Raw genomic sequence first — 288358 nt, forward strand, 5'->3', positions numbered from 1 at the left:
GCAAGTCTCTCACTTCTTCCCACGTTCTCACACCTTCAAGCAACATAAGTTGGCAGCTGTGTCCACCCATTTCAATTTTCTTGTTTATAGACATTTTAAATTTCTCGCAATGTTGGGCTAACTGGTCAGCATATCGTTACCATCTGTCACTTTGTCATTTCCAGATTGGAGAGCAGCACACTTGCCCACAGCCACCTCTTTTGGCAATTGTATTGCTTCCAACAAATATTTTACATAATGACCATTTTTAATAGGAGTATCTGAAGAAGTCAGAAACTCCCTTTGCATCCAGAGCTTTTCAAAATCGTGCACAACCCCGTAACCATATTGGCTATCCGTGTATATGGTTACTTTCCAATTTTTTCTACATTTGCAGGCCTTTGTTAATGCAACCAATTCACCTACTTGTGCAGACTTGACTCCAGGTAAATAGGATGCTTCAACTGGACCCTCAAACGTACACACTGCATCGGCAGCACTCAAATCTCCTTCCTCATGTCTCAAGCATGAGCCATCTACAATTAGCTCATATTCAGAATGTATTAATGGCTCTTCTCTAATTTCTGGATGTGGCTTTGTACTGTATTCAGTTAGGTCGATACAATCATGTTCGACTTCTCCCTTCACTTCTGCAAAGTGTGAATCAGGTAGCAGTGTTGCTGGGTTTAGAATATTACATCTGGCAATGGTGACTTTTCCTGCAGCTACAATGATTCGCTCGTACTTAGTAAGCAGACTAGGAGTTAGGTACTGAGTCTTAGTCCTTGTTAACAAAATCACAACTGCATGAGGAATGTACACTGTCACTGGATGTCCCATAATAATGGACTCACTTTGCTCAAGGCTCATGCAGGTTACAGCTACTGCTTTCAGACATCCTGGCAATGCAGATGCTACTGGGTCTAGTGTGGAAGAAAAATATGCCACAGGACGTCTCATCAGACTGTGAGTTTGGGTCAGAACTGAAAGTACACAATTATCTCGTGTATCACAGAATAGTGCAAAATCTTTTGAATAATCAGGCATACCTAATGCTGGAGCTGTACACAGACATTCTCGTAGTTTCAAGAAAGCAGTCATGCTTTCATCATCCCATTCCACCGGGTCTTTTGCTCTTTTCTTTGTCATTTGTATCAATGGTTTTGCTAAGACTGCAAATCCCACAATCCATTGTCTGCAGTACCCTACAACTCCAAGAAACATTCTGACCTCTTTCTGAGTTTGAGGTAGATTCATGTTTTTGATTATTCTGATTCTTTCTGAGGTAACCCTTCTGACACCTCTTTCTATCTGGTGCCCCAGATATTTCACTGACGTGGTACAAAATTGTAATTTCTCAGGTGACACTTTATGCCCTCCTTCAACCAAATGATTCAGCAAGGCAATGGTATCAACAACACAGTCATTTCGAGTTTTAGACGCCACCAATAGGTCATCTATATACTGGACCAGGACTGACTGTCCGGGCAGCACCAAAGACTCAAGGCACTTTTTCAAAATCTGATAAAAAATCGATGGACTCTCTGTATACCCCTGAGGAACGCGGTTCCAGACGTACACATGACTGTCGAATTCAAAAGAAAAAATAAATTTGCTATCTGGGTGCAATGGAATCGAGAAAAATGTGTGACACAAATCTATTATGGTAAACCATCTAGCCTCCCACGGTATCTGATACAGAATCACTGCAGGATGTGGCACAACTGGACAGCATGAGACAACAATCTTATTAATTTTTAGGAGGTCTTGTACGACCCTATACTTCCCACTTGGTTTCTTTATGCCAATTATGGGTGAATTACATGGACCGCTCATTATGTCTTGTAAAATGCCTGTTTCAACCAAACGCTTTATTTCTGCTTCAATACCTGCTTTTATTTCTGGGCTAATTTTGTACTGTTGAATATTTGGGTAAACTGCACCTTCTTTTATTGTCACTTTTATCGGATCGACATTTGCCATTAATCCTACATCTTTTCCTGTGAAATCCCATACATTGGGATTTACCGTATGCTGTAATTCTTCTGGTAGGTCTTCTACAGTTAACTTTTTATTCTCTGTTTCCTGTTTTGCTACCATTAGTTTATATATTTCGTCTTCATCTGGGGTTTGAATTTCAACACCATTTGGGGTGCAAAAGATGGCGCAATTCATTTTACACAACAAGTCTCTGCCTAACAGGTTTACTGGACTTGAATCACACACAACAAATCTGTGCATTTCTTTAAAATTGACTTTTCTGACTTCCATTGGTTCTGTGACTGGGGTACTAATTTGTTTATTAGAAACGCCCACTACTTGGATCGCTTCTCCCGAGAGGGGAAGGTTTGGAACGTCTGCTGTTCTCACAGTAGAGGGGGTAGCACCAGTGTCCAATAAAAAAGTGACATCATTTCCTTCAACCTTTCTTTCAATGTATGGACCTGAGTGATCTACCGGCAAGGAGGCGCCAAGTACGCACTCCTCGTCCTCCCCTCTCAGGAAACGTCAGTATGTGTCCTCACTGAAAAACGTATCACTCAAAAGAAATTGTGATGTTGCTGTGTCTCTCCTTTCACTTCCCTCCCAATTTGTGGTATACGCACTCTGGTGTGCTTTGCTCCTACAATTTGGCATAGGTGCAAGGGGTAACTGGTTTTGCATTACCTGCTGCTGTTGCTTCCATGGCACCTCATTCTGCATCTGTGGATTCAAATCATTAGTTTGCACATTACTGTTTTGCACAACCTTACACTCGTTCTTCCAGTGCTCCAACTTGCCGCACCCGCGACAAGGAAACTTCTTTTTGGCTTCCTCTCTATTGAATTTTCCCCTCTGCTTACCCCCATTACCAACACCTTGAGTCTGGGTATTGTTTATTTGGCTCAATTGAAGTTCCTGTTGCTCTGCTAATTTTACTTGTGCCCACATTACTTTTTCCTTTAATTCTTTTCGTTTATTGTCGAGTTTGTCTTCACAATACTTTGCATATTTAAGAATTTCATCAATCGGTTTGGCCTGCCAGCAACTTTTATGATCTTTAATCCATTGTGAAATTTCTGGTCTTATACCTGACACAAACCGATAGATGAAATGCGTCATGTCTTTCATGTCGATATTTTCCAAACCACTATACTGTTTGAATACTTGTAACAAGCGTTCATAATATGCATGTACAGATTCATCTTTATTCTGACTGGTTCTATCCATTCTAGTCCAATCGGTTTCTTTTGCAGGTACCTTCCCTTTGAGGTAGAGTATTACCTGGTTGTATTTTTTCATGACTTCATCAGAAGGTGCTCCTATTTTTGGGTCTCTAGGGTACTCATCACGAGGCCAATCAATAGCAACTTTACATTCTGTCCACAAATATACAGGAACAACAATGTCAAATAATCCATCTAAATCTTTCAGAAGACATTTCGAAACCTTCACAAACCTCCCCACTTGTCTGTACCACTCTACAGGTTTCTCTCAAAGTTTTGGGAAGTCATTTGTAAATGACAAAATATCCTGTCAAGACCATGGGACATGTACATGACCTCCCCCTGGTACCTCTCTCATGGGACATAACCTTTCCACCTTGTCTGCTTCTTTTAACACATATTCGGATGCAGTTTGTTTTGATCGGGCCTCTTCTTTTTTCTTTGCCCACCTAGTTCTCCATTTTTCTATGTCACCCCATTTCTGCAATAATGTCATAAGCTCCCTAATTTGTACCTTTCTACCTGACACATTCATATTTTCCAAATCATTGTCAGAAAATCCATCTGGACATGGTTTAAGTAACACTTTAGGGGCCAGATGTAGGTAGGCTTTTACCGGTCGGTAACAGGCGAAAATACCGATTTTCGGCCGTTACCGACCGGTATTGAGCGATCGGTATGTAGGTGATTGAAAATAGGCCGAATCGGTAAATTTACCGAATCGGTAAAATTAGCGATCGGTAAAATACCGAATTGGAGACATTACCGATCGGTAAACTTACCGATCGGTAAAGTTACCGATCGGTAAACTTACCGATCGGTAAACCTACCGATCGGTAAACTTACCAATTGGTAAAATACCGATTCGGTAATTAAGAATAGTTCAAATTGAAGTTTGAGATGTAGGGAGGCTCTGAAATACCGAATTTGCCCCAAAATCGGTATTTAAGAGTTGGTATTTACCATGGATTCAAATCAGGTGGTAACCAGGTGCAGCCTATAAAAATGGACCCAAAATGCAATTCTGTTTGCAAAATGGCGGCATTTTATGTCATTGCAAGACGGCACGGCTACAGGAGGAAGGAGAGAGGGAATGGCTGAGACAGGAGCAGATTTACAGGCAGAGGGTGACCCTGTTCATGCTCACAGAGGAAGAGATACTGCAAAGGTACAGGTTGGCTCCAGACACCATCATGGAGCTCATCAGGGACCTAAAACCACTGTTGGAGCACCCCACCCCAAGGGCACATGCAATTCCACCACATGTACAGGTGCTGTGCAGCATCCACCTCCTGGCGTCAGGGAGCTACCAGAGTGTGGTTGCTGCGGTGGGAGGGGTGAGCCAGAGCAGCCTCTCAAGGTTTTTTCACAATTTCCTTGACGCCATGTTGCATAGGATGGACCATTACATTTCTTTTCCATCCACCCATGCTGAACTGGTTCAAACCAAATCGGACTTCTACCAGATGGCAAGATTTCCCCATATCATCGGATGCATTGATGGCACGCACATCCCCATTTGTCCCCCTGCTGCCACAGAATACATTTACCGCAATAGGAAGTCAAGCCACACCATCAACGTGCAGCTGATTTGCAATGCAAAGAACTTCATCACAGACCTTGTTGCAAAATTCCCGGGAAGTACCCACGACTCATATATATTTCAGAACAGTGGCATCTATGCACGCCTGACTGCAGGGGAATTTGGTGAAGGCTACCTCCTAGGTAAGAGACAATGTGTAACACCTATTACACCTATTGCAATAAGCAGTACATGTATGCATGTGAGTAAATTATTCCCTTTTCATTTTAGGAGACAGTGCATATGCCCTCCGCTCATTCATACTCACCCCCTACCTCAACCCCTCAACACCCAGCCAAAGGAGATACAACCGGGCACACAAGCGCACACGCAATGTTGTTGAGAGAACATTTGGTATCTGGAAAAGCAGGTTTAGATGCTTGCACAAGAGCGGAGGTGCAAGGCAGTATACCCCCATCACCTGCTGTAAGATAATTGCTGCCTGTGCTATGTTGCACAATCTGGCTGTTAAGAAGGGGACTGAGGTGGAGTTAACTGACTATGAGGATCATGACGACGACATTGCTGTGCCTTAAAGACAACCTGCTGGAGTGTCAACACCAAGTGATGGCAGATACAGACGTGATGACATAACACGCAACTATTTCTGAGTAAGTGAAGACACTGAGCTATAGTGAAAGCACAAGCTTCTGTTTAATTAGATTTTTTAAAGATATGTTAAAGAACAAAAGTGCAACAGTAAGCATTTGACAGCAATGCTCACAGTGAGCAAACACACTCAGACAGGTCTTGAATCCACCCACCGTAGTTGTACATTGTCACTAGGCAGGTTTAAATGGCACAAATGTGCAAATAAAACGTTATCAACTATGAATCAAATGTCCAATGGCAGTAGGCCATAGTTACAACTGTTCATTTTCGGCCACGCTTTGCACTGGCAGGTGTCTGTGGCTCAGCCTGTTCACTGGGCGTTTGGCTGTAGCCTCACCCTGTCGCCTGCTGCTCCTCCTTGGCTCTACGCCATGGGGGCTAGCTGTGCTGCTCCTACTGGTGCTAGCTTCACTCTCCGGCACGTCAAGAGCAGAACTTTGTGCACTTTGTGCATTGAGTAGGGCCTCCAGCGCACCAGTCATTCCAGCTATGCCCCTTGTCAACATGTTGCTATTATTAGTCAGGACTTCCTGACTATTGATGCTACGCCTGCATAGCAGGGATGTGGCTGTTGCCAGGCGGTGTATGGATTTCTCTGCTCTCTCTGTGCGCTGCTTGTCCCTGTGCCTTGCAGTAATTTCAGAGTCAAGTTTAGTGCACAGTTGCTGTATGCCTGTTGCCATGCACTTGTTGACTTCCACCAGCTCTTTTATGCCCTTGCCAATTTCCTGCATGTTAATGTTCAGGTTTCTCATTTGTCTATGACAGGCCATGATGCCCTTGCCCTGCATCCTCTGAATCCTGACCATGGATCCCTCCAGGCCTTGGAAGACACTGGACCCCTCCCCACGTGCACCTACACCCCTTCCTTGTACTGTGCGCCTTCTAGTGGTACGTGGTACAGGCTCTGTGCTGGGCTGCAGTGTGGCAGTGATGTCAGCTTGAGACAAGTTCTGTGAGTCTTCACCCACCATTTCCTCAGCACCTATCTCCATTTCCAGCAGTGGGGAAACGACATGCCTCCTGCTAGGGTGTGCAGCAGGTGTTACTACTACAAGGGATGCAGGCATTTCTGGTGATGAGACCAATAGTGGTGACTGTGAAGGAATTGGGGAGCCCTGCATTTCTTCACTGATGTCTGTTTCTTGAGAGGGTGGCTGCCCACTCGGAACACCTGTGTCCTGGGATGCACTGGGCCCTGGCTCCTGACTGTCATCCCTCTGGGGTGCCGTGCCTTCTGCCTCCTCGGACTGCCTTCTGGATGTATGACCTGTGGACATATGAGCACATATCAGCTAGGTGCAAATGTGTCACAGCCACTACAATTAAACATATAACATTGCACTTTGTACATGCTGCCTGCCCTTCATTTTGTCTGCAATCATTTAAATTACTTGTTGGTTACAGTGCTGTGTGACATGGTCTTTCAATAACTGACTACGTGTACCATGATGCATTGCTACAGTTTTGCACAGACACCATGGGACTGGGGTAACTTAGCTTTAAGGGGTGAGGGATGGATGGGGGTGGGAGGGGGATTGCTGTGACTGCATCTTACCTTTTTGTTTTGCAGATTTTGCCGAGCTGTCCACTTCTCCCAGTCCATGGACACTTTCAGCCTCCAGGGTTGTGGCTACCAGCTCCTCCAGGTCGGTGAGGGGGGTGCAGTGTTCTTTCCTCCACCTGTTTTCTGTGACTGTTTGTGGCGGTCAGCCAATTTTTTCTTTGTGAGGCTCCTTAGGTCATAGAACCTCTTCTTTAAATCTTCAGTGACTCTGGTGGTCACTCCCACTGCATTAACTTTATCTAAGATGTCCAGCCATATTTTCCTTTTTGTTGATTCTGGCACAGTGAGGGACTGCTTTCCAAAAAGTCTGTGGTGTACCTTTACCACCTCCTCAACAAGGACCTGTAGCTCAGTACTACTGAATTTAAGCTTTCTTTTCCTTTCTGCCTGCTCAGTGTCCCTGCTGCTTTCCATGTTAAAGTTTTCAAAATTCACAAGCTCTGTCTGCTGCTGCTGCTGCTCCCAGTCTCTCTGCTCCAACTGCCTTTCCAGAACCTTCTAATTAGTTGCAGCTGCCTGTGTAGCCACTTCCTGGCAGGAAGGGGGAGGGTGGTTGCACCTGATTGGCTGTTGTGTTAAGTTTCACTTTTGTTTGCTGGCCGAATTGGAAAATACCGATCGGTATTTACCTATCGGTATTTACCGATCGGTATTTCCAATGCATTCCTATGGGACATTTGGCCCATAGGAATGCATTGGACATACCGATCGGTAAATACCGATCGGTAAATACCGAATCGGTATTTTCCGAAATTCAAATACCGATTTTTACCGATTCGGTGAAAAATAACGATTTTTCATCTACATCTCAATTACCGATTTTTAAATACCGAATCGGTAAAATTCGGTATTTAAGAATCGGTAAAATCTGATTACCTACATCTAGCCCTAGATTTGCTAAAGTCAATTCCCATATTAGATGCTATATCCATTAATTTTTCATGAAACACTCTTGTATTTCTAGTAATGCTTTTGCATATAAACAATAATTAATCTTCACTGAATGTATTTAATCTGTCCAATCCCACATTTCCAGCCATCATTTCTACTAATTCGACTCTTAAATTGAATATGTCCAATACTTTTGGCTGTGACTTTGGTTTCTCTATTTCTCTTGTCCATCTCTCTATTTCTTCTGGGGTTACTACTGTGGCACTTCTTGTACCTGAGGATGTCTCCATTTGTACCTCTCTAGAATTTATAGGAGTGGTTTTCCTGACCGAGTCACTCACTGGTACTCTTATTGGCAAATCCATCAGGGAAATCACTGACTCACATTCACTCGCTTGATCATCAACTATTAAGGGTTCTTTCCTAGGCTGTACTACAGGTGTAGTTAGTACGGTATTTTTAGGACTGGGTTGTTTATCTCCAATGAGAGGAACAAATGGGCCAATGATTACCGGAATTGTCAAGGCTTCAGGACTCATATTCAATTGAGAATTTTCTGAATCAACTCACTTCTTTGTTTATTTAATGCTTCTCTTTCCCTGTCTTGTAGTACTTTTTCTTACAAAGTCTCATGTACCACTTGCGGAATCAGAGGTGGTTTCAGGAACGGAGCATTTTGATTAAATGTGCTTGGCTCCTCATTATAAGGTGGTGGATTTTTCATTAATAAATCCTCCAAATAATCATCATCCGATTCACCACTAGTCATTAAATGTTTCGTTTTCTCAGTCCTTTTACTTCCAGTGGGTTCTTCTAAAGTTAATACAGAATTTAATCCTTCCACTAACATGGACTGTCTCCATTATTTAATTTGTTTGTCTCTTGTCTCTTTTGGAATTCTAGAATAAAACTTAATCCAATTCCTGTTACTTCTGGGTCTATCTCGCTCAAAAGCCTCAGTTTCCCATTCCTTCAATGCCTCATACTGCGTTAATCTAGGTCTGGGATCTAATTCATTCATGCGAGTTCTCAAATTGTACAAAACTCTGCATTAAACGTACCATTTTCTGGAAATGCTTAAACACCATCATCTTTTGTGTACACCATCCAATTTTCTAACCGCACACAAGTGTGTTAGCCCCTTTCGACCATCATGTATGATGCAAGCGTATTTGGTGGTGGAATAATAATCCCTTCTCTTGTTTTAAATACTTTATCTTTCTTGAAAAAATTCTTAATTCTTTTAATGAATGACATTTTTCTTTTCTCTCTGTACATGATATAAGGTCTTCCTCTTATATACTGTTCTTGCGCAAACACTAGATATTTCCTATCGGGTCTACCTCCTACAATTGGACCTATATGCCACATATAATTTAAACGCAAATCTTTAGGATAACTCTCAATTTGTTTACAAAATTACTTCCAATACCAGCGCGTCTTTTATTTTTTAGTGACAGTCAAATTTTTTAATTCAAAATAAATCCAACCAATAGTTGTGCAACTTTTCTCATGCGACTAGTTCTCACACTCCTGTACTCACCTCTCCTTTACAAATATTACCTCAGCTACACACCTGCTGTCTCAACCAATACCAGTGCAGCACTGAGTGACGTTAGGGCAGCTCTGTGACTGACTCCCTCCTTTGCAAGGTAGTACGAAAACTTAATTTCTTTCACTTTTAATGCAGATTTGATTATTCAACAACGTAAAAACATTCGCCACTGTACCTGAGTGACTAATTCAAAGGAAAGATACATTTTCATTCAGTACAAATAAATTCCTTCCGCTTACTCTTCATATACTACGAGTAGATCCCTTCCGTCCACCCTTCACGCATGCATTAAAGAACCTGCTACTCCTTCAGACTTATCCCTTCTGGGATATAATAAGGCCAAAAGTTCACCAGCGAACCCCTTTGCTATCAATCAAGCTCAGAAGAACCTGCTACTCCTTCCGTGTGACCCTTTCGTAGGTGATATCACACCAAAAGTTTTGCTAGCGAACTCTTTGCTGTCTTTTATTCACACATTCATAAAAAAAAAAACGAAATAGTGCTTCCGGTTTTACCTAACCATGCACTTATTTCCTACAGGTAAGTGACCTCACTGCAGTGTGGCTTTCATTTACCACCCGCTATTCTGCCCCCGGGCATTCCAGACAAAACATTTCAATAGGTACAAACAAATTATTTTCGCTAATACATAAGTTCAATACAGCATTATTATAATCAATGTAAAATCAGATTTGATCGAACAATAATCAGTACATAACTAACTAACTATCTATCTTAACTAAACCCTAACCATACTGCTGCTACCAAAAGAAATACTGATAGAGCGCTCAGGTCACCCGACTCAGTTTACCATACTCACCTGGGCCCATAAAACAACACAACTTATCGTAAGTTTAATCAGGTAACCTATGCACTTACTCTATTCAGTGATTTATACATTTCAATTAGGACCTATACCATTGACTTACCAATCCTCGTCATCGGTACCTAAAGTCTTAAGGGATCAAAGGAGTTGGAATAATAGGCAGAATAATAACATTTGCACTCGTATAATAACCACAAACTCGGGAAAGGTTTAAACACTTTATCTAAATTTCTTAAATGTCTTAATCCAAATATTAAACATCAGAAATCTTTTAATCAGGAAAATAAGGATCAGAATTAAAATATGCAGTGATTTTATAAAGCAGTCTTTACGCATTTGACATTAGGGTGGGAAGAGAGAAGGAAACAGTACAATGACATACCCACATTGAATATTTACCTAGATTGGTATGAAGACCAACCCTGGCCACGGGTCAGTTAAAGAACAGAATCCTGAAAGTGCCAGCACCATAAAGGCAAACAGGTGCAGAACAGAATCAGGACAGGTAACGCCAAATTGGATCAGGACAGGACCACCAAGGGCTAAGACCAGCACCGGCAGTTAAAGTTGCAACACCTGCATTACTCCCTCTCTGCAGCTGACAGCCAGAACCCGGTAAGAGTTATCGATCTCTCCGACAAAGTGCTTCGCAAGCACTTCAGCTCTCATACCCCAAATCTGGGGTTCGAACCTTCTGACAGAGGGCTCCGCCAGCACCTCTGCTCGCGATCACCTATTGAGTGCGTTGGGTCAGTGACAGATCAGCTATTCGGACAAGTCGGACAAATATACTAGCTAAGCCTACTCTAGTTATACTATTTTCCAGGTCAGTGTACCACCCCCCAATGTTGCAAGTGTAAGGATCCCCAATTTTGATTGGACAAAAGAATGAGGAGAGGTCATCACACCATACCAAAATGAAACTTTTTAGAATGAATATTAATGTTTGCGTTCCCGCCCATCAATTTATTTTGCCATGCACTTTTATTCCACCCAGCAATGAATGTAACAATATTAAACAATGTATTTATGCTTGTACAGTCCAGTTCTTCTTGTGGGGTTGAGAGTTCACGCTGTCATGAACATCATCTGGTAGGACAGTAGCTGGCATGAGTTCAATGCCACAGCTTGAGTTTTCTTGCAAACTTTGCACACGCGCGGTGTGGGTTTCAAAATGGAGTCACAGATACATTTCAGGCTCAAACACGAGCTGATAGTAAAGCAGAAAAGAAACAGTTTTAGAACAAAGAATAAATGAATGCACTGTATACCACTTATCTCTACTCTATTCCCATTACTTTATTTCTAACTATGGCATTATAAATTAGGCAAAAGGAACAGCTTGGCAAAAGAAGCAGTGCAAGCTTCTTGCATGTGAGGACATAGAGCAGCCATCTTACTTCTAGTGCGCAGAAGCAAAAGATTCCCTCCAAAGCAGAAAGTATGTCATGTCAAGTGAGTGTGACAGACGCATGCGCAATAAGAAAACCCGCGTAGCAGCGGCCATTTTAGTGCAAGCAGATTATAGTTAGTAAAGGCACATATGCAAGCTTCACCTAGATGTCATGTAATACAATATCAATATTAATAGGGCAAAACATGTTGATTAGTACATTAACGTTATGTCGAGAGGACTGAATACAAGCAAGTCGCATTGCGTGCGAATCCTTGCTCCATCAACACTATTAAATTAAGTTGGGAGAGACCTGGCAAAGTAATTTAACTGAATATACTGACTCAGAAACTCCAAGGTGAATGAAAACAAAATATTTAAAACTATTTTTAGATCTTTTTATAAAAGTTCCAATACAAATCAAGGATATGGTACCCTGAGAGAAAAAATGTCAATGAAAATTTCTAAACGTACTTTTTGGTGGTTACAAGGTCAATGTATTCAAATATCCCTCTAGGCTGCTTCTCTGCTTGCCTGGATGTTTTGATGCACTTGAAAGCACTCCTATAGCAATACATTGCATTAAATTGTCAATATCTGAAAAGGAATTAACCGCCCACATACAACAGAATCAGCAAGTTTCCCAATACATTTATCAACACAGCACTTGTAATTGCAGCTGTTCTTACTTAGTAAACACAAACTTTAACGTGTTTGCCGCTCTAGTTAAAATGGTATTTATTATTCAAATTACTTTAATTATTTTGTTTACGACTAACATTAGTCGTATTACTAACCCGTGTCAGCCTGTGGTATAGCTTTTAATATTTTATGAGTCACGAGGTTTTCTCATTTATTTGACAGAAATCGTGACAACTAAAAGTCGCCAGAAAAGACAGCTGATGTTTACAGTGAAAGCATATTATGCATGCAACTATATAGAACACAGTACACTATGTTTCTTGAAAAGAGATTAAATTATATTTTATGAATCCATCGTGAATATGAATTGTTTTTCCTAGTATGCTGAGCTGAGTGGTTATTATTTACATTTGATTATTATGAAAGTAAAATCTGGGATTACAAAACGAGGTCTTTCCAAACACTAGGCCATATGCATCCTTTCAAAATATTTGTTTTCATTCATTTTTATAACAATTACTTTTCACGCCCGCACACATATTCTCCCTAAAAGTTCCTAATGTGCTGAATGGACAACCTCTGCTCCTGAAATAACAACACAAAGAAAAACTTGGCTTACACCTGCGAGGATGTGATATTCTTATTACAGGAAGCATACTGCAGGTGAAAATGGTGGCACATCATAGTACAATGATAGAAAAATGAATAAGGTTTATGTTTGGCAAATAATTACATTAGGTCTCGTAGATGCCAAGCAGGTTTTGCAACCTTTGTAAAGATCTATGGAAAGGTCTTTAATGCAAAAAATGGCCTGAAGAAGGTCTACTTTTCTGAAAAATAATGGCCCAGTGTGACACATAGGCTACGAAAGGCTGATCTTTCTTAGTTATTTTGACATTTCAGCATTCGTGTGCCATTAATATTCCCTTGTGTCCTACACCCACAAGATTGTAGTTATCCTCTAGTGACACACAAGCACTGGATTATGTTGGAACCAGAACTAATCCACAAGATAGAATGTACTTTAGTAAAGGGGCGACCGGCAGAGCTTATGAGTGGGAGAGGGTGCGGGGGTGGTGGGGTGGCTATGGGGGCTGCTTTTCGAAAAAAAGAAAAAATTACCCTGCAGCCACCGCCTGTTCCTGCGTCTTCTCTCCTGATCACCTGTCTCTGAGGCCAGGTCGGAACAGGAAGCAGGCAGCCAGTCTCCTACCACTAAGCCAATCACAACGCTCATTGGGGCCGTGACAGGGTGCTCTGCCAGTGGCTGGAGGGGTGGGCATTTTCTCCACGCAGGCTATAATGCAGCCTGCATGGAGAACAGGGAAGTGCGCATAACTGTTTTGGGCGAACCGAGAGGGCTGATCAAACAGTCACTTTGCATCAACAGGAGTGTTTTACCACTCCTCCCCTGCAGCTCCACCTCGCCCCTCATGCACTGCCACAGCAGGAGGAAAACTTAAATAATAACATTAATTTATTATATTTTATGTTTTCCTTTCTTTGCTGCTCCTAGCAGTGGGGCAACCACTACTTTTGTGAGTGGAAACACTGGCACAGAAGGGGTATCTAACATTGCTGAACTGTCCATTCTGGGCCAGATGTATGACCAGTTTTTGAGTGTGCAAACGGGTTTGCGACCAGTTTGCGCATGCAAAAACCTACATGGCCATGTACAAACACTGTATTGCAAGTCGCAAAAAGTGTTTGCGACTTGTTATAAGCGACTTGCTAATAGCAACTCTCCAGCCATGTATGAATGTTTTGCTACCGCAATTGCGGTTGCAAAACACCCGCTATTTACTGCCCACTTTAAGAGGGTGGCAACAGAGTCGCAAATGGGAATGGGTCCCTCTTAAAATATTTTTTAAGGACAGGCAGCGGTCCCATGGCCTGTGGGGCACCACAGAGCAGCAATGATCGGGCCATGGGGGTTGACGGCCAATGTTGGTGTGCCAGAGGGACTGTGGATGACAGCTGAAGGCTATGACTGCCTTCATGCTCTTTCTTCCCCAGCGGCAGTGAGTGGAGAGATTGGGGATGCTGCTGGGGTGTGAAGAGGGGGTCGGAGAGAAAGTGGATCTATGGCACCGGAGGCGCATGAAAAATGGCTGGTGCCATTGGCCGGGAGGCACACAAGGAACGGCCGGCATTGTGGGCCAGTTCACTCGTCCCTGGGTCTTGAAGGCCCTTGGGCTGGTGTGGGGGAGCTGTTCCCTCTTCTAGAGTGACAGGGGTTAAGGAGCATGGGCCACACGAGGGTCCCTGTCTGACACGTCAGTGACCCAGACAGTGACTAGGCCGGGCGATTGGGAGCCTTGACTTACCACCTGCTTTGCAGACCAACAGGGTCACCCCACCTAGTAGTGACTGAGCCTTAGGGCTGGACTCCAGCAGGGACTACACCTTGGTGAGAGTGTGGCTGCATGTGTCTTCCTAGTGCCTCAGGGGTTGATGTCTGCCACTGGTATTGAAAGAAAGGCCTCCTTAGAGGGCGACAGTCCTGGAGATGTGGAGTTTGGCTGCTCAAGGTTCCCTGGAGTGAGGTGCCAGGGGACGATGGGTCTGTATTGTGTCCAAGTCCCCTGCTGAGTAATGGATATCATCACCTTCTGAGGCTAGATCATGAGTGGTCACTATAAACAGATGACAAGGGTGCAGCAATAGTCAGGGAAGCCACACCAGTGTGAATCTGTTGCAGGCGACCCAGTCATGGGAACCTCCCCACATCCCGCTGCCACAGACGGTCAGTCCCCAATGGGGGACTGAACCTATGACCCTGAAATTGTAAACCATATTTAGGGGCCGATTACGATCGCGGACGGACTTGAGCCCGTCCGCAACCCCTGAGGAGGAGGGAACGTCCGCAGGGGCTGCGGCGTTCCCTCCGAGCAGATTAGGATGTGACCGCCAGGGTGACGGTCACATCCTCTATCTTTAACATTGCAGCGGATGCAGCTTCAAGCTACACCCGCCGCAAGGTTAAAAATGCATGCATCGCATTTGCATGCACAAAGCAGTAGGCACTGCGCAGTGCCTGCCACTTTGTGCATGCAAATGCAGGGGGGTACCATAGGTACCTCCCATGTGCACCCCCCACACCCCTTTCACCCAGGGCGCCCGCAACGGGCCCCCGAAGTGAAAGTCTGTATGCTTTTCCATGGCGGAAAAGCCGCCGCGGAAAAGCATGTACTCACCACCATCCTAATATGGCTGGCGGTGTCTGATAGACACCGCCAGCCATGTTAGAGCTTTTCCGCCGCGGTCGGAAGGCGACCGCGGTGGAAAAGCTGCGGACGGAATTCCAGACCCACCAGCCATCCTAATTTGGCGGTGGGTCTTTGGAGGCTCCGCAGTGGTTTTTCCGCATCCTCCGGGCCGGCGGAAGCCACTGCAATCGTAATCGGCCCCTTAGTGTTATCACAGCAACCCAGTTGTACCGGGGGATAGGGTCAATGCATTGGCATTGGAGTAGGGAATATTGAGAGAGGTCTAGAGAAGCTTATTGGATGGGGTGAAAAGTACAGTATCCTCCATCTCTGAAATACATTTGCAGACTCAGTCACTCACCAAACAGGTCAGTGACCTTAACAACAGGATCAAACAGTTGGAAGGTAAATTAGATGACCTGGAAAGCCAGTCCGGGTGAAACAATGTATTTGAACATTAGTTGCCCATTGTCTTTGTGCCAGGGGGTCTATCCCCCCACTATATGGTTGAGCAAGTGCACCATATCCCTGCCATGAGGCCCCTGTCTTGCATTCCCCCAAGACCTGTGGAGGCCAGAGTACTGAACAATAGTTACCAAGACCCAGTACAGAAAGATGCCCGGAGCTAAGACCATGTCATGTTTTGCAACACCCAGATTTTCCTTTTTCCTGATTATAATATGGCAGTGCAGCATTAGAGAGCCTCCTTTAGGAGTGTGAATCGCAAATAGAGAGAAGAAGGGTTTGTGTTCTCCCTCTTGTTTCCTGCCAAACTAAAAGTGTTGTCTAATGGAACCTCGTACTTCCTCAGGAAGCCGGGGGACATCTGGGAATGGGTCGAGCAGCAAAGACATGCTTTGTCGAGCATTAGTGATGTTGTGCCACAGACACCCCTCTGAGGGCTGCTCCGGCTGTAGCAGAGACACTGCAAAGGCAGGTGACGTGGACCTGTTGCCGGTGGCTCTGGTGCTCCATGTCAGCACAGTGAAACGATTTCGGCACTCGCTGTGGTGGATCATCTCTGTGACCCTGGCACAGCTGGCGCCAAGGTAAAATCAGAGGATGAATTCTCTGATGGTAACTCTGCAACAAGTTGACTAAGTGCATCCTCCACAATGATACCACCAGCACACTGCAGATGGCTGGTGACCTGATTTAATTGTGGGTCACTTTAGTGCTTACTTGCTGTAAGCTGCTGAGGAGAGTGCCCTGGGCCACATATCTCCTGGAACATGGGGACCTGGACCATTGCAACCAACACTGAGCCCTCTGTCACCACCTGCATCGTAAATGGTGGACACTGCACAATACTCAGGCCACCCTCTTGGTTACCCTGTGACCATTGAAAGGATGTTCTGTAGGGCCCACAAACTTGCAGCATTTCATTACCTCCTTGGGCAGCCAGATGTTGCTCTTCTGTCCTGAGATTGGGATTTGGGGATTCTATGTTGGTGTTTTCATTGAGACTCTCATCATACTCTCATTGCATTTTGCTTGGGTGATCCCGTTTGGGGAGGCGTGGTCCAGTTTCCCTATCTGTTTGCTTGCTGTATGGTCAAATTACAGTTTCTTGCTTGGAATTTCAGGAGACTGGTAACGGTTCCCAGACTACACATGGTCCAGCAATATCTCAAAATGCTTGGGACGCATGTAGCCTTCTTACAGCAAACTCATCTGGCAAAGGGAGAAGACCTTCCACTTTAAAAACGCTGGAGGAAAAAATGGTCCTGCATGGCCTATTCGGGCTATGCTAGGGGAGCGTTGATAAGGATACAACTAGGGGTGCCCTTTCAAGACAAAGTGGTGGAGATGGACCCGGAGGGGTGATATGCGTTTGTGTTGGGCATTTTTGGGGCGGTGGAGTTTTTCTTGGGAAGCCTCTATTTACTGAATGTTGCTCAGGCCAGTTTTCTGGTGTGCATATCCTTACTACTGACCAACTGGCCCTTTTTGTGCTGGATGCTAGGGGGCAATTTGAGTTCTGGACCCCATACTGCATAGGTCCTTTACTCCCCCTCCCCAGCCCTCTAATGCACGCGCTGTGGCATAACTGTTGCAGTGGCTTACACACTGGTCCCCAGTCGATGGATGGTGAACCTTGAATTCCAGCTGCTAGGGAATATATCTTTTACTCTTCACCTTATGAACTCCATGTCCGGCTTGACTGTTTCCTCTACCACATAAGTTAATGTCACATCAGCGAAAATCCTGGGGAAGACAATATATGGCCACAATTCACTGCTATGGCAGATTGCTGGTAGGGAACCCATCCTGCTGTGGCCCACATGGTGTTTTCAGCCCACGATGCTACAGTACACTGTGTTCCAGGACTCCGTCTGTGACACACTAGGCAATTATATATTAAAGAATAGGGACACAGCCTCCACACAGTTGGTAGAGTGGAATGCATTAAAAACTGGGAGTATGGGGCTCGCTCAGCTGAAACTTCATCCAGCTGGAAACCTTCTTGAGGGGTCTTGAGTGGCTGGGATTAAGGATAAGTCCTCTAGGGTCATACTAAGAGGCGTTAAGAACCACCATACCCAACTACTAGAGTCCTTGAGGTACCTGAATTATAAGGCGTATCATGACAGGGACTATGCGGAAGGGGATAAGCTGGAAAAACTGCGGGCATGGTTGCTATGCAGTGTATCGGACACCATACCTGTGATCACCATCCATATTTTCCCAGACACAATCACCACCACCCAATAAGCGATACATATTGCATTCTGTCAGCAATACCAGGCCCTTTACAACCCTGTAGCCAATTTTCAACGGCTCAGGTTCCCAGACTGCTTACCTTATGTAATGCTGCCAGCAGTACCTGCAGGGCAGAGACATGAATGGCCCTGTTACATAGTGGAAAATTAGGGTGCTATACTCAACTCCCCCACCTGTAAAACCCCCGGTCTCAACGGCTTGCCAATTAAGTTTTTATAAAACCTACGAAGCCTTATTCACCCCCAAATTGGCAGAAATGTACATTGCCAGCCTCACAGCAGGGCATTTACCCCCATCCATGAAGAAGGCCCTTCTGGTGTCCCTCCTTAAGCCAGGACGGGAACTCTTGAAGTTCTCCTCCTATAAGTCACTCTTGTTGTTGGGTACTGACTTCTTATTAAGGTGCTGGTGACATGGATTTGGGAACATATGTGAACACTGGTTCCAACGGATCAGAATGGATTCATCCTGGGTAGAACCATGTCAGAAACCCTAAAACTTCAGCATATGTGGCCAATGCAGTGAAAGGCTATTTGGGCCCCAGCTGGAAAAGAAGGAGATGGAAATTTGCAAAAGATCGCACTTGGAGTGCTTTACTGCAGGAGTGGAATTTCAAGATGGCCGCCGCGGAACAAACACGGTAGCGGTCTAGTGGTTATTCCGACACCTGTGTGCAGCCCTGTGTGAAGTGCGCGCTCTCTAACGAGAGCGCACTTCACTGAAGTGTTCCTCGAGTCAATACTAGAAATCCTTCGCTTTGTTAAGTTTATTGAAATTCATGACCTAGCGACTTTTGGGTGACATACGAAGTATCCTCTCAATTAGGCACATAGAGGGAAAACAAAGGACCCAGGTTACCCTCCACTCACAGTATTCTCAACAACAAACAGGAAAGGGAGCCCGGTAGAGCAGCAGCCCATTGAAGGTGCCAGTCGATGTACAGCGACCGCTAGCAAAATATATGTGAACAACCATTGAAGTACGGCACACTGGTGGCCACAGGTATGCCATAGAGTGGCTACTCACAGGTTTGAGTGCTGAAAATCACAGCAGTGTGTGTGGTAAAACCCCCAGCCCTGAAGAAGTTGCCGAACAAGTAAGACAGACAACGAAACATGTTGGCTTCCCATAAGTTAAAACGAAGCTCAACAGGAGTGTGTTGGTTTTAACCGGAGTAGATACCCAGCAACGAATAAAGAATATAATTTAGCTAGTGGTATCTAACCCATTTTTAGCTGGTTAGAGCATCGAATAGCGGTTCTCCAAACCTCAGGGGGTGGGTGAATATAGTTGTAAGCAATTAGGATCACATTTGAGTTCTTATGACTCACTTATACTTTTTCACAACATTTCAGTTACAGGTTGGAAGGAACCAATGATGGTAAGTGGAACAAACTAACGAGTACCAGTCAGCAGTTTCCCCTGTGGTTGCTCCCGTGAGGTTCCCTCCTTCCTCACACACATTTTTCTACAACACTTAGTACAATGTTTGGTAGATAATTACACACGCAGACACAGGCACACAGGATTTTTTGAGCAGAAGCGAGGCACACTCTGTCTATCAATGTAATTTGTGTTGTAGATTAAATATATCTCCTCATAGTAATAGACAGGTGATGTTAAAAGCAAGCTCCTCTGATAATCATGACATAGGAAGTAACCTTGTTAAAGAGTAGCGTAGTTTTTCCCCTCAGTGCCAGATATCCTTTTTTCGTGTCTGGAGGCTTCAGGGCTTCTTCCGAGACACTCCTTATGTCGAAGCTTCGCCCGCCTCAGCATATCCAGTCAAGTGTTAACCCCTGAAGGAGAGGAAAACTCGGAATCATTCTACAGCAAGCTAAGTGATATTGGTTATTGGTTAAGAAACGTGTAAAGAATTATAGGAACCAGATTTGTAAATACTTACCTGAACATAGAGATGCAGTGATTATTCAAAAGCTGAAAAATAGAAGAACAAGGTTGTTAGCAAATAATCTCAATACAACAAATCAGAATATTACCACCAACTACCTTAAAAGAAGGCTGGTAGGTGACAATATGAGAATAGAATAATAAACATTTAAATAGGTAAGATTTAACTAAATGTCTAATTAAAGAAAAATCATGTGTACCACTCATAGGTTAACCTGCACAAAGAAAGGTCGAAACAGAACCAGACAGCAGATACCAGCTACTACGAAGAGGGGCTAGTTCAAAAGAGCTTAGGTGTATGTTAAGTCAAAACTCATATAAAGAAGTTTAGATATAGAGGAAAGTAAAGAGTAGACCAAGTCATTTAGTAATTGCATTCTGTTAGTTTCCTCCGGTATCTTCGAGAGATAGTCAAAAGAATAGACTGCCAAGGAAAAGGTGCTGAGAAGGAAATCTGGAAGTCTCAAACCAGTCTCTTCTGTTGTTTGTTATTTTATCCACTCCCCCTTCCCCCGCTGGGGTTGTTTGGAGACTTGGTTTACATCGGTCTCTGAGGAATCCTGGAGAGGGAGTTGGAAACTAACATCTTCTGTTCCTGTGCAAGTGTCCTGTAAGGGTCGTCAGTATTTAAAGTCTGACAATCCACGACCCTCAAACTTCATCTGTGGCATAGAATATTGGAAGGAACTACAACACACTGGCCCTCCTCTGCTTGCCCGGTACTAGACCTCAAGAAAGCTTTTGACGTCCCTGATTGGAACTACCTGTTCATGGTCTTAAAAAAATGGGCATCAGGGGTAGGCTTTGATCAAGCTTTACACTGAACCATTGACGAAGGTTAGGATAGGATGCAGGTTTTCTAGCCCGTTTCGCATTGGTAGGGGCATGTGTCAGGGTTTACCCTTCTCCCCTTTGCCTTTTTGTCCTAGTGATGGCGCCCCTGGCACTCCATCTTTGGCAACAAAGTCAACATCATCTCCGAATATGCTAATGATGTTGAGTATATAAAAGAGGGTTTGGATGGTATAGCGGAGATCTCCTGCATCATTGATGATTTTAGAGCTGCTTCAAGCTTGGGAGTCAACTTGGCTAAGTCATGTCTTTTCCTGCTTCATCAGGATTGCCCACAACGTGGCATTCATTGTGGTTGGCATGCATGTATTCAGGTAGGAACTGTACACCTTTTGTTACTTGGGTGTTAATATTTATCACACGCCTCACAAATTAATTTGAGGCAGTCATGCAAGAGCGATATCTTCCCTGCAGACTCAGATTGTCTTTTGGTGTTCTCTCCTGCTCACGGTGCAGGGCCAGGTAGCTCTATCTAAAATTAATGTTGCTGCACCTCATATATTTCATAACAAATTCACTACTTGGCATACCTCGTAGTATGTTTCAGATGTTAAATGCGATGCTAGGAGACCTCAAAGAGAACATGGAATATGTTTGCTCAGGGTGCCCTATGTAAATTCCAGCTCCCGACAGAGAGTGGTGGACTAGGTACTCCTGTGTTCAACACTATTATCTGGCTGCACAGATCCAGTGTCCCACTTGTTGGTTGGCTAGGCACAACTTTGAGGATGTAGGCATGGACTTGTGACCTGGAGCACTTGTTTTAGTGCTGAAATTATTTCTTCCGGGCTGGGAGTTACTGGTATCCTCTAGTAGCCTACTACGAGTGGTGTATGTATGCCATTGTGGGTGCTGCTGATTGCAATGAATGCTTCATTATAGGCTGCTGAGATTTATTTCTGTCCCTATTTTGGCTTTACAGGATGCGACTGATCAGGAGAGGTGGACACTGGGGGACTCCATAGGCGTGACCACTCTGGGTGATTTATTTCAGGATAGAACAGTACCCATAACAGTTAGTAGGAAATCATTTGCTATTGCAAAATGTTCATAAAAACCTTGATAATACAAAAATAAGGCATGCAATATATAGTTGGTGCTTGTACAGTTACACAATGAAAAACAATTACAGACACAATTCACGGTGTAAATGAAAAACAATGGCAGAGGGAAAAAGAATAAAAAAATAGATCCATCTGATGACAGGAGCAAAATACAGTAAATGCTTCCTCTTAAATTTTGCCAAAGGAGGGCAATGATGGTGTTTCAACCTTATTGATTCATTAGGTCATCATCAGGACACAGGGCAATTGTTGAGAGCAATCAGCAGACTTACAGCCTGATTCATCAAGGGGCCGTTTTGCGAGCCCCTAATAGCGAATCATAGCGAATCGCTATTAAGGACTCGCAAAACGGTATTCATGTAGGAATTGCTAAATAAATAGCGATTCCTACACATTCCTTATTTGCGAGTAGCAAATTGCTAATCGCAAATAAGGAAAAACTCCCCATTCATTCCTATGGGCCAAAAGGCCCATAGGAATGAATGGGGAGTATTCCTTATTTGCGATTAGCAATTTGCTACTCGCAAATAAGATAGCGATTTGAAGGGTGCCAGGGGTGTCCAAAGGACACCCTGTAGCACCCCTTAAATGCACATTTGAACAGGTGTTGCGCACACACATGTCCAAAGGACATGTGTGTGTGTAACATGCAAAAGAAAAAAATGCACTTAAGTGCTTTTTACACTATTTTCGCAATTTACCACCAAGTCAGACTTGGTGGTAAATTGCGACCAAATATTGCAATTTCGCAATTTTTAATTGGTTGATGAATTGCATTTAAGGAATCTCTATTAGAGATTCCTTAAATCCAATTCCTCGCAAATATGCGATTTCGGTAATAGCGATTTTTGCATTTGGGATGATGAATCCCAAATGCAAAAATCGCACTCGCAAAGGGCCAGATTCTCAGAATCTGGCCCTTTGCGAGCGCAAATCAGCTTGATGAATCAGGCTGCAAATCTGCAATTACAAAAAAACAACTGAAATTGAGGAGGTACCAAAAAAAAACCTGACTGTTTGATGTCATTGTTACAGTACAGCTGATTTCTATGTGGTAACATATCACGGATAAATCAGAATGACTGATAGTGGTAACCCTGTTTATTCAGAGGAATATATTTCCAGAACTAACAATGGTATAACCCTATTGGGCACATTACAGAACATGAACACAGAGGGAACAAAAGGGGCACAGGTTGCCCCCTACTCACATTCCTATTTTCAACATAACCTGCCCCTTGTCTGAAAAGGTCTTTCAGACAGCATCTACTTCCTTAACTAGTGAGGATGTTCCTAGTACGCGACATGTCTGCAGTACTAACAAGGTGTGCCTATCTCCTTTCTTAAAATCCTAAAATCCTGACTATGTCTGTGTCCCCACAACTTCAAAATGCCCTCCAACTTATAAGGGTGTTCTAAAAAAGTGTGTGCAAGGTGGGAAGGAACCTCACGGAAACAACCACCAGGCAACTGCTCACAGGTACTCATCAGTGTGCTCCACTTATCATCATCGGTGCCTTCCCACCTAAAAATAAATAACGTGTAAATAATGTGTGTAACTCAATAGTGGAACTAACTACACACAAATCGCTGCAACCCAACCCCCTTGGATAAAACACCTGAATTTGAATATCTTAAAATATCTTAAAAAGTACAAAATCCCTGTAAGCCTACAAGTATAACATTGGCATGTGATCTTCACTAATGACCCAAGATTTCGCAAGGGCTTTAGTTGCTTTGGGGGCCCTTGTTACCACCACCGGTTAGTGTAGGGAATTGATACAGCCTTAAAGCATCGCAGAAAAGAACTTAAAATTCTTGCTGAATTAAAAAAAGAAAATTGAAGAGGGAACTTTACAGGCACATGCATCAAAACCCAAAATAGCGATTTCTTATTTGTGAAAAATAAGGAATCGCAAATAAAAAATCGTTATCCGGAATGCATGAAGCGAATCGCGAATAAATTGCAATTTGCAAATAATCGAAAAATAGATAGCGAGGTACGAATTGCGAGGTGCCGAAGGTGGGAAATTCAAATAGCGAACTCGCTATTTGCGTGATGGCAATTAGCGAAAATCGCAAAAAGCGTGTCGTATTGGAGGCAGGCTGATGACATTTCAACCAGGAAGTCAGCCAGCCCATGCTTCATTCAGTGCACTGAGGAGTTCAGAGGAGGAGGCAGAGTACTGAAGCAGAGCTGAACAACTTCCAAATCTTTATCCAGCTATCTTGCCAGACACAGGATGGTCAAAACAACATCAGGGGATAGTGCCACGCCCAGGAAGATGAAATTCTCTAAGAGGGAATTGGAACATCTAATTGAGGAGGTGAGCAGAAGCCATGATAAACTATTTGGAAAATTGTCCCTGAAAGTGCCTGAGGCAGAGAAGCGAAAGTTATGACTGCACATCAAGGCAAAAGTGAATGCTGTGGGAGCCACACAGTACAGCATTGACGACTTGAAGAAAAGGTGGTATCACCTGAGGATACATGCCAAAGAGCACATAGCCAAAAGGCTCAAGGAAGCAGATGCCATAGGAGGGGGACCATCTACTGCGCCCACAAACACAGCCCTGGAGGACCTTGTTGAGGCTACAATATAGCTTGAGGCAGTTGTTGGAGTCACTCAGCTGGGCACATCCGGTGCGGCAAGTACCCGACATAGTAAGAAGCAAGCTAGCGTTAATCCTTTACATAATGTATAATCGTGCACATATCCCCAGGCAAATCACAGTGTACGGTTCAAACTCCAGGCCACGTTTCCTCTCCTACACCAAATGCATCATGGGAGTTGTAGTCATGTCAGCCAAGTGGGCATTCAAAAGCAACTATGGCAAACAAAAAACACCAATACTGCATGGTAGCCAGTGTTTGTAGTCAGTGATTTTATCAGAACAAAGTTTTGCCAAATGTAAAACAATTGTAGGGTTAAACAAAAATAACATTGCACTGTTTCACACCACAGATGCAGCGGATGATGACTCCGAAGATAGTGACCGCCTTCACATCTCAGAGACACCTACTGAGACCGATGTAGAGACTCCTGTGGCCCCTGCATGCACACCACTCCACCACCAAAACGCAGGACACATATCCCCTTACTGCAGCCAATGGAGGCCGAGCTGACTCCTACACCCACGACTGGCTCCAGCCAGCCACGTGTGGCAACATCACCTCCACCACAAGCACAGATTCAAAAGGTCTGATGACGCAGGTCCAGGACACATATTGCTGCCCATGAGGAGCAGGCTCTAAATGTATATGGAGATATGGAGTCACAGATGTTACGCGTGCAGCGCCTGCAGGGAAGACACATGGGCAGTATTAATCTACAGATGGCAAAGCTGGCAAAGAATATCAGCACAATAGCAGATAGTGTGCGTGAGCTTACAACAGTGGTTGCCGAAGGTAAAAGGAAGATGAAATTGAGCCTACAGGAGCACACCCGGGCAGTGCTTGTAGGACAAAGCACCAAGCAGAGAAGGCATCGCTAGGGCATGATCCGCATGTCAGCCAATGCAAGGGCCATCAACAAGCTCAGCAACACCACTGCACTGCTGGCACTGCGCTCCGTGGCAATGCAAGTAGACCATGGGCATTCCTGTGGGGATGTTGCCAGGGCCCTAGGACAAGGGAACACTGCTGTGGAACGTATACAGGCCGGAACTGTGGGTGGCCTCAACTTGACAGGTGAGGAGGGGAGTGAGGAGGCATCGAGCCTCAGTAGCCTATCGGTGCCAGTGACCACTGCCAGGAGGCGCAGTTCACGCAGCAAAACATCTTCTGTCACACATCAGGGTGATGTAGCAGAGGCAGGTGAAAGGAGGCTAGGGGTGCCTGGCAGGAAGCCTAGCCAGGCATGTCCTCCTTTTGTTACCGTGGTGGAGAAACCATGGTCAATTACGAACTAGTGATTGCCATGCAGTGCGTGGAACTGTTAATTTGACTTTGGACCTTAATGCAATCACAGTCATATTTTGCACTTATTTGATTTTGGCTAGACAGGGGTTCATGTCAATAAATACCTTTGCATTCACCAGTTAGTTGTTATGGGTCATCATTACGTACCTCAGAAATAATGTTGGGTGATGTGTGCACGTCTCCTCTGTCCTTCTGCTGAGTTCGCCATTTGCGCCTGACGGTGTTGTGCGGGTGGTTGGTCGTCCCCATCAGACTCAGTGTCGGACATCTCGAGGTGTTTGCCTCTTCTGGTGGCAATGCTGTGCAACATGGCACTTGCAGCCACGATCCTACAGCAGATCTCTGGGCTGTTCTGAAGTGCACCACCCGTCTTGTGAAGAATGCGAAAATGACTCTTCAGTATCCCGAAGGTGCATTTTATCCCACTCTGTGTGCTTATGTGTGCCGCATTGTACCCTCGCTCATGATGTGTGGCTGGGTTGAGGTATGGTGTCAGGATGCAGTCCTGCATGGCGTATGCGCTGTCACCTAAAGGGTGGAAAGCAAAGGGTTAGCCACAGTTATGCAATTACATTTGATTGATTGATATAGCAAATAGGTATATGTGTGTGCCAAGAAGATGTCCTTTGCCAAATTCACCACTGAGCAGACGCCTGTGGATGCCACTGTGCCGGAACATACAGGAGTCATGGGTGGGTGCTTCCTGGAAATAGTGCCACAATGTCCGTTATAATATGCTTAGCATTGCACACAACTTGCAAATAATGGAGTGGTAAGACTTCCTGTTCCTGAAGATGTATTCATTGGCTGCTGGGGGACAGATGGGGACAAGCGTACAGTCTATGCATCCAATCACATGAGGGAATAGGGCCACCTGGTTTTGCCTGATTCAACTCAGTTCTGGGACACCCCCGCGCCGCACGGCCACCAGCTGCTGCGTGTGCCTCCCCGCCTTCTGCCTCGCTGCCCCGGCTCCTCCGCGTGACCACGCCCCCTGACATCGAGCGGCGTGGTCTGTGCCAGCTTCCTGTCTGTTGTTGCCATATTGATCTGCTAATTTGTATTGTATTTCATTGGGATGCTTGCTGTTGTTATTCTTTCCACACTTGTGCCTGTTATCGCCTTCGTTTTTTCTTCACGCACCCGTCCCCCCGTTGTTGCCATAGTGATCTGCTAATTTGTATTGTGCTGTTTGCTGTTGATTTGTTTTCTTTCCCCACTTGTGCCTGACTTCACCTTCGTTTTTACGTCCCCGTCTCATCCCTCCCCGCTCCCCGCTTCCCGCCATCACCGCTAGCCCCGCCCCTTTTCTTTGTGTACCCTCCCCGCTCCCGCCTCCCAGCTGCTCCGCCCCCCGCGCACTTCACCATATATGGCGACCGTGCGAACGTGCAACGGTCACGCGCAGCGGGCGCGCCGATTGTGCGCCAAAGGCAAGCCCGTCTGTGCCCGTCCGCGCCTGGCCCGCGCCCAGTGCCAGGACCCCTGGCCCCCACCGACGGAAGCCGACCCGACGAACCTACAACACCGCCGAACTCATCGCACTCAACACCGGCGGCATCCCGGGATGTCACCGAGCCACCCCGAAGCACACCCACGGACCCTTCAGCTGCCACGCCTGCAAGTTCCCCTGCATCCGGACCTTCCCTGCACCCGCCAAGCCGAACACCAGCAGCAACCACCTCAAGTGCATCCTGCTCAACACCCGCTCCGTCCACAGACACGCCATCGAACTCTGGAACCTCCTGGACACCACAGCCCCTGACATCGCCTTCCTCACGGAGACCTGGATGAACGCCTCCTCAGCGCCCGACATCGCCATCGCCATCCCAGAGGGCTACAAGATCACCCGGAGGGACCGCACCGCCAACCAGATGGGAGGAGGCATCGCCATCATCCACAGAGACACCATCCGCATCACGACCAACACCGACGACACCCTAACCACCGCCGAACACCTGCACTTCCAGATCCACACCGACCCGAAGACCACCCTCAGAGGCACCCTGATCTACCGACCCCCGGGACCACGCACACGATTCAGCGAGGACATCGCCGACTTCATCAGCCCGCATGCCCTCCCCTCCACCGACTACATCCTACTGGGGGACCTCAACTTCCACCTGGAGAACAACAGCGACCGCAACACCATCACCCTGCTCGACAACCTCGCCAACCTCGGACTCAAGCAGCTGGTGTCCACCCCCACCCACCTTGCCGGACACACACTCGACGCCGTCTTCTCATCCAGCAAAGACATCGCCTTCAGCCACGCAACAGGACTCCACTGGACGGACCACAGCTGCGTCCACTTCACCTTCAAAAGAACGACGATCCACCACCATCAGCAACAGGCTGCCCGAAGAAGCTGGAACAAGATCACAGCCGACCAGCTCACCGCCTCCCTGAGCCAGCACCCTCCTGCCGGTTCAGCGAACCCCAGCCAGGCCGCCGACAACCTCACGAAGTGGATCAGCAACTGCGCGGACGAACTCGCCCCTCTGAGGACCCCGCCCAGCAGACCCGGCAGCAGAAAAACCCCATGGTTCACCGACGAACTCAAGAGCTCCAAGAAGAACTGCCGAGCCCTCGAGAAAGTATGGAGAAGGGAACCAACTATGGACAACATGACCACCCTCAAGCTCGCCACCCGGAAACACCACCAACTGATCCGCGCCACCAAGAAAAATACTTACAAGGACCGGCTGGACAACAACGCACACAACTGCAAGGAACTCTTCAACATCGTGAAAGAGCTCTCCAACCCCAACGCCGGAAACAACGACATCACCCCGTCGCAAGACCTCTGCAACTCCCTCGCGTCCTACTTCCACAACAAGATCGCGGACATACACAACAGCTTCAGCATCCAACCAACGCACGCCACAACCGCAGCTACGCCACCCACCACCACCCTCCGCGCCTGGACTCCGATCAGCACCGAAGACACCATCCGCACAATGAACTCCGTCCACTCCGGTTCTCCGAGCGACCCCTGCCCCCACCACATCTTTAACAAGGCCGACACTGTCATCGCACCCCACCTGCGGGACATTATCAACGCCTCCTTCGACACCGCCACCTTCCCGGAGAGCTGGAAGCACGCAGAACTCAGTGCTCTACTCAAGAAACCTACAGCGGACCCCACCGAACTCAAGAATTACCGTCCCATCTCGCTCCTCCCGTTCCCGGCCAAAGTCATCGAAAAGACCGTCAACAAACAGCTGGCCGCCTTCCTCGAGACGAATGGATCCCTCGACCCCTCACAGTCTGGCTTCTGAGCCAACCACAGCACCGAGACCGCCCTCATCGCTGCCACCGATGACATCCGAACCCTGATGGACAACGGAGAAACAGCGGCCCTCATCCTCCTGGACCTCTCCGCGGCATTCGACACTGTCTGCCACCGCACCCTAGTGCAGCGCCTCGGCAACATCGGAATCCAGGAGAAGGCACTGGAATGGATCACCTCCTTCCTAGACGGAAGAACACAGAGAGTCCGCCTACCACCGTACAAATCAGAGGCCACCGAAGTCATCTGCGGCGTCCCTCAAGGATCCTCGTTGAGTCCCACCCTCTTCAACGTCTACATGAGCCCCCTCGCGGCCATCGCACGCCAACACAACCTCAACATAATCTCCTACGCCGACGACACCCAGCTGATCCTCTCCCTGACCAACGACCCCGCCACCGCCAGAGCCAACCTGCACGAAGGGATGAGAGATGTAGCCGAGTGGATGACGACCAACCGCCTGAAACTGAACTCAGACAAGACGGAGGTCCTCATCCTGGGCTCCTCGCCCTCCGCCTGGGACGACTCCTGGTGGCCCCCCGCCCTGGGCACCGCACCCAAACCGACGGACCACGCACGCAACCTGGGCTTCATCCTGGACTCCTCCCTCTCCATGACCAGACAAGTCAACGCCGTCTCCTCGTCATGCTTCAACATCCTACGCATGCTACGGAAGATCTTCTGGTGGATCCCCACCGAGACCAGGAAGACTGTCACCCAGGCCCTCGTCACCAGCCGACTGGACTACGGCAACGCCCTCTACGCCGGAACCACCGCCAAGCTCCAGAAGAGACTCCAGCGGATCCAGAACGCCTCAGCCAGACTCATCCTCGACATCCCACGGAACAGCCACATCTCCGGACATCTGAGAGACCTGCACTGGCTCCCCGTCAACAAAAGAATCACCTTCCGTCTCCTCACCCACGCACACAAAGCCCTACACGACCAAGGCCCGAGCTACCTCAACAACCGAGTCAACTTCTACGCTCCCAAGCGCCACCTCAGATCAACCAGCCACGCCCTCGCCGCCGTCCCCCGCATCCGAAGAGCGACAACAGGAGGAAGGTCCTTCTCCTACCTGGCCGCCAAGACCTGGAACTCCCTCCCAACCGACCTGCGCCTGACCCAAGACCACCTCTCCTTCAGGAAGAAGCTCAAGACCTGGCTGTTCGAGCAGTGACGGCACCCCCCCCCCTCCTAGCGCCTTGAGACCCTACGGGTGAGTAGTGCGCTCTATAAATGTCTTGATTGATTGATTGAACTCCTGTGGGGTTGTGGGGAAGGTGATGTGTGTGTGTGGATCTTTGTCATCATGGTGTCAAGGAAGTTTCTGTAGAAACGTGAGAGTGAGCTTTGTGAAACCCCTCCGGCTACGGCTACAACCCCCTGGAAACTGGCTGACACTAGTAGGTTCAGGCAACAAAGCACCTGTACATGTGCGGGGATTGCATGTGTCCTACGTGTCTGGTGCTGCAATAGGGGTTCCAATTCAGCAATTAGGTGCATGATCATTGCACAGTAAACCTGTACTTATCGTAGATTTCATCCTCAGTCTGGCCCAGCAGTGTAATGTGCATTCTCTCCTGCATCCTCCTTCTGCGCTGAGCTGCTGCATTGATCCTAATGCTCCTTGCCAGCACGTAGAGGGCTGCCATTGTGAAAGGCTTCTGGGGTTTCCTGAGTCATTTTTAAAGGGTTTCAGATTAGTGGCACCTGTGAGATATAATTTTTTTTAACTTTACCACCTGATTGTGATTCACCTTATTCTGCACTTGCAAAATTTGTGAATTTTCATGCATAGCATTGTGAGTCTTTGATTGCTAATCGCTATTTGCGGTTGCTGATGTATGTTTTGGTGTTAAGAATTTGCAATTTTGCTTCTCGCTAATTTTGCGGGAGTTTTTTTGCGAATTTATTGCATATTCGGTATTTTGATTGCTGCATTGGGAAGTGCTGATTTGCCGGTGCTAATGGTCTATTTTACTAATTCGCAATTTTTGCGCAGATATTTTTGCTTGATTCCTGTGCCAGATAATCTCTGATGCAAAGGCTGCTATCGAGAAAGTGAATAGGACAGTCACTGAGTTCAAGACATTTTAACGCAACAAGAAGATTAACAAGCTCCAAGGGACATTACCAATTTTAGCCAAGAAAAGCACACCCTTACTTAGCTGATGAATGTTACACACAACCCAAAGCACAGTATTTTGAGATTAACAGCCTTAGGACTTTTACAATAGAAAAATTTGCAGTCACCTTCCCTGAGCCCTCTGCTAGCTTGGCTGAGGGCATAGACGCAGGAGAAGGACCAAGGACTGTCCCTCAAACATTAGGTAACCCACATTTTTTAGGACAGTGATGAAGGGTTAAAATCACGCTCTACCATCTGATCACCAAAAAAGAGCACTTCTTAGCTGCCTTGATGGCGAAAATGTCACATATGGGCCTAGCAGAGAACCTGAAAATATGCTTCAAACCCTCAATTTTTGCTATGCATGATCAGCAAATTAGATCCCACAAAATCCCTGAATCCCGGGATTATAGACCCAAGGCAAAGGCCAAAAAGACATGCCTTAGGCTAATAGTGTGCACTAGGCCACAATAATGTTAAAAATGCATTTCTGCTACACTGAAAAATAATGTGGTAAATTGGCCTGACGTGAAGTACAGTAATTTTCCACCACATCAAGATCAACGCCCACATACACGTACACAAGATCCAGCTGGTGCAGGTTGACACATCTCGGGGACTTTTCCACTGAAGTCTTGTTTTGAAACTTAGCTTGCCGAAATAAGCCGCAATTTCTTGCAAAACTAGCACCTAGCGTGAGTTCCGGTCACACATACAGTTTTAGAAATGTACAGAACAAGATGTTCTCTGTTTATGTTCTGCGGTCAAGCATGGCCAACCGACCGTTAGGACACCCGACCGCCCCCACTGTCCTAGGACAATGCGGTTAAGCCACCTGCGTCAGAAAGTACGTCAGGATAGTGTCAGTTCTGTGATTTCATGTATAAAAGATTCACCATCACATTTAGAAGGCAGAACTTTCCAAGCTGACTTTTTGGGTGGTTCTCCGGTCGACCGACTATCTGATTTGGGACACGCAGACCTACTCTACCAGGTGATGCCTTCCTGAATGAGATAGCAGCTTAAATTCTCTTAATTATCTCAATTTGCTAAGTGCTTGTCATCCATACCCAATTCCTTGCATTAGCTAAGATATCTTTTCTAGCATTAGGCTTTCTAGGGTTCTTTCCCCTGGGCAGGTGCTTTAAGGCACTAGGCCGGATAGAAATATACTCTATATAATCAAGCTGAAATTCAGTTATGCCTTTTAATGAATCTTAACCTCTGGTATTTTATCCTTGCTTAAAATATTTAAACCTGCAATGATGGTTCTCATAAGGGAAATTGTGTAAAGGCAACGTATTTTCTTGAACAGCTTTTTAATGCCTTCTTAATGTTTCCTCTTTACACTAAAAGTCATCTTTTAATAGATAGCCACTTCTGTTTGCATCACAATACTTTTAGAGACAATTGATTTCGTGCATACTTTCTGGCAGAGTGAAGCCAGAGCTTTTTAAGAGTATTCTTTAACAAAATGCCTTGTTGATATAATACATGTGTTTGTGGAAATAAACGTGCCACTCCAACTTGAAAAGTCGTCATTTCACGTTACTACTATTTCTTCTACCAGTGCCTGATTGAGACGATTATCCAGATCACAGTGAACGTGACCACACCCTCAAAGGGGCTCGAAAGGGCCTCTTCTCACCCTTTGTCAGCTGGCGATCACGAATCATCCTGCAAGGATGTTGTCGATGTTGGGTCTGGAATACCACCAAAGATTGTGCTACAGGGTCCGGTCTCCTCTGCTGACCAGGGGGTAAGTCAGGGATATTTTTATTTTTTTCCTTGAGTTGCCCTTGGGGTCTGATTGGAGGCGGGCTCTCTGGGGCCTCTCTGCTGGCTCCTGACCTGCTGTCGGCACCCTGTCTGGCCAGGATTAGTACCCTCTATCTCTCTCTCTCTCTTTGTGTGGTCACACTTTGTCACTTTCTTGACATCTGCCGCTTTCGGCTTTTCGTGTTAGGTGGAGTTTCCAGAGTTTGTTTCTAGTGTGACCTTCCTGTAACTTCACATATAGTCATTTTGTGGTTTTCTTCTGTTTTACCCATGCGCCGGTTGTGAGCCCGGTGGGGATTTAAGTAAAAATATATTTCAGCTTCCTCAGCATTACTGATCACTGCATGGCGTCGGCCTTTCCGTTTCCGACAGAATCTAGGGTTTCCTTTTTTGGGTCTCAGCATGCATGACGTCGAGGTTTAATTCCACGACAAGTTCTAGATTCATCCTCCCTCGGCAGTTCAGTTTTTGCATGGAGTGCAGGTTCAAGTCCGGGACAGATCCTACGATTAGCCTCTCTTCTGTTTATTTTGATGTCTCTTTTCTCATATTGCAAATACTCCACTGTTGTGTCTCTTATTTCGGCCACTACTGACTGCATTGCTCTATCTTGCATTCTGCTTTCACTACTTTTTCTATTATTGTACAATGTTATTTCCTGTTTTCATTAGGCTCTGGTACATACGGACCTCATTTACTGTTTTTCTCATGCTTTAACATTTGGCCGTGGCCTTCCACATTCATTTATGAGGACGCCCTTTCCGCACTTCACTTCTCCCCTTCCTTCTTCTCCTGATTTGTTTCTTCAAGGATTGGGTATTCTTGTTCATGGAGTGGGTATTGTTGCATCTCTTATGCTTCACCTTGTCAGACGGCAGTACCTTGTCAGAAGGCAGTACCGATTGCCTTTGTCACCTTCCACTCAGAGTACACAAAAAGAGGAACTGCTCTGTGCCATTTGTAGAACTTACCCTGCTACCGTCGCTCACTTCATCGCATGGCACTTCACACCAGACGCTCTTGAGCGCCTGCCTCACGCAGCCCCCACCTCCTGACCCCCAACCTCTATCCACTCTCCTTCGCTACTTCTTCATCCCTCTCTACATCTCTCTCTCTCTCTCTCTCTCTCTCTCCCTCTCTCTCTCTCTTCCCCCAGCCTCCTCTCCTCTCCACTCTGCATCGGCACACTTGCCTCACGACTTACTTCCCTTTTCAGGCTCCTACGCTGCCTGCCTCATTCGTGCCTTCACTAACGCGTCTCCTTCCTTCCCTTTCATACACTAGCACATTCAAAGATTTTCAATACCATCTTTTAAATACCATCTTTCAGACTGCATCCTTTTTTTCCTTCTCTGCATTTATTGCTCCATCTTTTTCATTGATTTTGTCTTCTGTCCCCTGTTTATGTGTCGTGCTTCATGTCATCAGTCTCATTGCTTGTGCCCGTGATAACATTGCTGTTCATGTGTCGTGCTTCATGTCATCAGTCTCATTGCTTCTGCTCATGATAACATTGCTTGTGCCTCTTGTGTAATTGGCCCCAGTGCCCCCTGGTCCGACAACTCCACCAGCCCTCCCCGGTGTCTGGGGTGCATACTAACTGACATTGCCTTTATCTGCACTCGTGCTAGGTAGCACCGCATTCTCATTTACCACATAGCTGCCTTGGACCCTCGCTCTTTCACTCGTCCATTACATTCTTTTGCCTATCATTTGCGCATGCAATTGATTGTCAAAAGAGGAGGGGTAACCTTTATTTTGCCTTGGCCCTTGCCTCCCTTTTTTCTGCCCCCCACACCGGTCATGCTCTGCCTCCCCTTATATCCGTGATGTCCAACGCCCAACCACGCATCATCCATTGTAATATCCAGTTTGTTAACGTCTCCCTGAAGCCGATCATAACACCACCACTGACCACATCGCTCTCCTTAATGACGAGGGACATGACATACTGACTGCCACCCGGGCACTCTTAGGCATCAACTTCACTCAAAACACCCAAAGTTCGCATTTCTGAGATCTCTTTAAACGACATATATAACGCCCTCCCTGGTATATCTCTCACCCCGCCATCTCCAGACACTACCCGCCCTGACCTGCTAAACGCTGAAGAAGCCTCTAATTCCTCCACCCTATCTGCCCCCGTCCTACCCCGTGAATACCTAGGATACCCTCACCATCCCACCAACTCACCAATATTTACCACTGACGAGACTCCTCAGTAGATTCCATACAGTCAGCCGCCCCATCTGAAGCAGCATCCATCCCACCCCTGGAGGGCGAAATACCCGACTCCCCTCCACCCTCACTCTCAGACGCCAATTCATTCCTCTCACACTCTGAGGACGATACAACACCTTTGTTAAGAGCATTGTTTTCCGATTATTTACAAGATCCCGCAGGCTGTGCATCCCTACCTAACCTCGATAACTTACCCCACTGTTCCCCCTTTATGTAGGGGAATGAACGATAATACTAGTGATAATATCACAATATTTCTAATAAACGATAACGTCGTGGGTATTTTGGACGGACGCCCGTCTTGTTTTATCCACGTGACACCACTCACTAGCACGGTTCTTCTCACAATTCTTCAAGCACTCAATATTGACTATAGCCACACCAGACGAATTACTCTCTCTATTGCACCAGCATTCTCGTGCCCCCTTGAGGCGGCTTCAAACGCCTTCAAACACAGACGCAAATAGCACACCCTCACACAGGACACAACTCATTCCTTTGAAAGCTTAATGCAAGCACTTCTTGCACTATGTGACAAAAGAATAATACGCGTATCATCACTCAAAACTCCCCAGTGGATTCACATACATGTCCGCCTAGTATCTCCAGGCTTAGAAATACCTACCACTTACACTTCTTCCTGGCGCCGAAACCTTTATGTAGGGGAATGAACGATAATACTCGTGATAATATCACAATATTTCTAATAAACGATAACGTCGTGGGTATTTCGGAGGGACGCCCGTCTTGTTTTATCCACGTGACACCACTCACTAGCACGGTTCTTCTCACAATTCTTCAAGCACTCAATATTGACTATAGCCACACCAGACAAATTACTCTCTCTATTGCACCAGCATTCTCGTGCCCCCTTGAGGCGGCATCAAACGCCTTCAAACACAGACGCAAATAGCACACCCTCACACAGGACACAACTCATTCCTTTGAAAGCTTAATGCAAGCACTTCTTGCACTATGTGACAAAAGAATAATACGCGTATCATCACTCAAAACTCCCCAGTGGATTCACATACATGTCCGCCTAGTATCTCCAGGCTTAGAAATACCTACCACTTACACTTCTTCCTGGCGCCGAAACCCTTTACAGAGTAAAATAATTTTGTCCCTTGCCCGCTATAATCTCGAATTCCCTGACTTCTCAGGGACAGGTGTATATCGGGGACCCGACGAATTGGACTTCAGGCTAATACTTATGCACATTGTTTTCTGTGAAGTAGGAGACAAACTCATAAAGGATCAATCCCCCACCTTTCCCATCGTCTAGGGCAGGAATACATAGGGGCATAAAACACCACATCACCAATACGTTAGTACCCCCATGAATAGGAGACTGAGTTCCATTATATACCAAACACCTGCTGTCAGTACCCCCATGAACAGGATACTGAGTTCCACTATATACCAAACGCCTGCTGGCTTTTATATATATTTTATCCTAGACCTTGAAGGGTGGGGAGAACCGACAGTCCTATCAAGCGTTTTTCCCAGACACCCACACCATTCTAAAATAGCTGACGCTTGCTTTGGGGGCCAGCTTCTTTTCCCTGGGTGCACTCCCTCCCAGAATACCGAATTGCAAAACACCATATATGACCGCATCCTTGAAGCAGTAGCAGGTGAACTCATACCTGATCTCTAGTACCGCACAGACCGCACCACCCCACATTGCAGAGTCCGGTGTCCTTCCACACAAATATCCCATCATGGCGACGCCGCTCCAACATGTCCTGAAAATGTTTAGTGGACAGGAACAACGCATACTCAAGCATTGTAGAGAACTCCACAAGTTAACAAGAAATATGAATTATCCATGGCCCTCAGAAGGAAGTTTTGACGTAAACATCCTTGAGCACGCCACCACCTTCCTAAACACCAAATACTCTGGCACCAAATTACAAAAAAGGAAGGCCACCTTAGATCTCTGGCGTATCTTTAAAGAGGACAATACGCAAGAACACACTGCCACCCGGCCCACTGCCCCTTCGGCGCCCCCACTGTACCAGGCCAATGGCATGTATACCGCCATAGCATCCGCCGAAAATAAAGAACTGGATCTACAGTGTACAACTAATAATATGGCAACATGTGGGGTACAGTCAACTCCCAAGTGATCTCTTTGCCACACCTGAACACCCTCAACCTGTCACTGAAGGTAGTGCTGCCACATCGACACCACCGGGCACCAGCAGTGGCCCAACAATACCCGTTACAGTGCCAGCCACCATACCCACGTCAGTGCCAGCCCTAGTCAACCCCCCACCTGTTACACCTGTCACCGGTAGCAGTCCAACACTGCACGCCACGGTGCCAGGGTTACCAGGGCAAATAAATGCACAGTTTACACTACAATTAAACCCCACTTCTGTCGCAGTCCTGCCTGTTGAGGAGGAAGAGGAAGTGTCTGACAATGTGTCCATCGCATCATCAAACCACTCACGCACGTCATCTCACCACTCACCAGACTCAATTCGCCCTGCACTCCCCCATTACCCCGATCTGAACAGCCTCCGAGACACCAATGCTCCACAACTCCAGGAGCAGGAGGCCACCTCACGAGACCACATGCCATTCTGCGGCCCAAACACAGGCGAACAACTGCTCACATTCTTCTCTGTCCAACAACAGAATAAAGATAGAAAGTTACAGGGCCCGCCAGCACCATATCTAGTCCATTATGACAATTGGAGAACGGCCACAGAATTCAATAAAAGCTTAGAGTGCAGCCCCAATGGGAACGCCCGACCTGACATGTTCATCAGAGAAAGGCCACATAGCCCTGAACATGACGACATATCCCAGGTAGTCCGACGTGCCTCATTAAAGCTAGAACAAATAAGTGACAGATTATCCGAGACCCTCAAGTTTGCCCACTTTACCTCACCAAATACTCAAGCAACAATGAACACTTCGCGACAACTTACCGGACAGGCAGACATCTTTGAAAGCACAGGAGGGACTGGGGAACTAGGCCATAGTAAACAGCAAACAGCCCATTTCCCATCCACACCTTTGCCGAGTGCGGGTCCCTCTCGGGACATAAGGGAATATGAAGGACGGCCAGAAGTGCAGTACCATAGGTCCCCCTCCCCTTGCTGCCAGACAGCTGCGCCAGACCACACACATACGACTGCCGAGACAACTCAGGTCCAGCCTACACCCCCAGACATCCCACCGCGACACCCAGCACCTGTAGCGGACCCGTTTGCCCCACCACCCGCCACAACCATGATAGATTCCTCCAGCCAGCCACGCGTCACAAATTTGACAAAACAATCAACGAACATATTCTACGATAATAAAGAATTCCAAAATACAGAGGACACAGGGAGGAAAAGGAGGAAAAGAACAACAGAGGTAGAAAGGCTTACTGTTTTGGGAACACACGGACGACCAGAGGACATCGTCTACGATGTCCCTGGCACCGACGCCCACATCAACTACAAGGTCACTGGCACCGCCTCCATGCGAAACACTCAAGCTAGAACAGGCAATGGTATGTTCCTCAGCAGGCCATGTGCCCTGCGGGACAATGACATAACTCCTAACCAAATAGTGACAATAGGCGAGAATTCAGATTATGCTGTCAACCCCTTCTCAGACGATCTGGCTGGATGGACAGAATCCTTGGCCCCGCAGATGATCCCCTGGCCAAGAGAAGGGTCTTTCGAACCTCAGCATATGGCCACCGCAGTAGAATGCATCCTGCAGGGTGTAGGGGATGAGGATTGGGATTATGATTATATGCGAGCCAGTCTCGAACTTTGGCAGAAATATGTTATACGATATGACACATATATATAATGCAAAAAGGGGAACCTTCAGCTGACAATTTTTAGTGGGGTCCAGTGTACAAGTCCAATGAACTGTAAGCAACACAGGGTACAAAGTTCCCCAAAGGGAGTGAGAGGACAAAGAGGTATGTATTGAGGAGTCGAGAGTATCTGCACAGGGAACTAAGGGGTTCCCTTATTGGAACTAGAAAGCCTCACACACCCAGCAAGCTAGATGTCATGCTTCATCACTGGCCTTCTGCTCCTCGTCAGACTGGCGCTGCAATGTCTGACGGGCACCTTATAGGTGCTCTTTGTCGGAGTTCTTCTGCTCCGGCCAGTTGGTGAGTGCGTGTGAGGGGTTCAGAAAAACTCGTGTAGTCGTGTGGGAGTGGTGAATTAAAACAAGGTGAAACAGTCCACAATGACCTTTATTGATGTGGCTGGTTCCCCTAGTTAAAAAGTGGGAGGGGAGATAGAGAGACAGGCAAGGTAGTGGCTAGCTATCTCGACCCTCTGGTGAGGTCGACATGTTTCTTGCCTAACGGGCAATTCTTCAGGACCTATAGTGACAGTACTACACAGTGAACAAATTGTGAGAAAGAAAAAGAAAAACTACAACCTCACTAGGTCAGTAATTGGCAGGCTTAATGTCCTACTCTGGTATGGTGACCCTAAAGGAATAAAAAAGGAACATATTCAGTGTCATGTTGGCAGGAGGCCAGGGTCAACAGACTCCAAATAAAACACATACATACTAATGTTTGTATAATAACAATAGTTGAACCCGCCACAGGGATCGCGTGAGCGATCAACAGAGGTTGCACCCCCAGTTATTGGGCCCCAATGGTAGACCACAGGTTGATTGCAATACAGAATTGCACCAGTACGGAAAAAGGGGAGTGCAGCTAAATAAAATGACAAAGACAACAACAGCCAAGATAAATTCAATAGGTGGGTTCTTACCCTAGAGATACCCTGCTGGGCCTCGCAGACTGTTCCTGTGGGACCTGCACGGTCTGGTTAGGTACCTGTAAGGTAGAGCAAGATCTAGAGGGTACCATGTGTAGGAAGGAGCAAGTGCCAAAGAGGTTTTGCGTTGAGTACAGACAGACTGGGTGGTCAAAGGCAAGTGTCAATGTCCCAACCACTCGGGAATGTCGCCAGAGAAAAATAAACTGGACCTTGTGTGCAGATTCACTTAGACCAGCGCAGACATACAGAGAACTGGTCCGGATGAACAAAACCCAGGCAGCGCTAGTGCAGCAGGCGAAGCCGTCCCCCACACTGCAAAACACCATACGGGATGTGTGATTAGGAGCGAAGGCTGGGGGCCTGTGCCGCGCTGTTGGGCCGCCCATGCAAAGCAACCAACTATGAATATCACTCCGCTGCTCAAATGAAGATGACCGGGTACAGATATATCCGCCGAGCAATCTTAGAAGGGATTTAGAGAGGTCAACACGAGACAGGACTAGCCCGCGTCTGACTCGCGGGCAAACCGAGCGAGCCTGAGTATCCACAGTCACTCAACACTCAGCACTTACTTTGACGGCGTGCGGTCATCGCCTCTCACTCCTACCCCCACAACACACGCGACACTCGGTGTGGAACAGCTGGTGCCGGGTGTGCGGAAACCCCAGTGTTAAATAGGCAGCGCGTTCCATCCACCGAGGGGCCATCGTCGGTGGGCGGGGTTGGTGACGTCAGCCAGAGCGCATGCGTCTCGGCAGTGCGGAAGTATGCAACTGCAAACAAACATCGGTGGAATTTTTGCGTTTAGCGGCTGCCATATTGGAGGTGGCACTTCTGTAGTAAGCCGCACGGAATGACATCACGTGGATCGATAACGTGAGGGCAAGGGTAAAATGGCTCATGTTTAGATGAATACGGAGTGTTGAGCCCAATGTAGGCCCAGGAGTTACCAATAACTGTCCCGTGGTGTCAAGGGCAACCAAGGTACTCATGGATTAAAATAATAGTTTAGAAACCCATAGTGTCAAGATATAGTTTAGAAAGCTGTCAGGGTGCCTATGGGACTATAGAGTGGGTATCGTCGGTGGGCGTGGATTGTGGCGTCAGCCTCGATAATAAGGGAGTGTATAATGCGAACACTCATCGGGGAAGGAGGGAAGTGTTGTACTTCGTGGCGGCCATATTGGAAAAGGAGCCTCTGTAACTGGCTACAAGGTATGAGGTCACGTGGATCAGTAGCGACATGGAAATGGTGACATGGCTCATCTAGGTGTGTACACAGAGTAGTGAGACCAATGTGATCCCGGCAGCAACCCATCTTTGTCATATGGCAACAGAGGCAATACTGGTGCCCATAGTACAGAGAGAGCAAGAATGGTTTGTAGAGGTACAGAAGTGCCAAAGGGATTATAATGTATGAAGGGATTAATGCCACAAATGGGAAATTCGTGTGCATTCTCCTCAGGTGGGCTGAGGAAGTGGCTAGCAGATATACCCAAACCAAAACTATCTGGATAGGGAGGACCAAGGGACTGCATCATTAAGACCCACACTGTCCAAGCGTAGGCGGTGCACCCAACGTTGTTCAATCCTAAAGAAGGCTCGTTGAGTAATGGCCGGATGGGATTCCAGTACTAGCCATTTAATGCTGGCTGGTTGGTGGGCAGGTGTGGTATAATGCTCATACAGTCTCGTGTGAGTTTTGGAACAACGGATGTTACTTTTGTGTTCCATTATCCTGAGTTTCACCTGTCTCATCGTCATCCCCACATAGTATGTGCCACAGGGGCAGATAAGTAGGTAGATGCACTTATTACTATTACAGTTGGAGTGTTTGCGGAGGTGCCATGTGAAGGTGTCAGTCAACCTCACCTCTTTACACTGTATAGTCTGGGGACACATGGCGCAGCCGCCGCATTGGTAATGACCAACCACTGATGAAAGCCTCCACAGTGTGCTTTGTATGCTAGTATTTTGTTTCTTCGGCCGTGTGTGTATCAGTGTATCTTTGAGGTTAGATGTCCTCCTGAAAGCAAAACGGTGTTTTGGGATGTTAAGGTCACCCGTGTCAGTATGTTCCAGTGTTTGTTAATGGGTTTTTTGATGAAAGTTGAGTTTTTAGTAAAGCAGGTGACACAGGTAATAATGTCCTCAGGTTCTTTATTGTGTTTTTCTAGTAGGGCTTCTCTTGGGTTATTCAAGGCCCTTTTGTTGGAGTTTTTGATTAGCCTGGCCGGATAGCCTCTGTCCAGTAGTTTATTTTGGAGTTGGCTAGCCTCTTGTTTGTAATCTGATGCAGTAGTACAGTTTCTGCGTACCCTGAGGAACTGCCCGAAAGGTAGGTTATCCCTCAGGGCTTTAGGATGGTGACTACCGTAAAGGAGGAGGCTATTCCTGTCGGTGTTCTTTCTATACAAGATGGTACTCAAGCCTGAGGGACCCAGATGTATGGATAAATCCAGTAACAGAATTGTTGTCGCAGATATTGTGCCTGTGAACTTTAGAAAGGAATTCTGGAGATTAATCCACGTACAGAAGGCCTCCCAACTGTCACGGTCACCCTTCCATAAGACGAGGATGTCATCTATGTAGCGCCGCCAAAGGGTCACATGGTGGCTGAAGGGGTTTTGTGTCGAATAAATGCATTTTTCCTCGAAGGTGGCCATATAAATACAAGCTAGGCTAGGGGTAAAAGTTGAACCCATCGAGGTCCCCCTGATCTGGTGATAAAGTTGGGAACCGTACTGGAAAAAGTTCTCCGTAAGTGCTATTGTGGCACAGGCCATGATGAAAGAAAAGGGATCGGTGAGACCCACTCCTCCTTCCGGAGAGCGGATTCCACTGCTTCTAGTGTTGCAGTCTGGGGGATATTAGTGTATAACGCCTCTACATCCAGTGTGAGGAGAAGATCAACACTTTCTCTCCCCTCGATGTTATCGATGAGGCAGAGAACATCCCTGGTGTCCTGTAGGAAGGATGGTATTTGCTTCACTAATGGTTGAAGAATGGCGTCGCAGAATTTGGACAACGGCTCCAAAAATGATGCGATCCCTGAGACTATGAGTCTGCCAGGGACCGGGTTCTGACCCTTGTGGATTTTGGGGAGCGTGTAGAAATAGGGAGTGATTGGATCAGTGGTGATTAAAAAGTCTGCTTCGTTTTTTGTGATCCATTCGTTGGTCTCACCCTCCAAGACTAAGCTGGTTATGGCTGTTGTTAGCCTAGCAGTTGGGTCCACCCTAAGAGGTCTATAGTGGGTGGTGTTGGCAAGTTCTCGTTTGCACTCAGTGTCATAATCCCCACTATTTTGAATAACAGTGTGCCCCCTTTGTCTGCTTGTTTAATCATAATGGTCGGGTCATTGCCAAGCGCCTGTGCAGCTTCCCTCTCAGCACTGCTGAGGTTGTTAAAACTCGGGATGTTAGGTCTATTCTCAAGGCTCCTGAGAACAGTTTATTCGAAGACTAGGACTTCCGGGGGGACCATGCCATCATTCGGGGTAAACGTAGAGGGTTTGCGTAGACCTGTGTCAGTTCTTTCGGTGTCTGGTCTTTCGTTAAAGAAGGCACGGAGACGTACTTTTCTGAAAATTTGTTTCACTTCACAGAGTTCATTGAAGCTGTCGGGAGTTGGAGTAGGGACAAAGCCTAGCCCTTTTTCCAAGATGTTGATTTCAGTAGGGGAGAGTGTCCGACTAGAGAGGTTAATGATCAGACTCTCCTTCCCCTGGTTACGCTCCTGGTCTCTACTGTTGTCGGTGCTGTTGTTACTGTTGTCTGGTCTTGCCATAGCCAACTCCAAAATAAACTACTGGACAGAGGCTATCCGGCCAGGCTAATCAAAAACTCCCAAAAAAGAGCCTTGAATAACCCAAGAGAAGCCCTATTAGAAAGGGTTGAAATGAGGCCATACTAATGGTTACCTTGGGCCTCTATACCCCTCTTTTCACTTTTTAACAAAGTGGCTAGCCACACCAATAAAGTTTTCTTAGTGGACTACCTAACTTTTTTTAACTCACATTCCGCTCACTACTTTACCTGTTTGTTGTACCTCACAAACCAGAACATCACGGCAAGGAACAAAAGAACTCCGACAGAGAGTAACACACAGTGTTACCCGTCAAGCATTGCAGCGCCGGCTTGACGCAGGAGCAGGAAGCCGATGATGCAAACAACATCACAAAGGGCTGAATGAAACATGTCATCCAGCCCTGCAGTTGTATGAGGTTTCTTAGTTCCGACATTATTACCTGTGTCATCTGCTTTACTAAAAACTCAGCTTTCATAAAAAAAAACATTAACAAACACTGGAACATACTGAACACGGGTGACCTTAACATCCCAAAACCCTTTTTTGCTTTCAGGAGAACATCTAACCTCAAAGATACACTGATACACACACGGCCGAAGAAACAAAATACTAGCATCCAAAGCACACTGTGGAGGCTTCCACCAGTGGTTGGTCATTACCAATGCGGCGGCTGCGCCGTGTGTCCCCATACTATACAGTGCAAAGAGGTGAGGTTGACTGACACCTTCACATGGCACCTCCGCAAACACACCAACTGTAATACTAATAAGTGCATCTACCTACTTATCTGCCCCTGTGGCACATACTATGTGGGGATGACGATGAGACAGGTGAAACTCAGGATAATGGAACACAAAAGTAACATCCGTTGTTCCAAAACTCACATGAGACTGTATGAGCATTATACCACACATGCCCACCAACCAGACAGCATTAAATGGCTAGTACTGGAATCCCACCCGGCCATTACTCAACAAGCCCTCTTTAGGATTGAACAACGTTGGGTGCACCGCCTACGCTTGGACAGTGTGGGTCTTAATGATGCAGTCCCTTGGTCCTCCCTATCCAGATAGTTTTGGTTTGGGTATATCTGCTAGCCACTTCCTCAGCCCACCTGAGGAGAATGCACACGAATTTCCCATTTGTGGCATTATAATCCCTTTGGCACTTCTGTACCTCTACAAACCATTCTTGCTATCTCTGTACTATGGGCACCAGTATTGCTTCTGTTGCCATATGACAAAGATGGGTTGCTGCCGGGATCACATTGGTCTCACTACTCTGTGTACACACCTAGATGAGCCATGTCAAAATTTCCATGTCGCTACTGATCCACGTGACCTCATACCTTGTAGCCAGTTACAGTAGCTCCTTTTCCAATATGGCCGCCACGAAGTACAACACTTCCCTCCTTCCCCGATGAGTGTTCGCATTATACACTCCCCTATTATCGAGGCTGACGCCACAATCCACGCCCACCGACGATACCCACTCTATAGTCCCATAGGCACCCTGACAGCTTTCTAAACTATATCTTGACACTATGGGTTTCTAAACTATTATTTTAATCCATGAGTACCTTGGTTGCCCTTGATACCACGGGACAGTTATTGGTAACTCCTGGGTCTAGATTGGGCTCAACACTCCGTATTCATCTAAACATGAGCCATTTTACCCTTGCCCTCACGTTATCGATCCAAGTGATTTCATTCCATGCGGCTTACTACAGAAGTGCCACCTCCAATATGGCCGCCGCTAAACGCAATAATTCCGCCGATGTTTGTTTGCAGTTGCATACTTCCGCACTGCCGAGACGCGTGCGCTCTGGCTGACGTCACCAACCCGGCCCACCGACGATGGCCCCTCGGTGGATGGAACGCGCTGCCTATTTAACACTGGGGTTTCCGTACACCCGGCACCAGCTGTTCCACACCGAGTGTCGCGTGTGTTGTGGGGGTAGGTGTGAGAGGCGATGACCGCACGCCGCCAAGGTAAGTGCTGAGTGTTGTGTGACTGTGGATACTCAGGCTCGCTCGGTTTGCCCGCGAGTCAGACGCGGGCTAGTCCTGTCTCGTGTTGACCTCTCTAAACCCCTTCTAAGATTGCTCGTCGGATATATCTGTACCCGGTCATGTTCATTTGAGCAGCGGAGTGATATTCATAGTTGGTTGCTTTGCATGGGCGGCCCAACAGCGCGGCACAGGCCCCCAGCCTTCGCTCCTAATCACACATCCCGTATGGTGTTTTGCAGTGTGGGGGACGGCTTCGCCTGCTGCAATAGTGCTGCCTGGGTTTTGTTCATCCGGGCCAGGTCTTCTATGTCTGCGCTGGTCTAAGTGAATCTGCACACAAGGTCCAGTTTCTTTTTCCCTGGCGACATTCCCGAGTGGTTGGGACATTGAACCTTGCCTTTGACCACCCAATCTGTCTGTACTCAACGCAAAACCTCTTTGGCACTTGCTCCTTCCTACACATGGTACCCTCTAGATCTTGCTCTTCCTTACAGGTACCTAACCAGACCGTGCAGGTCCCACAGGAACAGTCTGCGAGGCCCGGCAGGGTGTCCCTAGGGTAAGAACCCACCTATTGAATTTATCTTGGCTGTTGTTGTCTTCGTCATTTTATTTAGCTGCACTCCCCTTTTTCCGTACTGGTGCAATTCTGTATTGCAATCAAACTGTGGTCTACCATTGGGTCCCAATAACTGGGGGTGCAACCTCTGTTGACCGCTCACGCGATCCCTGTGGCGGGTTCAACTATTGTTATCATACAAACATTAGTATCTATGTGTTTTATTTGGAGTCTGTTGACCCTGGCCTCCTGCCAACATGACACTGAATATGTTCTTTTTTATTCCTTTAGGGTCACCATACCAGAGTAGGACATTAAGCCTGCCAATTACCGACCTAGTGAGGTTGTAGTTTTTCTTTTTCTTTCTCACAATTTGTTCACTGTGTAGTACTGTCACTATAGGTCCTGAAGAATTGCCCGTTAGGCAAGAAACATGTCGACCTCACCAGAGGGTCGAGATAGCTAGCCACTACCTTGCCTGTCTCTCTATCTCCCCTCCCACTTTTTAACTAAGGGAACCAGCCACATCAATAAAGGTCATTGTGGACTGTTTCACCTTGTTTTAATTCACTACTCCCGCACGACTACACGAGTTTTTCTGAACCCCTCACACGCACTCACCAACTGGCCGGAACAGAAGAACTCCGACAAAGAGCACCTATAAGACAGTTTGAAGTGGTGGGTTGTAGAAAAAGTGACAGCCAACCCACGTGGTGGAGATTTCCACAGTGTTCTCAATATGAGGGAGTGTAAATGGATACATTGTTTGCGAACAGTGAACGCTGGACTGAATGAGCTGGAGGAATTTATTAGACAAGTTTCATTACTAGGGACTTAACCTATGAGTAGAACATCAATCTGTAATTTTTGATCTATATATTTGTATGTATTATTTTCCAAATTGTATTGAGCTAATGATATGTATAAAAGTCCTGTTTTGTAACATATCTAATGATTCACTGAGATTGTGGATAATTTGGCATGTTTTACCTTGACATATCACAACTCTATGTGCCATGTACTTACAATTGTTTGTGATCTGAATTGAATATAGCACCGATTGACATAACTCGTATACATCGGTTAGCTGTTCCCAATCTAAAATGGCGCGTGTTCAATCGCGTCCGATTTCAGAGATCGGGTTTTGAACATAAATTACGGGTTGGTCACAGGACGATATAATGAATTGATGCAACAGTATAAATGGGAATATACATTTTAAATTGTATGTCCCGGTTTATGAAAAGCCTTTCCACTACGATATATTCTAAATTAAATGTCCCGGTTTACGTAAAGTCCTTCAACTATGTCTACCTTTGGGTAGAATAGGGATTCGACACATGAATCACGTGATACTTCCTGAAACGCGGAAGCCTTTCAGAACCTTTTGGAGGTTGGGGGATCGAGTAGCCTGCAATTGCGGCAGTACGGTAAGAGACTGCTCTCACAACATGGAGTTTTGTGCTGAGCTCTGCCAATGTGTGACATACTAGTCACTTTGGGAGTGAATTAAAAAACGCAGCAATGCTTTTTTCTCTCTCCTCTTTACAGCTTCCTGATCATTCGGGACAGGAGCGAGTTTTTTGTGACTTGAGGCACTAATTTAAAGGTAAACATTTTGGGTGTCATTAGACTGCTGACTTTATATATTATAAGTCGTATAGGACATATCCTTATGGTATTCCTTCTTTATAACAGCTTTCTGATCGTTGGATACAGGAACTTGACACAGCTGATTAGAAAATTCTTGAATATGTTGGGAAATGGATGATTAATCATCAATAAGGTAAAATATCATGCATAGACCTACGTGATTGCAATGCACGCATGGCCTAACAGTATGAGTTGCCTATATCCTGCTTAATTATGTTTTGCAGCAGTGGATTTTACTCGGTCCAGTAAGGAGGCACACCTTGTTGGCCCTGACCCCGAGGGTAAGCACTCTGCCCTTGTTGGGGTTTTAATTAACTTGTATCAATATATCACTACAATAGGGTAATTTTCCCCCACCCCCCTTTGTTATTTCTTGCAGGGTCATCTGTTACCCCTTGTTGCCCATTTAACTTCTGTCCTGATGAAGACTCGCACGGTGCAGGTTCAACTTACTGGACAACCATAAGTCGAGTCGAAACGTCGACGTTATTATCACTACCGTGGACCCATATCTGTGATAAAAAAGTGCACAAAATTGACATTGATGTCTTTTATTTGGACTATACTGACATTAGTTGTTCTGATTGTTTTGTGTGGCCAGGTAGTTTGAATACGGAAAATGTTCAAACCGTAAATTGTATAATAATGTGAACATTCTGTTTATTATTACTTTGTCTTTCTTTTTCTTTATCCACTACACCCTCTTCTGATCACTGTTCTTGTGCACGTGTCTTTGGGCGACTTTCTATTCTGAAAAATTTATGAATTATCAATTTTATGTTCTAGAGACAATAAATTAGATCTTGTACTCTGATTTGTTTTATGACTGGTGTAGTGATACCTTTTGTGCTTGAAATAACTGAGTGCATTATTGCATAGGTGCGGATTCTATGTGAACACCTATGAACAAATAATTATACCCATGCAGCCCCAGCAGATGCAAGCTCCCGTACAGCCGCAACAGCAAGTATCCACATACCAAATGGTGTCCCAACCCCAAAATACTATACCCCAAAGAGGAGTGGTGATTACTCCCAACAACCCTTTCACACAGGGCACCATCCAGCAATACCAAGCTGGAGGATACACTTGCTAGGACAGCCCACAGACAACTTTTGTGTGCCCAGTTTTATCGTGCATCATGAGCGGTGAAGATGACCCCACCGTCCTGGTCACGATAAATAACAAAACATATAGCTTCCTCATTGACACAGGCGCCACGTACTCCTGCATTACAGGCGGACATCTGCCTATTTCCGATCAAGTAGCGGACACACAGGGATTCTCTGGGGCAATAGCAAGGGTCCCCTTTACCAAGCCAATACCTCTACAAATAGGAGACCGGGTGCTGGAACAACCACTGCTTTATTCACCGCACTCTCCAGTCAACCTTTTAGGGAGAGACCTCATGGCAAAACTGGACATGACCATTCACTTCCATGAGAACGGACCAATGGTTTGTTCTATACCTGGCACACCCCTAGCACGGATGATGGCACTCACTGTTGACTCTTCTTTGAAGGTTCAAATAAGGGCTCGCCCTGTGGATGAGCAAGCGTTCTCTACCGCGGTGCACATCGTTATAGCCAACACACCTGAACTGCACCAACGCACTGTCCAGCTCCCAAAGGAATTTCTCTTTCGCCCACAGTCCCAGCACTACCAGATATCGGACAAAAGCATGATCCTAGGCATACTCGCTCTTTACATTACACCTACCTACGGAGCATTCCTAGCAGGAGACGACAATATGCGCTCCTGGGCCTGTGTAATTTTCATCGAGCCCGGACACCAAGTTAGAGACATCTCAGATGAGCAACTCTTTGGTGATCCTGATGAATATCCGATCACAGAGATAATCTATCAGTATGAGGTACCTCTCTCGGTGACAGTGGAAAAGAGAACACCCGCTGCCCCACCGAAATATGATTCTGTGCGTGAAGCAGACTTGGCACAAGTCCCGCCACATCTGTGGACCACTGGTCCCAATGATGTAGGCCTCATCCGTTCTGCCACTCCGTTTAAAATAACACTGAAACAAGGCGCAATTCTACCCAGAATTAAACAGTACCCCCTTTCTAAGGAGGCAGAGGAAGGCATTGCCCCAACCATACAAGCCCTTCTAGATCAGGGGGTTATATACCCCTGCATCTCTTGTTGTAACTCCTGTCTTTTTCCTGTTCGAAAGGCTAAGACTAATCAATGGCGTTTGGTACACGATCTTCGCTCGATCAATACCATAGTGGTACCAGAGTTTCCCATTGTTCCAGACCCTTCTGTCATCCTCACAAATGTTCCCCCGAATGCGCAATACTTTTCCGTGATTGACCTGAAAAATGCGTTTTTCAGCGTCCCCCTTCACCCAGACAGTCAGTACCTATTGGCTTTCTCGTACAAAGGTGTGCAACTGACTTACCGACGTCTCCCTCAAGGGTACTGTGAGTCTCCTAGCGTCTTCAACAGAGTTGTCAAAGAGGACGTATCAAATTTCCAATGTGACAGCACCTTGCTGCAATATGTCGACGACATTTTGCTCTGCAGCACTACAGAGCGGTAGTGCAGAACTGATACCGTCTCTCTGCTCACCACGCTAGTTCACAGAGGCTATAAAGTGGACAAAAACAAACTTCAGTACTGCCAAAGAGAGGTACAATATCTAGGCCAGATACTCTCAGCATCGGGGAGACGAGTCACGCCAGACAGAGTTGAAGCCATCAAAACAACACCTGAGCCCCTAACTGTAAAAGACATGCAGAAAGTCCTTGGACTAGTCAATTATGTCCGTCAATGGGTCTTTGATTTCTCCACCATAACAGCCCCCTTGCTGAAAGCAGTTAAAGCAGCAAAAGACAGACGAAACAAATTAGACTGGACACCTGAAATGACAGCTTCCTTCAAACAACTCAAAGATGAAATAACAAACGCACCAGTGTTAGGCACACCTGATTACACAAAGGAATTCTACCTGTTCACTCACTGCAATGGTCAGGTCATGACTGCAGTCCTTACTCAGAAATACCCCATGGGCCATAAGCCCATTGCCTACTTCAGCGGTATGCTAGACTCAGTCATGAAAGGTCATTACCCCTGCCTACAAGCTCTCGCTGCTGCATCCTTTGCTGTGGAGAAAAGTACCCCCATTGTCATGGGATCCTCGCTGACACTGTACACCGAGCACGCTGTCTTTGCTATCATTCAAAAGGCCAAGACAACATTAACAACACAAAGAGTGTCAGGGTACGAAGTCATATTATCATTGCCCTCTCTGAAAATTGTCAAATGCCACACAGTCAATCCTGCCACCTTCTTTGCCCATCCCATTGCAGCATCAGACGATGACACTCATGACTGTGCCACATACTCTCCAGATGAATAAGGAGCAGCAAAAGAGGACCCCCTGCCAGCCAGCACAGTATACTTTGTTGACGGCTCCTCCACCATTGACCAGGAGACAGGGATCAGGTACACAGGAGCAGCAGTGGTTAGAGCCCAGCAGCACGAGTCCTCCGATTCCTTTGACATTGTACAGCACATTACATTGCCTCCACATTACTCAGCCCAAGCTGCTGAATTAGTGGCACTAAATGCCGCTCTAAACCATGGGGCCGATGACCGCATCACAGTCTACTCAGACTCTGCATATGTCACAACAACAACAACACACTCAAGCATCCTGTGCTGGAAAAGGCGCGGGTTCCTCAAATCAGATAGAACACCCGTGTGCCACAAAGATATGCTGGAAGAATTGATTGAAGCACTCACACTTCCAACTGAAGTAGCTGTTGTCAAATGCGCAGCACACACTAATGGACAGAACTTTGTTTCCAGAGGTAACGCCCTGGCAGATTGGGCAGCTAAAGCTGCGGCCAGGGGCCCCTTACCTGTGATTGCACCATATCATCAAAATACCCCTATCTTACTTGTTCAGGCTATTGCTCCGTCAGAACAGACAGAACAAAGAATAATTCCAGCGGAACGAACAAAGACGCATGACGATAGTGTAGCTCCAGCTCAGCACTCAGAGACAAATAATTACAATTCTGACGCAACTGTTTTCTGCCCTATCGATGACACACAACAATACGATCACATTGCCCAACTACATCTCAGGGAAGTACAAGAAAGTGCACCACAACAAGAGAAAGAGCTATGGAAGAAGAGGGGAGTACAGCAGGACGCTGCTGATTTTATCTACAGACAGACCATATCAGGGAAACCCGTCATGCCACAAGCCTTACTGCAAGTGGCACTGGACCAACTCCAAAATCCCGCACATGTCTCCCGAGATAACATGTCCACAACACTGCAAGCAGATTGGTTAATTCCCAATGCCCACAAACTAATACAACTCTTTGTTAATAATTGCCTCATCTGCCAAAAGTATTCACCAAATCCAACGCTCAAAACAGTTGCTTCCACCATTCTCAAACCCTCTGGCCCCTTCAAAGAACTCCACCTCGACTATGTTGACATGATCGATCGGTGCCAAAATTACCGATATCTCATCGTGGTGGTATGCCCATTCTCGCGATGGATCGAAGCTGGACCATGCGTCCACTGCGATGCCAAAGCAGCAGCCACATTCCTACTGCGTGACGTCATCTCACGCTTTGGAATTCCCGCCGCCATAAGAACGGACAATGGAAGCCATTTTTCAAACGCCATCTTCTCCTCCCTGACCACAATGCTAGGCATCAGACACAAACTAACATCTGCCTACCATCCCCAAAGCAATGGTATTTGCGAGCGCCTCAACGGCTTGCTCAAAAATAAAATAAGCAAAATCAGCGCCACCATCGGTAAGAAACGGCTCTACTGCCTTCCACTTGCCCTCTACTCATTTAGAAACTCCCCAAGCACGGATCACCACCTCACGCCCCATCAACTTGTCACCGGACGATCCATAAATGTAGCTGTCCCCTCCACCAGCTCAAAACTGACAGGGAGTCATCCTCTGAGATTGTGAAAGCTGAATTGTATGATTTTGTCTGCACACTAACCCGCGCTACGCAGTTCCTTTCTGCCCAGGTGTCCAAAAGGAAGGAGAAGAGCTCCAACGATCCAGAGCTGCCACCTATTCGTCCTGGGACTCTGATCTTCGTCCGGAGGCACGTCAGGAAGTGGAAAGACCCCAAATTCGACGGTCCCTTTGCAATGACTGATTCATCCCCAACTGCCGTCCGGATAGCTGAGCGCAAGGCATGGATCCACCGCCGAGACGTCCGGCTCGATCCTGCGCCTCCGCAGCAACAGACAATGGACTGAGAGAGGAAAATGACATGCCCATGGTCCCCCTGAATGAGACAGCGGTTTCCCATCCACTGCAGAAGACGAAGAAGAAGAAGAAGGCACCCCCGTGCTGTTCCAGGAAGTCAGAAGCCGTGAGGGGAAGTTTTGTACTCTTATCACATCTATGTTCTGTATCATTGTTGGAGTGGCACTAATAACTTTCAATTGGTGTGTCTATTTTCTTGCTGTAAAAAGTTTTAATGAGATAGGTAACAAAAATGCCTTAGCACCATCCACTGTCTCAGCCACTGTACCAGCGGTTACACTCAAGCAGCAGAAAGCAACTCACAGCACACTAGGTCCTAAACTCCCAGAAAATAGCACTGCCAGCAACACGCACACTAGTGGGTATCTCAAACTCTCACACTTCACCCCAGGGGAAAGGAATGGCTCATGGAATACAGCCACAAACGTCACAGAACAAGTCTCCCGCCGTCGCCTTCCTCGCCACCATAGAACCCGCAGATTTGCCTTCGCCATCCCTCCCTACTTAACAAAGTCAAAACCCCGTATCCCTTCCCCATTCGTCCCAGGTTCCCATATAGAAAGTCGAATCAAGTCTAAAGGATACCCATCCAAAACATTCCAACATCTTGTAGAAATACAAGAAGGTCTAGGGCCCATGCTAGACCTACAACAATCCATAAGAGATCACTCAGTCCACTCCTCCCTAGGAGAGAACTAGGAGAGGGACATGACAGCAGTAGGGAAATCAAGAACAAACGATTCCTGTTATGTATGTTCATACATCCCCCATGCAGTAGGGGCTGACAGACTAATATTTCCTAAAGAGGTCCCCCCACACATCGCGATGTGCCTTCTGCACTTGTATCTTTGCCACTTAGAGGGACAGATCCCGATCAATATGGTGGAATTAGACACTGAAGTTGTAAATACCACAGTGTGGGACTATACCCCCATCATATACAAGATTGTCACCGGGACAGCCGCCCTCACTAAAGAAATAAAGCACTTGCATCGAATGAAACACAAAGACGCACACTATTATGAGTCAGTACTTAGGAAACAAGGATTTGCCGCAGTAACGGTACCCTCAGTAGATTGTGATCTGTCTATCCCACACGATGAAAGCGCTCGTCCATGCACCAATAGAACTGTGCTGAACATGCGCGCCCAGCTTTATGTTAAAGATAAATGGGTACATGTCCATACCTTACTTTGCAGAGCAGCGTCCTTAGGCCCCCCTTGGGCTGGAGAAACAGACTGGGTGGGAGACATTGACTGGGATGTTGAGGAAAGCTGCGAAGACATGTGGAATAGGGAAGGACAGAGATACACCTGGGATGGGGAAGGAATGTCCGAAAACAAAAAAGCATTTAAACTAAAAAATCCTTGTCTTTGTTTCATAGGTAATGGCTCCATCTCTGTTGGGCGTAACACAGACTGTAACAAAACGATCTTCAATTTCGATATGCAGTTTGGCACCTCCGCATTAATGGACTACTACTGGCCCTTGGAGAACACCTATATCTCCACCTACCTCCTCAGTGGCTCGGACTGTGCTCTTTGGTGACTTTGCATGAAGTTCATATGTTTGTGCCGGCATTGAATGCCTCCCACATGCTGTCACACCCCATGTCAGGCGACGTGACATTCCTCCACCGCCACCGGCGAACAGCGGAGTACTTCGCAGGTGAGGCTCTTGGTAAAGTTCCAGCCGAATTCCGCCTCTTCAACGAGGCCCAACTTTTCTTCGGAGGGGCAATGCCAATCTTCCAAATGAATGCAAATGCCCGTTGGCTGGAAGTGACCCGCTATGAGGTCATGAAAGCAATCAACAGCACCAGAGACGGACTAAATGCAATAAGGGAAGAACTGAGCCCATTGTGAGTAATGGTTCTGGAGCATCGTTACTTCCTTGACATGCTGACTGCCAAAGATGGTGGTCTGTGTCATCAAATAGGAAAATCCTGCTGTACATTCATACCAGGAAATGACGAGGATAACGGATCGATAGCAAGAGCCATTGAGGAGTTGACCAATTTAGGAAAAGAAATGATCGATTAAGGAGGTGCCCCTGCGGACATTATTCCAACAGACTGGTTCAATCTTGACTGGATGCCTTCATGGCTCACAGCAATCTTGAAATTGATGATACCGATTGTTGGGATTCTCATAATACTGTGTTGCACTTTTCAGATAGGGATCCATTGCATTAAAAGATTAAGGGGCTCATTAGGATTGCGGTTTTTCCGCATCCTCTGGGCCGGCGGAATCCACCGCCGGCCCGGAGGATGCGGAAAAACCGCAGCGGACCGACCAAAGACCCACCGCCACATTAGGATGGCTGGTGGGTCCTGGTTTCCGTCCGCAGCTTTTCCGCCGCGGTTGGCTTACAACCGCGGCGGAAAAGCTGTAATATGGTGACGGTGTCTCTCAGACACCGTCCACCATATTAGGATGCACAGAAAGAAATGCTTTTACACGGCGGATATTCCGCCGTGTAAAAGCATACGGTGCTTCACTGCGGGGGCCCGTTGCGGGCCCCCTGGGTGAAGGGGGGTGGGGGGTGCACATGGGGGGTACCTACGGTACCCCCCTGCATATTTATGCAGCAAGCGGCAGGCACCGCGCGGTGCCTGCTGCTTGCTGCATACATATGCAATGTATGCTTTTTTTAACATTGCGGCGGGTGCAGCTTGAAGCTGCACCCGCCGCAATGTTAGATATCCAGGATGTGACCGCCAGGGTGGCGGTCAGATCCTAATTTGCACGGAGGGACCGCCGCAGCCCATGCGGACGGTCCCTCCTACTCTAGGGTGGCGGACGGACGCAAGTCCGTCCGCCATCCTAATGAGCCCCTAAATACAAAGGCAGTAGAGATGAATTATGCTAGCACAGGGATCTACCGGATAGCGAAGTATGAAGACATGGATCGAGTTCCCGGGGATGGGACGGGAGTACAATTAGAAATGAGCGAGATAGCAGCACCTGGCACACACCATGACATACCAACTGCTCCCCCTCTTCCCCCAGGTAGAGACACCCTGAGCAAGAGCCCTACAGCAGCCCAGTATGAGCGTCTGCTTAATGACGGAGATGCAGAATATGTCAAAATACTCCTTAGGTCAGATGGAGAAACAGCGAAGAAGAAAGAGCAGGTCCATGGCACCTTTAAGTGTTATGTTAACGACATACCCTGGATACCCCCACTGGCTGTAGGGTCGCCAAGATACTCAGTTAAGAGTGTGTTCATAAATGAACAAGACAGGGGAGATGGTGAAGGGTTAAAATCACGCTCTACCATCTGATCACCAAAAAAGAGCACTTCTTAGCTGCCTTGATAGGGAAAATGTCACATATGGGCCTTGCAGAGAGAACCTGAAAATATGCTTCAAACCCTCAATTTTTGCTATGCATGATCAGCAAATTAGATCCCACAAAATCCCTGAATCCCGGGGTTATAGACCCAAGGCAAAGGCCAAAAAGACATGCCTTAGACTAATAGTGTGCACTAGGCCACAATAATGTTAAAAATGCATTTCTGCTACACTGAAAAATAACGTGGTAAATTGGACTGACGTGAAGTACAGTAATTTTCCACCACATCAAGATCAACGCCCACATACACGTACACAAGATCCAGCTGGTGCAGGTTGACTCATCTCGGGGACTTTTCCACTGAAGTCTTGTTTTGAAACTTAGCTTGCCGAAATAAGCCGCAACTTCTTGCAAAACTAGCACCTAGCGTGAGTTCCGGTCACACATACAGTTTTAGAAATGTACAGAACAAGATGGTCTCTGTTTATGTTCTGCGGTCAAGCATGGCCAACCGACCGTTAGGACACCCGACCGCCCCCACTGTCCTAGGACAATGCGGTTAAGCCACCTGCATCAGAAAGTACGTCAGGACAGTGTCAGTTCTGTTATTTCAGGTATAAAAGATTCACCATAACAATTAGAAGGCAGAACTTTCCACGCTGACTTTTTGGGTGGTTCTCCGGTCGACCGACTATCTGATTTGGGACACGCAGACCTACTCTACCAGGTGATGCCTTCCTGAATGAGAAAGCAGCTTAAATTCTCTTAATTATCTCAATTTGCTAAGTGCTTGTCATCCATACCCAAATCCTTGCATTAGCTAAGATATCTTTCTAGCATTAGGTTTTCTAGGGTTCTTTCCCCTGGGCAGGTGCTTTAAGGCACTTTAAGGCACTAGGCCGGATAGAAATGTACTCTATATAATCAAGCTGAAATTCAGTTATGCCTTTTTATGAATCTTAACCTCTGGTATTTTATCCTTGCTTAAAATATTTAAACCTGCAATGATTGTTCTCATAAGGGAAATTGTGTAAAGGCAATTCAGGTGCAGAATCATAACATCACAACCAGGAAGTGTGACTGCCCATGCTGCACCTGATTGCCTGCACCTGTTCCTGAGTCAGTTACTGCCTGAGAGACAGTGAGGTGGGAGTGTGGTTTTGTCTCTGCAAGTAAAAGTAGCTGCAATGGAATCCGAGGGTGCGGAGGAGCAGGCTGAGGAACAGAGCAGGAAAAGAAAGCAAAAGTTCTCAGAGAGGGAGCTTAAGATAATGACTGAGGAGGTAGTGAGGCAACATGACCTCCTGTTTGGGAAAGCCTCACTCCGTGTTCCTGAGGACAGGAAGAGAAAAATATGGACTGATATCCAAGAGAAGGTAAATGCCATAGGTGTAACCCACCGTACCACCGAGGACTTAAGGAAGAGGTGGTACGACATGAGGCAGAGATCCAAGGAGAGGGTGACCACCAGATTGGCAGAGGGAAAGGCAACTGGAGGTGGGACCTCCACTGCACCAGATCCGACGCCCCTGGAGGAGTTGGTGGAGGGCACACTCATTCTTGAGGCAGTAACGGGTGTGGCTGAACTTGATAGCTCCGACAACAGAGACACCAGAAAAGGTAAGATGCATCCCAATATCCCCAAAACATACCCATCCCACTCATACCTCAAAATACCCATGCATGAATAGGAATCCGGTCCATGTTTTGAGGGTCACCCAGTATTGCATTTTGGGAAACGTAGTCTCATGCACTGAAACTTGGTCCTGTGACACATAGAAAGGGTACATAGGGAACAGTCATACTAGCAATGTGCAAACTAGAGAAGTAGTCATGTAATTTGTAGTATCAAGTGGTTTATTGCCATGAAAAAAAAAGACGCACAACTCATGTGTGCTATTTTTTTGCAGCTGGACCTACAACACAGGACACAGTGACTGCAGTAGGGGAGACAGCAACAGATGAGGACCGGGCTGGGCAGGAGAGGCATGGTGCCACACGGGACACACCATCAGTGCAAACTAAACGGCGCACAATTGTTCCTGCACTAATACCAATGGTATCCGGGGCTACAGATATTGAAGAAGGCACACAGGCTGCAGAAACACAAAACCCAGTGCAGGCCACAACACAATCCTGTGCACCAAATACAACTGGCAGTGGTGCAAGACAGAGGGCACAGGCCAACACCAGCAATGCCTCCTCAGGTACAGACTCGGTCTTCGCAGGGCTGGAGGGTAACATGTTGCGTGTGCAGCGCCTGCAAAGTAAGGGGATAATGTCAATCCAGCACCAGCTAGCACAACACAACCGCCACATGTCTGAGCTGAGACTTGGGGAGACAGCAATTGCACAAGCTTCAGAGGCAAATCTGAGGGAAAACAGAAGGGATAGGCAGGCCCGGCGCAGGGAACAACATCGGCTACACACCCACCTGGACCTGTTCACAAAGGCTGTCAGCTGGCAATCCACAGCAATATCCATGCTAGCACGGCGAACAATAAACATGCAACATAAGTTGGCACACTGCTGCCAGGACGTTGCTCGGGGCCTGGTGCAGGTGACACATGCACTAGACCAACTGTGGGCTGTTGTCACTGGGGGAATTGGAACACCAGGGAGCCTGGACACAGATGGGCAATCAAGCAGGAGCACACCGACTCCACCAATACCGGCTGAAAGGTGTAGGAGTGGGCGTCAAGGCAGAGCTGTGGATGACAACAGCAAGGCAAGTGCACAGGCTGAAGGAGGGGCATCAGGACGTGCACGCCAGAGGTGAAGGGGCGGCATGCATCAATGGCATGTTGTGAAGCAACACATGTCATGAGGACTACCAAACTCACTTTCATGATGGCACTGTGAGGACAATAACATGTGCTACCAACAAAGTTACAGTCACAATGCGTGACTTTTCACATCCTGCAGTTAAGGGAATAAACCTATTTTCTTTTCATCAACATTGGTCATTGTGTTATTTATTCTCATCTAGAAGTAGTTCTGTGTGATGTCATCACGTCTCAGGCCCCCGGCAACTGCCCCGACTCCACCTGCACGTCTGCGTTAGGGAGCTGGATCCTCCTCATCTGATGTGTCTGATTCTGTCAGATCCACTGGGGTGCCCTTCTTCGTAGCGATGTTGTGTAGCATTGCGCAGGCCATGGTTCAAAAGAAAGGGAGGTACCCTAAAAATCGCGATACGGACTGGGTAAGTATGGCAGCAGATTCTGATATGTCCCAAAAGGATGGACACAGATATGTCATGAGAATTTGAGCACAAAAAACATACTAAGCAAAGGTTAAACCATACCAGAGTGTATATCAAAATACAATTTTTTTTAAAAAGAAGAAGGGACTAATCCTTCTTTATGTCAGCTAAGATCAAAATAATACAAATAGACCCACAACTGAGTATGTTAAGAAATATTTTGTACAATTTAATACACATATATTGTTTAAAATACAGTTTCCTCATGAAATTCATAAAAACATAAAAACATAAATATTTCATACATCAAGAAATTTTTAAGAAAACAACAGTCGACGCGGCGTTTCGGTGATATTTCAATGATGTTCACCTTCTTCAGGACAGTTTTCTAAATAATGGAGAATATTTGTATTATTATCACATCCCTGAATTGCTGACATTACTAATTCATACCCTAATACACTCTTCAATTTTACAAAAACATACCTTGCAATATCTCTCTATTTCCGTAGAATTACAGCAATGCTTGACAATCAAGGTTCTATCTTGTCTGGGGAGATATCTCACAGTATAAGTCTGAAGGTAATAGACAGCACTTAATTACAGTCATACTATCCACCTTATGACTAAATCTTTATTTCAAACATTTTTTATAAGGCACATTACGTTATACATACCGGTTAAAAAAAAGTTTAGAAATCTGAGATGCTTGGTTGGAGCCACCGTGTTGGTTTATTATCTTTACTCAACTAAGGCAGTGGATACAAAATGGGCATACAATCAATTGGTCTCCATATCAAAAATAAGGGAGAAATTTTTACATTAAAATTTGTATAAACTTGCCTAAAATGACAGGTATGTCATGGAGCCCGTTACGGTCTACATATGAGTCGCATTTAGATGCTGCCAACCCCTCGAGGTACCGTCATGGGTGATTTTCATGGAATTTGTCTTAATCTAAATTAATGTTATATATAGATTTAGAAAGAGAAATTGTTTATATCCTCAAACAAACTTACGAATAATGTCTTGCTTGCCCTAATAAGCAGAATCAATTATTTATCAATTTAACTGATCTTATGGAAAATCAGATAATTCTGTGCAGGAGAAAGCAAATCTATAGTACTTCCTTTCGAGGACCTGTGAATAAAGAGGAGCGATCTGATGTCTATTCTACCATTCTTCTTCACCCGCCAAAGAAATAAGGCTAATTTATATTTAATTTTTATAATTATCGATTTTGGATAGGAAGCCGCCTCATGTTATTATTATTTGTATCTTCTGTCTTTGTTCGATAGCTGTACATCCTAAATATTCATTACTATTTAAATCGAAGAGTACCCTGTGATTAATATACATTGAGTAGTTTAGACCTTCGCTATTCACAAATGTCCAGACCGTTTCTATATTAGTACGCTCAATCCATTACTAGTATCGTCCTTCTAACTACTCAATTATTTCATAGGATGAACTAAGATTTACGAAATCAGCAGAGGAGAAAATCCACAGTTTGCACCAGAATTCGTTATTTTAGGTCAAACTGTCTCCTTTCGCCGATACGAGAACGTCCACACTACCGAGCTTACCTTCAAGGTATGATACGGCCTCCCTGCATCCAACCAGCCTCTTGATCCGAATAGAGATCTCAGCTGTTAGTCGACACCTATTTACGTCATGGCGCATAGGTCAAGGGTCACTGCCTTACAGATTCGTGAACCTTCTTTTGTTAGTTTTTTATGGGTATAGGGCATTGCATTATACTCATCTTTTTCTTTATTGTGTAATATTGAATTTATATTCTAAAACGATGATATTTGGACCAAAAGATTTTTTTGAAAGACATGCCCATCACGTGACACGTAGCTCTGCTTCGCCGGTCTTATTTTTCTTTATAATTTCCCGCTTTTGTGCTGTGATAAAGCAATCCTTTGTAGGGTGGTTATTTTATATAAAATATTAAATAAAATAAAAGCAATATTTTGTAGTTCCCATCGAGTATTTATTAGACACGATGTGAATGTTCCATACTGATCTCGCTGCGTAATAGTAGCGGCCATCTTGAAGTGCCTCACCTACGGTTATATCCCTTCAGTATTGCAACCCCAGATGGGACTGAGGCGCCAATTAGATCTATTATTTTAATAGAAACAGAACTTTTTTGGGGATGAATTATTAACATATATTGAATTACGAGTATTTCCCGTTTTGGTGGCACATGGTCTTTAACGGGTATGTATAACGTAATGTGCCTTATAAAAAATTTTTGAAATAAAGATTTAGTCTTAAGGTGGATAGTATGACTGTAATTAAGTGCTGTTTATTACCTTTAGACTTATACTGTGAGATATCTCCTCAGACAAGATAGAACCTTGATTGTCAAGCATTGCTGTAATTCTACGGAAATAGAGAGATATTGCAAGGTATGTTTTTGTAAAATTGAAGAGTGTATTAGGGTATGAATTAGTAGTGTCAGCAATTCAGGGATGTGATAATAATACAAATATTCTCCATTATTTAGAAAACTGTCCTGAAGAAGGGGAACATCATTCCAATATCACCGAAATGCCGCGTCGACTGTTGTTTTCTTAAAAATTTCTTGATGTATGAAATATTTATGTTTTTATGTTTTTATGAAGTTCATGAGGAAACTGTATTTTAAATAATATATGTGTAATAAATTGTACAAAATATGTCCTGACATACTCAGTTGTGGGTCTATTTGTATTATTTTGATGTTAGCTGACATAAAGAATGATTAGTCCCTTCTTCTTTTTTTTTATTTTTTATTTTGATATACACTCTGGTATGGTTTAACCTTTGCATAGTATGTTTTTTGTGCTCAAATTCTCATGACATATCTGTGTCCATCCTTTTGGGACATATCAGAATCTGCATTGCCCAGGCCACCACAATCTTGCAACACGTCTCCGGGCTGTACTGTAGGGTACCTCCACTCTTATGGAGACACCGAAACCGGCTTTTGCGGATTCCAAAGGTCCTCTCAATGGTGGCTCTTGGGGCTCCCTAGGCAGTGTTGTGCCTCCGCTCAGCAGCTGTGGATGGATTGAGGTAGGGTGTGAGGATGTAGTCCCGCACGGCATAGGCACTGTCTCCTGCAGGGATAAAGTATGTGGATGTTTAGTAAGATACTGCAAGTACAGACATTTCATACTACTGTTTGTGTGTGCCAAACAATTACCTAGCAGGTATACCTCTCCAAACTCGCCATTTGTGATCTTTTGACGGTTTGGTGGGCAATAATTTTTAAACATTAAGGAGACATGTAAGGGCACTTTTTATGTCCCCAATGTTGGTAAATTGTTTGTGGGCAATTTTGAAAAGAAAAACACATATGATAGCATTGTGAATCCTTGGTTCGACAATGTGCTCCATTGGAGGTACTACATTGACAAATATAATTCATTTAGAGAGGAGAAAAATCAACCCTACCATTTATCTGGAGTGGTTTAACTCTTGTACACCTATCCTGAACTTTACCTTTGACTAAAGTAATAAAATGATTGAATATTTAGCTCTTACAAACATGCCGCTAAATTTTACACAAAGCCTACTGCCCGTAATACTATACTTCAGTACAAAAGCCATCATCCAAACGGTCTGAAGTTTGGGCTTCAATTCGAAAGTTTCTTTTTATCAGAAATAATTGCAAATTCAGAAGGGACTATTTTCATGAGGCTAATATTTTAGCCCAAACATTGGAGGACAGAGGATACCCTTTATGCCTAATTAAAAGATCTTTAAAAAAAACATTGGAGAGGCTAGTGACTACTTTTGGTATGCAAAGTAATGCTCTGACTAAAATTGTAAGGAAACATTGGGCCATATGTGTCATCAACCTGATTTGCGATTCTGAAATAGCGATATTTTAGAAATCGCTATTTCAGAATCGCAAATTGGGATGTATGTACAAATTCGCATTTTTTTTTCGAATTCTTAGTATTCCTTAATTGCGATTTGCAAATTGCGAATCGCAATTAAGGAATACTTTCACATTCATTTCTATGGGCCAGGAGGCCCATAGGAATGAATGGGAAGTTATTCTCAATTTGCGATTCGCAATTTGAGAATCGCAAATTGAGAATAATTTCAAGGGTGCAGGGGTGTCCAAAGGACACCCTGTTGCACCCCTGAAATAAGCATGGGTGCACATGTGGCGCACATACATGCCCTAAGGGCATGTATGTGCGTCACATGGCACTTTGAAAAATGCAAAAATGTGCATTTTTCAAGGAATTCGCAAACAGGGCCGGACTGGCTACCGGGCGTTTTTGTGTGCTGCATAGCTGGGGGCTAATTACTCTGCTGTGGGGGCTGATTTTGTTGATGGGGACCCACGTGCCTTTTGAAATAAAAAAAGCAAAACAAACTTTGTTCAGCACACGCAGGTCCCCATCAACGAAATCGGTCCGAGCTCGGCAGCACACCAAAATGCCCGGTAGCCAGTCCGGCCCTGTTCGCAAATTACCACCAACTTGAAGTTGGTGGTAATTTGCGATTCCTTAAGGACAATTAGCATTTTTTTTGCTTCATACATTGCATTTAAGGAATCGCAAAATTTGCGATTCGTTAAATGCAATTGTAAAATAAGGAATCGCAAATTTTGTGATTCCTTGTTTTGCACCAGATTTTCCTTTATACATACCATTTGGCAAATTCGCATTCGCAGAATGTCGGCGTTTGCAAATGCGAATTTGCTTCAAACATATGGCCCATTGTCCCTTGATGCAATCCATTGGCATCTACAATGACTTGTCTCTTTTCTCATGTAAAAAGGGCCCTAATATAAAGGACCATTTAGTGCGTGCCTCCTTGTCTAAAACCAATTCCCTGGACTTGGTGCCTTCAAGGGGCCTTACCAAAATCCTTGGTCATTTCAAATGTCGCAACGTTTTCATGTGCGACTCTGTTACTAATACTATACAGTTTCTGCATGCTAACATTGTTTACAGTTTAAGGAACCGTACTAATTGTAACTCCCTGCATGTTGTTTATTCAATCTGGTGGCCATGTAATCTCAACTATAGGGGGACGACAACTCAAAAATGTAAGTCTTGCCTTTCACAACATAGGAGTTGCATAGGTGCAGAACTCTTATTGCCACTCTGGTGTTGAATTTTCGTGATCATAACCTCACTCTGGGATTAGATTGCAGGTCATTGAACTGATATGAAAACCCCTTAGGGGTGGGAAAATTCAAATGATGTCGAATAGAGCAGCATGTCACCAGATTTTGAAATGTGATAGCATTAGCAAAAGTCTCAGCACACTAGAGGAATGCAATTATCTTGCTCTACATTGAATTGGTATTGAGTAGACTTTGATCGTATGTATATGTATGCTGCCATGTTTTAGCAAGTTTATATAGATGTTATGGGCACATAATTCTTCTAAAAGGTCATTAAATGTATTAAACTGCCACAGAGTATGATGTTCTCTACGATGCATTTAGACAGGTCTGCTCTATGTAACTTCTTCTGACCTATCATTATTGCTGAGTCTAACATAACACAAAGTTCATGACCAACTAAGCTTTGTTCTGTCTATGACAACTTAGGTGTTGAATGTGTGCCTTTCTTGAATGCATGAGTACCTTGTTAATATGACAACATGTTTACTACTTTACAATCATGCTCAAATTAGCTCTTCTCCAGTTCCATTAACAACAGGAACAGCATCGCATATTGCAGTTCTTTTTATGTTAAGAAATGACTTTTTGTATCCCCCAATTAAAGGCATCTTTGGTATATAAGATTACTGTACTTGTCACTCATTCTCAATTTTCACAGGAGCACTCATGTTGCAGCGCTTGCGCATCGTGCCACGGCTTGCGACAATCTTCGCAATTCAAGCGTTGAAGCTCCTTTTTCTGCTTTTAAATTCAAACTTCCGGGGCCCGTTGAGACCCTTGGTGCCCCCTTGTACGCATCATGTTCGAACATCTTTGATATTGGCAAATGACACTGTTGATGCCTTGCAGACACTTGATATATGAGTTACGTTTTCTTAGAAGGAATTGTTTTTGCATCCTCAGGATATTGTTGAATTAGAAGAACTTGTCCACGACATCCTTGGGATTACGATAGTATTTTCGTGGCTGCACATGAGCGCTGTGCCACGTGGTATCTATTTCAATTGTTTTTTATATTGTTGTTTCATTTTTGAAGTGGTTTATGAATTTAATTCTCTTTTATTTGTAAATTTTTCAGTTTTAAACATTTTTTCATGTATGAATGGCTTATTTTGACTGGTTGCTCAATGGCACAAGCAGTTGTTCTTCATTGCCGATGGGGAGCAGTGATACTTTAGATTCTGCCGGAGCGCAGCTCTACTGAGCTGGACAGAGAGTACTGCAAGAGACTGTTGGTTCCATCGACAGCAAAGAGATTCTGATATTGTGATGAATGTATGCTTTTTTTGTTGAAATCTCTTTTTCCTTAGCTGTAATTGTTTGTTAATATTATACATTTTTGCCTCAAAATTCCTTATTAGCTTAGACATTGTGAAGTAACTTGGGCTTGTGGGAGGTCCCATAATTTGCGACTAGGACTCTCAGGCTCAACTGTACATTTTCATGTTGCAATGACATTGACATTTTTTTGGTCAGTTTCAATTTAATTTATTTTACACTGACTGCCAGTGGTCCAGTTATCCTGTCTTGTAATTATAATACACTTGCAGTGCAGGGATCTTGGATAGTCATACTTGCCCTGTGGTTTTCTCGGCTGACCTACAGTTAATTAAGACTGAACAAGTAGGTTAATCTACAACCATTACATTTTGTGGAATTTGAGGAGCACTATTTAACACCGTTTTGTACTACATACTTTTTTTTTTTGAGAGAGAGAGATAACAATGTTTATTTAGACCATAGTCTCTAAAACCATAGACAAACTTTGGAATCCACATAACATAGCGATAACATACCTAAAACACAATTCATGTTAACACAATTTACAAAATTATAAACCCATAAAATTCTCAATATTAACAGTACTTCTAAAACGTTTTAAAATCAGCTTCCTTCTTTTAATTTCTACTTTACAAAGCCCTGTGTCGCTTTCAAGAACTTCCCCAAAGCAATTGTAATTTCTATGGATGACATATCCGCAAGAAGACTAGCCGCTTGAGCACGTGAGTGCACCTTATATTTTAAAAATATTGGACATAAAAATACTTTCTGTATTGCTAAAATCAATGTGCAATCAAGCAATATATGCAGAATGTCATTTCTTATTCCTAGGCCACATGTACAAATACCGTCTGCTTGGAACAGTGCAGCATTTATTTCCCTTTCCATCTTCTAAGGGTTAATACCCACACAGGCCCGTAGGATTTCATGTCTTAGCCATTTATTCAGTAAAAAATCCAAATATAGAAACCCGGCCTCCTTTTCCCATGCACTCCTTACCCAGTTAAATGATTTTTTCACCCTCAAATAATCAAGGTCATGTGATCTTGAGTATTGGAGCCCTTGATCCCTAAGCATTTTCTTTGTAAAGACTATGTCCAGGGATGGGTGCAAAAGGCTCAACTCTAGGTGCCCTGCTACAGTCTGGAGGGTTTTCCTGACATCCCGTGCCCAACCAAGACTACTAGTTTGGATTTCCTCTCTGCACCATGTTGAGACCTTTTGCACGCCGCCTAGCTCCTGGTGTTTCCAAAATCTTAATAAAGATATTTGGGTCAATATATTCCAGGCTGTTAGCCCTGCCTCCATCCTAATTGCTTGGATCATGATACTATTTGGTAAAAACAGCAGCATTTTTAAAATCTTTCCTTCTTCACGAAACCACCCTCTCTTAGCACTCAAATATATGTGATGTGATAGGACATTTATATAGCGCACTTTCACTCCAAGGAGCATCTTGGCGCTAAGACTCCGAGTCCGCTGCGTAGATGTACTGCAGCTGAACTATCCAACCTGAGGAGAGATGGAATTCAACCTAATGCTTTGCAAGCTTGCTCTGAGAGACCATAGATCCAAGTTTTGAGGGCTTTCCTGAAACTCTGCTCGGTTGTCATCTGACTCAACTGGTCAGGGTTTTTGTTCCATGCCCTCGCGCCGATCACTGCCAGGGATTTTCCTCCCTTCGTTGAGAGTCTAAATTTAGGAACAATCAGTAAATTGGCTGAGGCAGACCTGAGCATTCTGGAAGGATAGTATCTCGCAAACTTTTTACGTAGATACATCGGGCCCTGCATGTGAAAGGCCCTATAGGTGATGGTTAGGACCTTAAACAAAATACGTTTATGAATAGGGAGCCAGTGCAGGGCATCCAATGCTGCTGAGGCTGAGGACCTTCTGTGCCACCTAAGCACCAGTCGTGCAGCCGCGTGTTGGACCATCTGGAGCCTGTGAAGGGCCGATTTATGGGCTCCTGCATACAGGCTGTTACAGTAATCCAGTCCGGATGTAATTAGTGCCACAGCCACCGTTCGCCTGGCTGACAGTGGGAGCAGATCGAAAAATTTCCTCAGCCCCTTTATGATGTTAAAGCAGGAGCCCGCTACTGCCCCCACTTGCTGTTTAAAAGAGAGGGTATCATCAAATTTTATCCCCAAATTTCGTGCTGCACTAATTGTGCTTGGAGATGTTTCCGTATCCTCTGGCCACCATTTCTGAGGGGTGAAGGAGTTATTAAGCCCAAATGCCAAAATTTCCGTTTTAGCGGAATTACACTTCAGATGATTGCTTTTCATCCAAGTAAATGTTGCTGCCAAACAGTTTTTAAGGTTTAGTTCTGCATTCGCCATATCTTTGTCCAGAATTAAGACCAGCTGCGTATCATCAGCATACGCAATTGTGCTGATGTCAAAGGAGGCAATTAGCTTGATCAGGGGGACCATATAAAGATTGAACAGCCTAGGGCTCAAACATGAGCCCTGTGATACCCCCGTCTTCAGTGACTTTTCCTCTGAGCAGAACTGCCCCAACGTGGTTATTTGGCGCCTGTGCGTTAAAACATTTTTTAGCCACTCTAATACGGTTCCTGCTATGCCTGCCGATGCCAAGCGGTTCAAAAGAATGTCATGGGACACAGTATCAAGCACCGCAGATAAATCTAAGAGGATCAGGACAGCCTTCTTGCCCTGATCCAAGGCCGCTCGTATGGTTTCCATTATAAATAGGAGGCACTTCTGCACCATACAGAACTTGCGGGAGGATCATAGCTGCAAATGCATTTAACATGGGTCTATGTGACAAATCGCCATATTCTTTGTTAAACTTTTTCAGGCCACAATCTGACGAGAAGGCTTTTGCAGCTTGTGCCGCCAAATGGGTACCCCACTTCAATGCACTATCAAAACAAAGGCCTAGATATTTATATTCATTTACTATTTCTAATTTATCTCATCCTAGAAATCAATTAAATTTTATTTTTAAAGCTCTTCCCAAATTTTAGGACCTTTGTTTTTTCCATATTAACAATTAAAAACTTTTAATCACAGTAATTTTTAAACACATTTCCGTTTGGTCAAGGATCACCAGATCATCAGTGTATAAAAGACAAGCCACTTTTTTTCCATTCATACGCGGACTTGCACTTCTTTCTATTTCTAGCACTGCAGGAAGATCTGCTAGAAAAATTGAAAAAAGCAGAGGTGCCAAAACGCACCCCTGTCTAAGGGCATTCTTTAACGGTATTTTGTGAGTTAGTGACCCCTTTGTATCTCTAATGACTTGGGCCCAGTTGCCACTGTGTAACTCTTTTAAAATATTAAAAATGCCCTCTGGTTTTCTATATTTTTCCAGGACTTCCCAGAGGCTATTATGGTCCACAGAATCAAAAGCCGCCCGGAAATCGACAAAGCAGCAGAACAGTTTACTATTTTGCTCTCTCCATTTCCTGGCGAATGCCCACAGGGCAAAGCAATGATCTATAGTGGAGTGACCTTCTTTAAACCCTCCTTGTTCGACTCACACAATAGATCGCTGCTCTACACAGTCTTTTAATTTACTTAATATTATTTTCACAAAGATCATTTCTCCTATATCTAATAGGTTAATAAGTCTGTAATTCTTTGGGGCATGTACGCCCCCTTTCTTGTGAATCGGCCTAATTATTGCACCCTTCCAATTTATGGGAATCTTCCCTTCTTCTAAGATTACTAGAAACATCTTAGAAAAGAATTCTGCCTACCAGGTCTGGTTTGAATTTATTATTAGGGATGGTGGGTTATCTGGGCCTGCTGCTCTTGTTAAGTTCAAAGTCCTTATTGTACTAAGCACATTAACCGTAGAGAAATCTAATTTTAGATTCTCTACTAGGTCTCTGCAATCCCTTGATCTCTCCTCTCCAGTTTACCTCCTTGGGGAAAATAATTCCTGTAGTTAGTCTACCCAGGCCCCCTCTACCCAGGCCCCCTCTTCCACTACGCAGTTCATTTGGGCAATAGAAGGTTCTGTAGCTGATTTAATTAGCATCCAGAACTGACGGATATTCTTAGATTCTATTGCCTCCAATAATTTTCCCCAGCATGTTTCTTTATGAATCCTTTTAGCATTACGAAGTAGTGAGGTATATTCCCTCTTTATCTTGGTGAGATTTTCAGCCCAAGCCGGGTCAAGATTTTTACGTAGGCTACGCTCTTCTCTCCTTAGTTCTCTTTTCTTTTTTAAACAATCAATATTAAACCAATTTCCCTGTTTGGACTGCATCTTTTCTTTAACCTTGGGTGCCCTTGCATCTATTCTTAATTCTATACTTATACATTTGACTACTTGATCTAATTTACCAACATACCATGATAAATTGTGGCCGCTCACACATCCTAACTTAATATTACGTTGCAGTCTAGTTAACCTATAAATACATCTGAAAAACGGGTAGTTATCTGCTTCGGATAATCCATCTCTTGTGGAATGACTTTGTCACAGTCAGCCTGTGGAGATATTACTAACTCAAATTTTATTAAATTATGGTTACTACATTCCGATGGGCTAATCCTAAAATCTGTTACTAGTTCAAAGTTCCATGCCAGCATGAAAACATAATCGATAGTGCAATTTTGAGTCCCATATTTGAAGGTTTTCTTTGCCGGACAGTCTTGAGCTAGCCTACCGTTCAAGCAGAAAAGGCTTTTTGACGCTAGAAAATTTCCCAGCTTAGCAGCATCAGTCGGTATTATATTTTCATAAAACTCTGTTTTTTTTATGTTGTATGAATCCAAAATTTCTGTGTACCAATGGTTAAAATCTCCCACCAACAAAATCAAATCAGTCCCATACTTATCGCAAAACGAATCCAAATCATTCTTAAAATGTCCAATTTCGACCCCATATTCTTCCTCTGAACCCAATTGCATATAAACATTTAGGATCAACATATTTTCATATTTTTTATCAGCAAACGTTGTAGATATCCTACAGCCCAAAAGCCACTTACACGTCACAAGTACTTGGGATAACCTACTCACTATTTTTGTAGATAATAAAATCAATAATCCACCTGCATCGCGGCCAGATCTAGATTTTATCCCTGGACGGTAAATTTGTCGAAACCCTTCAACGACAGGGGGATCTCCACAAAGCCAGGTCTCTTGTATACAGATGATCTCATTGTTTTCAAAAATTCCTGCTTTAACGGTGTAAGGAGACCATTTATATTCCAAGAGGCCAATTTTATGCCATTTGGATGCCCCATTACCTATTCCAAATCACTCAGTGGCGCGTTAAGTTCAGTTCCCTCCATATAACGCTGAGAAGGGCCTGCAGGGCTTATGCTATAACTCCAGTTCTTCCAGGCATTTGTCAGGTCTGAGTTATTTATTACTATAATAAAGTTTTCCAACCCAGTCCCAGGATGCTTGTTTCCGGTCCATGGAAGACATGGCTTGGCAGTTCGGGCTGCACTGTTCCCATGAGGCACAGGGTCAGACTGATTTGCATATAGCCATGTCTGAAATGGGGTGGCTGAGTGGGCTAAATAATGGTGATGGATTAAACCCAGATCAGTTGACTGGGGGTGAGTGTTTGATTTGCACAGACGCTCCGTCCATCATCCCCTTTTGTATCGCTTTGTTCGCCCTAAGTGTGGCAGGGTATGCTCAGACGTGAGTCCCTTGCTCACTTGGCCACTGGATTCAAGATAGCCTGGCTGATGAGGATTATGAATCCGAAACCGGTCCCAGGATGCTTGTTTCCGGTCCATGGAAGACATGGCTTGGCAGTTCGGGCTGCACTGTTCCCATGAGGCACAGGGTCAGACTGATTTGCATATACCCATGTCTGAAATGGGGTGGCTGAGTGGGCTAAAGAATGGTGATGGATTAAACCCAGATCAGTTGACTGGAGGTGAGTGTTTGATTTGCTCAGACGCTCCGTTCATCATCCCCTTTTGTATCGCTTTGTTCCTCCTAAGTGTGGCAGGGTATGCTCAGACGTGAGTCCCTTGCTCACTTGGCCACTGGATTCAAGATAGCCTGGCTGATGAGGATTATGAATCCGAAACCGGTCCCAGGATGCTTGTTTCCGGTCCATGGAAGACATGGCTTGGCAGTTCGGGCTGCACTGTTCCCATGAGGCACAGGGTCAGACTGATTTGCATATAGCCATGTCTGAAATGGGGTGGCTGAGTGGGCTAAAGAATGGTGATGGATTAAACCCAGATCAGTTGACTGGGGGTGAGTGTTTGATTTGCTCAGACGCTCCGTCCATCATCCCCTTTTGTATCGTTTTGTTCGCCCTAAGTGTGGCTGGGTTTGCTCAGACGTGAGTCCCTTGCTCACTTGGCCACTGGATTCAAGATAGCCTGGCTGATGAGGATTATGAATCCGAAACCGGTCCCAGGATGCTTGTTTCTGGTCCATGGAAGACATGGCTTGGCAGTTCGGGCTGCACTGTTCCCATGAGGCACAGGGTCAGACTGATTTGCATATAGCCATGTCTGAAATGGGGTGGCTGAGTGGGCTAAAGAATGGTGATGGATTAAACCCAGATCAGTTGACTGGGGGTGAGTGTTTGATTTGCTCAGACGCTCTGTCCATCATCCCCTTTTATATCGCTTCATAATAAAATGTAACATAAAATATAACTATGTACAATATTGTTCACACTCTCTTCTTGCCTCCTAATAAGCATTGTGCTAATAGTCCTCCTCATAAATTAGCTGGTGTTGCTAAGGCACCTCAAAGATTTTAGGATGGGTTTAGGAGGGGGAGTGCGTGAGGCAGGGGAGAGGTGTGGCACAGTGGCTAGGGTGGCTGACTTTGGAGCATGGGGCTCACGCTTCTAACGGTTCGATCGCTGGCAGCAGCTCAGTCTAGCACCATGTGAGTCTGGGCAATAGCTTGCTTAATCTTCCCAACAGTCCCTGCACCTTGAGACCCATAGGCTAGAGGAATGATGCAGAAATGGTGGGCTAGGAGGTGGTAGGTGGGAGGCAGTGCTGTCTAAGGGGGCTATGTTGTACTCTCAGTACGACAGATACAGTAGAGTGTATGCCATCCAGGAATGCAACTAACTCAGTGAGTTGTTTGCTTATTTCCTAGATGACCCAATGCCATTCCCACTCATTTTTCCAGGATACATCACTTCTTTCCACAACCAGCCACTATTTCCATTGTCTGCGCCAAATATTGGGAGCCATTTTATCTCTCAGCGCAGCTAGAAGTTCTCAGGCAAACTTCTGAAACATTCTGCATGAGAATGGAAAGTATAGAAAATTGGTATTATCAAAATTAGAATATAGATTCGACTTTCACATTAAATATGATTTAAAATGATGAGCTACAGGACTGGAAGAAGAATTCTCTTATTCCTTCACACACTCATTTTAGAAATAATTAGTTGAAATAAGGTAAGACTGTGTTAGTTTATGGAAAGGCTAGGCCTACACTAGTGGTACAGTTCCGTTCAGTTCATAAAACTGTATTTGTTTTTTGGTAAACCATAAAAGTCACATATACACACACAAATACAAAATAGCTGAAAAAAAGACAAAACCAACCTTGAGCAGCTAACCCAGGTGCAGCACATGAATAAAGTGTAATCAATTATCAACTTTCAGCTGCATCAGGACAGTTGTCCGTTTTTAAAAAAAAATGCAACACCGGAACTCGGCAGTCAAACAATTGCTTTTCAAAGTGCCTAGTGCCTTTTTTTTGTGCAAACTTTCCTGGCTAAACAACAGTATGTAAACTAGGACTTGTAAACAATAGATTAAGTGCATAATAGCTTTCCAGTGAAGCTGACAGGTTTCAATCAAGTATAATTAATTTTCTTAATGTCAATGACTTACAGGAGAGATTTAAAATTTGGCCAACCAATAGATGCTGCCTTAGTGACAGTCATTCGTAAAGTGGAATAATGTGTAATTAACAGTACCAGACCAATTATTTTCCAACTAACCTCCTTAAGCGCATAGCAGAAGAAAAAAAATCTATATATAATTTTGCAAATGTATTCTGATTGGAGTAGTCGGAGCTAGAACAAACCTGGCCTACATTTTTTGATATTCAAAACCCTCAAAAGTGGTCAAATGTATTCCTGGCGTGGTTTATTGTATAACTCGAAGAAGGACAGAAAGTGCAGCATGTTCTGGCATGATTTACAGTCACAGGAGAATGGATCCAAAAGGGCCTTGTGATATGTTTGACTCGGATACAAGACCAATAGGTGAGCAGGGCCAAATCTGAATCTAGTAAGATAAAAGATTTTAAAATGGCTAAAAGGATACAAAAGATAGTGCTCAATTTGTTTGGTCGTGATCAAGGGTAAATACTCAACTACCTGCTTTTTGCTGCCTCCTTGTATTCTCAATGAATATTTAAAACATCTCTTTTTAGTAGGGATTTTGTATCAGAGATAGTAAGCTAAGAGTTTATGAAGAAATGCTGCCTCCCCTTGTGAGTCAGCTGGGTCTTCACATAGCTGAGCCATGGTATTTTCTATTCATGGTCACAGTTTAAACAATCTTGGATTCTTTCCCGGTTGAGGGACGGTTCTTCATTGACCCAAATTGAGTGCCATAACATCATAGGTGCGCTTTGTATGCGGTCCGCCAGAGGAGTTAATCACAATTCCTGGTGATAAATAATAGAAGGCAAGCCTGGGGGGCAATAATATTCTTCTAAAAATACATTTTCAGTTCTATGTAGGGTGGACAAATTGCAGAAACCCCACACCACAGCACCATACAGAATCACAGCAGAGCATCGGGCAGTATAGCTGTTAATAAGAGACTCGGTCAGTCTGCCGCAGAGTTTCCTAGAAAACCTAAGTAGGACCTCAAGCGTTCTATCAAAACTCCTCTTCTTGCCCTCTAAGCGGTGGGTTCAAGAATTTTTTTGATCAAATGAAATGCCTAAGTAGCAAAAAGTTACTAGTAGTATGTTTTTCCATTACAAAGACAAGTCCTACTTTTTAGTTACCATGCATTCTGCCATCTGAGCTGTTAGGGCCTACTATAAGGGTTGACCTATAAGTAGTAAAAAAACATGATTTAGGATTGGCAAGTGGTTTAACATGCCAGGTCAAAAAGGCATTTTAAACTGCATAGCAGGCTGTATATGGCAGACCTCAGCTTTATTTTAGGGATAATGTAGTGGGTGGCACAATATTTGTGACAGGTCCCTAGTCCCTATACATTTCCAGGCCATTGTTGCACAAGATATCATCTACTAGGGACTTAATAAGAGAACCACATGTGCCAATCATGATTAAAGCACATGTATTGTACCACTGATCTGCAGGGGAAAAGTGCCCAGAGTACTAATGTCAACAAAAAACAGATTATGCAATAAATTGGCACAAAACAACCAAAAATCTGGTTGGTAACCACAGAAAAAGTGCCTGGTACAACAAATATGTACAGTGTAGGACCTGTGTAAAACAAAATAGACACAATTCAGCTGTGTGAAACCTGGAGTGAAGAGTGAATCTGCTTGCATTGACTGTAGGACCCCAGCCATTTTTTCAAATGTCACCCAATAGATCTACTGTGTCAGCTTTGGTACATCAAACGTCTACCCAGGCATAGTTGTAACTAAACTCTTTTCAAGCTCACCACCATATTTTTGTTTCTGTCTCTTACCTCATGTTTGTTGCCATTCCAATTTACTTGCTAATCAGTGCAAAAGTGCTTGTGCTCTTTCCCTAAAACATGGTACCATTGACATGCCTCCAATTGGCAACTTAAATTTACTTGTCAATCACTACAAAATGGTTCTACATGTTCTCATGGCCTGTAAATTAAATACTATTAGTGTGCTGCAGCACTCATTGTGGTGACAAACAAGTAGTCTTCTTAAACATGCATATAGGATTCTCACTGGAGCGCACAGTTGTAAACTGCCATTTCCAACTCGAAAAAAATATTTAGAAATCTTAAACCTTCATTTTTTTAACTTAAACATCAACCCTACAGTGACTCCTAACAGCTGCAAGCATATGGTATGTAAAATGTTGGACACGTGGATTTACCGTTTATATAGTAAAAAAATCCTAAAGACTTTTTTCGCTGTTGTAAGGCTATTTTTGCCATTGACAAGCACTGGGTTAGCTCTTTACATTTTATATAGTGTAGCTCTAGATGGAGAGCAGGTACGGAGGTACTTATTGAACTGTTTCACATTGTACAAGCCCCTATTCGCACAGTAACGTCACTTTTAACAACATTTCTCTGACGACAGGGACTTTGCCTTATCTAAAAGGCGGCGTCAATGCCACCTTGTCAATACGGCACTCTTTCATGCAATACTTAGTGTGAAAGGGGCAATGGGTGTTGCGGTGGGCGTTTCACCACGAAACCCATTGATTTTGGCAATGCCTCCTATTTACAAGGGTGGGAAAACCTGGTCTTAACACGGCAAAACAAGAATCAATACGTTATTTCTCCTTGTTTTTGCTTTTTCTATGTGTTTTGTCTTGTATAGCACACATAGAAACATCAAAATGCCATGAATGATTGTTTATGTGCAGGAAGGTGTCTCTTCCTACGCATAAACCATTATTTTAAAAAAAATTATGATTTGCAACTTCTATGTGTGCTGCACAAAGCAGCACACACAGAAGTTTAAAATCGCCATTTGTGATTATTTTGTGCAGCAAGGGACGCATTCTTGCACAGACACAATCATTCCCTCAAAGCAAGCACCGTCGTACTATGGTGGAAGGATGCCTGCGTTTGTGCTAGGCAGCTTAATTTAGCGCCAGTGCTAGGGAAAATACAGGGATGAACTGTATATTTATAAATACGACTCATCCCATCGTTTTTAGAATGGCGGAGCGCGGCGTTAACATTTTGTGCTTAACGCCATGATCTGCCGTTTCATTGTCAATATATCCCTTCGTTTTTCTGTGCCCAAATCTGCAGTGTATTTCTGACTGTAAACCGAGTGACAAGACTGTGACTGTTTTTAGTTGATAGGTTTTTGATTAGTTGAATACATTGTGTCAAAAGAGGTTTAAAAGTGACAGGATGATCCATACTGGCAGTACGGCTTATGAAGAGTTGTACCCAGCCCTAAATTACACTTCAAAATACCTTGCCTGCACACAAACAAAAGGCCTTGACACTCAGCCTTTTGTCACCGTAGACATTTAGGAGTCAAACCGAGGAAGCACAGGGAACTGGTCAGAACTAATTTGGGAGAGGGCCAGGGTTTGCCTCACACACAAAGGCTGGCAATAGAGGAAATATGTTGCAGACATTTTATTCCATAGCATCTATATTCATGGGACGCATAGCTCACACAGCTGCATGCACACATTCTCCACACCTGCACACCACAGTATAAAACACAACTCAGGTAATACCATGATCCTTTGCCTTTCCCGTTGTGAAGCTGTAAAACATAGGGGTTTGTTTGGATTGCTGAATAGTATTTGAGTGTAATAATCTTTATTTTTTGGACAAATGTAAAAGACACATTTTCAGCAGTTTTTACTTTAAATTTCTGCACAATGGCTGAAAGCAGGAATCCTAGATTTTCAGACACAAAATTAAGAATCATGGTGGAACATATTATTAGGGTTGAGTCAAAATTATGTAAGAAATTGGGATGTTGGTTGACTGGTCAAGCAGCAACCACAATCCTTGTCAGGGCAAAGCACAAGCAGACCCCACATTAACCTCTGCTCCCCTCCTTGGTAGCTTGGCAAAGAGCAGTCAGGCTTAACTTAGAGGCAATGTGTAAAGTATTTGTGCAACACTTCAAACAGCAAAACAGTAAAAACAAACCACAATAGAAGTCGACAAAAGACTTAAAATAAAGGTCTTTTTCAATAAATAAAAAAGACCAGGACAACAAAAATCTAATTAGTAGAACAGGAGATATTGAATTTAAAAAATAGCATTTAAAAGAACAAAGTGGCAATTGGGCAAATCTGATCATCCATGAGAACCGGGACAACGTCACAAGTTCAGGCCGACAGCGATGCAGCATGACCCAGTTCAAAGGACCCAGTATGGCCTACTGAACCGAGTTTTTAAACCCTGATTGCAGGAAACAGTATGGGTACGCACAACCATTATTAGACTAACCACTCCTGAGGCGAGATAGCCGGGAGACGAAACGCTTTTTTAACTATTCCACCCGAGAACTGATTTTAAAGAATACTTTTAAAATTTCATGTTGGATAAATTGTTGCACTGTTTTAAAACTGCTTTTGATTGTAAATTGCACCTTAAATTGTAGCACGATATCCCAGAGCCCTCCCCCACCTCACCTGTTGAGAACTCCCCGCGCTGCCGATTTCAGGGCTGCGGCGGGTCGGAGTTCTTGGCGCCAAAATCGGAGCGAGCACAAGCCACGCCCACCGACACAGGCCACGCCCCCTTCGCTAGACCTTAAAAGCGAGCTCTACACTGGCCGCTATCAGAGACTAACCACTCCTGAGGCGAGATAGCCGGGAGACGAAACACTTTTTTAACTATTCCACCCGAGAACTGATTTTAAAGAATACTTTTAAAATTTCATGTTGGATAAATTGTTGCACTGTTTTAAAACGGCTTTTGATTGTAAATTGCACTTTAAATTGTAGCACGATATCCCAGAGCCCTCCCCCACCTCACCTGTTGAGAACTCCCCGTGCTGCCGATTTCAGGGCTGCGGCGGGTCGGAGTTCTTGCCGCCAAAATCGGAGCGAGCACAAGCCACGCCCACCGACGCAGGCCATGCCCCCTCCCACCTCACTAGAAATGTGCCCTCCACAAACGCGCAGCGGACGCGCGCAGCGGGCGCGACGATTGCGCGCCGAAGGTGCGCCTAAGGCAAGCCCGTCTGCGCCCGTCCGCGCACGAACGGGCGTAGGGCCAGAACCCATGCCGGGCATGGACACCGACAGGGTGAGTTACGCGCGTCGCGTCCTACTAAGTCTCAGACCCACAAAGAACCCACAGTGTAATTATGTACACGATTCAGATGGACATTTCATAAACTGTGTACTCTGTCACTCGGTCAACTTACATCTGACTCAGGGACCTATTTCACACTCTGGCCTGAAACTAGCAGAACTGAACTGTAGGTCGCTCCCCATGCACGCCCTGCTTATTAACCACCTGCTCGTGGACCATGAGCTAGACATCCTGTTTCTTACGGAAACTTAGCTCACAACACACTCGGACTCGGATGTGGTCTTGGCTCTGGCGCCGGGCTTTCTTATCCAGTCCCAATTACGTCCCTCTGGTAGAGGGGGCGGGCTGGCCATTTTGCACAGAGATCACTTCTCATGCAGAATTAGCGATGCTCACATCACGGGCTCAGAGAGCTGCCATTTTACCATCCATCTGGCCCCGACAACCTCTCTGGCAGATCTTCTGGTGTATCGCCCCCCCGGCCATGTTGGTCCCTTTGCTAGCTCCCTACTAGAATCTATTTCAACACTTGCCCACTCTACACCTAACTTCACTGTACTAGGGGACCTCAATATTCACTTTGATGATCCCCTAGACACAGGGCCTGCTGACCTGATACTAGACTTGGCTGCCTATGGCCTCCAACTGGCCAATACCGGAGCCACCCATATCAAGGGCCACATGCTAGACCCAGTCTTTACAAATGTCCATATCCTCTAGGCCAAACCTTCCTGCCCCCTCCCCTGGACAGACCATTTTTTTGTTCCTCTTTTCTGGCCAGGAGAATTCAGGAAGCCCCCCAAGTCCATCACGTACACCCTGGACAGGGCATGGTCCAGACTCTCAACTGAGGACTGGGCCAGAGCACTAGAATCGATGACCCTCGTCCCCTCGAGGGACCCTGTCGTAGCTGATAGCAATTTCAGGAAGTGGATTTCCGACTCACTCGACTCTATTATACCTATAAAAACCTGCAAAGACAAGAGCGGAAAGACTGGCTCGGCCCCCTGGTTTAGCCTGGAACTCAGAGCCCTCCGCAAGGAATGTAAAAAAGCGGAGCGACTGTGGAGGAAGGACTGGCTCCACTCTAATAAAGATTCCTACCGGAGGACTGTGAGAGAATACAAAACTGCTTTAAAACTCTCTAAGGCCTCTTACTATGATAATAGGATAAAAAAGGCCACAAACTCCGCGAGAGAATCCTATCTCATCGTCAAAGAACTCCTAAAGGTACCACAACCCCCTTCACTGACCAGGGCCCTACCGGACAGGAGTAATGAGCTTGCAAAATACTTTGACTCCAAAATCTCCCACATCTTAGCTTCACTTCCGCAGCCTAGCCAGCTACCCTGCTGGGACAAAGTGACACCTGACACTTGCCCAGTAGGCGACCCTCGCCCACAGCTTAATGCCTTTAGGGCGGTCTCATCGGACAAAGTTGAAAAGACTCTGGCCAAGATGAAAAGTGGCTCTCCCCGTGACCCTGCTCCCATGAGGTTTTTGAAAGCAGTCGCCTCTGCGATTGTTCCTCCAGTTCTGCAGCTAATCAATGCCTCACTGTCCCAAGGCTCCGTGCCTCCTAGCAAGAAGGGGGCGGTAATTAAAGCCCTCCTCAAAAAAAAACAATTGGACCCCGCTGATCTGGCCAACTACAGGCCGATCTCGCTCCTCCCGGGCATCAGCAAAATTGCTGAAAAACTGGTTAACGTCCAGCTGTCCCAGTTCCAGGAATCTAACAATCTGCTGCGACGCTCCCAAACGGGGTTTCGCCCTGGCCAAGGCACGGACACTGCCCTCCTCGCCGTCATCGAGGAGGCAAGGTGCATTTTGGATTCGGGGGGGTCAGTGGCAGTGATCCTCCTGGACCTTAGTGCAGCCTTTGACACGGTGAATCACCGTGTCCTGCTCCACCGGCTGGCCAGGGCAGGACTCGGGGGCACTGCGTTGGCCTGGATAGAGTCATTCCTGACGGGCCGTTCGTTCCAGGTCTGGGATGGCAACTCCCGGTCTGACTCTTTTCCCTTGACAAGTGGGGTCCCCCAGGGTTCCTCACTTAGTCCCACTCTTTTTAACGCCTATATGGCCCCCCTGGAGGATGTAGTTGCCCCCTTCGGCATCAAGATTGTGAGTTATGCAGACGACACGAAATTGATCGTCTCTCTCTCACATCTCGATCAATGCCCAGATAATCTCTTGCACTGCCTCCAGAAAATCCATCTCTGGATGTGCGAGTCCTCACTCAAACTCAATGGGTCCAAAACAGAAGTTATGCTGATGGGCAAGAAGTGGTCAGCAATTCAATCATCTGTTTGGCCCGATACTATGGGTGAGGTGCCCGCCCCCAAGAAAGAAATTAAGAGTCTGGGGGTCTGGCTCGAACCGGACCTGTCAATGAAAACCCAGGCTACTAAAACAGCTGGTACCTGCTTTGGACTTATGCGGTCAGTCCGCAAGATCCTTCCTCTCCTTCCCCCTCAATCTAGGAAACTCCTGGTTCAAGGACTGGTCCTTGCACGTTTGGACTACAGCAATGCTGTCTATTTAGGAGCCCCTGAAGCTACTCTGAGCAAGCTACAACGAACCCAAAATGCGGCTGCCCGGATGCTGATGGGTCTTCCCTCCAGATCCTCTGCCAGACCAGCGCTTAAGACTCTCCACTGGCTTCCAGTGCGAGAGAGGATCGAGTTTAAGGCAATGTGCATCGCTCACAAGCTCCTCAATGGACAAGGCCCTTCGATCCTAGGAGATATGGTTACCCCATACAAAGCCTCTAGATCTCTGCGCTCGGACAATGAGCGGCTGGCAAGTGTCCCCAAGTATAGGAGGGTACGTACTGGAGGCCGCCGCTTCTCCGTAAAGGCAGCCACTCGCTGGAACTCGCTTCCCCGCAGTGTGCGGTTGGAACCCTGCTACCTGCGCTTCCGCAAGCAGCTTAAAACTCTGCTTTTCCCTAAATAAATCTTGTTTCTCCCCTCTAGGCCATTTCAAGCTCTCACAGCGCGGGGATGCCTTCGGGTCACCAGGCGCTTTATAAATCCTTAAATAATAATAAAAATAATAATAATTAATTTACAGAGGCTTACTTTATTAATTCCAAGTACTCTTTTTGTGGTAGTGTGGCTGAACAGCTTAGGCATTTCAGAGGTAAGTTTTAAACATTTGTTGCACACCACAGTCAATAAATGGTACACTTTTTAAAATAACAAAGATTTCAATATCATTTTAGACACCAAGATCATCGAAATCAGATATGCACTTCCAGAGTAATAAATATTACAAGAAAACAGTAAGATGCTCAAATAGCGTTTTTTGAGGTATGAGCCTAAAACATGGTAATGGTATCCTGTAGTATGTAAAACATACTGCATACAAATACTTGCAAGTATTTGTAGAAGTTTCCCTTTAGTACTTAAGGTGCTTGGGGGCAAAAATAGAAAGAATCACCAACAGTTCGGGTTTAACTGCCCTGTGGGTCTAGGTGCAGAGGCGCTGATCATAATGGCAGCTGCAAGCGCTACACAGTTTAGTCTAACGTACTTGTAACAAAAAGGCTGCAAGTGGGGACTTGGGGGCAAGTCCAGCAGAACCCAATTGGGGGCTTGTTAAGTGAGGGTCTTTGAAGCAAAGAGATGCAGTTGGTTGTCATGAATCCAGGCTGTGGGGCTTGGGTGCAGCGATGTTTGGCTGACTGGCAACTTGCATTGGAGGCTCTCACGTTCTTGGTTTTGACCTGCAGAGGGGACGTAAACAGACAGAAGGGCCACTCTCGGTGTGAGCCTCATCGGTCCTGATGTCCCTCAGTGGGCAGGTTCGTTTTGGCAGTGGTGGTGTTCGTACTTCAGTGACTTAACAAAACTTGGTTGAATTGACATACCCACCCACTCACAGACCCACTCAGAGACTCTCACAGACCCACTCAGACACTCATTCACCCACTCACAGGCCCACTTAGAGACTCATGTTCCTATTGACAGACCCACTCAGAGACTCATGGTGAACAACCTTTACAACGAAACCCTAACAACGCGGTACCATTACAACGCAGGTTTTAGAACGAAAGTTGTTACAACGACTTTCGCTGGAGGGCGCTCTAGGATAGGGAATAGTTTAATTTACTATCCAACACCTTCCCTACTATCCACGGGGACTGGAGTTGGAATAGTAAATTAAACTATTCACTATCTAGCGCCCCCCAACGCAAGTCGTTGTAACGACTTGCGTTGAAAAACCTGCATTGTAACGGTACACCTGGTAATACCACGCGTTGTACCGTCATACATCCAGACTCATCCAGATCCACTCAGACACTCATGTTCCTATTCACAGACCCACTCAGAGACTCATGCATCCACTAACAGACACACTCAGAGACTCACACATGCACTCACAGACACACATACACATACACCTATCTATACAGCCTATCACACACTCACAGAACTACAGCTTTTAATTCGTAAAATAAATACCAACCAACCCAACCTGGAATGAATAAAAGCAACCCCTGACATGTGTTTCGCTCTCATTAGAGCTCTTCAGACAGGTATAGTTTTGTCCAGACACAAGGGAGCAACCAGTATAAGTTAAAACAATACCCTTTCAGGCAAAGAGTGATGCATACATTATGCAAAAAAGAAGCAGATAACTCTGGGTAGTTCACAAGTTTAAGTTGAAAGCAGCTCCTGTATAGAGCACCCTCAACACCGGTGACACTCACCTCAAATGTGTGCTTTTCTATCAAAATCTTTAAGCATTGGATTAGCACAGAGCCATCCATGCTGAGATAAAAATGGACAAAGTATTTTGCCATTTCAACAGCAAAGTCTTTAAGCATTGGACTAGCACAGTGCTATCCATGCTGAGCTGTAAAATGACAAAAGCCTTATATCACTTCAGGCACAGTATTACAGCTTTGAAATGGTAAAATACCAACCAAGCAAACCTGAAATGAATAAAACTAACACCGACAAGTGTTTCGCTCTCATAATAGTTCTTAAGAAAGGTACAGCTTTGTCAATATATATATATATATATATATATATTACCTACTGGTGGTCGCCAGTAGATATATATAGTTAGGATTTTTTCCCTATGGGATTTTTGAAAATTCTATGTCTAATAACTTTGGCGTTTGTGGACGGAATTGGCTGAAATTTTCAGGAAAATGGAACATTTTGTTTCTGAGCAGCCCCTGAAAATTTGGGGGGGGTTTGTCAAGGGGGGGGGCCGAGAAAAAAGGGGAGTCCCAAAACGCGTTTTTCCCATGTTAATTTCCATAGGGCGGTTGGCCTCACTTTTAGCCCGAACGGCTGAATGGATTTGCACGAAACTTGGCAAAATTGTAGGGACTGTTAGCCCGATGTGCCTTTGCTAGGTCTCAATATATGTGCTCCAGTGGATTTTGAGAAATTAACGTTTAAAAAAAGATATATATCTGTAACAGCGCACCGGGCAGCGCTCCGCTTCGCGTACTTTTCGCGTTACGGAGCTTTGCGAAGCGAAGCTGATTGGTTCTCCAGCGTCTGTAAACATTCCAAACAGTCCGTAGCGGCCGCCATCTTGTCTCTCGGTAGGATCGAGAGACAAGAGGAGGCCAAAGCGAAGGGGCAAATGACCATAAGGGGGCATAGTAGATCCTCCCTGACCCCCTAGGTTTGATGTGGAGGTTTTAAAAGGGCCCCGCGGGGCAAAAAAAAAAAAAATAAATAAATAATCGAACGGGTGAATGGATTTGCATGAAACTTGGCAAAATTGTACGGACCGGTAGCCCGATGTGCCTTTGCTGGGTCTCAATATATGTGCTGCAGTGGATTTTGAGAAAATAACGTTCAAAAAAAGATATATATCTGTGACAGTGTACCGGGTAGCGCTCCGTTTCGCGTACTTTTCGCGTTACGGAGCTTTGCGAAGCGAAGCTGATTGGCTCTCCGGTGTCTGTAAACATTCCAAACAGTACGGAGCGGCCGCCATCTTGTCTCTCGGTAGGATCGAGAGACAAGAGGAGGCCAAAGCGAAGGGGCAAATGACCATAAGGGGGCATAGTAGATCCTTCCTGACCCCATAGGTTTGATGTGGAGGCTTTAAAAGGGCTCCGTGGGGCAAAAATAAAAAAATAAAAAAATCGTTTTTTTTGGTGGGGTGCGCCCGGTTAGCGTAACGGGAAGCGGACTGGGGAGCGTACTACAAGGAAACAAGAATGATTGACTTTTAACTTATTGTATGTTTATAGACTTTTTTTTTCTTTTTTTTCTGCTGAGTGACGTCTCGGCCTATCTCCACGGGATGCAGTCCCTACCATCTCGGCGCTTAAGCCCAGGGGGACCGGTAGTGTGGGAGAGATAACGTCTGTTAACGTTCGATTCGAAGGAAATCAGGAAGTCTTGAAAAACATTGTCTGCGCCATCTTGCCTTTTTTCAAATGCCACACTTTTGTCGTGCACGGCAGCCATTTTAGATGCCTTGACCAGACCCACTCTCTGCACGCTGTCGATCCTTAGCATGGCTCCCCACCCTCGCAAGCATCTCCCCCAGTCACTGGTCACCCCCGCTCTCTGTCTTATGCATGGGCAGTAAACCCCCCCCCCATCTGCGCTGTTCTTCCCCTCTTCAAAGGAGTTATAGTAGATCAAGGCCCACACCCGATGAGATCCGTCACACCACACGCGTTCCTACTATCTGAAAACCATCCTGTATTGTGATTGGGGAGGGGACCGAGCCTGAAGCGGAAGATTCCAGGGATGCCTCTTTGTACATCAAAGTTTTTACAATTATGTGTCACATTAAAAATATATAGCAGTCCAACAAAGTAGTAGGATTATAAAACTTTAATAACTTATAAATATATACAACGCAACAAAAACAGTAAAAACATTTAAACATTTTTAGGAAAAAAGAAGGAACAATGGTCAGTAGCGGTCGGTTGTGCGAATAGTCCCAAGGCAGCACAACGTCCTGAGTTCTGGATGGCACCCAGGTGATGTTGCCTGGGTGCCGCACTGGTTTTGGGTATCCTACAATGCTGCTCCGAATAACGGCGTGGGGCGTCCCGGGGGGTGGGTCGTCAGTAGCGGTCTGTTGTGCGAATAGTCCCAAGGCAGCAGAACGCGCTGAGATGTGGATGGCACCCAGGTGATGTCCAGTAAGTTGCCGCACTGGTTTTTGTATCCTACAATGCTGCTCCGAATAACGGCGTGGGGCGCCCCGGGGGGGGGGGTGAGGCGGCTTGAACGGGTCTCCCCAGGTGGAGGCTCGTCTGCTGTAGTGGGGCGCCCCTTTACCGTTTCAGTTGCCATTCCGTCCGCTTTTGGTACACTGTGTCAAAATCCACCATTCAGCTGAGTTGCGCCCACTCTTGCGGTGCAGCGATAGGCGGCTGCCACAGGACTCTCAAAATGGCGGCAGGCTCTTTCCTTTTTGGGCCTGGTCCACTGAAATGGCCCTGGGACACCTTGGAAATCGGACGCTTGTCTGCTAGGTCTTGGACCCCATTCTCGAAAGCGTCCCCTCAGCCTTGAGGATTCTACAAAAGTCTTGGGGGCCCCGACTCCTGCAGGCTTCCGGTGGGGAGCGGCTGCCATGATTGCTCGCGGAATGATCACGACGGAGCCACGAGATGGTGGTGCTCTCATGCTGACGCCAGCTTCAGTCTGAAACATCCAGAAACAAGGTGGGGCTTTCATCGTTTGGGAAAAAAAAAAAGTTTTCATCCAATGAAAAGTGTTGTTTTTAGGTCATATGATCAAGCCTTCCATCATTAGGAAACCAAAAGTAAAATGAACCAATGAAAAGTTTTATAAACAAGTCACATGACCTGTTATGCGGCATAGGGTATAAAAAGCGTAGAAAATCCGTTGGCACGTGAGGCGGCGTCAGTAGCGGACCGATGTGCGAATAGGCCGAAGGCAGCACAACGCGCCAAGATCCGGATGGCACCGAGGTGGTGTCTAGCAAGTTGCCGCACTGGTGTGGCCATCCTACAATGCTGAAAGTCGGCGTGGGGCACCCCGTTGGCCTGTGAGTTCGCGTCAGTAGCGGACCGATGTGCGAATAGGCCGAAGGCAGCAGAACGCGCCAAGATCCGGATGGCACCGAGGTGGTGTCTAGCAAGTTGCCGCACTGGTGTGGCCATCCTACAATGCTGAAAGTCGGCGTGGGGCGCTCCGTTGGCCTGTGAGTTCGCGTCAGTAGCGGACCGATGTGCGAATAGGCCGAAGGCAGCACAACGCGCCAAGATCCGGATGGCACCGAGGTGATGTCTAGCAAGTTGCCGCACTGGTGTGGCCATCCTACAATGCTGAAAGTCGGCGTGGGGCGCCCCGTTGGCCTGTGAGGTGGCGTCAGTAGCGGACCGATGTGCGAATTGGGCCAAAGGCAGCGCAACGCGCCAAGATCCGGATGGCACCGAGGTGGTGTCTAGCAATTTGCCGCACTGGTGTGGCCATCCTACAATGCTGCGCCGAAAGTCGGCGTGGGGCGCTCCGTTGGCCTGTGAGTTCGCGTCAGTCAGTGGGGGTTGTTTGAGGATCTGACTGCATTGGAAAGCAATGTGATGCTGTGCGTCGCCCCCAAGATGAAGGTTCCTCGGCTGCAGTGGGGCGCCCCTTGGTGTTTCACTCGCTATGCAGCTGAGTTGCGTGCGCACTTGCGGCGAATAGGTCGAAGGCAGCACAACAATATTTTATGAATAGAAGACTCCACAAGGCGCTGAGATTCGGTTGGCACCGAGGTGGTGTCTAGCAAGTTGCCGCACTGGTGTGGCCATCCTACAATCCTGCTCCGAATAACGGCGTGGGGTGCCCGAAGGGGGGGGGGAGGAGGCGGCGTGAACGGGCCTTCCCAGGTGGAGGCTCGTCTGCTGTAGTGGGGCGCCCCTTTACCGTTTCAGTTGCCATTCAGCTGAGTTTCGGCCGCTCTTGATGCTACAGCGACAGGCGGCTGCAACAGGACTCTCAAAATGGCGGCCTGTTCTTTGGATTTGGGCCTGGTCCACTAAAATGGCCCTGGGACACCTTAGAACTCGGACGCTCGAATTTTTTTTCCTTTCCTCTACATGCAAAAAAAGGTAAATGCCCGGTACGTTACACGCCTCATCTGCCACGATGTACTCTCCAGAGGAACCGAAAAAATATATAGTTATGGTAACTATACCATGCATCGTCATATGGAGAGGTGGCACCGATTAATTATAGTGCTGCATAAAAGAGAGATTTGGAGGAGAACCCCCGATCTGCCAGTACATTCACCAAAGAAGTGGCACTGACAGCATCAGAGGCAAGGGAAACGGTCCCAAATATTTAGAAGAACTTTGGAAAGATTAAAATGACATGTTTAGATTGTGGCAAATTAATTTCATGTGGACAGATGAGTGTTACTCTAATAAATACAGCATATGAACATCATCATAGTCGATGGTTGGTAGAGACATTTTGACTATATCCTGGACCTGCCCGTCCTCGCCCAAAATGGCGCCGGAATAAATGGGACTCGTAACTCCTTGTTGTGTACTGGTTGCAGAACCTTGAAATCACGAGATACGTATGCAGTTTTGAAGCACATGGCGGGCGGGGACGAGAATTGATTGAATATTTCGACATCCCTATTGATATTAAGTTCTGATGTGTTATTGATTACTGTACTATTGAAAGTTCGAATTAACGTCACCCATGGTACTTGCCCGCAAATGTATATCTAGATAATTTTATTGTAACTGGCTCTGTCGTATTTTAATTATTAAATGTACGTCCACCGATTCCGCAACTGTTAGACACCTTAGTTCTTGCAACCTAATGGCCCGCCCGTTACGTTCCTCTACAGTGTAAATGTCTACTCATCATATACGATTACAGTTTGCTCCGTGGCCGGCCCACGTGGTTATAGGCCCGAATTTGTATACTGACGTTTTCACAATAAAGGTTTTTAAAAGAAAACATGGTAGTAGTTTTTACATTGGTAAAGTTTTTAATAATAGTCACTGTTTTAGAATCAGTAAAAGGCAAGTGAAATAAAGCAGTCCAATTACATGAAGGGTAAAAGGTATAATACGCAGGAACGCAGTAAAGATAAATGGTCGAGGGCTGTTGTGTTTTCTACTCCTGCAACATAAAGTGATCGATAAGAATCTGATATTCAGGCGTATCGGCGACTAAGACAGCAGGCCGAGCCTCTTTTGCTCAACGGCTCCGTCATGGGACGAAGAAACGCCCTTTTTCTCGAAAAAGGAATATATTTTACTTGCAGGACAGTTGTAAATTTTCCGGGAAAGTACATTAGCCTGGAACATTATAACATATGTTTAAGAAAAAATAATGTTCGAAAGTAATAAAAAGCGTAATTTTTAGGTCATATGACCAAGCCTTTCATCATTAGAATAAGAAAAGTAAAATGAACCAATGAAAAGTTTTATTAACAAGTCACATGACCTGTTATGCTTACGTTACGCGCTGCGCGCCGCGCCCCGGATCGCTTCCGGGAAGCTGCACTTCGCGCACCGGAGCACTTCCGGGTGCGCTAACGCGGCGCGTCATATGACGCATTACGCGACAACGCAGGTCCAGAATATAGTCAAAATGTCTCCACCAACCAGCGGTCGGAACACAACCCCTTTCAGCAGGCTAAATAGTTCTGTTAAATGACAACAGAAGGGACAGGCAACAAGAACCATCAGTCAAAGAGGGGAGGGCAAGTTCTTCTCTACCGGGTCACGTTGGGGCGCTACCGGAACTGATCGAATTGGTAGTCTACAGTGTTTCTGGATGTTTCAGACTGAAGCTGGCGTTAGCATGAGAGCACCACCATTTCGTAGCTCCGTCGTGGCAATTCCACGAGCAATCATGCTAGGCGCTCCCCACCAGAAGCCTGCGGGAGTCGGGGGCCCCCAAGACTTTTGTAGAATCTTCAAGGCTGAGGGGACGCTTTCGAGAATGGAGCCCAAGCTCTAGCAGACAAGCGTCCAAGTTCCAAGGTGTCGCAGGCCCATTTTAGTGGACCACGCCCAAATCTGAAGAGCCGGACGCCATTTTGAGAGTCCTGTGGCAGCCGCCTATCGCTGCACTGCAAGAGCGGGAGCAACTCAAGTACATGGTGAGCGAGACGCTGTAGTCGAAAGAGCGGGCGGTAAACAGCTGAATAGCGGAAGAGGCACAGTGTAGCAAAAGCGGGCTGAATGGCAAGTGAAACGGAAAAGGGGCGCCCCACTACAGCGTGTCTTTAGGTGAAACGGATTGTGGGACAAGGTGAAGAATGGAAGAGTCACCAAAAGGCAAAAAGTTCCGCTTGACCCCGGGAGCCGGCCACCTATGTCGGGGGCGATCTCAGGCCACACCAGGGCAACATGACTTGGGGAGGGGGCCGGAGCCAAGCGCCCCCTCCGAGTCCGCGCCATGACACCGTCCCTCGGGGGCCTCCGTCAAGCGGTTCAGGGTGGCACCGCATCACATTGTTTTCAAATGCAGTCACGTCCTCAAACAGCCCCCACTTACATTAAGAATAGTGAAGCTGAAGCAAGTGCAAATAGGCTTCAGACAGTGTTACAAGCACTCCTCAAAACTTTGAACCATCAGAGTGCATGAGTTTCATGCTCGATCGATTGAGCTAGCCGGATCGGGCAACAAAAAGTATAAAATAGTTATGTAAATAGTTATTTAATAAAATGTTTTACCCTGTTACTTTGCTGGTGTGTTGTATATATTTGTAATATTTGCATAGAGTTTATCGTTATTTTGGGCGGGGTGGGTGGCGGAGCCGAGCTGTCTTGCAGCCATCATGGTGTGGAGTTCAGTTCATCTCACTAGTTTCGTATTTCTCATGAGGGGTTGTTCCTAATGTTTCTATTTTAGCGAGGTCAAAAAGAGATCCCATTAGTGGCCTACTGATTTTGCTCGATTCCTTTTCTTTTTTTTTTACACGATTTTTCGTTATCTGCAAAGACTAAACAGAGTATTGCGACTCTGTGTTTGTTTGTAAATAGAGAATGAACCAAAGAGAACCAATTCTAAAACAGTAAATACTTGGATAACAATCAATCAAATGGAGAGAGAAGCAGGCACGACGTATTACAACGGGGGCAAAGGCCTGCGTTAACTACCCTTCACTATGTGCAAAGAGAGAGTACTCCTAATAGAAATGAGGGGGGGGGGGCACCATTCAAAGCAGATCAGTGTGCATAAACACGAAAATGTTTTCACTTACCACGTACTTGACATTCGACAGCTTATGATATTTGCTATTAAAAAACCATTGAAATTCACTGAAAAAACCATAGGTTATAGACCATATATAGTTAGGAATTAGCATTTACAAAACCTTGAAAATTCATTGAAAAAACCATAGGTTATAGACCATATATAGTTAGGAATTAGCATTTAAAAAACCTTATTTTACTCACACAAAACCATTGAAATTCCATATATAGTTAGTTGCACTAACTATATATCGCGCACCCGCAATCCACTGCTGATGATGTCACATATTACATCATTCATGACATGGTCAGTGACATCACTGATGACATCACTGATGACATCTCAAATGACATCACTGATGACATCACTGATGACATCTCATTTGACATCAATGACCACATCACTGATGATATCATTCATGTGACAATACAATGCATCTCCTCATATTTTAATATAACCTCTGTTTCACCCAGTGTTAAATACAGAGTATAATTTTTGAAACCATTGACACACCAATACTAGTTACTACATATGTACTCACTGATTCCTACGTCTACACACACATTCACTCATTCACCCATACAATCATTCATACATACAATCACTCATCTTTACAACACTATCATATGCACTCATACACCTATACAGACACTCACACTCTGCCACTCATCCATGGAGTTACTCACACACCTAGTCAGTCCTGTAAAGAATCAATCACACTTCCATTTTCTTGTCTATACAGTTAAACATAGAGCACCTTACATTTTCAAACATATACTAACACATACTTACCTTGTTATACAATCATTGATATAAGTACACATTGATCTGCACAGAGTCACACACCTCCCAGCCAGCCACACACACACTCAGTCTCCCATACAAATACTTGGACAATCAATCAATAACCCATATAGTTACTCATATAGCTACTGATCAACACATGCAGCAGTTTACAGAACAACAGACATAATGATGCACAAATTAAGACAGTTTAGTCACTAACCCATGCACTCAGTGAGACACATTTAATCACTCACTCATACAGTCAGTCATGCACCTACTAAATCCTTCGTCCAGACACTTATACATCCACTCATTCTTCAATATGTAAGACATATTTAAACTTTACAGAAACATAAAATCACTGGATGTTGTTATCAGTGATGTCATCAGTGATGTCATTTGAGATGTCATCAGTGATGTCACTTACCATGTCATGAATGATGTAATATGTGACATCATCAGCAGTGGATTGCGGGTGCGCGATATATAGTTAGTGCAACTAACTATATATGGAATTTCAATGGTTTTGTGTGAGTAAAATAAGGTTTTTTAAATGCTAATTCCTAACTATATATGGTCTATAACCTATGGTTTTTTCAATGAATATATATATATATATGGTTTATAAAGTGTAAGGAGTTAGAGGTGACATGTTTTTTCAAATGCCTTTCTCTTGGGTATGAGTAAGGGATTGTAGAAATACATTGTGTTATTGTATGAGAGGTTACACCCTATTCAAGCAATAATCACAATTCTTGTCCTGGCGAACCACAATATTCACTAAGTTAACATCAGCATAACCCTCTGCTACCTTAGCACAAATGTTGGGGGAGCAATTAACAGACCCAGGCAACTGGAAATTCCTAGAAGTCGTAAAATAAGTTTGGACAGGAAAAGGAAAGTGTCTAAAAGTTGCATTTTTAGTTTGTAAGATAAAAAAACTGACAATAAAGTGGATTTTAAATGACCAATATTTAGAAAATAGGACATTTATGATGACTTCAAAACAAACGTTTTCACTTATTAGATGTAATAATTTAACGTAATGTAATTCTATGTGCGACAAAGGTCTTACAGTAGTGATAAATAGTTTTAGGATTTTACCAGTTGCAAGACATGTACAACTTTTTAAACACAGTCCTATTTTGCCATTGGGCTTTTCAGGGCATACTCTAGGTGTGACTTATATGCATTTAAAGGGATGTTTAGGAGTGATAAGAAATATATTTTGTAAGTTAGAATTGGCAGTTTACAACTGGATAACATGCTGGAATGGCAGGTCCAAGGCAGGTTTTAAATGCCTTCTTAAGTTGGTCTCACAATATGTACTGCATCTCCACGTTTAGCTCATTTGAGAGCCTGTAGGACTGGAACCTTATTTTGATATCCATCAATGCATTGGGTGAAGAGAACTTCAGTATCTTCCTTCAGGAACATTGTCGTAGATGCGAGGCATATGCTCACCGCCATGTTTTGTTTTGCCTTCTGCGAAGAAGACATTGGTTTCTCGCATGCACTATTGATCAACAGTGTTTTTCCATTATACCAGGCGCCTGCTTTGCACCCTCTGGAGGCTTTTGATGGGGTGCTTATTTCCATTGATTCATGATTACGTACCAGGCAACAGTTTATTACAACTGTTCATTGTGCACGTTTTTTACTACACGCTTTTTTGTGCTATTTCTTCTTGGGGTAAGAGTAGATGCTGCAGTTCTCTTGAGAATAGCCTTTACCACATTTCTGTGCTCAATTTTAATTTAGATTTTTGCATTTTCTTTCTTTTTAACTTTCTATTACTGGGTTATTTCCTTTTAGAGCTCCTTGGATGTTATTGTTTCCCTATCCATTTTTAGTCCTGAAGGAGACGATTAAGGTAGAGTGTCATTTATTAACTAGTATGAGACATCCTTCTGCTTGTACAAAGTAGTCATTATTGTTTTTCCCATTTATTTTCCAGGTGTCCCTTTATTTGTTGGTCCAGATGATACCTGATAATTGTAACTGGGTCAAAACATTATTGGCACTTAATTAACAAAAACAAACCAACTTTGAAATTCCCTTAATTGACATTAGGGCAGAGATTTATTACAATTTCTGTACCATGTGGATACTTAAATGTTTGTTTCTTGGTTCAAGGAGCAAATACGTTTATGTTGCCTCCTTTTGATATATGTATGTATTGTGCATTGTTGTATTGTTTTGTTCTGTCTTTTTCAAATGGGTACTATACACATGATGATACATAATAAGTAAGAATGTATTCATACCTTTTTGACTACTCTTACTTTATCCTATATCATGTTTGAAGAGTATCCTTTTATTAAAATGCAGGCTCACTTGTAGCATTCATTTTATAGGGCCTGAGCACATATTGTGATACTTTAATAGGGATAGATAGTTAAATTACATATTACAATTGTGTGTTGTGTACAATGTTTTAGGGAGAGAACACAAAAACCATAGTACTTAGTAGCATTTGAAAAGTGCACAGAGTTCTATTTTCACAGAATAAATGCTTCAGATACAAGGAGGTTTGAAGCTGAAATGTTCGGCTGATCCTGCGGAGAGGGCAAACTACAACAGATTGTCACTGAAGGTAGGTCTACTATGTCTGTAGAATATGTGTTAGTTAGGAATACAACACATGACTTGCAAACATCAATTTTAGATCAACATAGGTATAAATGTGTTTCACAGGCATGGTGCTGTACAACAACCAGTACTAACAGGTATATAAGGGTAAATGAAAAAATGTGTGCATAGGTCAATTACAGTGGGGTCGATTCACAGACCTAATCTGAGACAAAATCCTAAACGTACTACTTTTGGTATTCACGGAAGACATTTAATAGTAGTAAAGTTAGGATTTTGTCGTTAGCATTTTGTCTGAAGTTAGGATTTTGTCTTAAGTTAAAATTAAGTTAAACCTAAGTTAAACTTAAGTTTGTCTTAAGTTTTGGTCTTAAAACAAAATCCTAACTTCAGACAAAATCCTAATTTAAAACAAAATCCTAACTTACGACAAAATCCTAATTTTGCTAGTACTAAATGCCTAAATGCCTTCTGTGAATACCAAAAGTAGTACGTTTAGAACTTTTGTGTCAGATTTGTTCTGTGAATCGGCCCCTGCGTTTTTATAGTCATCCTCTAGAGCTGGAAGGGGAGATGATGGTCAAAAAGGCGGGGAACTGGACATCCACTGGGAGCTGGAAACTAGTTACACTGACACCAAGGGACCTAGTGGCATGGGTCTGGAGATGCCACAACTTCTTCAGGTTCGGAGGCCTCAAATGAAAACCAGCCCAAAGTGATGGTGGACCCTATACAATCTAGGACTGTTATATCTTTGTCCACAACCCTAAGTAACACCAGCACCCTCCCACCCACTTCCCCAGTTTTGCCCGACACTAAGTTCCTAAAAAGACTGAGGTCTCCTTTGGCAAAGGTAATTCTGCTACAGCCCCTGTTCACCCTTTAGTGATGTCTGAAGAGGCTCATGATGTCTTGAGAAGCATTTCTGTTGGGCAAACTGCACTGTTGCGCATCATCCATGGGCAATCAACAATTGACATACATATTGGCTTTCCAAGATGGCATACACCGTGTAGTATGTGCCATACAGAGAGGAATGTTGCATATCCTATCCTTCTCAGACATTATTCGCACACACTCAACACTACCTCCCCATTACTCTCAGGACCCTTCCTCTTCTCAAATTTTTATCCCAAATAACATAGCCCCACAAACCACCTCTGTGTCAAATAAAAAAACTACAGTACAAAGCTAAATATTCACACACAAACATTCAGACAAACAAGCACACATGCACACAGACACCCACACTGAAAAATACACATACAAAGACCCACCCTTCCACCACACCCTCCACCACCACAGACACATTAAGTACACACTGTGACTCACAGATCCACACATACCCACAACTCACACACATCCACACTCTCAACCACAACACTCTCAGCATCTACCACACCCACAACCTCTACCACTACCACAACCTCACCCATTACCATCGCCACACCTTTACCCACATCTACTACCACTAATACTACAAAACCTTTAACCACACCCACAATCACTACCACACCTTCACCCACAACCACCACCACTGCCAAGACCTCAACCATGACCACACCCTCACCCACAATTACAACCGTTACCATACCCTCAACCATTACCAAAAAACAGAAAACACACACCACTCCCAGTACTCTTCAGAAACACACTCAGCCAACAAAACACACAAAAAAACCATCAACTCCATAGGAGCACAAACCTTCAGCTCCACATATTCCATTACCTGAAACACCACCTGCACAGAAGCACACATCCATAATGACAACATTGACAAAGACTACAACTTCAACCAAATTTAAAACAACGCCCACAGTACAACAAACCAAAACAGACATAAAAAATCATCACACACACAAAAGACACACAGTCACTTCTACTCCAACTACACATACCACAGCACCCTGCTATTCCCAAACACTATCTACACCTACCATCTCTACACTCACTTCTCCATCCATAATACTCCCAAACCACTTAAGAAAAGACCTCCCCCAATTAATATTATGTGCTGACTGCCTCCCGCCGGCTCAGGTAGGAAGCTGTGAAACTGCATAATACAATTCCAGACATGGAACCTTCAACCCTCCGTTCTGTCAGGTTCTTGGAAGAGTGACCAATAGCCTTTGTAACGTAATAAAGAAGTGTCACTGAATCCTGAAAAGGGAGTGCTGCATTGCGTAAAGGCATCTAGGCAGGACCACCATTTTAGTCAAGCAATGCTCCCGATGAGGGACAGAGGCAGCGATCGCCAGAAGCGCACCACCCACCACAATCCCTCAATTACTTTCCGATGTTAAGCACCAGATATTCCATGGCCGTTTCCTTCAGTCTAACCCCTAGATATCGCAGTGTGGTCCTTACCCCTGGGAGCCCCACCTCTGGCAATCCCAGGCCTGGGAGCGCAGCTAGTCTACCCACATTTTAGGTAGAGTTGTACACAATTGCATTTGGGTGACTCTTGATGGTGTTATCTGAGAGCAGAGCCCAAAGTGGCTGCTTGCACTTGTTTGGATGTATTTTCATACCACAGCTCTGTCCATTGTGCTTCACAAGGAAGGATGGTGCCCAGGAAGTTGAGGCAATTTTCTGGCACCTTATCAACAGTCATACGACAGTTTATTTCAAAATCTAGCCCAGTGTAAATCAACGTACCATTTTCAGAATGCGCTGATGTGTGTTCATGTCTCAAATCTCAATCTGCAAGTGCAGAAGCCATCTTCATAAGGCTAGATTGCGGACCCTATATTTTGTATCCTGGAAATGGAAACTATCAATAAAAATTTAAACTCAGACACAAATTTTACATACAAATGTAACATCTCAGCTAATTATGTACAAAAGCCACCAAATGTGGGACCCTGTTTTAAACCCATGTATACAAGAAATATCTCGTTTACCAGCTGCAGAACCTGAAGTTCTTACGAGAGAGAGAGAGAGAGAGAGAGAGAGAGAGAGAGAGAGAGAGAGAGAGAGAGAGAGAGAGAGAGAGAGAGAGAGGAGTCATGGTATACGAATATAGATTTACATATATACTTTTGCAAGTCTAATGAATTTTGCATTTTTCCATTGATTAAGCAATATCCCAACGGCTAATTATGATGGTTATGATCATTATGGAGTGTCTGAGTGCATCTCCTGTGCGTTACTGGACAAGTCACCAGGCGCGCAACGCCCATTGGGCTCGAAGGGCTTCAGCCCCCCCCCCCCTCGTGTGTGTCAGCCACACCTGAGTACTTCACAGGTCTTTTAAAGACCTTTTCGTTGTTAATGAGGCTTTGATGCCCCCCTGCTTAGAGCCACTGCAGCTCCACTCTGCCTCATGCTTGAAGAATCAGCCCCCCCCCCCCGAAATCTTTTCTCAGATCCCCCCCGAAATTTGACTCTAGTTGCGCCTCTGCAAGTCACCCAGCTCTTGCAAAGTAATACCAGTGGCATATAAATACAAAACAACTGTGGTGTTTCACTTAATGTGTGTGTCTTTAAAAAAGTCCGTTCTTAGATGTTTCTCTAATCATGGAAGAAGTAAGTCATGAAACCGGGTGGCAAGGTAGGAAATGGACGTATAGCTGTAAGACGTGGATGAAAAGAGAACAGAAATGCCAGAATGAAAAAAAAGACCAGGAGGGGAGCTATCAGCAGCACACTGGGGAAGGGTCAGGGAGCAGGCTGAACAGAGGGAATCAAACACAGACCTCTCTTTGTGGGATGACTTGTACACAGGGGAAGAGGGAAGGGAGCAACCATGGAGAAAAGAAAAGACCACACACTCCTCTTGAGTACTGATAATCAAATGCTATAAAACATATTTAAAAAAAAGGAAAAATAGGCAAATGGGGCCCGGTTTGCTCTGGATAGGCGTGACTTTGTCGTAAAACACTTTTTGTGAATTAGGCGCTTGGTCATGCAGAGAAGTATCTGAAAGATAATTCAAATGTTGAATATCCGCAACGTTAGGAGTGCACGAGTGGTCGCATCATTTGCATTGGAATTTGACCACCCACCGGCGCCCTTGCCCCCCCCCTCCCCCCCCCACACACACACACACAACTAATATTCAAAGTGTCAGACATCCACTCATCCAGTAAACAAACTTTTTCCATGCGTGACACCGCCGAATTCATTCCTGACTTGGCAAATCTCGTGTCAGGTTTTCATGCAGAATTGTATTCTTTGTTCGCATGAAACTTCTGCCTTTCTCTTGGTAAAGCTCAGTGACAAAGGCTCTCGCTGTGCAGTTTGACAGATTCGCTCAAATTTGTTGAAATAGTAACGAAAGGCGACTTTTGAGATGCGAGGAGCATTTGTTTTGCACGGAAAGACTTCCGCACGAAAGTAGCTGTAAAATTAGACATACATTATCTCTTATGACAACAGTTGTAAAATAAGTTTTTGATGCACGGAGCACGGTGTGATTTCAGAAAGGGCGGCTTGGTAAATCGGAAAGAAACAATGATGCATTACGACATGGAAATAATACAAGGTCACGCACTGCTATGAATCAGAGCGCTGAGGAGAAATCTTTCAGACTGGGATGACAGATGATCAGCATAAAGCGTTGCATGGCTGACTTGAAATGAAGCAGCTGGAAATGCCTCCTGGAGGAGCGGGGGATTCGGCAGCCTATGCATATTTAAAGTGGCCTTCCAGCCATTTTAATCTGGGAGAACGGGAGATTTGCAGCAGTGGCTCTCCTGTACTAAAACACGATTACAAAAATGCGTGTTACCGAACAGATTGGGGAACAGGGATGAAGCGATCATTAGTAAAGCAGGTGCAGTGGCACCGGAACCCAGGGCCAAGTTATTGCTGTCTTGAACTCACCTTATCAGAATACCGTGGAGGTAGGGTGACCAGAATTGTAAAGCAAAAAACCGGGACATTTCACAAAAATAGAAGAAGGACTACAATTTTACTACAAGCAATGAGAGCGCTCCTCAGCAGTGAATGAAGGCACACCAGGCACATAGCAGAGGGGCGCCCTTAGTTGCGATACGGGCAGGAGCAGCCAAGGGTTGAGAGTCGTCCTTCATTGGTGTCGCCACAACGGAGGGGTCGCACCATGACGTCATCGGAGGGCGCCCAAGGGGGGCAGCACCTTTTAAGGCCCCGCAAGCGTGGGATCGGCCTCTTTTTCCCTTCACTGAGCACCGGGAACCATCACACCGGATTCGCACAAGGGTCGGATTTGCGCGCATGGGGCACAAAAGGTGAGCCCGTTAGATGGGGGGCACAGTGGGGGGGACGACCAATAGCGTAGCCATGGAGACAATACGTAATATAGCTCTAGTATTATCATGTTGTTGTTTCGGTGAAAAAACAGCGTTGCCGAAAATAATTCCTACTTTATTCTGTTTCATGTCGGGACCACCTTGGGAGATGACGATAGCAGGATTCCAAGAAGTCGACCGACGGATCTGTAGGATGTCGTCCGGCAAGAAGCGTGAGGCGAGCGGGCTGAAGAGCGTCATGGCGGCCAGATCCCTCTTTGTCCTCTCCCTTGGATGCCGAAACGTCAGACAAGCAGCAAGTTATCTCTGTTACACATGAAAAGGCTCGGTGTCTGCCCGGGGAGGCGGCAGGGCGCGAGGGGTATCAGCAAGGATGCAGGCTAATAAGCTGGTTCGCTGCATCAGAGTAGGGTAAGAGGGCCTCACTGGATTTTAATATATGTTTAAACTACCAATTGATGGGGCAAGCGAATGCGTTTCTTTAACTCAAGTGATTCAGTGGCAATGTTCAAGTCCGGGTGTTTAGGGGCTTGGCTTTGTGCCTTAGAGGGTACCTATCGACAACGGTCAGGGGAGGCGTTATCATGGTTTCCTGGTATGTCGAGAGGGAAAGGTCTTCCAAAAGGTATTTGATTGTTTCGTGCAGGGCTGAATTAAATAGGTGGAGTCCTTCCGGCCAGTAGAGGGACCTGTGAGACTAAATGTGAGGTCGAGCACGTGCCCTGTGAGAAGATGAGAACGGTTTACCGAAGTATCATTCACTCTCCTGGCTTCAGAGGGGAGAGTTGTGGCCCTTGAGCGGCCGCCTTTGGAACCAAGGAACGGGGTAGGAGCATCGGAACATGCTCGGCTTGATTTAATTATGGGCAAACCACTCAATCTCTTGGCGCCTTCCATGAAATGGAAATGTTTTGGTAACCGGTGTGCATGTAAAATGTTCAAGACCTTCGTGGTTGTGCCATCTAAATACGAGGTTTTGGTCGCTTGAGTCACGAACCTCGACCCCGACCAGTACGGTCATGATGATTCTGCCCCGGTGTACCGGCCTTAAGCTCGAGTCCCAGCGTCTGTGTGACAGCTTGAGATTCCGGGCAAATCACTGGGCGACCTATTCACAAGCTGCACGTGGAGATTTACTAAAGGTAAATTTACTACAGAAATAGCTTGTGGGTTTCTCCAAATTATTCGCCATTGCCATTGGGTATTGCAATTTTTCCTGGAATCTATTTCACAAAAAAATCGTGCAATCTATGATTCGTTTTCTGTTTCGTTCACATTCAGCTCGGTCCATGAGCCTTTTTAGTCATGTTGCCATAGATCAAAGTAGGAGAGCACGCCACGGGTGCACTCTCAGGTAAAAATGTTCAAACATTCAAAGCGTGAGTTCAAGAGAAAGTACATTGCAACGCTTTCCCAGGGGTCTTATGTGCTATAATGTAAACTGGAGGAATTGCTGCGGTGTTCTTTCCGATTGACACAGCGACGGATGAGTTACCACCTGTGATTAGCAGGAGGGAGAATTGCGCTATTGTCAGGTTTATTTCTCCCCGATGAGTCCTTGCTCAAAGCTCTCCTGCATGGCCTCCTTATGTTTTGAAACAATAAATGAAGTTTTGAAATGAAACGCCGTGGACCATATCGTAGTTGGCGGCATTATATAGCGGGCCGCATAAGACAATGGACCCGAACACACGCATATATCAGTGATGTGGGGTCTGACGCAATAAATAGGAATAATTTGGGTGACCTGGCCATAGGCACAACACTCTCATTTAATTTAAGATAATGCTTCAAAGTGATGGCCTTTTGAGACAGGCGGTACTATGCAATTGTTGGGTTTGGCCATGTCTCCTATTTTAGTACCAGCCTGGGCTAGGCCTTGTCAATGCCTTCAAAATCTTTTTAGGAAAGCAGGTCCGCCATAGGCGACATCTGCAGCCCTATCTGTTGACCTCCTTGAGTCAGTCATTTTGAGAGGGTATGGGCAAGGGACTGTGGGAATGGGCTGCCAAGGGGCTAGTAACTCTATGAAAAGTAAACATAACGCGTTGCATTGCTTATTTACGGCAAGGCTTGTATGTTGATAGACGGAATATAGCCCGTGGCCCTGTAATATCAGAGGCCTGTTTATGTAGTCAAGTAAGTTCACTCGAAAAGACAGAAGGATTTATAATTTGAAGCATACGAATCCATAGTATGAACCGATTGGCAAAACTGAAGCTGTATTAATGCTGGACGTTTTTTTAAAAATTCTAACCAGTTATATTCTTGTTGTTTTCACATGTTTCTCTGAGTTGCATCGAGTGATGGGGCGGCTAGGCATGAAGGCCGGGTTCCAGATATGCAACCATCAGCTACATTTGCAGCGGCCAAGAAGGTGGGGATTAAGAGAGCCATCAGCAATGCTGGCAGCCATGCACAGAGATGCCGCGGGTATCTAAGATGTTGCCGGAACGGCGGAGAGGGGTCGAAGTGCACGGGTCGCTGCTACCAGGTTTGTTCAAGAATTGGGGCGCGCAGGTATGTGCGTTGTAAGTAAATCAGAGAGTCTTGAGGGCGAAAGGTTTAATCGGGCCCAAAGCAATTTGTCATTAACCCCTTCCACGCTCATGACGAGCTGGGCTCGTCATGAGGTAGCCTCCTCGCACGCTCATGACGAGCCCAGCACGTCATGTAAAGTGCGGTTTGAAAAATCTCAGCGTGCCAGCGGAATTCCGCCCGCACGCATGCGGTTAAGAGCGAGATGGTAACCCCCTGAACATTAAGGGACATGGGGGCGAGGAAAGGGTGCGGCAGGTTGGCCTCTGTGCCTAGGAATGAGGAGTGAGGTGTTGTAGTGCTACGGCAACACCGCTCAAGGGAATTTGACTAGACAACATCCATGTTTTGGCTTCACAGGAATTAGTCGTTTAGCACTGTGTGGAATGGGATATGAGCCATTCAATAGGGCTGGTTCAGTTGTCTGCTCATGACTTGACGTTTCAGCCCCTAATAAATTATCGGGTGTACACAGTGCATTTGGGGACACATGTATTGCAACCGTAGGGGATCAAGCTACGTGGACAGGGGTACAGATTCACTAAGATCAACTCAGTAAATCTTATAGCCGTCAAGGTGGTGCTACTGCAGACGGTTGTCGCTTGATGTGCCAGGGCAGCTGTTAATATGCTAGGCCATAAGCAGTGACACTGCATGACAGAGACACAAGGATAATCAGCTCGGGAGATTGATTAGGCTTAAAGGGGGATACAGCATCACAGTTTATAGTTGGCACGCATGGCAGAGGCCCGCACAGGGCCGCTATTTAGCAATGCACTAAGTAAGCAGGAGTCAGAACGAGACTAATGTAAACAGCGGCCTGCGGCAGGCCAGGATTGATGTAAGATGGGTAAGCATCTATAGGCAAGGGATAATTTAAAGATGTAGAGACAGGGTAGCATCCTGGTTTGGATGGCCGCAGCATAGCGTTTCTGTATTGGGGCTCTAATAGCGATCTGGTTTGGAGAGATACGGTTCACTTCTGGTACAACACCCTTCTGGTCTCATACGCCGCCCCCCCCCCCTTTTTATATGAATCGGGGAATTTGGAGCTTCATAGTGGTATGATGAATGTGTAGATCTGCGCACTGCAGCACTGGGATGCAGGTGATTACTGCAGGGAAGAGAGCGGGTCCTCCCCATTTAGCACAAAGGGTAGGCCCAAAGCACTGTTGTGGGACTTGGGTGTTAACCAAGGTTCATAGGCAAACCAGTAATTCTCAAGGGTGTTTAGTCCGGGTAGGTGGAATAGGAATTATATCACCTTGAAATGCAAAATGGCATGGGGAGCAGTCCGGCGGCTCTCTGCAGCCCGCTGGGTTGGGGGGTTGCCGGGGTGCCAACATTCATGAATTCGGTGCAATGAAGTAGTACCCTCAGCCCGAGGTGCCTCCCCCCTCAGAACGAGGTCACTGCAGGGCACCTGCCGTGGCAATCGAGTGTCTAAAACAGAGGACATCATAGTTTGTCCAGGCCCCGGTTTTACTTTATTCACTTGGCACTGGCGTTCTATTCACTTTAGGCAGTGTGGGAGCTCGGTTACAGTAAGGGGTTGGCATATTTCATCATGAGGACTCCACACTGGTCTTAGAGTCTACATCTTGCGGACATCTGGGTACAAAGTCAGAGGCACCTTGAATTTGAATGGGGAGGAGGAGGGTTCATTACCTCCTTATTGAGCACTACGCAGGCTGGCCCACAATCCCCCTACAAGGGAAGGCCGGTACTAACTGAGTGACACTAGGGTTGCAGTAGAATTCGGCTTCCTTACTGCAGCGATCTGCTGGGGTCCAAGTTCATTGGTATGCCCGGAGGGTGAACCACTCGGGATCTAGGGGTGGAGCAATTGACTCTGGGGGGAGGGGAAGGGTGCTGCTGAGGCACTAAAGAAATGTGGTGAATCAACCCCTGATGAGTAAGTGTTATCACCTGGATCTGTTTTCCAAGGGATTTCGGATGCAAGTGCGAGGTCACTCAATAAGTATTTGGTATTCAGCAGCCTGCACCCTTCTCACAACTCACAGGTCCAACTGTGTCTGCAGCTAGTTTTCCGGCAGGCAAGGTATGGACTCCAGGGTCAGGTAAGCTGAGCATATCAGCCAGTGGCGGGGACACATATGTAGGATTCGCAACCTTAGGTAAGATATCAGGATGGCATGAGGAAGCAGAAGAGTATATCTACCCCTAGATACCAGGGGCTCAACAGGTGTAGAATTTTATTAACGCCCTAGTTTGGAGGAAGCCGAGCTTGGGGAGGGGGGAATTCTTACAATATCACAATGGGGAGAACTACGCAGCTAGGAGGGTCCGTAGCCAGACAATAAGGTCAATATGGCTTCCAGTGTACAAGGTGCAGTCGTAACCAAGTAGTAAATGGGTACTCATTGGAGAATCTGAGGCAGAGGCATATCTTTAAGCACCCATAACGTGAGGGTGTGGGGGATGGAGAGAGGCCCTTAGGGAGGGGGCGCTTTTGGCCTATGAAGACCAACAGCTCTGTGTTGGGCAACAGCACAATCGTAGTGGTATTAAAGAGGCCCATTAGTGGTAGCGGGATGAGGGCGAATTTGACAGTGACCGACTCGCCCTGTGGCGGAATTTCTTGCCGCAGAAATGGGTGCTACCCCAAATGTGGACAGATTTACTGGACTTTCCCCTTGGAAGGGGGTTTATTAATTTGGGCACTGGGCAGGCAGGGGGGGATTGACCTGCTGGATCTTTCTGCCCTACCCCGGGATGCCAGAAATTTAACATTTTGGTGGGATTTTGCCTAGTGGTAGGTATCCCCTGGCAGGGATGGACCGCGATGCGGTGCCCTGGAAGTTACTAATAAATGTATGCCCTTGGTTGAAGGTGAGGGCGATGGATAAGGTAAGGTAAAGGGGCCTGCTGGCACTTGCCATTAACCTTTCGGAAATGTTCCTTTGTAGAGGAAGGTCAAGATACTGATGTGTTGCTTGCACAAACGATGAGCTGTTCATCTGCCCTATGTCCTGCTTCGCAAAACAATTATGTATGATCTGAATAATCTTATGAACGGTGTTCTCATAACAATGTTTGCTTAACTATGACAAAGGTTGTCACTTATCGTTTCACAATGAGTTGTGTCTATGTGATTAAAAGGCTACGCCCTTGGTTAAACCACAGTAATGACTATTGTCCATCTTCTTGGGAGTGATGCAGTGAGGTGCAGTGACTGGCACGTGTGAGCGCACTATGAAGGCGCACCCGGCGCATAGCAGAGGGGCACCCTTAGTCGCGATACGGGCAGGAGCAGCCAAGGGTGGAGAGTCGTCCTTCTTTGGTGTCGCCACAACGGAGGGGTCGCATCATGACGTCATCGGAGGGCACCCAAGGGGGGCAGCAGCTTATAAGGCCCCGCAAGCATGGTATTGGCCTCTTTTACCCTTCACTGAGCACCAGGAACCATCACACCGGATTTGCACAACCACCCATCCACCCTGGCAAGAAGGCAGAATGTGGCGGAATTTCTTGCAGAAGAAATGAGGGCTACCCCAAATGTGGACTGATTTACTGGACTTTCCCCTTGGAAGGGGGTTTATTAATGTGGGCACTGGGCAGGCAGGAGGGGGGACTGACCTGCTGGTGGTCCTGGACCTTTCTTCCCTACCCCGGGATGCCAGAAATGGAACATTTTGGGGGGATCTTGCCAAGTGGTAGGTATCCCCTGGCAGGGATGGACTGTGATGCAGTGCCCTGGAAGTTACTAATAAATGTATGCCCTTGGTTGAAGGTGAGAGCGATGGATAAGGTAAGGTAAAGGGGCCTGCTGGCACTTGCAATTAACCTTTCAGAAATGTTCCTTTGTAGAGGTAGGTCGAGATACTGATGTGTTGCTAACACAAACGATGAGCTGTTCATCTGCTCTATGTCCTGCTTCGCAAGACAATTATGTATGATCTGACTGATCTTATGAACGGTGTTCTCATAACAATGTTTGCTTAACTATGATGAAGGTTGTCACTTATCATTTCACAATGAGTTGTGTCTATGTGATTAAAAGGCTATGCCCTTGGTTAAACCACAGTAATGACTATTGTCCATCTTCTTGGGAGTGATGCAGTGGGGCGCAGCGAGTGGCACGTGTGAGCGCACCATTACAGACCAGGCAGTAAGAACATACATAAAATGCAATTTTTAAACCCAGTAGCTTGCCCCTTAATTAAATTGATTTCTTGAAACAATTGCTAACTATCCCTGCTTTGTAAAACATAAAAAACACCTCCCACCGTTTTCAGACGACCCTCTTTAAAAACGGGGACATGAGCTACATTTCTTGAAATTTGCTGGGACAGCTGGTTAAAAACTGGGACCATCCTGGCAAAACGTGGACGCCTGGTCACCCTACGTGGAGGGGCATTTTCCTTGCTTCAAGTAGAGCCCCTCACACTATCGCTACACCAATTGCTATGGTGGCACCGTCAACATTTTCTGTGTCTGCATCAACTAAACTATGGGCCTGAGTTAGTGACTGGTAAAAGGTTACTCCATCACAAATGTAATGGATATCCCACCCGCCTTTCTACAAGTGCATTGCATCCAAATTGCAATAAAGTGGGATATCCGTTACATTTTTGATACAGTACCTATCAACCGAACTCTAAACCAGGCTCTGTGTTTCTTAAGTATAGCACACGTACCTAATTAGCAACATAATGCCAGATCTATGCCAGATGTTCAGGGTATATACAAAGAAAACATTTGAATGGATCTATATGCCAATCATTTAGATGGTTTAGGTATCATGTAACTTTCCCATGGATCCAGCCCTCACACACTTCTGATAATCTCTTCTTAGAGACCATTGCGAGCACTGAATTCCTAATAAGCAATCATTAGCTTTGCCCTGGCAAGTCATACAAGGAGCTCACATGCTCCTCATTAGTTTCTTAACATGCAGCATTAGGTAGTCCTCGTACAACGTAATGATTGACGCATTTTATTCTCCAGCTATGAAACATTAATTAGCCCTTGTTTTGGAAGTGGCAGGAATAAGATCCTGTTATCAGATCTATTCATGATTGTGCTTCGAAGACCTTTTGAGCCTGAAGATGACACATGAACCTATAACATGTTGAAACGCGGTCACCACTATGAAGTTAAGGTTAGGACTGGGTTTACATAGAAAAATGTTGGTTTGCTAATACCTTTGTTGTTTTTTAACGAATCTTCATGAAACTTTCCACAAAAAAGGTTACATCAACTCAGCTTCATCCTGGAAAGTTCAGGGGTGATCTGTCAAGCGGCAGCTCAGAAAAAAGGGTGTCCCTGACTATGATTTCCTCATGCAATTTCTCATAGAACAATTTAACAGGGGTACAGCCAAAACAGCTGATCTGAATAACACCAAATTTGGCCAGAAATCTAGCTCTTGACCAAAAAACTGTGCTTATTGTGAGCTGGTGTACATTCATTCTTTCGTTTTGACAAATTAAGGTTCAAAATCTATGTCTATATAGAGATGCTGTAGTACCATGGGTCTGTCAGAAAGAAAGATTAGATCTGATTTTAGGACTTGCGGACTAAATTCCAATCACCTGCATAAAAAAAAACATACATAACGGTGTCAATGTAGGGATACCATTATCTATTAGACCTTGTTTGGGGGGGGTGGGGAGTGGGGGGGGGGGGTAACAGGAGGACACCTTCTGGAGCCATAAACATTTTCTTGTCAAACGGTTCCAAGGTTCTGTGGCAGTGCTGTAAAACTTGTTTAGAAAAAGAAGGGCACCAGGGGGTGGCTCAGGGTCAGAGAGGGTCGACACCTAAAACAACGGGGAACTTGTGCCCCCCCTTCAAGAGCCATTTTGTGTCCCTGGGGACCTCTTCCCTTAGGGCCTTCATAATTCATTTTTTTTAGTAAAGCAGAATCACTTAATGGCTCTGGGATCCTATCCCCCAGGCCGGAAATCTAAATGATTAGGGAATGGGGGCATGAGGCCTCAATCCTAAGGCATATAATGGGCCTAGGGAACACAGTGGCAGGGGCTCAATGGCAGGCAGTGTGAGCCCATTCTCCAGGATACTGTGTTGTTCCATGCCTGCGAGGAAAAAGGTAAGTAATGAAGCAAGGTTTAACACATACAGGAATTTGCTTGTATTCAACACTCTCGAAATAACTTATAATATATTAACCAACATGTTTTATCTATTAATATTTGCATTACACAACATATTTAGTATCTAGGGGAAGCTCGACTATGTGCTTTTACTAACAGTAACCTGAGTGTCTTAATATGGCCGCCGAAAACTTGGGAACTTTACTGCGCATGCGTCCACCACATCTACGTGGTGTGACGTATCTCTGCCTTTGGTGGGAAATCTTTGCTTCTGCACACTAGTGCCAAAGATGGCTGCTTCAAATCTTGCATGCTAATGCTTATGCTGCTGCTTATATTAAGCTTGTTCGTTTTACCTAACTAGTAATGCAAAAGTTAAAATAAAGTAATGGGGTTAGAGTAGAGATAGGTGGTATCCAGTGCATTCATTTATTTTTGTATTCTAATATGTTTCTATTTGACTTTGCTTATAGCTCGTACTTGGGCCTGAATACTGATGCGAACTCCATCTTGGACAAAGCCGCGCATGCGCACTCTAGCTCCGAAGTTGCTGAACCATTGGCATTGAATCCCAGCCAAGAATCAACTTACCCATGATGTCTAGGAGAAAATGCACTTCTGACCTCAGGAGGAACTGAAGCTGTATAAATTGTATCAAATTTATTAAACAGTATTGCTGGGCGGAATAAAGTCATGGGAAAATAAATTGTGGGTGGAGATTTGAACAATACAAAGTCAATTGAAATTATCTCATCTTAGTATGGTGAGATGACCTCACCTTGTCTTTCTGACCAATCACTGAAGGGGAACACATAGATTTGCAACATTTAGGGGTGGTACATTTCCCTCGAAATGGTATAACTAAGGTAGGTTTAGATAGAGAAATTGTGCGACTTGTCCGAATAGCTGACCTGTCACTGACCCAACGTATGCTATAGGAGATCGAGAGCAGAGGTGCTGGCGGAGCATTCTGTCAGAAGAATCGATGTGTTGGGGGAAATTATCGATTACCCAGTCGGGTTACCAATTGGCTTGCTGAGAGAGAGGATTGTGACGCTGGCGTTGCACTTAGAGGAGGCCACGTGTCCTAATCTGCACCTGTCTTGTCCCATGGGCACTTGATTAGTCGGGAGCCTGGCCTTTTTGCCCCAGTCCGTGACCGGGATCGGTCATTGCACCACTATAGGTAAATATAATCCATGTGGTATGTCCTTGTGCTATCTCCCTTTCTCACCCTTCCCAGGTACAGATGTTTAAAGGTGTTGCTGGGTATTTCTTACAAACTTTATGTCCTACTGACTATATTCCTCCATGTAAAATTTATGGTCACGGTATTGTGGCCTTTTTCATCTTGACTCAGAAAATCTCTCATAGATAAAGCTTTTTAAAACTTTCCCGAGTCTATGGTTATTATAGGAAAAAGTAAATGTGTTTTAATATTGCCTGTTTATTCTAACTCCCTTTTCGATCCCTAGGACTTTTAGCAAAGGTGACATGGATTGGTAAGTCATGCTTTGCAGGTATAGGTCCAAAAAGGAATCAAAGTACTGATAGGTGATTAGTTAGTAAATCACAAGCAGGACTGCTAGTTCGAAGTGTGAATGTTTTATCGGCTCAGGTGAGTATGGTAATCTGAGCTAGTGGTCCCGCGTGCTATCAATATACTTTTGTGGTAGCAGATTGATGGCTAGGAATTAGTTAAAAATAGGTAGTTAGATGCGTATTGTTTATTGATTATTGATTGTTATTGATTTTATGTACTAACCAAAATCCGCTTGTATTGTTATAAAGAAATTTGAATTGTCGTATTACCTTGCAAAGGAGGGAATCAGTCCTGGTTGCTGCACTGACATCATAGAGAGCCGCACTGGGATTGGTAGAAACAATGGGTGTGTAACCGTGAGAAAGTTGTAAAGGAGGGGTGAGTGCAGAAAGTGAGATTCACGTCACAGAAAAGCCATGCAATCATTGGTTAACGCTGCTTGTAAGTTTAAACCACATTGGTTATTTAAATTGAGAAACGAGCTGGTATTGGAGAAATATTTCTGCAAAATAAACAAACAGAATTAATTTAATTTATTGACATTTCGTACAAAATTAAATAGCGGTATATGTGGCATTTAGATCCAGCATTTGTGGGAAACCGTCCTGATAGAAAATATTTAGGATTTGCTAGAAAACAACAAATTAAAGGAAGCCCTTACATCATGTACGGAGAAAAGAGAAAAATGTTGCTTTTCAAGAAAATAAAGATTTACTCTAGAAAGGACAAAGTAATTAAAACAAGAAAAGGGATTATCAATCCATCACCTAATATGTCTGCATCATACATCATGGTAGAAAGAAGCTACCACACATGTGTGTGGTTAGAAAACTGGATAGAGTACTCTAAGGAAGATGGTATTTTGGCATTTCCAGAACATGACAACTTTAATGGTAGAATTTTGTATAACGTAAGAAATCGTATGAATAAGTTAGATCCCAGACCCAGATTAACGCAATATGAAGCTCTAGAAGAATGGGAGATAGAGGCGTTTGAGCGAGATCGGTCCAGAAGTGTCAGAAATTGGAGTAAGTGTTATCCCAGATTTCCGAAAGCGACAAGAGATAAGCAAATGAAAAGATGGAGACAATCTATGCTAGTAGAAGGATTATATCCTATTTTTACAACAGAAGAAATGTCAGGAAGTAAAAGAGAAACCGAGAAATTTAATGACTAGTGGTGATACAGATGATGATTATTTAGATGATTTGTTAATGAAAAAATCCGCCACCTTACCAAGAAGAAACTCATAGAGTGACTCCCAGTGCTCCATTTTTACAACCACCTTTAGCTCCGCAGATTATACATGAAACCTCTTCGGAAAAGGTACTCCAAGAAAGAGAAAAAAAAGCATTAAACAAACAGCATAGTGAGTTAATTCAGAAAATTACTCAATTAAATACAAGTCCTGAAGCCCTGACAATACAAGTAACAATAGGTCTGGTAATTCATTTATATGGAGACAGATAAAATGGTCCTAAAACTCCCGTACTCGCTACACCAATAGTATAGCCCAGGAAGTGAAATCTAAAAGTCGATGACCAAGCAAGTGAGTGTGAGTCAGTAATTTCCTTGATGGATTTACCAATATGAGAACCAGTAGGTGACTCGATCAGGAAAATTACTCCCCGATGTTCAAGGGAAGTTCAGATTGCGACAGTCTCAGGAACAAGAAATGCAACTGTGGTAAGCCCAGAAGAAATAGATAGATGGGTCCGAGACATAGAGAAACCAAAACCACAGCCTAAAATAATAGACATATTCAAATTAAGGGTAGAACTGGAAGAAATGGTAGCTGGAAATGTGGGATTGGAAAGGTTAAATTCTTTTGATGAAAATGAATTGTTGTTTATATGCAGAAGTATTACTCGAAATACTAAAATATACCATGAACAATTAATGGATTTGGCTTCTGAAATGGGAATTGACATTGGCAAATCAAAAGTACTGCAGAAACCATATAGAGCTGAATTTTCTGATAAAGATTTTGAAAACATGAATGTGTCAGGACATAAATTGCAGATAAAGGAATTGTTGTTGTTGTTGCAAAAATGGGGAGATCTAGACAAATGGAAAGCTAGATGGACAAAGAAAAAGGAAGAGGCACAGGCAAATAAAACCACATCCTAGTATTTATTAAAAGAAGCAGAAAAAGTAGAGAGATTGTGTCCAATGAGATAAGTGCCAGGAGGAGATTATGTACATGTCCCATGCTCCCGGCAGGATATTTTATCATTTGCAAATGATTTCTCAAAACTCAGAGAAAAATCTGTACATTGGTACCGGTAAGTGGAAAGGTTTGTGAAATTGTCGAAAGTGCTGTTAAAGGATTTAGATGGGTTGTTTGACATTGTTGTTGTGGCTGACTTGTGGACCGAGTGTAAAATTACAGTAGATTGGCCAAATGATGAGTACCCAAGAGATCCTAAAACAGGAACCCCTTCAGAAGATGTCATGAAAAAATATAATCAGGTAATTACTTACTTAAAGGGAAAGATTCCTCCAAAAGAAACTGATTGGACTAAAATAGACACAACCACTCAAAATAAAAATGAATCTGTACATGCATATTATGAATGTCTCTTGCAGGTATTTAAACAGTACAGTGGTTTAGAAAATATTGACAATAAGGACATGACACATTTTATTAATCGGTTTGTGTCAGGACTAAAACCAGAAATCTCCCAAACGATTAAATAGCATAAACTGTGTTGGCAAGCAAAGCCTGTCGATGAAATTCTTAAATATGCAACATACTGTGAGGATGAAATTGATAATGAACTGAAGAAATTAGAAGAAAAGGTAATGTGGGCTCAAGTAAAAATTGCAGAGCAGCAGGAACTTCAGTTAAGTCAGCAAGCAAATAATCAGAAAAAGGGGGAAGGCCAAGGTGAAAATAGTGGAGGCAAACCCAGAGGGAAAATGAGTAAAGAAGAAGCGAAGAAAAAGTTTCCTTGTCATGGGTGCGGAAAATTGGGGCATTGGATAAAACAAGTGTAAATTAATACAGAATAATAATGTCCAAAATTAAAATTTAAATCCACAGACGCAGAATGAGGTGTCAATGAGACAGCCGCAACAGGTAATACAGAATCAGTTGCCTCAAGCCCCTATGCCAGATTTTGTGAGTCAACCCAAATACAGTGTGGACACCGGATTTCGGGAGGGAAGTGTAAAGAAAAATACGGTAACACCACAGTTTCTTTTACAGGACACATTTTTCGAGGACGAGTCCGATTGACGGTGCCGGAGAGGGGGGAAGAGGATTGCGTACTTGGCGCTTCCTTACCGGTAGATCAGTCAGGTACTTACATTGAAGGGAAAGTGGAGGGAAATGATGTTACCTTTTTGTTGGACACTGGTGCTACCCATTCTACTGTGAGAACAGCAGACATCCCAAACCTACCGCTCTCGGGAGAAGCGATCCACGTAGTGGGCCTTTCTAATAAACACATTAGGACCCCTGTAACAGAACCTATGGAAGTTTGTATGGGCAACTTCCGGGAAATGCACACATTCGTAGTGTGCTATTCTAGCCCTGTAAACCTGCTAGGAAGAGATCTACTGTGCAAAATGAACTGCACAATCTTATGTACACCAAATGGTGTTGAAATTCAGACTCCAGATGAAGACAGAATATATAAAATTATGCTAGCCAGACAAGTAACTGAAGTTAAAAAGATTTCCTTAGAAGATTTACCAGGAGAACTGAAACCCTTTGTGAATCCTGATGTGTGGTATTTTTCAGAAAAAGAAGTAGGTCTAATGGCAGGTGTCGATCCCATAAAAGTGACAGTAAAGGAAGGTGCAGTTTACCCAAATATTCGACAGTACACAATGAGTCCCGAAATAAAAGCAGGTATGGCAAAAGAAATAGAGCGTTTGGTTGAACAAGGCATTCTAGAAAAAATAATGAGCAGTCCTTGCAATTCACCCATAATTGGCATAAAGAAACCAAACAGAAAGTACAGGGTGGTCCAAGACCTCCGGAAAATAAATGAAATTGTCATCCCATGTTGCCCAGTAGTACCAAATCCAGCAATAATTGTGTATCAAATACTTTGGGGAGCAGGATGATTCACTGTAATTGATTTATGCCATGCCTTCTTTCCCATCCCACTGCATCCAGACAGCAAATTTTTTATTTTTGTTCAAATTTGACAAACATGTTTATGCATGGAATCGTGTTCCTCAAGGGTACACGGAAAGTCCATCCATCTTTAATCGGATTCTGAAAAAGTGTCTTGAATCCTTGGTGCTGCCTGGACAATCTGTCTTAGTGCAGTATATCTATGACCTATTCTTGGCATCGAGTACAAGACATGACTGCATGATTGATTCCATTGCATTGTTGAACCATTTAGCAAAAGCTGGACATAAATGGGTCGATTCCGATCCGGTAAAAAGCACTCTGAATCTACGTATGGAGCGTTTTTCCCCGTACGATTCGTATTCGTAAACGTCCCCGTACGAATCAGCAAGTACGATCCCAACCAAAATCGTCACTCCGTACGACTCGTAACAAACTCCGTACAAATCGCAAGTCCATACGATTTGCATTCGGCTAACGCTCCACGCTACGTCCGAAAGTAAATAGACCGCGTCATCCATACCAGGAAGTATGATCCGTGTTGAAGACACTCTGTACGGCTCTTTTGCTACGAGAGCTCAAAACTGCCGTAAAAGCAGAGTCCGGCACGAATCACACCCCGGTATGCGACAAACAAGACATGAACCCCATCGTCCGTGTCATCCCAGTCCTGTACGTCCACCACCTCGTACATAGAAACCGCTGACGGCGCCGACGGTGAGTACAACGAATCCCAACAACTGAAGTATAGCTGTACGTGGCGCCACACGCGCACACCACCATTGCACGCCTGTAATGTCTGGGTACGTTGCGACACACGCTACCGCATATCCCCATTGTAATAGTGAGACGTGCCGCACCTACCTCATCGACCTCGGGGTACGGTACGCTACCGCATATCACCATTGTAATAGTGAGATGTGCCGCACCTACGTCATCGATCTCGGGGTACGGTATGCTACCACATATCCCCATTGTAATAGTGAGACGTGCCGCACCAACGTCATCGACCTCGGGGTACGGTACGCTACCGTATATCCCCATTGTAATAGTGAGACGTGCCGCACCTACGTCATCGACCTCGGGGTACGGTACGCTACCGCATATCCCCATTGTAATAGTGAGATGTGCCGCACCTACGTCATGGACCTCGGGGTACGGTACGCTAACGCATATCACCATTGTAATAGTGAGACATGCCGCACCTACGTCATCGACCTCGGGGTACGGTAGGCTACCGCATATCCCCATTGTAATAGTGAGACGTGCCGCACCTACGTCATCGACCTCGGGGTAAGGTACGCTACCGCATATCCCCATTGTAATAGTGAGACGTGCCGCACCAACGTCATCGACCTCGGGTTACGGTACACTACCGTATATCCCCATTGTAATAGTGAGACGTGCCGCACCTACGTCATCGACCTCGGGGTACGGTACGCTAACGCATATCACCATTGTAATAGTGAGACATGCCGCACCTACGTCATCGACCTCGGGGTATGGTAGGCTACCGCATATCCCCATTGTAATAGTGAGACGTGCCGCACATACGTGATCGACCTCGGGGTACGGTACGCTACCGCATATCCCCATTGTAATAGTGAGACATGCCGCACCTACGTCATCGACCTCGGGGTATGGTACGCTACCGCATATCACCAGCAGAATGGTGAGACGTGTGTGACATACGTCAGAAATGTATGTGTATGTTGCATCACATCTAAATGATGTGTGGAAAACACACACAGCAGTGCCCAGCAGTGCCCAGCAGCATAGGGTGTGTGTGGCTAAGACCCCCAGCAGTGCCAAGCATTAGAGTTTGTGTGTGGCTAAGACCCCCAGCAGTGCCCAGCAGTGCCCAGCATTAGAGTGTGTGTGTGGCTAAGACCCCCAGCAGTGCCCAGCAGGGCCCCACAGAATAGGGTGTGTGTGGCTATGAGTCCTAGCAGTGCCCAGCAGCATAGGGTGTGTGTGGCTAAGACCCCCAGCAGTGCCCAGCATTAGAGTGTGTGTGTGGCTAAGACCCCCAGTAGTGCCCAGCAGTGCCCAGCAGCATAGGGTGTGTGTGGCTAAGACCCCCAGCAGTGCCCAGCAGTGCCCAGCATTAGAGTGTGTGTGTGGCTAAGACCCCCAGCAGTGCCTAGCAGCGAAGGTTGTGTGTGGCTAAGACCCTCAACAGTGCCCAGCAGTGCCCAGCATTAGAGTGTGTGTGTGGCTAAGACCCCAGCAGTGCCCAGCAGCAAAGGTTATGTGTGGCTAAGACCCCCAGCAGTGCCCAGCATTAGAGTGTGTGTGTGGCTAAGACCCCCAGCAGTGCCCAGCAGTGCCCAGCAGCATAGGGTGTGTGTGGCTATGAGTCTCAGCAGTGCCCAGCAGCATAGGGCATGTGTGGCTAAGACCCCCAGCAGTGCCCAGCAGTGCCCAGCATTAGAGTGTGTGTGTGGCTATGACCCCCAGCAGTGCCCAGCAGCGAAGGTTGTGTCTGGCTAAGACCCCCAGCAGTGCCAAGCAGTGCCCAGCAGCACAGGGTGTGTGTGGCTATGAGTCCCAGCAGTGCCCAGCAGTGAAAGCAGAAACATACCATGGTTAACCTCATTACCATCAGGAAATAGACACATGTTACAATACCCAAATGTGACAGACATCAGCTTCCTCTACTAACTCTGGGAAACACAAATGCTTTAATATTTCCCTGAATACTGTATATCAACTTGATTTAAAAAATTGTTCTTTTAAGAATTTTAAAACATTTGTATCATTGAAAATGTTCATATCAATTTTTATAAGTATAATTAAATCTTTCATGCTATCATAGTTCATTGTGTTTTTTCCTTATGTTGTTTTTCTACTGTACCTTACTTTGCCAGATAACTTGTTTTAATTTGCCTGGGTTTTAACCTTTGCTTCATATTGCTTTACCCTGACCCAGGAAATGTATCCCACTCAGGGGGTCCTTGTTTATTTCTACAATATCAAAATGTGAACATCACACCAGCTCCCAGGCACACAGCAGTCAAAGCCATCATCAGAAAACCAGAAGTACTGAACCAAAAATCAAAAGCTTTATTCAGCTGCATCAAAAGATAAAACGTAAATATGAGTCCATGCTCACAGAAGGCCAATGGACAGTCCAAACAACGTTGAAAAAATGTTGTGGCATCCTGAATGTTGTCACACCCAAACTTGCCTGCACATAGAGTTCAATTGTCTGTGGAAACAGTGGGGGCATCATCTGTGGAATCCTCCGGCACCGCAGGGACAGGAGAGGGAAGGACAGGTGCAGTGGGTGCAGGTGGTATGGATCCCTCCACACTGGCCGGTGCCTCACAGAATGTGGCTAGATACACTTGGCTGCACACTTCAGCCAGTTCAGAAAAACTACCACCTGAACCCGGGGACACATTGGGGGTGGAGGTAGAGGGCTGTGAGTCTGTTGTCGTGGGTTTGTGGATGCGTGTGTGACGTGTGTCCCCTCTCCCTGTGGGTGTGCCTACATCCCCTTGAGATTGGGTGCGTGGAGATTTGCGCTTTGTCTGCCGTGTGGGTGTGCTGGGTGTGTCTGTTGTGGTGTCTGACCTGTGGCGTCTGCGTATACGATGGGTAGGTACGGGAGAGGCTGAGGTGGATGGGTCTAAAGGAGGGGGGAGGGGCAGATGCTGCTGGGTGGACAGTGCTGCCGTCAGTGATGACTCTATGGCAGCCACACTCTGACGTAGAGCAGACATGGCAGATGACATGCCCTCCATGAACGACAACAACTGTGTCTTTATTCGTGTATGTCCATGGAGGACAGTTAACATGGATGTCTGACCTACTAGAATCTGCCGGAGTAGGTCCACAGACTCAGCACTGAGGGCAGCACGGGAGACAGGGGCAGGGGCTGCGGTGCCGGGAACAAAGGAGACACGGGGGCTAGCACGGACCCTAGGGACCCTAACAACTGGGAGGCTGGAGATGGTACTGGAGGGGGAGGGGACAGCCAAAGATGTAGAAGATGGCATAGCTGCATATTCCCCCTCCTCAGGAGAGTCTGATTCCGAGCCGTCCGCATGGTAGGAGGTGTCGTGCTCATGAGGTCCGACCGTCTGAATCTCCTCACCCTCCGTGCCACTGCCTCCCTCTGACTCCTCAAAGCAGGTGGCACTGTCGCTGGGTCCCTCTGTCTGGTCCGCGCCTGTGTCTCCTCCAGATTGTGGTGATGATGCTGTTGGCAAGGAGAATAAGAAAAACATATCAGTCAACTGTACACATCAGACATATCAGCTACAAATCATTTGGGCACATTTCTAAACATGGCATGTATCATGAGTCACATGCCACTGAACTCTGCACAATGCTAAGCCTAGTCTTGGGCAATTGTAAGAGACACAACGCTCAATGTATAGTTGGATAGAAGTAACAGGCAAGGTAACAACTTGTATGAGAGACACAATGATGAGCCAATGTCTGACAACAGGACAGCTGATAATGAATCACTGTTCATTTCCCCACCCTGCCACCCAAATCCAGACCTGGTCATGTTTGAATCGCTTTGACCCTGTGCCACATGTGAAAAGTTCCGCCCGAACTGCCATGTGATGCCATCCTGGGACCTGAACCAAGTGTTCCATCACCTCACACTGGCATCACAGCTGTCTACACCCAAAGTCACATTGTGTGGCTGACCATCAATATTATTTACAAACAACATGCAACATATTTTGAGATTATGCACACACGCACTGCCCAGTGTGAGTATGCACAAGCCAAAATTAGTTTACATGTACAGTGTGCACCTGTAGGTAACACATGACAATTAGAAAGTGTACCATGGACAAAGGCCACTGAGGCTGACTCATGCCGAAAACACATGTTGAGACTCCTGATCAGTGCCAAAATATGAAGAAGGGCAGACAGAGTGCACATATGGTGCTACATGTAAGGTACCAACAGGTGTCACAGACCTCCCTCCAACATGATGATGTGCAAAGGAATATGCATACTAAGACATTGCACCTTAGGAGTAAATGTGAAAAACAATCAATAGCCAAAGCGCTGGTCAAATGTGGAGTAGGGCAAGGCATGTAAAGAAGCATCTGCTGAAACTGGGCCATTCTCATGCCAATGCATAAAGTGCCTGTCTGACCACACCACTCCAACTGTGGAAGTGTTACCATGCCTCGGAGCACTGCAGGTAGCATGTGACACACATGACAACAAACAGACATGTACCTACCCCCTTCTTGCTGCTGTCCCTCCTGCAACTGCCTCTGGAGGTCTGGGAACACCACTTCCAGGACCCGGAGCATGTGGGGGGTGAGGTGGTGGGTGCCGCCATGCCGGCATAGAGTGTCGAGCTTGAGCTGTACCCTGGCGATGCGGCGGGTCCAGCACCGGATGTCCTTCCACCTCTTCCTGATGTTAGTGAGCCTCCTGCGAGGCCCCCCTTACTCCTGACAGCCCTGGTGATGTCCATCCAGATGTCACCCTTCTCATAGGCAGATACCTGTCACGAATATAAAGTGAGACAACATCAGTACACGTGGTCCATGTCCCAAAGGCACAAACTTGCACAAAATAGATGATGACAACAGGGCATAGGATGCTGACCACACTTGCATCATTGTCCATGTGTATGTGGCCTGTGAGCAAACAACAATGCACTACATGCCATAGAAAGGCTACAGATGCCATAAGGGGTGCTAACCACTCTGTGAGCATGGCACACACTGAGCAATATATGCTACATCAGGGTGCACTGCAGTACGTGACATGCTGTCACACAACCCACTACACCAAATAACCATCTTCAGACCACACATGCACACCCTGGCACAGCTCATTGGCTTGTCATTGTCAACAGTGTATACAACATCACTTAGCACATGTCACACCTACAAAAGATGTGACACAGGCCTCAAGCTTACTGTCCAAGTCATTCACACGGCGCAGCATACTTCTCTCATCACATGGGGATAGCTGCGGCATACGTCATGCACCAGTCTTGTAAAACATCACCAACACAATTTGCCCGGTCACAAAGATCTATCACACTCTTCAATGTACATCACTTCAAAGCATGCTTTTGTCCAACAGGCACACATGTCATGAACAAATCCATCTACAGTGAGTACATTCATCTGTCATTCGTGGGGGAACACTGCAACAGCTCAGGAAAACATCCAAAAAGAAATTCAAGGTGTGGCACAGCAGAAAGTGTGATTCACATTGCAGTTAATGTCACAGTTAGCAAAATGCTGAGGAGCAGTAAACACTATTACACCACATCATTAACTGCATGTGAGAGACCACACTGTACACACCGGCACTCACTCCAAACAACATAGCATCTCTTAACAATACATACACAATGGCTGTAGTGTCACACATACAACAGGTGCAGAGTCCAAGGTAGTGCATACATCACTCACCTGCTCCTCTGGTCTCCCATACAGCTTGCTGTAGTTAGGTAGGAGGGCATCCAGCAGGGCCTTGTTCTCCCCCTCACTGAATGCAGGTGCCCTCTCCATGCTCAGCTAATCAGGGTCCAGAGGATACAGAGACAGCAGCTGTGTTGTCCACTCCAATGTTGTGCAGGCAAGTGCCCTCTCACAGCCACATGCTGCCTTATATCTGTGCTGCACAGGGTCTGTGAGTCCAAGGAGGACTGTGTGATAGGCCAGAATAGTTTGCATCCTATGTTTCATCCAATACCATGACACATAAGGCCATGACACACATTTGCATGGTTTGAAAAATGAGCCTGAGCTCAACAACAACTTTTGCAACATTGTATAGTTTTGCCCAACTGAATTTTCAAGAACACCTGTAGAACACTCTAAAATCTGTTTCCTTGACAACCTGGCTGCATTCTAACCATTCCACTGTTCCCCTAGATGTTCCCTATGTATTTTCTGGAATCCCCACACAAGTACGGTGCGATTGCCATCGCAAATGCAACGTGTATGCTTGTGCTTTTATGGTTTAGTTTAGTTTAGTTGTGTTGTGTAGCTGCCTTGTCGGGCGCCAGGACGCTCCTTAGCTGGAGCATCTGTGCGCCAAATAAAAATCACAAAAAAAAAAAAAAAAACTCATTCAATGGTGAAATGAGCCGTACACACGCACGTTCACTTGGGGTACGCTCTGTTCGCGTATAGCTACAATGCAATAGGGAAACGAGCCGTACACACGCACGTTCAATCGGGGTACGCATTGCTCGCGTATAGCTACAATGCAATAGGGAAACGAGCCATACACACGCACGTTCAATCAGGGTACGCATTGCTCGCGTATAGCTACAATGCAATAGGGAAACCAGCCGTACACACGCACGTTCACTTGGGGTACGCATTGCTCGCGTATAGCTACAATGCAATAGGGAAACGAGCCGTACACATGCACGTTCAATGGGGGTATGCATTGCTCACGTATAGCTATAATGCAATAGGGAAACGAGCCGTACACATGCACATTCAATCGGGGTACGCATTGCTCGCGTATAGCTACAATGCAATAGGGAAACGACCCGTACACACGCACGTTGAATTGGGGTACGCTCTGCTTGCGTATAGCTACAATGCAATAGGGAAATGAGCCGTACACACGCACGTTCAATTGGGGTACGCATTGCTCACGTATAGCTACAATGCAATAGGGAAACGAGCCGTACACACGCACGTTCAATCGGGGTACTGTGCGTTTGACATGCTCAAGTGAATGCATGTGTAGGCTGCGTTCATAAGCTCATTCATGTCAACATTGGGAGAGTGATACCAGGAAATCACATGGCAGGGATGTAGGTGTAGGCTCATGTTGAGGATGTGGATGTATAGATTTGCATGGCATCCTTACATCAGCAGGCCCTAGGTGTGGCAGACAGTAATATAGCACAGGGAATGTGATATTGTGGCACAGTTGATGTGGGAAGAGCTGTTCAGACATGTCATTAATCACGGTGCACATGTGTTCCACATACATTCAACACTTCTCACCTGAGTTACATCGTGAACATATTGTGATGCACATCCACACTGGTATGGCACAACATTCAGTACAGGCATCTGTAACATGATGACAGCAACATGCCCACTGTCACAGATGTAAAAATGACGCCCAGCATGACAGTGTGTGACCACGTCATGTGTGTGCCATGTGCGTAATTGTGCATGCTGTTTGTATACTGTCAAGTTCATCTGCTGTAGGAGCATCTATGATGGGTCTTTGCCTTGATGACAGGGTTACACATGTACGCACACCATGCCACTGGTGCAAATCATCCGCTCATATGTGGGATGGCATTATAGACCATTTGTCCCCAAACATACATATCTGTAGCCTGATAATGTCCATGTTGTAGTTGTTGCAAATGCACACCTCAAGCACAATATGTCTAATATGTGCAAATGATGGCACATGTGATGTGGGTGTGTGCATTGCTGTCAGCTGTCTGGATGTGCAGACAACCTCCTCATGCAGTTCACGTGACGTGTGTCACTGACATGATACATGGTCCTGCTCACTCAGACCAGCCCAGCAGATCATTTGTATGCATGTCATGTCCATTCCACAGACAACAGGTCTATCAGTTATCATGGAGGAGTGGCAGCCAACTGGCACATGTGTCCTCAATGTGTAGCCCACGCCAGACGCAAAAAAATGATTAGATGCGTTGAAGCAGTGTTGCTTGTGCCATGTACATTGTAATTGTCTTTGTCTGACAGTTGTACCCTTTTTTTCCTTTATATGTTGTGCAGGGCATCCCCTCTGGCAAGGCCGTTGCCAGACTTGGAAGCCATGAGGGAACGTGATTGCATACGGCGTTACCGCTTCACACGAAAGTTGATTCAGGACCTGACCGACAGGCTGGAACCACATCTCCAACCACGACACAGGTATCCAACTGCGCTGACACCCAAGGTAAAGGTGATGGCAGCACTACATTTCTTTGCCACAGGTACGTTCCAATTTACCATAGCTGATGTGGGGGGGATGTCCCAAACAATGTTCAGCAGGGTTTTACGTGATGTATTGGCAGCCATGTTGGTGCACATAGATGAATTCATAACATTCCCTACTCCTGCACAGTTGACATATGTAAAGGGGAAATTCTATGGCCTGGGATGCATGCCACATGTGATTGGTGCTGATGGAACACATGTTTCTCTGGTGCCACCACAGGCTCAGGAGCAAGCGTACCGCAACAGGAAACATTACCACTCGATAAATGCCCTGGTGGTGTGTCTTGCCAACATGCTGATCTCCCATATTTGTGTACGTTTTCCAGGATCGTGCCACGATGCATTCATCATGAGGCGTAGCAGGGTACCACAGATGATGCTGCAGCTGCGCAACCATCGGGCATGTTTTGTTGGTGGGTAAACTCTGTTACTCATGTATGTCTGTATGTCATTATTTCCTTAACTGCATCATATTACACACTCATTTCAATGATGTCAATTTGCAGGAGACGCAGGATATCCAAACATGCCGTGGCTCATGACTCTGCTACGCAACCCCAGAACTGCTGCAGACCAGCGGTACAACAATGCTCATGGGCAGACCAGGCGGGTGATAGAGCGAACATTTGGACTCCTGAAGAGCCGGTTCAGGTGCCTCGACAAGACAGGTGGAGCACTCCCATACACCCCACTCAAGGTGTGTGACATCTTCACCGTGTGCTGCATGCTACACAACATGGCAGTGGAGGAGGCCGTGCCACTCATCCTAGATCCTGATGAGCTGGAACATCCGCCTGTGGAGGATGAAGGACTTGGCCAGGATGCCAGTGACGAGGAGGATGCAGAAGATATCCGTAGTCACCTCATCCGCAACTTCTTTTCATAATGGTGAGTCCTAGGTGCATTTTGTTCACGCATGTACCATAGAGTTGACTGGGTAGCATGCTGTGTATCCAGCTGACTGTATGCAATTTCACTTTGATGTTTGTCGTGCAGTGTCACACAGGTGCAGATGTAATGCCACACATAGACGTGCTATGTGTGAACGGAATGTACAAGTTTAGTACAACCTTAGTCTATTCAACATGACCATGTCTGATTGAATTTATTATGTACTTGACCCCTTATGTGCCTCTCATTCCCAGGTCGCGCTGCCTGTTGTCAGTTGGTGTCATCTTGGTCAGCCTGCTATTGCTCATGATGATAGCAACATCAGCCAAATCAACAGACCATGCACGGACATGTGGAAATGTCAGTTTGGGTAAGGACTCACTTTAGGCTTTTTAGCGTTGGTATGGTTTCAATTGTGTGGTACATGTTCATGCGCAAGTTGTTGGGCCATGCGAACATGCAACAACATCAGGTTTCCGATTCCATGTAGCCCCACTCCCATGACAGGATAGTCACCCTATCTGACAGTCATCTGTCGTTGAGTTTTGAATCTGGTGAAAGCATCAATGTGTGTAAACATTGACACTGAAACATTGCATATACCATGCTTGGACATTGTGTGGGAGATCACAACCACGGACCCTGTGGGGGATTGCAGCCTCACTTTGTGCAGCAGGATGTGTCTGGATCATCCCCTCAACCCTGTGGCCCAGTACACTTTGGTTTCCCAAATACCATGTCGTGTAGGTGTGGGCCGGTGTATCTCCCTCATGTTAAGACAACTGTCGTGTGAGTCTGTTTGCATGGATGCATCGCCCCTTGTGCCAGTATGTCATGTCCCTGTCATGTCGTTACCTCAGTGCAGGTGGAAAATACTGCTACGCTTGCTTTCATAGTGACTTGAAGTTCGCTTTCCATTCCCATGATGCCAGGTATGTTGGGCTGATGACATTAGAATGGTGGGCTGAATCACATGTAAATTATTCCGTGGCACCAGTGGAGTGAGGTCAATCACATGATTCTCTAGTCCCGTGCAGCATCTCATGGTGGCGGTAGGGTTCTTTATATGGCCTAGCTCCTCATTACTTGCTGTTGACTTAATTTCCACCTGCTTGTCATGTTTAGCACAGTGAGGCTCATTTGCAAGAGCAACAAACTGGCTCCAGAGGGGCTTCATTGGATTTAGGTCAATATCTTCCTCATCATATGAGATGCTTACAGCTGTTGTGGGTGATGTCAAGTTTGCCTTCATGGCCCTTAGGGATACACAGGGCCAAATACAGATATTTGACTTTGTGTATGTAGCACTGCCATACAATTTGATGTCTTGTTTTGGGACACATCATCATACACTGTGACTTAGTTTTTGTCAACATGGATCTCATTGCATAGTAGCAAACTTGTGAGCGTTACACAAGATCCTAATAGGTGACAGACTGGACTATATTTTATGTATCTGTGTACATGCATCTGAGCTTATGTCATAGCATTATCTGTGATCTCAAATAGGGTACAGTGGTTACACTTCACAGGTGTGACTGGTACAGTGTATCTCATGAGGTATTTGTTGAATCAGTGACTTTAATTGCAATCCTAATGCTTGTTTGCCTCTGTTTCAGATCTCCCTCCCTGCAGTTCCCATCCTCTCCTTCCCTCGCCTGATCACCCTTTTGTGTCTGTCATTTGTACTCAGACCAAGGGTCTATTTGGAGGTGGAACCCTTTCAGCATCGCACAACTCTGATGATCAAAGGTACGGACAGTCCCTGGCAGTCATGTGGAGAATCTTTCTGCAGCATTACAGGTGACATCATTGCATGACTGGTATTGTGTTCAGGGCAATGACACTGGCCATGTACATTGGCTAATGCTGCATGGCCTCCCAAGGTACTTCATCATGTTGTGTATGATGTGTGATTTCCACAGAACATTGTGCCTCCTTGCTGTCAATGCACATGTCTTTCTAATGTGCATATATTCAATATGGCCTAATGTTAATTAATTATTCATATGTTGATACATGTACAGTGACAACATGCATGGTGTTGTTAAAGACAAAAGTTCAATATTGTGCATGAGGTAGATGGCTGTGTAAGTGCTGTTTACCTTGCTACCCACTACGTGCAGACTACACTTGCTGACGCTGTGTGTCCTGTGCCCCACTTGGCCCTAAGGGGCCTGATCCTGTGACCGTGATATTTGGTGATTACTCTGCCATTTTGCTTGCAGTGACCCTGAGTCACCCAGACACATCCACAGCCACAATGCAGCACCGAGTGGCCAGATCCTGGAGCCCACACGCCTACAGGATACTCCCCCTTCCATCCATTTGTAGAGCATGCTCCTGCCAGCCTACACACAGTGAACAACAGACATTCATCCACCTGGTATCACGATAACTCACACTCACCCGTAACAGCTTCTCTGCCTGTGTGTGCAACACATACTGGCAAGACTATGCTACCCCACATGACAGTGTGTCTACATACAACCAGGTCATGTGCCTCGTACAGCACACACACACCTTCCAGCTGCACAATATTGTACTGTGTTACCTTGTCAACACCACAGCAGCACACCTCGCCTTCCTTACAGTAAAGTGGCAGTTCGCAACCTCAGCACACCACTTCAACATGGCCGTCACAGACAGTCAAATAGCCCCCGGGAACACACACCCAAACCACGTCTCTTGGGTGTGGTGTGATGTGGCCGGTCTGGTGAAGAGATTTCTCAGACGTGGCTGAGTTTGGTTGTTGTAGCTGCATAGGGGGTGGTCACGTGATCAGGTGAGCTTGTAGAGAGTGCAACAAGCCATTGCCCACAGTTTGTCCTGCCACCCTTGGCCTGTGCACCTTTAATCACATCCACAGTACAGCTGCATGCTGATGATAGGTCACATACATCAGGACACAGATGTTGGTACTCCTTACGTGGACACCTACATTTTAACCCTGATCTATACACCTACAAGTGACTCTCCTGTGCCTGCCTGTAATTGCAGTATTCCAAGCCAAACCCCCCTACAGCATTTAGTAACCATCACGGGTGTGTATTGCCATCCATGTATCTTGTTTTTTTAAATCTTTGTCCTATGTGTATCCTCAACAGGACTCTGATCCAAGTGTGTGGATAGCTGCGGTTTGTTCAATACTCTAGCATTTCATACATTTCCACACACATATGCTTTAGACTCTGGGTACAAGATTACTACACCAATGCATATGATGTTACTTAGATTTATTTGGTGATCTTGTGCAGGAAACGTGAGTAGGTGCTGTACAAAAATGTGGGAATCCAAAGTTCACAGCTGGAGATGAGATGCCTTACAGTTTCAGTCAACCGAGTCCAGGCCACAGTGCGTGGCATCATTGGGCAGACTGTGACCAGCAAGTCCATGTGGGAAAGTCAAATAGGTGATGCTGTTGCACCCAAGGGCAATATGCCAGGCAGGTGTCCTGGGAGTTGTGCATGGCCCATTGCCTCTCAACGTCTTCGCCGTGGACGACTCACCTTCCTTAGGGGACCCTCACATGCAGGCCTTGACGATGCATGGGACGCTCCGTCAGACTGTTCCTCCTCCTCCTCCTCCCTCCCTGTGGCTGGAGTAGAACTTTGCCTTGATGTTTGTGGCCTGGTGACACAGGGAGGGTGCTGCATGTTGGCAGACATCTGACGGAGAGATTGGCTCATATCCCGATGCACCGTCAAGAGCTCAGCCAGTGTTGCCTCCACCCGTCCATGATGTCGCATTTGCCTGGCATGTTGCTCAGCCTGCTGTTGTTTCAGTTCGTTGAGGGCCTCCACTACCTGGCTGACCTCCCTGCTTTTCCCGCCGGTATGACTCCAGGATGGTACTCAGTTGAGCCATACCGGTGCCTGCAGCTTCCTGGCCAGAATCTCGCCTCCGCCTTGCGCCACTCCCACCACCCTGACCCACATGAGCACGGCCTGCGCTTGTGGGCACATCGGATCGACGGGACCTCCGAGTGTTGGCAGGTTGGATGTTGTCTGCCACCTCCAGGGTGTGCCTCATTTTCAGACTGGCTCTCTGGTGGATCATGGGCAGGGCTCTGACCTGTCTGCTGGGATGTGGTGGGAATGGGTCTGGTGGTTGGCACAGATGTATCTGATCCAGTTGCTGCAGGGGTTTGGGATCCAGAGAGGCCAGGTTGGTTGGGGTTATCCACAGTGTGTTGTGAGGCATCGCTGTCTGGGGGGTCAGGGTCCTGCTGAGCCTGGGACTAGAATCCTTCTCCCCCCTGGTTGGGGGTGGTTTCCACAAGTTGCCCTGTGGGTGTGAGAGACAGACACTGTTAATGCACTATCATGACATATTTTTTTGTTCTCCATTGTCAGCATCACAGTTCAACCTGCTTTATATAGTTGTCATTGTTCACTTGTGTATGTGTATGTAGTGGGATCCAATTAACATGTGCTCAGGGGTATTAGCCATGTTCCATTTTCTTGAGAATGACTGACACAGCCATTGCTGTGGCTTGTATTGCCGGCACGACACAGATACAGCAGTGCTCTCTTTGATGCAATATTCACAATACAGTGACAATCCTTATGCCAGCGTCAAGCATGCACAGGGTTTAGATGCAGCATGTTAATGTAAGAGACAGAGCAGATTTGTTCAGATTCAATTCAGCTACTTTTGGTAGGTGTTGCTGTTCCATGATGGCCAAACGATGTCAACCCCCCTGGACCTGTACACCCACTTCTAGCTCATGGCTTTACGACGTGGCACTTCTCCAAGACGCATCACCTTGTCAATACCCATGTCCATGGTGCAACTTTAGTGCATCCACAACGTTCATGAGATGGGTCAAGTGCATTGTGTGAGAGGCACAATGGACTTGAGAATCAGCACTGTGCCTGTTAAATTTGGAGGCGTCATCATATCAGTGATTGTTTTGTTGTTACATGACAATTGTGACAGTGTTGCACTCCATTGCCTGTCCCCAGGGGATACGTTTATGTAAGGGGTGTGTGTGACAGGCCATGCTAGTTGTTTGAGTGTGATTTGCAAGCGTCCATCCTTCGTGGTTTGGCTGTGCCCCCATGAAGCATGCTGCCATGATCGTGGTTGTGGGTTCCTGCACAGGATGTTTAACCTTGTCCTGGTGTTTGTGTTTGCACTGGTCACAGGAGAGCCTTGTGCTGAATTGAATCAGAACAATTCTACACCAGGGCCCATTGTCAGCTATCTTGTGCGTCATTTCACACTCCCTGTGCATTGGGCATGGTGCTTGGGTGAGTATCTGGGACATATGGGATGAGGGCAGCCTCCTACCCTACACCTTCCACACTATCACCCTCCCCCTTAAAACCACCCCCATACCATTGGGCACTGCTGGGACTCATATCCACCCCACCCCATACCATTGGGCACTGCTGGGACTCATATCCACCCCACCCCCATACTGTTGGGCACTGCTGGGACTCATGGCCACCCACCCCCATACCGTTGGGCACTGCTGGGACTCATATCCACCCCACCCCCATACTGTTGGGCACTGCTGGGACTCATATCCACCCCACCCCCATAACGTTGGGCACTGCTGGGACTCATATCCACCCCACCCCGATACTGTTGGGCACTGCTGGGACTCATATCCACCCCACCCCCATACTTTTGGGCACTGCTGGGAGTCCCCCCATATTACATGAATTGTTTGTATACTTACCAGGCTCAACGGCTCCTTGTATTCCGTGAACTCCCACCGGTGGTAGCAGGGCCATGACTTTCTCCTCCCAGAGCTGGTATTGTGGAGGTCTGCGGGGACCACCACCTCCAGTGTGGTGTGCAGTGGTGTAGTCCTGGTCCATCTTCTTCTTGACCATCCTCCGCAGATCATACCACCTTGACTGACATTCCCGTCTGGTGCGCCTGATGGGTGCAACAGCATTGACCCGGTCTGCGATCCTCTCCCACAGGCGTGTTTTCTGAGCTATGCTGGTCTGTCTGACCAATTCGCCAAACAGCTGTGGCTCCACTATGATGACCTCATCTGTAAGGACCTCCATCTCCGGGTTAGTGAACTTTGGATTCTTTGGTGTAGTCATGGTGTGGGGTGTATGTGATTGAGGGGGTGATGGTGTGTATGGATGGGGGTGTGTGGCTCTGATTGTGAAGGGGGTGTTGTGGGTGTAGATGAGATAGAGTGTATGTGTGAGGTTTAATGGGTGCAGTTGTTGATGTGCTGGCAGTGTCTTCTTTTTGCAAATAGGTATGTTGCAAAGGATGATGGGTTGTATGTGTGGACCCTTTTCTTGGTCAATTTGTGGGTGTGGCTTATTTTGTATTGGTGGTGGGTGTGTTATATGGGGTGGGTGGTACTTGGGCCCTCTGTTTGCCTGTTTGTATGTGGCCACGACATTGTTTCCCAATGGAGTGAACACAGGAGACATGTTTTGTGTTGTTGTGCGACTCGTTTGCGGACTCCTTGTGCTGGTTTTGGGGTTCACGTGCACTTTATAATTGTTATGTGTGCGTGTCGTACTTGTAGGTGTGTGTGACTTATACGGGCCGTTGGGGGTAGGAGGTTCGTGTACGCTTGATCGGGGGGTGCGGGTCGTATTTGTTGGTGCAGGTGACTTATACGGGCCGTTGGGGGGTAGGGGGTTCATGTACGCTTGATTGGAGGGTGCGTGTCGTACTTGTTGGTGTGTGTGACTTATACGGGCCGTTGGGGGATGGGGGTTCGTGTACGCTTGATCGGGGGGTGCGTGTCTTATTTGTTGGTGCGTGTGACTTATACGGGCTGTTGGGGGGTAGGGGTTCGTGTATGCTTGATCGGGGGGGAGCGGATTGTTTTTGTTGGTGCGGGTGACTTATACGGGCCGTCGGGGGTTGGGGGGTTCATGTACGCTTCATCGAGGGGGGTTGGGTGTCGTACTTGTAGGTGCGTGTGACTTATACGGGCCATTGGGGGGTAGGGAGTTCGTGTACGCTTGATTGGGGGGGTACGGGTCGTATTTGTTGGTGCGGGTGACTTATACGGGCCGTTGGGGGGTGGGGGATTTGTGTACACTTGATCGGGGGTGTGTGCGTGTCATACTTGTTGGTGCGTGTGACTTATACGGGCCGTTGGGGGGTGGGGGGGGTTCATGTACGCTTGATCGGGGGGTGTGCGTGTCGTATTTGTTGGTGCGGGTGACTTATACGGGCCGTTGGGGGGTAGGGGGTTTGTGTACACTTGATCGGGGGGGTGTGCGTGTCGTACTTGTTGGTGCGTGTGACTTATACGGGCCGTTGGGGGGTAGGGGGTTCGTGTACGCTTGATCGGGGGGTGTGCGTGTCGTACTTGTTGGTATGTGTGACTTATACGGGCCGTTGGGGAATGGGGGGGCTCGTGTATGCTTGATCGGGGGGGTGCGTGTCGTATTTGTTGGTGCGTGTGACTTATACGGGCTGTTGGGGGGTAAGGGGTTCGTGTACACTTGATCGGGGGGTGCGGGTCGTATTTGTTGGTGCGGGTGACTTATACGGGCCGTTGGGGGGTAGGGGGTTTGTGTACACTTGATCGGGGGGGTGTGCGTGTCGTACTTGTTGGTGCATGTGACTTATACGGGCCGTTGGGGGGGTTAGTATACGCTTGATTGGGGGTGTGCGTGTCGTATTTGTTGGTGCGTGTGACTTATACGGGCCGTTGGGGGGTAGGGGGTTCGTGTACGCTTGATCGGGGGGGTGTGCGTGTCGTACTTGTTGGTGCATATGACTTATACGGGCCGTTGGGGGATGGGGGGCTCGTGTACGCTTGATTGGGGGTGTGCGTGTCGTATTTGTTGGTGCGTGTGACTTATACAGGCCGTTGGGGGTTCGTGTACCCTTGATCGGGGGGTGTGCGTGTCGTATTTGTTGGTGCGTGTGACTTATACGGGCCGTTGGGGGGTAGGGGGTTTGTGTACGCTTGATCGGGGGGTATACGGGTCGTATTTGTTGGTGCGGGTGACTTATACGGGCCGTTGAGGGGTGGGGGGGTTCGTGTACGCTTGATCGGGGGTGTGCGTGTCGTATTTGTTGGTGCGTGTGACTTATACGTACCGTTGGGGGGTAGGGGGTTCATGTACACTTGATCGGGGGGTGTGCCGGTCATATTTGTTGGTGCGGGTGACTTATACGGGCCGTTGGGGGGTGCGGGGGATCATGTACGCTTGATCGGGGGGGTGCGTGTTGTACTTATTGGTGCGTGTGACTTATATGGGCCGTTGGGGGGTGGGGGGTTCGTGTACGCTTGATCGGGGGGGTGCGTGTCGTACTTGTTGGTGTGTGTGAGTTATACGGGCCGTTGGGGGTTCGTGTACGTTTGATCAGCGAGGGTGTGTGTGTCGTTTTTGTTGGTGCGGGTGACTTATACGGGCCGTTGGGGATTGGGGGGTTCATGTACGCTTGATCGGGGGGTATGCGTGTCGTACTTGTAGGTGCGTGTGACTTATACGGGCCGTTGGGGGATAGGGGGTTCGTGTACGCTTGATCGGGGGGATGCGGGTCGTATATGTTGATGCGGCTTGCAGTAACGCGATATTTTCCATACGAATCATTCATCATGCGTGACTACTTTGGTCCGTACAAATCGCGTACTGGGTTGCCGCATTGCATTGTACTTGTCAGTTTGTACGGCAGGTTTACAAATCGTACGGTAAGATTCCCGACGCTTATTCGTACGGGTCTTAGACTGCGGTTCGTACGGATCCCTGGTAATCGTACGGAGAAAGACGGAAATGGATCGTACTTCGCAGTTCGGAGGGAATTTTTCCATTCTTACGGAATCGGCTACGAATACGAATCGTACGGCAAACATTTTTACCGGATCGGAATCGACCCCAAAGTGTCTCCAGAGAAATTGCAATACTGTACAACCTCAGTCAAGCATCTGGGACACCAGATAGAAAGAGGGGTCAGAGGAGTGACATCTGAAAGAATCAAAATAATTCAAAACATGAAATTACCCCAAACTCATAAAGAAATCAGAATGTTTCTCAGAGTTGTAGGTTACTGCAGGCAGTGGATTGTGGGATTTGCAGTGCTTGCAAAGCCATTGATTCAAATGACAAAGAAACTAGCAAAAAACACAGTTGAATGGGATGATGAAAGCATGACAGCTTTCCTAAAATTGCGAAACAGTCTGTGTGAAGCTCCAGCATTAGGGATGCCTGACTAATCAAAAGAATTTGCATTATTTTGTGACACAAGGGACAATTGTACTCTTTCAGTCCTAACCCAGACCCATGGGTTAATGCGACGACCTGTGGCATATTTCTCAGCAACATTGGACCCAGTGGCATCAGCACTGCCAGGTTGCTTGAAAGCAGTAGCTGCAACTTGCATGAGTCTTGAGCAAAGTGAATCCATTACCATGGGACACCCTGTAACAGTGTATGTCCCACACTCAGTCGTGATTCCATTAACCAGAACACGTACTCAGCATTTAACTCCCAGTCGGATGACTAAATATGAAAGAATTATCATTGGTTCAGCAACCTTATTGCCAAATTCCCACTTTGAGGAAGTCGAACATGACTGTATCGACTTAACTGAATTCAGTACTAAACCTCGTGCAGACATACAGGAAGAACCTTTAAAAACCCCAGAGCTTGAGTTATTTGTAGATGGCTCGTGTATGTGCCATGAGGAAGGAGGACTAAGCGCTGCTTATGCTGTGTGCACAGTATCTAACATAGTCGAAGCATCCTATTTACCAGGAGTCAAGTCTGCACAAATAGCCAAATTGATTGCTTTAATAAAAGCATGCAACATTTGGGAAGAATTGGAGAGTAACCATTTACACTGATAGTCAGTATGGTTACGGGGTTGTGCATGACTTTGGCCAGCTCTGGATGCAAAGGGAGTTCATGACTTCTTCAGGAACACCTATTAAATATTGGACACTATGTAAAAGAATTACTTGAAGCAATTCAATTGCCCAAAGAATTGGCCGTGGTCAAGTGTGCTGCTCACTAATCTGGAACTGACAGAGTGACAGCCGGTAACCGATATGCTGACCAGGTGGCTCAACATTGTGCCAAATAAAAACCGGCATTAAATGAGAAAATCGAAGCATGTGGAAACAGCTGCCAACTTATGCTTTTGAGAGGTATGAATACATGGGAAGAAGTGAAAGATTTACAAGGTGAAGCAGAGTCTTAAGAAAGGGAAGACTGGCAGAAAATAGGGTGTCGGGCAAGACCTGAAGATGGGATTATAGTCTACCTAGATGGGAGACCAGTGTTACCTGACTGTATGCTTGCACCAATGGCTAGGATGTACCATGGGGACACACACATAGGGAGAGTTGCTATGGTCCACTTGTTTAGACAGGACTGGTTCAAGGCAAAGTTTAGAAACATAGCAGAGAGTCTTTTTGCCAGAGATGCTTAACATGTCAATGATTAAACCCTGGTTAGAAAACTGTAGTGTGTCCTGGGAAAATTGGGAAAGCAGAATGCCCATTTATCAGACTCTAAATTGACTTCATTCGGTTACCTGCTTGTCGAGGATTAAAGTATGACTTGGCCGTTGTCTGCCTATTTTCAAAATGGGTGGAAGAATACCCGACCCGCAGGAATGACAGCTTAACTGTAGCCAAACTCTTTTTGAGACAGCTCATTCCTCAGTTCGGTTTTCCAGTAACGATTGAGTCAGACCGAGGGAAACATTTTAATATTGAAATCATTGCTCTAATCTGTGAAGCATTTAAAATTGAGCAAAAGTTACACTGTGCATACCGCCCAGAGGCTTCTGGAGTGGTAGAACAATTAAATGGCACAATCAAAGCAAGATTGGGAAAGATGTGTGAATCTACCCAATTAGAATGGCCTGATGCTTTACCTCTTGTTCTGATGGGACTCAGAAGCATTCCAGAAAAGACAACAGGCTTGAGTCCCCATGAAATACTCATGGGAAGGGCAATGAGGCAAGCATGTGTACCAGGACATCAGCTGTTAACTATATCTGATGATTTAGTGTTAGAGTACTGCAAAGAGTTGGCTGACCAAGTGCATTCTATCTCTCACCAGGTTGGGGAAGACGCTGAAGCCAGACATTCAACTCCAGCACATGAGTTGAACCCTGCAGATTGGGTAGTGATAAAAAAATCACACCCGGGAATCTTGCCTAGCACCAAGGTAGGGAGAGCCACATCAAGTGATATTGGTCACCACCAGAGCTGTAAAGTGCAAGGGAATCCCCAACTGGATCCACGCAAGCCACACTAAAAGGGTAACAGAACCTGACGAAGTTGAGGCTGAAGGTTGTGCAGCTGAAGGGTCTCAAGAAGTTGATCCTGAAATAGTTGACGAAGAGCAACCGAGCACCAGTCAGGATGAATCCCAGTGGTTGACATACCTGAAATAAGAGTAAGAACAAGAAGCCAGACATACTTAGATAGTCAGACAGATAGTGAGGACGAGATAGGTGTAGAAGAACATACTCAGATTACAGACATACAAGCTAATGGTAATCGTGAGGAGGACCAGTTAAGGAAAGAACAATATACCCAGACCAACGAATCCCCCACCCCAACTCCATTGTCTGAGGAGGGACAGATAGGTACTAGACAAAGCGCACAGGCGGAAGATAATCAAGAATCTGCAAGACGGTACACAGTCAAAATATCGAGTTTTTAATGTCGAGGTACAGAAATATCGAGTTCTAAATATCGCAGGTAAGTAATATCAAGATTTTTTATAGTGAATTTAAAAATATCGTCTTGTGTTATTGTATGTAATATCGATGTAAATAATGTCGAAGTAAGAAATATCGATGTTGTAAATATCGAAATGTTAAAATATCGTTATATGATGTATTATATTTATGTTATTTTTTAATAGATATAAATGTTTATATAATAGGAATAAATATTAATAATTTAAAAATGTCAGATTTTTTTAGGAGCGGGATGGTGGTTTATGGGGATAAGGGTGGGGAGTGTTTTAAAAATTATAAATTGTAATGTAATTTATGTAATGTAAATATAAATTTCAAAATAAAAATGTGAATTTTTGTATAAATATATTTTTGTAAAATGATATATATATTTTAATTTGAAATTGAAATTTTTATTTCAATAAATAGAAACTAATTTTAGGAACGGTATGTTGGGTTTATAGGGGATGAAGGTGGAGAGAGTTTTAAAAAATATAAATTTAATATTAATGTATTTTAGTGAAATTTAATTTTGAAAATTGAAATTTAAAAAAAAAAGTAAATTTTATTATAAATTTTAAATGTAAATATCAAATTTAAAATTGTATTCTCGAACATTTGTAAATAATTTTAGGAGCGGGATGTAAGGTTAATAGGGGATAAGGGTGGGGAGTGTTTTAAAAAATATAAGTTAAATTGTAATGTATTTTAGTGAAATTGAAATTTGAAAATTGAAATTTTAATAAAAAATTATATTTTATTATACATTTTAAATGTAAATATGAAATTTAAAATTATATTCTCGAAAATTTGTAAATAATTTTAGGAGTGGGATGTTGGGTTATACATTTGTAGTATATGTTATTTAAATATAAATTGTAATTTTAAATTTCCCATTTACATTTAAATTTAGAATTGTTCTATACATTTTAAATGTAAAAATGAAATTATAGGGGATAAGGGTGGGGAGTGTTTTAAAATTAAAATTTTAATATGTAATATATTTATCTGAAATATATATTTGATAATTAAAATATTGAATTTCTTGTAAATAATAAATAGTGATATAAAATGTAATAGTAAATAGGAATTTTAATTTTTACATTTAAATTGTAAATAATGTTAGGAGTGGGATGTTGGGTTTTAGGGGATAAGGTTGGGGAGTGTTTTAAAATATTTAATTACATTTTTTAAATATTTTACTAAATTTGTAAATTTATTTTTAGAATTTTTAAATGTATGGTAAGGAATTGTAATAGTGTTATGTATATTTTATAGAGGATAAGTGTGGTAATATTTTTAAAAATTTTAAATGGAAATTTGGAATTTAATGTAAACACATTTTATATTGTTATGTTGTGTTTATAGGGGATAAGCGTGGTGAATGTTTTAAAAAAAATATTATTTTTAAAAGTAAAATATTTATTTTAAATATTAAATTTAAAATTTAAATCTAAAGTATTTTATAAATATAAAAAATTAATAGAAATTTGTAATGTAAATAGGAAATGAAAAAATACATTTTATTAAAATTATGCTAATTTTTAGGAGTGATTTTTTTTATAGGGGATAAGGGTGGGTAGTGGTTAACAAATTAAATAGGTTCAGTGTCCAGCACCTACCCTAATTAAATATAGATTCGAGTTGGAATAGTAAATTAAATAGTTTCAGTGTCCAGCACCTACCCTAATTGCATGTAGATTGGATTTGGAATAGTAAATTCATTAGGTTAAGTGTCCAGCACCTACCCTCATTAAATATAAATTTGAGTTGGAATAGTAAATTAAATAGGTTCAGTGTCCAGCACCTACCCTCATTAAATGTAGATTGGAGTTGAAATAGTAAATTCATTAGGTTCAGTGTCCAGCACCTACCCTAAATAAATGTAGATTGGAGTTGGAATAATAAATTAAATAGGTTCAGTGTCCAGCACCTACCCTAATTAAATGTAGATTGGAGTTGGAATAGTAAATTAAATAGTTTTAGTGTCCAGCACCTACCTTAATTAAATGTAGATTGGAGTTGGAATAGTAAATTAATTAGGTTCAGTGTCCAGCACCTACCCTAATTAAATGTAGATTGGAGTTGGAATAGTAAATTAAATAGTTTCAGTGTCCAGCACCTACCCTCATTAAATGTAGATTGGAGTTGGAATACTAAATTAAATAGTTTAGGTGTCCAGCATCTACCTTAATTAAATGTAGATTGGAATTGGAATAGTAAATTAATTAGGTTCAGTGTCCAGCACCTACCCTCATTAAGGGGTCGATTCCGATCCGGTAAAATTACCGTCCGTACCATTCGCATCCGGAGCCATCTTCGTACGATTCGTACACACACCGTACGACCCGACGAGTACGATCCGGACCGGGGTATCAGGACGCGATTCGTACGGTCCACGTCGGGTAAGGGTGATTCGTACGGAAAAGCGCACATTCACATACACACCATACGGTGCATACCCCCCATGATCGCAGGGGTATGCACCGTACCCCTGCGATCATGGGGGATACGCACCGTACACCCAGCGTACATGGGGTACGCACCGTACACCCAGCGTACATGGGGTACAGTGCATACCCCATGTACACTGGGTGTACGGTGCATACCCCCCATGATCACAGAGGTACGGTGCGTACACCTGCGATCATGGGGGGTACGCACCATACCCAGGGGGGGCGTTCCGTACCTGTTTTGGCGCGAACTCTGCTTTTACGGCTGTTTTTAGCTCCTGTAGAAAAAGGGTCGTACGGTGCATACCCAACACGAATCGTACTTGCTGGGTCGGAAAAAGCAGCCGCAAAACGTACAGATGTCGCACACAGTGGGTTCCGAGGGAGATTCTTACGGGGATTTGATTCGTACGGTCTCTGTACGATTCGTACCTAGTCCAGCTCCTGGTACGAATCGTACTTCATCGTACGTACGGGGGACGTTGCAGGGAACGATTCATACGGGAAAAATGCTCCAAACGGCTATTCGGAGCGCTTTTTACCGGATCGGAATCAACCCCTACATGTAGATTGGAGTTGGAATAGTAAATTAAATAGGTTCAGTGTCCAGCACCTACTCTCATTAAATGTAGATTGGAGTTGGAATAGTAAATTGATTAGGTTAAGTGTCCAGCACCTACCCTAATTAAATGTAGATTGGAATTGGAATAGTAAATTAATTAGGTTCAGTGTCCAGCACCTACCCTAATTAAATGTAGATTGGAGTTGGAATAGTAAATTAAATAGTTTTAGTGTCCAGCACCTACCCTAATTAAATATAGATTGGAGTTGGAATAGTAAATTAATTAGGTTCAGTGTCCAGCACCTACCCAATTAAATGTAGATTGGAGTTGGAATAGTAAATTTAAATATTTTCAGTGTCCAGCACCTACCCTAATTAAATGTACATTGGAGTTTGAATAGTAAATTAAATAGGTTCAGTGTCCAGCATTTACTAGAATTAACAATACATTGGAGTGGGATTATTTTCTGAAAAATACATTTAGAGAAATTGATACATTTTTACAATTTACAGTAAGTAAAAACACCATATACAGTTTTTCATATTGTTTTTTTATTGTTATTATTTAGAGAATAAATAACTGTAAGTAGATAATTTTTAAAAATGAAAGTGTAAATGTATAAGTTTTTGAAATTATTTATTTTCACACACAAAAAAACTTTATTTTTTTAGTTGTTGAGTAAAGTAAATAATAGGTATATTGAAAAAATACAGTACAAAAAACAAACATTTAACATAATAATATATTTTGTACATACTAATGTAAACAGTTTTATATTTCACATTTCAAAATATTTAGTACTGTACATTTTATAATATTATTAACATAATACTTTATTGTGGAAGATATGTCATAAATGTAGACCCATTTTTAAATTATAACATTTACATAATATATTGCTACTAATATTGTATACAATATATAAAAAAATGTATTATAATGTCACTTTTATTTCTAGTAATATTAATATTAATATTGTATTATTAATATTAATATCTTTCACATTTTTCTATAAAAAGTACATAAAAAGTATACATTTCTTAACATTTTTTACAAAGTTATATATTTATAATTATAATATTAAATATTATATTTTAATAATATTTAATTTTATAATTTTACCATTTTTACACATTATAATACAGTTTATAATACATAAGCATAAAAATGCACATATAAAAAATACAAGTTTTGTAATGTTTAAGTAAATTTTGTTATGTTAAATAAATTATTTAGTCATTTATTTAACTATTTTTATGTTGTCATCATTATTTGGGTCTTCTATTTTGTAACCGCTCTTAGGGGGCCATTAGGATGGAGCCCGCCCGCCACCCTATCGGGAAACGGGACCGCCCGCCTCGAGGGCGGGGGTCCCGAAATGTGCATTAGGATGCGCCCGCCACACAGGCGGGCGCATCCTGTATTGTTGCCATTGCGGTGGGCGGAGCAGTAATCTCCGCCCGCCGCCTTGTGAAACGTGCACGTTGTGCATTTCTAAGTGCAACATGACAGGCACCGCGCGGTGCCTGCCATGATGCACTTTGAAATGCGGGGCGGTACCATAGGTACCCCCATGTGCAACCCCCCAAGCCAGGGACTCCCAGGGGGCCCGCAACGGGCCCCCGCAGGGAGTCTCCGCATGCCTAACAGACACCGCCACCATGTTACTCGTTTTCCGCCCCGGCCGCCAGGCGACCGGGGCGGTAAACATGCGGGCGGTGTTTCTCACCGCCGCGGTCCACCCCGCCATACTAATATGGCGGGGGGATTTGGGCTGTGGATGTCGGGCGGATTTCCTCCGCCAGGCTGGCGGTAGCCACCGCCAGCCTGGCGGAGGAAATCCGCCCGACATCCTAATGGACCCCTAAGTCTTTTTGGGTCATTTGGGAAGATTCATGAATGCGGTTGGCAGCTACTTCACGTCTGAGAAGGTAAGAGTTCTAATCTTTAAATTTAAGTATTGTAAGTATGTTTTGAAGGTAGTACTTTTTTATTTATGGTGTGTGGACAAGGGTTTAGGAGTTTTTATGTTTGTAGTTAGTTATTTACGTTTTAAGTTTTATCGTAGTTTGCACGTAATTAGGCCTAATTTGAGTTGTTTGTTTTGGGTATATTCGTTAGTTTTAGTGTTAAATATCTATTTATTGTTAGTGACTGATGTATATTTTTATGTTTTGTGAGGGTGGGAGTGTTTATTTTTCTTTTACAGGTATTTGGTAACTGCGTTTTCGTTTACGGAAGTATTCCGTTTTGTTAACTAATGGAAGTGTATTTTACTTGTTTAAAGTAATACTTTTTTTACACTTCCTTTATTATTCGGGTTTCCTGGAGCGTTTTTTAAAATTTGTACATGTTTTCGGGTTTTTAATGGATTCAGGTTTGCCGATTTTTTAGGGAATTTCGATGGATTTGGCACAGTTGTATTTTTACATTTTCTTGGGCTTTTTATTTTAATTGAACATTTAATTGGATGTGGATTATTTTCGATCCCTTTGATTTGGCATTTCAATTGCAGCGCAAGGTAAGTGGTTTTATCTTATTTTTGTTGTGGGTGGGGAATGTACTAATTATATGCTGATGTTTATTATATATTTTTTTGTCTATTTATTTAATTTTAAAAAATAAGTAGACAAAATAAATACTTGTATTTTGTAACGGAAATGTGTTTGTTGATATGGTAGGATTATTTTATTAAATTTTAATTGGATAGAGTTTTATTGTTAGATTAGTGTTTTGGCAATTATTTGCAAGTATTCTAATCCTTTTGTTGTAGGATAAAGTTGTACTTGTTGCTGTAAATATTGGTACATTTGAGCCGTTTGTCTTGATACTTTTGGTTTTAATTGCAAGACCGATTGCTCCATTCTTAATTCTTGAAAACGTTGTTCTTTTTGTATTGCCATTAGCAACTTGTGTAGTGTAAGAGTTGTCCGACCAGTTGAAGCTAGGAAGGCATTATGCCAACCCTCAACTGCATTGTTTGTTTTGGCTTCTTGATTTAATGTTGGGAGATATACATTCCACGAAGGATTTTGGAATCTAGGTTGTCGTCTGTGGCCTGACCTGTGTAATCTCCCCACCCAGTTGTCTTCGAAATATTTTAGGACGGGGGCTAGTTTTTGTTCGTTTTTAGTATAGTATGCACTTTCAATTAAAATGTTATAGTGCTCAGCCACGTCTGTTATTGTCACGTATGCTAGTGCTATTATGTGTTTGATTTGATATGCAAATGTTATATTGGTTGCATATTCAACACTAAGGGGTCGATTATGATGGCGGTGAATCCGCATCCTCCGGGCCGGTGGAAGCCACTGCCGGCCCGGAGGATGCGGATTCACCGCCACAGAAAACACCCACCGCCATATTATGATGGCGGTGGGAACAGCAGCGGATGGCAGGTCTGCCCGCCGCTGATCCGCGCGGTGTTGAGCTTTATTTGGTGGCGGTGTCTGCAAGACACCGTCAGCCAAATTAGGATGTGTATTTAAACATGCATTTCCGCGGTGGCTTTTCTGCCGTGGAAAAGCATGTGGAACTTTGCTTCTGGGGGCCCCTTGCGGGCCCCCAGGGTGAAGGGGGGTGGGGGTGCACATGGGGGGTACCTATGGTACCCCCCTGCATTTACATGCACAAAGCGGCAGGCACCGCGCAGTGCCTGTCGCTTTGTGCATGTAAATGCAAAGCATGTATTTTTAACCTTGCGGCAGGTGCTGCTTCAAGCAGCACCCGCCGCAAGGTTAAAGATACGGGATGTGAACGCCAGGGTGGCAGTCACATCCTAATTGCAACGGAGGGACCGCCGCTGCCCCTGCGGACGGTCCCTCCACCTCGGGGGTGGCGGACAGATGCAGGCCCGTCCGCCATCCTAATAGGCCTCTTAGTGTTGATTTTTGTAAGTGTCTCCAGAGACATTGGTTGAAGTGAAAGTAACATCCTTGTATGGATGTGTAAGGGTATATTTTCAGGATGGACTGTATCATGGCCTGTTCGAAGTCGATTATTATTTTTAGGGCAAAGTAGTCTGTTGTTTTTTATTTTATTTTATTTAAAATTTCTGCATACGTTGAAGCTTGTTTGTTTGGTAATAAACAATAAATAAAAGGTATGCAAGTGTTATGGTATTGTCCATGTATAGTATATAGTTGATAGAATGGTTTAGGGCATATGCTAAATGTGCCATCCATCATCCATGTTAGGCTTTCTTTTAATTTTCTAATATTGTTTACTGTTGCAAACATTATTATCCTTTTATCTTTGTTATAATTATCGTAGAAGATAAAAGGTTCATCATTGTGGGTTATGGTAAGCTCATGTGGAATTATTACCTCTTCAAAGGTTTTAGGTGTTGGTATTGTAGGCCTTGTGGATTTTTTTGTTCTAGCTATTGTTTTTTTATGAAAGCAATCGTTGGTAGTTGACCTCTTGCTTCAATAGGTACTTTAGGAAGTAATTCTTTTATTATTACACTTGTTGGTAAATCAGAGGTGCTACTTAATTCTTTAATGTTTTCTAGAGTTGATCTAACCTCTATTTCAGAAATGTTAGGTGGATGGTTGTGTTCAGTTGTATTTATGACACTAGTTTCTCTAGTTGTTGCTCGCCCATAACATTTGTTAGAGTAATACTTTGTACATTTCCATATTACTTTAAGGTCTTTTTGTTTCTCTTGGGTATAAGTATACCCCATATAGCATAACAAAACTTTTCATTTTTGAGAAGTGATAAATGTTGCATCTTCAGTCATAGTGATTTTTTTTTAATCTAGGAAAGATGTATTAAACATAATTAGAAAATGTTTTTATAAAATAGGATTAATTTATTCTATTTCTACTTTACTTTTGTACTTACCAATTATCGATGTGTTGACTTTGAAAGTAGATATTTGTTTGTTTGTTTGATGCTATTTTTTCTTTTAGTGCTCTGTGAAAATAAAGTTAAATATGTTTTAGTCAATGTTTACATATGTACGTTGGTTTAACACATTAGGGTCGATTCCGATCCGGTAAAATATTCCGCCCTACGAATCGTATTCGTAGCCGAATCCGTACGAATAGGAAACTACCGTCCGACCTGCGAATTCCGATCCATTTCCGTCGATTGCCATACGAATATCAGCGAACCGTACGAACCACAGTCGATGACCCGTACGAATAAGCATCGGGAACATGCCGTACAAACACACTAGTACGATCCTGTACGAAAAGCCTGTCCGCGATTCGTACGGCCCAAAGTATTCGCGCATGAAGAATGATTCGTACGGGATTATTCGCCTCACAGCAAGTGGCACCAACACATACCACCCGTGTACCCCTCGATCAAGCCTACGCGAACCCTCCCACCCGACAACAGCCCGTACAAGTCAACCGCACGCACAAGTACAACATGCACACCCCCCCATCAAGCCCACGTGAACCCCCCCACCCGCCAACGGCCCGTACATGTCAACCGCACGCACAAGTACGACACGCACCCCCCCATCAAGCGACCAAGAACCCCCCCACCCGCCAACGGCCCGTACAAGTCAACCGCACGCACAAGTACAACACGCACACCCCCCATCAAGCCTACGCTAACCCCCCCACCCGCCAACGGCCCGTACAAGTCAACGGCATGCACAAGTACGACACGCACACCCCCCCAACAAGCCCACGCGAACCCCCCAACCGCCAATGGCCCATACAAGTCAACCGCATGCACAGGTATGACACGCACACCCCCATCAAGCCTACGCGAACCCCCCCACCCTCCAAAGGCCCGTACAAGTCAACCGCACGCACAAATACAACACGCACACACCCCCATCAAGCCCATGCGAACCCTCCCACCCGCCAACGGCCCGTACAAGTCAACCGCACGCACAAGTACGACACGCACCCCCCCCATCAAGCAACCAAGAACCCCCCCACCCGCCAACGGCCCATACAAGTCAACCGCACGCACAAGTATGACACACACACCCCCATCAAGTCTACGCAAACCCCCTCACCCGCCAACGGCCCATACAAGTCAACCGCACGCACAAGTACGACACGCACACCCCCCATCAAGCCCACGCGAACCCCCCACCCGTCAACTGCCCATACAAGTCAACCGCACGCACAAGTACGACTCGCACACCCCCCATCAAGCCCATGCGAACCCCCCCAACCACCAACGGCCCGTACAAGTCAACCGCACGCACACGTATGACACGCACACCCCCCATCAAGCGCCCAAGAACCCCCCCACCCGCCAATGGCCCATACAAGTCAACCGCACGCACAAGTATGACACGCACACCCCCCCATCAAGCCTACGCGAACCCCCCCACCCGCCAACGGCCCGTACAAGTCAACTGCACGCACAAGTACGACACGCACACCCCGCATCAAGCCCACGCGAACCCCCCCACCCGCCAACGGCCCATACAAGTCAACCGCACCCACAAGTACGACACGCACACCCCCCCATCAAGCCCACGTGAACCCCCCCAACCGCCAATGGCCCGTACAAGTCAACCGCACGCACAAGTACGACACGCACCCCCCCCATCAAGCAACCAAGAACCCCCCCACCCGCCAACGGCCCATTCAAGTCAACCGCATGCACAAGTATGACACACACACCCCCATCAAGTCTACGCAAACCCCCTCACCCGCCAACGGCCCGTACAAGTCAACCGCACGCACAAGTACGACACGCACACCCCCCATCAAGCCCACGCGAACCCCCCCACCCGCCAACTGCCCGTACAAGTCAACCGCACGCACAAGTACGACTCGCACACCCCCCATCAAGCCCATGCGAACCCCCCCACCCTCCAAAGGCCCGTACAAGTCAACCGCACGCACAAATACAACACGCACACACCCCCATCAAGCCCATGCGAACCCTCCCACCCGCCAACGGCCCGTACAAGTCAACCGCACGCACAAGTACGACACGCACCCCCCCCATCAAGCAACCAAGAACCCCCCCACCCGCCAACGGCCCATACAAGTCAACCGCACGCACAAGTATGACACACACACCCCCATCAAGTCTACGCAAACCCCCTCACCCGCCAACGGCCCGTACAAGTCAACCGCACGCACAAGTACGACACGCACACCCCCCATCAAGCCCACGCGAACCCCCCCACCCGCCAACTGCCCGTACAAGTCAACCGCACGCACAAGTATGACTCGCACACCCCCCATCAAGCCCATGCGAACCCCCCAACCGCCAACGGCCCGTACAAGTCAACCGCACGCACACGTATGACACGCACACCCCCCATCAAGCGCCCAAGAACCCCCCCACCCGCCAATGGCCCATACAAGTCAACCGCACGCACAAGTACGACACGCACACCCCCCATCAAGCCCACGCGAACCCCCCCACCCGCCAACTGCCCGTACAAGTCAACCGCACGCACAAGTACGACTCGCACACCCCCCATCAAGCCCATGCGAACCCCCCCAACCGCCAACGGCCCGTACAAGTCAACCGCACGCACACGTATGACACGCACACCCCCCATCAAGCGCCCAAGAACCCCCCCACCCGCCAATGGCCCATACAAGTCAACCGCACGCACAAGTACGACACGCACACCCCCCCATCAAGCCTACGCGAACCCCCCCACCCGCCAACGGCCCGTACAAGTCAACTGCACGCACAAGTACGACACGCACACCCCGCATCAAGCCCACGCGAACCCCTCCACCCGCCAACGGCCCATACAAGTCAACCGCACCCACAAGTACGACACGCACACCCCCCCCATCAAGCCCACGTGAACCCCCCCAACCGCCAATGGCCCGTACAAGTCAACCGCACGCACAAGTACGACACGCACCCCCCCCATCAAGCAACCAAGAACCCCCCCACCCGCCAACGGCCCATTCAAGTCAACCGCATGCACAAGTATGACACACACACCCCCATCAAGTCTACGCAAACCCCCTCACCCGCCAACGGCCCGTACAAGTCAACCGCACGCACAAGTACGACACGCACACCCCCCATCAAGCCCACGCGAACCCCCCCACCCGCCAACTGCCCGTACAAGTCAACCGCACGCACAAGTACGACTCGCACACCCCCCATCAAGCCCATGCGAACCCCCCCACCCTCCAAAGGCCCGTACAAGTCAACCGCATGCACAGGTATGACACGCACACCCCCATCAAGCCCACGTGAACCCCCCAACCGCCAATGGCCCGTACAAGTCAACCGCACGCACAAGTACGACACGCACATCCCCCATCAAGCAACCAAGAACCCCCCCACCCACCAATGGCCCATACAAGTCAAACGCACGCACAAGTATGACACGCACACACCCCCATCAAGCCTACGCGAACCCCCCCACCCGCCAATGGCCCGTACAAGTCAACCGCACGCACAAGTACGACACGCACACCCCCTATCAAGCCCACGCGAACCCCCCACCCGCCAACAGGTATGACACGCACACCCCCATCAAGCCCACGTGAACCCCCCCAACCGCCAACGGCCCGTACAAGTCAACCGCACGCACAAGTACGACACGCACCCCCCATCAAGCCTACGCGAACCCCCCACCCGCCAATGGCCCATACAAGTCAACCGCAGGCACAAGTACGACACGCACACCCCCATCAAGCCTACGCGAACCCCCCCACCCGCCAACGGCCCATACAAGTCAACCGCACGCACAAGTACAACATGCACACACCTAAACCAGCACAAGGACTTTGCTAACGAGTCGCACAACAACACTGAACATGTCTCCTGTGTACACACCATTGAGAAACAATGTCCTGGTCACAGCAAAACAGGCAAACAGAGGTCAACACTAACACCCACCCCATATAACACACACACCACGAATTCAAATTAAGCCACACCCACAAATTGACCAATAAAAGGGTCCACACATACAACCCATCATCCTTTGCAACATACCCATTCTTGCGAAGACACAGACATCTCACCAACAATTGCAGCCACACACCTTCACACACACACCCTATCTCATCTACACCCACACCACCCCCTTCACAATCAGACCCACACACCCTCATCGATACACACCATCACCCCCTCAATCACATACACCCCACACCATGACCACACCCAAGAATCCAAAGTTCACTAATCCGGAGAATGAGATACTTACAGATTAAGTCATCAGAGTTGAGCCACAACTGTTTGGCGCATTGGTCAGACAGACCAGCATGGCTGAAAAAACACGCATGTGGGAGAGGATCGCTGACAAGGTCAATGCTGTTGCACCCATCAGGCGCACCAAGCAGGAATGCCAGTCCAGGTGGTATGATCTGCGGAGGATGGTGAAGAAGAAAATGGACCAGGACTACGCCAATGCACACAACACTGGAGGCGGTGGTCCCCACAGACCTCCTGTATACCAGCCCTGGGAGGAGAAAGTCATGGCCCTGCTGCCACCGGTGGGAGTACACGGAATGGAAGGAGCCGTTGAGTCTGGTGAGTGTACAAAAAACACATGTTACATGGGTGGACTTACAACAGTGCCCAGCAGCATGGGGTGGGTGGCCATGAGTCCCAGCAGTACACAACAGAATGGGGGTAGTTGTAAGGGGGAGGCACAAAGGGTGGAAGGTGTAGGGTAAGAGGCTGCTCTCATCCCATATGTCCCAGGGACACACCCAAGCACCATGCCCAATGCACAGGGATAGGGAAATATCACACAAGATAGTAGACCACAGCTTCTAAACAATTTCTTGTTGCTGACACACCTTTCGGAGATGCATCATTTTGTGACACAGTAAGGCAGTGTAGCAAGCGAGCGAGCAGAAACAACCTGTCTCCATCCCTCTGTTGCCCTCCTCCCTGTGTCTCCCTCCCTCAGTCTCCCTTCATCCCTGTCTCCCTCTCCCTCTGTCTCCCTCCCTCTGTCTCCCTCCCTCCCTCTGACTCCCTCCATCCCTGTCTCCCTCTCCCTCTATCTGTCTCCCTCCCTCTGTATCCATCCCTCAGTGTTCCTCCCTCTGTCACCTCAGCCCAGCTCCCTGGGCACACACACATTTGCACCCGAGCACTGCACAGACCGTATAAAGACCATAGAGCAGAGTGTCTAGGGATGTCTCCTAATTACCAGCAGTCATGTACTAAGTGCCTGCGACACACCCACCATTTGCAGGCGACACTGTACTGTGTCAGGACACACAGTTTGGAAAGCTCTGTAGTACACAATGGGCCCAGGTGTAGGCAGCACAAGTCCCTCTTCTGATCATTGCAAACACGAACACCAGGACAAGGTCACACATCCTGTGCAGGAACCCACAACAATGATTATGCCAGCATGCTACATGAGGGGACAGACAAATCACGAAGGATGGACGCTTGCAAATCACACGCAAACTACTAGCATGGCCTGTCATACACCCCCCTTACAGAAACTCATCCCCTGGGGACAGGCAATGGAGTGCAACACTGTCCCAATTGTCATGTACCACAACTAAACACCCACTCATATGAATACGCATACAACTTTAACATGCACATTGCAGATGCTCCAGTCCATTGTGCCTCTCACACAATGCACGTGCCCCATCTCATGAACGTTGTGGATGCACCTAAGTACCAACATGGACATGGGTATTGACAAGGTGATGCGTCTTGGAGAAGTGCCACGTTCTAAAGCCATGATCTAGAAGTGGGTGTACAGGTGCTGGGGTGTTGGCATTGGTTGGCAATCACGGAACAGCAACACCTATCCAAAGTAGAAGAATGTATCCAAATAAATCATGCTCTGTCTCTTACATGATTCAGAAAAGGGGGTGGTGATGAACAGAGTGTCTGAATTAAGCAGACCACTCTTACCCAGTCCAAAGATCAGGGCTTGATCCATCACCGTTATTTAGCTCACTGCCCCATCCCAGCTCAGAACCTGGCTATATGCAAATTAGTCTGTCCCTGGCCCAGTGCATCATGGGAACAGGGCAGACCAAACTACCAAGCCAATTCTTCACCAGAAAGGATACAAGCTACCGGGGACCGGTTTCTGGCATTTCAGCCTCGTCGGCCCGGCTTGCTTGAATCCTGATGGAGCAGTGAGCAAGGGACTCATGTCTGAGTATACCCTGCCACACCTATAGTGGCCAAAAACGATTCAGAAAAGGGGGTGGTGATGAACAGAGTGTCTGAATTAAGCAGACCACTCTTACCCAGTCCAAAGATCAGGGCTTGATCCATCACCGTTATTTAGCTCACTGCCCCATCCCAGCTCAGAACCTGGCTATATGCAAATTAGTCTGTCCCTGGCCCAGTGCATCATGGGAACAGGGCAGACCAAACTACCAAGCCAATTCTTCACCAGAAAGGATACAAGCTACCGGGGACCGGTTTCTGGCATTTCAGCCTCGTCGGCCCGGCTTGCTTGAATCCTGATGGAGCAGTGAGCAAGGGACTCATGTCTGAGTATACCCTGCCACACCTATAGTGGCCAAAAACGATTCAGAAAAGGGGGTGGTGATGAACAGAGTGTCTGAATTAAGCAGACCACTCTTACCCAGTCCAAAGATCAGGGCTTGATCCATCACCGTTATTTAGCTCACTGCCCCATCCCAGCTCAGAACCTGGCTATATGCAAATTAGTCTGTCCCTGGCCCAGTGCATCATGGGAACAGGGCAGACCAAACTACCAAGCCAATTCTTCACCAGAAAGGATACAAGCTACCGGGGACCGGTTTCTGGCATTTCAGCCTTGTCGGCCCGGCTTGCTTGAATCCTGATGGAGCAGTGAGCAAGGGACTCATGTCTGAGTATACCCTGCCACACCTATAGTGGCCAAAAACGATTCAGAAAAGGGGGTGGTGATGAACCCCGGAATCTTGTTTCCTTCCCAGTACAAGAATTGGCTTGGTAGTTTGGTTTGCCCTGTTCCCATCATGCACTGGGACAGGAACAGACTAATTTGCATATAGCCAAGTTCTGAGCTGGGATGGTGCAGTGAGCTAAAAAACGGTGATGGATCAAGCCCTGATCTTTGGACTGGGTAAGAGTGGTCTGCTTAATTCAGGCACTCTGTTCATCACCACCCCCTTTTCTGAATCATTTTGTCCACCATAAGCGTGGAAGGGTATACTCAGATGTGAGTCCCTTGCTCATTGCACCATCAGGATTCAAGCAAGCCGGGCCGACGACGCCTGAAATGGCAGAAACCGGTCCCCGGAAGCTTGTTTCCTTCCCAGTACAAGAATTGGCTTGGTAGTTTGGTTTGCCCTGTTCCCATCATGCATTGGGACAGGAACAGACTAATTTGCATATAGCCAAGTTCTGAGCTGGGATGGTGCAGTGAGCTAAAAAACGGTGATGGATCAAGCCCTGATCTTTGGACTGGGTAAGAGTGGTCTGCTTAATTCAGGCACTCTGTTCATCACCACCCCCTTTTCTTAATCATTTTGTCCACCATAAGCGTGGAAGGGTATACTCAGATGTGAGTCCCTTGCTCATTGCACCATCAGGATTCAAGCAAGCCGGGCCGACGACGCCTGAAATGGCAGAAACCGGTCCCCGGATGCTTGTTTCCTTCCCAGTACAAGCATTGGCTTGGTAGTTTGGTTTGCCCTGTTCCCATCATGCACTGGGACAGGAACAGACTAATTTGCATATAGCCAAGTTCTGAGCTGGGATGGTGCAGTGAGCTAAAAAACGGTGATGGATCAAGCCCTGATCTTTGTACTGGGTAAGAGTGGTCTGCTTAATTCAGGCACTCTGTTCATCACCACCCCCTTTTCTGAATCATTTTGTCCACCATAAGCGTGGAAGGGTATACTCAGATGTGAGTCCCTTGCTCATTGCACCATCAGGATTCAAGCAAGCCGGGCCGACGACGCCTGAAATGGCAGAAACCGGTCCCCGGAAGCTTGTTTCCTTCCCAGTACAAGAATTGGCTTGGTAGTTTGGTTTGCCCTGTTCCCATCATGCACTGGGAAAGGAACAGACTAATTTGCATATAGCCAAGTTCTGAGCTGGGATGGTGCAGTGAGCTAAAAAACGGTGATGGATCAAGCCCTGATCTTTGGACTGGGTAAGAGTGGTCTGCTTAATTCAGGCACTCTGTTCATCACCACCCCCTTTTCTGAATCATTTTGTCCACCATAAGCGTGGAAGTGTATACTCAGATGTGAGTCCCTTGCTCATTGCACCATCAGGATTCAAGCAAGCCGGGCCGACGACGCCTGAAATGGCAGAAACCGATCCCCGGAAGCTTGTTTCCTTCCCAGTACAAGAATTGGCTTGGTAGTTTGGTTGGCCCTGTTCCCATCATGCACTGGGACAGGAACAGACTAATTTGCATATAGCCAAGTTCTGAGCTGGGATGGTGCAGTGAGCTAAAAAACGGTGATGGATCAAGCCCTGATCTTTGGACTGGGTAAGAGTGGTCTGCTTAATTCAGGCACTCTGTTCATCACCACCCCCTTTTCTGAATCTGTCTCTTACATGAACATGCTGCATCTAAACTCTGTGCATGCTTGATGCTGGCATGAGGATTTACACTGTATCCTGGATGATGCGTGAACCAGAGCACTGCTGCATTTGTGTTGTGCCGGCAAGACAAGACACAGCAATGGCTGTGTCAGTCATTGTCAAGAGAATGGAAGAAGGAAAATACCCCAGAGTACATGTCAATTTACTACCACTACATACCCAACAGAACAATGACAACAATGTAAAGCTTGTGGTACTGTGATGCTGATAATGGCAAACTAATGAATATGTCACTTGATAGTGCATTAACAGTGTCTGTCTCTCCCACACACAGAGCAACGTGGGGAGACCAACCCAACCAGGGGGGAGAAGGATCCCAGTCCCAGGCTCAGCAGGACCCTGACCCCACCGACAGCGACGCCACTCAATGCACTGTGGATGACCCCAACCAACCTGGCTCCTCTGGATCCCAAACCCCTGCAGCAACTGTACCAGCGACATCTGTGCCAACCACCGGAACCATTCCCATCACATCCCAGCAGTCAGGTCAGAGCCCTGCCCATGATCCACCAGAGAGCCTGTCTGAAAATGAGGGACACTCTTTGTCGGGCACCGTCGATCGGATGTGCCCACAAGCGCAGGCCGTGCTCGTGTGGGTCAGGGTGGTGGGAGTCGCGCAAGGCGGAGGCGAGATTCTGGCCAGTCAGCTGCAGGGCCCGGTATGTCTGATCTGAATAACATCCTGGAGGCATACCGGCGGGACACCAGGGAGGTAAGCCAGCTAGCGGAGGCCCTCAACCAGGTGAAAGAACAGCAGGCTGAGCAAAATGCCAGGCAAGACCAACATTATGGAAGGGTGGAGGCAAGTCTGGCTGAGCTCTTGACGGTGCATCGGGAAATGAGCCAATCACTACGTCAGATTGCTGCCAACATGCAGCACCTTCCCTGTGTCACCAGGCCAGCTACATCAAGGCAAAGTGCAACACCAGCCACAGGGAGGGAGGAGGAGGAGGAGGAACTGTCTGACGTAGCGTCCCATGCATCGTCCATACCTGCACGTGAGGGTCCCCCAAGGAAGAAGAGTTGTCCACGGCTAAGACGTTGAGAGGCAGTGGGCCATGCACAACTCCCAGGACACCTGACCTGGCATATTGCCCTTGGGTGCAACAGCATCACCTATGAGATTCTCCCACATGGACTTGCTGGTCACAGTCTGCCCAATGATGCCAAGCACTGTGGCCTGGACTCTGTTGACTCAAATTGTAAGGCATCTTTGGATTCCCCTACTTTCTGTACAGCACCTATTCACGTTTCCTGCACAAGATCACCCAATAAATATTCTAAACATCATACGCATTTGGTGAGTTATCTTGTACCCACAGTATAAATGAATATGTGTGTGCAAATGTATGAAATGCAAGGGTATTCAACAAACTGCAGCCATCCACACACTTGGATCTGAGTCCGGGTGAGGACACACATAGGTCACAAATTCCTAACAACTAGATACATGGATGGAAACACACACCTGTGAGGGATAGTAAATGCTGGAGGGGGGTTTGGATCACAAAACTGCAATTACAGACAGGCACAGGAGAGTCACTTTGAGGTGTATAGGTCAGTGTGAAAAAACTAGTTGTCCACGTAGGGAGTACCTACATCTGTGTCCTCAGGTATGTGAACTATCATCAGCATGCTGCTGTACTGTGGATGTGATGAATGGCGCACAGGACAAGGGTGGCAGGACAGACTGTGGGCAATGGGCTATAGCACTCTACCCAAGCTCACCTGATTACGCGACCTCCCCCTATGGAGCTACAAGTACTAAACTCCTGTGATGGGTGAAACGCATCCAGAACAACTAGCCACGTCTGACAATTATCTACACCAGAATGGCCAAATCACACCACACCCAAGAGACGTAGTCATGGTGTGTGTCCCCTGTGGCTACTTGACTGACTGTGACGGCTATGTTGAAGTGGTGTGACCAGGTCGTGTACTGCCACGTGACTGTAAGGAAGCCGATTTTTGCTGCTGTGGTGTTGACAAGGTAACACTGTACAATATTGTGCCTATGGAAGGTGTGTGCGTGCTGTACAATGCACATGACCTGGTGTTACGTAGATACACTGTCATGTGGCTCAGCATTGTCTTGCCAGTATGTGTTGCACACACAGGCATAGAAGCTGTAATGGGTGAGTTTGAGGCATCGGGATACCAGGAGGATGATTGTCTGGTGTTCTCTGTGTGTAGGGTGGCTGGAGCATGCTCTACAAATGGATGGAAGGAGGGGTATCCTGTAGGCGTGTGTGTTCCTGGATAGTGTGCGCTGCATTGTGGCTGTGTATGCAGCAGCAGGAATGAGTGAAGACATGACGGCAGGAGGGGTGTGACAACTTGAAAAAAAAACACATACCACAAGGGCATTGGCAAGCCACAAAGTGACATGTGTATGTGATTGCAGGAGTGTCTGCTTCACTCAGGGTCACTGCAAATAAAATGGCACAGTAATCACCAAAGATCACGGTCACAGGATCAGGCCCCTTAGGGACAAGTGGGGCACAGGACACACCGCGTCAGCAGGTGTGGACTACAGCTAGTGTGTTCCAAGCTAAACAACAGCTACACAGCCATCTACTTCACACACAATATAGTACTTTAGCCTTAACCAACACCATGCATGTAGTCACTGTACACGTAAACACATACCAAGAATACGCTTACTTCATGCCATATAGTATACATGCACATTAGAAGGACATGTGCTGTGAAATCAAGGAGGCACAATATTCAGTTGGAATCACACATCATGCACAACATGATGATTTACCTTGTGAGCCCATGGAGCATTATCAAACATACTTGGCCATTGGCATTGGCAAGAAGACAAAAAAAGTCTATGAATGATGTCACCTGTAATGCAGCAGAACGATTCGCTACAAGCCTGCCAGGGACTGGTGGTACCTTTCTTCATCAGAGTGGTGTGATGCTCAAAGGGTTCCACCTCCAAATAGCCCCTTGGTCTGAGTACAAATGACAGACACAAAAGGGTGATCAGGCGAGGGAAGGAGAGGATGGGAACTGCAGGGAGGGAGACCTGAAACAGAGGCAAATAACCATTAGGAGTACTTTCTCATGTCACTGACACTACAAATACCTCATGAGATACACTGTACCAGTCACACCTGTGAAGTGTAACGACTGTAGCCAATTTGAGATCACTCATCATGCTATCACATGAGATCCGAGGCTGTAACAAGGACACATAAAACCTAGGACAGTCTGTCATCTATTTGAGTCTTGTGTAACGCTCACAAGTCAGCTACTATGCAATGAGATCTATGTGGACAAAAAATAATTCACAGTGTCTGATGATGTGGACCCTACAAACAAATTAAAATATATGGCAATGCTACGTACGCAAAGTGCAATATCTGTATTTGTCTATGTGTACCCGTAAGGGCCATGTAGGCAAACTTGACATCACCCACAACAGCTGTAAGAATCACGTAAGATGAGGAAGCTAATGACCTACATGCAATGAAGGCACTCTGTAGCCAGTCATTAGCTCTATCAACTTTGCATCACTATGCAAAACATGACAAGCAGGCTGAAAATAACTCAACAGCAAGTGATGTTGATCCAAGCCACATAATGAACCCTACCGTCGCACAGAAATGCTGCACGGGACAAGAGAATCATGTGAATGACCGCACTCCACTGGTGCAACACAATATTACACATATGTATCATCCCACCATTGTCATGTCTAATGCTAAACATACATGGCATCATGTGAATTAAAACAGAACTGCTACTCACTGTGAAGGCTGGCGTAGCAGTATTCTCAACCTGCACTGAGGTAACGACATGACAGTGACATGACATACTGCAACAAGGGGCAATGCATCCATGCGAACAGAATCACAGGACAGTTGTCTTAACATGTGGAACATACACTGGGCCACACCTACACGACATGTTTTTTTGGTAAACAAACTGGACTGGCCCACAAGGTTGAGGTGAGGAACCAGACACATTCTAATGCACACAGTGAGGCTGCAATCCCCCACAGAGTCCGTGGTTGTGACCTCTAACACAATGTCAAAGCATGGTATATGCAATGTTGCAGTGTCAATGTCTACACACATTGATGCATTCACCAGAGTCTAAAACTACAACAGATGACTGTCAGATGGGGTGACTATCCTGTCATGGGAGTGGGCCTACATGTAATAAGAAACATGATGTTGTTGCATGTATGCATGGTCTAACAATATGCGCATGAACATGTACCACACAATTGAAACCATACGAACGCTAAACAGCCTCATATGAGTCCTTACCCAAATCGACTTTTCCACATGTCCATGCATGCTCCGTTGATTTGGCTGACGTTGCAATCATAATGAGCAATATCAGGCTGACCACGATGACACCAACGGACAACAGGCAGGGCGAGCTGGGGATGAGAGGCACACAAGGGGTCAAGTTCCGTATAATGTCATTCTGACTTTGGCCTGTTGAATAGCCTGATGTTGTAGTACACCTGTACACACATAGCACGTATGTGTGTTGCATTACATCTGCACCTGTGTGACACTGCACAACAAACATCCAAGTGACATTGCATACAGTCACTTGCATACACAGCATGCTACCCATGCAACTCTATAGTACATGTTTTACCAAAATGCACCGATGACTCACCATTATGAAAAGAAGTTGCGGATGAGGTGACTCCGGATATCATCTTCATCCTCCTCGTCACTGGCATCCTGGGCAAGGCCTTCATCCTCAACGGGCGGATGTTCCAGCTCATCAGGATCAAGGTAGAGTGGCACGGCCTTCTCCACTGCCATGTTGTGTAGCATGCAGCACACGGTGAAGATGTCACACACCTTGAGTGGGGTGTATTGGAGGGCTCCGCCTGTCTTGTCCAGGCACCTGAACCGGCTCTTCAGGAGTCCAAATGTTCGCTCGATCATCCGCCTGGTCTTCCCATGAGCATTGTTGTACAGCTGGTCTGCAGCTGTCCTGGGGTTGCGTAGCGGAGTCATTAGCCACGGCATGTTTGGATATCCTGCGTCTCCTGCAAATTGACATCATGGAAATGAGTGTGTAATATGATGCAGTTCATGAAGTTTTGACATACTGACATACATGGCTGACAGAGTTTACCCACCAACAAGACATGCCCGATGGTTGTGCAGCTGCAGTATCATCTGTGGTACCCTGCTACGCCTCATGATGAATGCATCGTGGCACGATCCTGGAAAACGTGCACAAACATGTGAGATAAGCATTTTGGCAAGACACACCACCAGGGCATTTATCGAGTGATAGTGTTTCCTGTTGCGGTACGCTTGCTCCTGAGCCTGTGGTGGCACCAGAGTAACATGTGTACCATCAATTGCACCAATTACATGTGGCATGCGTCCCAGGGCATAGAATTCCCCCTTCACACGTGTCAACTGTTCTGGAGTAGGGAATGTAATGAATTCATCTATGTGCAGCAGCATAGCTGCCAATACATCGCTCAATACCCGGCTAAACATTGTCTGAGACATCCCTCCCACATCTGTGGAATGGATGTGACATGCATACAAATGATCTGATGGGAAGGTCTGAGTGAGCATGACAATGTATCACGTCAGTGACACACGTCACGTGAATTGCATTAGGAGGTTGTCTGCACATGTTATGTTATGTTATGTTATATTTGTTCTTATATAGCGCGCGGCTACTCAAAAAGAGGGTCCCGGCGCTTTTGATAATGAGACCTACAGCAGAATAACACAACACAGTAATAAAACACCGACGTGAGCAGAGCAGAGAAGCAAAAAAAAAAAAACAAGAGCAGCCTAGAGGGCAAACAGCCACGTTTTAAGGCCTTTTCTAAAAACAAGTAAATTAGTAGCTCCGCGAAGTGTCAACGGCAAAGTATTCCACAACTGTGGAGCCAGCAGTCCAAAGGAGCGGCCTCCAATGCGGGCTCTCTTTACACGCGGCACAGCCGCTAGAAACAGAGATTCTGACCTGAGAGAGCGAGCCGGGTGGTAAAAGGCAAGTCTCTTTTGGAGATACTTAGCTCCCACAGCATGAAGAGCTTTATAGGCCAAAGTTAACGCCTTGAAGGCAATCCGTTTTCGGATAGGCAGCCAGTGTAAGGTCCGCAAAAGGCCTGCAGCACTGGCACGCCTGTTTAGGCCATAGATGGCCCTCGCGGCCGCATTCTGCACAACTTGAAGCCGCTGCAGCAGATACTCTGGCAGGCCCAAGTAGAGCACGTTGGAATAATCCAATCTTGAGCCGATCAGAGCCTGCACAGTCAGCTTCCTATGTTCCTCAGACAAAAGAGGCAGAAACTTCCGGAGCATCTTCAGGAGCTCATAACATGTACCCGTCACACCTAGGATCTGAGGCCTTAGCGTCAGATCCTTATCCATCTTGACCCCCAAGTTCTTAGCTATGAGGGATGAACAAGACGGGGGGAACATGTCAATGGGCCACCAGGCCTGCCAGTCCGGATCCGACGCACACCCGAAGAAGAGTACCTCAGACTTATCTGAGTTGCACTTGAGGCTGTTCAGATGAAACCATCTAAAAACAGCCCCAAGGCAATCCCGGATACTCTCTCCATCAAAGTCTCCTCCCCTCTTACAAGAAAAGAGGAGCTGGGTGTCGTCGGCGTAGGATACGATCTGGGCCCCGAACGACTCCGCCAACGCCGCCAAAGGGGCCATAAAGATGTTAAAAAGAGTCTGGCTCAGTACCCCGACTCCCAATGGCGGCATCACGGCGGCGTCTGGGGGGGCCCAGACCGTTTGTCGGCGGCCAGTTAGGAAGGATGAAAACCAACTGAGCACCGTCCCCCGTAGGCCAATCTCATAGAGTCTTGCGAGAAGGCCCTCATGGGGGACGGTGTCAAAGGCCGCCGACAGATCTAACAAAACCAGCATAGCTTTGCCCCCGGAGTCCAGTGCCCCCTTAATAGCTTCAGACACTTCCAGGAGCGCGGTCTCCGTACTAAGATTGGGGCGAAAGCCCGATTGGGTGGCATGCAAAATCTCCTGAGTTTCCAGAACATTGGAGAGCACCATGTGCACATGCTTCTCCAGAATTTTCGAAAAGGCCGGCAAGAGAGAAATCTGCCTATAATTTGCCAAAGCCTCAGGATCGAGACCAGGCTTCTTCATCAGAGGGATGACCATTGCCTGCTTCCAGGCCTGCGGAACCACTCCCTGGGTCAACGAGAGATTCAGGAGTGGATTGGCCAGCGGGTTGATAACTTCCGCCATTTTTGCCAGGGATTTATCAGGGCATGGGTCCAAAGGCGAACCAGATTTAAGATTACCCATAAGCGCCAGGGAAGCAGGGACTGAGATAGATGGAAAGACGGCCAGCACAGGGCCTAAAGTGGCCGATAGGCCCGATTCGTCCTTGGAAACAGTCAGCCCTGCGGGTGCCTCCAGAGTAAAAGAGTCTTGGATGAGCTTAATCTTGCCAGTAAAAAAATTAGCAAGATCCGAAGCCCAGGACTCAGAGGGCATACCCTGGGATGCATTAGATCGAGGGGCCATAAATTCTCTGACAATGGCAAAATTCTCCTTGCAGGAGTTGGAGGCAGCCTCTATCCTCCCCGCAAGATAGGTTTTTTTTCCTCGGCGTATGTCCCGGTGATAGGCCTTAACCGCTGTCTTGTATGTCAGTCTAGCCACAGAGTCATATTGTGAACGCCAGGCTCTTTCAGCTGCCTTGCACTGCTGCCGGGCAGTCGACAATGCCGCAGTGAACCAGGGAGCCGAGACACGTTTGGATGTTGAGCGGGGGGTCATCTCCGGGGCCAGATCATTTAACCTGGCTAATAACCATACTTGCAGAGATTCCAGATCCCTTTCCAAATCTCCTATAAGGGGGCAAGGGTGATCCAGGGCGGCCTGAGCCAGCATAGCTGATGTCACTCGGTGATATGCCCTAGGGGCTCGGCCCTGCTGCTGAGACACGGGATTGGATGGTTTCGCCGTGCCCCTGACCACAAATTTGGCTAGTCTATGGTCCGACCAGAGCACCGGGATAATCTCCTTCACCTCCAAAGGAGATGTCGAGAAGACCTGATCAAGAGTATGTCCCTTGTCGTGCGTTGGCCCCTGAAGATACGGGATCAGGCCCAAAGGGGCCGTAGCCTCCAGTAATTTGATGGTATCTGGGTCCGATGGATCATCCATACGGAAGTTAAAGTCTCCGGCCACGATGCAATGTTCTGCCTTCAAGGCCAACCCAGATATAACCGACTCGAACTCTTCAAAGAAGGTTCCAGGCGGGCCGGGTGGCCTATACACTAATAGACCTTTAAAGGATTGATGGGGCGTCAAAGTGATGGAGAAGGCAAGGGACTCAGAGCCTCGAATGTCATCCACAGGCAGTATAGAACATGCCACGCCTTTCTTCACCACCAATGCCGCTCCACCGCCCCTTCCCTTGAGTCTATCCCTCCTGAAAACATTGTAGTCAGGAGGAATAGCCATAGCTATATCGGGATTTGAGAATTCGCCCAGCCAAGTCTCGGTCAACATAAGACAGAGCGGCTTTTCCGTATCCAAAAGATCATAGATGTCCTGCGCGTGTCTGCACGCTGATCTGGTGTTTAACAGCAGGCAGAGATAACCAGCACAGTCAGTGTCTTTATTTGGGGGCGAGGACGAAGCAAAACTAGGGCGCCATCCACATCCAGGGCAACGCTTCTTACCCCTGTAACGACCGGGGAAGACAGTGCAGCAGCCGCCCAAAGGATTCTGAAAAGAACATAGCTCACGCGATGTGTATCGAAGCGTGGGGGGCCCAGGCGCACAAATGCCCAGTGACTGAGCCCAGCCCGCTGCCCCATCCGCCTCCGGGACGCTGACGGGCGCAGACGGGCTGGACTCTGGCGTGACTCCGGCGATGATCCGGCATACCCGCTGCGCGTAACCGCTGCGCGTAAGCATGACTTCCTTTAAGAGGAGGTCGTCGCCTGAGCCGCTAGAGCGTGCACCCCTCACCCAATATGGCCGCCACAAAAGCGCTGCTGTTCACACTCCAAGCCCACAGGAACCAGGACCCGCCAAGCGCGGTGACAGTACCGATTATGGTGCAAGTATGTGGGGCCCTTAAAAACAGGGGATAAGAAAATTAAAAGTAAAGTAAATACAAAGCAGGGTTTTTAAAACGCCACTATATTGCTGTAGGTGCGCGCCTCAGCTCAGCGTAACGCCGTGGAGCGCTCAGGTAGGTCTCGTGTCCGCTAGTAAAATCAGCGGGACTGAAAGATGTCAAGACCGAGCCCCCTGATTACCTCCCTTAAGAGGAGGTCGTTGCCTGAGCCGCTAGAGCGTGCACCCCTCACCCAATATGGCCGCCACAAAAGCGCTGCTGTTCACACTCCAAGCCCACAGGAACCGGGACCCGCCAAGCACGGTGACAGTACCGATTATGGTGCAAGTATGTGGGGCCCTTAAAAACAGGGGATAAGAAAATGAAAATTAAAGTAAATACAAAGCAGGGTTTTTAAAACGCCGCTATATTGCTGTAGGTGCGCGCCTCAGCTCAGCGTAACGCCGTGGAGCGCTCAGGTAGGTCTCGTGTCCGCTAGTAAAATCAGCGGGACTGAAAGATGTCAAGACCGATCCCCCTGGTTACCTCCCTTAAGAGGAGGTCGTCGCCTGAGCCGCTGGAGCGTGCACCCCTCACCCAATATGGCCGCCACAAAAGCACTGCTGTTCACACTCCAAGCCCACAGGAACCGGGACCCGCCAAGCGCGGTGACAGTACCGATTATGGTGCAAGTATGTGGGACCCTTAAAAACAGGGGATAAGAAAATGAAAATTAAAGTAAATACAAAGCAGGGTTTTTAAAACGCCGCTATATTGCTGTAGGTGCGCGCCTCAGCTCAGCGTAACGCCGTGGAGCGCTCAGGTAGGTCTCGTGTCCGCTAGTAAAATCAGCGGGACTGAAAGATGTCAAGACCGAGCCCCCTGATTACCTCCCTTAAGAGGAGGTCGTCGCCTAAGCCGCTAGAGCGTGCACCCCTCACCCAATATGGCTGCCACAAAAGCGCTGCTGTTCACACTCCAAGCCCACAGGAACCGGGACCCGCCAAGCGCGGTGACAGTACCGATTATGGTGCAAGTATGTGGGGCCCTTAAAAACAGGGGATAAGAAAATTAAAATTAAAGTAAATACAAAGCAGGGTTTTTAAAACGCCGCTATATTGCTGTAGGTGCACGCCTCAGCTCAGCGTAACGCCGTGGAGCGCTCAGGTAGGTCTCGTGTCCGCTAGTAAAATCAGTGGGACTGAAAGATGTCAAGGCATCCAGACAGCTGACAGCAATACACACACCCACATCACATGTGCCATCATTTGCACAGATCTGACATATTCCTATTGCGGTGTGATATTTCCAAAACTATTACATGAACATCATCAGCCAGCAGAAATGGTCGATTTGTGACAAATGGTCTGTGATACCATCACACATATGAGTGGTTCATTTGCACAAGTGGCATGGTGTGCGTACATGTGAAACCCTGTCATCACGGCAAGGACCCATCATAGATGCTCCTACAGCAGATTTACTGAACAGTATGAACAAGTTACTTACCTTTTGTAACGAAATATCTGTAAGGAACAGTAGTTAGTACCATATTCCTAACTTGGAATACATACCAAGCTTTGCAACAAATCGCCTTCGTGGATGCCATCGCTCTGCCCAGTGAGTCGGTGTTATCCAGCCCACACCGGATCGAAATCGAATACCGTGCCGCAGATTGGCATTCTACAAGGGCTTGGCCAAGAATTGCCCGTACCTGCAACACGCACTCTGGCAGCAGTTCCACAACCGTGTCCCACAGAGAGTGTGTGTAGCAGACAAAGAGGCATGAGATGTTGGAAGACCTCAGTCCCAGACTCAGGGAGGATGATACCATCTTTCTGTACTGCTCATACCTCTTGGATACCCTGTCCTGTGGAGCAAACAGGAATGCGGTCTGTGATTTGGAGGCCTGGATGCCCATGCTCTCTGGGGTGGGGTGGGAGGACAGGAAACATGGGTCGTCCGGGGAGGGGTGTGGGCGTCTGGCAACGTGCCTATCTACAGCCAAACCTGCAGCGGGCCTGGACATAGTGGCCAAAATAGCGTCAGTCAATGCCTCATGAAATGGCTGCAGAGGGTCAGCCGAGCTTGACAGCAGTTTAAGGACCTCAGTGAGGAGGTTGGTCCTCACGGGCGCAACGGGGAGATGAAGGGGCAAGGCTATGGCCGCGCACGTAAACACAACACTGGACATTGCCCGCTCCTCCAAAGACACGGTTGGATTAGGGACATTACCAGGGTCTGGCGAGGTGCCCAGACCACTCGCATCCCCCAGTCCACCTGTCCAGTCGTCTTGGGACTGACACTCATGTGTCAGTGGGTCTTCAGAACCCTCCCAAAACTCCTTATCACCCATTCCCTGATAATCAGGGTTGTCAAATATGTGCCCGGCTCGTTGAAGTTAAACTCCCCATGCAGCATGAAAGGCGGTGTTCTGCCGCACCGTTCCCACGCCGGAGCTGTATAGTGTGTGGTATCGGGGACATCACCACCCGAGGACGGCGCCGAGGGTGACACCTGGGGGACTGTTGCTGGTGAGGTCGTGAGGTGAACCAGCGAGGACCAGGATCACCAATCGGATCCAGTGTGGCCCAGCGGTGCCGGGACGAAGGCCCCGGCACCGCCAGCGTCAGAGCCAAAGCAAGAGACGGTGTCGGGGCCAAAGCACCAGACCAGCTAGTGCCCCCAGACGGGTCCGCTGGGCCCTAAGCCGCAGCGTAGCCCGTCGGTGAAGTGAGGGACATCATGGCCCTGAGGAAGTGCACTAACTCCTCCTGCGTCGCATGCTGGCCAGGGACCAGAGGTCGTGGTGCAGGCTACGACGGCTGCAAATCTGACGGAGCCGCGTGGGCGGTGTCACCCAAATCCCGTGCAGCATTGCACGTGCATTGTGGTGAGTTTGAAGTGCGATGACGTCTCTTTGACTTCTTGTGGTTACCTGACACCTTTGCCCTGGAGGAGTGATGTCAAATCCCAGGGCTCTGATGGCTCAAACCCGACGCCCGGGCACTCAACCTATGTCCAGACCACGAGCTATTGTGGTGCAGGGCCAACTGCTGGAGTCCGAGCCGCTTGCGGGACCACTCCCACCTAGCTTCATATGTCTGGGCCCGGCAGTCAGAGCAGCTCTTGTTGCCGTGCTTGACGTCGAAACAGTGGAGACACCGACGGTGAGGATCAGTCACCGTCATCAGTCGGTCGCAATCCTCACAGGCTTGGAAACGGCCATCCCTATTGGCACCGTCCTGAGTCGGACAATCCAAGTTAAATGATCAGAAGTGATCGTACTATGAGTTGACACAAAATGAGTAAGGTTACACTTATACGGGAACTGCGCTGCTGGCGTGACAAAAGAGGACCTGACGAAAGCACGCGGAGGCGACGTATAAGTACTCAGACAACGTCGTCACAGCGCACACAACGCCTACGACACACGCGGAGCCGCAGACGATGCCTACCGACACACAAGGGTACTGCTAAGCCGAAATTGGCAGATCCAGTCTGACGCTTGGGGATATTCTAAGGTGAGGAATATAATACTGACCTATTTCTTTCATATGCAAACAGCATGTACAATGTCGCACATGGCACACACATGACGTGGTCACACAGGGTCATGCTGCGTGTCAATTCGACATCTGTGACAGTGGGCATGTTGCTGTCATCATGTGACAGTTCCCTGTACTGAATGGTGTGCCATTCCAGTGTTGATGTGCATCACAATATGTTGCAGATGTTACTCAGGTGCGAAGTGTTGAATGTATGTGATTCACATGTGCACTATGATTAATAACATGTCTCAACAGCTCTTCACACATCAACTGAGCCACAAGGTCACAGTCCCTGTGCTTCTTCAATGTCTGCCACACCTGGGGCCTGCTGATGTAAGAATGCCATGTTGATGTATGTATCCTCATCGTCAACATGAGTCTAGACAACATCCCTGTAATGTGATTTCCAGGGGTCATTCTCCCAATGGTGACATGAAAGAGGTCAGGAACGCAGCCTACACAAGCGTTCACTTGAGCATGTCTGACACACTGTACCCCAATGGTACGTTCGTGTGTACGCATCATTTCCCTATTGCATTGTAGCCATACGCGACCACAGCGTACCCCAATGGTACGTGCGTGTGTACGCCTCGTTTCACCATTGAATGGGTTGCATTTGCAACGGCAATCGCACCGTACTTGTGTGAGTAATCAAATAAATACATAGGGAACATCTAGGGGAACAGTGTAATGATCAGAATGCAGCCAGGTTGCCATGGATACAGAGAGTTTTGAGCCTCCTACAGGTGTTCTAGAAAATTCAGTTGGGCAAAAGTATACAATGTTGCAAAAGTTGTTGTTCGGCTCTGGCTCAGTTTTCAAACCATGCATATTTGTGTCATGGCCTTATGTGTGACGGGATTGGATGAAACATAGGATGAAAACTATGGTGGCCTATTACACACTACTCCTTGGACTCACAGACCCTCTGCAGCACAAATATAAGGCAGCATGTGGCTGTGGGAGGGCACTTGCCTGCACAACATTGGAGTGGAAAACACAGCTGCTGTCTCTGTATCCTCTGGACCCTGATTAGCTGAGCATGGAGAGGGCACCTGCATTCAGTGATGGTGAGAACGAGGCCCTGCTGGATGCCCTCCTGCCTAACTACAGCAAGCTGTATGGGAGACCAGAGGAGCAGGTGAGTGGTGTGTGCACTACCTTGGAGTGTGCACTTGTTGTGTGTGTGACAATATAGCCACTGTGTATGTATAGAGGAAAGATGCTATGTTGTTGGGAGTGAGTGCCAGGGTGTACAGTGTTGTGTGAAGAGGGTACTTTGTTGTAGTGGGGTGTGTGACAGCATGTCACGTGCTGCAGTACACCCAGATGTAGCATATATTGCTCAGTGAGTGCCATGCTCAAAGAGTGGTTTGCACCCCTTATGTCATCTGTAGCCTTTAAACGGCATGGAGTGCAGTTCTGTTTGCTCACAGGCCACATACTCCTTGACAATGATGCAAATATGTGGAGCATCCAATGCCCTGTTGTCCTCAAGTATTTTGTGCACATATGTGTGTCTTTGGAACATGGACCAGGTGTACTGATGTTCTTTAACTTTACATTCGTGACAGGTATCTGCCGATGAGAAGGGTGAAATCTGGGTGGCCATCGTCAGGAGTGAGGGGGGGCCTCGCAGGAGGCTCAGAAACATCAAGAAGAGGTGGCAGGACATCCGGTGCTGGACCCACCGCATCACCAGAGTACAGCTGAAGCTGGAAGCTCCACGCCGGCATGGCAGCACCCGCCACCTCACCCCCCACATGCTCCGGGTCCTGGAAGTGGTGTTCCCAGACCTCCATAGGCAGTTGCAGGAGGGACAGCAGCAAGAAGGGGGTAGGTACATGTCTGTTTGTTGTCATGTGTGTCACATGCTACCTGCAGTGCTCCGTGGCATGGTAACACTCCCATAGTTGGAGTGGTTTGTTCAGACAGGCACTTTATGCATTGGCATAAGAATGGCCCAGTTTCAGCAGATGCTTCTTTATATGCCTTGCCCTACTCCACATTTGACCAGCGCTTTGGCTAATGATTGTTTTTCACATGTACTCCTATGGTACAATGTCTTAGTATGCATGTTCCTTTGCACATCATCATGTTGGAGGGGGGTCTGTGACACCTGTTGGTACCTTACATGTAGCACCACATGTGCACTGTGTCTGCCCTTCTTCATGTTTTGGCACTGATCTTGAGTATCAACATGTGTTTTCTGCACGAGTCAGCCTCAATGGCCTTTGTCCATGGTACACTTTCTAATTGTCATGTGTTAGCTACAGGTGCACACTGTACACTCATTTTGGCTTGTGCATACTCACACTGGGCAGTGCGTGTGTGCATATTCTCAATATATGTTGCATGTTGTTTGTAAATAATATTGATGGCCAGCCACAAAATTTGACTTTGGGTGTAGACAGCTGTGATGCCAGTGTGAGGTGATGGAACACTTGGTTCAGGTCCCAGGATGGCATCACATGGCAGTTCAGGCAGGACTTTTCCCATGTGGCACAAGGTCAAAGCAAATCAAACATGACCAGGTCTGGATTTGGGTGGCAGGGTGGGCAAATGAACTGTGATTCATCATCAGCTATCCTGTTGTCAGGCAGTGGCTCATCATTGTGTCTCTCATACAAGTTTTTCCCTTGCCTCTTTCTTGTATCCTACTATACATTGAGCGTTGTGTCTCTTACAATTGGCCAAGACTAGGCTTGGCATTGTGCAGAGTTCAGTGGCATGTAACTCATGATGCATGACATGTTTAGAAATGTGCCCAAATGATTTGTAGCTGATATGTCTGATGTGTACAGGTGACTGATATGTTTTTCTTATTCTCCTTGCCAACAGCATCATCACCAGAATCTGGAGGAGACACAGGCGCGGACCAGGCAGAGGGACCCAGCGACAGTGCCACCTGCTTTGAGGAGTCAGAGGGAGGCAGTGGCACGGAGGGTGATGAGAGTCTGCAGGCCGGACCCCATGTGACTGACACATCCTACCATGCGGATGGCTCGGAATCAGACTCTCAGGAGGAGTGGGAATATGCAGCAATGGTCTCTTCTACATCTTTGGCTGGCCTCTCCTCCTCCAGTACCATCTCCACCCTCCCAGTTGTTAGGGTCCCTAGGGTCCCTGCTAGCCTCCATGTCTCCTTTGTTCCCGGCACCGCAGCACCTGCCCCTGTGTCCCCTGCTGCCCTCAGTGCTGAGTCTGTGGACCTACTCCGGCAGATTGTGGTAGGTCAGACATCCATGTTGACTGTCCTCCATGGACATACACGACTCATTACACAGTTGTTGTCGTTCATGGAGGGCATGTCATCTGCCATGTCTGATCTACGTCGGAGTGTGGCTGCCATAGAGTCAACACTGACATCAGCTCTGTACACCCAGCAGCATCTGTCCCCCCCCTCCTTCAGACCCATCCACCTCAGCCTCTCCCATACCTACCCAACATACACGCAGACGCCACAGGTCAGACACAACAACAGACACACCCAGCACACGCACACGGCCGAAAAAGCTCAAATCTCCACGCAGCCAATCTCAAGGGGATGTAGGCACACCCACAGGGAGAGGGGACACACCTCACACACGCATCCACAGACCCAGGACAACAGACTCACAGCCCTCTATCTCCACCCCCAATGTGTCCCCGGGTTCATGTGGTAGTTTTTCCGAACTGGCTGAAGTGTGCAGCCAAGTTTATCTTGCTACTTTCTGCGATGCACCGGCCAGTGTGGATGAATCCACAACACCTGCACCCACTCCACCTGTCCTTCCCTCTCCTGTCCATGCGGTGCCGGAGGATTCCACAGATGATGCCCCCAAAGTTTCCACTGCGTATTGAACTCCATGTGCAGGCAAGTTTGGGTGTGAGAACATCCATGAAGGCACAAACTGTTTTTCTGACTTGTTTGGACTGGCCTTTGGCCTTCTGTGAGAAAGGACTCTTATTTGCGTTTTCAATTTTGAACCAGCTGAATAAAGCAATTTTTTCCCCTTTCTGTACTTTAGTTTGTCTGATAATGTCTGTGACTGCTGTGTGCCTGGGAGCTGGTGTGATGTTCAAATTTGGGTATTGTGACATTTGTCTATTTCCTGATGGTAATGAGGTTAACAATGGTATGTTTTTGCTTTAACTGCTGGGAACTGCTGGGCACTGGTGGGCACTGATGGGGGTCTTAGCCACACACACACTCTAATGCTGGGCACTCCTGGGCACTGGTGGGGGTCATAGCCACACACAAACTCTAATGCTGGGCACTGCTGGGCACTGGTGGGGGTCTTAGCCACACACACACTCTAATGCTGGGCACTGGTGGGGGTCTTAGCCACACACACACTCTAATGCTGGGCACTGCTGGGCACTGGTGGGGGTCTTAGCCACACACACACTCTAATCCTGGGCACTGCTGGGCACTGGTGGGGGTCTTAGCCACACGCACACTCTAATGCTGGGCACTGCTGGACACTGGTGGGGGTCTTAGCCACACACACACTCTAATGCTGGGCACTGGTGGGGGTCTTAGCCACACACACACTCTAATGCTGGGCACTGCTGGGCACTGGTGGGGGTCTTAGCCACACACACACTCTAATGCTGGGCACTGGTGGGGGTCTTAGCCACATACACACTCTAATGCTGGGCACTGCTGGGCACTGGTGGGGGTCTTAGCCACACACACACTCTAATGATGGGCACTGCTGGGCACTGGTGGGGGTCTTAGCCACACACACACTCTAATGCTGGGCACTGGTGGGGGTCTTAGCCACACACACACTCTAATGCTGGGCACTGCTGGGCACTGGTGGGGGTCTTAGCCACACACACACCCTAATGCTGGGCACTGCTGGGCACTGGTTATGTTATGTTATGTTATAGAATATTTTTATAGCGCCTATCACCGCCGGTCTCTAAGCGCTTAAACAAGAAACATAACACACTGAAGCCAAAAGAAAGTTCGCAACTACATTACCGCCTAAACCGTCCCAAAAGCCTTCTTAAAAAGATGAGTTTTTAATTTCTTTCTGAAGGACAAAAGCTGTACTTCATCCTTCAAGGTGGGCGGCAGTTGGTTCCATAATTGTGGAAGAAGCACAGACAAGGCCCTGCCTCCTTTAGTCTTTAGTTTGAACCTAGGTTGAATCAGATTCGAGGTTGTTCCTGAACGCAAGGATCTTCCGGGAACATACCTCATCAAACGTTGTTTGATATACTCTGGGGCATTCCCAAAGAGTGCCTTGTGGGCCATGCAGAGACACTTAAACTGGACTCTGAATTTCAATGGGAACCAGTGTAGCTTCTGAAGCAGGGGGGTTGCATGCGAGTTTCTGGGCAGAGAGTGAATCAGCCTGGCTGCATCGTTCTGAATAACCTGTAGCTTCCTCAACAACTTTTGTGGTAGGCCGAGATATAGGGCATTGCCATAATCGAGTCTCGAGATGACTGTGGCAGATACGATCGATTGCATGGTGGAGGCAGATAAGATTGGGACTAGCTTTCGAAGCTGCCTCAACACACCAATGCATGATCCAACCACAGTAGAGACTTGCGGGCCCATCGAGAGATCCGCGTCAATCTTTAGCCCTAGGCTTTTTACTACAGCACCAGGTGACGGGGTGATTCCCAGCTCAGGGGGCCAATACAAATCACTCCAGGGATCCTCTTTTTTGCTGATCACTAGCACCTCTGTTTTATCAGCATTCACTTTCAATAGATTGTTGGTCATCCAATTGACTGTGAAGCTGAGCAAATTTCTCACAGATTCCTGGGCCTCTTTAGTGTCATCCAGCCGAACTATTAGCTGGGTATCGTCTGCGTAGTTAAATATTTCGCAGTTCATCCGCGAAAGCTCCTCCACTAGTGGTTGTAGATAGATATTGAAAAGCAGGGGGGACAAAGCCGAGCCCTGGGGCACCCCCCAGGTCACCTCACTAATCCCAGACAGTTGGTCTCCTAGTTGCACTCTCTGAGTTCGACCTGACAGGAAGGACTCTAGCCACTTCAGCACCTGGCCTTTGATCCCCAAATTCGCGACACGGTCCAGCAAGATGGTGTGGCTGACCGTAAGTCTAAGAGGATCAGGGCGCATGGCTGTTTATTATCTGGTGGGGATCTTAGCCACACACACTCTAATGCTGGGCACTGGTGGGGGTCTTAGCCACACACACACTCTAATGCTGGGCACTGCTGGGCACTGGTGGGGGTCTTAGTCACACACACACTCTAATGCTGGGCACTGGTGGGGGTCTTAGCCAAACACACACTCTAATGCTGGGTACTGCTGGGCACTGGTGGGGGTCTTAGCCACACACACACTCTAATGCTGGGCACTGCTGGGCACTGGTGGGGGTCTTAGCCACACACACACTCTAATGCTGGGCACTGCTGGGCACTGGTGGGGCTTAGCCACACACACACTCTAATGCTGGGCACTGCTGGGGGTCTTAGCCACACACACACTCTAATGCTGGGCACTGCTGGGCACTGGTGGGGTCTTAGCCACACACACACTCTAATGCTGGGCACTGGTGGGGGTCTTAGCCACACACACACTCTAATGCTGGGCACTGCTGGGTACTGGTGGGGGTCTTAGCCACACACACACTCTAATGCTGGGCACTGGTGGGGGTCTTAACCACACACACACTCTAATGCTGGGCACTGTTAGGGGTTATAGCCACACACACAGACTCTAATGCTGGGCACTCCTGGGCACTGGTGGGCGTCTTAGCCACACACACACTCTAATGATGGGCACTGGTGGGGGTCTTAGCCACACACACACTCTAATGATGGGCACTGGTGGGGGTCTTAGCTACACACACACTCTAATGCTGGGCACTGCTGGGCACTGGTGGGGGTCTTAGCCACACACACACTCTAATGCTGGGCACTGGTGTGGGTCTTAGCCACACACACACTCTAATGGGCACTGGTGGGGGTCTTAGCCACACACAAACTCTAATGCTGGGCACTGCTGGGCACTGGTGGGGGTCCTATCGACACACACCCTATGCTGCTTGGCAGTGCTGGGTGTGTTTTCTTCACACCTCTTACACTTACACTGACATAGCAGACGTATGTCCCACACGTCTCACTGTTACACAGGTGATGTGCGGTGACGTACCGTACCACAAGGTCGATGACGTAGGTGCGGCATGTCTCCCTATTACACTGGTGATGTGCGGTGACGTACCGTACTCCGAGGTCGATGACATAGGTGCGGCACATCTCCGTATTACACTGGTGATGTGCGGTGGCGTACCGTACCCGAGGTCGATGACGTAGGTGCGGCACATCTCCGTATTGCACTGGTGATGTGCGGTGACGTACCGTACCATGAGGTCGATGACGTAGGTGCGGCAGGTCTCCATATCACACTGGTGATGTGCGGTGACGTACCGTACTCCGAGGTCGATGATGTAGGTGCGGCACGTCTCCGTATTACACTGGTGATATGCGGGAGTGTGTGGCGCAACGTACCCAGACATTACAGTCGTGCAATGGAGATGTGCGCGTGTAGCACCACGTACAGGTATGTTGGACTTTGTTGTACTCACCGTCTGCGCCGTCGTCGGTTTCTATGTACGAGGTGGTGGCCGTACAGGATTGGGATGACACGGACGATGGCGTTCATGTCTTGCTTGTCGCGTACCAGGGTGCGGTTCGTGCCGGACTCTGGTTTTACAGTAGTTTTGAGCTCTCGTAGAAAAAGAGCCGTACGGAGTGTGTTCAACACCGATCGGACTTCCTGGTTCGGAAGACGCGGTCTATTTACGTGCGGACGTAGCGTGGAGCGTCAGCCGACTGCAAATCGTGTGAACTTTCGATTTGTACGGCGTTTTTTACGAGGCGTTCAGAGTGACACTTTTGTTTGAGATCGTACTTGCTGATTCGTACGGGGAAGCTTACGGGTACGAATCGTATGGGGAAAAACGCTCCGAACGGCAAATCGGAGCGCTTTTTACCAGATCGGAATCGACCCCTTTGCAGGATAAAAAATTTCATTATGGATACGTTATATTAATTCGAAAATATTTTAAACATGTTTTACAAATATAAGTTACTTATTTAGTCTAAGTGAAGTTTTACAATATGCTATTTTTCATGAGAAATATAGTACATTTTAATGTATTTTATACGTACCAAGTGTTATGCATTTGAAGATGAATGTAGATGTTTTGTTCATCTGTTGCTTGTTTTATTTTTAAGGTGGTCTGTGGAAAGAAATAAAAGAATGTTTTATTGAATGTATTATCTTGAATGCAAAGTTGGAGATTTTTTGAGGCTGTTTGTCTAATATCTTTATTTAAAAAAATGTGTACATTGTTATACATTGTGGAAACTAAACATGGACTTAGTTTGCTCCTTTTAAAATGTGAGCATGTATTTTTGCTCTTTTTAAGTCTAGAGAAAAATAAATTAGTATACTTACTTTTGTAGTTTGTAGTTTTCGTTACTTTTAAATGTTTAGATTATTTGTAAAGTTGGATCTGTTGTGGAGATATAAAAAGAAAGAAATGTTATTAAGTATTTTAGAATTGTTCATGCATAGTAGTTTGGTATTAGTTATCTAGTTATTTTACCAAGTTGTGTCTACTTACTTTTTGTAATCTGGAGTAGATTTCTTTTCAGTGTAGTATGTGGTATTGTCAAAAATTGAGCAGAGTTTCTTCTTCCAGAATTTTCTTTGTAGGTGTTAGTGCTTAGAGTTTTTTGGTTTATATAGTGCGTATTTAATTGTTTCTTGTATTTCATTGGTTAGATCACTTTCAAAGGTTTTCTATTGGTTAGTTTGAATTTTTTTGCAGTTAATTAAATGTGTTAGTTGTATGTGAACTGCTAATGTTGAGGTATTTGTTTTATTCATGTATTTCTAAAAGAGTTTTTATAAGTGGTTTTGCATTTAAAAATGTATTATATTATTTTAGAAATGTGTATAATTTAATTGTGTTTGTTTATAACGTTTAATTTGATATATTATTTTTAAAATATTAATGTGGGCATATTTTAAGTTTAAGGTGTGTTAGGTAAGTATTTTAAGTATTTTATGCGTGTATTTATTATATTTCAAATTTCTAGTGTGTAAAAGAAATAATTTTAGGTGTTTTTGTGATGTCAATAATTTTTTATTGCGATAATATTGATGTAGATATTTGTGTTATCCATGTTTTTGTTAGGTGCTATCTTTATTGATGATTGTCGATATATTTAAAATCGATATGTGTGTGTACGATATTTTTTGAGTCGATATTTTTGTTTTTCGATAATGTGTCATCGATGTTTTTGTAGTTTATTAGTTAAATATAGAGTGTCGATTTATTTGTTATCGATATTTAGTAGACGATTATTTTGTATGTCGATTTTTGTAGTTTCGATATTTTGTCAGTGATTCCTGCAAGACCTGTGCAGGACCAGACAGGATTAGTAAAACTGATTCAGGACGAGGATAGAAATCCAGGCCCAACAAAGTCATATCCTGAATCAGGTCAGATTAGTCTAGAAGAATCCATCCAGGCAGAAAAGTCAACAGGACAGATAGAAAGGATACCTAAAGTTGACGAAAATCAAGTTGTGCCACAATTTAAAGAAAATAAAAGAACATTTGAAGAATTAGAAAGCATAGTGCCAGCTAAAAGAGTCAGAAAAGGTGATAAATGGCCTGGTGTTGTTAAGAGACTAAAATATCGCCTAGTCACAATAGATGAAGAACCTGAACAAGTAGATAAAGTGACAAGTCAAACTGAACTATCTACAAGCAATCTAAAAAGGAGAAGTCCACGCCTGAAAAAGCTGAACCAAAAATTCAAAGGCCCTGAATGGACATATGTAATCCTTGAAGATTTCCAAAATTTGGAAATCAGTGATGAGAGTGATAAAGAATTGATTACTGATCACTCTATTGGAGAAGTGAGGCCAACTTGAGATAAATCACAGGTGTATTCTGTGCAAAATTCTCAAAGAAGGGTTAAGCCTCCTTAGTTAACCCCTTTGAGGCTGATGACGAGCTCAGCTCGTCATGAGTTTTACCTGCCGTGCGCTCATGACGAGTTGAGCTCGTCATGAACCGCGGGGTTTTTAAAACTTCAGCGGGTTTTTCCCGCTGCGCGCTGAGGTTAAAATGACTGATTAAAGAGTTACTGGAAACCCAAAAGGAACTTGTATAAAGACATGCTGTAGAATATGCATATGTAGTGTGTTCATAGTACTTATAGCATGGCTCGGACTGACTATAGCAATACCGTACTTGATGGCTGCTAAGCAAAATGACACTAGTATACACGGAAAGATAGCACACCACAAACAAGATACAGTAGATTTAGAAGCATCAGATGAGATGGAATTACACCACTTTAGACATAGAAATGAAACTGATATAAATGTATTCGCTAATCTATTAGTACACTATGTAGAAACAATGCAAATTAGTGATTGTTATGTCTGTATGAAATTACCAACCTCAGTAGCTGAAGGTGTCACTTACCACCATTTACCCCTGCTCTATGGCATTTCCTGTAGTATATTAACTAGTTTGTTTTATAGAACAGGAAGGTTACAGTATTTCTATTCTAACATAGATGTCATTTTTTCCGCAATTCCTATACGAAGAAGAATGAATTCTGTCCTTAGTAGTAAAGACTCACAATTCATGGGTGAATATTTCCTAACAATTACAGAAATAGATATAGCTAATGCACACAACGATAATTTAACTTGTAGACTACACGAAGAAGAAAAGATATTTTTGAATTTAGTAGAGAAAAGGAGACAGGATTACCATAGAAAGGCCACTGAAGCGAAACCCCAGATACCCAAATGGGCTGAAAGGGAGGAATTTATGGCAACTGGCAGGACTCATGCTGCTATGTCTTTGGACTTTGAAAAGAAGCTGAAAATCTGTCTCCATAGAAAGAAAACTGGCCTGGTTTCACTTCCGGTGAGAGAGCGGAAGAGTCTGTTTGGATCTAAAGGAGTTCTGTTGTTGGACGGGGAAGGTGCAACACGTCATCAGAAACCATTGCTAATGGAAAGCGTCCTCTCTGAAGTGTGGAGCAGTGCCTTGAGAGGTCAACAAGCGTGCGTCCCACCCCAGTATGACCATACCGCATGACCCATGTGCCCCCTCCAGGGTACGGGAGGCAGAAGCGGCATTGCAGGTCCTCTTGAAGTCCGTTGTAGCTCTAATTCTACATTTTGGTACTAGGGCATTTTAACTTTGTTGTTCCTGCCAGATACAAAGAGAAGATCCCTTGTTATTTAGTGCCCTCTTTATCTTTTTTGTGGGTTGTGATGCTTGTCACTTCGCTTCCCCGCCGGTGCACACAACTGGGCACCCCACCTCGTGTGCCATCTGCAGGGCCTCTGCCCTCGGATTACTGGTTTCGGTTTCTGGAGTGGCAACATAAACAGTTGCTCCCAAAGGACCATCCCCTGCACCAGCATTCCACGGAAAATCTTTCCTAGCTCTCCCACGTCAATGAGGATGTCATAATAGCACGGCTCTGCTCGAGACACCGTATGACGTCATCGAAGCAATAAGAGGCACCTATTTTTCCGTGCCACCGAGGCAAACAGGCGGACCAAGATATTTTCCCATGTATACATGGTGTAATAAATATATATATATCCACTGAAAAAACCATAGGTTTCAGGTACGTTATAGTTAGATATTAGCATTTAAAAAACCTTAGAAATTCACTGAAAAAACCATAGGTTTCAGGCACGTTATAGTTAGAAATTAGCATTCAAAAAACCTTAGAAATTCACTGAAAAAACCATAGGTTTCAGGGGCGTTATAGTTATTTGAACATTTCACTCGTAAAAAACCATTGAAATTCCCCCGTTATAGTTAGTTCAGCTAACTATAACTCGCATGCACTCAATGCACTGCTGAAGACGTCACACATGACATGACCAGTGACATCACTCATAACATCACTGATGATATCACTGATGACATCATCCAGTGAATGTGTGTTTTTCTGAAAATTAAATGTTTTATATATGTATATCTCAAGGTATGCGGAAGAATAGATGGGTATATAAGTGTCTAAATGGATTATTTGTTTTGTAAAATTGATTCTATAACTGACTGATTAAGTGTATCTTAGTGAATACATGGGTTAGTGAGCAATGTTTAAATATGTAAATATCTGTATCAGTCTCTCACTTTGTGTATAAGTGACTGCATGGGTTGGTGAGTAGCTACATGAGTGTCTATATGGGTTATTAGTTGTTTTCTTTAGTACCAGTATGAGTGTCTGAGTGTCTGTATGGTTCAGTGGGGGCATTATCTAGTGCATAGATGCATGAATGAGTGACTCACTGTTTGTATGTGTTGAAGACAGCATGTGTGCAGGACTGTATGGGTGGATGAGTGTGTGTATGGGTGTGTTAGTGAGTGAATGACTGTCTAAATAGTATCTTTATGAATAACTACATATGTTTTAAACTAATATATGTGAGTATTTGTGTATATAAGTGAGTATAAGTGAGAGTGAGAGATTGGAAGAGTTCCTGTACAAATAAGTAGGTGTTTCTGTAAGTTATTGTTTAAGAGAGTAAGTATCTGTAAGTTTCTATAGAAGTAAGTGTGGTAGTGTGTGTATAACTATACATGCAAGTAAATGGATGTTTGATACTTTGTTTGCATGTGTGACTATGTGTGTGAGTAACTCTATGAACGAGTGGTGGTGTGTAACAGGATGTATAGGTGTATGAGTACATATGACGAGTGAGTACATGTATGAGTGACTGTATAGGGACTGTTGGTGAATGAGTGGATGTGTGTAGATCTTGGAATTACTGAATAGGTGTGTTGTAACTGGTATTGGTATGTCCATTGTTTTGAAAATGTTAGTTTGTATTTTTGAGTGTGTGCATCAAAGGTTATTTTAGAATGAGAGGAGGTCTGCCACTCTATCACAAGGATGATTTCATCAGTTATGTCATTTGAGATGTCATCAGCAGTGCATTGCGGGCGTGCGAGTTATAGCTAGCTGAACTAACTATAACAGGGGAATTTCTTTGGTTTTGGTACGAGTGAAATGTCCAACTAACTATAACGCCCCTGAAACCTATGTTTTTTTTAGTGAATTTCGAAGGTTTTTAAATGCTAATTTTGAACTATAACGTGCCTGAAACCTATGTTTTTTTCACTGAAAAAAAATAAAAATATATATATATATATATATCCAAACTTGACTGCTCCCGCCACTTCCGACTCCACACAACGGCGGTACGGCGAGGAAGGAGGCACAGACCCCACAGCAAATTCAGGCAAGATCTTCTTTATTTTTCACGACCCAGACACAACGTGTTTCAAGCTAAAAAGCCCTTGTTCACGTGTAAAATGCCTCAATGTCGTCTCGCTTTTTATTCTTCAAACAGACACACCCCTTGACCACCATTACAGGTCACATGGCCATGAATACGGCAAAAAGACTGTATTTATGTGACCAGTTCCTTTCTATAACTAAGTCCACATACATATTTTTATATCACAACGTATATCACATTTGTGAAGCACATGGATATACTAAAATACCAATAAATATGTGCAAAAAAGCTCTATTTCATTCATTGACATTTGTTTTGCAAAACAAATAAATATGATTGGATAAATCCTTCATATGTTTAAAATACAGTCTTAATCAATGTATGTATATATATATATATAAATATATATATATATATATATATATATATATATATCAAACACACCTTTGCCTGTAATGAGGAGCCCTCCGCAGGTGAATGTTCATGAAGCTTGTAATTTTGATGGTCGAAGACAAACAAAACAGCAGGTTGTCACACCAGAATTCAAAGTCCATCCGACGCGTTTCGTACCGTGAGGCACTTCTTCATAGGAAACGGGCTTGTGATCAGCTTTGTTGCTCCGGCCGTTTAGAGAGACCACATTATATGTCTTTCCCCGCCCTGAGTGGGCGTGGCCACCCGCGTGGCCTGTTGGTCTTTGTGGTTCCTTGTGTCTAACTTCAGTGAGTGGCCGAGCCTTTCGCTTATCCAAAATAATTCCCCTTTGTGGGTTGTGAAAACAAATCTGCAGTGTTGCACGCCGTTAAAATCTTCCATCAGCTGACACCTGCTCCAATTGCCGAGACGCCGCTTGACATCCCGACCGGACTGCACCTCAGCACAGCGGGGCTCTTCTTGCGGCTCAGGCGGTGCCACTGAAACATCAAACACACGTTTGCCTGTAATGAGGAGCCCTCCGCAGGTGAATGTTCATGAAGCTTTTAATTTTGATGGTCGAAGACAAACAAAACAGCAGGTTGTCACACCAGAATTCAAAGTCCATCTGACGCGTTTCGTGCCGTGAGGCACTTCTTCATAGGAAACGGGCTTGTGATCAGCTCTGTTGCTCCGGCCGTTTAGAGAGACCACATTATATGTCTTTCCCCGCCCTGAGTGGGCGTGGCCACCCGCGTGGCCTGTTGGTCTTTGTGGTTCCTTGTGTCTAACTTCAGTGAGTGGCCGAGCCTTTCGCTTATCCAAAATAATTCCCCTTTGTGGGTTGTGAAAACAAATCTGCAGTGTTGCACGCCGTTAAAATCTTCCATCAGCTGACACCTGCTCCAATTGCCGAGACGCCGCTTGACATCCCGACCGGACTGCACCTCAGCACAGCGGGGCTCTTCTCGCGGCTCAGGCGGTGCCGCTGAAACATCAAACACACGTTTGCCTGTAATGAGGAGCCCTCCGCAGGTGAATGTTCATGAAGCTTTTCCTTTTGATGGTCGAAGACAAACAAAACAGCAGGTTGTCACACCAGTATCCAAAGTCCATCCGACGCGTTTCGTGCCGTGAGGCACTTCTTCATAGGAAACGGGGTTGTGATCAGCTCTGTTGCTCCGGCCGTTTAGAGAGACCACATTATATGTCTTTCCCCGCCCCGCCCGGTCGGGATGTCAAGCGGCATCTCGGCAATTGGAGCAGGTGTCAGCTGATGGAAGATTTTAACGGCGTGCAACACTGCAGATTTGTTTTCACAACCCACAAAGGGGAATTATTTTGGATAAGCGAAAGGCTCGGCCACTCACTGAAGTTAGACACAAGGAACCACAAAGACCAACAGGCCACGCGGGTGGCCACGCCCACTCAGGGCGGGGAAAGACATATAATGTGGTCTCTCTAAACGGCCGGAGCAACAGAGCTGATCACAAGCCCGTTTCCTATGAAGAAGTGCCTCACGGCACGAAACGCGTCGGATGGACTTTGAATTCTGGTGTGACAACCTGCTGTTTTGTTTCTCTTCGACCATCAAAATTAAAAGCTTCATGAACATTCACCTGCGGAGGGCTCCTCATTACAGGCAAACGTGTGTTTGATGTTTCAGTGGCACCGCCTGAGCCGCGAGAAGAGCCCCGCTGTGCTGAGGTGCAGTCCGGTCGGGATGTCAAGCGGCGTCTCGGCAATTGGAGCAGGTGTCAGCTGATGGAAGATTTTAACGGCGTGCAACACTGCAGATTTGTTTTCACAACCCACAAAGGGGAATTATTTTGGATAAGCAAAAGGCTCGGCCACTCACTGAAGTTAGACACAAGGAACGACAAAGACCAACAGGCCACGCGGGTGGCCACGCCCACTCAGGGCGGGGAAAGACATATAATGTGGTCTCTCTAAACGGCCGGAGCAACAGAGCTGATCACAAGCCCGTTTCCTATGAAGAAGTGCCTCACGGCACGAAATGCGTCGGATGGACTTTGAATTCTGGTGTGACAACCTGCTGTTTTGTTTGTCTTCGACCATCAAAATTAAAAACTTCATGAACATTCTCCTGCGGAGGGCTCCTCATTACAGGCAAACGTGTGTTTGATATATATATATATATATATATTCACTGAAAAAACCATAGGTTATAGACCATATATAGTTAGGAATTAGCATTTACAAAAGCTTGAAAATTCACTGAAAAAACCATAGGTTATACACCATATATAGTTAGGAATTAGCATTTAAAAAACCTTATTTTACTCACACAAAACCATTGAAATTCCATATATAGTTAGTTGCACTAACTATATATCGCGCACCCGCAATCCACTGCTGATCATGTCACATATTACATCATTCATGACATGGTCAGTGACATCACTGATGACATCACTGATGACATCTCAAATGACATCACTGATGAGATCACTGATGACATCTCATTTTACATCAATGACCACATCACTGATGATATCATTCATGTGACAATACAATGCATCTCCTCACGTTTTAATATAACCTCTGTTTCACCCAGTGTTAAATACAGAGTATAATTTTTGAAACCATTGACACACCAATACTAGTTACTACATACGTACTCACTGATTCCTACGTCTACACACACATTCACTCATTCACCCATACAATCATTCATACATACAATCACTCATCTTTACAACACTATCATATGCACTCATACACCTATACAGACACTTACACTCTGCCACTCATCCATGGAGTTACTCACACACCTAGTCAGTCCTGTAAAGAATCAATCACACTTCCATTTTCTTGTCTATACAGTTAAACATAGAGCACCTTACATTTTCAAACATATACTAACACATACTTACTTTCTTATACAATCATTGATACAAGTACACATTGATCTGCACAGAGTCACACACCTCCCAGCCAGCCACACACACACTCAGTCTCCTATACAAATACTTGGACAATCAATCAATAACCCATATAGTTAATCATATAGCTACTGATCAACACATGCAGCAGTTTACAGAACAACAGACATAATGATGCACAAATTAAGACAGTTTAGTCACTAACCCATGCACTCAGTGAGACACATTTAATCACTCACTCATACATTCAGTCATGCACCTACTAAATCCTTCGTCCAGACACTTATACATCTACTCATTCTTCAATATGTAAAACATATTTAAACTTTACAGAAACACACAGTCACTGGATGATGTCCTCAGTGATCTCATCAGTGATGTCATTTGAGATGTCATCAGTGATGTCATCAGTGATGTCACTGACCATGTCATGAATGATGTAATATGTGACATGATCAGCAGTGGATTGCGGGTGCGCGATATATAGTTAGTGCAACTAACTATATATGGAATTTCAATGGTTTTGTGTGAGTAAAATAAGGTTTTTTAAATGCTAATTCCTAACTATATATGGTGTATAACCTATGGTTTTTTCAGTGAATTTTCAAGGTTTTGTAAATGCTAATTCCTAACTATATATGGTCTATAACCTATGGTTTTTTCAGTGAATTTCAATGGTTTTTTAATAGCAAATATCATAAGCTGTCGAATTTCAAGTACGTGGTAAGTAAAAACATTTTCGTGTTTATGCACACTGATCTGCTTTGAATGCTGCCCCCCACCCCTCATTTCTATTAGGAGTACTCTCTCTTTGCAGATAGTGAAGGGTAGTTAACGCAGCCCTTTGCCCCCTTTGTAATCCGTTGTGCCTGCTTCTCTTTCCATTTGATTGATTGTTCTCTTTGGTTCATTCTCTATTTACAAACAAGCACAGAGTCGCAATACTCTGTTTAGTCTTTGCAGATAGCGAAAAATCGTGTAAAAAAACAAAAGGAATCGAGCAAAATCAGTAGGCCACTAATGGGATCTCTTTTTGACCTCGCTAAAATAGAAACATTAGGAACAACCTGTTGAAAATAGCAATGCGTATGTACATAAGCGGCGTTCATTTGTGTTCACAGTACCCCTTGTTGATTGTTTCAATCGAGCATTGAATTGTTCGAAGTTAATTCTCTTAAGGATCTTCTCTACCTGCAAACGAGGAAGAATAGGAATATTCTCTCTCCCTTTGCAGATAGTGAAGGGTAGGTAACGCAAGCCTTTAACACGTCGTACCTACTTCATTCCTCATTGATTGATTGATTGTCCGAACATTGACTGTTTGGGAATTAGTTCTTTTTGGAGGTATTCCCTGTTTGCAAATAAACGTAGGAAAATCTTTGCAAGTAGTGAAAGGGTACGTAATGCGGACCTTTCTCCCCCGTTGTAATCTGTCATGCCTATCTACTCCCCACTGATTGATGCACCTTTTTCACCCGGACCATTTACTAGAGATACGTCATCTGGCCCGACCAGAGAGCACCCCTAGTGAAAAGGACATATGCAATAATAACGAAGTGATCACTGTATCCTGTTAACAGAAACTTTACCATGAAACAACCTGGAAAGAAAAAAATAGGAAAACGAAAATCAGTAGGCCACTGATGAACATGAACTTTTATTAAACAACGAACAAAGAAACGATAACATAACGTAATGATAAAACCTATAAATGTCCTAGAAACAAGAAAACGTTAAAATATGCCAGTGGTGAGAGACCAGAAAAACAGTAAGAGAAACCAAATCACCCCTCGCTGTCCCACCGCCTGCCACGCCAAAAAAATCGATAGACTAGGGAAAATGCAAGTCAGTAGAACATCCGCCCCCACTCTGGAAACTTCCAAGGTGGGGCAGGGTTCCGGCTACGCCCAGCCGGGAGCAGCCCATATAAGGCAGGTCCTGCTGCCACGCCTCGGCCAGGAGATCCTAACATAGGGTGTAGCCGGAGGAGAGGCCGAGGCCAGCGGGACCCGGCCAGGGGATTGCCTTTACAACGCTGAACAGTTGCAGGGGGGGGGAATGTCTCCTCGACCCTCCCCTCTCTCTCCCAGTCCGGCCGCGGTGGCCCTTGAGAGTTGCAGGTAGTCCCGCCACATGCTCTTCCGGTCCGGCCACCAACGGTCGGGGGGCCGAGGCCGACGGGATCCGGCTGCAGCCGATAAACCAAGAAACCCGTTCATGGGGCCAGAGCCAGGGGCGTCCGGCCGACATCCACCGGAAGCCCGACCTGAAGACGGACGGGACACTTCTTTCTTTTATAATGGCTGCGACAACACTGGGGGGGATGTCTTGCACATGCCTCCGACCCCCCCCCCCTCGTCCTCATCGCCTGGTCTGGCCATAACAAATCTCAAGCGAGACGCCGTGGGGTGCACTGGGAGGGAGAGACGGTGCGAACAGGCCTCTCCCGCCTCCCCAGGTGGAGGCTTCCCAGCTGCACCCTCAGTGCTCCAGGCGCCCGGAAAAGGGTTCTTCCACTGTGGCCATGCTGCAACGTCTCGCCCGGCAGGGTGGAGCCCGTCCGCTCATGTGACCCCGCGATCGCCGGTAGCTGCTGAACTCTCAAAATGGCGGTCGACCTGGCAAGAGCGGGCCCAGCATAAAGAAATGGCCCGGTCACTGGTTGACTCCACCACCGTAGTCCTCCACGACCTTGAAGATTCTAGAGGAGCCGTGGGAGTCTCCGACCCCCGATGGGGAATGACTGCCATGATCGCCCGTGGAGTGACGAAACTGTATCCGCGGGACGTCGGCGCTCCCATGCTGGCGCCAGCCTCACTTTGAATTACTAGAATCCTGCAGACCTCACTTCCGGTGAAAGCACAGTGTGACCCGGTAGGAAAAATTATTGCACCCCCTCCCCTTTTTGACTGATAGTTCAAACCACCGATCCTTTCCTTTGCCCTTTTAACGGAACTTTGGACTGCCTCCCCCTCTTTTACATTTTCTAGAGAAAACAAAACATTAACCACTACATTAGCATAGCAGTTGACACCAGAACTGTTTTCAAATTGAAAACCAACAACATCTTCAACAGAATCCTTTTTGTTTCTGCTGTGACCCTGCTACAGCACAGGCATTGTCCCCAGCAGTAATTCTGCAATGCCGGTAAGAATAGCTGTGGTGCCTACTGGACTCACTCACCCCCGCGGCGCCCCACGCCGTTTTTTGCTGGGCGGCAACTTACTAGACATCACTTTCGTGCCATCTAGATTTCAGCGCGTTCTGCTGCCTTGGAACTATTCGCACAACAGACCGCTACTGACAAGAATATTTCATTATTGGTGCTGTCAATTTCAATAAATCTATTGGATAATTCAAAAGAAATTGCCACGGTCTCTTCGTTGTTTAAATGTTTTTACTGTTTTTGTTTTCTTGTATATATTTATATGTTATTAAAGTTTTATATTCCTACTACTTTGTTGGAGTGCTATATATTTTTAATGTGACACATAATTGTAAAAACTTTGATGTACAAAGAGTCATTCCTGGAATCTTCCGCTTCAGGCTCGGTCCCCTCCCCAATCACAATACAGGATGGTTTTCAGATAGTAGGAACACGTGTGGTGTGACGGATCTCATCGGGTGTGGGCCTTGATCTACTATAACTCCTTTGAAGAGGGGTGATTCTTTACAGCTGGGGCCATAAACTACATCTGCAGGGCTAGCTGATAGCCTGGACAATCGGACACACAGAAAGAGGAGTGTCAGAGGGTGCGGTAGTGAATAGGGCGAAAGGGAGGTGTCGGGCGGGCACAGAGTGTGATTCTCAGGGAAGAGCAGCGCAGATGGGGGGAGGTTTATTGCCCATGCATAAGACAGAGAGCGGTGGTGACCAGTGCCTAGGGAAGATGCTTGCGTGGGTGAGGAGCCATGCTACGAATCGACAGCGTGCAGAGAGTGGGTCTGGTCAAGACATCTAAAATGGCTGCCGTGCACGACAAAAGTGTGGCATTTCAAAAAAGGCAAGATGGCGCAGACAATGTTTTTCAACACTTCCTCATTTCCTTCGAATCGAACGTTAACAGACGTTGGGGCATATTACCAAAGTTAAGCGATATTTATCGCTAACGATGCTTACCAACCAATTTTTTACCACTAAGCATCGTCAGAAATTATCGAAGATAAACCTTGCTATTATCAAGGTTTATCGCAAATGCGATAATGAACAGCCGCAATGCATGAATATCGCTAAAAACTCAGCGATATTCATGCATTACCGAGCTAATGCTCTTAGCCATGTTATCCACCTCCCATTGGATAACATGGCTAAGAACTGCTCAGGGCAGGTGTTACTTTTTGGAGATATTCGCGCTTAGCGCGAATATCTCCAAAAGTTGGTAATAGGAGATAGATATCTTGCATGTTGTAATGCAAGTTATTGTGGTATATGGAACTCATACCATAATCTCTCAGGAAAGCAGAAACTGATCCTTTTGGGACCGCCTAAAAAGGCCTAGGGGGTGAGGAGTACTCTACTTTGCCCCCTTTTCACGTTCCGAACTATTTTATTTTACTCTCTTCTGTAATTACACAAAATAGCAGCGATAAGATGCATCGGAGACACACAGTGAGAGAAAGGAGGCCGGAGATGAAGAAGAGATGTCAAATACACATTGGAGATAATATAGTGGCAGAAGGGAAGTAAATATGAGTAAACTTACCATGTAACATAAAAATGTTGCACTCTATACTATAAGTCTCATTTTATACTACAATCACTTCGCTACAACCTCATAAATTAAAAATAAAAATGAATAATGTCTCAAACAATTTTTGATTTCTAAATATAAATTTATTCTTCAGAATTTTCTAAATTTGAAAGAACTAGTAACATGTCCTCATCAGCAATGTCCTCATTAAAAGTCTCCAATGATGATTCTTGTAACTCTATGGTCTCCAAACACTCGATAAATTCGCCATCAAGAGATTGATCAAAAAAATCATTCAAGTCATCTCCTCCTTGTGACAATATTTCATTATTGGTGCTGTCAATTTCAATCAATGTAGTGGAATCATTCAAGTCATCTCCTCGTGACAATATTTCATTATTGGTGCTCTCAATTTCAATCAATGTAGTGGAATCATTCAAGTCATCTCCTCCTTGTGACAATATTTCATTATTGGTGCTGTCCATTTCAATCAATCTAATGGAATCATACAAGTCATCTCCTCCTTGTGACAATATTTCATTATTGGTGCTCTCAATTTCAATCAATGTAGTGGAATCATTCAAGTCATCTCCTTGTGACAATATTTCATTCTTGGTGCTGTCCATTTCAATCAATCTAATGGAATCATACAAGTCATGTCCTCCTTGTGACAATATTTCATTATTGGTGCTCTCAATTTCAATCAATGTAGTGGACAATTCAAAAGAAATTGCCACGGTCTCTTCATTGTGAGCCATTTTATTTTGAAATTGCTTGCTGTAAATTGCAGAAAAAAATAATCACTTTCATTTATCGTTTTTAGTAATACATATTATAAAACTAACTTTATCAAGTATTTAGTATAACAGAAGGACTGCAAATAAATAACAGAAAACATTTTTCAAATTATCTTCAAGTGTACAACATAGTTCCCCTTACAAATTAACAACTCACCTTTTTAAAAGTAGCAGAAGTGTTAGTACTGTGTAAATCAAACACCAGAAATTCACCACCAAAAATTCCTCACAAATGTACCTCAGACAGTAGTATCACAAAATGGCTGTGGTTTCCTCTCATTTGACATATATACATAACCAATTAACTTTCATCACACACAAATACAAAACCAAAGTAACATTTTAATTGGTTCTAAATTTCAACACTTTCAAATGTGTTTTCCCCATGCAATTTTCCATAGGACATTTACATACGTCTACAGCCTGAATGGCTGAACGGAATTACACCAAACTTGACAAAATGGTACATCAAACCTAAGAGGTCAGGAAGGATCTACTATGCCCCCTTATGGTCATTTCCCCCTTCGCTTTGGCCTCCTCTTGTCTCTCAATCCTACCGAGAGACAAGATGGCGGCCGCTACGGACTGTTTGGAATGTTGACAGACGCCGGAGAACCAATCAGCTTCGCAAAGCTCCGTAACGCGAAAAGTACGCGAAGCGGAGCGCTGTTACAGATATATATCTTTTTTTGAACGTTAATTTCTCAAAATCCACTGGAGCACATATATTGAGACCTAGCAAAGGCACATCGGGCTACCAGTCCCTAATATTTTGCCAAGTTTCGTGCAAATCCATTCAGCCGTTCGATTATTATTATTTTGTTTTTTTTTTGCCCCGCGGAGCCCTTTTAAAACCTCCACATCAAACGTAGGGGGTCAGCGAGGATCTACTATTCCCCCTTATGGTCATTTGCCCCTTCGCTTTGGCCTCCTCTTGTCTCTCGATCCTACCGAGAGACAAGATGGCGGCCGCTACGGACTGTTTGGAATGTTGACAGACGCCGGAGAACCAATCAGCTTCGCTTCACAAAGCTCCGTTGCGCGAAAAGTACGCGTCCTGGAGCGCTGCCCGGTCCGCTGTTACAGATATATATCTTTTTTTAAACGTTAATTTCTCAAAATCCACTGGAGCACATATATTGAGACCTACAAAAGGCACATCGGGCTACCAGTCCCTACAATTTTGCCAAGTTTCGTGCAAATCCATTCAGCCGTTCGGGCTAAAAGTGAGGCCAACCGCCCTATGGAAAACTCAATGTTAAAAACACGTTTTGGGACCCCCCTTTTTTCTCGGCCCCCCCTTGACGAACCCCCCCCCAATTTTCAGGGGCTGCTCAGAAACAAAATGTTCCATTTTCCTGAAAATTTCAGCCAATTCCGTCCACAAACGCCAAAGTTATTAGACATAGAATTTTCAAAAATCCCATAGAGAAAAAATCCTAACTATATATACCTACTGGCGACCGCCAGTAGGTAATATATATATGAACCAGAACTCCGCATTACCAGCTCCAATCAGCCAGGACCGGCGAAGCAGGAGACAGACCACAAGTTCTTTCAGGTAGTTTTATTTTCAGTTTTTTGTGGTCCAACCAACTATGACGCGTTTTGGGCTTTGCAGCCCTTGTTCACACGCATATATATATATCACAACTACTCCAGCAAGTAAAGGTAATGCATTTTGGCCGCAATTCGGCCTTCCTCAGATGCCATCAACATTTCTGGAGTCTCTTCCACCTGTTTTAAATTTAGCCTGCCACAGTTCAATTGGCTGTGAATCGCCACACCCCCTCCAAATATATATTTAACTCCCTCCCTTAGGTGATCCTCCTCCTGAACACCCAATCCTACTTCGGCACACGTACAACAAACTCAAGTTGTGACTCCGATTTCCAGGACAGTGTAAAAAAATAAATATTTATTTTGGCTCAAACAAGAGGCAATAAATGGTCCTTTACTTTACAATCCTGGACCAACACGTTTTGGCAAGTTGTCCGCTACTGGGTCTATATATATATTACCTACTGGCGGTCGCCAGTAGGTAGTTATAGTTAGGACCTTGTTTCTATTTTTCCCTTTTTTTCTTTTCCCAATAACTTTGGCGCCGGTTGACGAATCTTCTGGAACTTTTCAAAACTAGTGGGGCGCTCCGGTCAGCTCCTGTCTTGAAAGTTTTGGGGTGAATCGTCAAACGGGGGATGAGAAAAAAGGGGGGTCCCTAAACACGTTTTCCTTATGTTATTTACCAAAGGAAACTTTGGACAAAGCTACAGCCCGAATTGCTGAACGGAATTACACCAAATTTGGCAAAAAGGTAGCCCTTGGTTAGGAAAGAGCCCTGTATGTTAAATGGTGTAAATCCTCTCAGTAGTTCCTGAGAAATTAGAAAAAGAAAAAGTTTTGATATCTGTGGCTGCGGTGGGTTCATGAACCCTCCCGGGCATAAACTTCATTCTGATTGGCTGCCAACACTCCAAACCAAGGTGGTACAAAAGGGGGTGGTGATGGATGGAGCATTTGAACCAATCAAACACTCACACCCAGTCAACAGATCTGGGTATAATCCATCGCCGTTCTTTAGCCCACTCTGCCACCCCAGTTCAGACATGACCATATGCAAATCAGTCTGACCCTGTGCCTCATGGGAACAGTCCAGCCCGAACTGCCAAGCCATGTCTTCCCTGGACCGAAAACAAGCTTCTGAGGACCGATTTCTGACATGTCAGCCGTCTTCAGCCCAGCTTGCTTGAATCCAGTGGCAAAGTGAGCAAGGGACTCACGTCTGAGCATACCCTGCCAACTTATGGCGAACAAAGTGGAACAAAAGGGGGTGGTGATGGACGGAGCATCTGAACTAATCAAACACCCACACCCAGTCAACAGATCTGGGTATAATCCATCACCGTTCTTTAGCCCACTCTGCCACATTCCGTCCATCATCTTGTGTGTTTTGCTGTTCACCCTAGGTGGGAAGGGTATGCCCAGACGTGGGTCCCGTGCTCACTAAGCCACTGGAGTCAAGCTATCCTGGCTGAAGACGGGTGATAGCCAGAAACCGGTCCTAGAATGCTTGAGTCCGGTCCAAGGAAGACATGGCTTGGCAGTTCTGGCTGAACTGTTCCCATGAGACACAGGGTCAAGGCTGATTTGAATATGGCCATGTCTGAACTGGGTTGGCTTGGTGAGCAAAATAACGATGGATTAAACCCAGATCTGTGACTGGGGGTGAATGTTTTGCCATTGTGCAACATTCCGTCCATCATCTTGTGTGTTTAACACTCCAAACCAAGCAGTGTTGGCAGCCTTCTTGTGACTCAGTAGAACCGAGTCACAAGAAAGCAGTAAAACAAAGATTAAAAAACAAGAAAAGGGGCAGGGTAGAAAAACCCTGATCCCCTAGGCCTGCTCAGGGGATCCCACAAAGACCCCCAGGGCCGAAAAAAGCATTTTGTTTAAAAACAGCAGAATTTGGGTGCTCGAATCCTGCCGAAAAAATAGAAAAACCAAGCGCGGGCTTCGCACTTTGCTGTATTTAAGCCCCCGGGTGGGCCAAGTCTTGGGGGCATGAGTAAAAATGTTGCCGGGGACCGCCACCTCCCTGCTGCTTCATTTAAGAATTGCGGGGGGCACGCAGCCACCAGGCAGCCCCGGGACCACCATCTTTCCGGTGTTCTTAATTTAATTAAAAAAAATGTGTGGAGGGGCTCGTTCCCCCACACATGCCCCAGGGACCACCACTTCCCTAGGGCTTTTCAAATTTAACGCCGGAGTCATGCCACCCCCACCTCCCCTGGGCTCAGTTTAAAAAAAATAATCAAATGCGTGGGAGGGAACAAGCCCCCTCCAGACGCCTCGGGCCACCACCTCCCCGGGGCACTGTATATTTAAATTCAGGGGTCCGTTACAGACCCTTAAGCTCCAGGGACCACCACCTCCCAGGGGCTTCAAACATGTTGGGAGGGGGGCCATGCATCCCCCCTCCTGGAGCTCTTGATGGCCCTGCAGACCACCACCCCCTAGGGCTAGTTCCTGCAATGCCCCGGGGTGTCCACCCCTGGGGCACTACTGTTTGCTATGGCAAGGCGGAAGCCGTGCGGCTCCCGCCCAGCCATAGCATACTCTCCTTTGCTTCATTGAAGTGAGAGCAGGAAAACCTGCTTTTGTTTCAATGAAGCAAAGCAGGATTGTTTTTCCACAAAGGGAGCTGCATGTTAGCCGCTCCCCTTGTGGAAAAGCAATGCCGGATCCTGCAGGAGGTGGGCAGCCTGCAGGACCGTGGGGGCATTGGGGCTCCCCCCACAGACCCCAACGGAGCGGCCAGGCCCTGGGGGATGGGGTCCCGGGGGCCAGAAGTAGCTAGGGAGAGGAGCCTAGCAAAAAAAACATAGGTGTTAGGCACGGTATAGTGTGAAATTAGCATTTAAAAAACCCTAGAAATTCACTGAAAAAACCATAGGTTACAGGGATGTTATAGTTGGATGGACATTTCGCTCTTGCAATACCATAGAAATTCCGCTGTTATAGTTAGTTCAGCTAACTATAACTCGCACCCCCGCAACGCACTACTGATGATGTCACATATTACATCATTCATGAAATGGTCAGTGACATCACTGATGACACCTCATTTGCAGAATGGTAGAGAAAGGGGTTATGGCCTCCAACTAGCAATCCAGATGTGTGCGAGTTACTGGTAACAGGAGGGGTAGTTGGCCCCCAAGAATCCTTAGGAGTAAAATACACTTTATCACACAACTAGTAGTGTGCCAGGAGGCGCATTTGCCGAGTGGAGGGGAAAGGGGGCATGGCCTCCAAAGTCCTCTCAGCAATCCAGCTATGTGGGACTTACTGGAGGTAAAAGGAGGGGTAGTTAGGCCCCAATGACCCTCAAGAGCCAAGGGAACTTCATCCCCCAACTAGTAGTGCACCAGGAGGTGCGTTTGCCGAGTGGTGAAGAAAAGGGGAGTGCTGCCAAAAACCTCTCAGCATTTTCACTCTGTGGCACTTAGTGGAGGTAACAGGAGGGGCAGTTGTCGCTGACCAAGTCATGTGAGGTCATAAGCAGTGCATTGCGTGGGTGCAAGTTATAGTTAGCGCACTAACTATAACAGCTAAATTTCCCTGGTGTTGTATGAGTGAACTGCCAGCCTACTAAAATGTCCCAGTAACCTTTGGTATTTTTCAGCGAATTTCTACGTTTTTTTTAACTCCATCTCCTAACTATATTATCCCTGTAACCCTTGTTTCTTTTAGTGAATTTATAAGGTTTTGTAAATGCTAATTCCTAACTATAACGTCCTGGAAACCTTTTAATATACTTGGTGCTGTTTGACAAATCTTCACAACATTTTTCATAATCGGTGTACAGGTGAGTCTTATTGTGCATGTAAAGTTTCAGGGTGGTCCATCAGGCGAGGATTAAAAAAAGGGGGGGGGGGTTATAAAAGTGTGTTTTCCAAGTAAATTCCCATAGGAATTTTGAACCCGACTACAGCTCGAACTGCTGGACAGAATTACACTATATTTGGCAGAAATGTATTTCTTGTTCCAGAAGCATGCTTTTTGTTATTTGGTGTAAATCTGTGCAGTAATTTTTGAGATACTAAAGGAATTCCAAATTTGTATATCTAAGGTTGCAGCTATTTCACAATGAATTGCGAATGCGCATACCAAAAGGAATATCTTGATTTGCTGGCTGCAACTTGAGCAGAAAGTTGTGCTTGACATTTTAAGTAATGGGACAAGGTCCCTGGGGCTGACCATGAAGAAAAAAAGTGTAATAAGGAGCCAAGGTAGAAATACCCTGATCCCATGGCTGAAATATATATTTGTATGACACCTTATGCGTTCATAACATCAGAGAACGATCTTTACAAATGAGGTGCAGGAGCTCAGCACAGCCCCTGTGTAATGTTACGATGATTTTGTGAATACACCCAAAAAGTCCACCACATTGGGCTTTTTTAATGCAGTGCAAGAAAGGGTTAAGAACCACTGACCATTTAGAAGTGGGTTAGGCAAAGTAAAATATGAAAGGAGTGGTCCGGTTTGCTTTCTTTGACAGTATTAGTGAGAGCAAAGTTGAAAAGGTAGTCATTAATGGTTGCTAAGCATGTGAGTGGTGTGCCATTCTTATGGTAAGATTTTACATTCACAGTATACCTAAGAGCATTAAAAACCAGATCAACCAACTCAATGTATAGGTATGTGAATTACAGTATAGTTTAAAAAAAACATGAATTTAAAGGTATGTGTGTGGATGAAGCTAATAAGAGAGTGCATGATGCATTTAGTTTTGTGATAGTATGGGAGAATCAGTGAGTGGGTGTTTGAGATTGTTGTGCATTTATTAAGGTGGAGTGTGTCTCTATAGGTGTGTGAGTGAGTATGTGAGTGTTTGCCTTGGTCTGATAATAGGTGTGTGAGTAGTCCTTTAATCATGTGGTGTCCTGAAATTGTAGAGTGTGTGTGTGTTTTTTTACCGCATGGTCGAGTTTGCATTACAAACTCCTTGCTGAGCTTTATTTTTTTCAGTTTCACTATGTACTACTTAACTCCAAAGGTAGGGTGTAGGTAATTGATAGGGCAGGGTGGTATGTGCTTAGAGAGTTAGATGTGCACTTTAAAGTCTCACTGGCTCATATGTGTAGTTTCAGACACTTAGACACAGTCAAATATACAGTCTTTCATCCATAATGCAAGTTATATCCATATTTACAAAAGCAGAGTTACTTACCTTGCTTGTAAGAGAGAGACAGAGGCATGGAAATATGCAGTTACATACCCTTATAACACTTATGTAGGCAGCAATAACAGAGACAGTTGCATACAAATTCATAAAACCCAACGGTCATACATAGAGGCAAGTAAATAATATATTTAATCAACGGGAGAGTTAGGGTCACAAAGTCACTCTTCTACCCCTATTAATAATAATACAACAACAAAAGAGTGAAAATACCTGTGAAACCATACGTGACAATTTATACCTACCTAGCGATCTACACAGTGTTCAAAATGAGGAAGAAAAAATATCATAAGGAAAAGGAACTGAAAAAGAAACCTTATTTCTTAAAAGAACCCTCACTCACCCTAGTGGTGACATGCTTCATCATGGGGTTCCCACAGGGGAGACCGAATGTCCCCCCTGTGTGCTGCGACGCCTGCAAATGCAGCGGAGCTGGGTTTTTTTGAAAGTTTTTTTTGTGTGTGTGCTCAGTGATGTGAGTGCAGGATTAAAAGATCCCAGCTGTGCCTAAAAAAAGGTTTATTAATGGGCCAGCTGTTCACGTTATAAACAAGTGCGGACAACGTAGTGGTTTATATTAGAACCACAGTGTCCAAGTCAAAAAGGTCAACATGTTTCTGCTGTTCTATGCAATATTATGTTCAGCTTTCATCAGGACCAGTGCATGATATCTCCCGGATCTCGTTACCAAAGCCTCACTGCAAACGAGTCAAGCTAAGTTCACAGACTTACTTTGTGCACACCGACTCGCCGCCGGAGACCTATTCCATAAATCACTGCAGCCCGGATCTTACCCGCCATTGAAACGCCGTGGCGTTATAAAGTGCAAAGCCTTCCAGTCACGTGACAAGCGAGCAGCGTCCGTGTCACGTGACTGGGGCTGAGTATCCTGATCCCGTATAGTAACAAGGAACAGCTCCCCAATGCGTCAGAGTACTAACAAAACTTTATTGTTCTCCAGTATTTGAGTAGCACTCGGGCATATTGTTTAATGCTACTTCAAGGGATTTAAAGAAGCGCGCTGCCGGTCACGTGTCAGGAGCGCTAAGGAAGCATTTGTGTGATGTGTTCTCTATTGTTTTGGCTCAAAATCACTAGACCGCTAACCTCCACTGATCGTGAACAGGAAAAACTTTATTGATCAGCAACAACAACAGTGCACATCCAAGGAGGGTTTTGGCAGTCATTTTGCAGCTAAAAGATGTATTCAAAATGATCATAACCCCTTCCACAATAATATTCAGGGGTAATTCAGAAAAGATGCATGCAATATTGCTTTTCGTGTGTTGTCAATCATTGCATTTCCTCTCACGACTTTTGACAGATGCCTTAATGGTCAAGGATAGCGCCCAGAAATCAATTGGCGCATAAACGTACTTATCATAGTGACGGTACTTACACAGTGGATACCAGAAGAGGTGTATCACCGTCTTAGAACAGTACCCCATGGTATGATATCGTTGTTTAGACCCACAACATGGGTAGACAGACGGTGCACCCACCTCTGTTCCTTTTCAAAGAGGCTGGTTTCCGTGCCTTGCTCCAGATGCTCAATTACTGACCAGTGGATCTCATTAGGGGAATGTCTGTGTTCCAAGAAATGCTCGGTCATTTTGGTGTTGTTCTTACCACATCTTATACTGCTCCGATGCTCACAAATTCGGTGTTTGACCATCCTCTTTGTCATCCCTATATACCTCAAGCCACAGGGACAAGTTATCAAATAAATGACATTGCACATATTGCAATTTGTGTGTTTCCTCTGTTCCCATGCTTTCCCTGGTTCCAAACTGAGTGTTTTAGAGCTTGAGGTAAAAGGGTACACACTACATCCTCCGCAAGGATAGTGGCCAACTATGGGTGGCAGGCCCCAGGCATTCAATACGTTTCTTGTGGTTACCTGTGGTTTCCGAGGGCGTGTGTGGACCAATGAATCCTTGAGACTTCTAGCTCTTTTATATGAGAACAAAGGTCTTTCCCAGGCACAGTTATTAGATGTTAGTATCCTCCAGTGTTTTTTGATGCTACAACTCACTATGTTAGATGCTGAATTGTAGGTCGTAACACATGTTAGAGGAACCTCACTTCCTGTGTCCTTGGGGCGATCCTCTAAAAGGGATTCGCGGTTTTGATTGCGAGCCCTTTAACAGCTTTTAGTTAACAGATGTTTAGGGTAACCTCTCTTGCACAGTTTGTTAGTAAGGTCTTTAGACTGCTCTTTATAGTCAGTCACCTCACTGCAATTCCTTCTGATCCGGAGGTATGGCCCAAATGGTAAGTTTTCTCTAAGTGGTTGAGGGTGAAAACTTGTGTAGTGCAAGAGGTTATTTTTCGTTGTAGGTTTGTAGTAGGTTTTCGATTTGAGATGGTTGCCTACTCGTGTGATGGTCACATCCAGGAACACTACCTTGGTTTTATCAAATTCATAGGTGAACTTCAGATGGGGATCTTGATTGTTCACCCAGACAAAGAAAGAGCGCAAAGACTCATCATTACCCTTCCAGATTAGTAACACATCATCTATGTATCTTTGCCATAGGCTGATGTTTGGAAAGTACGGGTTGGTGGTGGGTAGGATGCTGTTGGATTCAAAATTGTACACATACAACCCCGCCACACTAGGGGCAAAAGTACTGCCCATTGAAGTTCCTGTGGCCTGTAAGTAGATCTGGTTCTCATATTGAAAGAAGTTGCATTTTAGAGCCAGGGTTGCACAGTTTACCACAAAGGATCGTGATGTATTGTGTTCCCAGTTGGTATTTTCGAGGGTTTCTGCAATCACATCAATTGTTGCGTCTTGGGGTATACATGTGTAAAGGCTCTCAATGTCTAACATTGCCAGAAGACATGGTTCCTCAGGCAATTCAATAGTCTTCAACATAGCAAGTAGGCTCTTGGTGTCTCTTATGTATGTGCTAGTTGATTTTACGCGAGGTCTTAGGAAAAAATCGCAGTACTTTGATAAGGGTTCTAGAAATAAACCCAAACCTGAAACGATTGGCCTCCCAGGTGGTGGAAGGATGCCTTTGTGCGTTTTAGGGAGGGTATAAAAATAAGGAATTTTACCCTCAGAGATGGTCAAAAAGTCTGCTTCCTGTTTAGTAATCTGCCCCTCATGTTCTGCTGCCATTACAAGATCGATTATCTCAGTTTTCAGACTGGCAGAAGGATCTTCCCTCAACACCACATAGTTGGTATTGTTATTCAAAAGGCATCGGCATTCTCGGTCATAGTCACCCTTGTCTTGGATGACTATGCCACCCCCTTTATCCGCACTTTTAATTACGATATCAGTGTTGTTTTGTAATGACTGTATCGTTTGAAACGTGCCTGCTGTCATATTTTTAAAAGGGGTCGGTGTCACCAAAGATTCAACCTCGTTAACAACGGCTTGCTCGAAAGCCAGTATTTCAGGTGGAATTGTGTGTGGTGGGGGGGTGAATGTTGACTTCAGTCCGAGACTGGTATCCCCCTCCAACATCTGTGTGGGTTCTGTTACGTGTTTTTCAAAGAAACTTTTCAAACGTAACTTACGGAAAAATTCAGTTAGTTCACAGCGTAACTTGAACTTGTCCAGGCCTGGGGTGGGCACAAACCCAAGGCCCTTTTCCAGGACCCGGGTTTCTTCCTCAGTTAAGGTGACTCCGGACAGGTTGGTGATTAAAGTCTCTGATTGCTCGGGCCCGCTCTCTGCTCCGAGGTCTTGCTCCTCCTGTTGTCCCCCACAGATTCGCTTTGTTCCCAATGAACTTGATTGGGCCCTTTGCGTTTTCCCCTCTGCCACCGGCCCCTCTCTAAAAAAGGCTGCAGGAACATTGGAGGCTGGTAAAATTGTGGTTGCGGGGGACCAAAAGGTTGGTTCCATCCCATCATGGGTGGAAAAGGTGGTTGATGGTGAAAGTAATTGTGGAATCGAGGTCCACCCTGTTGGTAGGGTTGCCAGCCAGGATTAAAGGAGCCTCTGCCCTTTCCACGGCCTCTGTTACTCTTGCCAGTACTACCTGTACTTGACCCACTAGAGTGAGAGTCCTCTGAAGCATCGGAGTTATAAGCTGGTTTGGTTGGTGGTGTGTACTCAGGACTGGCATAGGGGTATGTTTTCTCATATGACCATTTCTTTAAATCTTTTTGGAACTTCTGAGCCTTAGCCTGGGGTAAGTTCTCCTTGTATTCATTTAGTTCCTTGTTCAGGTCATCCAGTCTCTTCTTATAACCTGTCAGGGTTGCCCTGAAGTGGGTCTCAGTCTGTTGAATCTCTATTTGAAGAGCCTCAGAGAGTCGGAGTGCGGTTTTAATTATTAATACTGCCCAGTCTCAGGTGCAGTGCCAGGCGATCTGGGCCCATTCCTTCCTGAACACTGCATCCTCGAGAAAGGTCCTGGGAGCATTAGTGACCAACAGCCCTTTAGGGGCTGTGTTCTTCATCAAATATTCCTTCAGCATCGTACCATGCAAGATGGCTCTGATGCGGCTTCTCTTTTGCTCCCCCAGTTTGTCCCACTCTGTGGTCTGGGAGATGGTCTGGGATATAAGTGGGTCGGCGAATAATGATGCATCTCCTAGGAGTGCATCTACTTCTTCTCTGCTATACGAAATACCTAAATCCTCCATTCTGTCTGAGTGGGGTGGCACGGAAAAAGGAATGCAAATAACACTCTCGCAGCTGTGCGCTGCCAAATATATTTAATCAACGGGAGAGTTAGGGTCACGAAGTCACTCTTCTACCCCCATTAATAATAATACAACAACAAAAGAGTGACTATACCTGTGAAACCATACGTGACAATTTATCCCTACCTAGCGATCTACACAGTGTTCAAAATGAGTAAGAAAAAATATCATAAGGAAAAGGAACTGAAAAAGAAACCGTATTTCTTAAAAGAACCCTCACTCACCCTAGTGGTGACATGCTTCATCATGGGGTTCCCACAGGGGAGACGAATGTCCCTCCTGTGTGCTGCGACGCCTGCAATTGCAGCGGAGCAGGTTTTTAAAAAAAAGTTTTTTTGTGTGTGTGCTCAGTGATGTGAGTGCAGGATTAAAAGATCCCAGCTGTGCCTAAAAAAAGTTTTATTAATGGGCCAGCTGTTCACGTTAAAAACAAGTGCGGACAACGTAGTGGTTTATATTAGAACCACAGTGTCCAAGTCAAAAAGGTCAACATGTTTCTGCTGTTCTATGCAATATTATGCTCAGCTTTCATCAGGACCAGTGCATGAGATCCCCCGGGGGGTCCGCGCGCGCTAAGGCGCGTCCGCTCCGTGAGGACACAAATGTAAAAAAGGTAAAAAACTTATTCCTTTTAACTCACGGTTTTACCCTTAATGTTTACTCCCAGAAATCATCAGGAGCCAGAATCTGTAAACAAACAAATTAGACAGGACAAACATAAGTTTTATACACATGTCATTCAGTCACATTGTCAGGTATTGCCGAATCCTCATGACATTTATGTATAACGATATGCTATTTAATATCGTTAATTTCTTTCTTCATTGGGCCAGCCTCGGTCCCTAACGTGCGCACAAGACAGAACTCAGAAAACAATTTGCCCGAGTGCCTACTATGGCGCCGTTTCTCCAATTGGACTTTTAAAATTCAATGCGTCACCCCTCGTAAAAAATCAAACGACCCTCGAATGAAGGTCGGTTGACATACAATCTCAGGCCAGATGTAATTAAGACTAAGATGCGCCATATAGTCAGACCCAAAAACACTTCCATCACATGAAAATCACATGTGCCACATGGGCTGTCAGTGGGGCACTATCTTCAAGATGCACTCTGTTACAAGGAAGAAAGCTGCGTAGACCAGGGGATGTAGATAAGTTCTCAGCTTTATTCACAGGATCACTTCTTAGTTACAGGTATAAGATATTACAAGTAAGATCCTTTAAAGTGCCCCACCAGGAGCAGGCTCCTCACTGCTCAGCCCATCCACACCAACTGATTCACTCTTCCAATCCAAACACAATCAACATTCTATCTGACCTCATCATAGGCTGAGCAGCAAAGGAGAGAACCACTGTAGGGAGAGTGCATTAAGTAAAAGGTACATTACAACACATCTCCCCCTTTATAGTGATGGAAAACAATCAACATGTGTGAAGTTGATAAAACACTCGTTCCAGCAAAGGAGGATGCAATAATAACAACATTATACATCACCTCCTTGCTATAATGATCATAACAACAAAGGCATGAAAGTTGCCAAACATACAAATGGGGGCAAAGGAGAATGAATGATACAAATGAGGGCAAAGGAGAATGAATGAGATAACTAAGATACTACACCCATCTCCCCTTCATAATGATCACAAACACAAGAATGCAAGTTAAATAAAAACATCCTTCAAAACCAGTGGATACTATCCACATAACTCACGCCCCAAACTGCGGGTACAATAATGAGTAGCCAATGCACCACAACTAAGGCACAAAACTGTGGCAGAACAGGGATCTACAACCCTCAACTGCACAAACCAATGACAAAACAGGTCTACCCAAAAGAAATGGAATAAGACACAGCCCAGGGTAATAAAACCCCCAAAATACTCTAAAAACCAATGTGGGTATCCTTTAACCCAAAGCAAACCTATTATGGTCTGCTTAAACTCAAAGCAAATATATTATGAGAATCACCAAACTCAACATGCACAACCACATTTCACAGTCCAAACACCTACTAGAGGCATTAATCACATGCAGGATAACAGCAAAACCAAATAGGAGAAGCTACACAAAAGGTAAACTTCCCACGTGTGCACCCGTAACACACAGTCCGAAAAATACTCTACGTGTGTATCTATAACGCACAGTCCAATACATACTCCAAAGATACTCTCAAAAACCAGCCTCATAATAAAAGAAAACATTTTCCAAAATGAGATACACAACACCATGAGGCCTCATACTAAGAATTACAGAAAAACAAAACACCCCAATCAAGGCATTCACATTTAAAACCCAAAAATCAAGGTAGAATATCATAAAATGCACCACCCTGCAACCACCCCCACAAACAGTATAGCATTAATAAAATGAAAAATGAAAGGAAGTCTCTAACAGAACTACATTTCCAGAAACACTAAGATGCTAGAAGATTACATGTTAAGCATATTAGGCATTAAAAAAACATTATGCAACCCACAGTATAAATCAATTAAAGGATAATGTCATAAACTTGGTGAGCGATCTCTCACCCGACACTTTGACACAAAGAGAAACCCTTTTTCATGAGCTGCATGTAACTGTCGCGCGTAGCATGGGAAAATAAACTCTGATGCAGTGTTAGCTTGAGAAAATTGCATGTAGATAAGTTCTCAGCTTTATTCACAGGATCACTTCTTAGTTACAGGTATAAGATATTACAAGTAAGATCCTTTAAAGTGCCCCACCAGGAGCAGGCTCCTCACTGCTCAGCCCATCCACACCAACTGATTCACTCTTCCAATCCAAACACAATCACCATTCTATCTGACCTCATCATAGGCTGAGCAGCAAAGGTGAGAACCACTGTAGGGAGAGTGCATTAAGTAAAAGGTACATTACAACACGCTCCATCTGAAAAGTTAAAAACAAAACAACTGGCGTGGATGTTAAAGCCAATCGCGAAAACTCTCGTTACCAAAGCCTCACTGCAAACGAGTCAAGCTAAGTTCACAGACTTACTTTGTGCACACCGACTCGCCGCCGGAGACCTATTCCATAAATCACTGCAGCCCGGATCTTACCCGCAATTGAAACGCCGTGGCGTTATGAAGTGCAAAGCCTTCCGGTCACGTGACAAGCGAGCAGCGTCCGTGTCACGTGACTGGGGCTGAGTATCCTGATCCAGTAAAGTAACAAGGATCAGCTCCCCAATGCGTCAGAGTACTAACAAAACTTTATTGTTCTCCAGTATTTGAGTAGCGCTCGGGCATATTGTTTAATGCTACTTCAAGGGATTTAAAGAAGCGCGCTGCCGGTCACGTAAATAATATAAACAGACATTTATATAGCTACAAAGTAGTTGTGACTTAGTTACTTTCACATTTAAAGACTTAGCCAGAGTTGGACTGATGTGCTTATTTAGATGTGCACTGAAGAAGTAATACTCCTACGGCCAGATGTTCGACCATGACCATTTGCAACTCGCAAATTGCACTCGATTCTGAGTCAAAATTTGCGAGTCGCAAAATGCCATGTACAACAGTGTCTTAGACACTGTTTGAGATTCCCATTTGCATGACTCATGAATATTCATGAGGCACTCACAATTTGCGACCCCACTGTGAATGGCTGGCCTGATGGGCTCAGCAGACCTTCATGTCCGGGACTGCTTTTAAATAAACCAGTTTTTTAAACAAAATGCAGCCTGTTTTCCTTAAAGAAAAGCGTGATGCATTTAAAAAAAAGAAAATGAAAATATTTTGTTTAAGTTTTTTAAGGGCAGGTAGTGGTCCCTGGGTCCACTGCCTGCCACAAAATAATATTTTCCCCTGCTTTTTAAAAGGGGAAGGGGACCCTCTTGCAGAAGGTGGTAAATTGCGAGAGATTGCAGTCGCAAAACATTCATACATGGAGTCGAGAGTCGCTATTAGGAAGGTACACCAAAAACGCCCCTTCCTAATAGCGAGTTGCAATTCCTATTTAGCGCAAATAATTTCAAGTCAAGGAGGTAGGCAAGTACTAAGGTAAGTAGCGTAATTGGGGGAGGATACTAGGCAGTTACTTAAGAAGAAGGGGGCACCGCAAGAGGTGGAGTGCCTCAATGAATAGGGAGGGCCGGGTGTCAACCTGTAATATGGGCAGGCAGTGCTCACAATTAGTACAGAGCTTGAAGCCCGAGAGGCCAGAGCCCAGTTGTAAAAGGTAATCTATAGGACGACCTGCTCAACAAGGGTCCCAGCAGACATTGTCTGCAATGCTGATTCTCAAGCGTTATAGGAGCCTTATAATAACAACCTAAATATACTGGCCCCAGGGCAGGGAAACTGCCATGAGCTTTCTAACTGCAGATTACAGACCCAGTATAACCTTGGGCATTCAATGGGGGCGTAATTTGACAAGCAACTGCCTAAGCAACTGCCTAATGGCAGGTAAACAAACAGACCCAGGTCAGGGGTGTAGGAGCAGGCAAGACCAGGAAAAGTGCGGCGATGCGGCTCGGGACAGTGCAGTGCGCTGAATGCGATGAGACTGGCACGCACACTGCGGGCAGGCGTGCACACCGGCACCCTCTGGCGGTTGACAGAAGACACCGTGGCACCAAATACACAGCCTTAGGGAGCTCTGGCACTCCCACGGCTGGAGGAGGGTAGTCGAGTAGCCACGGACCTACGCTGGAAGAAAATCTGTAGGGAATGCAAAGACAACCCAACAAACAACAAATTGGGAAGTTTGGCAGGAATTCCGGCGCGCGCGTCCACAAATGATCAGTGGTGCGCATGCGCTGCCGACATGCGACCCGTGAGGGGAACGGCACTAAGGCAAAACCCAGAGAATTCAAGAGCAAGCTCACAATACAGTGCTCTACGTGAGACACAACAAAGCCACTTAAAACACCGGCGGAACCGCCGTTAGGCACAACCAAGTGAATAACTAAATAACAAAGTAGTTAAGAGCAAACAGGGAGAACAGCAAACTATGACTTATCTTGGCTGCAAGCAGCAAAGAAAGAGGAGGAGTAGACAGGGACAGAGGACTATCAGCACCCTGGGGACCTGTGATTGGTGCAGAAGATGGGACACTCTAGCTATTGACACTCTCTATTGTTTTGCTTGTTTATTCCCTATGGTTCATGGGAATAATAGTTTGTTTTACTTGACCACAAATGGCTGCTATTCAATAAAGCGAAGATAGAATAGCATTATCCTCGCCTCCGGTCCTGACATAGAATTGAAATAACTTGTGTATAATCTGTGCTTACATTGTGCACTTAACGAATTGTTGATACACCTATGATGTGTGCTGAGGATTTCTTTGTATATGTTTACGGCTTTTGCCGCTATTTTGGGGAGGCTGGTGGTTCTCCTCACCTTACAGCACCGTCTGCCAAATAAGTGGTTTTATGTACAAATACATGTGTTATTCTCCTGAGTGGCGCCAACATACCTAAGCATTATACCACCGTTCAAGTAGCTGTATGTCTTTAGACCTTGTAACATTCTCGTTGTGTTACATTAATATTTCTAGGACCCAGCCTTGGAGAGGGTCTTGTCAAATATACAGCACATGACATACTTTGCCACCACTTTCTTTTGCCTTGAGGAGATGGTGAAAAACTCCCATGCAATTGATTGTCACTTTGCTGGGGGCTGCTCCTCCAAAGAACTGTGTTTGGCAGAGTGTGAGGACTAATCTTTACTGCCACCAGATGTCATTATATTGGCAAAAGGAGGAAAAGGCAGCAAAATGTAATTTAGAAGAGAAAAAGAGCAGGGCCTCAAATGAGAAAGAGGTTTTTTATATTCTTTATCATTGTATTTTTCTCACTGATCAAGGATGAAACGTTATACAGTTCATTGATTTTGGTGTACAAATGCATGATTTAGAAGGTTTTGTCCGTACTTTCCTACATATGTAAGTGAGAGTAGCAGTACACCTGCATGAGTGAGATAATATGTTTAAGTAAATATACTCCTATCTGACTGTGTTTTAGTAGCTCTATGGCTCTCTAAATGGTATTTAGGTGGCTGCACAAATACTTCAGTGCCTCAGTAAGGGACTATAGAGCTATGAACATTTGACTGCAACTACCTTTGAATTTGCTGCAGGCATAAGTAGGGTCTAGTAAGTGACTGAATGTGTATGTACTTCTGTAGCTTTCCGATTAGATTGCATAGAGGGTCTATGCTTTTGTGAACATGTATATCTGTTTCTTTAGGGGTGCATACTCTGTGTAGTACTTTCCATAAGGGCCTACAAGTGCTGAAGTAACTCATTCAACTGAAAAGCGCATATGTCAATCCTTTAAGCACAAATCAGCATCCTTTATGGCATACGCATAGCATATCTTAGAAGTGTGTTATATGCACTAAAATGTGGGTTTGACACTTCAGAAACACCTATACCATGTGAAACTTGCAGTGGCAGTGCACAGACAGAGACTGCACTAGTAGTCATCACTCATTTTGAAATACTATTTCTGTACATGGTTGAGAAGATTGTGTCAGTACTTGCCTACATATCTGAGAGAGTGTAGAAGTACAACCCTATCAGTGCCATGAGATGTTTATGTAAATGTGCTTGTATGTAACTGCCTGCTATAATAAATCTATGGCTGTCTAAATGTGTATGTAAAAATGTGTAAGTGGCTGCAGAAATACTTTAGTGCCTGTATTAGGCAATGCAGAGCTGCGTAGGTGAGACTGTAACCACCTTTGAGTCTGCTGCATGTATATAGGAGTTTCTGGTGAGTGATACGTGCATCTGTAGCTGTCTCAATAGCTGAAGCAGAGGCTTTAAGTATTTCTGAACATATGTGTCAGTGGCTTTAGGAATTACATACACTATTTAGTGCTTGACATAGGGACATGCATGTGCACACGAAACATAGTGAACTGAAAAGAACATCTCTCATCTTTTAAGCACAAGCCAGAATGCTTATAGCACACCTATAGTATCCCTCACATGTGACTTGTGCATACTGGAGCTTGGATTTAAGACTTGACAAACAGCTTTTAAATAGCAAATCAAGCTGCAAGTGAAAGTGCATACACTGGACCTGTACTACCAAGCATTATCCATGTTTGAAAGAGTATTTCTCTACATGAATGAGAAGGTTGTGTCAGTACTTGGCAACATATCTGAAAAATTGCCGGAGTACACCTGTAGCAGTGACATGAGACGTTTAACAAAATATGTTGGTATGTGACTGTACATTTTTGCCTCTCTATCACTCTAAATAGCTATGTAAGTGACTATAATCAAACACCTGCCTGCCTGTGTTACTAAAAAGAGAGCAATATAGATGTGAGTACAACTATGTTTGAATGTGATGCAGGCACAAGTAGTTTCTGGGTAGGTGACTGAATGTATATGTGCTTTTGTAGCTGTCTGGCAAAGCAGTGGAACAGAACTACACTACCCAGGATTCAAAGAAAAACACTCTTTGAGAACCGCACATCACATATACAGAATCACATATTTCCACATCTTCTAATGCGTTGCTAACTAAAAGTTTAACTATTATTCTACAGGTTTTTTTACCATCAATTATACCACGTGGTAACCAGCAAATGAACAACATAGCAACAAAGCAACAGGTTGTGAGCCATCTTCTCACACACCTATTCTGCAAATCAGACAAATTGTCACAGTCTCATACACTCATACAGCCTCTTACTCACCTGTTATAAAACATACAAAGCCACTCACAAAACCACTCACACATTACCTCATACACTTACAATATTTTCTCAAAAATATTTAACACTCTTTTATAACATTCTCAAATATACCTTTCCATTCATTTTTTTCTCCAAATTAATTGTAATTTACGTACCTGAAAATGTATTTTGTTGATCAAATATTATTTTCTGGTCTTGTCAGATGGATACAATACTGTCAGGAAATATAAAAACTAAACATAAGAATGGCAGACCTTTCTCACACAAAGCAACCATTAATGGCAGTATTTACAACGTACACCCTCTGATAGTGTGGAACGCAGCATATAAAAACATATGTTTCATTTTTTAATTTTGTCATTCCTTTCTTGAATGGCTAATAATTGTTAACCATTTCATGCACTGTTAAAAATGGGGTCTCTAGTTGGCAATGGTTTGCACCATTCCAAGTAGGGATCTTTCTTCCTAATCAGGGTAACGGGGTACACTCCTAAAATAACCCCTGCACACCCCCTTGGTAGCTTGGCACGTGCAGTCAGGCTTATCTCAGAAGCAGTGTGTAAAGCATTTGCACATAACCAACAGTAAAACAGTGAAGGCATGACAAAAGGACACCACACCAGTTTAGAAAAATATCCAATATTTTTATACATCCAAAACAAGAACAAATACTATAAATATTCACCATAAGGTTCTCAGAAATCTTCAATAATCAAAATAGACTTAAAATACAGTTCCTTGAAGTCAATAGCTCCATCTGTGGCTATCACAGCGTCATAAAAAACAAATCCAAACAGCTCTGGCTGACCACGGCCTCATGCCAGCTATGGTGTCGGGAAATGCAGGGCATCGGCAACCTCTTGATGAACCCTGGAGAGCTGGGGTCTGCAGGCTTCAGTTCCAGAGGTCGGTGCAGGAGTCGTCGGGCACTTGAAGTCACACACATTGCAGATCAAATACCTCGCAGTCGAAGTCGAGAGTGCCAGCCTCAGAAGGCATCGGGGCTGCGGTGTGAAGAGCAGCAGTGTGGCATGTGGTGCCCTCAGGCCGCGGTGCAGGCAGCGGCTCGGGGATAGTCTTCCAGCGGCATCAGTGAGATCAGGGATAAGGTACGAAGTGGTGCAGTGCTCTTCATAGTGCTGGCAGTTCATGGTGCAAGAATGGTGGACGGTGCGTTGTGTAACTTACGAGCGCTGCCCTCAGAACACGGTGGAAGCAGTGGCGTCAATATCGGTGTGTAGCGCGGGCATCGGTGATACCAGGGCGGCGGCGTGAAGCGAGGCAGTACGGAGTGCGGTGCCCACAGGTTGCAATGCAAGCAGCGGCTCGGTGGCAGAGTTGAGGGGCATAGTCAGTGAGAACAGGGTTGCGGTGCAAAGTGAGGCGGTGCCCTCTGCGGTGCCTTCAGGAGATGAAGTCAGCAACGGCATTGTTGACGGCATCGGGTTGCTTTTTCTTCTGTTGCAGCACAAAACACACGGTCCCCAGTGCTGGCAACAGATGAACTTGAAGTCTTTGCTGTTCCTGAGACTTCTTGAACATGGGGTAAGCTCTACCTCAAGCCCTTGGAGAAACTGACAAAAAGAAGTTGCAGAAAGTTCAGTCCTTTCACTGCCCAAGACAGAAGCAGCCACTGCGGGCCAACACAGCAAAGCACACAGCAAAGTGGTAGTCCCTCTTCACAGCTTCTCCAGCTCTTCTCCTTGGAAGTCTTCTAGGTTCCTAAAGAGTTCTAAAATTCTGAGGTCTGGGCCCCAATATTTGTACCCCAAATTGCTTTGTTCTCTCAGGCAGAGAGTGTCTGTGCTTAGTCCAAACCAGTTTGCTCCTCTCTGGCCCAGCTTCCCAGCAGGAGGAGGAGGTTACAGCATTGTCTACAGCAGACTAGGTCCATTCAGGTAGAAGGAAATCTCCTCTGAGTACTCTAAATGCAGCCCAGGTCTATTCAGCCCAGCCGTGACTTATCCAGGAAAGGCAGGACACACCTTGACCTCCCCAGTGGCTGTCTGAAGATAATGCACATCCACAGCCACTGTCACTCCAAAGCCAGACAGTCAATCCAGAAACCCAGCAGAGGCACTCAGGATGGCTAAGCAAGAATATACCTACTTTATAAAAGTGGTATTTTCAAACACAAAACATAAAAATCATCTTTACTAAGAAATGTATTTTTGCATTCTGAGTCCAGGCATACTAAACTCCATTTCTTAATCTTGTGCCACCGGGGAGTTATGCTTATAAGATGGTATAAGCAAAACTCCAATTCTGTCCTATGGGACTGATAGCCTTCCATAGTGAAAAGCAAAATGCACTGTAATTCACTACCAGGACATGCCAAACACATCACAACATGTCCTATTTTTAACGTACACAGCACTCTGTCTACAAGGGTACCTTGGGCCTACCTTAGGGGTGACTTATACATAATAAAAAGAAATATTAGGGCCTTGCAAGTGGGGGCACTTACCAGGTCGACATGGCAGTTACAAACTGCACGCAGACTCTGTAGTGGCAGGTCTGAGTTACCTTTACCAGGCTACTTCTGTGGGTGGCACAATCAGTGTTGCAAGACCACTAGTAGAATTTGATTTACAGGCCTTGGCACTCTCATTGCACTGTACAAGGGACTTGCTAGTAAGCCAAATATACCAATCATGGAAACAATCCAAAACCTAATTTACAACAGGAGCACTTGTACTTTAGCGCTGAACAGCAGTGATAAGGTGTGCAGAGACACTAAACTGGGAGGTTATTAAGCAAAAAGACAGGGGAAACATACCAAAAAATGCGAATTCTAACATGCACTTTTATAAAGAAGCCCATATATGTAGGTCGTTTACACACTTCTGACATTGGGCTATACTTGGGCTACATTTGGGTGATATGTGTGCTACATTTCGGCTATTGTCTCTATGGTGGCCATCTTGGGAGACTTATTTCTTATGAAGCTCCCTAACCTCCTCATTTACAGCAGTAACCTGAGTAGAAAATGCTTTCAGATTTCCACTTCAATTCCATCAGATGTGCCGCACTTTTGGCATAAATTCAGAATGTTAGTTCTCAAGTTGCTCATCAGAACACTGTAGTTATCTGCTGATCACCAGGGAGTTAACTTGCATGTTGTTGTTGAAAGTTCATGTTTCAGTCATAATGTCAGAATGTTTTAATGAAATAGAAGAGGAAGATATTTGAGAACTGACTTAAAATGTGTCCTATTTTTTCTTTCAACAGCACTAATCATAATTTCTATGACAAAAGGAAGCCCCTCGTTTTGTTTCTTTCTAAATTAAATGTTTTACGTTTTACCAGTTTGATTCAATCAAGATAGCTTCAGGTGTGCTATACCTTTGACATAAGTAAGACAGTTAGTACTGTAGTTGTTCTTTAGAACAATCTGGGAGGCTGCAGTAGAACACACATGAATCAACTGACAGGCTACTTCTGTTGGAAGTACATGTTTTACTAAAAATGTCTTATTTCGTTCTCATATGACTGAGAAACATAATGTGAATTTACCGAAAATATGATCTTATTTTTGCTTCTGTAGCAACTTCTATAATATCTATGGGAAAATCATGAGAAAACTATTTTCTCTCAAATGTGATTGATATACTCCCAGTAGAAGGCTTGTTCATGCTGTAAAATCATCACCCTGCAACACACCACAGTTACTAAAATTAGTGTGGAACCATCAACATATGATTTCTCCTTTTTGTGACCCTCAAAACCTGCCATTCTCTACAATACTTTTCAATGGGGAGCCATCATGTACATGTGTTCCAAGATGGCTGCCAGCACTTTCTGGCTGAAGTGCTGACAGCCAATCAGATCTCACCATGGGATCTCTGCTTAGGCTCCACCCAGATATCCTTATTTGCTTTCCCAAAAATGTCTCAACAACTGCTTAATGGATTTACACCAAATAACTAAAATCATGATTTGCAGACCACAATCTACCTTTCTGCCAAATGTGGTGTAATTCTGTACAGAGGTTTGGGCTGTACTTTTGTTCAGAGCTCCCTTGAGAATTAACAGGGGAAATCATTTTTCTTTCAACCACCTTTTGCTTGACCCCCGCTAGACGGATCACCAGGAAACTTTCATGACAAAGATATAGTCAAGTGGAAAAAATGCTTTTTCAATAGAAACATGGTCCTTCCTAACTGTAACTATCTACTGGCAACCGCCAGTAGGTAATCAGCAAATATAAAGATATAAATATTCACTGTGAAGACAAAAGGTTGCTGGGACGTTATAGTTAGGCTGACATACCCAAAGACATAATTTAAACGCTAATGACAATCAGTAAGAAGCTGAATACAGGGGCTGGAGTCTGAGTTGTAACAGAAAGATGACTATCAGGAAGATACCCAATGAACCTAACGAAACAGTGAATATAGGAAGCAGGTTTGGGGGTGAGGGGGGAGGTGGGAGGTGGGTGGTGGGAGTTTAGAATCATGATCTCTGCAACTATGGAGCAATGTATCTGAAGTTGACTTGAATACGCAGCAAAAAGAAAGTTAAATTGTAATAAGTGTTGCAACACATTGGCTATCTTGTCTATGACTGTAAGAGAATAATGATTTTTTAATTAAAAATTAGATTAAAAAAGTGAATACTTACGTAGTGACTGCATGTGTGACTGTATGTGTGACTGAGTGATTGTGAGAGTGGCCATATGGGTGAGTGTGTACTTGTGTCAGTGACTCAATAGATTGTGATGTATTTATTATGGGTACTGTATCGATCCCCCTGTTTCTGACCCTTGTCTGGTTAATAATTAACTAGCAGCCATTCAACTGCACAGAAATCCGTTATCTGATTAGCCACACAACGGCACAGAAGCCCGTTATCTGATTAGGTCATAGCGTGTGCCATCATTAGACAAGCACTATTCCTCCAGCCCCCTAATAGGCATACGGTGTTCTCAAAACAAATCAAACCTACCACGATCTGGGAAATCCCCACAGCCATTGTTTTGATTTAGCCGAGAACTTCAGTAAAGAATGTGCGAACGATCAAGTTCGTATGACATCCTTATTGACGTATTTATGTCCATCCTTACGTCAATCCCGGCACCTTTCAGGTATAAATAATACCGACATTGCCTTAAGCAAACACACGAGGTGGTGACAAGATTGGAGCAGCGAGACTTGCCGAGGAGCCCAGCTGACAGCGAAGCCCACAGACGCTGCCCCTCCTTTCTGACGCGCTGAGAGAGAGACGCTGCCTTTTCTCCTGCCGAGAAATCCAGCTCCGGCGCTTCCAAGCAGCCCTCGCAGGCAGCTGGAATATCAAGACCTGAGATAGAGATACCAGCCCTTCAGCCTTCTAAATCCCAGGTACTGAACTGAATCATCCTTTGTAGAGAATTCATGAAGCAGACCCTTGGCAAAACAAACTTAACTTAAACTGCTACTTAGCTACTCCCGCCACGTATTAGGCTTAGGCCAGGTACATTGGGGTAGGCATAGTTAGAAGCACCAGTTGAGTACGATTAGTCAATGTATATATGTATGTATCTATTTTATCCATTTTAAGTATCATATGGCTAAGAAACCATATCAATGCTTTTACAGTATTATATTATAATTCTGTTATTACTGTATGCACTTTACTTAACTATAAGTATTGCAATAATAGCGATTCATTTCTCTTGTATGAGAAAAGAGACTGATCAATAAAAAACATCTTTTTATTGAACACACCCGTCTCTTCCTTTTCTCTACAATGAGGTGAAACTAAGAATGCACTGAACTGACTGAGTAAAATAAGTTGTCTTTTGTTTTCACACGACTCTAGAGATACACTCTTGATTAGGGGAGAGCAAAGTTGTCATGTTCTATGGTTGTCAGAAACGAAATCCCTTCTTGTCTATCCAAGGAAGTTAAACTCCTCCTTGTCTATTCGAGAAAGTTTCTAGTGAACTCTGAGCTAGCTGGCAAACACTAAACTTTAAGTCTAATATCGACAGTAGAAGACCTAGTTAACCTCTGTCCTACGTCTATACTATTGAAGATATTATTCCAATGCGCAGAGCCTATTGGGATGATAGGAACTACACTACATGGCACCCAACTGTTTGGATAGGCGATAAATCTAACGTAAGACATTAGAGTAACTCAGTCGTGCTTTTTCACACAGACCCCTTTTCCCCATAATACTCCAAAGACGTCTGGAGTGGGTGAAAGGTTAAATCCGCCAAACTTAGTAGGAGGAGACTCCTATGTAAGGTTCTTGGTTTATTCAACGTTGAAGGATACACTGTTCCAAAATATTGTGCATCTAATCTTTGTTTCCATAGAAACCTGATCTGCAAATAAATAAAATAATTTTCTTGACATTAGAATGTCAGAAACTGAAGAAGAAAGGGAGACAGCTAGAATAGCAGCTGAACTCATAGCAGCTGACAATAGTCTCCTACAGCAAGACCCGGAGGCAATACTCATCCAGGTCAATATAAGGAAATCTATAACTTTAAAACTTATAGAAAATGGGCTGACACCGAGAGGTTGTACAGTCATATTCGTAATCGAGGCACACGAATATCGGCAGACAGAGGTATTCTATTCATGGATAAACTTTCCAGCAGCAAACGCTGTAACAAAGGACTTCCACTATTACAAAATAGAGGAACCTCCTAATGAGTACACTCCTTTCGAGGAGGTGGAAATACCACTCAAATACCAAGAGCACCTGCTCTGGTTTAATGGCGCCCTAAAACATAATAATCACATCACCAGGTTCGGTCCACTAGGTAGACCAGGAGCAACGTGGCCGGTCCTATCCGGATACACACCACATCCAGACATTGAAGAAATGTCTGCACCAGAACTTTTAGCACAGCTAAAACAACTAATTAAAATACACAGACAATTAGTCCAATATGTAATGCGGACTTCAACAGTCCTACCAGCTATTAAAATTCCACAGCTGATCCCTCACCAAGGGAACACAAATAAAATTACACCACAGAACATACAGTCCTTTCTAGGTAAAGTACCCGCAAAACGGGAACAAATTCCATTCTGGTTAGCACAAAAAATCACTCAAATAGAGGCGGTATTTCCAGATACCACCCCGGTTGAGAAACATCGGATTCTGACTATCTGTCTTCCAATGGGAATCGCACCACATGTGGAGGACTGTGACACTTGGGGTACAGTCTTTGCTTCCATTTACACAAAAACACATGGTGTTCCATCCATGTCAGTAATACCAGATGTGCTAAAACAAATTCAAGATGAATACGGTCCAGATCCTGCTTTAACTCTTGGTATGAAATTACTAAAAGACTTCAAGCAGGTCTCGGCAATATTACTAGCCAATATAAAGGGAGAAGCAGCAAATGTGGCGATCCGCCAGAGGTTGAAAGAGACAGATATAGCAGACCAACCTTTTGAAATTGCCAGAATCATAGAAAAATCCTATGAAGAACTAGGAAGAGATAATTTGGGTGGAATACCTGTAAAACCCCAACTTATTGAAAAACCTGAAAAAATATTTATTAAAAATAATCTAAACACTCAAAAAAAAAATAAAAGAGCTGAGATGGAAATAAACAATCCACTCCTAAAGAAAAAAGATTCCAGTCCAGGGGAAGGTCTCCTCGGCGGAGAGAAAGATCTCCGGACCAAGGACACAAGTCTCCCCAATTGGAGCCCTCTGAGAAAAAATATAACCTAAGAAATAGGCATAATATAAAAAAACCTGATAGATATCAAGATATTGATACACGTCCCTCTCGATCTTTTCAGACTTCCTCACAGAAATCGGAAAGAAGAGGACGGTCAGAACACAGAGAAGAGCACGTCAAGTCCAAAGACAAGGAACCTGCTCATCAAAATAAAAAATTACAGTTTCCAAAAAAGAAGGTAGCCAGTATTAAAGTAATCAACCATGCCGAGAATACTGAGGACACAGCTGAAAAACGGAGAATGGGCTCAGACAATGCTAGACAGCGCAGCAGAAGTGAGCATAGCTCGCAAGATCCTTATGAATCATCTGGAGACAGTGGACACGAATGAATACATTCAGGTGGAAACTGAAGATACCAGAGTTAGCAAACCTCATAAAATATATGAAATAACATTGCGTATAGAGGGGGATAAGACTAGGAAAATAAGGGGTCACTTTTGGGATAATCTCTCCAAGGGCTATGATATCCTTCTAGCTGAAAGAGACTGGCCACCAGAGTTTGTCAGGGAGTGCCCTCATGGCGAAGAAATAATTATGCCTGCCTTCTCAAATCATATTCCAATTCATAAAAAATATACACTTGCAAGAAAGTGGGCAGTAGCCCAAGCTCCTGCATTATATAAAAACCATGTGGGATGGGATGAGGACTCTCCTCCTCACAAAATCCAGTTAAAATCACAACCTACTGCTCAAAGGCAGTACCCAATTAAGCAAGAAGCTAGAAAACGGGTAAAAGAGATCCTAGATCAACTGGAATACCAGGGGGTGATTGAAACTTGCACCTCACAAATAAATAATCCTTTGTTTCCTGTCTCCAAACCAGACAATTCATATCGTCTTGTTTTGGACTACAGACACCTTAACTCATGTTGCAAAACCTTTGCAGTACAAAACTCGCATAATGCTGCACTAATGAATAACATAGTGCGCAACAAATACAAAACAACATTCGACATCTCTAATGGATTCTTCTGTCAAAATATAGCACCAGAGAGCAGATATTTGACCGCGTTCTCAATAAATGGCGCGCAAAAAAATTTCTGTCGTTTGCCCCAGGGGTTTAAGAATAGCCCAGGATTATTCTCAGCAAGAGTAACCGAGTTACTACAGATATATGATGATGAGGCATTATCTTATGTCGATGACATCTATCTAACAGATGATGACTTGGATACTCACTTGAAGAGAGTGAACACCATAATACTTGGGTTCGCAGCAGAGGGTTACAAATGCAACTTTAAAAAGTCAAGAATTGCCCATCTAACTGTCCTGTTTTTAGGATATGAACTATCAAGTGAAGGCAAACGCCTGGCTGACAATTTCCTAGAGAAATGTGCTGTAATCCAAGCACCTAGAACAATAAAAAACTTACAATCAATTCTAGGTTTCCTAAATTTCGGAAGAACTTACATTATAAATTATGCAGAGAGAGTTAAACCTCTCTATGACCTTATAAAACCAGATTTTAAAAGAATCAATTGGACTCAAAAACACACAGAAATTTTGAGATCTTTACAAACAGATATGTTAGTTAAAACAAAATTACAAACACATGACAACACACGCAACCTTGTGATTCGAGTCATCCCAGGAAGATGCGGATTCACATACCTAACCTCTAATGAGGGAGAGAAGGTACCAATTGCATACAAATCACACTTGTACACAAAGGCTAAAATGAAATTTAGCCAACGGAAAAAATTCTAACCGCGGTACAGACTGCAGTAGCAAAAAAACGAGCCCTAGCACAAGGTAAACGAATAATCATCGTGACACCGATACCAGCCCTGGAGGCGGTAACAAAGGCAAGCATTCCGAATGCTAAAGCACTCCACCCAAGATGGATACAATGGGCTAATTCTCTTGCTGCAACAGACGTGGCATACGAATTTGATCCCAACTTAAAAACACAAGAGTTTCTCCAATATGAATTCGAATGTCCTCCGCCGACCAAGATTCTGCCTTTAGAACATTACGGCTGTATAATATATACAGACGGATCAGCACAACCCGCAGTGGGGGGTAAGCAAGCTTACAGTGCTGCGTGCGCAATTGTAAAAGGTCACTGGCACGAAGGAAAATTTAAACCAGTGGTCACTAAAACGCAATCTCTAGGAGATTGTACAGCTCAGCGAGCTGAACTACTAGCATTCAAGATGGCGCTTGAAAATACCGATCGAGAATTCCCCACACTCATAGTGTGCGATTCATATTATTGCGTCCAATCTTACAATGAATACTTGCAGATCTGGGTTCAGAATGGTTTTAAAGATGCAAAAGGTGGCACAATCAAGCATAAAATGCTTTGGGAACAAGTAGTTCTTTTACAAAAGGAACTACAAAAGACTCACATGATACATACACTGAGTCATCAACGTGATGGCGTTCACGTTGAAGGGAATTCATTGGCTGATGAGGCCGCGAAGGCAGCTGTGCAAACGGCTTCCGTAGCTGCCATCACTCGGTCAAAAACAAAAATAGACAGCGAAATATTACAGGCTGTCAGTGCTACAGTAAAAGATGCGATAGAAACACTCCCAAAAGGCTTTCCAGTAAAGTACTCATACATAACCGATGCAAATAATGTTCCGTTTGCTCGAATCCCTGGAGTGGGGGATAGGGCAATTCCAAACATGGAACATAGGTTAGGACTCATCATAGCGGCACACGAAGGGCTTGCTTCTGTACATGCTGGCGTTTCAGCCACAGTATCATTATTAAAACAGAGATACTGGTGGCTACAAATGCGACGACAAACAAGGAACTATGTTCTAGAATGTGAAATATGTCAAAGAATGAAAGTATCAACAGTGAAACGACCAGCACAGACGCACCTTCTAATCTCAGATAAACCATTAGCCTGTGTTTACCTAGACCACTGTGGTCCCTTACAAAGGGATGGTAACTATAAATATATCTTGGTCGCAGTGGATTCATGCACGAGATTCATATGGATGTGGCCCCAGCGATCGGCTGACGCCAGAACTGTTATAAAAGATTTGCGAGTCTTTATCAGCACATACGCAATTGGCATGCTACATTCTGACCAGGGTCCTGCTTTTAGCTCCAGGGCTTATAAGGAGGCCATGACCAGCATGGGCATTGCATTGCGGTACTCTTGTCCATTTCATCCCGAGGGAAACAGAATCGTAGAAAGAAAAAACCGTGACATAAAGCAATCTATAACAGCAAAGGTATTAGGTTCGGGAGCTGGGTGGGTCAAACATTTAATAAGTGTCCAACGTAGTCTAAATAACCTGCCAAGAAATTCTCTGAAAGGATTCAGTCCGTACGAACTATTGTTTGGGACTAGAATGTTAATCCAGGACTTAGATAGTCAGACTTCAGTGGTTAAAGAAAAATGCTTTGATATCAAAGATCGCTTGGCTATTTTACAGGACTTAAATGAAACAAGAAAAGACCTGACCAACATAAAGTTGAAACAGCAGCCAGCAACCACTGAAGAAAAACCACCTGTCCCAGCAAGGCCTGTCTGGATTCCAAAAGTCGGGGATCTGGTCAGAGAAAAGATCGCGGTAAAGAAGGAATTTGGGCCTTCTTACAGAAAAGCAGTTCCTGTCTTGTCTATCAACGGGACAAGATCAGTAGTACTACCGCCCCTTGCTGGTAAAAAGAAGAACCGAGTCATATCCATCGACCTGGTTAAACCACAATCATGTGGCCGATAACAAATAGTAGGCCAAGTGGACTCCCAAGAAGTAGCAGAACACCAAAGTTTGCTACATCCACAGAGGTTCAAACTGAAAGATTGATCACATTTGGAAAATCTACAGTGGAACAACAAGGACTATGCAACAAAGCAATGGAACTTGAACCTCTTAAAACCCAAATCAAAGCTTTTCATCAAGAAACAACAACCTACGATGATGTAACTACGGAATTTTCTAATGAAACAAAGCAAAAGCCAAAAGCAAAAAGAAATCCAGAAACAATTGGAACAATTGACAGAACGGCATCCGGCTACTTCATCAATTTCGATGATTCTTCAGAAGAACAAAGCGAACCAGAAGTACAGCCATCAACAAAAACTTTGAAAGACAAAGCAAAGGAACTTTTTCATCAACTAAAGGGAACCTATCTGACTTCTCCATGGATTGAAATTTGGGTGACATTAGGTGCATTTATCCTCATACTTTGGCTCATCATGGTACTATGCTTGGGACATTTCATTGAGGGAAAATATGCTAAAATGGACACAGCAAGCCAGAAAATCAACTTGGTCCTTAAACCACACACAACTTCACACGTCAAGAAAAGAGAACTTTCTTTAGTGAACTTCACAGCCAACCCTATACCAGGCGGTGTAGCATGGGACAATACTGATTATGAAATCTATGGCCCGGTTGAAATCCTGAAGTATCCACACCAATTTAAGATCTCGTTAAGTGACTTTGTAAAACCAAGCACATTTGCTGATGATTGGGACTTTGAAAGTATTAATGATATGATGTCTGACCTAGTAATGTCTGCTAAATTTACAGAACATGATTATTTGCAGGGTTCATCTAATTATGATCAAATGTTCTGCTATAACCACTATGGTAACCATTATCTCCATAAATCTGCACAGCCTGGAAATGTTTTAAATTATAACCAATGGGAACATTGTGCTACTCCACCAAAGGGTAGTTCCAAAACATTTTATGATAAATATCCATACTTTTCAGGGTTTAACACAAGTAATGCAGAAACATTTTATTTCAAATTGTCAAATAAGACAGGAATGAAGACCATGCTTACCAACACAAAATTGATATATTCAGATTCATTTTTTGAGCAAATAAATACATTTGGTTTTGATTTCTGGAACAGTAACATTGAAACAAAAACTGTTTGGGGTACAAAAGATTGGCAAGTACAAGGTATAGAATCATTGTTCAGAGCCTACATGATCCCAGAACAAATTATATTTTTGAATGACACTATTCAACAAACTACCTGTCTTGGCTTAGCCAAAATCAAAGACTTAAACAAACCGTCTATTCCAAAGCCAACAACGCACAGTAATAGCACTATAGATGCTGAGATAGACGTAAACCATATTTTAAACCAAAACAGAACACATCCTGATTGGAAACAATGGTTGATCTGGCCCACTGATACAAATAACTGTCAAGACAGATTCCTGAACAAAATACAGGGGTTCAAATTGACCAGGCCAGACCCTAGATATTCCCAAAGACAACATCCAGGGATAGTAACTACTTACAGTGTGGGCAAGCTCTGCCTTCAATGGCTACAAACATCCACACTGGCAGAAATTAAGCAACACCTAACTTTACTTCAAGAAGGTGCTGACTTGCGTGATTTCATTATGAGACCACGCAAACAGCGTCAAAAACGTTTCATAGCGGCCTCTATATATGCAGCTTACAATGAAGTTTGGAAAGTAACTCAAATTGAGACAGCAGAAAAAATACGGGACATTGACCGTATTAATTTGGAAAAATCACTTTCTGTGGTGGATAATGGGTTAATGACTCTGTCCTCCAGAATATATTCACTGGACAGTATTGTATCTTCAGCAATCAACATAATATCGCAAGACTTACTGATGTTACAACACGGTCAGTCCCAATTGCGTTCTATTGTACAGCTTGGCTGGACATTACAAAATCTACGTTCAGGCTATGTGCCTTGGCGTTTAATCAACACAACGTCACTATTTAATATCTTTAACCTTACTGATAAACAAATCAGTTTGGCACAGAAGGGTGCTGACTATACAATTCTGAGCATTGAAAAACTTGAGAGATTACCATTGACAATATCAGAACGACCTGTCATTGAATGGATAATACATGGGATAATAAATATTCCGATAACAACTTTCCAGTTTCAATACTGCCAAAAATATATACAGGCAGGCCAGTATGAAAGGTTGGGTAAAGGATACATTAAGTCAACATGGAACTTGCCCTATACACACGCATGTGTTAGTAATAAAGGACAAAGTGTGTTCCTTAGTGGCAATAATTGTGAAAGGTCACTAAGCGGTACACTTTTGTGTCAGGGTATTAGTTTACATGGAGCATGTGAAGGGAACTCAAATAACCTTTCATGTCACCAGCTAGGCACACCTGCAACACAAATAGAACCATTCTTTAAGAGACTCTCGAATGGGAGTTACATTCTAATTGTAGACCGCAGATGTTGCAGTCTGCTGCCCGGAAAACCTTATCTCATAACCGTGACTAGGAAGGTCATGTGCTGTGAACGAGTATTGTTGCCGAACGATGCCCGAGACAGGGAGGCAAGGTTGTGGCCCAGTTTGAAAATGTCTTCTATTCGAATTGATACTTTAAGCAGAATGAAGACAGTGCTCCTACAGACACCAACCATGTTAAAGTCATCAAAAGAAACGTATGATCTCCAAGTTGCAAGGACAACTGATGAGATTCATTCACTGTTATCAACCAATTCCCCCATACATTTCGCAGAAATACTGAGCGAAATCTTAAACATTTCTGATACAAGCGGAATCGCGAGTGTATTTAAGACAGTGTTTTCAGGAGCTTTAACCCCATTCAAAGCCATCCTGGGTATTTTTCCTGAATTTGTCCATTCCATCTTTGGCGGACTTCCTCTCCTTTTGGGACTAGTGGCAGGAATCCTATTTTTGATCCTGTTACTTCGCTATGGCAAACCACGTCACAGACAAGACACCAGCGATAATGGAAGAAACAATCCGAGCTATTGGCTACCGGGACCGCATAACTAAAGTCCTTGGACTAGCACGGCTACGAGATTTGAACATGACTTGGTTTCTTTCATTCAGACCGATGTGGCAAAGTTGTGTTGTGCCTGTATTAAGGTGCTTGCTATGCGGCGAAGAATGCGTGTTGGACACCTGTCTGACACTACAATCGGATGTGCCAATGGACGCAGAGACTTTGTTGGGTCCGGTAACGGCTCATGCATTGTGCTGTCCCCAGCGGCTACCAATCCTGATGACGGCATTCGTGGAGACTTCACCACTACGATTGAAGAGTTGTGAAGTACAAGATGAAAGCAGCATCGATCAGGTACAACCTTCTGTCAGCTATGCTGATCGAAACATCAATGAAGGCAATCATGCTCATGAATGCATGTTACAAGATTTACCCGAGTTAGTGGAACTTTCACAAGAAGCAGTTGACAGTTTTTTCGAAAGTCTCAACAATATGATGTTTTCACCAGAGCAGAAAGAATGATTATGAACAAACTAGCACACGGCGTTCCCTACACCCTGAATTTGGCCTTCAACTTTGAAAATTAAGCAATAAGACGTTTTCTCACCAGTTTTTACAGAGAGCGAGACATTTTTCCCCTTCCATTCCAAAATATTTACGATTTTTTGGGACACTTATCTTCTGCTTAAAGTAAGACTATTCTTAGAGAACAAAATTTCTATATTTAGCTACTCAAGACACTTTAGCTACCCTCTAGCATATTCACGAGTATTATGAATTTGTGATGAGATGGTCTCGACTTTTTCTTCTGTATTAAGAGCCATTTCATGTGTAATTTCCGCATTTTATTCATGCTTATTTCAAAATATGCGTTTAGATTTAGCATTTATTATACTGCTTGATGTGCATATAGTAATTATACTCATCTTTTCGTGTATTTCGCATTTCCAAATTTCATTATGCAAATGATTGTATTTTGGGGTGGTTCGGTATACACATGCACTACTAGTATGTTTACTATGCCTACACTTGTAAATATGGACATAGATTACGTGGAGTGGGTGTGATGTATTTATTATGGGTACTGTATCGATCCCCCTGTTTCTGACCCTTGTCTGGTTAATAATTAACTAGCAGCCATTCAACTGCACAGAAATCCGTTATCTGATTAGCCACACAACGGCACAGAAGCCCGTTATCTGATTAGGTCATAGCGCGTGCCATCATTAGACAAGCACTATTCCTCCAGCCCCCTAATAGGCATACGGTGTTCTCAAAACAAATCAAACCTACCACGATCTGGGAAATCCCCACAGCCATTGTTTTGATTTAGCCGAGAACTTCAGTAAAGAATGTGCGAATGATCAAGTTCGTATGACATCCTTATTGACGTATTTATGTCCATCCTTACGTCAATCCCGGCACCTTTCAGGTATAAATAATACCGACATTGCCTTAAGCAAACACACGAGGTGGTGACAAGATTGGAGCAGCGAGACATGCCAAGGAGCCCAGCTGACAGCGAAGCCCACAGACGCTGCCCCTCCTTTCTGACGCGCTGAGAGAGAGACGCTGCCTTTTCTCCTGCAGAGAAATCCAGCTCCGGCGCTTTCAAGCAGCCCTCGCAGGCAGCTGGAATATCAAGACCTGAGATAGAGATACCAGCCCTCCAGCCTTCTAAATCCCAGGTACTGAACTGAATCATCCTTTGTAGAGAATTCTTGAAGCAGACCCTTGGCAAAACAAACTTAACTTAAACTGCTACTTAGCTACTCCCGCCACGTATTAGGCTTAGGTCAGGTACATTGGGGTAGGCGTAGTTAGAAGCACCAGTTGAGTACGATTAGTCAATGTATATATGTATGTATCTATTTTATCCATTTTAAGTATCATATGGCTAAGAAACCATATCAATGCTTTTACAGTATTATTTTATAATTCTGTTATTACTGTATGCACTTTACTTAACTATAAGTATTGCAATAATAGCGATTCATTTCTCTTGTATGAGAAAAGAGACTGATCAATAAATAACATCTTTTTATTGAACACGCCCGTCTCTTCCTTTTCTCTACAATCTGGTGAAACTAAGAATGCACTGAACTGACTGAGTAAAATAAGTTGTCTTTTGTTTTCACACGACTCTAGAGATACACTCTTGATTAGGGGAGAGCAAAGTTGTCATGTTCTATGGTTGTCAGAAACTAAATCCCTTCTTGTCTATCCAAGGAAGTTAAACTCCTCCTTGTCTATTCGAGAAAGTTTCTAGTGAACTCTGAGCTAGCTGGCAAACACTAAACTTTAAGTCTAATATCGACAGTAGAATACCTAGTTAACCTCTGTCCTACGTCTATACTATTGAAGATATTATTCCAATGCGCAGAGCCTATTGGGATGATAGGAACTACACTACAAGATGAGTGAGTATATATTAGTATCTGTATGAATAAATGAGTGGTTGTGTATATCTGTGTGAGTGGCTGTGTGGGTCTATGAGTGGTTATATTAGTGGCTGTATTTGTGAGTGCATTGGTGTATGAGTGGCAGTATGGGTGACTTAGTGTATATATGTGTAGAACTATGAATCTGTGAGTGGGTGTGTCAATGGTTTTGAGAAGGCTAGTGTAGAAGTTGAAGTGGGTGTATGAAAGGTTATCTTGGGGTGTGAGTGAGTCAGATATTTTATGGATGATTTTATCAGTAATGTCATCAGTGATGTCATCTGTGTTGTTACTGACCATGTCATGAGTGATGTAGTACATGAGGACATAAGCAGTGCATTGTGGGGGGTGACATCACTGATGACATCCGTCACAAAATCATGAACACATCCACTCACAACCCTTTATAACATTTCACACAGCCACTTTCACACTCACACAACCATTCACAAACCCATACCAATACTTATACACCCACTCACTAATTCATACATCGACACACATATCCACTTACTCACCATACAGCCACACATATACCCACTCACTCACTGATTCACCCACTGAAATATACACCTATACACCCATATAGTCACTCACACACTGAGCCGGTCACCCATAGAGCTACTCACACACCTACTCACTCACACATACAGTCAATCACACAAAGGAATAGAATACAGCCTGTCTGAGCTACACATACCACCTCAATAGCTGAAACTGCAATCTGACTCCTCACTCCGTGAGTTGCAGCACCTGAACTGGAGATCCCATATTAGGGGAAGTCAGCTGGCACTATTTGCACGTGGGATTCTTCTCAAAGGAGACACTAAAAATACCATTTATTTTTTTGTTTAACCGGTGAAGCAGCCAGGCTGCAGTGCCTAGCAATTGGAGTATCCCTGAGTAAACACAACCACTCCAGATAATACTTATCTCTGGAACAACAGATACTGAACGGCTGCAACCACAAGACAAACAAACTGAGGGTGCAGTATAACCCTGGGCGTAGTGGGCGTAGTGGGGCTTCGTGGAGCTACGTGAAGTGGGCGAGAAACTACGCCCACCTCCGCACTCCGCGTAGCCCCACTACGCACCGCAGGCCTCCCTCCCGCCCTCCCTAAATACTTTAAATTAAAAGTGTAAAAGAATTAAAAGGCACTTACCTTGCCCGCCGCTGCCCGCCGCGTCCCCGGGGCTCGCTATCTTCATGGCTTCCGTCTTGTGTATCTAATGCGCATGCGCGGGCGACTGCGCATGCGCATTTCTCGTGAGAAATGCGCATGCGCGGCCGCTCGCGCATGCGCATTAGATACACAAGACGGAAGCCATGAAGATAGCGAGCCCCGGGGACGCGGCGGGCAGCGGCGGGCAAGGTAAGTGCCTTTTAATTCTTTTACACTTTTAATTTAAAGTATTTAGGGAGGGCGGGAGGGAGGCGGGTGGCGGCCAGCTACGCTCCGTCTGCGGAGCGTGCATAGTGCCGGATTCTACGCCTGCTACGCAAAATGCGTAGAAGCCGGCACTACGCACACTCCGTGCACGGAACGTAGCCGCCCGCCCAGGGTTAGTGCAGTATCAAGGGGTGAAAAGGGAAACGAGAAGGCAGTGCATTGGGAGGAATGGATGAAAGTGCGAGGAGAGGGAAAACCAGGGATAAGGAGGTGGCAAGGAAAGATAGCTCAAAGCAACAAGGAGCTAAGACACTAAAGGCAGAGAAACAGACTAGGGATAGACACATGTACTCACATAGAGTGCTAAATGCTAAAGAATAAAGCATTGGAAAAGTAATAGTTCTGAAAATGCAAGCCAGACCTAATGAAATTGCTAGTGATTTTTGTCTCCCTGTTTATCATGAAATCCAGTGTTTGCAATAGCTACATCCTTGGTACCTTTTCACATTAATGCTTAGCCTAATTGATTTTTTTTAAACCTTTATTAACATTTTCTTAGTGACAAAGAAACATAAATCCATTCAGCACATTTGCAGTATCGTACAGAAATCAAGCATTGAGTACATCTCAGTCTGTCACGTCAGCTTATATCCTGCAGTGTCTTCTTTTCATCATTACAAACCAATTTCACAACATTATTTTGTATTCATTTCAACAATGCTTATAGCTCTTTCCATATCACGTGTCCGCTCTGTGCCTCCTCAGCCTGCTATCTCATCAGTAACTGGCAATCGAGCAGCCTGACCTCAATGTTCTGGTCAAGTAACACTCCCCTGTTACTACTACCCTCATTCTCCCTCACCCTCTTCTCCATGTGCGGGAGTGTCAGCTCTCACAGTCTCATTATCCTTAGTCCCTAGGTATGTCTTGTACAGTGCCCAAAGGTTTTTAGGATGGCTGCATGGGGGGAGAAGCTTGCTATAGTTCTCAGTCTGTGTGCTGCAATACATCATGTCCCTTGACCAACTAGCAATAGTAGGGGACGGACCCCTGAAACCAACTTATCGCTACTCTGCGTCTGGCTATCAACAGACCCATATCTACCAGCCGCCTGATTTCCCTTGGTAAGGGCTTGGAAAAACCCAATAAAGCCAATATGGGAACTGGTGCGAGCGTCGTGTCTATAATGTCTCCCAGCTCTTTAAAAACCAAGGCCCAGAATTTGGCAATTCCTGGGCATATCCAGGCTAAATGAAAAAAATCTGCAAGGTGTTCCCCGCAGCATTCACACTCCACTGTGTCCCTCAATCCATATCTTCATAACTGCTCAATATTATAGTAAACCCTATTCAAGAATTTGAAATGATCAACCTGTACCTGCCATTTAGGGAAATATGTTTTGTGCTTTCACAACAGTTTTTCCACATTGTCTCATCTCGATCTCTGCCCAAGTCAGCTTGCCATGCAAGTCGAGCCTTAGTGTAGTAGTTTTCCCAATAACCCTGTGACAATTTATAAATATTAGACACGATTTGAGTTGGGGAGTCAGCTTTTATTACGTATGTGAGGAGAGCCAGTTATGCCAGCTCTGCTCGATCACTGCCTAACATTCCCGTCAGGGCTTTTCTAGTTCCGTGAAACTGGAATCTGTGGAGCAGTGTGTCATTTTGGTCAGTTACCCCTACCTCATCCCATTTCCTTGGTGCACCCTCTGTGAACATATCCCCTATCGTCTGCACGTTAAGAGATCTGAGTGCCCGTGTTACCTCCTTCTCTCTGCATGGGGGCAGCCAGTGGCACCATTTAACGTAGTCAACGGGGAGCATAATATAACTCCAGCTTGCAATTTCAGTAGGTGTTGCCAGGCATGTTTAGTAGCATTATTAGAATCTATGATCACAGTTCTGCAGTCCGACAGAGTAAATAACAGTGTCGGCAACGGGAGTGACATCTCCACTACCTTCCCTATCTGTATATGAGGTGTATCAGGTAGACCATGCATCCTGTGATAGGCAGGGGCAATTTGTGCCGCTCTGTAATATAATTTGAGGTCTGGGGCACCTTGCCCCTCAAGTCGATAAGGAAGTGTGAGGATATCCCACCTTACCCGTGCTTGCTTCCCCACCCAAGCTATCTTTATCAGTAACGAAGTGAGTGTGCGAATAAAAAGAGCCACGAAGTGCCATTGGGATATTGGCATAGAGAAACAGGATACGGGGGAGTATTAACATTTTCACAATCAAAACCCTGCCTGCTAATGACAGCTGCAGCCAGATCCATTTGTCAATCTCGTCCTCCAGCCTGCTAATTGGAACTCTGTAATTCGTTCTGAACACCACTTCTGAGTCAGTGTGTATTTTGATTCCTAGGTACCGTACTGGTTCCTTCGTCCATTGTAGTGGGTAATCAGGTGTGAAGGCATGGTAGCAGGAGTAAGGGGAAACATTACTGATTTTGTCCAATTAACCTTTTGGCCCGACACTGTGCCGAACTTCACTACTTCCCTCAATGTTGGAGTCAGATTATGATCTGGATCTCTTACATATGTTAATGTTAATGTTAATGTTAGTGATATTTGTAAAGCGCACTGTTGCCCAAGGGCGTCCTGGCGCCATAGATGATGATCCCCTACAGGTGCACTAAGATGCCTAGACTTTATGTGTTGAACAACCAGGTTTTTAAGGCTTTTCTGAAAGCGAGCAGTTCCTTTGTGCCTCTAAGTGAGATTGGGTGGGCATTCCATGTCTTGGCTGCACCCACAAAGAAACTTCTCCCATCCCAGTTGGCTTTCTTTGCCAACGGAGTCCGAATCAGTTTAGCATCAGAGGACAGTAGGGATCTACAAGGGACATACCATTTTGTATTTTGGATCATGTGTCTAGGACCCATACAATGCAAAGCTTTATGCGTTATGCACAGGGCTTTAAACAACACCCGCTTCCTTACCGGCAGCCAGTGTAGTTTTTTTATTTCTGCCGAGATTGATTTGTGTTTTGGCGTGCCCGATAGCAGTCTGGCAGCAGCATTTTGTAGGAGTTGCAGTTTCCTAATTAGACCTTCTTGTACATTGATATATAGGCCATTACAATAGTCCAGCCTAGACATTGTTAATGCTGTGACCAACGTTTTTTGACTCGCAGTCGGAAGAAAGTCCAATATTTTCCTGCAAGATTTGAGGATGTACGATGTTTGTGGTGACCACTGAGTTAATGTGATCTTTATGGGTTAGTTTATTAGCAATGATGAAACCCAAGTTCTTTACTTTTCTCACTGGTGTAGGAAGCAGACCCAAAGAGTCTGGCCACCAGTCTGGAGTTCAAAATTGAGGATTGTTACCAAAAAGAATCACCTCTGTTTTTGCTGAGTTGAGTTTTAGGCAATTTTGGGCCATCCAGACACCTACAGCTATCATACAATCATGAAGCCGTTTTCCAGGCTCTTGGGTTTCCTTAGGGAGTACAGAGACCACTATCTGGGTGTCGTCAGCGTATGACGTCAGATTGAGTCCAAAGGATCCAACGAGAGGAGCTAGCTGCGAGACATAAACATTAAACAGCGTAGGGCTCATTGATGATCCCTGAGGGACTCCGCAGGGAAGAGAAAAAGGTTTAGCATGGAAATTTCCTAGCGTAACTGTCTGCTCTCTATCAGTTAGAAAGGATTTTATCCATTTCCAAGCCGTCCCAGTAACCCCAATCTCCTGGAGCCGGTCCATCAATACACTATGATGGACCGTGTCAAAAGCTGCAGAGAGGTCCAACATATTCAGCGCACCATTCCCTCCCTGGTCAAGGGTGGCTCTGATTTCTTCTGTTGATTTAATCAGGGCCAGTTCTGTACTATGGCTCCCCCTGAAGCCATACTGTGTGGGATCCAATGTGTTACCCTCCTCCAGAAATCGACTCAGTTGGCTATTTATAATTTTTTCTGTGATTTTTGCTGGAAGAGGTAATCTAGATATAGGCCTAAAATGATATGGGCATCCATGGGGTCAAGTTTTGGTTTCTTGAGCAAAGGTACAATTGATGCTTTTTTCCAACCTCTTGGAAAGTATCCCTCAGAGAGAGACTTATTAATAATCTTGGTCAGAGTGTATGTTACTGGTTCTGAACCCTTTTTTAGTACGGAGGGGGGACAGGAGTCTGTTGGGGATCCTGATTTAATTTTCATCAGAATGGCATGGACATTCTCCTCTGAGGTGGGTATAAATTGGGAAAGTTGAGGTACAGTGTACCCCAACTCTTCCTCCTTAACCACTTTTGCTTGAGGAATGTAGTTATTATCCACCATAAAGGTGCTGTAGGTATCATCCACTTTTTTAAGAAAAAAATTGGCTATGTTGTCACACAGTTCTTGGCTTGCAGCCACTGGAATAGATGAAGATTGTGCTAGGGTGGTAACTGTTTTAAATAGTTGCTTGGTGGAATTTTTTGCCAATTGTATTTTCTTTACAAAGAAGTCTTGTTTTGCTTTATGGAGTAGTTTTTTATAATCTGATATACAGGATTTATATTGAATATTTTCCTCTCCATTGTATTCCCTCCTCCACCTTCTCTCTTGATGTTTACAGAGGAGTTTACTCTTCCTAAGGTCCTGTGAGTACCATGGCGCACTACGTCGTTCCCTGTTACATCTGACTGTTTTCATAGGGGCTAATTTGTTAGTAGCTCCTTCCGGCCAGGTGGTATATGCCCATGTGGCCTTATCTAAATCCTCTGAAATCAAAGGAACTGTGGCGACTAATTGGTCCTGCCATTCAATGGCGTTAATTTTACTCCATGCTCTGGTAGTTATTTCCTTTTCCCCGGATTTCTGGTTCCCCAGTACTGGCGCTGTAATCTAAAAAAACACTACCCTGTGGTCATACCATATCACGGGGAGCGTATGTGTAAACCTTAGATGGCTATGATTGGAAAATATGCCATTGAGTGTGTGTCCTGCTGTGTGTGTGGTCTCCATTACTAATTGACTCAGATCCAGCGATTTCATTAGTTCTAACAGGTTACATGTTTCAGGGTCTTCCTTCCTCACTAGGTGGAAGTTAAAATCCCCTAGAATGGTATGTGAAGTGGCGCAGATCCCTCTTTCTAACCATGAGTCTGCCTGTAGTAGAAATTGACTCCTAGGCCCAGGTGGTCTGTATATCAGGGTACCTTTAAAAGTGGAATGATAATCCTGCCGAAAGCTAAAATCAAGAGCTTCACAGTCTGTACTGGGTGACGGACTAAAGTTAGCTCTCAGCGTCTACTGATAGATCACTGCTAGTCTCCCTCCCCTTTTGCCTTGCCTATTTAATGTGTGGCAGGCATATCCTTCCAGTGTAGCTTTTATTTGGTCAGGCCCTGACCCCTCTTCTGTCCAGGACTCAGTAATGAATGGGATCATAATATTTTTCTCCTGGATTAGCTCAGCTATCTCAATGCTATGTTTAATTAGAGATCTAGCATTTAGGAGAGCGCATATGAATTGGTGACTGGTTTTACCCTTACCCGATTGGGTAGAGTGATACTCCTGGCTAGTTATATTTTGTGGAGCTCTATTTTTACAAGCTGGGCAATTGTCAAGTTTTGTTTGGGAGAATTGTAGGGGCCTCATGATAGTGCAGGCTTGGTTATGTATCCTAGGATTCAGCCTGTGTAAGAGTTTGCTGGAATACACATAGTTACCCGAATTTCCTTTGTCTGGAGAGACAGCATGGCTGGCGCTGTGCGCTGGTCGTGCGCGGACGGGCACAGACAGGCTTGTCATTGGCGCGTCTTCGGTGCGCCTATGGCGCGCCCGCTGCGCGCCTGCTCCAGCTTCCGGCTTTGTAGCCAGTAATCAGGAAACACTAGCGCGGGCCCCCGATTCCCTCCCAAGATGATGGTCGCGAGAGGCTGTTCCCGACCCTTGGTTCGGGGAAGAGGTAGCCCAGGTATGTGCAAATGAGCAACAATTTAGCAGCAAAGACCGTTTTTAGTATTTTTAAAAACAAGTAACAGCACAATAAAATTAAGAGCAGCGTATCGCTTGTCCACCCGGCTCATGCCTCAGGGGATATCAAATGCGCACCTGCTCCAGCTTCCGGCTTTGTAGCCAGTGATCAGGAAAGACTAGCCCGGGCCCCAATTCCCTCCCAAGAACGCGGTCACGAGAGGCTGTTCCCGACCCTTGGTTCGGGGAAGAGGTAGCCCAGGTATGTGCAAATGAGCAAAAATTTAGCAGCAAAGACCGTTTTTAGTATTTTTAAAAACAAGTAACAGCACAATAAAATTAAGAGCAGCGTAGCGCTTGTCCACCCAGCTCACGCCTCAGGGGACATTAAATGCACGCATGCTCCAGCTTCCGGCTTTGTAGCCAGTGATTAGGAAAGACTAGCCAGGGCCCCGATTCCCTCCCAAGATGGCGTCGCGAGAGGCTGTTCCCGACCCTTGGTTTGGGGAAGAGGTAGCCCAGGTATGTGCAAATGAGCAAAAATGTAGCAGCAAAGACCGTTTTTAGTATTTTTAAAAACAAGTAACAGCACAATAAAATTAAGAGCAGCGTAGCGCTTTTCCACCCAGTTCACGCCTCAGGGGACATCAAAAGCGCGCCTGTTTCAGCTTCCGGCTTTGTAGCCAGTGATCAGTGAACAGTGAACATAAAGCAGCATATTGTCTGTGTATGTAGATACAAGCAATTCATAACCCGGAAATCGTATACTCCTATGTCTATGGTACTCTTGGAGTGCACAAGCCAACGGCTCCGCCGCCAGCACATATAGTATCGGGGATAGAGGGCACCCTTGTCGCATGCCTGTAGTTATATGTATTGGGGTAGTAACTAGGTTTCCTATCTTGATTCTGGCAGAGGGGGAGTTATATAAAAACCCCAACATTTGAAGAAAGATGTCTCCCAGTCTCGTCAAAACCTGCTTCATGAAAGGTCACTCGACCAAATCGAATGCTTTCTCCAAATCAAGGAATATGGTCACTGCTTGAACATCTTGTTGAGAGTGCTGTATCGCCCTGAGGACGGGTCCCAAAATATATGTCAAGTTTCTGCAGGGGACAAATCCCGCTTGTTCTGGGGCTACCAGTATTGGGACCAGTGGAGCTAGTCGGGTCGCCCATATCTTGGCGTATATCTTAGTATTGATGTTCAATAGTGACAGTGGTTGGTACGAGGAATAGTCAGCTTGAGGCTTATCTGGCTTCAGGATAGCTACGATGACCGCGTCTCTCATCGAAGGAGGCATGACACCGTCACCGTACATCTCTTCAAATAGCATAGCTAATTGTAGGACCAGCAGATCTTTAAATTCTTTATAAAAGTTGACTGTGAGACAATCAACACCCGGCGCGCTGCCAGATTTCATCCCCATCAGTGCTGAGGATATTCCCTCCAGCTCCAATGGTCTCATTAGTTACTCGTGGTGTTCATTTGTTAGCCAGGGCAGTTTAATATGAGTCAAATAATCTAAAATATCAGCCTCAGTACCTGCACTTTGTGAGCTATATAAGGTCGAATAATACTGCCTGAACAGTTCCGCAATCACTGCTTCATCCGTTAGAGCCTACCCCTCTGCTTCACTAACCTTTGTCACCACCGTTGTCTACCTGTGCTTCATCAGGAGCAAGGCCCGGATTGCGCCCAGGCGCTCACCCTCTCCGTACATACGGGCCGTCGCGTATTTTCCCAAATGTTTGATCTCAGAGTCTGCCTCATCGTGGTAGTCTTCTATCAGTGTTTGGAACTCCGCAGTGACGGTGTAATCAGCGCCATCAAGGAGCTGTTGTTCCAATGCTTTCAGGGAGTTCTCCAAGTCCGACAGCCACTTACGGAGGGCACAAAGTACTCCTGAGTGCTTAGACATGGCTATGGCGTGAATGTAAACTTTTAATGTTTCCCATAACATTGTAAAAGTATCCACTGAGCCAATTTTGGAGGCAAAGAAGGTGTCTATAGCCTCTGCCATCTCTGATTTGAAAACCGTATCCAATAATGAGTATGGTGGGAAACTGCAGGTGAAAGGAGGGATATAATTCTGTGGAGTATCCAACACCAGCATTACCGGGGAGTGGTCCGAGAGAGTGAGAGGAAGCACCACACAATCACAGACCCGATCATATATAGTCCTTGCCTCAAGCCAGTAATATATCCTAGTGTGGAGGTCATGAAATGCTGAGTAGTGTGTGTACCTGACCTTGTGCAAGTGGCGCTTCCGCCAGACATCACATAGTTCCAGTTGTGTCATCGCGTCTGCAATAGAAGGAGAGAACAATCCCTTTATCACTAGTTACCAGGGTAAGTAAGTAATTTTTATTTAGCATAGTTACTTAAAACCATTGCAATATAAAATTGATTAAAAGGAGAGAGCATAAAACTGCATTATAAAAGAATTAAGAGTTAAAAAGTTCACATTCAATGAAGTTTAAAAGGGAGTTATTGGACTTCGTATTTGTGAGGTATTGCTCAGTGTCCTCATGAGCTCGTAATAATGGTCAGCAGAGCGATGTCAGGTCGGTTGAACTGGGACAGTTGTGGGTTAGGTTTTTAGGCATCTTCTTTTCAACTGCCCTCAGAAATTTTACAAAGCTGCAATTCAAGCCAAGGTCATTAGGATGAAAGCAAGCAAGGACCGCCGTCCTTCTTGTACGGATCCCTTTTCGATTGAAGTGATGCTTTAGCCAGCGTTTCCTTTCGTCCTGTAGTTTTTCACAAGAGCATATCAAATGCAGCAAATCCTCTTGTGCCAACCCGCATAGCCGACACAGGGGGTCAGCTTTGATTTTGAGCCAGCGTGGGAGGTTTTGAGTGCAAGGTAGAAGGGCCCAACCTGTGCCTTAAAAAGCACATCTTGACACTTTTGGAGTATCCCTCGGCCAGGTAGCGCTGTTGTACCTTAGTAGTGTATGAATTTAGGGTCAGCCAGCCATGTGTTCTTTTCGAGAGAGCTTCTTTGTCTTGCAGCCATGATTGTAATTTTACTGATTTTTTAACCAGTTTTTTTAATGTTATGTGGTTTGTTGGGGTGTTCCAGAGCTGTTCTAGACCTAGATTAGCTAGGCTGCCCGTGAGGTACTTGGCTGCTGCTGAGGAAGGATGTAATAGTGCGTGCCGTTGCAGTAGTGCGCCGTTCCGGTCCACCCGACCTATCCTGCCGTGGGCTCATCACACAATTAAAGTCACCCCCCCAGAGTTGGTTACCCCCTTAACCGCGCGCCTTGTCTAGCAGTGATGCATAACATTTCAGGTTATCATAGTTCAGGCCGTATATGTAGACCAGTATCAAGTCCGTACTTTTCTCCCTGCATCTAGAAATCACAAATCTGCCCTCCTGGTCAGTGTCAAGGAGTTCCAGTTTCAGATTGGATTTAGGATTCACCCAAGTGATCACCCCTCGCACATGCGAGGTAAAGCACGCCCCATGTATGTTTCCGAGCAGTCCTCTGGTACGGAGCATATTACTGTTCAAAGGCAAGTGTGTTTCCTGTAGTAGTGCTATGTCTATGTTGTGTCTTGACAGATAGGCCATTATTTCCATAGATTTCTATGATCGTTGAGGCCTAATACATTCCAAATAGCCCTATTGCTATGAAGACAAAGTTCATTACTAGCCAAACTTGAAATTCAGCTTGATAGATTGGTGAAGCAGTCTCTAATGTCCCGGCCAAGCCTCACATTCTTGCAAAAGGAAGAATCTTACACTCATGCAAGGTCTTCCTTACAGTCATCTGAGGTTGGCGCCTTGGCTTTCCTGCACCTGCTACACAGACACACCGCGGGTCACAGATGCATATAGCAATAGGTGATTCTCTACAACAGTTTCTATTCTATTCTATCTAGATCTTGGCATTTGAGCCTGTTAGGATGAGTGTGGCTGTTGGGCAGGAACTGTTTGTTAGTGGTTGCGTGCTTATATGTACAGTATTTGTTGATTTATTTTGAATGTGCAAACACATCTATCATTGTTCTAATGTAGATGAATGAAATGTCTATAATTTCTCCAAAGAGCACACTTTCAGGTCCCAAACATACATATGATTTTCAGTTGCGGCCGGTGTAAGGGAATGTGGTGAGACAACGTGGGGGTGGAAAGCACCGGGGGAAGTGTGGGGGTCGCTGCATGAGAAGGCTGAAATATTGTAAAAAAGAAAACTTACCTGCCGGTCTTCTGCCCGTCACGCTGCTCTCCGGGCTTTTCCTCTGGGCACAGGTCCCGATCCTTGGGAGAAGCCTGTGTAGGTAACAATGGTGGGGAGGGGTGGTGGGTGGGCGGAAATTTAACAGACTATGAGACTAGCGAAAATTAAATACATCATTAATTTTCCCTCACTGTTGAAACACCCCCAACCTGCCCCACCCCTCTTACCTGCACAGCTGCTCCTGCCGATGCTGCTGTCACCATGAGAACAGCGTAGGGACTGGGCGGAGCGCTCTGTTTTTGTGCTCCATCGAGAACTTATTATTATTATTATTATTATTATTAGGGTTTTGTAGAGCGCGTAGTAACCCATAAGCATCCCAGCGCTGGAACCTAGACAGTCGAGAGGGGGGGTTGCAGGGGAGATCATGAAGATCAGAGGAAGAGGTGGGTTTTCAGTAATTTTCTGAATAGGAGGTGATTAGATTCCATCCTCAATTTACGGGGGAGGGTATTCCCTAGGTTCGCAGTGTTCACGGAAAATCGCCGTCCACCAGTGCGGGCCTTTTTCACTCTGTGGACTGTGATGAGGTGTTCGTGGTCCGAGCGGAGTGATCTAGTGGCTTTGTAGGGGGTGATAAAGTTTTTAAGGATGGGGGGCCTTTGTTATGTAAGAGTTTATGGGCCAGGCAGAGAGCCTTGAACATAACTCTTTCTCTAACTGGCAGCCAGTGAAGGTGCTTTAAGGCTGGCTGTGCCGATGATCTGGCCGGGGTGTTGGTGAGAAGCCGGGCCGCGGCATTCTGGATTCTTTGCAATTTATTGAAGGTGGCTTCGGGGGCTCCCAGATAGATGGCATTGCTGTAATCCAGCCTAGATAGAATAAGGCCTTGGATAAGCAATTTCCGGGAGATGGGAGGGAGCAGGGGGAGGATTTTCCTGACTGACCTAAGAAGCCCAAAGCAAATCCCCGCCGTTTTTTTGCCTGGGTTTTGAAGGACAGGTCTTTCTCTAGCCAGATTCCCAGGCTCTTGATCTCGGTTTTGGGGACCGGGGGTTCACCTAGACAGGAGGTCCAGATGTTGGGGGGAAGAGAGAGCCCTTTTTGTCCAAGAAGCAGAATTTCGGTCTTGGACCCGTTGAGTTTCAACGCTGAGTTATTCATCCACCCCTGGATTTCAGAGAGGCAGCTGTGGAGGTTGGATGGTTCTTGGTTGGGATGGGAAAAGGGTCACCACCAACTGGGTGTCATCAGCGTAATTGATGATTTTCACTCCAAACGGGGTGACTACCTCCTCCAGTGGGGACATGTAGACATTGAATAGCGTCGGGCTTAGCGACGAGCCCTGCGGCACTCCGCACTGGAGGGGAACTGCTGGGGAGTGGATGTCGTTCTCCCAGACCTGGAAGGAGCGGTGGTTAAGGAATGACGCGAGCCAAGCCAGGGCGGTGCCCTCCACTCCGATGTCTCTGAGACGCTGGATTAAGACCCGGTGGTTGACAGTGTCGAAGGCCGCACTGAGGTCCAGGAGGATCACTGCCACTGATCCTCCTGTATCCAGAATGCTTCTGGTCTCCTCCACTGCCGCCAGGAGGGCGGTGTCCGTGCCCTGACCTGGCCGAAATCCAGTCTGTGAGCTCCTGAGTAAGTTGTTGGACTCTAAAAATAGGGAGAGCTTTTTATTCACTATTTTTTCAGTGATTTTACTAGTCCCAGGGAGGAGGGAGATTGGCCTGTAATTGGCTAGGTCCTGCGGGTCTAATACAGGTTTTTTTAGAAGTGCCTTAACAACAGCCGCTTTCCAGCTGGGAGGGACCTTGCCCTGGAGTAATGAGGAATTGATGAGGTCAGTTAACGGCGGGACAATGATGGGAGCCACTTTTTTCAGGAAGCGTATGGGTACCGGGTCGCTAGGAGAGCCACTTTTGATTGTGGCGAGCATTGCTGAGACCTCTTCAATGGTTACCGGGCCGAAGGTGTCAAGGAGGGGAGCGGGGGTATCCGAATGGGGGCTAGTGGTAGGGGGAGGTTTAAAACGGTCCCCACTGATGACGCTGGTGTCGATCGGGGGTAGGGAGGCGAGAATTTTCTGAATTTTCTCGTCGAAAAACTTTGCCAGTTTGTTGCATTTGTCCCCCGCGGTGTTAGAATCAAGGGATTTCTCTGGGCGATCCGGGACTTTGAGAAGTTCTTTTAAGATAATGAAGGTTTCCCTGGCGGAACAGGAGGAGTTTTTTATTCTTTCCTCATAGAATAGGCTTTTGGTGTTACGTAGCGCGAGTTTATAAGTTCTTATGGATGCCCGGAAGGCAGCTTTCTTGCCTGTGAGTTTGTCCTTCCTCCATGCGCGCTCAGTCTTTTTACATTCCTTTCGTAGGGCGTTAAGTTCAGGGGTGTACCAGGGGGCCGGGTTTACTCTCTTGGCTCGTTTAAGGGTACTAGTTATGGGGAGGAGGCTGTCCAATGATTGGGTGAGCCAGGAATTAAATTCAATATCAGCTGTTGCGGGGTCTAGGGCAGCGGGGGGGGCGATTCCCTGAGCTTAGAGGCCCATTCTTCAGGCAAAAGAGTGTGCCAGCGTCTGTTGGTGGCGCGGGTTTTGGGCAGTTGGGGTGGCGGGACCTCGAGATGCCAATCGATAGGGATCAGGAAGTGGTCTGTCCAAGGGAGAGGGAGGGGAGGGAGGGTTTTGAGGTCATAGATGTTGGTGAAGATGGGGTCCAGAAGGTGGCCTTTGTCGTGGGTAGCCTCTGAATTCATTAATCGTAGGCCAACGGAGGTGAGATCAAGGAGCAGTTCGGCTGCCGTTATGTCCTTGGGATCTGAAAAGTGGAGATTGAGATCTCCTAGGAGTAAAAAGTTAGGGGATGTCGTTGCCATAAGGGTAACAGAGTCGATGATAGCGCTAGGGCACTTGGCTGGGGCTCCTGGAGGGCGGTATAACAGAAGACCGGAAAGAGAAGTTACAGGTGAGATCTGTAAAGCGAAATGGCAGCTTTCGCAGTCCTCGATATTGCCATTGTCAATTTTGCAGGCGAAGTGCTCTCTGTGAAGTGTCTGCTAATCTCTCTACCCAGCAATACAGCTGGGTTGGAGAGATTTCATTGTGCATGATAGTTTGGCTAGCCTGAGACAGCCGGCCAAACCTTCATTCGCACTGACAGCAGGGCCCACCATTCCTCCTCCCCTGCTGCAGTGCTGTGGCCCGGCCTCCAAGACTCAGCCGCAGAGCAAAAAATAAAATTATCTGCATTAAGATAATTTTATTTTTTGTTTGTCTCTGCGGTTAGTGGGGTGATGCCACCCTGAGTGATCTTTGTGCTCTTATAACACATGGCCCGTCCAAACACTGACAAACAGTGATATTCAATAGACTTTACGGCAAATGGTGTCACACTGCTGAAACAAGCATGTGACTCGTCACTGTCCAATTTATTAATGGTCAACCTCATGTCTTGTAGGTATGTCTCGTGTAAAATGGGAAGCGAGTACACAAAAAACAAAAGTGAAAGCTGAAACAAAACATGAACAAGCTCCCCTTATGAAGACATTAAAAATTAAGTGATTTAAATGAAAACACATTGACATATGACTTGGGCAACTTCTGTAATGAATGATGGTGTCACACTGTAATGCAGCCAGGAGGTACCCCACATGTGTCCTACTGGATTTCCCCAAGGTTAAAGCCTGTGTACGTTTAAACTAACTGCATCAGTCCATAAATACTGTTTCACATATTCATTCCTCAAATGTTTTTCTTTATTATGCATTGTGACAGTATTTTAATATGAGAGGATGATAGTGACACTTGGATAGAGTTGAATACTACGAACTGTAAGGCAAGACATGGGCATGAAAGCAAACCCAGAATCAATCACTCGAGAAGAACAGCACATTTTTCACATAATATCACGCAGACTAGAAAGAAAACATGAGTGAGTGAGCTCTCTGCAAACCACAATCCTGTGTACTATATCTGAATATAGAGAGTCCTATACCATTACAAGCCTTAAATGCATGTTTCAGTATTTAGAGAGACTTATTTTTTGTCGTAAATTGATGTATTTCTAGTGTTTTGGTAAAAGGTTAGCTGTTGCGCCATTCCAACGCGTATCTTTTTTCGTTTCTTAGCAACAACAGCAGTTTGATAGAATGGCTTGTAAACTGTGTTTTTCTGTTTTCTGGTAGTAAAACACTTGTATTCTCTATAAGTAAAACGGTGCTTGATGCTCAACATGGCAATGAAGTGTTACCTTTAGAAATTCATCACTGCTTGCCTCCATAATTTTTCATGCAGAGGCCTTTGCTCTTAGCCAGCGGTTTCAGATGCTGCGACTGCTTTTTAGTCTCCATGATTCTGACCTAATTTCAACGATCTCTGGACACCGATTTCATATTTCGGCGGCGAGCCGGGGAGCATAGGGTGGAGTGAAGGGGAAAATGAAACTGAGGAGAAAGTGAGCCATGCGCGTGCTGTGCTTCACGTCACGCAGTCATGCGTGGGCGCCCGAGCGTTCATACGCAAGCGGCCTGGCGGCCTGCTGGGCGTTTCCTCTACCTCAAGTGGCACAGATGCTATATATAGCTGTGGGTAGCCATAGCTCTGAGCCTCTGAATGGTGAAAAGATTATCAACAGCAGTGGCAGTGAGTTGCTTGGGAATTCAGGCATAATGCTGAACTATTGATCAAATTGTAAACATAAACAAAACGGCACTTGCTGGCAAAAAACGTGATAGTGCTTAATGGCGGCTCTCATGCTGTATGCACTCGAAAGTAGCTGATTGTAACAGCGATGCAAACTCCAACCCGCTGTCATACCAGGCACAGCTAGGCCAACTGAACTGCATAATTCAAATCATATAACCCACAAGTGTCACATGGAATGTGCAAATGGCGTAAGACCATGCACAGCTTCAACTAAGCTGAAGCTGTTAAGTAAATTATAACACATCTCCCTTCCCTGGGAACCAATTAGTTCTAAAGCTATGAATTAACAACAATACACAAGCAACTGAACAACCAATAAGACATGAAGGGCCAACCTAAAGAATACAGGACACCACAGAAAACAATGGCAAACATGGAATGTACATATGTCATAAGGCAATGCACAGTTGATTGGTTCAGATGCTCTGTCCATCACCACCCCCTTTTGTACCACTTTGTTTGCCATAAGTTGGCAGGGTATGCTCAGACGTGAGTCCCTTGCTCACTTTGCCAATGGATTCAAGCAAACCGGTCCTCGGAAGCTTGTTTCCGGTCCAGGGAAGGCATGGCTTGGCAGTTCGGGCTGGACTGTTCCCATGAGGCACAGGGTCAGACTGATTTGCATATGGCCATGTCTAAACTGGGATGGCAGAGTGGGCTAAAGAACGGTGATGGATTAAACCCAGATCTGTTGACTGGGTGTGAGTGTTTGATTGGTTCAGATGCTCTGTCCATCACCAACCACTTTTGCACAGTTTCAGCCAGTTTGAAGCTGCTTACTTAAATTATACCTGGCACCTTAAATAAGCAATAATGGAAGGGACTGATCCAAAGTCCCACTTCTTCATATTTGCTTGTATGTTTATGCAAACAAAGGTGTTTTGCATACCTCAGAAGTAAAAGTGAGCTATCTTATGTGAGAAAAGGAAGTACACTACTCCACATGCTACTGGGTATGACAAACAATAGATTAGATAGGAAAACCGTGGAATCCGAAGCAAACACCTAAAATAGACAACAAACGCATCCAATCATGAGCAAGGTGACTGACCGAAAGTCCACTCTCAGTATATTTTATCTATTGGAAACCATAGGTCTGCCAACCGGCAGCTGAAGCGATCTGAGGGTGATGGAGCAGGATTTTGAGAAAGTAAAACCTGCTCTGATTAAGTCCTCCGTAACATTTACTAACAGTGTGCTGTGAAAATAACGTGCAAAAATACGAAAACACTGGGAAATGCTTTTGCGCATGCTTACACTAATGTGTGGACTAATGCATGAAAGACCAGACCGCATTTGCGTTCTGCTTTTGGAATGAAATAAAATAATACCACTTAGGCACATTAATGCTCTTGCTAGGCATATAACGTGGAGTAGTGCAATGGTGGGTGGTAAACAATGAGAAATATATTTCTTAAAATTAATAATGTCTGTGTTTCGTTCAATGTAGTGAAGCAAAGCAAGGGCCTACATCTTTGCATGTCTGTCGAGGGTTAAAAAGAAATAAATACGAATAAATGAGCTGAAAATCGAGCTCTAGGAGATAATGGAAAAGGCAAAGGCTGATAACCTTGAAGGATTTTTGTGTGTCTGTCAAGTAATGAAAGGATGGCTGTGGGATCGAGTGCAAATGTACAAACTTCTTCCACGGAAGCTGCAGAGGCAAACATGTTACTTGTTGGAGGAAACATGTATTTATGAGACGTGGTTAATGTAATGCGAAATGTATAATACAAATAACACAGTGAAAAATGTGAACGTGACTATGGTGGTGTGATAGAACACCCCCTAAATTAGCCAATGAGAGACCGAGTTTCTGAAAATGTTTCAAGAAATGTGGGTTGGAAATGTAAGTTTTTAGTGTATAATTGAGATGACCTGGTAGGTTGGTAGGGTTGGCATTGCTTAGAGCTAGACGGAGAGTGTCGCTGTCCGTCGGTTTGCTGATAGAGTCCTACCTGTCATCTGTTTCCTGACCTGAATGCTGTATCCTGACCTATTCTTTGTTCCCTGAATCTTTATTCAGGGAACCCCCGCTATTACTTTGGCCAGTGGGGTAGTTTTTCCTTAGGTTAGTATGGCTAAATGATCCGCACTTTGCAAAATCATTTGCAAATGTATTTTGACTCTGAAACTTTTATCTCTTCACCTATCCACTTCTTCATTTGCATTTTGTTAATTTGATATGAGTTTCACACTGTTTTCTTTAATAATGTTGTCTCTCTCCAATTAATTCTTTATTTGCCTTGTAAACTTGTACATGATGAGCCTTTACCTTAACATTATTTGCGAGAAACATTGTTACCTTGCACTGAGTTTGTGATTATTTAGTAGTATATACAGACAGACAGACAGACAGACAGACAGACAGACAGACAGACAGACAGACAGACAGACAGACAGACAGACAGATAGATAGATAGATAGATAGATAGATAGATAGATAGATAGATAGATAGATAGATAGATAGATAGTACTAATTATTGTCATCAACTTTAGGTCCATCGACCAGAGGAAATAAGTTGATATACAGACTCAGTTATGTATTTAGAGTATTAGATACAAGTCTGTATTATGAACAACTGATTTGTTTTACAAACTTGAAAAACCAGAGCAACAGAGATTTTTATTGACTTGGGTGTATGAGTATGGGCCTATGTTTCTGTTGTTATTGATTTATCGATTCCTGATTGGCGATGGATCAAGAGTGATACCCAAAAATATTTAAGAGATAGCCCAGATGGACTCTATGATGCTCAGGAAATATACACTCGCCGTTTTGGGAGTTATGGCACAGTACTGAGTGACTATACAATGAAAGAATGACTGCAAGAATGTACACTTGTAAAGCATTGGGATATGCATTTAGTTTAACTGACAGATTTTAGGTCTCTACAAAATATTCAGTGTGAAGATATGTCTCTATTATGTTGAGGAATTGTGTTCTACTTTTAGGACATAATAGACCACTATATCACACATACAGAGTGAAATATAGATAGTCTGATTGACAAAATGAATCCAGTGCAAGTTGTGAATGTTCCCATAGAAAGACCTAGCTAGACAGCATTACCATAGACTAACGTTGCTGATATAAAGTCCTGAGTAATGGTTTTCCTGCAAGTTAAAGGTAAAAATGTACTTTCATAAGTGGGCTCAAAGCCAATTTGCACGATGAGAAACCATGAACAATTAGCATTTAAAAGAAAACAAATGATCAAGCAGGATCCCAAGATTACGTACTTGCTGGAATGAACACGGGTGCTCACCTATTGTGGGAGTCGGCTGCAAGAACAACAAAGTAATAGATGGAATGCTTGTATTAATCCCATAATTGGGAATCACTTGGGCTGCATCCCAGTCCATCATTTTTGAACCACCATGCCACTTCGGTTTGGTACCTGCCATATGAAAATCAGCCTTGACCCTGCTCCAGTTGGAACAGCCCAACCTGAACTGCCAGGCCAGGTTCTTCCTGAACCATAACACAAGCAACCCATGACAAATGTCACCCTGATTAAGGCTCATCAGTGGTGTTTTTGACACCTCTGAGGGAGGCATCATGTGCCTGACCAAACTTAAGTTGATATGTGGAAGGAGATGGGTGTAGTACTTCCGGTCTCCCAGTTCCAGACCCAGTCAGCTTTCTAGTGTGGAGGCTGGAGGGGCTATTTAGAGCGCTTGATGAGAAGTGCGTGCTGCGGCAAAGACAGAAGGTGTCAGAGTCTGTCAGGAGCTGCTTCTGAAGTGCAGTAACTCTACTAGGGCATCTAAAGCGCTGTACGTTTTAAGAATTGCACTCTGTTAATAATTTTAAAATCACTCGCTTGTTTCTGCAACTCCTCCCGCCCCGGTCCATCACGGCTTTTTTCGTGCTGATTGAACGGAGGGCAGGGAGGAAGGAGTAGTACTTCCGGTCTCCCAGTTCCAGACCCAGTCAGCGGTCTAGTGTGGAGGCGGGAAAGTCTACTTAGGGCGCTTGTTGAGAAGTGCACGCTGCGGCAAAGACAGACGTGGCAGAGTCTGTCAGGAGCTGCTTCTGAAGTGCGGCAACTCTACTGGGGCATCTAAAGCGCTGTATGTTTTAAGAATTGCACTCTGTTAATAATTTTAAAATCACTCACTTGTTTCTGCAACTCCTCCCGACCCGGTCTGTCACAGCGTTTTCAGTACCGATTGAACGGAGGGTAGGGAGGAAGGAGTAGTACTTCCGGTCTCCCAGTTCCAGACCCAGTCAGCGGTCTAGTGTGGAGGCGGGAGTGGCTACTTAGGGCACATGCCAGGAAGTATGCCCAGCGGACGCGTGCAGCGGGCACGCCGCCGGCGTGTCGATGGCGCACCAAAGGCAAGCCAGTCTGCGCCCGTCTGTGGCCGGCCGGGGCCACTGCCCATTTTTCTAGCACTTACAACTACACCTCTGAGAAACTCCACACGTTGCGCTCCTCCATATCCAGCTTATGTGCGCTTAGTGTACAGATAGGTCGAAGGGAGCAAATATGTAGTCACTGCCCCTATGTGTTGACAACTAACCATGGGATTTTTGGAAAGGAATATGACTTTCACATGACATTGGTTAACTGTAGGTCCCTAAGCAAGCATAAACACAAGCTTTACGACTTTCCTATGTATAACCAACTAGACATCATGCTATTAACCGAAACATGGCTGAACGAGGACTCTGCACCGGATATCCTGGAGGCCCTCCCCCTGAATTATGGGATCTTCATTTCATAATCTTTATTTCGGTACATTAGTACCATAAAAGATGCATCAATAAACACATACATATACATTAAAACATGATTTTCATGATTAGAGAGTACTGAGCGAGGTAAAAGACAGTACAAAAAAAAAGCCGGAGAACACTTACGGAGGCATTTGTCATTACATTAAAAACCTTGTTAAATAATAAAAAAATTTAAAAAGGCATAATACGAATTACAATTTGATTCTTTAAAACAATTTTTGGATGGGGCAGTTCATAGATTTCAAGACCAGAAATTCCTATTAAAATTTCAGACCCGATTTAACTCTTATGAAATTTGAGGCTAACAAAAATCTGCTAATGCCAAAGATAATGACCTGGCTGGTATCGTTTCTTAAGTTCCTTACTGCCTCTTTATATGATCTTACACCTATATTTAAGCAGAGAGGTCTGATCCATCTTTTTCTGGGTGCCGCGTAGGCCAAACAAAAGAACAAAACATGAAGATCGTCTTCCCTGGCTTTGCCGGAACATAAACTGCATATATCGTTACTATTATTTGTCCACTTTGCTATACTTGCATTTATCCTTCAGATGCCATATCTATATTTCATATACAGTGTCTTGGCAAGTGGTGGATGTACCTCATCAAGAAAGCATTCGTACTGTGCTGTATCTTTAAACGTGAGGAAATTAGTCGTTAACGATCCATACATTCTTCCGTTCAACACATTCTGTTCTAAATAAGGCCAAAATGATAATTTCAATATCTTCTTCGAGATTCGAGATAGGCTGTGCTGATCATCCCAGAAATGTGCTAGGCCAATCCTGTTTAACCAAGATCTGACATGTCTAAGCCATACATCTTAAGACTGTATCGCCCTATAAGAAGAGGGGGTGGGATAGCTATGATTCATAAACTGGCGGTAGAATGCTCCCTGGAGAGGGTGGCAGTAGAGGCCAGTGAGGCAGGGCTCTTCACTATTACAGTGGACAATACCCATGTCATTAAAGGCCTCTTGATATACTGACCACCTGGTCCGGCTTCACAATTCGCTATCAGTCTTAGGGAACATGTCATAGAACTAGCTCTACGATATGCCAAGGTGCTGGTGTTGGGTGACCTCAACCTACACTTTGACAACAGGGAGAATGTCCCGGCGCAAGAACTCAGCCAGGAGCTGGATGTACTTCAATTAGTATTCCAATCCACTCTCCCGACTCATCAACATGGACATCTACTTGACCCTATCTTTGCCAATTGAGGAGAGCTCAGGGTTGACACTCCAATCCCAGTCCCATGGACAGATCACTATGTCATTCTCTTCAGGATTCTTATTCCTAAAGCCCAAGCTGTGCTAAAATCAGACACAGGTAGACCCCAGAGGAAATGGGACAATTTCTTGGCAACTAAGTTCAATCTTGCTTTACAGCAGGGGGGACAACCAGGAGGGAGTGAGGTTGAAACGGCCTGCAGTGCTTTAGATCAACACATTTGTGAGGTGCTTGACAAGGTGGTGTCATGGGCCACCAATGCTCCTAGGAGACAGTCTAGATCTGCACCATGGTTAAATGAGGAGCTGAAGGCTGTGAAGTCCTCCTGTAAATGTCTGGAACGTAGGTGGCGGGCAGATTTCTCTGAAAATAGGAAGGCCACATATAAAACTAGTCTTAAGCAGTATCATTATCTAATAAGGAAGACGCAAGCTGCGTACTACAATATGAAGATTGAATTTGCTAAAAATGCCTCTAGTGAGCTCTTTGTGATTTTTAAAGAGCTTTCGTCCCTTGACAGAACCTCGGCCCCTATTAAAGTCTCTGTTGAATTTTGCAACTTGATAGCAGATTATTTCTCTGATAATTTAGAGAGGATCTACTCAATCTTCCCGGAGGAGGCACGCAACGGGAAATCTGATTGGATGGGAGTATGTAATATGGACAAGCTTCCTGCCTCTCCAGTTTCAGCCTTCCCTCCTTGGATGACCTCAAATCCATAGCTTTGAAAATCAAGTAAGGCTCCCAGAGAGAGCCTATTAACCGAGAAATATGAGGGAGAGTACAGCTATTCTGGGTCCTTCATTAGGCACCTTATAAGACTCTCTTTTGAGGCTGGAGTAGTCTCCCAAAGGTGGAAAGAGGCAGTGATTGTCCCCATTAAAATGAAACCCAAGGTTAGCGCCAGCTAGTTGGTGAATCTTCGACCAATATCACTCTAAACTTTTTTCACCAAGATCGCAGGAAAGATGGTCAATGCTCAGTTAACTAAGCACATGAATCAGGCCAGCCTACTCCACCCCACGCAATCGGGATTCCGGGCTACATATTCCACTGAATCAGCGTTGCTTCTGTCCACTGAAACCATCTGCCGTCAGGTCGATGCTGGACAAATGGTTGCACTGATTCTGCTGGACATCAGCGCTGCATTCGATACCGTGGCCTATCCCATACGTCTTCAGCGCCTTAAGGCGAGTGGACTGACTAACCTGGCTCTGAAATGGTTAAGCTCCTTCCTACAGGACAGGAGCTTTCGAGTATCCCAAGGGCAGTACTACTCCAAGAATATCAGGTTAGGGCAGGGGGTACCCCAGGGCTCTATACTTAGCCCCACGCTTTTTAATCTGTATATGGCCCCTCGGTCTAAAATCATTGAAAAATACGGCATCAGTGTTGTGGCTTATGCGGATGACACGCAGCTTGACGTATCTCTGTCCCAATCTAAGGAAGAAGCTGCCGCAAACTTTTCCGCATGCCTACAAGAGTTTGCAGTCTGGATGGCTAACAACTGCTTTAAGCTGAACAGCGGCAAGACCGAGGTCCTAATTGTGGGCAAGGCTCCCTCGATATGGTCACCTAGATGGTGGCTGCAGACTTTGGGCACCACACCCACCCCAAAGGAGGAGGTTAAGAACCTGGGGTTGTGGCTAGACTCTAATCTCTCCTTCGATCACCACACCAGGATGGTGGCGGGAAAGTGCTTTGGCATAATGAAGAGCCTCTGGAAGACCTTGGATGTGCTACCGGTAGCTGCCAGGAAAACCCTAGTCCACGCACTTGTCACCTCTCGCTTGGACTACGGGAATGCACTCTACATAGGCACCAGTAAAAAGAATGTGCAAAGATTACAATACATCCAAAACGCTGCTGCCCGCCTAGTCCTAATGCTTCCTAGGAGAGCCTCATCCAAAAATGCCCAAACTACTCTACACTGGCTCCTAATAAGGGAAATAATTCTATTCAAGGCCCCATGTATTAGTCAATGGATCCTGATGAGGAGAGGCCCAAATTACATACACAACCTACTGTCCCCCTACACCCAGACCAGGGCCTTGAATTCTCAGGGCTTAGGGCTGGTTCAAGTCCCAGTAATAAAAAGAATGAGAATGGGGGGCGATCTTTCCGCTACCTGGCAGCTAAACAGTGGAACATGCTTCCCATGGATCTTTGCATGTAACAATCTGATAAAATCTTTAGGAAAAAACTGAAGACATGGCTCTTCCAGACATAGAAGGTCCTTGGGCTCTGCTTACTCTTTCTATTCGTCTCTGCAGCATCCTCTGGCCGCAGTGCGGGGACACACTAGCCAGTGTAACTAGGCGCTTTACAAACTCTTTATTATTATTATTATGTCATCATGTAACTGTGGGTCACTTTGGATAACCTCAGCCAACAGAGGACTGGAGCTATATGAGAGCGCATATTGATTAATAAGGTAAGTTAGCCTTACAGACAGAGAACTCCAAACACCATACACCTGTGAACATCAAATAGAAATGAGCAACAAACATATACAATTACTCCCTTAGTCAGAACATATGACCAAAAGGAAATTAATACTAACAATTATGCTTAGAACATTGAAAATTAGTCACAAAAGAATTTTAATCAATCTAAATACAACACAGATAATGCTGATGGGAACTATACAGAGCAATAGACTGGCATTAATTTCTGAATCTTACAATAAAATGGAATGAAAGTATACAAATATAGCAAATCAATTAACAGTTCATATTACAAAAGTACAGGCAGACGTTTCAGCCAAGAGGTAAACTTGACCAGGGCCTTCATCAGGGCAATGTGATACAAAAACACAAAAGGATATTACAGTTTTAAACTTTATGAAGGACAAAGCCAACTTGGACCAAGCAACTAATACGTACTGAAATCCCCTGAATTAGTATAGCTTGAGGATGGGCAGAAAAATTAATCCTTGTTCAAAGTTCACTTTAGAACACTTAAAGGCAAATACTGGTCCAACTACCGGGGGGACAAACAGCATGGAAATTATGCAAATGCAGTAGAGGCGCTCAATCCATTATGATGGGGGCAGCCTTCAAAACGAGGGAATCAAACCCTTGTGTCTCTTGTAACACAAATGATCACAGGGATGGGGTTAAGTAAAAGCCAATGTCAAAGACTAGTGCCAAGTTCATTGTGATGATGACAGTAGAGGTGCAGTGATCTAGAGCAAGGCAAACAATATCTAGTACTGTCTCAAAGGCAAATTATTTACAGTACTGTGATTGTGTGAAAATCTGACTGTAGTATGAAGGAATGCTGAGGCAGAAGAAGCAGTAAAATATGCTCTACTGTAGTACAAAGAGAGCACACGTAAAGTGCCAGCAACTCCAAGGACACTAGGCTCCACCTCAACACCAACAGAACCCAGCAGCCTCAGAACACCAGTCAAGAACATGGAACTCCAGGTAAGCTTCAACAAATGACTCTACATGCAAGCACATTACCATGGTAAGTATGCATACACTTAGAGTTTGGTACATTGACTGAGTTGGATCTAAGTTATCATCTCAAGAAAAGTTGACAGCTGAATGCTAAGCTCCTATTGCTGAAACTCAAAAGCGAATGATAACAAATAAAAGGCATTTGCCTTTTTTAATTAAGGTAAGAGAACCGCCTTCTGCCAAATATAGGGAACTACTACTGTCTTAAGTAATGTATCACAGAAATGAGTGATACTAGGAGTTGCTGCCTCCCCAGCAAATTTCTTTAATTTTTGCAGGAGAGTAATCAAGTTGCAAAGGCAAAAAATTTCCCTCAAGTCTAGCCTATACAATAACATATTTCAAATCAACTGTGTAGTATGTTAATCTATTATCTACCGCGAAAATGAGGGATGCATTTGATCACTGAAAATAAGCCAAGGGAGACTTTGAAAATGTGATATTGATCATGTGACTCTTTGACAGAATATAAGACACAGTTCCTCTCAAAGTTCGTATGATGCCTGAATCCGTGTATTGATAAAATTAGGATTTGAAAGTTCTTTCACAACAGCAAACACTTCCTTAGAAGTGTTATTGTCATTGCTGCAAATAAAAAGTGACATGCGCTTTATGAATGCTCAGATTCAGGTATAGAAGATCATGTTAAAATCTGTCTAGCGCAGAGACATTTTAAGTCATGAGCCAAGTCGGCTGTGGCCACCTTTTATGGGACACCTCATAATGCTTTAAAGATAGCCCTGGCTGTCTACTGGTTGTTTACATACTTTCTTTCTGTACAGTCAGCCCAGCCACTACCTTAGAGATAGTGATAGATAAAGAAAAATGGCTATTAGATCCTGGGTAGATTCAGCAAGGGCTTTAAACTTTTAAAGGTAACAGACCATGCCCAGCTGCACAGGCCCTTGTGCAGCATCTGTCACTTAATTTTGACCCGGGGTGGGGGAGATGGAGGGGCGCTTGAGTTTACTTGTTGGGCCAGTGCCTGGACACCCACAAACAAGCACAACTTTGTGCGCCAGTGGTGCAACCAGTGGAGCAGCCTCTGTATTTCAGAATTAAGGAGAAGAATTGTGGCCTAAGGGAGCAGATGTGCTCAATAGGATAGAACTACCACCCTTTGAACTGGGAAATCAGGTCTGAATCCTGGCATCGTCAACATTCTTTGATTCTCTGCAAATCACTTCATCTGTGTATGACTAAAGAAAAAACTAAAAGTACTGATGATTATGCTATGCAATCTGGTGCTCAAAAACAACTGAAAAAAATTATTACCATCTTAATATGGCAGTGCATCATTGGCTTGATAGTGAATGTGACCATAGTTACCTGGCAGCACAGAATGCTAGAACAGGTATCGCATCCTCATAGTTCACCACAGAGCCTGCCAGAGTTCCATTTCTATGGTGCACACTCTAGGCTTGTGGCCCCTTTTGCTGTCCCATCTACTTCATTGGAGCATCACTCTCTGTGTGCTTTTCCATTATGAGTCCACACTTCACATGCTTCAGTTTCATTGCTATGGTGTAGTCGCCTGCCATGTTCACGGACCTTCTTCGAATTTCGCTTGAACCAAATCATCTTGCTGTATGATCATCCTGGTCCTTCTATCCTATCCTATCCTGTCAGTGTCCCATTGCTTAAAAATATTGGATCCCGTTGTGCGCTTCCTAAATAACCAATTAGTTACTTTCTTTTAAAGTCTGCTAGCCACAAGTACCTCCCTCACCCTATTAGTTACATTCTTTTAAAGTGTGCCTACTGCTGGTACAAAATTCGCTAATGTGCACTTGATGAATCTGGCAAACTGTGCACTTTCCTTCCATTTTAATATTGTTTTATTCATTCAGAATTCACTCACTGTGTAAGGCCCCCTGCTGCTTTTTCCTGTTCGGCTGGTGCCCCTTTCCTTAAATGTGTATCTTCTGTCTCTCTTTCTTGCTTCTTGGTAATTTCTCCATGCATTTGATATCTGATCACTGTGCAATTACAAGCTGTCTGTCTGTGGTCCATATCTATTGGAATCTGATCCCACAATCTGCACATCTGGTGGATTATGTATTACATAAGTGCCCTGAGGGCGCAACAGGTGTTTACGCCTGATCTGCGCGTCCCTTGGACACTTTGGCATTATAGAAAGGGCCGAAGATGCTTGTGCAGCCCCTTCTGTAATACTGATAGTGCTGCTGCACATAAAGCGCCAGCGCTATCTTCAGGGGGCGTTCCCTCATTTGCATGAGGGCATTCCCCATGCAAATGAGGGAGTCCCTTTGCCTCTGCGCCCATGCCGTATTACAGATGCAGGAGCGGAGGCAAAGAAGCTCTCAGGAGGAGCAATTACACTGCACCATTTGAAAGGTGGTGCACTATCAGTGCGCCCCCGATAGCAGCCCCCCAGACATCCTCCTGCAGGCGGGTGCAGTCACTGACTAAACCTGCCTGCAAGGGGATCTCTAACATGGAATGTGCGCCCTTTACATAATAGGCCTCTGGTCCTGACACAGTAGTGGCATTTGAGCCAAGCTGACATATGTTCTGGATGCACCTGTGGTTCTGAACCACATGCTGAACGACAGCTGTGTTCGAGCTGAGCTGGTATATTTGATGAGAGCACCCGAGGTGCAGTATTGGACGCAACTAGATATTTGTTTCCAGAGCCACTGGAAACTGTTGTTTGGACAATAGTTTGCTTGAAGGAAATACAAGATAATTCAATTTGATAGGGTAAGCTGATATAACTTTGTTTTGGATAATGTATTTTTCCTTTTTTAAGGTCGTATTGATGCCTTGTTCTTTCAATTTCAGTTGTCTTCTCACTCAGTGTTTTCCAAGGCAATGACGGGTTCAAACATCAAGTCGTTGTTGTTTTACATACTCAAATCCAGCAGCTTCATCGCAGTATTTTGAAGGAAATATGTGATTTAGATTATTGTAGGCTTTTAACATATTGCTGCATGAAATTTATAAAGTACCGTTCTCACGGTGGAGGACCTCCAGACTCACGGTAATGCAGCAGTGGCAGTCCAGCCAACGCCGCACCGGTGTTCAAATCGCCATGGGACTGCTGCCAGGGAACTGCATTCCCTGTGGAAGGAGCAGAGGTCCAGAGGCCGGAATATGCATTGCGAGACTAGTATCTTCTCCACCCAGGTTTTTATGGCAGTTACACCTCCATGAAAACCGGGCTGGAGAGGAAATGAAAGGGTCCTTACAGATCTATTTTTCCACTGTTTCTGTGCCAGCGCTTCAGGTGCTGAAATTTATTGGTGATGCTATGAATAAGGGTCCAGTTCAGTCCATCCACCTCATTACAAACATGTGGATCATTTGTCAAACATCAAATTACATATTCATCATTGCACACTGGGGCTCTTTCAAGGGAGTGAAGCAACCACTAACTGACAGTTTCACAGCTAGTGATGCTATTTTGGGCCTTTGGCAACAAGCCAACTGTTACACTGTTCACCATGGAGAAATTGCATACAGCTGTCAATATCTTAGACATATTTAATACTAAATTGTATGACTGTCTTCAACCAAGTTTCTTAACATTGGACTTATTGCCACAGGCAAAGACAGCTGTAATATTTTCGAATCCTTGGCTGATGGAAGATACTTCAGAGCCCTACGTTTACTGCAATACATACAACTAATTGAGCAGACTTGAAAAAAAAATAACGCATTGTCAGCAACATACTGCTCACCTGCTGGAGAATTTGTACTCATATTAATTATTCATTCAAAGCCTGGAAGCAGTTGAGGACCATTCAGCGTGCTAATAAAGTCCCTGAAAAAGCCCTCATACATGAAGTAGCAACAAGTTGGAACTGAGCCTAATAAATGCTGGAACACACTTTTCGAGTAGTACAATTCAATCAACGATTGTGGAATCCAAAGGACAGATGATGAAAGTGTTAAAGCCATAACATTAGAGTTGGGCCAATGAGGGCCGGTGGAGTGCTGACACAAATGCTACTTCTTTTCAAGATTTGATACAGGACATCACTGAGGAGGAGAGTACAATGATACTGCGGGATCATATGCAAAAGGTGGAACAACCATTTACCAATGTCATTGAAGAATCAGCTTCTTTGGTGAACAACCTAATTTTGTGCTTGAACAATAATCAAAGGCTGCAAGAAGATATTGGGCCCTTCCAAGAGTTCATCTGTGTCATGTTACAGGGCCCACAGCATGGACACTTTAATTTCTTTAACATATGTGGATGTCTTAGTTTTTAAGACATACATTATTGGTAAAATGGGTCATCTTGAATAAGAAGGGCTGCAAATCTGAGGCCATGGCAGAACTGAAATGCAGCCTTTACCCTTCAGAGAGGTTGGCATACAGTCTTGACAGCATCAACGAACGAATGTATGTATATATGTTTTTCGTGTTTATGTGTAAAACAGGCACCATTATTTAATTGTTCGTTTCTCTTTGAAAACGGACCCGGCTCACCACTGCCGCTTCTCCGTTAGCTTGTGACTCGAAAATCCCGACAGCGAGGCTTCGGCTACTCCTAGCTATTTACAACCTGGGAATTTGAGGTATTCTGTATGTTGTAGTATGCGGATTGTTCTCATGTGTGAGGTAAATGGAGGGACATTATGCCATCAGTACATTGTATACTAAGGGAACATGTACGAATAGTCTCCCGACCCATGAATGGAGCGTCAGAGTAATGCGCCCCTTCCTATGAATATTATGCCACAACGTGACTCACGCTAATAAGTTATTCTTGGAGCATCATGCGCAAAGTTCCTTTTCTCATGTGGTTTTACATGTATAATCAACTGGATTTTTGTTGCTTTTTCTCCTCTTTTCTCTTCACAGGGACCGGATTAGGTCACTTTTTTCACAAGCTTCATAAGGGGCCACTCAAACCCAGAAGCAATTCCTGGTGGCTTATTTTTGCCATCAAGAATATGACTTTAGGCATAAAACATTTTATCTAGAATTGAGTATTTTTGGTAGGGATCACCATAGGTCCTGATGAATAAGCAGCAGGGGTTTGCTTATGAAACATGTCATGTCGACCAAGTAGTTAACAGAGTCTGTTCTACTTCCTTCGAACCCCTTTTTATTGTTCCCAGCGAGAGAAGCGAATAAATATTTTTTTGTACTGGCCAGGTAATTTTTAACTTTTAGTATTATCACTACATCACAGTAGGTCCCCACCTTCACCAGTCCACTATCCCCATCACACCACACATAGCCTAACGTCACCATTTCAGTGCTCCCGCGTAGTTCGTAGGTCGCAGCACGCCCCGCCCCGTAGAGGGACGGGAAGACCCCTATGATGAAGCATGACACTATGGGATTCATAGTGTGTGAGGGGAATTTAAAAAACACATAGTGCTCTCCTTCGACAACCCGCGAAGAGAGCACAAACTAGTAGTTTTAGAATTTTCACTGCAACATAAAAACAAATAAATCTAGCCACTCTCTCACATTGATAGAATCTCTTTGGTTATTTATAACGTACAGGAGGGTGATTCTATCATCACTACCTCTATTCTTCCTCAATTGTTTTTTTGGAGAACTGAAATTCAGCCTTTACCCTTCAGAGAGGTTGGCACACAGTCTTGACAGCATCAACCAACATGATTGCGAGATACTAAACTCAGAGCAACAACAGTTTCAATTTCAATGCCAACCACTCCAATGGGTTCATTTTTATATGGCAGCACTTAAGTCAAGTGCACAGGCACAGGCAACAAAGACACAGTAAGTAAAAGCACTAATGACACTTCTGAAAATGGATCAAGGCTATCGGGATGACCCAACATAGGTCTAGCTGGATGAAGGCCCTTTGACCTATTATCATGGGAAGAAGAAAGAGTGGCAAGAGCTCAGCAGGCTAACAATAAAGTATCTATCCCGTCCAGTGCACTTGACTCAGTTGTTGTAGTAAGAAGGACCAGTCTCACTCCTCAAAACATGGAGAGATTGACTATGGTTCTAGTGAATTAACACACTCATCTCAACAAATGATAGTGCTCCTCAAAACACAGCTGTAGATGAGGAGGACAATTCAGCAATTCTGCAAGTGATTTATCTCCAAATTACCCACATGAATTTGAGGATGAATGGCTACATAACACTAAGGAACAGATAAGATTGCTGACACTAGCTATTGTAAATAGAGTTTAATGAAGTTGACCAGTGTGCATGGCATAAATAGTCAATCAAGGAGGACACAGCAATTTTTGGCCAGGACTGATTTAGCGGTGAGAAGTGAGAAATACTAATTTACACTTTGAAATGAGACAATGTTGATCTTATCCAATAGAAGCCTCCATTTATTAAAAAGAACAAGAAGATGTCTCCCATGTCTATCCTTTGTTACATTGCCTTGCCGAACTGCCAGTAAAGATCTAAAAGGCTGCTATACATTGTGTATCACTTCTATGAGAAAGAGACATAAAGGTAAACAGACACCACACTTTGAACAGGTAACTTGTATAAATGAATAATATCAAATGACGATGATTCATGTGAAGGGTGGGAGCTCCATGTAAACTAATCTTGGTATGTAATGTTTGGGGGATCATTATGAATCAATACCTGTCTCCCATGTGTTCTTTTGAGACCAGGCAGCTTACCTACACTGATCCCCAAATTGTTTTTATTTTCTTGTTCAACACTAGAGCTCAATCTTTTTTTGGATGAAGTCTTAAAGTACTCCTGACAACAGCAAGAAGGAGGACACATTTCTATCAAAATGTATGGGGTACAAGAGGACTCAAATACGCCAAATTCCCTAGATTGGAGAGAGCAGTGTTAATTAGGAAAATGCAGACTAGTGATTCAAGCAGCAAACTGTAATCATGTGGTTGTGGTCTGGTGAACATGTCATATGATGGACATAGCTAAAGATTGTTACTGTTTAGTTGATCAGTCGGGTTCTTAGCTAATGCACACCACTGCACCAGTCTATGCTCTCCCTTCTGGCTCCTAATGCACCATATTTACCCTGACTGTCCAATATTTTAATTTAATTTTTGCATTACATAGTGTTTCTTTTCTGAAAGAAAGCTGCATGGACCTTCTTCTCTGTGGTTCATCCGAACCCAAGGTGGACTATGGCAGATGAATGCAGTTGCCCTGTCTATTTGTATTCAGTATCATTTATATAAATATATTTATTGAACCCTGTGGGTCATCCCTATTTTGCATTTTTTCGCATCTAGATAACTAACAAACAACTATCTTAATAGTTTGGGGGTTGCTAAAGAAAAAGACTGTTTGAATTTGCTAACTGAACTGTCATCTTCCTTCCATGACAGATGTAATGTTAGGTGCTGCTCATTGACTTGATGAATGCGGTGTTTGTCTATGTTTTACCTTTACCTCATTCTACCAATACACCTTTTCATGAAACCCCTAGCCATATTATCCCAAGTTGTGTGTGATCGGTTGAGATGTGGTACTGTCAACCCTCAATAGCTCCAGCACAGATTTGGTTAAACCAATGTTGACTGTTACAGGAGGAGGCTACAAAATGTTGTATCTTTTCCTTTATCATCCCTACCACCCAGGCAGGAAAGATGCATCAGACACTTAATTACAACAATGTTTTGCCAAGCATAGGCATTGGGTACTTTTTCCAGAATTTATACCTCGCGGGTTTTACAGTAGTAACTTTCTACTCAGGTCTGTTTCCTGAGGCTTGAGGGTTGCATTATGCCTATTTTAGTGAAAAACTCAATGCTATGTTCCTAGCTGTTGTTAGAGCTAGGCCTGGGCAGGAATTAGATTATGCTGGAGTATTTGGAGTAATTTTGGTAATTGCACATTATACTTTGACATGGAATTACCGATAGTTATTCAATTACTCCTGCTCCTGTAATTAAGAATAATATGGTGGAAGAAATCCTACCACAAGAGCATATTTAGCAAGCAGAGGTTCACGCTTGCCAATCAAGTCCTGCTGCATTTAGCGTTGAGTCTCACTACAAAATGCATCCTCACATCCATTTTGGTTGTAATATTGTTAAATGGCAGTAATAAATTGGGGGAAATCCTACTCCAAGAACAAATTTGGTGAGTGCAAGTGGCTGCTCACGCTCAATACTTTTGTTCTGTTGCAGCTAGAAATATTTCTTAGCACAAAATAAATCCTCATGTCCATTTTGGGCATAAGAGGGCATTTTTGCACTAACAAATATCTCTGTAGGCAGAATTAATCTTTTTGCTTAAGCGTAATCTTACCGAATTCTTAGGTAATTCTACTTGATTCCGCTACACAGAATTATGCGAGTTACATAAACTCCTAGTTTTTTCATGATGCTCTAAGTCTTGGGTTTTCTTTTAGTCTTGTTTCCTTTGTTACATAACCAACAACCAAGTTCACCTTACGCGCATCATTTGAAAAAAAGCCCAAACTAGTTTTTCTTGTGATATCTTCCCTCTTAGCGGTGGGCCACCACCTCCAGCATTAAGAAGGCCCTTCGAAAAATCCTGCATTTAGTTATGGGCTGAATGGAAGATAGCAGACCGCTTAATCTACTCAGGTAAGAAAAGATGTTCTAAGTAGGAAAAGGAGAATTTGCTGAGTGATTGTTGTTTTTGCTGTATGTTGACAAACACCATTATTGGTCACTAGTTGCAGAGGGTAGGGCAGTAAGTACTAAATAACTATTGCTGATGCTGATAGGAGGATGTGCGCTGCTCAGCTTGATCGTCATTAAAAGGGCGGGAGACCTGTTTATGGTTATAGTCAGTTTTCCCACACTGGTGGAAGGGGAGTATACTGAACTGGTGGAGGTAAGATAAGAAAGTAGCCTACATAAGAATACATGGCAAAAGAGCTCAGGTAGGGAAAAACTGAAAACTGGAGAGGGTGAAGGGGATGGACATAGTGGTACAGTTGCTTAGCATTGGGAAAGGTGTAGAGAACAGCTTCTGTTGTCTCTATATTGGGGAGTATCCTGTTTAATTAGTGTGTTGTTGCAATAAATACAATTGTAAAAACAGATATTCAAGGAAAAAACATGTATTTTGAAAAAATATATAAATTAGCACACTCACATTCCAAAGCAGGCCCACACCTCATCCTAAAAAAAACCCTAACAAAAAGTCCAATAACCTGCTGCTAACTTCCCTTTCAACCCTCACCTCCCACAGCTGTTGCACCACTTCCCAAGAAAATTGGGCCTCCACAGCCTCGAACCTCCACTTCAGTTTAAGTTTAAGTTTAAGTTTTTATTTATTATGATAAAGGAACTCTTTCGAGGTCCACATAAAACCAAATATACATACAGAAAAGAAAAAATGCATACAATGTCCATATAACACCAAACACAGGTAAAAAAAAAAAAAAAATGACATATTAATAAAAATCCAAGAAACATTTAAAGAAGCCATACAGTTTAAAACAAAACATTTCATTAGGAGGATTAATCAAGGCCATCTGGAATGACTGTGCAGAAAGAATATTAAGTTGTAAGCAAATTGAACGTAACCATCTGCGCCTATAAGACATCAGGACTGGACAAACAAAAATTACATGATTTAAGTCCTGAACATGCTTCTGACAAAGATCACAGAGTGGAGAGTGACCATACCATCTAGCATAAAGAATTTTCAACGGAAGCAGGTTTTGTCTTATTAAGTACATTAAGCGACGAACGCCATGAGGGATATTCCAGTACATATAAGGTTGTGCTTTCCGCAAGATGCATGAATCAATAACAGGAGTACAACCTTTTTTTAACATACGGGAATTTCTGTCATGACAAAACCCCAATTCCCATGAAGAAATCCTCAATAGAGATTTTAATTGATAAGAGGATAAAGAAAATAAAGTTTCTTCATCCAATTTCAATTGAGCCACAGCAAATCTAAAATTTTTTACAATCAAAGAATGTTCATTTAGATTGCCTAGCAATTCATTTTTTATAAGAAATCTCAGGGTATTAGACTCACTTTTTACTAAGCCTACAACCCAACGAATGGAGCCAGCCAAACCTTGAGCCCAGCTGCTACGAAGGCCAAGTTCCTGTCTCATAGCAGCAGTCGAACTTGCAGAACTAACAGATAGTAAACTACGCAAGATTTTTCCTTCCGTGGAAGATAAGAAACTCCATTGATTTTGCTCTATTAACTCTAAGCCATATAACAGGGAGGCAGGGACTTCAGTTCCCGTTAGCCTCTAACATTTTGCTGGAAGAGGACATCTGGGGTTTTGATGGTGATGACTGGGTCCATGGCTGCATGCAGAGGTGGCAAATTATTTGCCAATATTCCTCAATCTGATGGCATGATCCAGTGGAAGCTGCCCCCACCCCGCCCCCTTCCTCAAGGACTACCAGCCCATAGTTGCCTCCATTTGTTAGAGACACAGCCACATTTCTATCTCTCACTGTGAGTGGGACCCTAGGCATGTGCTACAACAAGAGCACCTGGAGGAGTCAAAGAGCATGAATTGTACTACCCAACACAAACACTTCTTTATATAGTGGGACCCTAGCAAGTAGCCCAGCATTATTGACCCCCCAGGGCTGTTGGCAAAGTTTTGATGTGATTCTTTGTCACAGGTGAAAGTTTTCCACATACATACATATAATGCAGTAGCAGTGCATGGTATGAATTAATCCATGAACTAAACAACATAATCAAAAAATAGATTTCTTTAAAAAAAGATTGAAAAGTTCAAACGATTTCAAGTGGTGACACTTGTAACACACACTTAATGTGTTAATAAATAAATGAGCTTTCAAATATTTATACATAAAAATTACCATTGATGAATAAGGCACATTAAAATTATGTTGCACATTTACTTGACTATATTCTATAATATGCTAGATTAATGGAGCCATCCTAGTAGGGCAGAACGTGTTTCTTGAGACAGCTAGTGACATACCATTATCAATTCCGATGGCTTTGCTCTTTTCTTTCTCCATCCTAAGGAATTATGATAAGAGAATTAGGTTTGGCAACGGGATAGTTACATGGTGAATGGAAGGTAGAAGTTGGAATAGTAATGGAAGCAATGAAAAGTAACTACATTGGCATGAAAAGGACCTATGGTATTTGTATTCTACCATGCTGCTCTTTCATGACATCATGGAACCTTGTATAATGGAGGAGTCAGCATTGTGATAGAGCTGGGGTGAGCTGCATACAATATCCAATTGGGAGTCTGTGACCATATATGTTCCTGTATGACTGACTTCTTCTTCAATAAACCCTCCTGTCAACTTACATTTTGTGACGAGGCAATCTTCACTATTCACTTTAATAGTAATTTTCATTACCACGAGAATGTGAAAGAGAAGTGAGGGAAAGGTGAATGTCACAGTAACGAAAAAGGGGGCAATGAAATCTACACACAGGGAAAAGCTGCAGAAACAAAGGGTGCATAAAAGAAAACAAAATGAGTTATGTATGCAGACTTAACACAGACATAAAAGTAGATAAGGTGCTGTTGGAAAATTCAAAAGGCCATAATCGAAACAAATTGTTAAAAGTACAAAATGATAAACATGACATATCAGCACCAGCAGGACTGGCTGGCATGGAGGCTGTGGTGTCTCCATCTCTTAGGGCTGTGGAGCTCTTTTTCCCTTTTTGGTTCTCTTTGGTTGCCCTGAAAGGAGACTGTACTACCAATAGAGGCACAATAGTCATACAGGAATGCTAACACCATTGATATTATACTATCCTCATGACATCACATGCATCAGCCTAAGTATTCCAGGCTCACTGGGAACAGAAGCAGGGTAACATGATCCGCTTCACATCCACTCCACTCCACTCCCCTTCCAATGCTTCAGTCCTACACCCTCCTTGTCAGACTACCCTATGCCATTCTACTGTACCCAACTTCATTCTACTAATTTCAATCTATGCCATTGTACTCTATGCCACTGTGCTCTACACCACTGTACTCTATGTCAGTCTACTCCACTCCACTGTGTGACACTCTACTCTGCTCTTCACCACTCTGTTCTATGTCACTGTACTCTACTCTGCACTACTCTACTGTATATGATTTAACTTAACACCACTTTACTGTATGCCACACTAACCCCCTTCATTATGCCCTAATTTACTCTTACCCACTTCTCTATATGTCACTATACTGTATGCCACTCTACTCTACCTAACTTGACTCTATTCTGCTCTACCTTGCACCACTGTACTCTATGCCGCCCAAGATTTGCCACTTCAAGCTACTGTACTACACTCCATTCTATGCCACTCTTTTCTGTGCTCCACTCCACTGTACTCAAGTACACTATACGCCAATCTACAGTACATCACTCTACGACACTCTGCTCTACCCCACTTCACTCTACCCCACTGCATTCTCTGAAACTGCATTGAACACCACTGTACTCTATTCTGCGCCACTCTACTCAATGCTACTTCACTCTACCAATGTACTGTATGCCACTCTATTGTATGCTACTCTACTCTACCCCTCTTCACTCTACCCCACTGCACTCTACAGCCCTTTACTGTATGCCATTCTAATATACTCGCTGGGACTCTATCTCATTTCACTCTACCCCACTTCACTCTATGCAACCCTACTGTATTCTGCACCATTCTACACTACACCACAGTACTCTAACCAACTTCACTGCACCCCACTTAACTCTACCACACTCTACTCTACTCAGCACCACTCTACTCTGCACCACTCTCCCCAATGCAAGTGCAGTCTACAGAACTGTATTATACTCTGTAGAACTCTACTGTTTGTCTCTTTACTCTACTTCACTACACCATACTCAACTGTACTTTATTCTATCCACTTCACCCTATGCTACTCTAGTTTATGCCATTTCATTCTACCCAAATTAAATGTACTCCACTACACTCTACTCCACTATACTTTGTGCCACTCTTCTCTACCCTTCACTCTATACCGCTTCACAGCACCCCACTTCACTCTACACCACTCTACCCTACGCCACTCTACTCTACACCACTGTACTCTATGCCACTCTTGTATACACCACTCCAAGCCACTGCACTACTCTCCATCTATGCCTCTCTAGTCATTTGTACTCAACCCTACTGTGCTCTACTGCACTATATGCCAGTCTACTGTATACCACTCTACTGTACACTCTACTCTGACCCACTTCACTCTACCCCATTTCACTCTATGACACTTCACTCTATGTCACCCTAATCTACTCTCCACAATGCTACTCTATGCCACTGGACTGTATGTCACTGTACTGTATGACACTCCATTGCATGCCGCTCTACTCTACTCCACTTCCCACTACCCCACTTAAATTTACCCCACTTCATTTTACACCACTTTACTGCATGCCACTCTTCTCTATGCAATAACAAGAAGATTATGGATGGAGCGCTGACAACTTTAAGACACTCATCCCCAGTCTAGGATCTGGGTTGAATTCATTATCATTCGCATACTTTTACCACGCCTACCATTACCACGCAATTTTTACAACGCAGGATCCATTACAACGAAGTACCATTACCACGCATGTATTTACAACGCATATACCTTTACAACGCATACAAATACAACGTAAGTATTGGTAAGTATATAATATTTTTTAAAATTGTATTTAATTAAAATTAATATAATGTAATTTAATTTAATTTAATTAATTTAATTTAATTTAATTTAATTTAATTTAATTTAATTTAATTAATTTAATTTAATTTAATTTAATCAATTTAATTTAATTTAAATTAAATTATATTTAATTTTTACCCTGTACCCTTTTACCCAAAAACCCAAAACTGAACCTGAACCCTAAAAATACCCCTTTACCCAAAAACCCAAAACTGACCATGAACCCTAAAAATACCCCTTTACCCAAAAACTCAAATCTGACCCTAAACCCTAAAAATACCCCTTTACCCAAAAACCCAAAACTAATACTGAACCCTAAAAATACCCCTTTACTTAAAAACCCAAAACTGACCCTGAACCCTAAAAATACCCTTTTATCCAAAAACCCAAAACTAATCCTGAACCCTAAAAATACCCCTTTACCCAAAAACCCAAAACTGACCCTGAACCCTAAAAATACCCCTTTACCCAAAAACTGAAAACTGACCCTAAACCCTAAAAATACCCCTTTACCCAAAAACTGAAAACTGTCCCTGAACCCTAAAAATACCCCTTTACCCAAAAACTGAAAACTGACCCTAAACCCTAAAAATACCCCTTTACCCAAAAACTGAAAACTGACCCTGAACCCTAAAAATACCCCTTTACCCAAAAACTGAAAACTGACCCTAAACCCTAAAAATACCCCTTTACCCAAAAACTGAAAACTGACCCTGAACCCTAAAAATACCCCTTTACCCAAAAACTGAAAACTGACCCTAAACCCTAAAAATACCCCTTTACCCAAAAACTGAAAACTGACCCTGAACCCTAAAAATACCCCTTTACCCAAAAACTGAAAACTGACCCTGAACCCTAAAAATACCCCTTTACCCAAAAACTGAAAACTGACCCTGAACCCTAAAAATACCCCTTTACCAAAAAACCCAAATAATATTTTTAATAAAATAATATACTTACCAATACTTACGTTGTAATGGTATGCGTTGTAAAAGTACCTACGTTGTAAATACATGCGTGGTAATGGTATGCGTTGTAATGGATCCTGCGTTGTAAAAAATGCGTGGTAATGGTAGGTCGTGGTAAAAGTTGCGTTGTAAAGGTTGTATACCTCATTCTTTAGCTCACTTCGCCACCCCAGTTCAGAAACAGCTATATACAAATCAGTGTTGGCCCTGTGCCTCATGGGAACAGTCCAGCCCGAACTGCCAAGTCATGGCATTCTTGGACCGGAAACAAGCATCCTGAGACCGGTTTCAGGGTAACACCCCTCTTCAGCCAGGCTAGCTTGAATCTAGTGGCAAAGTGAGCAAGGGACCCACGTCTGGCCATACCGTGCCCACTTAGTGCAAACAAAGCAAACACAAGGAGATGATGGACAGAGCGCTGAAACTTTTCAGACACTCACCTCCAGTCACAAATCTGGGTTGAATACATCATCATTCTTTAGCTCACTTCGCCACCCCAGTTCAGACACAGCTATATGCAGATAAGTCTTGGCCCTGTGCCTCATGGGAACAGTCCAGCCCAAATTGCAAAGCCATGTCTCCCCTGGACCACAAACAAGCATCCTTGGACCGGTTTTGGGGTAACACCCCTCTTCAGCCAGTCTAGCTTGAATCCAGTGGCAATGTGAGCAAGAAATCCATGTCTGGGCATATCTTGTCAAATTAGGGCAAACAAAGCAAACATAAGGAGATGATGGACGGAGTGCTGAAACTTTTCAGACACTCACCCCCAGTCACAGATCTTGGTTAAATACATCATAATTCTTTAGCACACTTGGCCACCCCAGTTCAGACAAAGGTATATGCAAATCAGTCTTTGTCCTATGCCTCACGGAAACAGTCCAGCCTGAACTGCCAAGCCATGTCTTCCCTGGACCGGAAACAAGCATCCAGAGACCGGTTTTGGGGTAAAACCCCTCTTCAGTCTGGCTAGATTGAATCCGGTGGCAAAGTGAGCAAGGGACACAAGTCTGGGCATACCCTACCAATTTTGAGCAAACAACGCAAACACAAGGAGATGATGGACGGAGCGCTGTCAGTTTTCTGACACTCACCCCCAGTCACACATCTGGGTTGAATCCTTCATTTTTCTTTAGCTCACTTTGCCACCCCAGTTCAGACACATCTATATGCAAATCAGTACTTGGCCCTGCGCCTCTAGGGGACAGACCAGCTCGAACTGCCAAGCCATGTCATCCCTGGACCAGAAAAAAGCATTCTGAGACCGGTTTCGGGGTAACACCCCTCTTGAGCAGGCTAGCTTGAATCCAGTGGCAACGGGACCAAGGGACCCACATCTGAGCATACCCTGCCAACTTAGGGCGAACAAAACAAACACAAGGAGATGATGGATGGAGCACTGGCATTTTTCAGACAATTGCCCCAGTCACAGATCTGGGTTGAATACATTATCATTCTAATTCACTTTGCCACCCCAGTTCAGACACAGCTATATACAAATCAGTCTTGGCCATGTGCCTCATGGGAATAGTCCAGACCAAACTACCAAATCATGTCTTCCCTGTACCAGAACCAAGCATCCTAGGATCAGTTTTGGAGTAACACCACTCTTCAGCCAGGCTAGCTTGAATCCAGTGGAAAAGCTAGAAAGGGACCCACGTCTGGGCATACCCTGCCAAATTAGTGTGATCAAAGCTAACACAGGGAGATTATGGACAAAGCGCTGAAACTTTTCAGAAACTTACCCCCAGTCACAGATCTGGGTTGGATCCATCATCATTCTTTAGCTCACTTCGCTACCCCAGTTCAGACACAGCTGTATGCAAATCAATCTTGGCTCTGTGCCTCATCTGAACAGTCCAGCCCGAATTGCCAAGCCATGTCTTGCCTAGACAGTGGAACCAGCAACCTGTGACTGGGTTTGGAGTAACACCCCTCTTCGTGCCAGACTAGCATGAATCCAGTGGCAAAGTGAGCAGTCACAGATCTGGGTTGAATCCATCATCATTCTTTAGCTCACTTCACCACCCCAGTTCAGACACAGCTATATGCAAATCAGTCTTTGCCCTATGCCTCACGGGAACAGTCCAACCTGAACTGCCAAGCCATGTCTTTACTGGACCGGAAACAAGCATCCAGAGACCAGTTTTGGTGTAACACCCGTCTTCAGTCAGGCTAGCTTGAATCCAGTTGCAAAGTAAGCAAGGGACACACGTCTGGGCATACCGTGCCAACTTAGGGTGAACAAAGCAAACACAAGGAGATGATGGACGGAGCGCTGAAACTTTTCAGATACTCACCCTCAGTCACAGATCTGGGTTGAATCCATCATCATTCTTTAGCTTACTTCGCCAACCCAGTTCTGCGAACCCCAAACTGCCAAGCCATGTCTTCTCTGGACTGGAAACAAGCATTAGGGGTGTTGCCCTGAAACCTGCCTCGGGATGCTTGTTTCTAGGCCAGGAAAGACCTGTCTTGTCAGTTTGGGTTCGAGTGTTTTCCATGACGTACAGGGTCAAGACTGATTTGCATACAGCTGGTTCTGAACAGATGTGTCAAAGTGAGCTAAAGAACAAGGATGGATTGACCCCAGATCTGTGACTGGGGATGAGTGTCTAAAAAGTTTTAGAACTACGTCCATCATCTCCTTTGTTCTCTTTGTTCACCCTAAATTGTCAGGGTATGCCCAGACGTGGGTCCCTTGCTTGCTTTGCCACTGGATTCAAGCTAGCCTGGCTGATGAGGGATATTGCCTTGAAACCGGTCACAGAATGCTTGTTCTTGGGTCATGGAAGTGGGGCCTGGCAGTTCGGGCTGGACTGCCCCCATGAGGTATTGGGTCAAAACGTATTTGCATATAGCTGGGTCTGAAATGATGTGGCAAAGTGAGCTAGAGAATAGTAATGGATTCAACCCAGATCTGTGACTGGGGTTGAGTGTCTGAAAAGTTTCAGCATTCCATGCATCATCTCCTTGTGTTTGCTTTGTTTGCCCTAATTTGGCAGGGTATGTCCAGACGTGGATCCCTTGCTCACTTTGCCAGTGGATTCAGGCTAGCCTGGCTGATGAGGGGTGTTGCCCTGAAACTGGTCCCAGGATGCTTGTTTCCAGTTCAGGGAAGCCCTTGCTTGGCAATTTGGGCTGGACTGTTCCCATCATGTACAGGGTCAAGACTGATTTGCATATAGCTGGGACTAAACTGAGGTGGCGAAGTGAGCTAAAGAACTATGATGGATTCAACCCAGATCTGTGACTGAGGGTGAGTGTCTGAAAAATGTCAGCATTCCATGCATCATCTCCTTGTGTTTGCTTTGTTTGCCCTAATTTGGCAGGGTATGCCCAGACGTGGGTCCCTTGCTCACGTTGCCACTGGATTCAAGCTAGCCTGGCTGATGAGGGGTGTTGCCCCAAAACCGATCCCAGGATGCTTGTTTCCGGTTCAGGGAAGACCTGGCTTGGCAGTTCGGACTGCACTGTTCCCATAAGGTACTTGGTCAATAAATATTTGCATATAGCTGGATCTGAACTGAGGTGGCGAAGTGAGCTAAATAACGATCATAGATTCAACCCAGATGTGTGACTGGGGGTGAGTGTCTTAAAAGTTTCAGAACTCCATCCATCATCTCCTTGTGCTTGCTTTGTTCGCAGTGAAATGGCAGAGAATCCCCAGACGTGGGTCCCTTGTTCACTTTGCAACTGGATTCAAGCTAGCCTGGCTGATGAGATGTTGCCCACAAAACTAGTCACAGGTTGCTTGTTTCAGTTCAGGAAAGACTGGGCTTGGCAATTTGGGCTGGGCTGTTCCCATGAGGTACAGGGTAAAGACTGATTTGCATACAGCTGGGTCTGACCTGAGGTGGTGAAGTGAGCTAAAGAATGATAATGGATTAAACCCAGATCGGTGACTGGGAGTGAGTGTCTTAAAAGTTTCAACACTCTGTCCATCAACTCCTAGTGTTTGTTTTGTTCACCCTAAGTTGGCAGGGTATGCCTAGACGTGGGTCCCTTGCTCACTTTGCCAATGGATTCAAGCTAGCCTGGCTGATGAGGGGTGTTGCCCCGAAACCGGTTCCAGGTTGCTTTTTTCCGGTTCAGGGAAGTCCTGGCTTGGCAATTCGGGCTGGACTGTGCCCATGAGGTACAGAGTCAATACTGATCTGCACTGTAATCTACTCTACACCACTCTATTGTACCCCACTCTACATGCCTCTAATATATGCCAATCTACTCTATGCCACTTCACTTCACCCCACTCCACTCTTCCCTACTTCACTGTATGTCACTATATTACACTCCACTCTACTGTATGTCACTCTACTCTATCCAGCTTCACTCTACCTCACTTCACTCTATGCCACTCTACTCTATGCCACTGTATTCCACCCCACTCTACTATACCCCACTCCACGCCACCATTCAACACTTCATTATATTCCATTCTACTCAACTACACTCTACTCGAGTGAACTCCATTGCACTATTGACAACTCTTCCATACACCATTCTACTCTCCAACACCACACTATATCCTACTTCACTCTGTGATACTCACTCTATGCTACCCTTCTCTACTCTGCACCACTCCACTCTTCACCACTGCATTGTACACCACTGTACTGTATTCTGCACCACTGAACTCTGTGCTACTGAACTCTATGCCTCTGTTCTCTATGCCACTCTATTGTATGCTACTCTCTCCTCTCTCTAACCCACTTCATTCTACACTACATTACTGTGTACTACTTTTCTCTATGCAGCTGCACTCTACCCCACTCCAGTCCACTGCACTTCACTCTATCCCACTTCATTCTACGTCAACCTACTGTACTCTGCACCAGTCTACTCTAAGCCACTCTTCTCTAACCCACTTCAATGTACCCTACTTCACTCTACCACACTCTGCTCTGCACCACTCTCCTCTATGCCAATGCAGTCTATCACCATATTTTACACTGCAGCACTCTACTCTATGCATCTTTACTCAATGCCACTACACTGTGCATTACTGCACTTTACCACACTTCACTCTACGTTACTCTACTCTACATCACTTCACTCTACCCACTTCACTGTACCCCACTACACTCTACTTCACTATACTTTGCGCCACTCTTCTCTACCCTTCAGTCTATCCCAATTCACTCTACCCCATATCGCTGTACCCTACCTCACTGTACATCACTGTACTCTGTCATTCTACTCTATGCATTCTACCGTACCCTATTTCACTCTACCTCACTTCACAGTACCCCACATCACTCCACACCACACACTTTATGCCACTCTACTCCACCCAACTTTATTGTACCCAAATTCAATCTACTCCATTTCACTGTATGCCACTCTACTGTAAAGCACTGTACTTTATGCCACTTTTCTCTACCCTACATCACTCTACCCAACTTTACTCTGCACCACTCTACTGTATGCCACTGTACCCTATGCTACTCTTCAATACTCTTGCACCAAACTACTCTACAGCCCTGTACTCTACACCATTCTGATGTATGCCACTACAAGCCACTCTTCTCCAACCTACTGGAGAAGCGTGGCTCAACGGTTAGAGCGGCAGACCCTGCTGCAGAGGTCTGGCCTGGGACCAGGGTTCAATTCCCGCCTCGGCAGTTCTTGGACTCAATTTCCCCAGACCTGATCATTCTCGCCTCGGTGCCTAGTCTAATCATGGTTCCCACTCTGTGACTCTGGGTAATAGCTTGCTTAATCTCCACAACGGCCCCAGCAGCGCTTGGATGCCTGGCTTCACCTTGGGGGTGCCCAGGAGTGGACATTTCACAGGAAAGCCAGGATGGGTTCCACAGCGGTATGAATACAGCGCTACGAGACCTCTGGGTAGAAGTGCGCTATATAAATACAAACACATTTATATTTACATTAACTGCATGCCACTGTACTCCCCTTTACTCTACTCCACGGTGTGCCACTCTACAAGACAGTACGCCATGCCACTCCATGAGAAAGTATTGTGATAATACTCTGATGTAAAAACTAGTATATATGAGAGAATTAATGCCAAGCTAAACATTATATGATTCGAAAATGATTTACAAATTACAGTGAAAAAAACAAAGGTTGAACATAAGTTATAGTTAGGAATACTTATTTTTTTACATGAAAACAACTCAAATTGCACAAACAATAGAAATTAATGTCAGGGTCAGCCAGATACAAACTTTGAATTAACCAGTGCTCACACTCTGGAAGCTTGGCACAGAGCAGGTATGTTTAACTTAAGAGGCAATGTGTAAAGTAATTGTGCAACACACACATACAGTAAGACAATCAAAAAACAACACAAAAGACTCTCCATAGGGTTTGGGAAATAGAAAATGTACCTGAGTAAAACAAGACCAAAACAACATAAATCCAATCAGTAGAAGTCGAGCTATGAATTTGCAAAGAATAAATGAAAAAAAGCAGTGCTTAGATGTCAATAGCGCTTAAAGGTGACCTGAGGTCGCGAGGGACCGGGGTAAATCCAAAGTTCAGCCATTCCTCAATGGAGGGCAGGCTGGCAACAGGACCCATGCAGGGTCCACTAAAAAAGTACCTTGGATGGAGCAAAGCATTGACGTTGAGAGCACAATCTGTCGGTTCCGATTCATGCAGTGGGTTCTCGTATCATTGTTGAGCACCATAGAGATGCAGGCAATGTGTGTTGTCAATGAGTCATGCAGAGCTTCAACAATGGGTCAAGCAGGCTGTAGAACCGCTGTTGTGGAACAGCCTCTGCATTGGCATTGAAGGGTGATGCATCAGTTGCTATTGGCTCAGTGATGACGATGTGTCGGTTCTGTATAAAATTACCTGCAGAACCTACTTCTGAGGCCCAGGACTGGAGGTGGCCCCTCAGGCAAGGGTAAGACTCACTGATGGCCCTGAGACTACAGAAAATTGGAGGCAAGCCAGCAAGCCCTTGGAGTCACCCTGTTCAAGTGAGAAGGGTCCAATCATGGTCCTCAGAAGGGCCGGGATTAGCAGGCAGCTGGGCAGCTCAACAAAGCAGAGAAACAGTTCCTGAGAACAGTCAGTCAAGGAAAATTGGCAATCCTTACAGGACAGCAGTATTTACTCCAGCAGAGTTCTTCCCAGGTCCAGTAGTGTACTTATTATGTAGGGTCAGAGCCCCAGTACTGATACCCAAATGTGCATTTGAAGTGGGGGGGGACTTCAAAGAAGCTCCTTGAAGTGCAGAGGTCCTCTTTCATCCCAGCCCTCTCTGCATGCTATCTGTGGTGGGGATCAGCCTTTTGTGGGGGGACGGGACACAGACTATTCAAATGTAAGTGTTTTGCTCCCTCTCTCCCTTCTGCCCAGTTAGGCTATCAGAATGCAGATAAGTCCCCTGTCACAAGACCCTTCCTGCGTTTGTGATTGTCTAGAGGGTTTGTACAACGTGTAGCTATAACTCAGCCCAGACATGTATTCAAGACAGACTGCAGGCAGACAGAGCAATTTAAGAGCCGAGAAATGTCCAATTTCTAAACTGGCATTTCGAAAATAGTAATGTCAAATTTAACTTTACCACTAAAGAGGATTTATCATTACCTTTCCAAACATATGAAACATGATTTAACTATTTACTTGTAATCAGAAATTACAGCTTACAAGTCTTTTAAGGAATTCCCAATGCTATCCTATGTAAGGAGTACCACTCAGTGAACAACTAATTTAGCTGTTTCTTGCTATAAGGACATGTAAAATGAGTACATGTCCTACTTTTCAGTTAACACTAAATGCATCAAATGTGTATATAATTTTGCTTGCATATGTGTATACTTTAGATTGTCTGGTGTATGTCTTACTCCAATCAGATGTCTTGCTATTGCCTGTTATTGTGTATGTTGTATGTCCTTTCAGTGTGTTAGTCGGACACCGGATGGTGCCCCGCTTCTATCACACCCAGTGTTCTATTGGTTTTAGTATTATTTTTGTATCAGGGAAATAAATCGTCCGGCTGGACAATTCCCCTAAATATATTTCCATTTGGTTTATATTTATTTCTTCCTCCATTGTTTTGCTACTCTAAGGACCCCTGTTCTTGACAATATACTACTTTTCAGTTAAAGCACCATACCCATAGGGCTACCCAGTGACTACCTTAGGGGTGACCTATGTGTATTAAAAGGAAAGTTTAAGAGTCGGCAAGTGGTTTTAAATGGCAAAGCGAAGTGCCAGTAAACTGTTCACACAGGCCCTGCAATGGCAGGCCTGAGACAGGTTTGAACAGCTACTTCTTTGGATGGCACAGTCAGTGCTGCTGGCCCACTAGTACACTAGTAGCATTTAGATAACAGGCCCTTTGTATGTGGTCTACCATTTTACAAGGCACTTGTAGGTAAACTAGAAATTTCAAGCAGGTGCACACCAATGTCACCATGTTTTATGGGGGAAGAACATGCACTTTAGCAGCGATCAGCAGTGGTAAAGTGCTCAGATTCGTAAAGCCAACAAAAAGAGGTTCCGAAAAAGAGGAGGAGGAAGGTAAAACGTTTTTGGTAACCCTGAAATAAGGGCCATTTTCAACATGACCCCCCCCCAGCCTGAAGCCAGGTTAGCCTAATCAATATCTTGATGAACGGCCATGCTTAGGATGATAGAACCTGGACAATCGTTCTTACATGTGGACACCTTTTCTGCAGCACCTAAAATTTATTTGCTCACAGGTGTCAGAACCAGAGAAACAGAGAAGAAGGAAGGCAACAGGTTTGTGGTAGTCCTGCAAAAAGGGCCATATTCAACACACATGGAGAAAGAGGTTGGAGGGTTCAAATGACAAGAATGTAAGGCACCGGCAGCAAAGGGCCATTGGCAGCACAATGGTCAAGAAATGGAGGGGCCAGGTGCACCGTCTAGACAAATTACTGGATTTTGGAGTAGGGACAACAACAGAGAAGTGCTGCAGCAGAGGGACAGTGGCAGCACAACAGATTAGGGAAGGAGGGAGAAGAGGCACCCACACAGAGAAGAGGGGCAGGGTAGGGGAGGCAGGGGCATCAATGGAGGGTAGTGGGCACTGAGGAGCAAAGGCAGCACAAGCGATCAGGAGGGGAGGGGGCAGGGCCACACACACAGAGAGCAGAGGAGAGGGGGAGGGGAGCAGGGACAGTGGCAGCAATAGAGAGAGTAGCAGTAGCTCAGTGGTAGCACACTGGTACAGAGACGGAGGGGCCAGGAGCAAGCACATGGAGAATAAGACGGAAGGGGCAGATCAAGAAAGGCAAGAGAAGGCAATGGTAGCACAACAGACCAGGGGAAGAAGGGGCAGGGGCATGTATACCAAGAAGGGAAGAAAGGGGGGCAAGGGCAGGGGTAGAAACGGATGGCTGTGCCAGCACAGCGGCATTGGCAGGACAAAGGACCGGGGAGAGATAGGGAAGGACCTGCATACAGAGGATAGGAGCAGGGAGAGGGAGCACAGGAAGGAACAGAGGACAATAGCAGCACTGCAGGACATGGATGGTTGTAGGGGCATGCAGAGAGAGAACAAGGGGTGGAAGTGGAGGGCAAAGCAGCAGGGGTAGCAACTGTGGGTAGTATTATGGTATGTTTTGTTAATTTTTTATAGCACACTAATCATCTGCGTGGGTATCCAGGTGCTTGGACCTGAGTGCAGGTGTGTAGTCCCCAAGGTGCCTATATGAAGACACAGGTCTTCAGCTTCTTGCAGAATTCAAGTGAAAAGGAGGCTCTGATGTGTTGAGGGAGACGTAGGAGAATGAGTTACCTCCAGTTTTGCTTTTCTGGACGCAGGGAATGTGTGCAAATGAGAGTGAAGCAGAGTGTAGATGGCTGGTGGATTGCTGAAAGTGTTTTCTGGTCCTGTGTTGTGTAGGACTTTGTATGTGTGTGTTAGACCTGGCATCATTGGCGTGAGTCTCCCTTCAATTTTGATGGATTGCCTCGTCTGTTTTGCTATGTTTTTGCCGGATTTATGCTTTGGGCACTGTGCCACTGCTAATCAGTGCCACAGTGCCCAAGTGTTAAATTGATATACTAATTGGATTCCTTGTTTGGGTTATTTGATTTATCTGTCAGCCCTAGTACAGTGCACCATGTGTGCCCAGGGCTTGTAAATCAAATACTGCCGGTGGGCTTGCAGCACTGGTTGTGCCACCCACAAAAGCAGCTTGTAAAGTGTGTCTCAGGCCTGCAATTGCAAGGCCTATGTGCCGTCTAGCACTACCATGTCGACTTGGCCAACTGCACCCACTTGCCAGTCTCTAAACCTTCCCTTTACTTCATATTAGACGCCCCTATGGTAGGCCCAAGGGCAGGGTGCATTGTAAGTATAAGGTAGGACATAATCTGATTTGTGTAGCATGTTCTAATAGTGAATTACAGCCATTTTAGTTTTTCACTATTGAAGGCTACCTGTTCTCATAGGCCAGAATGGTCAGTTAGATTATTACATTCTTATAATCCTAACTGACCCAGGGAACATGGTAGTAATTCAAATTTAGTATGCCTGAACTCAGCATAATACAATACATCTTTTAGTAAAGTTTATTTTAATATTCTGTGTTTCTAAATACCACTTTTAGAAAGCAGGTTTTTTCTTGCCTAACCATTTGAGTCTGCCTCTGCTGGGTTGTGTATTACTTGTCTGGGTTTGTGAGTGACAGGGCTGGGGGATTCCAGGAGACAGGCTGGGGCAGCCTGGTGGTGAATAGAGAGATCTGCATCTAGATGGGAGGGAGGAGTTGCTCCTGGGACCTGAATAGGGCTGGGCCTTCCCTCTACAATGCTGACTCCACCCGCCGTGGCTTGTCTGATGTCTCTACCCTTCACTGTGAAAGGAGAGAAGGAATCACGTCAACAGAGTGCTCCAGAGCTGTATCTATCCTCCCATGTGCTGACTCCACCGCCTGTGGGGCGACTGATGGCTCTGCCCTGCCCAATGAAAAGAAGAAGAGAGTTATGTAAACAAAGTACTCAGGAACTGGTTTGGACTACACAGAGGCCTCTCTGCCTTGGGAGAACAAAGGATTTTGGGGTATAAATATTGGGACCCCGATCCCAAGAAATTAGATTGCTTCTGGAACAAGAAACCTTTCTGCTAAGGAGAAGAACCAAGGAAGCTGCAGAAGTTTGGACTGCCCTCTGCCAGTGTGCTGTTTGCTGGGTTGGCCTGTAGTGGTTGCTTCATTGCCAAGGGAAAGGAGAAGGAACTGTGTAAGGACTTTCATCTACAGAATACTCTCCAAGGGCTCGAACTGTGCTTGCCTCATGCTGAAGTCTCAGGGACAAAAGACTTCAACTCCAGCTCCCTCCTGAATTTCTTTGCTGGGAATTCTGACTCTAGACACTTGCATGCCACTGGGAGCTGGAAGCGCGACGCATCGAGAAGAAGCGTGTCGACGCCGCAGCTGAGATAGTTGCAACGCCGCAGAAGTGAACCTTCGCCGCATCTCCCTGGAAGCGTGTGTTCATCGAAGCTGCCTGCTGTCACATCACTGGAGAAGCGTGACGCCATTGAGAGAGTCGCCATCGCATCACCAGAGAAACATGTCGCAGGGCCTGTCGTGGCTCCAAAGTACAGAGTCGTCGCAAGGCTGCCAGGGCGTCATTACATCATCATCGCATTGCCTCAACAAGGGCGCCATCTTCTTGCATCGCAACCGGATCATGGCATCGCATCAAGGCGCCATCTTGCGCACCGCAACGGGCCCGCAAGCTGAGATTCTACGCATCACATCAGCACTGGTAAGGCGCACGACGAGTACCCTACTCTGCGCAAGCATTGAGGCAGGACTCAACCGTTCCCCAGGGTCATGGAACCGACGCATCTCCCCTTTTGCGAGCCTTTTGTTCACTTTGCGTTACGCATCCAGGTACTTTGTTGAGAACTTTGTCGCATTTACCAACAACTTGAACAAAGAGACTATCATCTTTTAAGTAATATTAAGTGTAGTATTGTGGATTTTTGTCGTTTGTGGTCTTGTGTTTAAGTCTATATGAAGAATACTTATTTTTATAAAACCTGTGTTGTGTCCATCTGTAGTGTTATCACTGTATTGCTGTGTATGTTCACAAATGCTTAACACACTGCCTCTGAGATAAGCCTATCTGCTTGTGACAGACTACCAAGGGGGTGAGCAGGGGTTATTAAGGAGTGTAATCCCCTTATCCTGACTTAGAAATAAGGGTCCCTACTTGGACAAAGGTGACTACCATTGCCAACTAGAGACCCCCAGATCTAATAGTGTGCATGTTAAGTTTGAATTGGCTGTGCTTGAGAATGGGAAGCCAGTGAATCTTTTTGCGGTGCGGTGGGAGAGGGGCAGTGGCACTCAATGGAGAAGGGAGGGAGAGAGCAGGGGCATTCACATCAATCACAATCAATCAATCAATCAAGAAATTTGTATAGCGCGCTACTCACCCAGAGGGTCTCAAGGCGCTTGGGGGAGGGGGGTCCGCTACTGCTCGAACAGCCAGGTCTTGAGTTGCTTACTGAAGGAGAGGTGGTCTTGGGTACGACGGAGGTGGATGGGGAGGAAGTTCCAAGTCTTGGCTGCCAGGTAGGAGAAGGATCTTCCTCCCATGGTGGCTCTTCGGATGCGTGGAACTACGGCGAGGGCGTGGTTGGTCGATCGTAGCTGGCGGGTGGGAGTGTAGAAGGTCAGGCGGTTGTTGAGGTACCTGGGGCCCAGGTCATGGAGGGCCGTGTGTGCGTGGGTAAGGAGACGGAACGTGATTCTCTTGCTTACGGGGAGCCAGTTCAGGTCTCTCAGGTGTCCGGAGATGTGGCTGTGTCGGGGGATGTCCAGGATGAGTCGTGCGGAGGCGTTCTGGATGCGTTGGAGTCTTTTCTGCAGTTTGGTTGTGGTTCTGGTGTAGAGGGTGTTTCTGTAGTCCAGTCGACATACAGAATGAGAGAGCACAGGGGCAGTGCAGCAGGGGCAGCAACAGAGCATTTCAGCACAGTTGCAGCCCAAATGACCAGAGAGGGGGCAAGGGAACACAAATGTGGAACGAGGGGGATGGAGCCAGGGGCAAGGTGTAGCAATAGTGGGCAGTTGCAGCACAGGGCAGTGACAGCACAAGCAACAAGGGAAAGCAGTGCCAGAACACAGAGAACAGTGGTTGGAGAGGCAATGGGGGTAGTGAAAGAACAGGAGTAGTGGCAGCACAACAGATCAAGAGAAAGGGACATGGACACTAACACAAAGAACAGGGGAGCAGAGGAAGGGGACAGGACAGTGGAAGCATGAGAGACCAGAAGTGGCATAGAGGCTGTTGCAGCACAATGTACCAAAGAGTTGGAGGGAAGGGGCATTCACATGGAGAACAAGAGGATGTGGGGCAGGACCAGAGACATTAAGAGAGGGCAGTGGCAGCACAGGAACAGTGGCAGTACAACAGACAAGGGAGTAAGGGAGGGGCAGGGGAATGCACATGGATAATGGTGGCAGAGGGAGTGGACAGGAACAGAGGGCCATGGCAGCACAGGGGCAGTTGAAGCACAATGGACCAGAGAATGAGGGACAGGGATATGCACACTGAGAATAAGTGGGCAGGCAAGGGGGACAGGGGCATCAAAGGACAGCAGTGACAGCACAACAGGCTAGGTAGGGAGGGAGTTGTTATATTCCATATAGGTACCCCAATATAGGCTCAGGTTACATTCTAACCCTTCACCTGTATTTTTCCCTACATTACATGCATGACGTTTTTTAGTGACTGACTTTCTACCTAGATACACCACTGCACACTGAACGCAGGGTATTTCCTGGTAAATGTCTCATACATTATGCATGAGGATTCTTGGAAACTCAGCAGGACTACCATCTCCTGCTTAACAATTATGCATAAAGGTTATTCCCAATGTCATCCTAAGTCTGACAACTGACACAGCAAGGTAGAATCCCCGGGGAGAACCTTAGGTATACAAACATCACATCTTGCTGAGACAAAAAAAGGAGAACAGGATTTCCCTACCGACACACACTGATGTGAGCCGCTGAGGTTCCTGCATGCAGATACTCCAGTTCGCAGTGGTCTAACATCCCTTGCGGGGTGTCCAGCTCGAGATCAAACGGGGTCCCACAGTCTCTCACTTCAGGTAATGGGGTTGACTTTATCATAGAGGGGTTCTTGGCTTAACACCTACATACATGCTAAGTACACTTAGGTACATTTAGTTAGGGTAGCATCTTAGGGGTACGCATTTTATTGTTGTGTATTTTTTATACTTGACTGTGTTTATGATTATAGAAAGATGGTAGAAATCTACCATCCTTTTACTTTCCTTGTACTTCTTATCATTTATCTCTGTTACTGTCTAATAATTGTTTCAGCACACCTTTTTTACACTAGAATAACGACTGTTCAATAAATACTTATTGAAAAACGTCCATATAATTTATTCTGTGTATCTCCCTTAGACTAAGTGGGCACGAGTGACTGAGTGAAAAGTAGTACATTGTGTTCAATGTCCTGAGGGATCAGGGTTGTCATGTTCGATAGTTGCCAATAACTATTCTTGCCTTGGTATAGGAGTTTCTAGTGGCACTGTGAGCTAGCTGGTATACAGGCCATCATATCCGGTGGCGGTGTCTGGAATCAGTCTGGACACCAAGCCCGCAGTTTATGTTGTCCAAACGCGCCAACCCTGTATACGTTTTATAGCACTACACAACAGAGTAGGAGAATGCTAATAGAGAACAAGGAGCAGAGTGGAGGACAAAGTGGAGGAGCAAAAAAGGAGAGCAGTGACAGTACTGGGACTGTGGTATCACAATAGAGCAGGAAGGTAGACATCAAAGACAGGCACATTGAGAATGAGAGGGGGCAGTGTGGAGGAGGCAAGGGCAGCCACGGAGAGCAGATGCATGGTAAGGTCAGTAACAGCACAATGGGCCTGATCCACAAAGGTAAACTTGCATGTTGGTGTAAGTTTACAATGGTTTGCTAAACATAGGCGTTTTACTAGTAGTATCTTCAAAACTGCGGAGTCTCTACACATACAAAGATAGGGCTGTCCTAGTTGTATCTATGTCCATGCATGGTCCTGAGGAATTTTGCGAATCAACGGAATGTCCATATATGGGACTGGTTCACAAAGGTAACCTGCAGTATTGAGCAATTTACATGTTTAAAATACTGTTACACTTCTGAGTAGTCAACATAGTCATAGTAAGTTAGTTTCTTAATCTTGTTATTTACATTTTAAGAGTACATTTAGACTCAACACTTGTAAATGGCTAAAAACCTAAGATACTTTTGTGAATCAGACTCCATATGCATATCCGAGGAGGAAACATACGATCCATAGATTATGCTGTGTTAGGCGATTTAGAAGGCACACACTGTAAAAATAAATTTGGTCCATAACATAAATTCTCTCCATCCAATAGAACATCCTCATCAGAAAGTTGTATCTCTAAAAAATGTTTAATTAACCTGACACACGCTATAGAAATGTCTACTAATGAAATAAACCGTCAAAAATATACCTCGCATCGCACTACTTAGGCAGAGGTAAGGCCCGAATTATCCAATCAATTTACTCTTTAGCCAATAAAGTTGCTCGATAAATGTCCTTTGTTCTGCTTGAACAGTCTGCTGCCTTTTGCGTGCATTCAAAAGACATCTGCTTCAAACCTCATTCTGGTATTTTAAGATCTGAAATAGAAATATGTCACATCTCTGGTCTGGACCAATTAGGTTTGATTTTTTTTCTTTTTCAACCATTTAAAGCCATCTATATTTAAAGTGTCCTTGCAATAAAAACGCCTTGGGAAAAGCAGAAGGGTCGTTCTATTGAAGGTGCTGCTGTTGAAAAGGAGAACAATTACTTGTGAAAGATGAAAGGATTAAAAAGAGATATGCAGTAACAGAGCCCTTGAAGAAAAAAAACCACATTATTGTTCACCAAACGCGAGTCTTATGGGCTGTGTCAGCTAACATAGCTGATAGTGTATATTATGTTTTCAATTAATCGCTAATAATATCCTATCAAAACATATCCAATGACTACATTTTCCTGAACTGAGAAAAATGTGTCTTTAAATGGCATGTATGCAAACATTTGTATCATATGTGGGATATTACACGCATAATTTAACAGCCTTTAATACAATGTCTTTTGAAATTTTCTGGGAGAATTACAGAAGTTGCAAGCTTTGAAGAAGCATTAGCTCAATGGCCTACATTAAGTGAGATTTTTCCAAGAATTATGTTTATGTGTTTATAAATATAGAATTATTCTTCTCTGTGAGAAAGGGCACATACCTCTTCAGAGTCCGTTCCATGTATTTTACTGTCTTCATAAAAGTATAAAAGCCATCGATTATTAATTTTCAGGTACGTTAAGTGGTATAAATACATATTAGCTCATTGGAAATAAATGCCTCTTCTCACGCTTTCAGAGATGTGCAGCAGGGTAGCAAGTTATCAACACTTGTGAGTAAATACAAAGGGGCTTATTCACAAACTACGTTATATAGTACATTTAATAGTACTACAGTAGTACTACTAAAGCACTAAACACCTTTGACCTCCTGAGGCGGAAGCCGGGAGAGTCGCCTCGCGAGTTTTAAATTGTTGTAATACTGTGATTTTAAGACAGATTTTTAAACTGCTGAAGGTAATATTGTGATTGAATACAAGACCTACCTCACTTCCCCTGGGCACTCCCGCGCAGTGGTCTGAAACGCTGCCGCGGGATACTTCCTCGTGTTGCCGCCAACCCCCTGGGACACACAGGACACGCCCATCACCATTCAGGCCACGCCCCTGCCCCACCTACTATTTAATATGTGGCTACACCGGGCGCGCAGCGGACGAGCCCAGCGGGCACGCCGGTTGCGCACCGAAGGCGCGCCTAAGGCAAGCCCGTCTGCGCCCGTCCGCGACCAGACCGCGGCCGGGGCCAGGCATGCTGCCGGTGAGGGTGCGTGCAAAGGTAGGATCGTGTGGTTATGGGCTCTCAATACTACTTCTGAGTGCTGCACCCTTGGGACAGATCTTCAGACTACAGCTCTTCCCCAGACATGCGTGGCCTGTGGGCTATCACTGGCACCAACAAACGCTAAGAGGTTTTTGAAACCTAAGCCGCCGATTAGCAAAGGTCTTAGAGCTGGCCTCTTAAACTGTAGATCCCTAGTTAAATATACAGATGAGATCTGGCTGCTACTAGAAGAGCTTGAGTGGGACGCTCTGTTTCTAACAGAAACTTGGCTCCATGACGATAATATGACCGCTATCGCGCTGGCAGTACCCCTGGGATACAAAATATGTTTCTCGAACCGCACAGGCACGAAAAGAGGTGGGGGTGTGGCTGTCATATTTAAAGAACAGCTTACACTAACATCCTTGGCCCCTACTATGATTCAGGGAATTGAGGGGCTACACTTTTGCTTTCAGGTAAGTCCTCAGCTGTCTTTAGCGGGATTAGTGATCTACCGCCCACCTGGTGGTGAGGATCCCAATTTGCTAACTTTGATGGAAACAATTGTGCAGAGCTCCCTCCTCCACCCTCAATTCATCGTGGTCGGGGATTTTAATATTCACATGGACAAAGCGGACTGCGCTCTTGCAGAGCTGTTGAGATCCACACTAAATACAGCCAAGTTGAGACTGATTAATGATGGCCCTACACACAGAGCAGGTCACATGCTTGACCTAATTTTCTCCAATATTAATGACGTAAAGGCAGAGGCACCTCTACCGCTAGTCTGGTCAGACCACTCATTGATCCCATTTAAATTAAATATAGCTACGGATAGTCCTGCTTCAAGCAAATGCTCTTTTATGAAGAGACAATGGAAAAAGCTTGTCCCCGATATCATGGGCCCTGTTTTGGCTCAGAATATCCCCTCTCTCACCTCAAATGCTAACATGGACGCACAGCTACTTAATGACTGGGTCGGGAATATGGTGTCTTCCATTGCGCCAGACTCCCGGCAATATCTAAACGGGACTCCCCCTCCGCTCCCTGGTTCTCTCAGGACCTTAGAGTAGAGAAAGCAGCCTGTAAAAGGCTGGAGAGACTGTGGAGGGTTAATTACGGGCCCTTAGAAAAAACTAGATATAAAGTAGCATCCAGAAAATTCCATAAGGCAATTAGAAAGGCAGAAAAACAATTTTATGCGGATTCAATCCAGCAAGCAGAGCATTCGAGCAAACAGATCTTTAAGGTGGTACAGTCCTTCTTCAAACCAATATGTATTGAGAGGGAGGTCCCCCCGTCAACCACTCTGTGCGAAAACATCTCAGTGTTTTTTGACCAGAAAATTTAACACGTTTATGAGTCCTTTGGGCCAGAGGTAAAAACAGTGAAAACGGATCTAGCCATCAAAGAGGTGGCGTGTGATACCCTAGTTCAATTCCAGGCGATATCCCTGACGGCGGCTAGGCAAGAACTTAATTGCTGCAAATCAGGCTCCTCGGATGATCCATGCCCCCCTAAACTCTGGTGCACCATAGCGGATTCTGTGGCCCCTACATTACAACAGATCTGGAATACGTCCATCGCTTCTGGGGTATTGCCGAACATCTGCAAACATGCAACCCTCCTCCAGCAAAAAAAAAACCTAATGGGGATCCTAAAGACCTCAGCAACCTACGCCCGATCTCTCTGCTAGCAGCACCGGGAAAAATGTTCGAGAAAATAATACAGCGCCAGCTGAGTAAATTCATTGAAGACAACAAGATACTGCATGAGACGCAATCAGGCTTTCGACCAGGCTTCAGCACAGAGACAGCACTAATGGAGGTGGCAGAGTCAGTAAGGTGGTCGATGGATTCAGGAAGCTCAGCGATGCTGGTACTCCTGGATCTGTCGGCCGCCTTCGACACGGTTGATCATGCTAGACTCTTGATGCGACTGGCTGAGATAGGCATCCGTGACCAGGCACTGGGGTGGATACATTCGTATATGTCCCAGAGAACACAGAAGGTGGCGTTGGGATCTGTATCTTCAACACCTAAAGTCCTCAGTTGTGGCGTCCCCCAAGGGTCGGCACTCAGCCCCCTCTTGTTCAACATCTACCTCGCCCCACTCTTTACGTTGATTGCCAATTGGGGTGTTAAGGCAATTTCATACGCCGACGACACCCAATTGGTATTTCCGTATTCAGAGGTGTCGGAGGAGTCCTTCTCGAGTTTTAAGGGCTGTCTCCAAGATGTGGCCTGTTGGATGAATACGAATAAACTAAAGCTCAACGCCAATAAAACCGAAGTGATCTTCTTTGGGAAAGGCCTCCCTCCACCCCCAGAGCTATGGTGGCCAGTGGAAATGGGACAAGCCCCCTTACCCAGCCTAACGGAAAAAAATCTAGGTGTACGGTGGGATGACAGTCTGTCCTTTACAACACACATCCATCAAGTAGTTGGTTGCTGCTTGAGCAAACTGAGGAATCTTCGCAGGATCCTGAGACTGCTACCAGAGAGCTGCTGTAAAACAGTAATCCATGCCACAGTGACATCTAGGCTGGACTACGCCAATGGCCTCTATCTGGGCTTACCAAAACACTTAATTCAAAAACTTCAGTTGGTCCAAAATGCGGCTGCGAGACTGTTAATGAGGATTCCTTTTAAGCATTCAGTCTCTCCGTATCTTCGATCACTTCACTGGCTACCAGTTGCCAGCAGAGTCAAATTCAAGGCACTTACGTTGGCCTTCAGATCTCTGTTTGGCACCTGTCCTAAATACTTGAAAGCTCGGATCCCGAGATACTTCCAGGCTCGGACGCTACTTTCCAACTGTCGCGTTCAGCTTGCTGCCCCTCGAGTGAAAAGGGCTCGACTGGGGGGTCGAACTTTTTCGGCAAATGTTGTAACATTGTGGAACACATTGCCCCCAGCAATTCAGCAAGCCCCCTCTGAAATCTGCTTCAAGCGGCTACTAAAAACTTGGCTCTTTACCCAACCGCACTAGGCATCTTCACTGCAGTCCTCTTGGTTAACTGTGTTCTTTCAGCGCCGGGACACCTCCTCGTGAGGAAGCTGTTCGCGCTATATAAAATGCCGTATTATTAATATTATAACATGCTATTCATAAACCAACGGGTGTAACCCTCCACCTCCAACTCTCCTTTGTTTCATATGAGAAGACCCTCACGCGTGTGAGTTTTACTACTTGGGCCCTGATTACGAGGTGTTTGGTATATTCTGACCCGTGTATAACCCCCTGTTTACGCACGGGTCAGGATGACGAGTTGATAGGTATTTGACTCTTCCAATAATTATTAGAAGCTTTAAATACCTCAGCCTTCATTAAATATTGGCAGGTCAAACCTGCTGAAATTTAACAAGGGGAAAGCATACAGTATTTCATGTAGATTTTGGTGTGTTAAACACCACCCACCAACTGGTAATAGATGTAATCTATGGCACTCAATAAATGTACCCCATGGTATCATTATTTATCAGGTGTGATAAATAGCATCAAAACTCATAATCAGGGTAAATTGGGACCAATCAGAGTGGTTGAAAAATACTGTGTATTTACTACAAATTAGGTGGGGATTAGGGAGGAGTAAGGATGCATTAAGGCAGAGTTAAAGAGGGTTTAGGGAAGGATGTGCAACTGCTCATGAAAGAGTGAGACCATTCCTATTCATAAACTAAACTTCTAAATCTGCTACAGACAAAAAGGGACATAAAACAGTAGTAACGTACTCCAGCTCAGAACCAACATGAGTCCGGGACTATGCATGGCCAAACACGGGAACTGCAACACTCTCCCATAGAAAATAATGGAGGTAGGAAATAACAATCACTCTTAGGGAAATAAAACGCCATAGAAAATAATGTCAAAAAAAATTATTGAAAATATAAAACAATGTAATTTAATGTTAAGAAAAATATCCCAAAAATATTACACATGTATTAATAAGTTATAACATATTTTACTACCTTTTTGTGTTAAAAAATGTGTGTAATGTTCAATTTGAATAAAATAGTATTAAATACCTTTACATTAATTCTGAGCATCACTTTAAAAATTATCAATTCACAAGAATTTTGTTTTCTTTTTTTTTACCTTTGGTCAGAATTTATTTTTCAATGTATTCTTCATTAAAATCATTTTAATTGAATTTAATATCTTTAAATTAGGTAGAAATACATTTGTTCAGTCATAGCCAATTAAAGTAACACAATAAAAAGAAGTTAAACATGTACATTAAACTTGCAAGAACAATACAGCAATCTTGCATAAAAATGTTCATGGGGTACTCCCAGATTGGCCTGAGTACAGAGTAAGAATACAGAAGACAGACTATAGTCAAATCCCTAAAATGGTTTGTCATGTCTAAGGGTACAGTTTATGCATGTCACAATACAATACGGACTGTGTTTCGATGAAATCACAGACCATATGAACAAATAAAACATATGAATGAGAAGTACGTCAATACAATGTATAAATAGACTCACTAGCATGCAAGATAAAACGTATTAATCATAAATACTATCTAAAATGTGAGTGCATAGTTGACATATGTGCCAAGAAGTAACAGCAAAGGCTCACGTATTCCAGCTTGATTACATAAACCAAACCCTGCATGATCCCACAGGTTGACCAGGTTTTAGATAAAGTGCAAGTGCTCTAGGAATACAATGGACAGCAAAACAAAATATGTTCTATAGTTTCCAACCTATTCAAACATATGAGCCACAAACACTTGTCACTTGTCTCGGGACTCGTGTTGTTCCATCTATATGTATAGCTGTTCACTGCTAACGTGCCAACCCTGAATTTAATAAACAACTTTTTGGCCCACTGCAGAGACTTCATCAAGGTAGGGTTAACACTAGGGTGAAGGTTTCATAGACAAAAACATCCCAGTAAGACTGTCACTGGTGGCTTTCCTCATGCTCTCTTCAGAAGAATCTTCGTCAAAGAGTTGATGATAGAGGGGTTTGTCCACAAGGCTTCGACACCCAGGGTAAAGATCAATTTCCTAATGTGGGATAGCCAAGGAACAGTTGAGTCCCTATACTTTAAGATAAGTTCATGAAGGCATTGCCTATATGATCGAAGCTCTGGGCATGACCATATTGTAACCCAGTAAAACAAAGGCATGAGGACAGCAAGATCACCAATCCGCTTTAAGGCTAAGTCAAAGTACAAAGGAACAACTGGGGGAAGGATAATAGGAACCTTATAAAATGGTTTTCTCTGACTGTGAGAGTATCCAAATGACCAGTGCCCCAAACCTCAGGTCCGTAGAGTGCAGCAGACTAGACTGCAACTTTGTAGACCTTCCCTGCTGGAGTACTGTCACTGAGTAGAATCCCTGTGCATCCCTCTGATAGAGGCTGGTGTGTGTAATAAGATAGTCCAGGACTTTTCAAAGTGAGAGGACCATGACAGGGAGCTGCTAAACCTAATACCAAGTTAGTCAAAGTTATTTACTTCCTCAAGTACTGCAGTCCCCAGCGTAAGATTTCTGGAAAAAGATCTGTGCAGCCTTAAAATTATGAATTTTGTTTTCTTTGCTTTAATCGCAAGTCCCCCTTAACTGCAAGAATCTTGAAATTGTTTAAAAGATTCTGGATCCAATCTGGGGTTCTTGAGACAAGAAGCATATCATCGGCAAACAGGCCGGGGATGGAAAAAACAACCAAGTTTATACAATCCTGAAAGTAGTTGAATGCACTTTTAATGTACTTCGAGAAGAACGTTGAAGCAAGGACACAACCTTATTCCACCCCCTGTGTAACATTAATCTTCTCTATTAGTGCCTCGTCCTTCCCCCGCCGCACTTGGGGGTAGTTGTTCTCATGCAGCCTCACTAAGATATCTACCAAGGAGGGTAGGATCCCATCAACATGAGAGAGTCCCAAAGACAAGCTCTGATACCTGAAAGCTGCTCTCAGTTAAGGGCACATAGAGATGGTCCTTCAGAATCCTGATATAAGTCCAGAGTATCACCAGAAATGTATATATTTAGTCCACTGTACACACCTTAGACCTGAAACCCGGCCTGGAAGGGGGAGAGGAAATTAAAGTCAGTGGCCCACACCTGAAGTTTACCCAAAACAAGGTGACAAAACACCGTCTGTAAGATATTAATTAGGATGATAAGCCTTTAATTACTTGGGCCGAATCTAGCACCCTTTTTGAACATTGGAATAATCACTGCCCCTTTCCATGAATCAGGGAGCAGAGCATTTGACAGAATGTTAATATATGGGTCACGGATTGGTACAAGTCACAAGGGATAAGATCTAATCCAGGTGCTTTCTCAGGCTTCAGTGACAGCATTGCTGCCTTGGTGCTGTCTGAAGAAAAGATGATATGATCTTGCTCCACATGGTCTGCACTAGCCTTCGAGTGTGAATCAGTGCTGGAAGGCAGCTGGGCTAGGGAAGATGCAGAATAAAGACTGCCAAAATGTTGAACCCAAGTATACGGTTGAATGTGATGAGCTGGTGGACTTCGGGCTTCGGGATTACCATGGGCATTTATGTGCCAAAAGGAGATACATTGTTCCTTTTGAAAGCTTCTAGCAAGTCCATACAGTTTTGCTCATCCCATCTCTTTTTCCTGGCCTATTACACCTTTTTGTACAAGCAAATCTGCACAGAACACAAATATTTAAAGGCAGTTAACATTCTTGTTTTGGCCTGTCTAACGCCGTCAGAAAACCAGGGAGCAGAATCAGAAATGGTTAATACCAGCACCAGCCTCCACCTCAAAGAGGCGGCTTAAGGAGCCAAAGTGGTGGCCATCGATAGTAGGCATACGGATATCACCAGCATCCGCACCTTCATAGGGAGAGAGAACTGTATCAAAAAGGTTATAAATGTTGCCAAGCCACATAGGGCAGGAATTGATTTTTGGCCGCTTAAGGGCTCTCCTAGAGTTTCCAACATTTACCTCACCAAGCAGCTTGATCTCAGGCAATTTCCACCAGCCCTTCTTTGAGTGTAAGGTGAAGTGGATTGTGATCACTCTCTGAACTGTTGATGACACAAAAGCATGAAAGGCTGTTCCATAAATCAAAAAACAACAATGTGTAATCATTTTGCTTTTTACTAGGCCCCGGAGGAAGGTAAAAGCCCTCATATAGTTAGAATATGTCCTGCCATTGAATGTTCGGACCCTGTGGGCAATAGTAAAAAGGGCCATTTGTGCGGCCACTGCAGAATGTGTTTTTAGGGGAGGACATTCAGTTCAGGTATGGCCAAGGCTACATCCTCTACTTTGGTCACCAGTGTGATATTAAAATCACCCCGAGAATGAGTTTTGGTTTATGGGGTAATAACTCTAGATGATTATCAAGGATAGTAAGGGTAGGGAAAACACACAGAAACAGGAAAACAACTCACAGGATTGTTTTTGTGCAGGAAGGTGCACACTTCTGCACAAAAAAAGTCCTAACTACAATACTGGCACTCTTGCACCAAAGTTCTAGAGTGACTGTGTTGGCGCAAGGTTTCCAAAATGACCCTTAGCGTTAAGGAAAAGGACAGGAATGCGCTGAATTGGATACATATGGTGCATTCTGCCCTTTCCCTGTGATGTCACTTGCTTTTCCTTGCAATACCAGCAGTGATTTTACCGTCATTCTGAAAGTCCTGCTGTGATTTCCCTGACTTCTACTGTCACTGCTATAACTCTTGTCATTATAGTGTTGCAGTCCATTTTAGTAGATCCTACTGCTGTCATTGTCAGCTAGATCTTATGGGTACTGCTTATATTGCATTATGTTTTTGTACTGGAAAAATACTATTCCTAGGCTAACTTTTAAACTGTTCACACCTTAAACGTATGATGTAGTGTTCAGTATACATGTAATTTGTGAAAAGTTAGGAAAAATGCAAAAAACATTTCTTGTAAATATCAGTTTCAAGAAGATGATCATTTTTATTGCAAAACTTGGCTATCATTTTGAGTAGATATGGCTTTGAGTCAAAATCTATTTATGGTAGTAAGGTAGCAGATATGTACCATCCATGGGATGCTCTTGATGCAAAGTAATGCAAAGGAGTCCACACCTTTATTTGTGTTTGCTTTTAAGCTACTTTACTGCAAATAAAAGTTTTGTGTTGGAAGGTAATACATTATTGTTAGAAATGGGATCTCTGCTTGGCTAAGGCTTCCGCCAAAGCCAGGTAGAGACCACCACTCTTGTCAGGGCAAGGGAGTTACATGCCAAGATAACCCCTGCTTACCCCCTTGGTAGCTTGGCACAAGCAGTAAGGCTTATCCCGGAGGCAATGTGTAAAGCGTTTGCGCAACACACACACACAGCAGCAACACACTAGGCACAC

The 288358-nt window shown here is 45.1% G+C and overlaps 1 long non-coding RNA gene across 1 annotated transcript; it reads right to left on the reverse strand.

The window, feature by feature from the left end:
• Window positions 1-62989: 62989 nt before the first annotated feature.
• LOC144827467 (uncharacterized) lies at window positions 62990-238714 on the reverse strand. Its single transcript, XR_013610202.1, has 3 exons — window positions 238658-238714; window positions 206232-206290; window positions 62990-63066 (listed from the first exon to the last, which is right to left on the reverse strand). It is a non-coding gene; the product is annotated as an uncharacterized LOC144827467 (long non-coding RNA).
• Between the last annotated feature and the right edge of the window lie 49644 nt (window positions 238715-288358).

The sequence above is a fragment of the Lissotriton helveticus genome, chromosome 4_1 (genome assembly GCF_964261635.1).
Source record: "Lissotriton helveticus chromosome 4_1, aLisHel1.1, whole genome shotgun sequence".
NCBI classification, from domain to species: Eukaryota; Metazoa; Chordata; class Amphibia; order Caudata; family Salamandridae; genus Lissotriton; species Lissotriton helveticus.